The sequence below is a fragment of the Botryllus schlosseri genome, chromosome 9, assembly GCF_051294905.1.
Source record: "Botryllus schlosseri isolate E-star chromosome 9, Bs_hap1, whole genome shotgun sequence".
Taxonomy (NCBI): domain Eukaryota; kingdom Metazoa; phylum Chordata; class Ascidiacea; order Stolidobranchia; family Styelidae; genus Botryllus; species Botryllus schlosseri.
The window spans coordinates 24,981,563-25,256,857 of NC_137244.1; the positions used below are offsets into that span (position 1 = coordinate 24,981,563).

General features: G+C 39.7%; 9 protein-coding genes and 2 long non-coding RNA genes across 12 annotated transcripts; 1 reads left to right on the forward strand and 10 right to left on the reverse strand.

Moving 5' to 3' along the window:
• Nucleotides 1–10,903: 10,903 nt before the first annotated feature.
• LOC145446489 (uncharacterized) lies at nt 10,904–29,590 on the reverse strand. Its single transcript, XM_080324794.1, has 14 exons — nt 27,609–29,590; nt 26,538–26,742; nt 26,232–26,417; nt 25,334–25,485; nt 21,754–21,931; nt 21,462–21,647; nt 20,555–20,682; nt 18,354–18,531; nt 17,496–17,681; nt 16,887–16,981; nt 16,348–16,519; nt 14,332–14,517; nt 12,070–12,324; nt 10,904–11,181 (listed from the first exon to the last, which is right to left on the reverse strand). The coding sequence occupies exons 1-14, from the start codon at nt 27,779–27,781 to the stop codon at nt 11,119–11,121; spliced, it is 2,343 nt and encodes a 780-aa protein (XP_080180920.1). The 5' UTR covers nt 27,782–29,590; the 3' UTR covers nt 10,904–11,118.
• A 2,770-nt stretch (nt 29,591–32,360) lies between these two features.
• LOC145446621 (uncharacterized) lies at nt 32,361–51,278 on the reverse strand. Its single transcript, XM_080324968.1, has 22 exons — nt 51,051–51,278; nt 49,195–49,344; nt 48,898–49,014; nt 48,744–48,835; nt 47,766–47,958; nt 47,496–47,584; nt 47,348–47,441; nt 47,021–47,161; nt 46,702–46,861; nt 43,604–43,754; nt 42,955–43,125; nt 42,659–42,794; nt 42,498–42,547; nt 42,077–42,147; nt 38,986–40,267; nt 38,424–38,628; nt 37,917–38,102; nt 37,181–37,366; nt 34,965–35,744; nt 34,297–34,566; nt 33,015–33,200; nt 32,361–32,944 (listed from the first exon to the last, which is right to left on the reverse strand). The coding sequence occupies exons 1-22, from the start codon at nt 51,135–51,137 to the stop codon at nt 32,807–32,809; spliced, it is 4,935 nt and encodes a 1,644-aa protein (XP_080181094.1). The 5' UTR covers nt 51,138–51,278; the 3' UTR covers nt 32,361–32,806.
• Nucleotides 51,279–55,545: 4,267 nt separating this feature from the next.
• On the reverse strand, nt 55,546–71,982 carry LOC145445747 (uncharacterized). The gene is made up of 18 exons (XM_080323866.1): nt 71,779–71,982; nt 70,537–70,683; nt 70,298–70,414; nt 70,144–70,235; nt 69,086–69,278; nt 68,854–68,942; nt 68,698–68,791; nt 68,476–68,616; nt 67,234–67,393; nt 66,854–67,004; nt 66,506–66,676; nt 66,058–66,193; nt 64,025–64,077; nt 63,888–63,958; nt 61,641–63,756; nt 61,108–61,312; nt 60,653–60,838; nt 55,546–56,218 (listed from the first exon to the last, which is right to left on the reverse strand). Exons 1-18 carry the CDS (start codon nt 71,863–71,865, stop codon nt 55,991–55,993), a joined length of 4,437 nt encoding a protein of 1,478 aa, XP_080179992.1. The 5' UTR covers nt 71,866–71,982; the 3' UTR covers nt 55,546–55,990.
• Nucleotides 57,321–60,646, reverse strand: LOC145445748 (uncharacterized). The gene is made up of 2 exons (XR_013917107.1): nt 58,704–60,646; nt 57,321–58,275 (listed from the first exon to the last, which is right to left on the reverse strand). It is a non-coding gene; the product is annotated as an uncharacterized LOC145445748 (long non-coding RNA).
• Nucleotides 71,983–75,378: 3,396 nt separating the features above from the next.
• On the reverse strand, nt 75,379–109,730 carry LOC145446340 (MAM and LDL-receptor class A domain-containing protein 2-like). The gene is made up of 22 exons (XM_080324605.1): nt 109,564–109,730; nt 107,187–107,357; nt 102,156–102,421; nt 98,410–98,503; nt 96,563–96,808; nt 94,871–95,068; nt 94,450–94,629; nt 93,674–93,794; nt 93,361–93,514; nt 92,233–92,326; nt 90,610–90,723; nt 90,208–90,396; nt 89,935–90,130; nt 89,719–89,853; nt 87,718–87,839; nt 87,350–87,580; nt 82,388–82,615; nt 80,373–80,510; nt 79,805–79,984; nt 76,575–76,763; nt 75,852–75,926; nt 75,379–75,782 (listed from the first exon to the last, which is right to left on the reverse strand). The coding sequence occupies exons 1-22, from the start codon at nt 109,622–109,624 to the stop codon at nt 75,598–75,600; spliced, it is 3,567 nt and encodes a 1,188-aa protein (XP_080180731.1). The 5' UTR covers nt 109,625–109,730; the 3' UTR covers nt 75,379–75,597.
• A 3,226-nt stretch (nt 109,731–112,956) lies between these two features.
• Nucleotides 112,957–162,928, reverse strand: LOC145446622 (uncharacterized). Its single transcript, XM_080324969.1, has 52 exons — nt 162,833–162,928; nt 155,005–155,093; nt 154,772–154,888; nt 148,349–148,462; nt 147,860–147,982; nt 145,718–145,840; nt 145,390–145,503; nt 144,203–144,328; nt 143,911–144,033; nt 143,267–143,389; nt 140,223–140,348; nt 140,049–140,162; nt 138,138–138,254; nt 137,951–138,064; nt 137,373–137,489; nt 137,039–137,155; nt 136,554–136,676; nt 136,390–136,485; nt 136,169–136,259; nt 135,112–135,242; nt 134,755–134,877; nt 134,545–134,667; nt 133,232–133,399; nt 132,992–133,174; nt 132,001–132,162; nt 127,261–127,269; nt 126,525–126,540; nt 125,932–126,029; nt 125,670–125,786; nt 124,888–125,001; nt 124,650–124,772; nt 123,265–123,387; nt 122,904–123,017; nt 122,097–122,222; nt 121,670–121,792; nt 120,474–120,596; nt 119,105–119,230; nt 118,931–119,044; nt 118,407–118,523; nt 118,225–118,338; nt 117,658–117,774; nt 117,311–117,427; nt 117,091–117,213; nt 116,931–117,026; nt 116,697–116,787; nt 116,188–116,318; nt 115,862–115,984; nt 115,678–115,800; nt 114,994–115,161; nt 114,753–114,935; nt 113,988–114,149; nt 112,957–113,481 (listed from the first exon to the last, which is right to left on the reverse strand). Exons 7-52 carry the CDS (start codon nt 145,484–145,486, stop codon nt 113,396–113,398), a joined length of 5,451 nt encoding a protein of 1,816 aa, XP_080181095.1. The 5' UTR covers nt 145,487–145,503; nt 145,718–145,840; nt 147,860–147,982; nt 148,349–148,462; nt 154,772–154,888; nt 155,005–155,093; nt 162,833–162,928; the 3' UTR covers nt 112,957–113,395.
• Nucleotides 162,929–201,406: 38,478 nt separating this feature from the next.
• On the reverse strand, nt 201,407–209,313 carry LOC145446315 (ras suppressor protein 1-like). Its single transcript, XM_080324572.1, has 7 exons — nt 209,034–209,313; nt 207,562–207,733; nt 206,854–206,972; nt 203,961–204,043; nt 203,743–203,857; nt 203,551–203,683; nt 201,407–201,739 (listed from the first exon to the last, which is right to left on the reverse strand). The coding sequence occupies exons 1-7, from the start codon at nt 209,173–209,175 to the stop codon at nt 201,637–201,639; spliced, it is 867 nt and encodes a 288-aa protein (XP_080180698.1). The 5' UTR covers nt 209,176–209,313; the 3' UTR covers nt 201,407–201,636.
• Nucleotides 209,314–210,969: 1,656 nt separating this feature from the next.
• On the reverse strand, nt 210,970–211,885 carry LOC145446316 (ras-related protein O-RAL-like). Its single transcript, XM_080324574.1, has one exon. It carries the CDS (start codon nt 211,761–211,763, stop codon nt 211,122–211,124), a length of 642 nt encoding a protein of 213 aa, XP_080180700.1. The 5' UTR covers nt 211,764–211,885; the 3' UTR covers nt 210,970–211,121.
• A 5,818-nt stretch (nt 211,886–217,703) lies between these two features.
• On the reverse strand, nt 217,704–222,164 carry LOC145447410 (uncharacterized). The gene is made up of 3 exons (XR_013917555.1): nt 221,253–222,164; nt 220,046–221,183; nt 217,704–220,015 (listed from the first exon to the last, which is right to left on the reverse strand). It is a non-coding gene; the product is annotated as an uncharacterized LOC145447410 (long non-coding RNA).
• A 1,469-nt stretch (nt 222,165–223,633) lies between these two features.
• Nucleotides 223,634–246,533, reverse strand: LOC145447409 (baculoviral IAP repeat-containing protein 2-like). The gene is made up of 16 exons (XM_080325836.1): nt 245,699–246,533; nt 241,231–241,342; nt 239,332–239,418; nt 239,074–239,183; nt 238,146–238,341; nt 236,532–236,640; nt 235,139–235,229; nt 233,445–233,652; nt 232,874–233,030; nt 231,431–231,674; nt 227,740–228,044; nt 226,202–226,297; nt 225,946–226,135; nt 224,812–224,961; nt 224,521–224,576; nt 223,634–224,170 (listed from the first exon to the last, which is right to left on the reverse strand). The coding sequence occupies exons 1-16, from the start codon at nt 246,387–246,389 to the stop codon at nt 223,991–223,993; spliced, it is 2,982 nt and encodes a 993-aa protein (XP_080181962.1). The 5' UTR covers nt 246,390–246,533; the 3' UTR covers nt 223,634–223,990.
• A 21,849-nt stretch (nt 246,534–268,382) lies between these two features.
• Nucleotides 268,383–273,130, forward strand: LOC145445751 (uncharacterized). Of its 2 annotated transcripts, XR_013917109.1 has the most exons (4): nt 268,383–269,250; nt 269,440–270,341; nt 271,926–272,076; nt 272,815–273,130. XR_013917109.1 is itself a non-coding variant. In XM_080323867.1 (3 exons), exons 1-3 carry the CDS (start codon nt 270,211–270,213, stop codon nt 273,004–273,006), a joined length of 474 nt encoding a protein of 157 aa, XP_080179993.1. In that variant the 5' UTR covers nt 270,196–270,210; the 3' UTR covers nt 273,007–273,130. The 2 variants fall into 2 exon arrangements, 1 of the variants encoding a protein (XP_080179993.1); XM_080323867.1 differs by lacking the exon at nt 268,383–269,250 and having other exon boundaries at nt 270,196–270,341.
• The last annotated feature ends 2,165 nt before the right edge of the window (nt 273,131–275,295 follow it).

A 275,295-nucleotide genomic window follows, 5' to 3' on the forward strand; every position in this document is an offset into this window, starting at 1 on the left:
ACTGAAAGCATCCGGCTTTGCAATATTTTCGACCAATTTTGTTGAGTTGACTAAAAAATGTCATCATTTTCATTCGACTCCCGAATGACCCGCTCGTACGTCCGTATTACCTATCTCATGTCATTTATGCCGATTTTCAGTGTACTTTGTCCATTATCCAAACTGTAACATTTGTAAAGTAGGACGAATTGCCAAAAAAGGAGGACATTTAGGCATTTTCAATTTCCTTATAAAGAGGACAAATCCTCCTAATACAGGACGTATGGAAACCTTGTGTATCAGTGTTGTTTTACGTATGCGTATATAAGATCACAACCTTCATATGACCGTTATGTCAAGTTATTCTACAATTGGTCACGGGCAGTCGTTGTGCTCAAATTCGATGTAGGCTACTTCACATCGGTTGCATGTTGACTTTGGCTTTACTTGACGCCGGTGTGCAATATATGCAATATGCATATAAGAAAGCTAGCGTTCGCCAAGTCCTGAATTTTAAGCTGCGTGAACAACATGGTAATTAATCGCGAACTTTAGAGTATGGACTTCGCTAAGTCCAATGCATTCTGTGAGACCTGCTGCACTTCGTTTGTTTGCTTTTAAAACCGCTATTTTCGCACTCTACTGAGTAACGCATTTGAAAATCTTAACCCCGAGGTTGGATTCCTCTTAGAATGGCTAGCTGACCACGTTTACTTAATATTAATAGCCAATATGGACGAATGTTGATGCTAAAAAGCTGTAACCTCAATAAAATATTTTCTGAGGAATATATCTATCTGTCCTGTGCGAGGCTTGCCTTTCCAGTTCGTCAACAAGTCAATGAGCTTCCATCAACTAGTCCGCTGTAGTAACTCGAAACCACCGAACTCTTTCGGCATATCCCTTTAAACGCATACGTGATACGTACTGCAATTCCTGCTATAGCTGATTGATGATATTCTGTTTTGATGTGACGTGACAGTTTTCCTACCAGCGGTGTTTCGTATCTTAAAGTATTTATTACTTTCTCCTAACCGGATAGCCAAGGATTTCTGCATTGCGTGTTTTAGGCGTAGCGCAAACTCAAGTCATTTTTAATGTCTTATGTCGTGTGCATTCGTCACCTTTTGCTTCGACAATAACACTATGTAAGCGTGTCTGACCTCTCGGAATTTTGACAATGTTGTATGTGATTTAGGTCAGCTATGGGAACTTGAACTTTATGCTTGATAAAGTTCTGTTTGAAAAGCAAACACTGTAAATCACAGAATATGCTCCCACCGAGCCCCACATGTCTCGCTTTCGTCGACTAAGGTACAGTTTACATTGCGAGATGTAGGCTACCTCAAGATATACGATGTCGGTTGCTTATATCAACATATTTATTTACGAGTGCGAAATAAGACGACATGGATACCGTTAAATGTCAAACTTTTGATTCAAGATATAGCGGATTATTCATGGTTTACTGATTTACCAGTAAGTGGTATTTCTCGGTACCTGATGGACTACTCACTCGGTTCTAGAAATGCCATCTATTCATCCTCACTTGTACATTGTAAGCACTTTACCTGCTGTTTTTTCTAGCTGTAAGGTATCTTTGACGATGGCTCTGTGCTGAATTCTAAGTCAATTACATCAATCCACATTCGAACCACACAAAATAGAGGAATGATCTTTCATCGTGCTCTCGTAATGGTCTAAGTTGCTAGTCTTCTTTTTAGTATGCATTCTGATGTAGTCCTACAGGCTGCTTATTCTTGTCAATGATTGCAATGCAAGTTCGAATCGCGTTATTTCTTCACAGTCAACATGCCCTCGGTTAGCTATTTATTATTAGCCTGTTCAACAAAGGTAGCATAGTCTCGATTCTAGCATAGTCAGCGATATGTATGACCGTTTGGCACCAGCTGATATTGGCATGATGTCGGAGATAACGTATGGATCATCGGTAATCTAGTGTAGTCAAAATAAAACTGTAGAATAATTTGACTTGTGGGTTGATGGACCACAGATTTAGCAATCCGGAATGAACACCGAGTTTACGTAGTAATTATTCGGGACAAAATTATCGACAACAATCGCACATTAAGCTCATATTATCAACTACGGTATGTTAATTTTAGGAATATATTACTTTATGGACGCCGATGGACAATGGTATACCATAATCTGAAATTTGGTACAAATAGATAAAAGCAGAACTATACGATGTTGGTATAGCAGACTTGGACAACTCGAACATTTCCGGCTTTTCCAAATTAGATTAGCATTATAATTACGTGATTCTTCGCGAAAACCTAGCTAGACACTGTGCTGTTATCCTGTAGCATTTGCAGGAAAACCAGAATTTGAATTAAAATTAGAGCATAGAAATAAAAACATTTCACAAATTTTATTGCAATTAGATTACCGATATTTCGCGTTAATTGCTCTAAATAAACAACTAGAATTATTTAATTGCCAAGTCTGAAATGAAGATAGGTAATATAGGATTACCATATTTAGGAATCCGGAAAGGATGTCACTTTTTAAAAATCATAAAAGTTGGTTTACAGAAATTGAAAATAGATGATTTTGAAATATTTACTGGAAATCTTGCTGTGTTGACTAAAAAAAGGTCATAACTCTGATTCGACTTCCGAGTGACCCGTGCTAACGACCGCATTACCTATTTCGCGTCATTTATGCCGATTTACACTTGACCCAGTCCAATAACCTAGCTGTAAAAGCTGCGAAGGAGAACGAACTGCCAAAAAAGAGGACATTTAGGCGTCCTCTGAGGACATTTTTCAATTTCTTGAAATAGGAGGACAAATCCTCAAGGAGGACGCATGGTAACCCTACATAAAAGCTTAGCCGATCGCGACCACGGAACATCTGAAATACCGATCTTGATAATGCAAGTTTACTTTCTTCCAGCACGCTTTATATGCTGCCTTGAAAATGTGGAAGGTGTTTTCCTATCGTTAAAATGATTTACCACAATTCTTATTGGAGACAAGATAACAGAGTGTAAATGTGCTGATGCGGCATTCTATTTTGATAGATAAATAAATCAGTAGATCGGTATGGCGAAACAATGGGTAAATTATACGGCTATACCCATGCATTTCACAAGGGTGACGGGCAAGCAGAAGACCATGACGTTGTCTGAGTATTACATAGCATTCTTCAACGGCAAAGGGCTTCTAAACCTTCCCTGGTTGTGTGTTAGCTGTTACTTCCATTTGATTAATTGCACTTTAATGGTATTTGCTAGTGATTTTTACGGACCACTTGAAGTGCTGCGATTTCTTTGATTCTATTTGATTGATTTATATCTTTTATATTCGTAGGTCAAATCATTCGGACAACTGGATTCCTTCTCGTGGTCGCTGATGTAGCATTTTCTAACAGTACTTGATATCTAAACCTATCACGAATACATGACCACATTGTAGATTTTGTATTTAAAGTGGATTGAAGTAGAACACTTATGCATAATGACAATTTTCTTCGCAGCGGCTAATCGAGAAGCTCACTTGCTGCAGATACTCGAAATTCTATTGCCATCTGATAGGTGATGTCCGACACGTGAAAGACGTATTATTCCCCATTCAGGAATGCCTACAACACCATGTTTTGTCATGGAGAAGTGACAAAATATGCAACCGTGAATTTGATGATTATTAAAAAGAAATGATGGAAATTCTCACAATGTCGCATCCGCTGGCCGGAATACCGTGATTTTTTTCTTGCAACCTGACTTGACTATTTAATCAACTAGCGAGTTAACTACTAGAAAAAAAATACCTTTTAAAACCCCACCGACCCGGCACAGTTAGATTACGGTCATACCTTTGACACATATCGTTCTACCATCTATTTGTGATAAGATTACTACTGGACATCCCGAAGATTGCATTTGCACTATTGTGGTAAAGGTATTGATCAATTTTTTTCATCCATTTCATTAGAGACATCTCTTTTACTATAGGACGCCATTCGGATATCAGTTATCAAACAATGGCACTTTTAATGAATTAGTTGATGTTTTTGTCGTTTTGTAATTTCAAATCTTATCTACCAAAATAGAATTTCTCCTTTTTTTTTATCGCAGACGTTTTGGGTGAATATAGGGTTAGGTTTCTTTCGTGTGTTTAGTGTATAATATGTACTATCCCAGGGCTAATTTTCTTGCTGTGCTTATGATCTATAATGTCATATAATGCATACACACAAAAACATGTACCCGTTTGGAATGTCATGTGACAATCATTCACCCTACTTTCCGAAGCTATACTCAAGCCTGGTGCGAAAATAACAATTGTGCTCTGCAATATGCGTCATAAAATCACCCTTGGTAGTATCATAGACTGAGTATTTCCCTTTCGCATACATAATCCAATCATCGTTACAATGTAGATCGGCTAATACTCATTATAATTGAGTCAGGACCTGCGTACGAAAATATCGACATTAGCAAGCTTTCATGTAAAATAGCTATACTTCGCTCACTATATTGACGTTCGAAGATATATTATGCGTTTTGTTGTCCGCAGAAACCTGAATATCGTCTTCTCCTGCCTTACTTCGCTGATACTTGCCAATAAACCGAATTTCGTGGCACTCTAAGCTATTGATTGCACTGATATCGCCGACTCTAGTAAATAGACTGGATCTAGTTCTATTGGTTTCGATATGTCTTGGAATGCATTCAAAGTCTCGCAGACGCGTAGCGACATCATAATCTAATTATATTTGCTTTCGATCAGCAGTACCGGCATTATTTATCTGAATTGATAGTGACGTTCATACACAAGTCCCGGTAGAATACAGGAAATCATTCATCAAGAAAGCTATATTCTCGTACGGGATACGGTTATCAAACCGTAGTAACTGGCGTAGCATCGAGTGTATAGTGCTCATTGATGACAATTCAACAATGAATCGTGTCTCGGAAATTAATCAGCACCACTTCCAGATGCTTATGCATACGATTACACGACTAAAAGTTTTTTTTTAATTTACCAAGAAATGCTAAGAGACTGAAGTTTTCTCCACTTCTTTATTTGAAGAGCTTCTTGGAGTCACAGAACTTTAATATAGAATTGGCTAATACACTCATATTGAAATAAACCCGAATATTTTCGTCTGACCGCCGCTAGTAGTGAATTGGAAAGAACATATCAACAATCATATCACCAAATATGACATCACCGACAATGGTGATACGATAGTTGATATACAATGTCATTTTCTCTACTGCTCGTTGCTGACGATTACCCCTGACGAGTATCAGCCGAAAATATCCGGGTTTATTTCAATAAGGATATATTATTCAATTGTGTATTTCTTTATTTAAGTGCGTGTCAAATTCTGGTTTTCATATCCATCATTTTAGTTTCCATATTGCGAAGGACCTCGTTCGGAAGAAATTCGCATTACCGATATATTCGCAATATTTAAGTCGGGGCAGGTTTTCTAGGAATGAAATTTGAATGTAGCCTTGCGATAATTTTGCTTAGTTAATATAACGGATTGTATAACAACACGTGATGCGACTATAGCATGATGGATTCTCGCGTTTTGGCTTACTCGTATCGTCCGATTCAAGTGAACACCGGGTTCAGGAAGGGTCATGTTCGATGACACAATAATCAATTTTCTTGCGATGATTAATTTAAAAACTGTTGAATAACAACGACATTATTTGGTTTGCTGATCAAGTGAGATACAATCTTATCAAAACTGAATAGTCCGCGATATAACCGTGCTCGCTTGCAGAAATGTAATAGATATTCCTATGCATCCTATCCGGTGATAATACCGGTTGTGTGAAAGAGGATTGCATCTTTAATGTCTGTCAAACTGTGGTTTAAAAGTTGCGACCTATACATGTATAAGCCGCAATCGTTTCCACGAGGGGTTGAACCTGACAATGTCGCTGCTTTATTTTTGAAACCGGTGTAATCTTATCTGCATTGCCAATACATAGCTTAAACTATAATTCAATTGTGCCGTATAGGCAATTTTCGAATTCCATCGTGTGGTTAATATCGTGTTGCAATTATTTAGAGAGGTATGTACGTTGTGGCGAGAAGTACTTGAAGAATAGAACGTGACAAGACCACACAATCTGAATTGGTGTTGTTGCGTATTTAATATATCTATAATAGTGCGTGGTGCTATACCCGGTCGCGCAATTATGCGCGCTGTCATATTACATGAATATCATATTGTTTTGATAACTGAGATCTCCTGCGATTCAAATAGGATACAAATATTTCATTCTACGGATGATAATAATCTGCTAGTCAACCATATAATTTCAACCCATCTTTTCAGCGTGGAAAGGTGTTATGGTTCATTGGATGGCATGGCATCGTCCACGGCGCTGCCTGCAGGAAATGCGTAACAGTTATTAGTATTTTGAGTCCGAAAACGGATGTAAGGGGATGTCTTTGAATAGCTTTGTCCTGCATGAATGATAGGTGAGCACACGTCTAAACTTGCTTGTAATTTCTCTTACCACGATAATTACACGTGTTCAGGGTCACTTTTCAATATTCTTACGTAATCCCATAACTTTTCGCTATCTCTTGTTCTGGTGATCATGTACAACTGCGACCGGTTTCTTTGATAATATTTTTGTCTATACGCATGTTTAGGCAACTGCATTAATACTGGGTACCGTAGTATATGTGCGGTATAGGCATTTTTCTAGGCCAGGGTAGCATGCAAAACCGGTAGTGCAAAGCTACGTACGGTAGTGGAGATGACATATATGTGATGTCGTCATCAACGCACAGCATTATTGTCACAAAGTGCAACGAAATAAGTATGGTTAAACTTAATGATGTTTAATGTGATATAAAACTGGCATTATATACATTTTCGTCACATAGTAGGTAGATATTTGAACTCCTACGTCATTCATACTGTTGTGATGTGATAATGAGTAATACTTGAATACTCGACTTAACTCGAAGCTTATTACTCGATTCAGAATCGATTCACTCAGGTACTCGATTTTGCCAAGCCAAATAATCGTGGCCATTGAAACAGCTGACCAAGACATATAGTTATACGAGGAATCAATCAGTCTGCTCGCAGCATGCATCTTAGTTGAAAAACTTCATTGCTATGATCGACTTGTTACGCCCGCGCTTCGCTGAAAGATCAGGGTTACGGTTTCTACTCCTTATAACGCATAATCTTTTTCAACTAGCTTTATAGTCCTTGCTAGATATTTTGCCTATCGCGTTGCTTGATAATATGCGGAAATACGCAGTTGCTTAAGTTCATAAAAACAATCTATCTGCAGATTTTACGCGGCAACGGTTGTGTCGGTCAACGGAGCGTATAATTTAAGCTTTGGTATTGAAGCTTCGGCGTTTTGTTTTACGGTAATGCAGGATTTAGCGTTTGTTGGAGTGCATTTCATTAAACAATTCACCAAGAGGATGTTTGACGAATATACAATACGGGTGTTTAAAAATGACTTTTTTTCTCAAATTGTACTGGCTACTTGATAAAATTGTTAGGTTACCTAATTTAAGCCTACACACCAAATTTGATTCAATTCCAGCCAGCAGCCGAATTGCTACGGGAGAAGAAAGTTTCTATTTATTTTTAAAAAATCTCTGTAGACAACCTAACACTTTCATGGGGTGAACAGAATTTTTTATTTATTTTTTATTCATTTTTTTATAATAAATAGAAACTTTGTTCTCCTACTGGTTGGAATTGAACCAAATTTAGTGTGTAGGCTTAAATTAGGTAACCTAACAATTTTATCAAGTAGCGAGTACAATTTGAGAAAAAGTTATTTTTGAACACCTCTAATGTACTACCTATGAAACTAAACTAAAAGATTGCTATTTCAACATGCGAGACGGCATCGTGAAATAAGAGTCGATGAATGCCAGGTAAAGATTCGTGTTCTCCAACCAACCTGTGCGTTATTTGATACATTGTTTTTATAATACAGTAAGCATGGTTCTGAGGTCTCACTGCCGCCATACATGTTGCCGCATAGCTATAGTTCCACAGAAATATTGGAATTCGGGTCAAGTTTTTTGAACGTGTCCGGTCGTTGACTGACATCTGTTTCATGGCTGTGAAATCTTTACGATTGCAGTGGTTTGAATTTGAAGTATTATGAATATCCTCGAGGTTTTACTATTGTGGATACACAAAGTCGTATTTGCGCTGTGTGCGCAATCAAAGTCGATCTCATTAATCATCTCTGATTGATTAGGACTTTAGATCCTTTAGCCCCTCTCACGCCACAGGTAAGTGTTTCTAATATTATAAAGGGTCATTCTCTGTTTATGGGGGTTGGGGCGTAGCCCGCATCTAGTGTATTCAGACTAAAAAAATGACAGTTCCGTGCAAATATCTAATAGTGTATATGGCATGGTAGAGTTAGCTACATGATTTGCAATGCTGATCGACGATTTAGGATTTATTGTCGTGATGAAACAGTTTACCAACTACAAAACCGGCCGCTGTAAATCTGTCAGTCTGACTCTCGTTGCTATACACTATACAGCATTTGCAATTCATAGTTAAGACTCAGCAAACTGGATTCTTGCAAGATTTCGTAAATCATATTCATGTCACGTGGATACCGATGATATTATGCTACTTTACTTGTGGTTGTATAGTAATTAAAATGTCACTGCCGTAGATAAGTACATCACCGATTCACTATGACTATAATATGGATGGTTTCACGAATTAACTGGGGCCTGTTTCAATTTTAATGGCACTTCAGCCCTAATTGTGTAAGCAAGTCTGTGATCATTGAGATGCGAACCGTATGTCCTATTTGAACTGCGGATGTATTCTTGCCCAGTACTAGTTTGAGTTGCTATTCCTCGGAGTGTTTCAAGCTGGACAGACGTGGATCGTATGTATGTATAGTCCCTATTCAGCAATGTTTCCGTGTAGTCGGGAATAATGCGCATGGGCGCGAGGAGGTTCTGAAATTGAGACCATACGTTAACACATTGTCATCACTACTCATTATCCACCCTCACCCCCGACTCTGATGATGCAGCAATGAGCAATATGAGCTTATGAGTTTTGTCTACACGAGAGTTGAGCAATTATTTTCCTCCGCGGGCCAGCCAAATGAGAAGTAATAAATACGTTGGCGGGCCGAGTGAAAATTTTTAGCGATATTCTCCAGCGTATTTTAATTGCATTTCTAAATTACATTGTTAATAAATGCTGCTCAGTGTATGTGTTGATATTAGGGTAATGAGAAAGTGACGGTTAATTGAAAAATATATATTTGTCGTCATGATTCGAAACAATGTTAAATATGATACATTTAAACTCTCTTTAAACTCCTATCGACGTTCTTCTATTAAGACTCTAAAACAGTTGTTCTCGAACTTTTTAGGCACGCCTCCCTTTATGATAGTGAACAATTTCGCGTCCCTTATCATGATATCACAAAATATAAAAAAGTGCAACAAGAATGCTAGCAATCCCAACTGATAGTTTCATGTCGTGGAAGATTATGGCTTTTGACGAGAGAATTCTGAAATATCAAAGTCGGACAATACACATAGCCAAATCTATAAGCTGGGGGTAAATCGCGCGGAGCGCGATAAAAATGTTCATCAAACTTCAGCTTCGCCACCTCCCTTCTGATGCTTTCACGCCCCCAGTTTGGGAACCACTTCTCTGAAATGTATATGCAATAGTACAAAGCTTTTATTCTTGATCGCTGCCTTCCGAGCAGTGTGCAGACAGTAGCCTGTATTGAGCGAAGCTTGCAGTTTTTCTGAACTTCGCCATCCCTTGACCGAGTGTTTCGTGTTTTTGTCATACGACCGACTTTAATTAAAATCCTTTATCTCGGCGACATGCTCGGCAAAAGCTGAATAGACGGGTTTACTCGTGACTTCAGTATACGAATATTCAGTGCTCTAAATTCTAAACCTAAACCTTCTTTGAATTTCAGTTTTCGGTTTTCGTTTTTGGCATGCCCGTGAATTATTTATGGGTGATAGATATGATAAGTCATATAGTAATCAAGAGCACTGATTGGCTTGTTTTACGAATTAGGGATTTGGAAACGTATCACGTAACAAACTAACCACACAAACTGTATCATGCGTAATGTGACAATGGCAACAAGGATGGTTTGAACTAAACCAGTGGTTCCCAACGTGGGCGATATCGCCCCCCAGGGGGCGATTTGGCGGTCTAGGGGGGCGAAAATGACGAAGGGGGCGATAGGGCGGCGAAAATGGACAAAGGGGGAGACAGGGGGCGAAAATAGCGAAGAGGGCGATAGCGGGGGCGATGACGCCTCAAAACGGCTGACCTTTTTTTAGTCAACCCACGGAAATTTAGTTGCGAAGGTGTCAAATTCGACAACGAGCCGAAAAGCTGACCTTTTTTTTAGTCAACCCGCCGGTGATTACAGTTCGTATGCCCATTTTTCGGTACCCAAAATTTGGGGGGCGATAATCGGTGTATAGCTTGAAAAGGGGGCGATGGTCGAAAAAGGTTGGGGGAACCACTGAACTAAACTATGTGGAAAAAGTGATTTCTTGTGACTTCAATTACTACTCATACTTCGGTTCGGTTTATTAGAAATATTTATCAGTTCAATGCACCACAAAATTGTGATACAATGAAAAGATAGGAAGGTGTCGGAAACATTGACACATTACCTTTATTTTGAATGGATTACGCATGCCAGGTACGTAGGAAGCGTAATCATGGCATATTAATGAACACTGAACAGGCTTCAAAGTAAACGAATTTCCTGCTCATTTGATACAGCCCGTGGTTTTAGTCTTTCAAAAAGCAAGTTTTATGTTTTGAATTCCAAGTAACCTTACGCGGGCTGCATTTGGCCCGCGGGCCGCACTTTGCTCAGGTCTGCTCTACACACTCTCAAAACACCATACAGTTATTCAAAGACCAAAGTATATTTATAAATATTGGTATGTGACAATTGAAACATATACGAAACGGGGTAAACCTACGTGATATCAGTAAGATTACTTTCCGATATATAAAAGTCGGGTTTCTGGAACAAAATTTCCTGTCGACTCACAGTGAGATTTTATTTGAAGACCGGTACAGCACTGAATTCAATACGTATTAGGAAGGATGAATTTATTTTCACGGAATTTCAACATTCCTGTTGGAGATACTTCCCTTGTTTTCCTTTGTGGAAGACGAATCCTGCAAAACATGATCAGATGTCTGAAAGCCACTCAGAATCGCGCGCGAATGTGTAATCGTCTTCGAATTCAAGTTGAGCAATGGTTTGTAAAACGGCTACCTCTATACCTCTATTTTCATTTTCTACAACACGAAAGAAAAGTAAATCATGTGAGGAACATATCCCAATATAGCGATTAGCAACATGACTAAATCCAGAGGTGGCCAAAGTATTCGTCATTGGAAAGTAGAAGTCGAGCTAATGTCGTCAATTTTTGTTCAAGTACAAGTACGGAGTAGGGATTTCCAAGTGAGTAAAAAGTAAAAAAGTAAGTATTCCAAGGTCTAGTTTTTCCTGCGATTTTGAGAAACAAGGGGGCGAAACCACCAAATGGGGCGACCGGATGGCGATAGGGGTCGAAAATGTTAGAACATCCGGTGGGATGTGGTAATTAACACGGCCAAAAATGCACGTGATGACCGATAATTCTGCATATGACGCGAAAAAGGGTCAACTCAACGGAAAGTAGACGCGGAAACTGTTTCTACGAACACATACTCGGGAAAATGACACTTTTTAGTCAAGTCACCAGCGATCAGAGTTAGGTGAACCGGGGCCTATACTTATCGTAGGCCCCGGGTGAACAAATTTCCCGTTTATATGTCTTCTTTTTCGGATCCGTAAATATGGGGGCCGGAAAGGAAAGGGGGCGATGAGTCGAAAATGGTTTGGAACCAGTGATCTAATAAATGTATAGGTACCGTGTATCGCTTATCGGTGGCATATATAGAAATGTTAAGCCATTTTAAGACATTTGTATCCCATGGAAGTGAAGTTATCTTTGTTTTTTTTTATCAGTGTAGAATTGGTGTAGGCCTATATATGGGTTTACCTGAGTAATCACTCACCGAGTCTGGTGTACTTTGTTGGTGCCTTCGATTACTCGTGGTTCGTAAAATCTGAGCCTTTGTTAGGATAGGAATGTTTTGCGAAGTTGTTAAAGCTGGCTGCAGTTTTATTGTGTTGGGCGCATTTAATACGCTTTTTGCGGAGCTTTCTTTCGAGATGGCTCTTCGGGGTATTGACGTCGTACTCGGGGTCGCAATGTGAATATTCTCTTCGGAGCTGTAGTATTCATGGGCGTCTTTCACGATGCATTTCGCCTACCAATAGACAAATTGAAAGAGTAGCCACACATCGTAATGCGGTATTCTAAGCCCCGTCCTGGTAACCAGTTCCTATAATATACTGTTTTTTCGACTTTTGTTGCGTTCGACGTGTACTGATAACGTACAAAATGCAGAAGTTAATATTTGTTGTACCGTATATATCTAATTTCTTTCAAGATCACTTCAGAATAGTGATACGCTGTGATGATTTAAATAATGTAGCCAACACAGTGATACGTTTTCACTCTATAAGTAACATCCTTATAAATACTGTTAATTAGTGATCAGTTTTGATGTTGTGATACATCGATTAGCTTCTCAATAATTGTATGGGAGTTAATCGCATATCGCATAATACCCAATACTGCTTGATTGATATTCCGATCACAATGCGTATTCTCAGTTTTCCCACCTATGTTCATTGTTCAGTTTTAGTTGCAAGAATTAACTAACTGAAGTCATAATCAGAACCGTGTCTACAATAGACTTGCAGTATATCGAATATCTACGAGAAATCTTCTCCCAATTTCATTATACTTCTCTATTGAAATAATCTTTATCTGGTGTTCGAGGGCATCAACTCCTTAACCTGACTAACGAAGAAAATATTCTTCGCATACGTATTTTTAAGATTAATCAGTGTTGTAGTGGTCACTGAATCATGTCTGTTTTACGACCAATTCAGTATCGAGTAATCTTTAAATCCAGGTGGTTCATTAACTTCACATATTCACGTTTACCAAATGCTCACGAAACCTCTTATTAGCAGTTGTCAGTTGACCACAAAATCTACTAAAACAGACGACATCTGGCTCTTGAAAGTATCATCAATTGTTTCGAAATTCCATAGTATATGAGCAATGATCTCCGTGAATATGAGGACGGAAGCTTCTTTCTCAAAGTCCAGCCTTCTTAGTTCCTAATTTAAACCGTTGATATATAATCTATTTTTCGAAAAAGACCGCATTTAAAGGTAAACACCAATAAAATTTTTGATTGAAATTACAATCATAAAGTATCCGAATCGCACGACCCGTCATTGCATCCAACCTCAAAATCGTAAATATCATGCCGAAACGATACGACAAAAATCCCAATCGTGTCCAGCACGCGATATAAAGAGTTGATCTCTTGTAATTAGCATATAATTCCCGAAACGCCTATTTCTATGCATTACCTTTATGGTACCAACGAATAGCATGACATGCATTGCCACGGACTTACATCTTTGATGGCATGCTACATTAGATATTTAATTTTTAAATGTGGGTCAATTCGAATCCATGGATTAGCCGAATTATTCATGATTACCTTCACTAGTGACCGTACGAGTTTTTTAAGTAGTCTAATGACTTTTTAGTTTGACAACCAAAGAATTTTCAGTTTTCCAAAATTAGATTAGAACTAGAATTATAGCTACACACATTATACCAAATTAAACTAGAATGAGAATTATAGCAAGACAGTTTTTTCCTAATTAGAGCATATAATTAATATTATAGCTACAAAGTTTGTTCCAAATTAGATAAGTATTAGAATTAATGAATTCGCGAAAAATGGAAATTGAATCAAGGTCAGTGGATATCAAATCATAGCTCATTGTCGTGAGCATGAGAATGGCAACTCTCTGTAATCTGCACACCAAGCTATTGGGTCTTTTCGCAGTATACAGTTCTCCTGAATCATTTCAGGAAATCAAGAAATGAGTTTAGAATTTACATTAGATCACAGAAACATTTCGCAAATTGGATTCGAATTAGAGTATAAACAAGGAAACATTTCACGAATTAGATTAGAATTATATTATCGGCCTTTCGCTCTAATTGAGACAACTAGAATTACCTATCGGCCGTTTCTGCAACATATCGTTAGAGCATTACTCTTTGCTGCCAGCTACAGTGTTTGGTCACATCAGCCATATATATTATTTAGCGAAAAACAAACACTATTGTGAGAGTAGCGAGCAGCATTGGCGTGAATTGGGCCCTTCGGAATACTAACCCAAGCATACAGTGTCGCCGCCACGTTGCTGACCGATCTCACACCCTGCAAGGTCAAATCGCTCAGTATCAAGTCTGCTATTTCAGCTGCATCGCGGTGTAGTTCGCTTATCTGAAATCCTTCTACCCGCCGAATGAGGGAATTCTTGTCCATTCTGCACATCAGTCCACGGATTTTTTTCCAGTCCTGGTTAAATATATAACGAAATGCGAATTCGAGTGGCTCACGGGAGTACCGCCAGTTTAAATTTCAAACAATTACTATGCGATTGTGATGAAAACCGTTACCAGTATAAAATAATACTTGTACAGTAGGGCTCTTCAAAAATGACATTTTTTTCTCAAATCGTACTGGCTACTTGATAAAATTGTTAGGTTACCTAATTTAAGCCTACACACAAAATTTGGTTCAATTCCAGCCAGTAACCGCTTTGCTACAGGAGAAGAAAGTTTCTATTTATTAAATAAAAATAAATAATAAAAAATTTGAAAATTTTCTGTTCACCCCATGAAAGTGTTAGGCTGTCCATAGAAACGATGCTCACCAAATTTGGTTCAATTCCAACCAATGGAAGCGGAGTTATTGCCGTCGAAAAATTTTGATTTGAATAATATAGTATTTGCGGTGAGCACAACTATAATAAATAAACAAAGAATCGGTCACCGTAAATACTATTTTATTCAAATCCAAATTTTTCGACGGCAATAACTCCGCTTTCACTGGTTGGAATTGAACCAAATTTGGTGAGCCTCGTTTCTATAGACAGCCTAACACTTTCATGGGGTGAACAGAAAATTTTCAAATTTTTTATTGTTTATTTTTATATAGTAAATAGAAACTTTCTTCTCCTGTAGCAAAGCGGTTACTGGCTGGAATTGAACCAAATTTTGTGTGTAGGCTTAAATTAGGTAACCTAACAATTTTGTCAAGTAGCCAGTAAGATTCAAGAAAAAAAGTGATTTTTGAAGAGCCCTATTGTACAGGGCATCTCCAGAACTTCCCGAATTCATCACTAACGCGGTACTACTTGGGACTCGGGCTGGAGAAATTCGAGTACCTGGGTGATTTGATTCTGAATCGAGCATTCGAGTATCGCTCGTGATGACGTCACAATAGTGGATGATGTCAATCGTTCAAATATGTACCTTTTACGCGACCAAATAGAATATTATGCCAATAAGGATTATTTGGTAATATTTCGACCATACTTATTTCAATGCACTCTGAGACAATGAAGGCCGCTGTATTTCGGTCGCTACTACTATATGTGATTTTCATTAATGTGAGTCGCTCTTTATACTTGAAGTTTCCATATTTTGAGATCCGAAAAAGAGGACACTTTTTAAAAACTATGAAAGCTATATAATACCGGAAATAAAATTGGTTAATATTAAAAGTTCGACTCGACCTCCGTTTTGACGTTCGCTGCGTCGAGGTGGAGTTTTAGATGGCATTTTAATACTTTTTCTATAGAAAAAGAGGACAAATTTCCGAGGACTCTTTCAATTTATTGAATAATGAGGACGTATGGTAACTCTACTTTACTACATGTTTCGTATGCGGCGATACAACCAAACGTGGTCTACAGCCGGCCGCGGTCAAAAATAGCATCAAAACTATAATTCTCGTTGATAAATTAACTTTTAGTGTCAAGTAGCGTTTAATTTTCGTACACGACAATATCATCTATCACTACTCGACTTGAAACATTAGACTTAATACTCGATTCAGATTCAAGTAATCGAATCATCGTGCCCACCCTCTTAAGTCGTAACATCACCAACCCGAATCGGGACATAGTACGAAAAAAACGATCAATTAAAAAACAAATAGTATTTACTAATATCTAACTAAAACGACCAACTACATTTTTGTAGTGTAATGTTGATATGTAATGTATACGAATAAAGATTCTCCCTCTCTCTCTCTCTCTTTCCTTCTCATTGCAGTTTGCAACTAGTGATTGCGTTCAATGTAATACGGTATGTCTTATTTCAAATATTTTGAGCAACTCACTAAGCCTCCGGGAGATTCGCCCAAGATCGTAAAAACTGCTCTCATCACTTTCTCTATTGTAATCGGCGGTCTTGAATACGCATGGATCTCGGATATACGTCCCCGCGACATTTTTGTGATCTCTGCCCGTATTCTTTTCATATCTTCGTCGGAATCTGCCTCCACCGCGCCACTTCAGACGAAAGTAATCATTTCAATGACTCGACGTAAAAGGCACATATCACATGTGGAAGTTAGATCAAGGTATCTTCTGATTTCATTTGTTCCCGATTCCACTCATTGATATGTCGTTATTGGGATACACATTTTACGATTATAACTAAACAGTATACTTTATATATGCGCATATAGTTATCAGTATTTCAAAACTGATATTTACATAATTTTAGCGGTATTTACTGAACTCTATTGCATTCGTTCAGGTGCACGTAGGATTACTACTCCTGACGAAATATTTAATCAAACATTGGCGAAATGAAATGATCGCTGCTACAGGTAGGAATATATGATTATTATAGTGTTGTGATCTATTTACTTACTCATCAAGACTATCCGATATGCGCGTCTGAGACGTTTGATTGCTGTTAACCGTTGACGCTGTCTTGTTTTTCCATGTAGTGAGAACGTATTTGCCCTGGAATATGACGGATATCTTACAGTTATGTTTACCCTTACTCTTGTAAATGTCGTATCAATCTTCAACCAAATCCAGTAACATATGTAATAGATTATAAGCTAGGAATCCTAATGCAATTTCCTCTATATTTTACTGTAGAACATCTGTATCAAGTTCGATTATTCGCCATGTCATCGCATTGGGTACCTTCTAACTGCCTCATAACTCAAGTATCAATATTAAGGCAACTGCAGACTACCACAGATATGTACATTGTCCGTTGTCCATCGCCTCCCAATGCAAGTTGAATTTTGCAATACAGCTTCGTCAGCTTGCGAGTTAACTACAAGAAAGTCTGATGATATACCGTTGCGTCACGGGCTTGAGTTCATTTCGTGTGAATTGAAAGTGTTCATTGTTGATAAAGCCCATCGCGATTAGCTATAGTTCAAAGACTTCCATTTATGAAATGATTCTTACTTCCTATCTTCATGGCGATAAGTATCCTTGCATTGCCGGTTAATGTGCTTACCCAAGCGAAAAACGTTGCCGCCACGTTGCTAACAGTCTGTACTTTTTGAAACGTTAATTCGTCGAGTAACTGAGTCGCCACCCGCGCTCCTTCTGCAGTCAGATCGCGAATTCGGAAATTTTCAATTCTTTTCGTTAGCGAGCGTTTGTCCATTCTACTCATCAGGCCTCTCAGCTTTTTCCAAGTCTAACGAATAACATGTTATAGGATATAGAGCGGAGTTAGTTCTTATGTCAGTGAGGTCCCATTGAAAATACCCACAAGCCGACCTCGACTGTAGAATCGCGGATTAAGTGTTGGGGGTAACTCTTATAACGAAAATATACTCCTTTCCATCAACAGTAATATTTTATCAACGAAAAATGTAACTTCAATAGTGCATTTCCTCAGTTGTTGACTGGATACTCGTATAGTTAACATTAACGCAGCGATATTTCCGTCAGGTAGTGATCGACCCTTGCAAACGTCATAGTGCACACGTACGAAGCGCTTCGACATTGGCAATTATAGGCATGGTACAGACATACAAATTTATATTGGATGACGTGCACCCGTCATATTTCTTATGGTCGGGTAAAAGATATATATTGGAACCTTACAATCCATTATTATTATTACCAGTAGTCATACAACGTGATAATCGAACACTCAACTCGGAATCGAACCACCCAGATACTATATTTTGCTCGGCCATGTACCTACGAGGCGGCAGATAAATGATTCAATAACAATTGTATGTACCAGGGCCCGCAGGTGTAAACGGATCATTGATATTGAAACAAAATGAAATTCATACAGAACAGCAATGAGACCGACAAGCTGCGTAACGTATAGGCCTACGTATTATAGTTGCCTTACCAGATTGCTGAAGGGCTCTCCTAATATTGCAAAAATTGCTTTCATGACTTTTTCAACAACTACTGGCGGGTTGGAGTAGCTGTGCACTTCGGTGATGCGGATTCTCGTCATCTTTGTGATCTCCTTCTGAAACTGCACGATGTCTGGAGTTGGATCAATGTTTGACTGACCGTCCTTCCTGGGATGATATGAAAATTTATCATTCTTCCATTTTGTTTGTGCCTAGATCTGTTTAGATAGATATGGAGCTATCCGAGAAATAATTATACACAGCAACAGGGGCGTAGCCAGCCGAGGATAAAGGGGGGTGTTCTAAAGTAGAGGGGGGTGTTTCGTCAACAAAGGATGTTCTGAATTCTACCCGATTTATCGGGCTAATTGTATGCACAGATGCTTCTACTACAAGAATAGGATAATCTCGCCCGTGTTAACAACTCCATACGCTTATACATAGCCCTGTTATATTAAAATATAACGCCGATGTCGTACGCTACGATCGATAGCAGCCAGAGTACGCCTCTTCGTAGGCGCGCCTCTAATTACTAAGAGCGAGTTACGAAATCGACAACACGCGCGCGCAGATCATATTTCAATCAACGCAGCACCGGGAGATCTTATGATTTCGCATTCAGATAAGTAGCGGACTCGACTTGACACGTACCATAACCAGATTCACGAATGTTAATATATGCAATGCAGTCGGAATCTGATACATCGTGATGACTTGTGACATGATTCAGTTCAGTTTGATGTAACGTCTGTCCGACGTTCCGTTCTTTTTTGTTTCGGCCCGTAACTCATCCACATAACGCAGTTGTATTACTACGATATAGCATCCCAACTGGTAAGCCGACATAGCAGCCGAACCAGACATAACTTGCCCGCAATTACTAAAAGTGAGCAGTGTGATCAAGTTGCAGTACAGCCAGAGATATTGCCGTTTCGCGCTCACATAAGAACGCGACCTCGAGTCGGATATCATAACAGATTAAAAAAATGATAATGTAGAAAGCGGAATCTCTTATTTATTGATGAAATTGGCGATGAATTAGTTCGGTTGTTGGAGAAACGACTGCCCGTCTTGCTAATCGTTGCTTAGCCTCTAACACATCTCCTGATTGTCATTGGTTTAATATCCGCGCAATCACACCTTCACCTTAGCTATGAATTGTTCACAGATCGTTTCTGCGGATCCGGATTGATTCAAATTATGCACCACGAGTTTAGATTCAACATAATATCGTTCGCTAAATTGATGTAGCATTTTTCTATGTTAGTATTGTAAAGAGTAAAAACCAATATGTGCGGAAGTGCTATGCAATCGTTGATATCAGTAGTCCGTCTCAGGCCCAGGCTTAGGCTCAGGCTCGTAATCGAAAAACCATTCCTTAATTGGATTACGATGCATAAGAGACAAATGCGGATTATCCAGGACTATATATCGTCACGTTATTACCACATTACATCGAACACTTACAGTAATACATAGCTAATCGCTGAAATATCTAGTTTTTTGCGCCTCCGATGCCTCTATGATTATGATTATTTTTATTCTTGGCTGAATGTGTGAAAGCAGGACAAGAGATACCATAGCACTAAAAGGCGGGCAGTCGTTACTCACATAACCGAGTTGTATCAAATTCATTCATGTATCAAACAGATTCCGCATTCGGCATTTGATTAAAACATGGCAAGATAGCAAGCCGAGTCGCCAATTTATTTATAGCGAAATAGCGAGATCTCCCGCTGTGCTGTAATTGTAACATGACACCTGAAGCACTCTGGTTATCACAGACGAGAGAAGAATCGGAGAAAAAGGGCACATTGGCATCGATCGTTCAGTGAAAACACTCGCCGTGCATCAATTACGAATGCGTGATTATGGCATGAAATAATACCTCTAGATTTGGGATTAAAAAAGGGGGGATATTCTAGTTTGGAAAGGGGGGTGTTTGGACACCCAAAACACCCCCCCTGGCTACGCCCCTGCACAGCAATCATGTAAGTTAAGTAAACAGGGGCCTATACCAAACACGCGGGCTACTAGTGAACACATAGAAATCGTCGACTCCGGGTTATTCCGGTCACTCTCCAGTACCAACACCATCATCGCATCTAACTCTATTGCAGACAGCCGTTTAATTTTCTATATGGACTGGCCCAACCCGAATCTCAATATTGTATCAAAGTCCGTTACGCACTCGTTGTCGATCTTTGGCCTTTCGTAACCATCATTCTTATGATCGGCGACGTCATCATCGTCTTTTATGAACGTACGAACGTTATGCCATTTTCTAGGATTATCTGCTTCTCGTATCACGCATTTCACCTGCGATAGAAGACATGAAATTTGAATGTTCGTTTACATTTGCTTATTGTTTTTTTTTTCTTGTTTCTGGAGAACATAGGATCTCCCAAAACCTTATATATACCTAATTTAATTATGTTGAATTACATGCAGTGAGTAAACCAGATCCACATCAAACCGAACTTGCATGCAGAGGTGGTCGGTAACGATGTATACTTTTACTTTTTCGGAGTACTCAGAAGTAGGTTTTGCTGAGTGGATATGATATAAGACTATACTTCCACCTCTGCTTCACAGTTTTCAACTTTTGCGAGAAACTGTATCGAATACTTACGTACTTTTTACTTATTTGGAAGTCGCCAAGTCTGCTTGTTATTGAGTACAGACAATGATTACTTTGACCACATCTGTTTGCATGTTGTTGTTCTCAACTTACACATTTTCAGGACAGAGCAGGCTATATTCAATTTAGTATATTACACAGCACGAGACTTGAATATTCGTTGACATAATGTTTATCAAGTTCCCATTAACAAAGTAAGCAAGCCAGGGTGTCATTTTTTGCTAGTTGTGAGCGGCGTATGAGTAATTCTACTGCTGCGTCCACCCGACTGTCTACTAGATTCATGTAGTCACCTCACTGCACCTGCAGTGTCTTGGAAACCTATAGCAAAAGCTGACCACGACTATAAGCAATTAAGCATGCAGTATTGAGAGTTAGTAATCGTATACAAGATGGGTGTTCCGTGATCGCAAATGTCAAATCACCATGACGATTGGGCAGATAGAAGTTTCCTTACCCAAGAATAAAACAAAGCGGCCGCACTGCTAACGCTTTTGACGTCGTGCCACGTCAGTCCATCCAACGTTTCCTCGGCGTACTGTTTCGCACCCATCTGTAGATCGGCTATTTGAAATGCGCCGACTCTTCGGACGATTGAGTTGCTGTCTGTTTTGTTCATTAGCTTTCGTATTACGCGCCATTCCTGAAATGTTGACCAGCATCTTAGTAATAATAGTTAAATTGCTCTTAACAACTATATGTAATTTGTAGAATAGGCTACACGAACAGACTTTCAAATATACACTTACCAGCTCTGCTGGATTTTCTCCAAGCACAGTGAAGGTAGCTCGCATAACACGCTGTATCGTGATAGGAGGATGCCCGTACGCTTGTAGTTCCGACAGTTGTCCTCTCGTTATTCTTTGGATATTTTCCCTGATCCTAAGTGTTGTCAATCCGTCTTCTTCCTGGCTATGTTGTCTTTTGCTGTAGAAATGAATTATGAAATGGCCGTGATCATATCGTAGTAAAATTCGTCATATCAAAGTTTGTTGGGAGATCGGCTTCAGATTTGCAAGGTAGTAGGGATGGTGTGAACCTCTGAAAGGTTCAGGTTCGTGTGAACGCGAACCTTTTTGAAAGGTTCTATGTGAACACGAACGTGAACCTCATGACGTCACGTGACGTCATATTGCTAATTCCAACCCTACATTTAAATTAAGTGATAGCCTATATTAATGTACACGATACCGAGCGACGACCCGGGCCACATAATGACACAATGCTTACATACATATGGGCAGGCCGTGTTATTTTTGGCATTTCAGGAGCCAGATGCCAAAACTGCCAAAAATAAGAATTTGAAAATGCCAAAAATAAGCAATTTTTGGCATATGCCAAAAATAACACGGCCTGCCAAATAGTTTATTTCGTTCATGGTGTTGTGTTAACAGTATACCGCGTTACAAGCGAGAAGAGCGTTTGTGAAAGGCAGGTTTCTTATTCTGGGTCCAGCCCACCCATTAGGGGTGAAAGCATACTGTCCTAAATGGTGTGGGCACAGCGAGATTGAACGGCTGACTGCATTTATGGTTTACGTCATACTTTCCATTTTTCCAAAGGCAATCTTACGACCATTTTGACCGGCTTGTCGAGCGCTAAATTTGATAAAACGGGTATCAATGAGAGGCTGCCGCAGTAATGATTACTAAAATATAAATTATATTCTGCTCATGGAACTGGAACCCTCAAAATCAACCACAATTTTTGCATTGTGATCGAGTTGAACATTGTGACGCAACAAACTGTCTGGCTATTTCTGAGCTGCATAGTCTCGTTTTGCGAGACAGTCTTGTTGCGTCAATGTTCTTAAACAAGCTAACCTTCCCAGGACTCTTCCATGCGAGTAGGTAATAGCCACCTGAAGTGACAAAAGTCCTCCTAAAATATATGGGTAGACTGAAGGAGAAATGATAGTCGGGCTACTAAATAGAATGTGTTGAGAGACAACACAGGAAACTCCTAGAAAAGGATCGGGAAGAAAATTATTTCCGCGATGAGATCGATGGCACTGGCGAAGTGATCTCTTTTCATGATGCATGAAAGGCGGTTCGGCCCTCCAAAGATTATGACGCTCTGAAAACCTTTTGTGGATGACTGGCAACATTCTTTCCCTAAACGGCTACTGTTGAAGCCGATATTTCCCAAATTCGCTGGGCGAGAAATGAATTTAGGAGAAACTTAGCTGACCTGAGTTGGGAAGCACTGTTACAGTGCAAACGATTTAAGTCTATTCAACAGCTGTAACAATCAGCTGTTGAGCGTGTTTGTTAGGCTTTTTTTTTGCTTAGTGGCACCGCTTCCGATGGATACTGCACATTTTGTGGTTTCGTTTGATATTATTAACCTATGAAATCGTTAGGTTTTTTCTTCTTATTGTTTGTTGGCACTGATTATACGTGGATACTGCACATTTTGTGGTGTCTTTTGACAAACTAGCCCAAATAAAGCGTTCTTGTGACTAATTCGAGGCTGAAACTATCTATTTAGAGGACGATGCCAAAACTGCCAAAAATAAAAATCGAAAAATGCCAAAAATAAGTTATTTTTGGCAGTTTTGGCATATGCCAAAAATAACACGGCCTGCATATGGGCGTTTGAAACCTCGCTATATGTATCAACTGAGGCAGTCACATAATATGATACTCCAATAAAATCAATATCATCATTCACTTTGCCGACAATTTCGACGAGTAGTTGCCAGTGAATATAAGCTTACTCCTTCACGGTCTTCGCCAGACCGGAAAATGTATTCGGCGTCTGACTATTGCTACGTTGATAGTGGCAGAGCGTAAAACATGTTTTCATATTTGGTACGGATATTAGGCTACCCCACAAGTGATACAACCGTATCCAACGTTTCAATCGCACGGATTTTGTTTTAATGATACAGTAAACGTATTAAGTCAAGATTGACTTCTAGATTTATTACATCAAAAAGCGATATCAATCTCATTGATCGGTTGAATAAGCATCATCCGAGGACTACAGGTACTGCATATCGCTCGTGATGTTGCGTGATTGCGGGTCAAGCTCACAGCAGAGAGTCACTAAATATTCATATACGGGAAGCTGGATATTTCGTGCAAACTTTTGTAACAAAGCAAGTAAAATCTTTGAGATTGACAAGGTTGCTCGTTTTGTGTTGATTTTTTATGCTGCCAGCGTCATGCATAGAGTGGCCCGCAGTTGAAATGCAATAAATTCGAGCCAAAAATATCATAATGAAGTGAAAATTGTAATATATGAAAAAGGTTCACAGTGCAGAACCTACCAAGGTTCTTTTGTGAACGCGAACCTCTAAATTTCCGAGGTTCACACACAGAACGCGAACGTGAACCTCAAGTTCACACCATCCCTACAAGGTAGCATAAAACCATGTGTCTGGTTGCTCCGGCTTCTCAACTATCATGGATTTGATCACCAATTTAAGTATTGTCATTTATGTCGCTAGGGACGAAATTGTCTGGCCTATTTCTGTGTTTACCCACAGTCTTATGGTATCTGCGTGAGGGAATTGCTGATATAGAGTGCCATATCACATGCTGCAATTTCTAGCTAGTACAAGTGGACGTAACGATCAAGCTGCATATGGTCTTTCGATAAAAATCAATCCATTTTATGACATAATTACGCGATTGAAAACATTCAACGTTCTTGTTTAATACCTTTATTAAAAACATTTTTAAACAAGCGTGTTTAAAACAAATATTTTAAATTCAATCTCACCAACAGCAGTTGTTGCATTATTACCCTCAAATGATTTGACAATGAAAAACGTTCCGTATCATTGTCGTAATACATTGCCACGCTCTCCAATTTGTGGAGTGATGAAAGCCAATTTGGCCGATTGAGAAACTTATAATTCGTTGCATATGACGGCGGGTAAATTTAAAAAAGTTAGTGAGCTATCGATGGGCCTACACTAATAGTGGGATGAGTATATGCACTGTCGTTTCTAAATGGCCTCTGTCACTCACGCCCATGATTCGCCAACCTACGGTATTTCGACCCGGTTAGAACTGAGCGACGCGTTTGTGTTTACATTATGAAGAGAACACCGAAATCGTGAATCCTCGTCGTGTTTAGGCTGCTATCACAAACCAAGTATTATTTCGATGATTGGGTGTTTACGTATGGTTTGCCGCAGCCAGTATTCAGTACCACCGCATCGTTATATATGCTAGAAAAGTCATCGCATTCATTCACACTTTCTTTTAGGAATTTGCAAACAATATTTATTATCACCATAAATTTTGCAACATCAAGTATTTACATGCTAGTTACTATGCTAAGAAATATGTCATGCATTCATTCATTCATTCATACCTAAATTTCTTCGTCTTGGAGTAAGTTTGTTTTGACTTTTCTTGACCGATAATGTATTTCACGTTCTTACTCTTCTCTTCTTCCAGTTCTTTTTGAAAATACTTTTTCTTTATTATAGCAATATGGTTGACAGCTCTCAAAACATGTTTCACCTGTTTGAAAATATTAGGCTCAATGTACAAATCGATTTATCAGCATACCTTCCTATCGATTGCACAAATACGCCAGCAGCTCTTAACAACTACTGCTATTGCGTTACAAACAAAAACGGTTGTTGTCACGTGTACCAATCAAAAGTGCTTAACACATCGCTTATTTGACTGACATAACGGTCATTTTGATTGTGATTTCTTTACCGTGTCCTAATCCCAGCATCACGTGGGAGATCTGCTCGCGTGGCCAGAGGCACTCAAGTACTCAAGTAGAGGTATAAGTAACGTCGTAAATTTCGACTCAAGTGCAAATAGAATTACCGATTTCCATTGACTATTTTTGACGAAAAGAAAAACAGAAATACGGTTATCGTGACGATTTCACAGATAAAAGTGATGCCAACTTATCACCATACTACTTTCTACTGTTCAAATCTAAAGAGTAGAAGTAAGTTTTCGTAAGAAGCTGTTCAAATAGAAGTAGAAGTATTAAAAAATCATAATCAGTTGAGTAGGTGTAGTGCAAGTAGAGACAGTCTCCAAAAATGTAGAATTACTTCATTACTGACCACCTCTGTATATATCCCTGTTCTGAATGAAAACTTGTGGGATGAGTCGATGACCGTCAGGATCAAATTTTACTATCTCTACTGAAGTGTCAACTGTGGTTGGGTGCTTGGCACAATTTAATGACGCGAAAGGCCATTGCCCCATGTAACTCACTAAATAATATTATGGAAACTTACCCAAGCTAAAAGTAATGTCGCTACGTTGCTTATCATTTCAATGTCCCGCTTTTTCACGTCACGCATGATTTCTGTCGCATCCGCAATCGCTTCGGGTGTCAATTGGTTAACGTTGAAACGTCCCACTCGCTCCAAAAGAGAGTTCTTGTCTTTTTGATATAGTAAATGTCGCAATTTCTTCCACGTCTGAAATATTGAATTGGTGTAACGGTATTTCACTAACCGGAAGGATGTGATATATGTATTATTCGGCGCCAATTAATTAGTCGATAAACTTTCAATAATAATAATAATTATCATCATTACCAAGTCGGTGGTCATTTCCCCAAGCAAGGCAAAAACGGCAGTCAACAGTTTTTGTAACGGTTCTGGTGGTCTGCTGTAGCTTTGTGTTTCTGCAAAACGTGTCTTGGATAAATTAACAATGTCTCTCCGCAGTATTGATATTCTCGTCAGGTGCTCGTGAAGGAGCTTGGCGTCATCATATTCTTGTCTCATTCGATCGCTGTACCTGTCAAAAATGCGTATGCTCAACGCTGTGAACAGTCTCGTAGTTCAACTAACCAACCATTCCTGATGCAATTCTGTAATTCACTAGAATAGGATGTTTGAACTCGACCGACATCGGGCGTTATACCAGCTTTATATTTCATAAGATATGAATGAAGTATTATCAATCACGCCCCCATTATAATGAAATGGTACAGATAAGTGGGTCTAACCGGTGGTCAAGTTTGAACAAAGTCAGTATTTTAAGAATTGAATCGGATAGTGTCTTTAATTAACCTGATTCACGGTGTCATATAAATATTAATTATAATTATAATTATAATTATCAAGTCATGAGTCATAACTCATGACTCGCATAGAGCAGGAGTCATTGCGGCTTGCTAGCAGAGATGAGCATGGATTAGGATTAGGATTTGAAAAAACAGGATTTGTGAAATTTTGTCGGATTTGGATTGGATTAGGATTAGAGATTTTTTCTGAACGGATTAGGATTTGGATTTGCCGATTTTCTAGGAGATTGATATGTCGTCTGGCGAATGGCGACAAACTTTGTTCAGATCACTTGATAATGTACTTTTGGTACACTAGACTATGGTATACTCAGTGCCAATGAGCATGAGAGGTGCAGCCCAACGTTTGTTGGTTGTGAATGAAAAATTTCCTTGCAAAAATTAGCATCTTTTCTGAATTTCAAGTTGGAATCGGATTAGGATTGGACATGGACTTGAATAGACAAAAGTTATGGATTAGGATTTGGATTAGGATTTGATACTTCGGATTTGGATTGGATTAGGATATAGAAATTCCAAATCTGCTCATCTCTGCTTGCTGGTATTGGAATGCTATTGGAAAGTGAATACAACGTACCCGCCGTCTTGTGCATCGGCCAGTACTCGCGTCAAAATATCGAGGTTTCTGATTCTCATAGATTCCAACAACCGCAGCTTCATCCGGCGATCCTTCAGCAATATGAAAACAGTCTTATTGTTCGTTATCTCTGGAAGTCCGTTACCGTCGCTGTTCATGGTTTGATCTGGCATCTTCTATACTGGAACTGCGTTCGGACTTCCAATACTTCTACCGGGTGAGTTTATCTGTTTTTATCCTTCGGTCGATTGAGTTGTCAGATTAAGTTAGAACAAATCTCTGAAACGCGCTTGCTTCGGCGTTCTAGGTTAATCTGATCTTTTCCTAAAAGTTCCTAAAAATTCGAATGTAAGTGAAGCACTTTTCCAAATATACTGAATATTACCGGACCATGATCTGATACATCGACCTCGCCTTCCGACACATGCCACCTCATTTTGAATGCTTGTCCTTTTTATGTTATCTTCTATTACTTTTCATTCAGTGTGCAAACTGTGCATGCCTCATCTTTTACATCGTCTAGGCCCAGGTTGGAGCCTGATTTCAAAGTCTACGCCAAGTCGTTTCGACACCTTCTTATCTTTACATGGTATCGCAATCTTATGGTGTTTTTGAAATAATATTGTTATTAACAATAAACTCAACTCAACACATGCCATGTATCTCTTTATCTTTGAAAAGCCGTTTTAATAAAATTAGATCTGTGTATGATTTTAAACAATTTCACTAACGAAATGCGAATCAACACAAAATATAATATCTGTTCATCGATACCACTTATATGTCGTGTGGACGTAATTGCAGTGCAGCAATGTTTATATATATAGGCCTGTCACGGAAGCGCAAACCTATTTGTCTTGCCACTCGTCGTAATCCATGATCTGACTATACCTGGTCCTTACACGCCATTGTTGGCATTCCACAATTGGACATGTGGAACCAAGATACTTTTGAAGCTTACATCCCGCTATTGAATAATTTATTACTCCCATAGCATATCTTCATGAAAGACCACGCGAGTCAGGTGACAAAATATCTCAGCACACGTGCCGGTCAACGCAAGTCTGTCCACGAAGGCTTAGACGTGTGTCGTCATACTAATAATATTCCAGGTAGTTCAGATATTTAGTAACTCAGAATTGATAAAACAGCGATTGTTTTCAAACTTCTCTCTTGCTGTTACGAAGTCGCCTAAATCAATTTTTCTGTTTTGACTACGGTATCCGGTTATCTCTTACTTGTTTAGTTAATAAACGAGTCTGTAACTTTGTTTCGACATGACAAAAGTCGGGACCATCTCATCTGAATTTTCAGTCGCTTTTAGACTGGCATTGCTGGTATTTGCTATTACTACGTTACACAATTTCACATCACTTAGTGTGACTAACTTTATCCTACCCAAAGTTGTGTGTAACTTTACCTGTGCGGCTACGCACACTGTTCTACTGAACTGTACTGATGATCATTACATCGTTACATGTTGTCGGATCAGGTATTAATTATGACTAGAAGGTGTAACCGCACCCTCAATATTTCTGTTTGGTTCTGAGCAGTCGAAGGCCGAGATTAATTCTTTTGATGTATCATTACTTGTAGCCCCTCTTTTACCTCTTTTCGAATTGTTCATTTACGTACGAGCTGTACTTGGACTTATTACTCCTGAGAAATCCAAAACCTTATCTATTCGCGATTGCGATTGCAGTTTCCCGACGGATTTATTCCCCAATTCGACATTCATCCCCTTTCACTGATACTGCGCGTAATAAGCCCGGTTGCGAAACAGATATATCTTTGATTCCCGCGGCGCATCTATCGGAATAAATCCATAAAATCTAGTGTTTGCATCTCTTCGATGTTCAATAAGATTGTAGCACTTGTTGACATATTCCTCGCAATATTTAGCTGATAGTATAATTCATGTGAATTATTAATTCAAATCGAAGCTTTATCGCTGGTCTTAATAGCTCAGTAAACTATACAAGTTTACTCCACTCGATCTATCTGAATGGGGGTAAAGTTTTCTTAGCTAGCGACGGTGTGACATTGTACCGAGATCGGGGATCTCAATATCTCGTGTTTACATTGCCTACCTCGAGTTTGTTTCACGTTGTGATATTCCATGAACGGTTTTGATATTCCGATGACAGATTAACGTCTCAGAATTATGTTTACTGTACGACTCCTCATATTTACTTATTTCATCTTCACAATGGAATATCAATGTGTACGCGCCACACAGCCCATTCAACACTGGAGCTTAGAAATGGATACCTGCTTTATTAGGCGCATGTATCAATTGCGGTATTGGTTCGCGATTATTAGCCTTCGGTAAACCTTATCGTTCTATTTTGTCTTCGATTTGCTGCACTACACACTGATAATGGAATTGACGTCTGATACATGTGTTATAATTTAGAACCCGTGAATATATCTCGAAGTAGTATCCACGCTCAACATTTAAGGGCCTATATATTGGTATCCATAGGTGCATTGAGAATGTAAAATGTGTATTCCAACACTACTTTCTATCTGTTGGAGTATATGGCCCTGGCCATGGTCACTTATCGGATCTGGTCACTTGGTCTTTTTATATGTGTGTATTATTGGTCATGTGGCCGGTCGTGTGGCCTGTTTAAACAAAGAACGAGCAATGGGATTGGAAAACAGAATGATCGGCCCATGCGGTTTAAAGCACAAGAACGACTACTCTTTACCCGTGGGTCATCACGATATAATTATAAGCTGGCCAATTTCCATGCTCCGTCTGTTTTATTCGTGATTCGCGCTGTGTAATATGTAACTATGTATGCGTTGTGAGGAAAACAAGAGATATAGCTCTATTGTCTCATTATTAATATTAAATCACCATTAGGGCTTCCACGGAAATGATTTTGGTTCACGGGATATAAACAGGTATGGGACCGCGGCACTGAACTAACTGACCACACTATAGAAACTGTAAGATGCTAGAAACTTATTTTTTACCGCAGGTGACATCCTTCATAATAGTGCGCATTTGATGGATGAGAATTAGACCAATCGACTTTGTAACACTGGTTATTGAGTCAGAAGCTATGACACAGTGTGTCCACAGATATTTGCAGTATATTCTTCGAACACTTTAACTTACATATCACGATATAGTCTTGGCGTTTTCGCATCCGTGAATAGCTAGCTTTCAGTTCCTGCTTCCTTTCAAACTCTGCACTCTTATGTGCGCTCCTTTTGATATTCTCATGCGGATATCACAGGCTGGTTGCTAACGGCGACTACAGCGAAGATACTGCATTGTCGCTGTTGAAGGATTAATTGTTTTAAAGTATATCTTCTTAAAATCTTGCGGTTTGATAGAGACGCTAGAATATACTAGAATTTTCATTTACTCAGCATTGCGCCGACACTGATTAGAAAATTGAAACAAATTGAAAGCGCTTAGTATTATCGGGTTTGCATGGAGGGGTGGTGCAAGACTTAGAAAGCCTTATAAGGCTATTTCTGCACCTTCCTTGCCCAGCGTCATATGCACATCATGCACTCATGGTGTGCATATGCACAGATCGTGTGTTATGTATATCATGAGTCGGTGTATATGCCGCAAAAACATCTAGGACAAAAATATACAACGTCCTATTCCTAGTGAACTATACGGTGATACTGTCCCGTCGACGCGGTCGCTATGGAGATAGAACAATGCTTATTTACAAAAACAAGAAAATAGATATGGTACGATACGACAAATCGTTGATGAGCATTGGTCGTGCTGAAACTCAGTAATATCTATGGAGTTAGTTGGGTTCGTGTGTGATCACGACCAATCCATAACCGAACAATGCAGTCACGTGACACCATTCTTGGGATAAAGGGATGTTAGCCATTGTAATAACTTTGTGGCCGTTGTTACGTGAGCTGACTTCATGGTTACAGTTCGGCGCTATAAAGTCTAAAATCTACCTTTAGTTTCTAATCTATGTATGATGTAATTGTCCACCGGCCTCCGCGTGACAGGGAAGGGCTTGTGAAGTGAGAACCTTGCGCGACTGCGCGTGAATTCCCATACAGCTCTAATGTTTCACCAGTAGCGCGTGGCACAGACTTACTTTCTTTTTCTTTTCACACTGGCAATATTAATCAAGAAATGTTATGAAACTATGGATTGTAAATTGCGTTGCACTTTTCGATGTGGCATTTAAGCGACTGTGACACGTCACAGAAAATCCATCAGGGTATTTTGAAGATTTTATCACAACACCAGCATCTGGATCTCAACTTCACCAACCGAACTCGAAATGCACAGTCGTCCGACAATTATTCGGAACTGGTAGAATAACGTTCATTTACCGCGCGTGAAATCTGGTATATACAGACCTGCGAATGGCTATCGACGCTAAACCCGACGAAACCATGCGCAACGTATACGACGGACCACAAACTCCGACAATAACGAAAGCTATCCGATAGTGCGCGATAAATTGTACTTATCGACCGACAAAACCCAACCATTTCACCCAAAACCTATCCCAAGCATCCTAACCTCCCATCACATCCCATAATCCCAACCTTTCCCCTGCCTCTATCACTCCCCCGCTAATACCCACCCAAATTATCCACCAACCATCATAAACTTGATATGAACAATAAACGCATACGAACGCTAATTAGCGGCGCGGCTTCTACTACGACTTCAACTATAAATTCGCCTTCGACAATGACTGCGATGAGATGACCTAATGATGGGGACGAGCCAAACCGAAAGAATTGCATTTATGAAATTATTGCTATTTTATGTATAATAATTGAATAAAAATCACAAAAACGGTACGCCAAGCTTGCACAAATGCACAGTCACGCAAATTCACAGATAGGGGTAATATGGTTGAACATTCCGAAATGCATGATTTATTCACTATTGTGGGCCATGAAGCAGCATAAAGATATGTCATCGAAACGAATAATAAGGATATATCTCACGTATACACGGAATTGCGGTGCTGAGCGTGAGGTGTAAATCTGCGGCGAAAAAGGCAGTAATTAGGTAGATAGGTAAAGTCTTAAGATTGAAACACAACACTCTGCTCAGTCCGACACGATTATCAAGAACTCTATCACATGCGAATCAAAAGCTTTTCAGCTAATACGGCAATGATTTTTCTAAATTGCTTCATTGTCGTATGCTATACGAATTATAGTTCCGTTTAGTATCATGAAACGCAGCTCGTATCGCTGCTGTAGTCGACGTAATTCTCTAATTCTTCGTCGTCCGCCATTGCTTGGTCATCGTGGTTTCTCTTTCGTTGCTTTTCTTGCGTGTACTCCACTTCTTTCACGACAAATTTCGTCTAAACAGTTTCAAAGTACTATTATCCTCATGTCGCAGTTGGCTACATATCCTTATGACGAATAACCTACCCAAGCAAATATAGTTGCGGCCGCACTGCTCACGGCTTTCACTTGGCCAAAGTCCAAATCTTTCAGTAATCTTCTCGACATCTCAGCTTTTTCTACTGGCAATCTTTTAATGCGAAATCGCTTCACTCTTTTTGCGACCGAATTCCGGTCTAATTTCACCATCAGGTGCTGCATCCTCTCCCAGGTCTGTGATTATGAGAACAGTAAATGTCATCATAATATGAATATGGACACGGGGGATTTATCAGCATCCTGTTTATATAGGTCAAAACTAGTGCCCGACCGATATCGATAAACCGATAACTATAGCACCTTCACCGATAACCCCAATATATTCGGGCGATATTCAAAACTTTAGAACATATATTTTTATAGCCATTGCTATGAATGACATGACATAACCTAGAAAGTATGCATCTGGAAACCTGTAAGCTATAAGAAATATATCAATATTTCCAGTCTAACAGTCACAGATTATAGTTCTCTGACATGACGTCACGAATATTGTCGATCTATTTTACCTCTAATTACCAATACCGATGTTTCCTTCAAAGAATAATATCGACTCAGTGTTATCAGGGAACCGATAAATCGGCATGTCGATCTATTAAGGCTGATTTCTATCTTCGTAGTAATACCGATATCGGCCAACTCCAGCCGGTATTTATCGACGTGTCTAATGGCGTCAACATTTCACCCACCGTGCTTTTTGGTCATTGCGGTTGACTTTTATTTCATGTTATAAGCATCGTATATTGTTACCACTGTGAAATGTGGAGTCTATCGCTCCATTACTATGAAAATTGAACAGATCATTGCCTTGTTCAGATCGTGATTACCTGATGGTGTTTGAAAGGTTGAAGGTAATTTTCTACTATTAAATTGTCGGCAAAAATCAATGTATGGGAGTCCTATATTCCGTGCAATAGGACTGATCTATGGCGGTAATTGGAGTTCACTTATACGTGGACATGTTGGAAAGTTTTGTTTCATGAAATATTATTATGTGCCTAATGGAATGAAAATTCATAGTAAAATTCATTGTGAATAAAGAAAATTGATGTGGGATGTATTTTCCAAAAAAAATTATCACTAATTTGAAGTTATAATTGTTATATACCAGATTTTGGCGTCGGCCTAAGATATGGGTTTATCAACAAGAATATGTTACATCGGCATCGCTACAAGATCCTGCTGTCGGCTTGGCTGGTCATAGCAATGTTTTGAGTTGAGTATATTATGTGCTTTATTAAGTATAAAGCATTATGATAGAATATTTTACCAGTTCTTTTGGATCTTCTCCTAGAATGATGAAGAAAGCTTTCGTGACTTTTTTCACAACTTCGGGTGGTGCCTTATAAGATTGCATTTCGGTCATTGTTCCCGACATGTTAGAGCTTTCTTGTCGAAGTTTCGTCATCTCTATCAGGTGGATGAGTAAACTTTCAGCCTCTGCGTATTCTTCTTCCATGTATTTTTCAAACCTGTTCGGCGATGAATACAATACACCTAATATATTGAAGTAGGCTAATACAGACTTGGCTTCATTTTGGTACAGTCAACATTAGCTTGAATCATAGTGCCACAGAAACCACCACAATTGCTATCCGAAAGATTTTGTAAATGATAGAAATCGTACCCCTCGATGAAGCTACACGTACAATGACTCTCCACTGTAGCTTTACCAACGTGTATTGTCGCCTAACATACAACGTGGAAGTATAGGGATGCATTTTGGGGCTGCGATCTTCGCGTACTTTTTTCGATTGCAATCGTCTCCGTCTAAATACTTTCGGAAACATAAAGAAGATCAAGAGAGTAATTGCATCGTGCCAAGCCATCTATCAACATAGTGACAGTCCGCACATTCTACGACATAGATTTATGAGAGGTTTCACTAATTTCCAACGAATGGCGCTACTATGATTATTATAGTATTATGAAAGTCACTTGCCCTCCGCATTTGGCGTCCATTAGAGCTGCGTATAATAGTTGCGCATCACTTTTTTCGATTCCTTCATTCAGCCTTTCTCGCATACTTTCAATCCGTAATTCTGTTAAAACTTCTTTAGCTTTCGTAGAATTCGGAATCTCTTCCTCGGTAAAACCGCTGTTGTCCAAGTTGTTAACAGCTTTTTCGAGGCGCTTCAGATCACGAGATTGAACAGCTTTCTTTAGAGACCTGATTAGCTTCTCTAGTGATCTTTTATGCTTTGCTTCCGCGCGACTTTCGCGTCTCCTACGCTTTTCTTCGTGTCGAATTTTACATAAGCGACGTAGTTCGCTTACACCAGTATCAAATAGCTCGTCATCATCGATCCTTGCCTCCTTCATATCAAGCAAAGCTTCTTCGATCATTTCAATGTCTTGTTGTTCTATTGCATTGTCCAATGCAGCACACCTCCTCGCAGGATCTAAGAACATCATCAGATTTCTCGCCTCGATCAATTGCCCGTTCTTTACAGACGGGTCTTGAACTGCATCTTTTAAAGCATATTTCAATATCGTGAGATCGCGAGATTCAACAGCATTTTTCAACTTGCGCTTCGGCGATCCAGACTTTTTGACCTTTTCGTTCATTTCCTCCGAGTCTTGAGTCGGAGTTGAAATCTCGATTTTTGAGCGATCGCTGTATTCCGACCTAATCGACATATTCATCTGGAGGACTTGTCTCCGGTTATCTGGGCAGCTCCTTGAGAGGTTCGTCTTATGTCGTGTGCATAGTTTAGGCTATTTCTTTTGTAGTACGGCTGAGTGTAATTATTAGCCATTCTGTTATGTATAGGGGATGGTCAATGCTCTTCCCAGTTATCCAAACAACTCAAATCACGTGACTGTATTGTGCTGACTTGACAATGATTTCGCCTTTGTTGCGTATATTCGTATTACCGGTAGTTAAAACGTTTGCTGACCACTAAACTGTGGGTCATATAATCACCGACTATATACTACCTACCTTCTATGCTCCAATAGGAAGTGTAACATAGGGTCACCATATTTTGGAAATCTGACAAGAGGACACTTTTTCAAAATTTCAAAACCGGAGGAAAATATGGTAATTTTTCCCACGTCGGGGTCGGTTGGCTAAAATAAAAGACAGGTCAACTTTCTCTCCCAGCACCCGAAATTCTGTTTTTATTCATCACGTTGTATGGTGGTTGACTAAAAAATGGACAGATTATCGGCTGTTTTGAGTCTTGATCAACTAACTTTTCTGATTTGGTAAAGGTATCATCCTTTCCCGATTCCAAAGTATGGTCACCCTATGCAATAGTCACCTGACAGGCTCAGCTTCTCCACTATATCAGTTCTGTACAGGTACAACCATAAATACCTTGTGTGTGATATGCATATACGACTGCGGTGTTTTTGCTTATCTCCCTAGTTTCGCAAGTTTCTCACCAGAATAATCCCAAGCAAAATTGCATGAAAGCAATAGTAGGAGACCATGTTCCCAAATCCAAATAATGCTATATATTGATCATTCTATGTTTTGACCGTTAAATTGTCGGTTATTATTCTATCGATTAATACTACCTGTCAGTTGAATATCAAATATTACAAAACAATATATATAGCCTATATATCGATGATGTTATTACATGTCATTTGTATGGTCCAGACTGCTTACAGGGCAGTACATTATTATTTACAATTTATGTCATGGGGAAAATATCTTGATATGTGAGATTCATATCTCCAATATAGTCAATTGATAACCGGCAGCATTTCAAGCCTCTCATCCATCATCAGGATGTATATTTTTAAATCTACAATGTACCAAGGGTATCGCATCAATTTTAGATAATCTGAATTCTTTGCTTCACCAGCCTAAATCGAGCTTTATACTATATGAATATTGATAATACTGATAATATAATATAATATAATATAATATAATAATATGATAATACTGACTTGTCGACTTGACCTTAAATTTTTAAAATGGAGATCGATATCATATAGCTCTGTAGATGAAAAATAAGTATGTGATTCTGGCGCGTTCAGAGCAAGTTAGAATCACTTGCAGTGGAATGTATTTACTACACATGTTCACGATTATACTGTGTCATGTCTCACTAGGATCGATTTAAACTATACTTCTCATATCTATAGTGTGCAAGAAATAATGAAATATATTATAGGAGCACATCATCCACTCGTTAATCATCTTGGCCTGAATCAGAAGAGTCGTCGGAATCGGTGGCATTCTGCGGCGAGATGTTTTCTGGTTCGCTTATTTCGTTTTCATACAAAGCTACCTCTTCCTTGTCGTGCTGATCCTTGGAATCTTGTGCAGCTCTTTTCTGCTGATCAGCCAACTGATCGACTTCCGTAAGGACGAACCTCGCCTGAACATAGCGGAGAAATTTAAACAGCCTTACAGGGTATATAATATGTGCTCGAAGTTGCTGTGGGCAATTTCTGTCTGCATGGTTGCGATGGAATTACATTTTTTCAAGGACTCCAGTAAACATTCCAAGACACGTCACAATGTACCTTTTTGACACTTGAACTGTTTCCTGGCCTGACTAAAACTCCTGAGCGGCAATTTCAAATTGAGAACTAGAAAAAAATGGACCACCATTTACTTATTATTATGTCAGATATATCAGTGACATCCGTATAAGCACGCAGTCGACCGTAGGCCTTTAGGATACCACGTTGTTCAATTTCGATTGCGTTCATAAAAGAAAACACGGATTCGCACTTATATGTTGAATCCAATCTGAAATATTATCCACGTTCATACGCTCTTTTTTATTCTGCCGATATAAATATTAAACACGCTCTTCCAAGTCATAATCTACTGCTACCCGATCGACGTGTCAGCACCCCTACTATACCGTATTAGGGTCCTAATTAGTTTGGGGCTTCACGCGATATCTCTGATCAGCTTACCCATGCATACAATGTGGCGGCTACTTTGCTCACAACTTCGACTTCATCTAGCTTCAAGCCTTTTATCAATTTCGTGGCTTTTTCTGCCCTTTGCGACGGCAACTTATCGATGCGGAAACGGATTATCCGCTTTGTCATTGAATTGTTGCCCAACGTCCTCATCAAAGTCTGTAATTTCATCCAGGTCTGTGTAGAAAAGTGATTGGCGATCGATAATATGACACTCAAACTCATGTTCTTTTTTCAAAGTAACCGTTCTCGACAATTCCTTAGGCGATTTGGCCATTCAATCGTTATAGTTACTATTACTATAGGCTACACCAGAGAGGATAGTCTTTCATCCGATTTCACGCTGAATTTACTCATGTCACCATTTAGCAACCGGGTACTTCGTATAAGTCGACAGGAATATCATTATATAAATTTCCGAAGCTGAGGCACATTGCAATAATACATCTGTGTATATATTTGTCAAATAATAGCGGTCCAGTGTTGTAGTATACCCACCAGCCCTTTTAAATCTTCACCCAGAATGACGAATATCGCCTGCATGACAACCTTCACTACTTTTGGAGGCGCGCTGTAGGAATGAACTTCGGAAATTGTCGCTCGTGACATTTTGGCGATTTCCTTTCGAAGCTTGACCATCTCAAGGAGATAATTCATCAATGCCTCGGCCTCCTCGTATTCTTTTTTCACGTGCTGCTCTAAACTAAGAAATAATTCATAAAACGCTATTGAACACTATGTAGGAGATTACAACTGCGGTATGTAGGCAATAGTAGAAATTTAAAGCAAATACGGAAACGCAATGGAACTTGGCCATAATATTGTGATATATAATAAAATTTCATGTAAATTTCTGTTTGAGTTCCTATCTTCAGAACATGGATAGATCTTGATTTACGGTGCTCTACAACTATTGTCGAGTTCTTTTAAGCCGTAACGCCGGAGTTCTTTTGCGAAATTTGGTCAATGATGAGTGACATGACGATATTAATGACGATAATATACTGAGTCCGAAACTTAGACAGGTTGGATTCCAAAATATGATATCCGGGACTCTCACCTCCAATATCTTGCACCCATGACGGCATTCTCGAGTATTTCAGCATCCCGTTTCTTTATCCCTTTATTTAGTCTTTTCCGTATGTAAGATATCCTGAGCTCTTTTAAAACCGCCCTCGCTTCTACAGCCGCTTCAACATCTTCATCCGTAAAGTCACCGATATCAAGATTATTCACAGCTTTCTCAAGTCCAGCCAAGTCGTGTGCTTCCGTCGCTTCTGTAAGAGTCGCATTTAACTGGTCCAGCGCATTTTTGCGTTTTTCCGCCGCGCGTCCTTCCCGTCTTTGTTGTCGATCCTTGCGGCGCACATCTTTTCTGAGGTTGTGTATCGCATCATCTGCAGTTTTTACAAGCGAGACGTTCTCGACATTAGCTTCCTTCATTTCGAGCAATGCCTTTTCTATCATTTCAATATCTTCGTCCTCAATCGCGTTGGCTAAAGCCCCTTGTCGATTTTCGGGATTGAGAAATTCCACTAGCTTTTTTGCTTCCAATAGTTCATCGCTTTTAATCAATGGCGTTTTCTTCGCGCGGTTCAGCGCCTGTGTCAATTTTTCGAAATCGCGTGATTGTATCGCCTTGTCTAATTTTGCCCTTAATTTTGCAGCTTTCTCAGCATTGTCTTCGAGCTGCTCCAGACTATTTGTCACTTGGTACAATTCGGCCTCGTTAATTGATGTAAATACATCGTAACCTTCCGCTTCTATTTTCAACGCTTTCAATTTTTCAAGGGCTGCGTTTAAAGTATGTGCGTTTTCTGGTGTCGGAGGAAGTTTCAAATCAGCCGATAATCTTTGAATATCGTTGAGTATCTGCTGCTTTTTTTCCTTCAACGTGTCGCGATTGCAAATTGCCTGATTTAATATTCCCTCATATTCTTCGTGCATATTGTGGATTTTTAATTTTGGTAACATACGCTGCATTGCATCGATTCCTAGTGATAATTGGTCCAAGTTACATGGTAGCATCGCTAATTCTAACAGTGGGAGACATTCCTGGACATCTTTCCTCATGGCTTCTTCCTTTTCTGTTTGTGCAGCACGAAATACTTTTGCTTGCTTTATCGCTTCCTCGTCTCCATTATGAAAGCTCAGGCTTCCGTTTTTCTTCAATTCCTCGAGTTTTAATATCAGCTGTGACACAGACGCGACGTCTTCATTTTCAACTGCGGTTTCCAGATCCTTCTTTGTCTTTTCTAACTGTCGCCTATGCTTTATTTCTTCATCCAGATAGCGAAGGTATTCCTCATCTACCGTACCGAATAACTTCACAGCCTTCAGATCTACAAAACAATGATGAACACATTGACAAACGTATGTTTCATAGTAATTCATATTTGATCGGTGTAAGAAGTCACGATTATTGAGCTGCATGCATGTGGAATGGTTGCTATTCCTTGGTCTAGTCAGTCATAAATCACTGCATGTAACAAATATTATGGTAGTGTGGAGTGTGCTCAAACAGTTCAACGAATATTCCCTCACATAGAGATAACAACAGTCTAATTCAGCGGTTCTCAACCTTTTTTGACACGCGCCTCCCTTGGCGATGGTCAAAAATATCGCGCCCCCCTTGACCCCCCTTACATTTATCGTCATGTAAAAAAGAGCACATCATCTAATACAGAGGTGGGCAACCTTCCTGCTAATCATGGCCGCATTTCGATTACTTATGTAGCCTAAGGCCGCATTCCAGGGCATAGCCGCAATGAACGATCTGGATGTAAAATACCTATGGTAAATTGTGCATATCCATTCCCGGTGAACTCCGGACTATTCTACTTTTCACAACGGCCTATTGTACGCACCGAAATTGCGAGTGGCAATGTTATGAATAGTTGCTGTGAGTGCATATTGTCGCGCGGAGCGCGAAAATTTTGCAGAGCCGCGAATGAATTGTTATTTCTTGAGGATTCCCATTCCTGCTCCAATTAAGAAGGGCGCTACTGCATTAAAATCGAAAAATGAAGTCTTGTTGAATTGCGCGGAGCGCGAAGAAAATTTCAAGATTAAACAAAATCTCTCGAAAATTCGGGAGTGAATTCGTAATTGCAATTTGCAGGTCTACGGCTGCCAACACATACTAATTGAATTAGGCGTCGACGGTCGCACAAATTCCCTTCTACGGCCACATGCGGCCGTACGGGCTGCCCACCCCTGATATAATGGTATACATAAGGTATATCTTACGCCAATTTTGAATCCGCATTACAGTTGTTTAGTCTTTTACATGCTGACAAACTTCCCCAAACTTGTTTGAAAATAACAAAAAAACACTGAAAAGGACATCAATTAATTTCAAGGTAGGTTGCACTGAGAGTAATCCTGATGCTGGTAGTGACTACAGAGAGCACGGCGTCGTTCTGTTCTGCCATGCTAAATTTGATCAGTTTTGGAAATGAATTAAATTGTGTTGATTTATAGCCAAATTGAGGGCGAAACCGGGCAACCTATATTGCATCTAAGTCTGTCTTAGGCAGTGCAGTTCGTCAGCTATCAACAACAGCTACGTAGCACACAGAGCTTCAGGCTGCTGCCAAAGTTATAAAGTAACGAATGACTTGCACGTAGGAATTTCTCTAAATCTTCAAAGAATATCAAAAATTTGCTCAAATGAAGTTGAAGTCAGCCTATACTCCGTTGAGCGCGACTGCTGGAGTATGAGTTTGTCAAGCTTTCTAGAATACGAATTAAGTTTAGTCTTCAATAATCGTATCTTCAGAATGGTTGTGAAACACATGTTTAGTGAAAATTTATACAGACATTGACAAAATTGACAAAAATTTCTCGCGCGTCCCAGGTTGAGAACCCCTGGTCTAACTCTAAGGAAATAGCTCTCAATATTTTTCAAGTCCTGCATGGTTCCCTTTCAGAAATTATCAAGCTTACAGAACCATCGATTTTTCGGAAATTTCCACAACTACGATCGAATTTATACATGCACCGATCTTGGGATTAAAAAAATTAAATTGCTTCAAAATCAATGATCCTGCAATAACCATTTGTCGCTGGAATTTCAATTGTAACAACATAGGAATGTTATGGCCCATTACCTCATGTACGATGCCGGTCATCGTCATCATAGAACTTACCCTCATAGCAAGAATGCATCGTCTCGATATCACCGACTGGTACCGCCTTATCAGCCTTTTCCTTGACCACACTGTAATGACAGTAGTTAACTCAGTTAATATGTATATGCCATAAATTACAAGCAATTTCTGCTGAATGAATATTAGTCAGCCGGACCACGACCTGACATATCGATCTCGCCTTCCGTCACTTGTCATCTGATTTTATCTCTTGCCACCTTATATTATTTCTTTTACTTTCATTCCGTGTGCATGCCTCCTCTTTACATCGCCTAGGCACAGGTGGGTGTCTGATCTTAAGACTACTACTAGTCGTTTCGGCATCTTCCTATCATTCATTGTATTGCGGTCTTATGATGTTTTGAAGTGATGAAATTTTATGAATAAACTTGAACTTGAATTTACAATGAGAATTACTTACTTTATATCAATGTTTCCCTTTGTGTTTAGTCTTCTTACAGACTCAAGGTTCTGAGTGAAAAAATCAATGCATTAAAATAAAACTAACAGCATTACTTGAATGGAATCAAATCCAACAAGCAATCTGCACTCAACAAGTGTGCACTGTGCAGTACAGTCTACCTCTTTCTCTTCAGCTAGTTTACTTTTCATCGCTTCATTAACAAACGGTTGTTCGCCCTTGAATACCCCTCCCCCGACCGGACTTTCGGTTTCGATTGAACTTTCCATGCACGCAAGAATTGAGAAACTTCTGCCGCTGTAATTGGATTTCATTCTCGTCTGGACAACGAGTGTCATAATATCAAATTGCCTCGCAGTTTTGACACTCGATGTTTCGCACCGATGTCAAATATGCTTCCGACTTGACTAATAACTATACCCAACCAGGCATTCGATGGAATGACATAATTTCTTACTCTGCGGTCTGCAAGGTAACTTGGGCCTGGGCAATCCTCTCCGTCCACTCCTTGTGCAATATCGCGACGCGAGCAGCACGATCGCCATCTTGTGAAAGAATCGAGCTGACTTCCAATTTGAGTGCGTCCATTTCTCGGCAAGCTTGTTCCAATAGATGTTGTGGATTCTCTCTAAAACATATCAAGACGAAGTTCTACTGGGATTTTACTGTCAGAAAACCGCAAGCTATTTTAGTATAGTCTCTCTACAAAATTTTATACGTTCCAGGTGCATTAATTTCGATAGTACGCTACTGTTCACACGATGTGTAGCCTACTAGCCTACATCAAATTTAACGACCAAATTCTGAGTTCGGTTATGGTTTTGCAGTTCCCCATGTATATATAAGTGTTTATGGCATCGGTATGGTTATTTATTAAACTGGACCCGTGACACGTGAGCATTACTTTTGTAGCTCAACTGAACAATTTTGTATATCCCTCTTCATTCTGATAATATTCATACTTATACAGACCAATGACGAATTACGCTATAGGAATCTTGACCTAGAAAACTACCATTATACTAGTAAATTATAAGGTTTAGTGAACGCAATGTGTTTGTTAGCTAATAAAATTTATAGTGCCGCGGTATAATGGAAAAACGCACTTCAACTTAATCTTTGCCTCTGCTATGCAACCAATGCTTATGCTTTTGTATTTCTCTTCTGCAATCTTCACAATGGCGTCTTGGGCATCTGTCCAGGATGTTCCGATGCAGTTGTCGAGCATGAGGTACGCACAGCAGTTCGATAATTGCGCTTAAATTACGAATTGAAAGTAATAGTGAGGCGTGTAGGGTTGTATTTGAAACAAATGGTTGTTTAAAACACGTAAAACGCGTAAAATTATGCCATAATTGTGCAAATGCTTTCCAAAACACATGCTGTATGAGCCTACGGACAATGACCAACCGATATAGCCGACGTATACGATATGGCAGTGGTCGGGAACCTTTTTCGTCTGAAGAGCCGTGTTGGCTTTATATTTACCATTTTAACTTCCAAAGAGCCATACATGTCAATCCATTGTTACGTCACAAGCTAAAATTCGTGGCGCCGTATTTTTGCTGTAAAAGCTCATAGGGTGCTAGTCATCATGTGATAGCGCAATTCATGGTAAAGCTCATATTACTCTACTATAACTACAACACTGATTCCGAAAATGTAAATATTGATCGACCTCTCAATTCTCAAAGTATTCAGCGGTAACATGAACGTTGCACTACAGGCCTACTTCATTTTAACGGTAGTACTAGAAAGCTACTTACCAATCAAGAATGTGAATAGCTAAGCATTGTTTGTACTTTGGATTTGTAATTGTGATTGTCACTTCCAGGGCAGTTTATTTCTCGTCGTGATTCAGGAAGGCAATGTGTATTTGAAAACTAGATTTCCATTCTCTTCGATCAATCAAGATTACGCCGCACGCGATGTCATGTACATCGAATTCGCGAGCGATAGTTGTCGCTGGCGCCACAGTACCTGAACTTTGAGAATTTTATAGAGGGGTCCTAGCCCTTAACCCTGGATACGCCACTGTCTTGACCTCTGAAAGACATGTTTATGTTTCCACGAGAATAATTGTTCTGGTCGTTAAGAAAATTTACCAACAGGTTGCTGCAATATAGATAAAATTAGGTACAAAATTAAAAATATGTCAAAGAGCCATATCTTATACCCAAAAGAGCCATATATGGCTCGCGAGCCATAGTTTCTCGACCACTGTGATATGGGATGGTTGGAACTCTCAAAATAGTCGGTTCAGCAGCTATAGTACGTAGAGGTTTCGTCAAAATGAGTTATATTTACCCTATATTTTCAATTGTCAATGTCAATCCACCATCACGTCACAATTGAATATTCGTGACGTCATGGCTTCAAAAGAAAATAGAAAAAACAATAAAAAGCATCTTTTAAAAATGTTTATTTTTTATTGATATTTGTTTTAAATGCAACCCTAGAGACGTGCATATATTATCTGCAATTGAAGTATAGAATATATTCTTTATATTTGATATATTCTACGCGATCTCTAGTTCTGAAATCCCTGCTCAGGTCTAGGCAATTGTAAATTGGAAGAGATAGCAAAAACTGACGAGATCCTTTTGCAAGCACTTATCAGTTACTCTACGTCAGGGGCGGACAACATGCGGCCCTCGAAGGGATTTTGACCGGCCCGCAGAGAGTTTCTACTAGGGATGGTGTGAACCTCTGAAAGGTTCAGGTTCGTGTGAACGCGAACCTTTTTGAAAGGTTCTGTGTGAACGCGAACGTGAACCTCGTGACGTCACGTGACGTCATATTGCTAATTCCAACCCTATCTTTCAATGAAGTGATAGCCCATATTAATGTACATTGTACAATTGTACATGTACAGTACACGATACCTAGAGACGACTCGGGCAACATAATGCCATAATGCTGAAGTACATTTTGGCGATTTGAACGTCGCAAATGTGTCAACTGTGGGGAAATCATATGATATAATACTCCCATAAAATCAATATCATCCGTCGCTTTGCCAATCATTTCGAAGAGGTGTTGTCAGCTTACGCCTTAACGGCCTGGACCAGACCGGGCAATGTATTCGGTGTATGAGTATTGCTACATTGGTATTAGGCAGAGTGTAATGCAGGCTTTTATACTTGCTACCGATATTAGGCTACCCCAAAAGTTATAGACCTGTAGCCAACACCTCAATCGCACGGATTTGGTTTTAATGATACAGTCAACATATGAAGTGAAGATATACAGCTCTACGCTAGCTAGATTTGTTACATCCAAAAACTATATCAATCTCATTGATTGGTTGAATTGCTCTTTACATGTTTTGTATGTCGCTCGTGATGTTATGTGATTGCCGGTCAGCTCACAGCAGAGAGTCACTATATATTCACAAACGGAAAGTTGGATATTTAGAGCAAAATTTTTGTAACAAAGCAAGTAAAATCTTTGAGATTGTCAAAGTGCATGCTCGTTTTGAGTTTTTTTTTATGCTGCCAGCGCCATGCACAGAATGACCCGCAGTTGAAATGCAATAAATTGGAACCAAAGATTTATAATGAAGTGAAAATTGCAATATATGAAAAAGGTTCACAGTGCAGAACCTACCAAGGTTCTGTTGTGAACGCGAACCTCCAAATTCCCGAGGTTCACACACAGAACGCGAACGTGAACCTCGCGTTCACACCATCCCTAGTTTCTACCTTGAAAGTAAAATTCGATTCTGAAAGTATTGACAAATTTTATTCACAGAATGAATCCAAGTTATCCAACCCGAGGAAGATGGACATGAAACTATTTGCTCTGCTCGGGTGTACATATATTTTCGACCAAGACAAAGCTCCGCTCCAATCTGACTTATGTCCACGTGCAGTCTTTAATAAGGGTTTCTACATACGACATGCAGCCAGAGTTCAAAGAACTTGTTCAAAACTTTTACCGAACACAGATGTCTGATTGACTTCAACGGCTACTGCTAGTAAATTCATTAAATATTGTTTTTGATCTCTATGCTTTAATCTTGAAGTTTACATTAGATACGATTTATTCATTGTATAGGTGGATAAATACGCGATTAGAGTATATATTCTGTAATCCGGCCCGCCAAGTACTTCATTTTCTCATATCAGGCCCGCTGGGCGGAAAAGTTGCCCGCCCCTACGTCAATGTGACAGCCAAACATTGCATGTGAGAAAGAACACACCTTCGTCCGATATCATTACTCCCTCGGCATTCAGATTCTGCCTCAGCGATGTATTCAGCGGTATCGTACTGAGGAAAATGTGATCTTGGATTGTTTGTAGCGAGAGATTCGAATCAAGGTATCGGATTGTTAAGTCCGCGACTCGGTCATCGCTCAAATCCTAAAAATATAATTCAAGAACGTTCAAACTCGCTCAGTCATGCAAGCTGGAATGAAAGACAGACATTCCACCTACTAGGGCGCAGCGAAAAAGAAACCGATTGTGCCTATAGCTTATATAAGTAGCTATATACTTCAGTAAACTATGTAATCGATGCACCTGTAGATCCGATACTTGTAGATTGAAAGCCAGGTTCTTCTCATCCGGTAGTGAATGAATGAAAAAGTTTAGAATCGTTGGAGACTTGATCTTTCTACTCTTCTTGTTATCTTTTATTTCAACTTTATTGACTGAAACACCCTGAAAGTTGTTGAGGTTTGTGACTGGCATCTGATGTATTACTTTTACTACCAGCAACATAAATAAGAGTTACCGAATTTAGTAGTTCAATCACTAATACATCTAATATATATCTGCAATTGCGCACGAAGATATCTGCAAATAGATACGATAATACGTTAACCGAAGTTAACCGCAAATACATACGGTAAGGTATTTCGCTCGCATATTGACTGGCTCGAAGTAGCAGTTTGAAATTGCGGATATTCTGATGTCGACGTCACTAATGCTTGTCTGTTCTCTGAACAAGTTAGTTGGTGTCTTGATAGATCAATATTGTTATCGTGGCGATTACCTTAGGAATATAGGCACCAACATGTCCGTTTCAAAATCATATTCGTCGTTCAGCCAATAGAAGGACTCGCTTCCGAGCTTGCGGGCAATCTAAACGTATCTGTAGGTAATTATGTATACACGCTACTCTATTCAAGAAACCATTATATATGGACAGTCAAAAAATGTTTTATTAGTGATGATACCGTTCCAAAATATGGATCGAATTAAACTTTGTAATTAGGCGCAGATTTAGCTCGGTATGGAAATGGAATGATTGTTTCAAATTTACCTCGATCAACAGATCAGGACGGTAGCCTCCTATTGTCAAGGCTGATACGGGGATACATGATGTTCTTTTCATCTTTTTCTGCATTTTTCGGTATTTTCGTATCAGCTTCTCTGACTTCAATTCTCCCAAGTTCGCCACGCCGTCGGTGAACAGGATGATACAATCACGACATGGTCCATTTATCTTAGGCGCCCTGAGTTATCAGAAAGTAGAGCGCTACTTATTGAAGATCTACAGTTAGAATGGTGGTTTTGCTCTTTCCCAACCATATCGCGGGTTTCAGTCTACTATATATTCGAAAAACAACGCTCGATACAATGGAGAAGTTCTGCACCACAATATCATATATATGAATATCAGTAATAGCTAGATGTGGTCACGAAAATACTTGTAGTGTCTCGTAGTACTCACGTAAATTTTGCCTACTTCACTCAAAAGGTCATGATTTTAGACGACTTCCACTTCTGCGTCAGCTATTTTTAGGTCGAACTTCTTACTTTTTACGTTTTGTATTTTGAAAAGTAGAAAAAACAGTTTTGTCATAACTTCGCGCCACTTCTACGAGTGAAATTATCATAATATTCATGTCAAATATCCCATGAACCACGGTAACCGAATATATTTTCGAAGATTATGCCTATTTGTATAGTGGCATTAGTTATTTTGCGTTGATCGCGAAGACACATTTTGCAATTTTGAAAGTATCCATCTCCGATTTACTACTAAAAGTGTGCGATCCATCGACCCAATCCATAATTTGGAGGTAGGCTACTTCACGTAATCGTAACATGTCTTGGAAATTTTTACTTAGTTCTACTTGAGTTCCAACGCTGGCTTATTTGACCATCTCTAGTAATAGTGGCATAACAACAGGGAATATAGTGAGACTCGTGTCTGCAAAAGGCGATGATATTTTCCATGACCTATGAAACATTCTGTGAATCCTTTAGTCATTGGAATAACGCTGTTTATTGTCACCTTCGTATCGCTTTCAAGGCTTTAATGAGTCCTGCTTCTAAATTCGTGCAGCGTCTAGTTTGTAGCTTCTGAATTTCTTCTCGGGCCGATTGCTGTCAAGGAAGAATATTTCCATCATGTCGTATACGTCGTAGTCACGGGCTCAATTCTCTACTCTGTTTTGTCGAAGCATTTGCTGCATAGGAAAATCGATCTTCGCATCATCTGAAAATGTGACGATTGACAACCAATCGGTATCGTCAACTTTACGCGCCACCAACTCCGCGAACGTCTGAAAGCGGAGAAAATTGAAGTGGAGGCGAGATCACACAGTGACGCAATCCTTGGTTTAGGGTTAGGCTACTTTATCGCAGCCATGTATACTCCGTCTATTAGGTTGGATTTGCACACTATTCTATGTACACGTCACAATTTTAAAACAGGCAGAACATATGGATGTGTCGATATTTACCTGTACCCTCTGAAGCAATGTAATGTCTTGCTTCCCTATTTGTTTCTTCATGCTGGCACTCACGTCTATCAGCAGAACATATCGCAACGGGATTCTTCGACTATTACAGGGTTCCTTTCTTGAGTTCAGTTCCATGACGACATTCATGTTCTTGAAAGATATGAATAACCTGAGTTTAAAATTTACTATGTGTATGATTAGATGGATAACATGAATCTCAAGGTCTGCTCTTGAAAATGTTAATACATACATCATTTCAAAACATCACAGGAGTAGTGATAAATGAAAAGATAGCAAGCTGAATGACTTGGAGAGTAGTCTTCTAATCAAACGTCCACATAGGCCTCGAACATTAAAAAAAGGCATGTACTCCATACCGAATTAGGAGTAATTAAAGATAACAAAAGATGGCAAGCGATGAAAAGGAAGTAACATGAGCTGGCTGAAAGAATACATACCAATCTCGAGCGCAGGCTAGCATGTTGACTTAATCAAGCATATTTGACTTAGCATCGATAAAACCCAATTATTCAATCGAGGATCCATTATCGCTACAAGGTGTATAAAGATGCGCCGCACTGTGTAATACTTGATAAAACCACTAATATGGTTTCTAGTGTGACATAATCGTAATGCCAACGCGGGAAGATACGTGAAAATCGTAGATGAATAAATGATAAATGAAGAATCGTCAGTACATGACCTGACCAAATGGTAGCCTACTTCTATATGATGAGCCGGTACAGACGGTAATACATCAACATTTTTTATCCTTTATAATACTTTGTTAGACCGATTAATCGAGGTTACCTATAATTTGACGATGCTGATTTCTAATTTGCCGTCAGAATTCACTCGATCATCACGTCACAATTTTTGCAAAAATCGAATCGAATTTTACCCCAGAACGGCTGTATGAAGGGCGCTTACTCCCCATTACAGGCAAGAGGTCCGTCTATGATATGACACACATCCTATGAAGCTCTGAACTTACTTAATTAGGTTTGAGGTTTTATCATTTTAAACTATACGCTCCAAATAACCAGGATCCTTAGTATTTCGAAGAAATTTAAATGCAATGAAAGAGAGTCATGTATTTTTTCTAAATCTGTCTTGGTAATATGAAATAGGTGGTTTTTGGTGAGTGTTCTGATTTGAGGTCCAACAAATACACCCTCTTTTATTTTTATCGGCGCTCAAGTGACGAAACTTTTTACGAATGTATTTAGAACGTGCACACTCCTCGTTCAGAGCTTAAAAAAATCACGAGATCCAGTTTAATCAGCGTGCTGTGCATGTGCATGCATCTTTTTTTTTGCATAGCCTAGGCCCAGGTGGGTGTCTGATTTCAAAGACTACTCCAAGTCGTTTCGACGCCTATCTTTTCATTGTATCGCAGTCTTGCGATGGTGTGAAACGATGAAAAGATTAATAAACTGATACTGATGCCAAAAACTAGTGCTAGAATACTTACTTATAAATAGTTACTTTTTACTTTTAAATAGTTACTTTTTACCTTTTACTTTCTACTTGAGTATAAATTGACGCCGTTACTTCTACTTCTACATGAGTGCCTATCGTAAGTACTTTGACCACCTCTTATGATGTCACAATGGTTATAACTATGACCTCACAGCAACTGTTTTAGTTCTGACTTGCAAAATTTTATAAAAGATCTTGACGTGATAGAAAAAAGTGACTTCATATTTGTAATCAGCGTACGAAAATTGACTTCATAGTCACCATTTTGACCAGAAAGTAAAAATCATATTGACCGGTTTATATATATCATCAATTTCTGTACTCGGAATAAATGTGAAAGCAGTCGAATATTCTAATTTAACACGACATTGTACCATAGATGATTTATCCAGCTTGCAGTAGTACTTGGTTTGTAGGATCCCTCCACGCCCCGCATTACTTCCATCAGCCAGCGAACCCATGACTCGAGGCGCCTGGTAGTTGTCAGCAAGTATATCAATGCAATTCAATATTCTTGAAAACGGGCTTATATATACCGCCGATGTTTATCAATAAATATATATTACTTTAAATGCGTCATAAACGCGACTTCAACAAGAAATCGAATATAAAATTTTTTTGTAGGGCTGTAGGAGAGTAATGTATGCATTCAATAGTTTGCCTGATAACATGTATTACGAGACCCACAACACTTCGTCGTAAAATGTAGCATGAAACTGGTTTAATGCCCTGATATCGCAACTTTTTAATAATGTTTGATTGTACTTTTGTTCAACACATCATTGTAGCTGTATCATCCGTCATGAAATAAAAACTTATTGTCGCCGAAGCCATAGTTTAATACCTTGCAAGGCATTATAGCTGCACATGGAGTGCATTCACCTTTGAGAAAAATCCTTCAGCGAATCCTATCGACATTTATATTTCAATCATTTTTGCATGTAGACTAGGGTTGCATTTAAAACGAATTGGCAAAACAAAACACAAACAAAAATGCATTCGTTTAAAACACTATTTAAAACATGCTTTAAAAAAATGGCCTTTAAAAATTTGTGTTGTTAAAAAAAATTGTATAATTATGTCATAATTGTGTAAATACTCTCTAAAAACAGCCGACGGACGATTACCACCCGATATAGAAGGCGTATAGGATATGGGATGGTTGGAACCTCGAAATAGTCAGTTAACAGCTATAGTAAGTATGCTAGATCACCTGGTACGCATTGAATGCTCTGATGATGATAACCGCCACCGTAAAATGCTGCATGACGATGTATAGCCCTGGATTAATATATTTTTGGTCCGTATATGACAGGGGTTAGAGGCCTATTTCGTCATGGAACTATTTTTACGCTATATTTTCGATTGTGAATGTTAATCGAGTATGACGTCACAATTCGTGAAGTGATGGCTTTAAAAAACAAAACAAAAAACATGTTCGTTTTAAATGCAACCCTAATATAGACGGTGTTATAATACTCCAACGTAATCGGGGCGATATTTTCTAACCTTAAAGTGTTGATTTGAGACGGTTACTAATAGATCGCGCATTCCATGACTGTCATTTAATTTACTAATCCCAGATATGATTGCTGTTCGACAACTTAGTCCAGGGGTGTGCAATTATTTTCCTCCGCGTGCTAAATGAGAAGTAGAAAATACGTTGGCGGGCCGAGTGAAAATTTCAGCTATATTTTCCAGCGTAGCTTAATTTTATTTCCAAATTACATCGTTTTTAATGCTGCTCAGTGAATATGTTGAAGTTAGGTAATGAGAAAATGGCGGTTAATTAAAAAAATATATATCTATTTGTCGTCATGACTCGACACAATAACAAACATGATCCATTTTAAACTCTATTTAAACCCCTATCCCCGTTCATCTAATAAGACACTAGAACAGTGGTTGTCAAACTTTTTTGTGCACGCTTCCATAGATGATAGTGAAAAATTTAGACCCCCTATGTCATGATATCTCAAAATAATAAAAAGAGTAACGAGAATTCTAGCAATCCCAACGGATGGTTTGATATCATGAAAGGTGTTCATGGCTGATGATGAGGGAATTCTGAAATATCAAAGTCGGACAATACACAGAGCCATAACTATATCACCATAATAACTGGGTAAATCGCGCTGTGCGTGAAAAAAAAATTCATTAAACTTCGGCTTCGCGCCCCACTTCAGATGCTTTCACGCCACCCAGTTAGAGAACCACTGCACTGAAATGTATATGGCATAGTACAAAGTTTATTGTCTTGGTCGCTGCCTTCCGAGCAGTGTTCTGTTCACCTCAAATAGCCGTGGTGTTGAGCGAAGCTTGCAGTTTTTCTGAAATTCGCCTTCCCTTGACCAAATGTTTCGGGTTTTGTCATAATTAAAATCCTTAATCTCGGCGACATGCTCGGCAAAAACTAAAATGACGGGCTCACCTCTAACTCCAGTATACAAATATTTAATGCTCTAACCTTCTTTGAATTTCAGCTTTCTGCTTTTTTTTTTTGACATGCCCGTTCATCCTTTATGGGTGATGTATATGATGACTCATATAGTAATCGCGAGCACTGATTGACTTGTTTTACGAATTAGGGATTGGGAAACGCCTCACGTAACAATTTGAAACACATACCGTAAAATGCGTAATGCGGCAATGGCAGCAAAGAAAGTTTGACCTAAACTATTTGGAAAGAGTGATTTCTTATGACTTTAATTCCTACTCATACTTTGCCACATTGCCTTGATTTTGAGTCTCAATTATTCATGTGAGGTACGTAGGCAGCATAATCGTGGCGTATTAATGAACACGCTTCAAAGTAAACGAATTTCCTGTTTAGTTGATACAGTTGATATGGTTTTCGTCCACGCGTCAACGTTCAAAAAGCAGGTTTTATGTTATGAATTCCAAGCAACCTTTCGCGGGCCGCACAGAATGGATTCGCGGGCCGCATTTGGCCAACGGGCCGAACTTTGCCCAGGTCTGACTTAGTCTGTGCTGGTTTTAAGTGTCCAATACGATATTATTTGTGAGGCTCTGTTATAAAAGCACGACTTCAACAATAGCTAACGACAACCCTGTGCTCCAGGGCCTCGTAGACGGGGATCGCGTAGCAACAAACAAAAACTGGTATATGCCCGATTCATGACGGGTCCTAACGCGCGTGGATAGTGAACATCATAGCAACTGCTCCTTCAGATAATTAAGTATAGGCTACTCTGAAGGGATATGGACTTATCTCCTTCTTGTAAAAATGGAGGCCTCTTCTCATATTGCAATCGTGTTGGACTCCCCTACGTAAAGCTATTTTTTCTAAAATCCTATATCTTTTATTCCCTTACTATGCCTCCTGTATGCCGGTGTTATATATACTTGGGACTTTACACGGCGTTCTGTGAAATGTTGAGTTCTTCATTTTAATAGCCACCCCAAGATCATTTGTTTGCTGTATACCAACGTTTTCCGTTAATGAAATGGCTAGGCAAACTTTTTATGGGAGTGCCTTGTTTACGTATTTGCTAGTCTTTGCGGTCACTCAAAATCCAACACGAAGAGGTTTTAAAATATACAATAGTGACCTCTAATAGGAACTGTATTGCTACGGCAAACATGGAAAATATGTGCCCCCATGCCATGCCCATTGCCCATTACTGTTAAGGGCAACAGGCGACGGGAAACGCAATGAAATTCAAAGCACTAATGAGAACTTATTTTTTTGAAATTTGCGCAAAGTAGCAAATTCAATATAAGGATTCACTGGGAACAGTGAGAAACAAAAGTTTCAAAAATCAATATTGTCTCGAATTTGAAGCGATGTGTGCGTGTCTGATTCTTTCGTGCTCGGTTGAAACTTTCTTCGTATATCATCACCATCCCGCAGTGTTTGTTTGGTTTTGTGGTATTCATGGTGTTTTGTCGACTACTATGGTCATTTACACCAGGCCGATATTCTTCTTATATTCCGTAACTGCCGACTTATAGCACGGCCCACCTCTAGGCTTTTGTAAGACACCGCTGAAGCGGATGATGTGGCGAGGAGGAGCCTAGGTAAACCTCCAACACTTAGGTATCGGAATTCGGAAGTCGACCTCGGTCGGACTCGAACCCGCACCCATTGGTGTTGCAGCCGCGGATTATACCACTGCGCTATCTCGCCACCATCCCGCAGTGTATTTGCATTACTAACAGTCGGCAGGCGTTCGGCTATGATCCACTGAGGTATAGAAGCACGTGATTGCTTAACTCTTGTAAATTATAGTCTGTCTAGGTCTGAAGGTGTGACGCTTTTACTCGCAATACTGACATAACAAACGTGGGATACAGACTGCTGGTAATTTTAACGTGTTTTTTGTAAATGCAACATATTGTTAAACATCTCAGAATTCCACTCGCTGGTCACAGTAGTGTCCAACCTCTGGAATACGTGGTCATGCTGATCTGGTACCATATGATAAGGTAGGATTGCCATATTTTGAGATCCAGAAAGAGAGACAGTTTTCACAGGCTGCAAAGTTACTATGGCGGACGAGTAAACGGGTGATTTTTCGACTCGACTCCTGAAAAACGGTCATTTTTCCAACTCGACTCCCGAAATACCCGTCATTCGTCAGTTCGGCCAACATTTCGCGCAATTCGTGGTCTTTGAGGGCAGTTGAGGTTGAAACGGAAAACAAATTGTCAAAAAGGATGACATTTGGTCAAAGGCAGGGCATTTCTGGGAAAAGGACGTATGGTATTGGTAATCCTATGATAAGGCGATGACAGCGGTTTGTATCTATCTTTAATTATATCGGTCGGGTCGGATAACGTCACTGATATCCATCAGACGCCATCGTAATTCCACAGTAACTTTATTTAAAACTAAATACACGGATCTGCGAGGAAATGCTGTATTTATGATATACAATATACATTTAATTTGTTGCTCATAATGTACCAGGTAAAACCGTGAACTTGCACTCCCAGACACATAGCAATAGGTCTCTCTATCTCTCTATACAGGCTTAGTTGTTCTCGATCTATACATAAAGGATACTATCGTACTTGAAGTACCGGTGGGAAGATCATTATCATGAACTGCCGGGAATATATAAAATGACTTTGGTAAGATAAGATCAATCTCTGAAACAGTAGACGAAGTACCCAGTACCTTATTTGGTCTACACAAATCAATAAAGTGACGGTATGAACTGAGTAAGCATAGATTTGGGTTCAATTTCTACTAAATTTATAATATAAATTAATGAGGACATGCTTTCAGGATAAATCTAAGAAAATTGATGTTGTTGTTCTTCTATGACCTCATCTCATGTCAACGATGTCACGCCGCCGAATTATTTGCTAGATTTGAATCTGCAGAGTTTTGACGGTGAATGCCACTTTCGGACGGGGCACTTTCTGGTTTGCTTCCGTCGCTGTCACCATTCGCATCGTCTTCGAACTCTTCTTCTTCGTACTGATTCTCCAATCTCTCGTTTTCCGCTGATTTCCGCTCCCGTTTTTGCCGTTGCTCTTCTACATGTTCCACTTCCTTCACAACGAACTTCGCCTAAAATGGTCGGCCACGTAAGCTTATAATATTCCGTTATATCGTATTTCAATCGCGTAAGATTGTATTTGTTTCGGAAAACTACGAAGCGGCATAGATTGTTTCTCGATCTCGCAAAAACCGAATGTACAAGTACACATTTTTAGCTAACAGATTGTGTATTCACACCAAGATGCGTGATCAACTAGAATACGTACAAATATTGAACGAAGGAGCGTTGGTACATAGGATTTATAACGAAGTTTCAAATCATGAATTAAAGTCAACCGTTTCTTCCGCTCAGTAACCAACAGAACTACCGTAATTTTCCGAATATAGTGCGCCCCCTTGTATAATACGCACCCTTAAAATGGCGTGTAAATTCTGGGAAAAAGCCTGTGCCCAGGGCCGTAACAGCACTTCGCCAGCCCCCCCCCAAAACGTTGGTCTTAGGCCCCCCATGTGTTGATGAACCGAACTTTTGGGGGGCTTCGCCCCCCAGACCCCCCTCAGCCTGTTCGCTTAATACTGCTACGTACTTATCCTCTACGTTGGGTGCCGTTTAGTGGGTCAGCTTTTCTCGTCCCGAACGCGCAATGCGCGGAAAATTTCTATAATTCATGATTAAATAGGTCAATATGATCGGGAATTGCATATATGTTGCTATCAATTTTTGTCCTCTCTCTTGTCACGTAATCAGATTTGCAGGTAAAGCTGAGTGAGGTGTGTTTGAAAAGGTAGGACCCCTCAATATTATAATTAAACATATTCGGGCGTATACCCGTTGGCAGGAATGAAACAGTACTTCGTCTGACCCCGCAAAAATTTTAGGTCTGGGGCTCCCATAGGGTGATAAAACCTAACCCCCATCACCTTGTTCGCTTTTGCCACGAAAAGAGGTGTACTGCTTAGTGAGCCAGCGCGAAGCGCGAAAATTTTAGAAAATTCATGATAAAATCGGTCAATAAGATCGGGAATTGCATGTATATTGCTATCAACTTCTTATCCTCTCTGCTCACGTAATCAGATTTACCGGTAGAGCTGAGTGAGGTGTCTTGGACACTGTAGAGCCCGTCGGTATGACTCCTTAACATGATGTTATTTCGTGACCTCCTGACTGCTATATAAAAAATATAGAAGCGCCATAACGTAGGCTACGAAAATAAAAGACGCACACGATTTCAAATTGGTATTTCTTCAGTGGCATATAATTTTTCCCTGCGGGATGGTATTTGTCTTGTGAGGTTCAGAATGCCAAGACAGTATTTTGTATATAACGAAGTTTTCGGTCAGCATTAGGGCAGTCCTTTTCGGCCAAGGTTTTCTCGCTGCCGATCGTTCTGGCACCCTTCTTGGAGTCGCATGTTACATGGCCCACTTTATATGTCTTGGTGCGTCGTGGCGCGGTAATGGCCAACGCCAATATGCCCATTTCTATAAATGTTGCGTATTTTTTCTTGGGGGAAGAGAACCCCAAAATGAAGATAATTGGCAACTCGAAATCGGGGCTAGCGCGAAAATTTTTTGAAAAAGTTGCATAAAGTTTCAAAGAATACTATATAATTTATGCTAATTCACGAAATAATTTTGGGCCCCCTTCGAGCTCGGCCCCCCAATTGGGGGGTTTGGGGTGCGGCAGTTACGGGCCTGCCTGTGCCCATGTATAGTACGCATCCTGCATTCGAAGTACATGAATAGTTATGTTTCAGTATTCGATGTCATTCTGTTTTGCGATGTCACTGTTCAACTATCATGACATAACGATCGCTAATTATACACTTAACGGCATTGTCTCAAACGATAGTAGATAGCAGCCAAAGCCTGCGAGGCCCGCGACGCGATAGTTCAGGCCCGCAACAATATCTTGCGCACGAGGCCTATTATAGATGCGATTGCTCAGGCAAACGATTATGTCGTGCGCACCAGGCCTGTTGGAGATGCGATTATAGTGTTTAGGCCAGCGATTACATCTTGCGCACATAGCGTGCTGTTAATGCGATTGTTCAGGCCTGTAGTTGACGCGATAAATTAGCGAGAATTGCCGCGTGCGGGTGCAGCAATCCAGTGACCTAATTTCGCTCGCGTACAAACTAGAGGTCGACCGATTATCGGCTTGGCCGATTTTCGGCGCCGATATTTGGAACTTTCTCGAATATTGGTATCGGACAATCTAGGCCGATATCGCGACCGATATTTTATATCTAACTACAATCTACCTTTTCTGAACTGATCTGCAATTCTGTATCATGTTTTGATTTTCGGGTTATCCCAAATTTCAACGAATGTTCACAATTAAGCAATAAGTCTTTTCGATTTCAGTTTTCTCGTTTGTTGTTCACCTTTCTGTGGCATGAACAAGTGCCACCTTGCCTAATATATAATATTTTTGGCGAAATAGTTCTCTGCTCCTTCCATATTAATATCGGCCTATGATATCGGTTATCGGCCTTGTGAGCGTCGAAATATCGGTATCGGTATCGGCCTGTAAAAATCAATATCGGTCGACCTCTAGTACAAACGGCAACCAACTCAGCAGATCGCTTGCTGTTGTGCAGCGGAACAGCGCAGATGCTAATTGGCAACACGCTTCTCGCTAATTGGCAGCGCGTAACACTGATAATACGAATTACTGGGCATGATGGCTGAATGTGATGCGCGATTAAAAGAAACATGAAGAAAGGGTGATTTCAAGTTATGTTTCGAGGGAGATTTATTTCAAGGCTTGTTGTACCCATGCATAATACGCACCCCCGATTTTAGGCCAAAAAATCGGGAAAATTTTGCGCATTATACATGGAAAATTACGAGTACTGATTAAATATATACAGCGAAAGAAAAACTCTGATTCATAATTATGATTAGCTCAAATGGGCTCCAAATTGAAACACACAAATAAGGAAATGCTGGTCAGTCGCTAACAAGCCCGGTGAACTATTCGATAAACACTTAAACACCCCGAAAACTCGGTTTCTGAATTATGAAGTATAGGTAATAGTACAGCTGCTACGCTAAGATGCAGTATTTGCATTGTACTTTTTCCAAGATATTCTGTTCCGTTGCAATGTAGCTTGGTTTCAATAGATACTTCAATATCTGTAATCTACTTATGATTTGATATTGCATTTACACTTGACAAATCCTAATCCTGTGAAATGATGATCAGCATTCGGCACAGATAATGAATTCTGGGGCAGTATACTATATGAAAGTGACGGGCGTACTTGAGAAAGTTTCGCTACAGCAATGCTTTGTTTAGCACTGTATACCATTCTAACTGCTAAAACTATACTATTGTGGCAACCCGGTGTTTCCAGAATGTTATGTATTTGCCGTTTTGAAATTATGTTGCGTGTGGTATGGCTGGAGACCGCGTGTGGAGATAGTTGATTAAGGTGTTGGCTGAGAGCGTGGCTGAAGATGGATGTGAGTGAGTATGTATGTCTCTGTGTTTGGTATCGTGAAGTATGAGTTGAGTAGTCGGGAGAAGCAGCATGAAGTAGTTGTAGTATTAGACAGTTAAGGTGTGAAGTAGCAGGTAGTTGGCATTGTATTTGTACGCTAGAGGTGGATGTATCCTATCGGAATCTACGTTCCGATAGATTGACTGGGGCATGAAAAGATCACGGACGATGCTGTGCGAGCATCTAGCTAGGTAGTGATATTGTCCCGTAGTTAGTCTCTCGCCTGTAGATGGCAAGGCTGGTGGTGGTGTAGGTTTAGGTCTTGCTGTCGGAATATGGTTTGTGTGAACTAGTGTGCTGTGTGTAGGCCCGTGTCTCGTATTGTTAGGTCGTATGTGTACGTTATGCAGTTTGTGTGTATCGCTATGTATTATGAAAATGTGAGTCTAGTGTGAAACGCCGTTTTGAGTACTGTGTCGCAGAATATAATCTTAATATAACCGTATGGACTTGTGCACTGTGTTAGGCGTTTCGTGTGACAAGCGAGGAGCAGGTGGCGATCGCAGAGAGACGAGGTCCCGAGCCCAGGAACACAACCGCTTCCCCGTTAGGTACGTAACGCCGTATCGGGGTCGCTACACTATTTATTACATTTAAAAGGCAAAATTGAGTCAGGGATCCCTATTTTAGCAAATGTCGTTTCCGACCGCTAGGTACTTGATTGTAAGTAATTAAAACGAACAAAGCAAGGAATGGGCAACGGACTGAAAACAAGGACCTTTTAAAAGTTGGCATCCTCGTACTGTCCCCGTGACCTTCGCGTATATGGAAATGAATATACCAGAATGCAAATTTGGTTAAGGTCGAAAATAGCTTGCTTGATAGCAAGGATCTATATTGTTTCGTATAGTTGGAACAGATAATGTCAAAATGTGTAATGCAGGTTAATAATGCCCCAAAACATGCGTAATGTTTGCATCATAGACAGGATTATTATATGGATGGAATACGAGGTATATTATCTTGAACGTAGTGAAAGTGAAAGTGAACTTACCCAAGCAAATAACGTGGCAGCTACATTGCTGACTGGCTCGACATCATCAATTTCTAAACCTTTTAGCAACTTCCCCGACTTTTCCGCACCTTCCGGTGTCAAATGTTCTATGCGAAAACGCTTCACCCGTTTTGTCATCGAATAACGGTCCAATCGTCCCATCAAATTCTGTATCTTTACCCAAGTCTGTTTGAAAAATTGTACAACGTCAATTTTTGTATCATTCAAACATGACTTCCGGCTTGTTTTCCAAAGCATGTCACCGGGTTATTTTGACACTGCATTGTGCAAACACACTCCAACAAATGTGCGGCACCTAATTGTAACTATGTGTGTACAGGAAAATATATATAAGGTTATCGCAGTGCGTGTAACTCGAAAACAAGCAAATATAGTAGACATCTGAGGTGCATTATAGTAAATAGTTGCTATCGTACGTTAATTTCGTCACTTACTAGCTCTTTTGGGTCTTCTCCAAGAATCGTGAAAAATGCTTTCATGACTTTTTTCACTATTACCGGCGGATAGTTATACGAGTGCACTTCCGATATTGTCGCTCGTGACATTTTGGAGATTTCCTGTCGCAGTCTCAACATTTCAAGAAGATGAACCAGCATTGCTTCCGCTTCTGAATACTCTTCCTGCATATGCTCTTCATATCTGGGAATAAAAGAACCATTATACATATGCTTATATTATGGAAGGCAATGATTTAATAAGAAACTATGTTGGCTGCACCAGTAGAATTTAGTAAGCTGAATTTGTGCCTATTTGAATTCACATTCACAAATTTCTACCGCTTTGTCCAATTTTAGCATATATTCATACATCTGATTCCTGTGGGATTCTCACTTCTCGTCACCAATGTCATTTGGATATTTGTATCCCTTGGATATTTGGATCAACCAAAAACTGACATTTCAAGAATCTCGCTATAATGCAATAACATAATTTGAATCTGAAAATAATATTGAACATTGCTTCATACCCTCCATATTTCGCATCCATCAGAGCGTTATAAAGCGTTTCCACGTCTCTTTTTTCTATCCCATCGTTCAGTCTCTCCCGCATTCTCTCAATCTGTAGCTCTTTCAAAAGCTCTCTCGCTGCAAGGGCCGCTTCAACTTCTTCGTCTTTGAAGTCGCTTACATCCAAGTTATTCACAGCTTTTTGGAGAAGATCTAAATCCCGAGCTACCATTGCGTTGTCGAGACTTTCGTTCAGCTTATCCAATGCTCTCTTGCGTTTCGCCGCCGCCCGTTCTTCACGCCTTCTCTGTCTTTCTTTGCGGCGTTTATCTTTGCGTAAACGATGCAGTTCTCGGTTGGCAGTGTCTTGAAGCGCATCATTGGTAACATTTGCCTCCTTCATATCTAGCAAGGCTTCCTCAATCAGTTCAATGTCCTCTTCGTCGATCGCACTTTCTAAAGCCGCGCATCTGTTTTCCGCGTCCAGAAACGCGGCTAATTTTCTAGCCTCGATCAACTCCTCATTTTTTATGAACGGGGCTTTGCTCGCTTTGTCCAACGCATGCGTTAACCGAGCGAAATTTCGAGATTCAATCGCCTCTTCTAATCTGTAGCGTGCCTTAGCAGTTTTATCGGTTTGTTTCCTGAGCTGTTCTAAGTCATTTGTTGCTTGGTACAGATCTGATTCATTCGTTGATGTGAACACATTGCCATAACCTTCGGCTTCTTTCTTCAATAATTTCATTTTTTCCAAAGCCACGCTCAAGGTAGGGAGGTTTTCAGGTGTTAGAGAAACCTTTAAGTCGACCTTCAACACTTGAATGTCATTAAGTATCTGCTGCTTCTTTTCGTTTAAGACATCGCGATTGAACGTTGCTTGACTCATTAATCCTCCATATTCTTCTTTATACATACCATACCCTTTTAATTCTGGCTCTATTCTATTCATCGTGTCAACTCCTTTCGAAATTTGATTAAAATTATCGGCGATCATTGGTAATTGAAGCTGTGGAACACACTCTGTCACATCTTTTTCGATTTCATCTCTTTCAGCTTGTAAGATTTTCAGAGATTCTGTTCCGTGATATAGAATATGCTCGTGTTCCTTTGTGAAGACGTCCACGAAACCGTTTGCTTCCTGCTTTGCCACAGTTAATGTTTCAATCGAATCCTTCAATTTCTGATAATTGTTCGGTAATTTTGGCAAAGCGGCGTTTGCGATATGCAGATTGATCGTTTCGATTATATCTTCTCGTTTGGTCATCAATGTCGCTAGGTTTGCAGATGCTTGGGTGAATATCATTTCCCTGTCAGCAGTGAACACATCTTTGAATCCCATTGCTCTTTGCTTCAGGGTGCTCACTTCATCGACTGCTTCTTTGAGCGATGCGTAGTTTCTTGGAATAATGGGAAGCTCTAAAATAGGAAGAAGTTCGTCGAGCCTTTTTGTAATTGCTCTCTTCTCAGCGGTCAGGATGTCACTACTTTCGATTGCATACTTGAGAGCGTCTTCATCGCTTTCGGTGAGCATACCTTCGTAATGCTGATCAGCCTCTATTTTTATACTCTTCATTTGAGCTGTCGCCATGTTGATTGCCTCATAATTGACTGGCCGTCGTGGAAATCGTAAGATTGGCACAATATGGTCCATTTGATTTTTCAGTTCTTTCATTCTGGAAACGTATCGTTGGTGTTTTGCGATACTTTCGTTTAACTCGAGATCTTGTTGGTGTGTGAACACGCCTTCGTGATTCACTGAATTTTTCTTCAATCGGATTAAGATCTCAATTGCAGCTGTTTTGGCTGTGATGTTAGTTATTGTCGAAGGCAGATTTAAAATAGACAGTTGCTTAGCGATTTCCCCTCTCATGCTATGCTTCGTTTGCATCATCTCCACTGCGGCTTTTCCTCGTTTCATCATTTCTTCGTCCCCAGCATGGAAGGTCATGTCTCTGTTTTGTCTTAGCTCCCCGAGCTTTGCTAATTGCTGTGATACTGATGCAAGGTCCTCCATGCTAGCAGCTTTCTCCAATTCCCTTTTCGCCTTTTCCAATTGTTGTCTTTGGTTGATCTCATCGCCTACGTAACGTAAATATCGCTCATCGACAGAGCCGAACAGCTTGAGCGCCTTGAGGTCTGAAAAATAGACACATTTCGTTATCCTGTAAGAAACGTATTATCACAATGTCCTTGCTATTGGCACTTGACTCATCGTTACGTAAAAGAGTTGGAAGTATATGTAATTTGCTATAGACTACTTGCCTTACCTTCATAACAAGAACGCATTTTTTCCAAATCGCCACGCGCGATAGCATTACTAGCCGCATTCTTCACCACACTGAAAGACATGAGTTCATGAGTTCAGTTATGTAGAATTTGAAAATGTGATTATGTTTGAATATACTTAATATCAATATTTCCTCCGCCCACGTGCAGCCTTCTTATGCATCTTAGGTTCTGAATAAAAAGTACTTAAGTTAAGCGACATTGAGCCAGCGTTTGCATGAATCGAGTCATGACTTGACTACAGTGACGTATTTTGAACTAGAGTCACTGCCGTAAAATGACTCGACTTGACGCTGACTCGACAGTCGACATATCGGAAATGTGGAATGGCTTCTGACTCGAAGAAATATGTTCAATTCATCGAATAGTGTACATCGCAAAGCATTCTGAACCTCTCAGCCGCACTAAAAATGACCACGTCATCAATACCTATCGTTTAGTTAATGGATTCCATTACCATTTATTCTTCCAATAGGGTTAATTTTATCAATAGCGATATCACAGACAATCAGTTTCTGCTCGCGTCATCACTGCAGGCATAATATCATTACATTGTATACAGTCATTTAATCACTATCACTTGCGTGACAGTAACGCGCAGCTGAACCACTGTGTAGGATTTACGAGCACAAATAGTAATGATCGGCGACAGTTTTGGAATAGCGATGCAATTTGTGCCCTGTTTCGACATGCGGTCGTTACATCCCAATCCACACCGAAGGCCTGCGTTGATATATGACAAAGTCCCTAAGGCAGGGGTTCTCAACCTGGGGGCGCGGGAGGCTCTCAGGGGGGGGCGTGAGAGATTTTTGCCAATTTTGTCAATGTCTGTATAAATTGTGACTAAACATGTGTTTCACAACCATTCTGAAGATACGATTATTGAAGATTAAACTTAATTCGTGTTCTAGAAAGCTTAACAAACTCAAACTCCAGCAGTCGCGCTCAACGGAGTATAGGCTGACTTCAACTTCATTTGAGCAAATTTTTGATATTCTTTGAAGATTTAGAGAAATTCCTACGTGCAAGTCATTCATTACTTTAGCTTTGGCAGTAGCCTAAATCTCTGTGCGATAGGTAGCTGTTGTTGATAGCTGGCGAACTGCACTGCCTAAGACAGACTTAGATGCAATATAGGTTGCCCGGTTTCGCCCTCAATTTGACTATAAATCAACACGATTTAATTCATTGCCAAAACTGATCAAATTTAGCATGGCAGGACAGGACGACGCCGTGCTCTCTGTAGTCACTACCAGCATCAGGATTAGTCTCAGTGCAACCTACCTTGAAATTAATTGATGTCCTTTTCAATGTTTTTTTGTTATTTTCAAACAAGTTTGGGGAAGTTTGTCAGCAATGTAAAAGACTAAACAACTGTAATGCGGATTCAAAATTGGCGTAAGATATACCTTATGTATACTATTATATCAGGGGTGGGCAGCCCGTACGGCCGCATGCGGCCGTAGAAGGGAATTTGTGCGGCCGTCGACGCCTAATTCAATTAGTATGTGTTGGCAGCTGTAGACATGCAAATTGCAATTACGAATTCACTCCCGAATTTTAGAAGGATTTTATTTAATCTTGAGATTTTCTTCGCGCTCCGCGCAATTCAACAAGACTTCATTTTTCGATTTTAATGCAGTAGCGCCCTTCTTAATTGGAGCAGGAATGGGAATCCTCAAGTAATAACAATTCATTCGCGGCTCCGAAAAATTTTCGCGCTCCGCGCGACAATATGCATTCACAGCAACTATTCATAACATTGCCACTAGCGATTTCGGTGCGTACCATAGGCCGTTGTGAAAAGTAGAATAGTCCGGAGTTCACCGGGAATGGATATGGTCAGTTTACCATAGGCATTTTGCGTCCAGATTGTTCATTGCGGCTATGCCCTGGAATGCGGCCTTAGGCTACATAAGTAATCGAAATGCGGCCATGATTAGCAGGAAGGTTGCCCACCTCTGTATTAGATGATGTGCTCTTTTTGACATGACGATAAATGTAAGGGGGGCGCGCGATTTCTTTGACCCTCGCCAAGGGGGGCGCGTGTCAAAAAAGGTTGAGAACCGCTGCCCTAATGCATAAATATTCATCATTCAGCTATTTAGTGGTTGTTTAAGTCCAAAGTCCCAATGCATACAAAGCGAATACCTCTTTCTCTTCTTCGAGTTTGGCTTTCATAGAAGTACTCAGAAAAGGCTGCTCGCCCTTGAACACTCCTACCCCGATCGGGCTTTCGCTTTCTATGGAACTTTCCATACACGCGAGAATCGGGAAATTACGATTGCTGGAATTAAATATGTACACAACTTTGTTATGCATAGCAGTTCTAATGAAAATGTCATTACGAATTATTTATCAATACATAAGTTAAATTATATTAAGTTATTAAATCACGATTAGTCAACCTTCTGGTAAGTCATACCATGGGTATGAAAAAAAGCTTGCGGTGAAAAGATGTGTTAGATACAACATGTACTGATATACAGTTTAGACAAGCCATTGATCCTATTTGCTAATATAATGTATCAATTATACACCTGGACAGTTTAGTTATAGCCCATTAGTAATCATTGTAATAATTTTAACCAATCCTTACTCGGTTAGTTTCACCATTTCCTGCGCACGAGTAATTCGCTCTGTCCATTGCATATGTGACGTCATAACTCCAGCAGCAAGAGCGCTACCTTGTGGTAAGATGGAGGTTGCAGCAAACCTGATCTCGTTCAACTCTATGCAGGCTTGTTGAAATAAATGCTGGGGATTTTCTCTGTTGTATAAATAAAGATCCTGTTTACTTGGGTTGTGATGAAAGGCTATAACATACAATTTTAGTTGAAATTCATGTCTTCAAGTTGTAGTATCGTTCTAATACACGTGATCAATGAGTTCAGTAGTTGACTTCGCCATTTAATGCCAAATTTATTCACTTCAGACATTGACTTACCCAATTTGGTCCTTTGCTTGACCAATGTATGTGGCGCATACAGATTTGTATTTTTCATGTGCAACCTTCACGATAGCATCTTGGGCGTTCATCCAGGATATGCCAGTGTAATTGTTGAACGTAATGTAGGCACAGAATTCCAGTAATCGATCTGAAATCGTAAAGTCAACTATTGAATTTGCTGGTTTTTGTCACGAGATTTCATTAACGGTGCGTGCACTGTGCAGTTCACACACGCTCTTTGTTTGCATTTGCACTATGAATTTACTTCGCTTGCGTGTTTGAAAACAGATCGTACTGCCACTGCACCAAATCAGGTCAATCTGTACAAGCTATCTCCGCGCGTATAATCAAGCACGGCAACATTTTAAGCAACATACCTTCATCTGATATCGTTATATTCGACGCGTTTGGATCCTGCGCCAGCGACGTCTTCAACGACGCGGTGCTGAGTGAAATATTTTCTCGTATAACTTGAGCCTGGAGGTCGCAATCGAGGTACTGGATTGTTACGTCCACTATGCGTTCGTTGTGCAAATCCTAGAAATCGGTAATAGTTCCGTCGTTTTCAAACTAGCGAAAATGTCCGGCAACGATTATTCATAGATAGACCGCAATATCACGGTGTATCTTTGTATCGAGACATTTCTTGGTTAGCGATATCTCTAGAGCAGCGCTTCTTAAACAGGGGTCCACGGACCCCTTGGGTACGAAGCACCAATTATGGGGTATGAGATGCAGTGTGCAATTACACGCTATTTATTTATACATAATGTTTTACAAATTAGCATAAAATGGAATATTATTGGCCGTTGGCCGGATCTCTTCAACCCGTACCTTTTCTTCGCGCTCCGCGCGATTCCCTTTCAAGAGCATTCTTGCTTTGAATTTGGGTATGCAATTCCCTCCGATAAAATAATAGTATGCTTATAATAAAGAATACAACACAAGTTGCAGAAATTAGTCTAGACTTTTTTGCAATTATGAGAGCATGGTGCCTTAAGGCCGTTGGTTTTTTTCAATTCAATGCAATTTATTGCTGCGATTTTCATCATTTCATTACACCACAAGACTGCGATACAATGAAAGATAGGGAGGTGTCAAAACTACTTGGAGCAGTCTTCGAAATCAGACACTCACCTATGGCCTAGGCGATGTAAAAAAGTAGGCATGCACACTGAATGAGAAGTAAAAGAAGATATTATAAAAGGACAGGTGACAAAAAGGTGGCATGTGTCCAGGTGTGTAAAAAGTGCCGGGGTGGAACTGTCACACTCCACCATTTCGGCGTGGCCGTAACTTCCGCCCAAGAACACGCCAAGACCAGTAACATTTTGGTGCACCGCCGGCGGCGATCAACATTTGGATCCTAAACTCACTGCACATCGGCGAAACGTTGGATATTAATATCTTCAGTCATTGAAATGTCTGATGTCCATGAAATCCACATAAGTTGTGTTGAAAACATTATGGGGGCCCAATACGAGCCTTTGGGGTGGCTTGACAATGTGCTGTTTCGATCCTAGGTAGGGGTACGAGAAACATTTTATTACAGGTCAAGGGGTCCGAGCGCTGGAAAGTTCAAGAAACACTGCTCTAGAGTTATCATCTTATGACCTTACCCGTAAGTCTGATACTTGCAAATTAAAAGCCAAATTCTTTTCATCCGGTAGGGAATGAATGAAAAAGCTTTCAGTCGTCGGCGCTTTGATCTTTTTAGTCTTCGCTTTATGTCTGATTTTCACTTTACTGACAGAAATGTCCTGAAAAACCCAAACATATCAGCAAATACTGTTTTATACATTCAAATTTTAGATATGTTCTAATACAATTGAAAGACGTACTGTCAGATATTTTGCTTGCACATTGACAGGCTTGAAGTAGCAGTTTGCGTTGGCTGATATTTTAACGTTGACATCACTAATAGTGGTTTGTTCTCTGTGAAATGAAATCGCTTTTTCGGTAATACCAAATTCACCAATTCGATGATTGTGACTAACTTTAAAAATAAAGGAACAAACATGTCCACTTCGAAATCCTCTTCATCGTTCAGCCAATAAAAAGATTCGCTTCCCAGTTTCCGAGAAATCTGACAAAAATATATTTTGTTTAAGAATGTAATTAACTGACCTAATTGTGACTCGTGTAATTCTACGGTGAATAGCTTTTGACTCCACCGCAATGGATTCCTACGATCTCGCTGGTTATAACTCTGTTATTCGGATTTCAGACCTCGATCAGTAATTCAGGACGGTATCCTCCGATTGTCAACGCGGAAACCGGGATACAGGAAGTTCTGTTCATCTTTTTTTGCGCCTTTCGGTATTTTCCAATCAGTCGCTTCGGATCCGTTTCTCCCAAATTAGCTATTCCGTCGGTGAACAGGATAATACAGTCGCGACAAGGATGATGAAGCTTTGGCGCACTGAACATTTTGGAAATATCGGATAAATCCCCTCTAAAGTACTGTGCAGCCGTGATAGCCGATTCTCCCGACTTAAAATAATCATAAGCGCTTTCCCTATGTTTTCAACTTTTAAATGAATACAATATTTTGGTAGCTCTACCTTTCAAGCAATATCACGAAATGTGTCTATATCAGTGGTTGCCGACGTTTTTGATCTCACTGGCCGATGAAACCTCAAAACAAATGTTGTGGACCAGTGAACCTTCAAAAGTCAAAATTGACCCTAAATTAATTTACAACAAATTTATGCAACTCAAACGTAATATTTGAAACTTCATTGAATGATGCCTTTTTGATATGTACGTGGTTTTATTTAAGTTTCTGCGAGACGAAGCTTCCAAAGTCAGCTGTTAAAGACCACCAAAGGTCTGTTATTATTTTCGCGGTCCGGCGGTTGAGAACTACTGGTCTATATGATATTGTAATTTTATTCAATTTTCCAGAATGTTATGTCGTGTCACATGATTAAATATTTCCTTATCGAATCCGGTAACATTGTTAAGCTTTTGAACCCGAACATAATGCAATGTTGAGCCTTTTTCGATTCCAAATTATGGAAATAACCTAAACGTGGTTATGATATGAAAATGCGATACTGGTCACTTGTTGGTGTCCAGCACGACAGTGCACTTCATTCTGTTGAGCTCACGTCTCACCATGGTGATAGCAGAAAATTTGCCACACATTCGAATATGTTAATCTGTTCCAACTACAGAATCAGAATTCGAAAATTTTCTACTTTTTGCTGCTATACTATGGAAGAATCATCGCTGAGCGTTGCAGTTAACGAAGTACACTACGTCAAGTTATTTCAATAACTCACCTATCTATAACCTCCAAAGCTTTAATAAATCCGCTTTCTAAATTTGTATATGCCCTTGTGCAAAGATTCTGGATTTGAGCTCTTGCGATTTGCTGTCAGAGAAGTACAATTAAACGGCTTCTGATAGAAATTACGAACTAAATCTGATGTATACTTTGTTTTGCGGAATCATTCTCTGCATCGGAAAATCGACTTGTGCATCATCCGAAAACGTTACTATCGACAGCCAATCGTTTTCGTCAATTTTCCGCGTCGCAAGCTCGGCAAACATCTGAAAGTCATCATATCATTTGTAAATCCCAATAACAGACTTACGTTTGTAGTTTCCGTAGATTCATCGACTAACCTAATCTGTAAACTGGAAATGAAATGGGCATACAAATGTTTCCGTACCTGCACTCTTCGCAGCAATGATATGTTCTGCTTTCCAATCTTCTCATTCATGCTGTCGCTAACATCAATGAGTAGAACGTACCGCAACGGGAGTCTTTGTGTCGATTGTTGAGTTGTAGGGGTTAATTCCATGACCACATTCATATTCTTGGGAGAAGGTAAATAATTTGAAAGGCGTGATCAAAATCCAAATCATATATGATATGTCTATGTATGTTACTACCCTGCTATATGCTTCCTCGTGTCTATGAGGTGATGTAGTGGCAATATCGATATATATATTAGTCGCTGTATTGGTCACGCCATTCCAATTACGAGTAAGAGGATTTAAGATCAGTAGCTAGATTAGATTCATGTCAATTTCTGCAAATATACATACACAGCTACAAATGTATGTATTTTATTCATCAGTCGACGGAGAGAGATATAATAATAGTAACAATGAACAATACATATGGAACAAAAGAAAATATTCTGACCTCATAGCACGGTGTGCGCCAAAGACGTACTCTAAAACCCGCCCGTGAGAAACCTAACCAGGATTGCCTTTAATAGTTTACTTCGTCTGGCGACTATAGGTCTGGACACAACGATTCAAATAATCAAATCCGAATCGCGTACTAATTAGCGAGTTCAATAGTCAGAGTCGATGTTTTCGAGCACCAAGATGTAGCACCCTAGTGGTCACTTAGATCTTATCTCAGGAAAGATTATCGTTTTGATATTTTCCACTCTCGTGGGAGATTTGACAACTTGATCGCACGTTATTGGACACGATATGTCTGTGATCAAACTGCAGTATTGTCTAAGAGAGATATGTATTTATTATGTAACCATATTGAAAATAAACGTAAGACCTTGGTAGCTTCCACACCATATTTAACTTCCATTTGTAAATGAATATAACTTCATTGGTTACAGGAGCTTTCGGAGCTGTGTTTTGGGAGGATTTGAAAGTGGACGTTAAATAGGGTGTGCATGCTACCAAGGTCTTACATTTAAATATATCGTCTGCTATCGACGCAACAAAGTATTCATATTGAAAATGTAATTTTTGAATTAGTTTAGCTGGCATTTTTTACCTTGGGTCGCATAAATCGTGTATGTTTGAACTATTCGAATCGATCTTATTTTTATGGCGTCATAATGAGTCGTATTCAAATACTCCACCAGAAGCTTGATACTCTACTTGGAATTGAATCACCCTGGACTCGATTTTTTCGAGCCCAATTCGCGACATACCATGGAAGACTTATCCAATTTGCAGTAGTACTTGGTCTGCAAGGGCCCTCCAGGCTTGGTATCCGTTTGAACAATAGGCGAAGACATGTTGTCTAGATGATCCCGATGTCAAAAATACAGTATGGTGCAAATCTACCGTCCAGCTAACTAGAAATATCACATAATTCTTGTGTCTTGAAAGTGCAGCTGCAAGAAACAATACAATTATTAATTAAATCCCTCATCATTTTTGAACCGCTGCGATTACTAACCACGCCATTGCTAAAGCGTATAACTGTAAACTGCATATCGGGTAAGTACAATTTCTCAGCTCGGCAAACCACGTACAATATATGTGTTCGTCCACGCACTGGCGGCGCTCTATATTTTCTCGAACGATATGTTTATATGTTCTTTTGTAACTACACTGAAAGAGCAACACTAGAGCCTCAGCTTGAAAGTCTCTCTGATATTACAATCCAAAATAGCGATCCATGTATTGTCTGTATCGCGCTTTTATTCCAAACAATACGTTTACGTAGTGTTTTGTTTGTGGATATGTGACACAGATGAAGTTAACTCGATCATAGCATTATAGATATCACTACTACTACTCGTTGAAGTACTTGATAAACCTATGGTCTCAGATTTATAGATAACTCTCTCCGATGATAAATTTACAATCCAGTGTCTAAAACACTTACGCCTCGACAGTGATGCAGATATGGCTTCGAACGGTTCCGCCCACCTTCTATGTTTCGGGGGTTTATCGGTGTTGCTCATCGTCGATAGTCGAACGCAATGTGTGTTAAATCGCAGTGCGATATGTAGGCAGTAAAGTGGAGAATAGACACGGGAAAACTAGAAAGGCTAACGGTGAAGGTCATCCGAATGATCACGGGTTAAAGACACTCAACAGTACTAATGGTCATTGTCGCGATATGAGTGAATTTAATGGACGGAATTAGCCCATGTTGCATCTGCGAATAAACAAATATTTCAACTACTAGATATTGTAAACATAAACAATTAAACCTAAACAGTATGAGAACCCTTAAAATGCCTTCTCAATACGAGGGCTTGGATTCATCCCGACACACTTTGTTAAGGGCACTTAGCTTGTAAAGGAGCGTCGTGAGATGCCTGGTGGTTCATGTTTCTATTGTTGCTATTTAATTAAATTATACTCTATAAGACGTCTGCGGTATCAGTATTCAATTTACAGATACTTGATAACCGCATCATCATTCTTCATACCCGCCTATAATCTTTCACCAAGGAAATATTAATTGGTTAAATGCTAACAAATTAAGGGAGTGGTGCAATTTTATCATTCGCTGCAAAGATTCAACTCCAGACAATGGTGCATTGTTGTGCAATCCGTAGTTTTGTAACATCATGTGTTAGCGCCAATTTCAACGATTGAATTGATTCACTGCTTCATTAGCGTGAAAATTTCCTACGAGGTCCATGGTGAGAAACAGGTTGGAAACCGTTGGCGTATACATTTAGTGCACAATACAAAAGAGCCGTGCATAAATACCGCAAAGGATAAATGTCAGTGACATCAATGACTATGTTTTGTAATAATTCATGTTTCATAGTGCTGTGTAGAGTGCGTTGTCCAGACTTTCCCATACCACACTTGTCCATGAAAACGCAGCAAGATAACATTAAAAACACATTTCCTTCAATGCACGAGAATTGGGTCACGAGAGGTTATTAAAACTCAGGTTTGGGTCGGTTGGTAACCACTGGCGTACGCAAATCCGGCGGCTAAGAGCATTTCTCACAGTGTGAATTCAATGCACATTACACACCCTGGCACTGGATACTTTTGCGTTCCCTCGGCCCTATATATGGTAATTTGTGAAGAATTAGTGGACAACGGGCATTACAAGTAACGGCAAATTAAGATTGTTTAAAATAATCGATTTGTCGCGCGGTACATGGTCACATATGACGTACCTGTATTAGCAGGATTCAATTTCTCGAAGTATTTTCAATTTTAGTCATGTCGACGCGTGTGAATATACACTATACATCAGTATATGTATGATCGGCAGCCTTAAATATACTTGTACGCGCGTGTATACAATATACACTCCGATAACATATAGAGCCACTGCTAAGACCAAACGAGACAGATTGCATGTTATAAATCCTGTTCACACAATCAGACTTGTGATGTACAGTGTACACTGCCAGTACAGCTCACAAAAATTGCATATACGATGACAATCTGAACGTGCGACATGATAACGAGATCTCGTAGAGATGAGCATGAATTTCGGATATGAAGATTATGGAAGGATCGGATTCAAATTTATGAGTTTTTTTAGCTTGGATTTGCAGTTCTACATTGGATTTCTGATAATTCATTTTCTTGCGACTTCGTGTGAATAAAATCTCAGTCATCATCGTTTATGGAATTGGATATATGGGAGATGATGCAAAATGAATTGTGGAATGGAATCTGAAATCCGGAACAGTATTTCGATTTGCAAATATAAAATCCACTTATCGGGCTCTTGATTGTTTATCAATATTTTTATCAATTCGAAAGACCACAAGATTGCGATAAGTCGAGAAGATAGGAAGGTGTCGCAACGACTTGGAATAGAAATTTCAATCAGACATTCCCCTTGACCCATAACATGTAAGTAACAGGCATGCACATCGCACACTGAATGAAAAGGAACAGACGTTAACATAAAAAGGGGTCCGTGGACATATGAGCATGCGACATTACAGCATGCGAGACTTCGGCATGCGACAATTTGGCATGCGACACATGAGCATGTGGGTTAAATTACGGGTTAGGGGTAGGTTAGGGTTGGATTTATGGTTGGGTTAGGGTTAGGGTTTAGGTTAGGTTAGGCTAGGTTAGGTTAGGTTAGGCTATGTTTCGGGTTAGGGTAAGTTTTTGGGTTATACAGTCACATGCTGAAGTGACGCATGCTGATTTGTTCCATGCCGAACTGTCGTTTTCCATTGTGTCGCATGCTCATATGTCGGGCAACCATAAAAAGGACAAGCGATGAAACTGAAGTCGCATATGACTTACCCCAAAACGCAATAATCGCGAGAAAACGTGAACAATCTGCTTTACATGTGCCAGGGTACGAACCGCCCCGACATATTATAATAATGTTTTATGAACGCGCAAATGAATTATGCCTGCAGCAGGTAAAACAATAGATCACTAACCTACGGATAGATGCGCAACTCAGACTTCACACTTGAATACGCAGAGGTCTACTGCTGAGCAGGCTAAAACCAGCATAATTGGTAGTCACATAGCTGGCGATCCGAGCACTCAAATGTAATAAAACTGGTCTTGAGCGACAGCTAGTATCGCACAGATCACGAAAATACAAATTAAAATCTGGTCAGGACAATGGAAACACCCTGAAATAGCCGTCAAAGTCTGATAATTGGCATTGTTCTGAACAATCGATCGATGGAATTGGAGTTGTCCCATTACCCTGATCAGATTTTAATTTGCATTTTCGTAATCAGTGCGACAGTAGCTTGGGATTAAGACCAGATTTATTACATTTGAGAGCTCGGATCGCCCGCTATGTGACTACCAATTATGCTGGTTTTAGCCTGCGCTTAGCAGTATACCTCTCTGCGTACTCAAGTGTGACGACTGAGTTGCGCATCTAGGTTAGTAATCAATGGTAAAACATATTCACATCCTAAATCGCTCAATATTCCGACAAACGGGAGATGGGTCCAAAGACAGCGACAGTAAGTGCATGAATTCCGTTTCGACGAAAACTTGCTGTTGAAATTAGTGTCACGGAATAACCTTGTTTTGACCAATGGCTTCTTTTACGCCGTGGATGCCGGTAAGTCTGGTTCCATAACATGCCTCTCTACTTCAGACTTGTTATTGTACCAAAATCGTCTGTATTCTTTGTGTCTATAAATCCAGAATCCTCCGAGTACAAGCAATAGGACTGCAATGATGACCCCGATTACTATCCCAGCGATTGCTCCTCCACTCAATGCGGGGACTAAAAATTAAACGTGATTGATATATACGGCGACTTCTTCCACCGAGTGAATTCATATCTGTCACTCACTTTCTTCTGGTGGCTCTTCCTGCCGTTTTGTTGTCGTCGCTGCTTTAGTTGTTGTTTCACCATCAATAACCCCGCCTGCAAGCGAAATATGAGAGTATTCGAACTGTTAGATGAAATATTTGTGTCTGGCTTAGATTTACTTTTAATTATTCACAGAACAGTCTTTCCAAAATTTTTCGGGCGCGACCTAAACTCAGTTTTAGAAGCATATTAACATGCTGCGTTTTTCAGACATGTCTCAAATAGACAAAAGTATGGCGTGGACAACCGGTATAGGCCAATGTCTTCATAGTTCTATGAAACATGATTCATTACAAAATGAGTCAGTGTGGTTGGTGTCACTGAATTTTGTCCTCCATAATATTTTCAATGCACGTCCGTAAATGATTGATGCATTCGAAAGTGACTCCCAACCTTTCTCCAATCACTGACTCCTTGCACGAACTTCGCGGCTCACGGACCACTATCCTTACAATTTACTCGAAAACGTGTGTGACACTTTATAGCTGAGATCACGAGCAGACATAAAAGAAAATGGTTCTAACTGCGTGAAATACCAGAATTATAGCGTTGTCGCGATCGCTGTCGTAGAGCGAGCCGAAAAAAAAAACAGGGAAATGGCGAAGTAGCACTTCGTTTCAATAAAAACTGTAATGATGAATCAGGCATCTTGGAAGATTTTCACATCTTATTTTACAGTATGATGCCTCACAATTCGTATACCTGAAATGAGAAGCGATATATCATCTACTGCAAGATCTGCGAAATATAACCGTCCATCTTTCGTGACGTGTTCTATAATGAAACTGAAGTCTCCCCGCGGTTCGACTATATGTTTAAAATGGCGCCAGTCAGTTCTGTCTTCTCCTTTATCCAGGGAACTGATAATCCGCGGAGAATTTTGCGGGTCATCTAAAAATATATCATACAGAGAACTATTTCACATCTGAATTACGATTTCAGAAATGGTCAAAGTAGTCAGAGGTGGTCAAAGTAGTCAATAAATCTATTCAAGTAGAAGTAGCGACGAAAAAAATCTATTCAAGTACGAGTAGAAGTACTTCTTCCATAAGCAACCCAAAACTACAAAAGTTGAAGTAGAATTGGCTGTCTTTAAAAGTACTCAAGTAAGTAAGTAGTTGTGAAAACGACCCTAATTCGTTCACATGGATTGTAAAAAGGTGCAAATTGAGCTTGCGATAGGTGACGAGCTTGATTCATATTGATTTATACCAGCAGATATCCAATCTTCGATAGCATAAGCATTCGTCCACATCATGGGATCAATATGATAGTATTGACCAGAGTTGGATGAATTACAATATTTTATTTCAATTACAATTACTTCCTAGCATGTTTCAATTACATTACAATTACAATTACCCAATGCTAAAAATATCAAATTACAATTATAATTACTGTTAAACATGTATTTATTACAATTATAATTGCAATTACTTTTTTTAACAGGTAATTGATTCAGTAAAGAGGTGTTCTTTGACAACCGTAGCGACGGTATTAGCAGCAATCTCAAGCTATTCATGTTTCATTCCTGATATGTGGAATACCCTTTAATTAAAAAAACTCGAACCTATTCGAACTATTCCTAATCACGAGCACTGAAAACTACAAGCACAGAAAAATGTTTCAAGCGACTGTTAAGAACCAAAGGTTTGAGCGACTAACAGCGAATAGGCTACAGGACAGGAAATGAAATGTAATCAAACGATTAGGCATACTCAGAGCCGAGTCAGGATAATGAAATGTAATTGGTAAGGCGTCAGTGATAAGGATGATATCAATAAGGTGCGTAAAATTAAAATAAATGCAAAAGGAAAGAACCTCCTGATAACTAAGAATTACAATGTTTTGGTTCGCATTTACATTTTCACTTGCTCGGAAGCTGTTAGATTGCATTTGATGAACATTAGGGTGCCAAAAGTTTCTGGCCCCAGTAAATTTGGTCAAAATTGGAGGTAAGATTGGGATAACATCTCTACAAAAGGGTGATCAAGTTTGATGAAGCCTTGGGTGGAACTTGATTTTTTTTGCTATTGTTGCAACAAGCCTCAGTACGGGTCAGAGATTAAAAAAACTTTGACCGTGGTGTAGTAAATCGTTCAGCACAGGTTTCAGAAGAGTTTATTTGCTGTTCCTCGACTTTTGAAATATTAGGATTTAGTTTAGCCCACTGGTTCTCTAACTTTTTTAGACACGTCCCCCTTTATGACAGTGAATATTTTATGCCCCCCTTATCATCACAGCACACAATGAAACCAGAAAGTTAGCAATCCTTACAAATAGTTTGATGATATGGAAGGTTATGACTGTTGCTGAGAGAATTCTCCAACACGAAATTCAGACTATACACCGAGCAACAACCATAAAACGGAGATGAATCGGGCCAAGCGCGGAACAGATTTCTGTTCACTGGAGCGTCGCGCCCGTTCAGATGCTTTCACGCCGCCCAAAGGGGCACACTCTTAGTTTGAGAACCACTGGCTTAGCCTATATTGTAATTCACAAAGTTTTCTGTTGCTACTGAAGTATGAGAAACAGCTTAGCGTGATTGAATTATCTAGTTATAGCGCGGCACGCATAGAACACCGATGTAAATAGGCTAATTATTACACGTGGTGACTGTTTACTAAGGTCTCAAGGCCACTCGTCGTCATCCTGGTTCGTACCGGATTTTCACTGGTGCGACGGATAAATGATTGATTAAATGATTATTTTATGTTGCGATTGTCAGGTTTCCATGAAAGTGTAATTCATATTGTAATTGAGCAAAAATTTGATCAAATTACAATTACAATTAAGCAAAATAGAAATGCTTCAATTACAATTACAATTGCAATTACATGAAAAAATGTAATATATTACATTCAGCTCAATTACAAATTACAATTGATCCAACTCTGGTATTGACATAGAAATGCGATGCTAATCCTCTGTTTTCTCGAACAGCACGTTTTAGAAAATAGCATGGTATGGCGCCATTCGCCATATTATAAGGCCCGTAGTTTAGTCGAAGAGCAATAAGGAGAAGTTGTATAGAATACGATGTAAACACTTTGCGCGATTAGTAAACGTTAATAAAAAATATGGTAAACCGTAAAAATGCCAGATTGTGTAGCTTTATTTCCAAAAAATAAAGGCATTACAACACTTGCTTTTATACTACAACATGTATGTTATCCAGACAGAATAACTGATATCAATTATAACTCATAGTATATGATACTGGGAATTGAAAGTATAAATACTACTTCTAAAAGCAGAACATGTATTTCATGTTTTAGTCCAGAAAGTTTCAAAGGTGGTATGCTAAAACAGCTCTAAATCTAAAAAAAAAATCACAGTCCACTTTTCCAGATTTGGACACGCCATGGACATGCTAGATTACAATATGACATGTAAATGCTAGATTGCGAAACATTATGAACGTTATGGTAAGCCATATATACTGTGATGAATTATCTCATATAGGCGAAGGGTGACAACGTGGTGTGAACGGAACCACGCCAACCCTCTACCTAAATTATATTCAGCGATATTTTCGTGAAATCATACTTGTCACTCCGCATCCACTGCGCGCGAAGCGCGACGAATATTCTGGGTTTTACTAAACTTTTATGATTATTAAATGTTGATACTCCGTGAAAACAGCTCCGAAAATCCTCGGGCTATCTTCCTGATTGGAATATTAAACTACTTCCTACTTGACAAACTGAAGATAGCGAAAAGTAAGTAAGTAGATCACAAAATATTACGAAGTAGTAGTAGAAGTAGCGAAAATCAGATCTACTCGAGTAAGTACCAGAAGAAGAGGTAAACCACTTGAGCACTTCGAAAAAGTAGTACTTCGTTACTGACCACCTCTGGAAATCACCAACTATTGTATGAAGTTATACTGCAATTACGTACACAGCATTCAAGAACGCAATAGTTACCGAGTATGTAAACATTTAAAGTCCCGATTCCGGTCCCATACATATGGTAGTAGAATTCCAAAGACAAAATCTTTCCTGGTTCCACTACCTCCCTGGGGTAGACCGGAGACTGTAGTTGATATCTTGTGCCAGCTGGTGGCTGGTCCACGTAAACCTCGGTAAATATATAGAAGCCTGACGCTGTAAAGATATAGATATCCATGGTTTTATACCGATCTTCTATCTATAAAATGTTTCAAGATTTACTCAAATCAACATTTGTATCCTAGCACGATCTGCATGCCCAATAACACAGGGATATCCAAGTTTCAAATTTGCTCAAGTCCGTTATAACTCGCATTAACTAATTTACAACCATACAATTGTAATACAAAGGTACTTCTATACAAAATCCTGTCGTAGGTTTTGATAAAAAAAGTAAGTAAATACAGAGAAAATTACGGTTCGGTTTCACCACCGGAAAGGTCCCTCTTCGGACCGCGGTCGACCAGTTGAATAGCGTGTGCTATATTTTTTCAAGGGATACCTCTCCTTAGTTCGTCTAAGCGAACACGGGCGACAGACTTACCGTTTCCATAAGTATGATCGATGCGTGGGCCAGAAACCGGAAAGTTTGGTCCTGGGCCACTGTATCGCGTCCAGTCGTAAGTCGGATTCACCGCGTACCATTCGCACAAATCGTTTTCAAAATTGCAACCGCCTGCGACTGAATGAAACAAGTGTGGGTTAGGGTTTAAGGTCTGGATAAGGGGCAGAATATTTTATAGACTGCCGAGTTACTGTGAAAAAGAGATATCCTACCAGTGACGTGCGGTCCAATGTCGTCCGGGTGAGTAAGTGAAAATTGTGAAAACCCTTCATGAGTCGATGATTATTGGTGTTTTACATCGATGTTCATAAATATTTACATTTGAACCTATTTTTCACCCAACATCATCAATTTACATAATTATTATTCAAAAATACAGCGCGAAAGGAAAGGTGAGACAGAGACATACGTGAGGCACGGGCGGGTCGTGCCTCACCTGCGACAATGCAATTCATCATAAATAACTCGGAATTCATAATAACTGGTATCAATCAATTGCTATCGTCACACTGATTCCGAAAATCCAAATATTAACAGTGTCAGAGCACCATAAACCCCTCAAAATCACCAAGGAAGGTGATATTCGGCTTTATTACAGACAATGCCATCGCAGAGAAACAAGGGCCAAGTGAGGCACAAACGAATTTGCCTCATGCACTATTCGCTAACAATTGGACAATCGAAGCGCAGTGAAACGCGCTATCGATTTCGGAATACAACATTCTTGTAGCAATTGTATAGTAGCGACGACCAATACAGAGCCAATACATTCCCATACTTATGTAGCTGTTATGTGTTTTCCATCCATAACTACGTTAAATTGTGGTATGTGATAGCTACTTCCATAGGCTGCATTGTCGTTGTTTGTGTCCTTTATGCTGTGTTCGGCAGCAATACCTAGAACCCCTAATTGTGGTATGTGATAGCTATACCTACATAGACTGCGTTGTCGTTGTTTGTTGTCACTAGTGTAGGCCTATGTTGACTTGACCTAGTGTCCTTAGTCCATTTTCTTTCGAAAATCGCCAAATCTAATCTGTTTTTTTTACTAAAAAAAATTGTAACAGGATGCTATTTTCGTGTACTTCGAGCAATTAATACCGGTACTTGAAGAGATAGTAATTACTATCCGTATAAACTTGTCCAAATGTCCATTTAGCACAATAGCGACCAGTCCTACATGTATTGTAGAATATGGAATTGCAACGGCTATCAGTGTGCAGAGAAAATGCTCTCTATACCCGCTGCTATTGTTACGTGCGTGCATGCGTGTTTGTGTGTGTGTTTATGTGTGGATGGGGAGGCGTGCCTCACCAGCCATGAACCTCACCGCACGTCACTGTATCCTACTATTATGCTACTGTGACAGCCGTACTCTGTCACCTTATGGCAGTTGTAGTGATGCTCTTTTGTACCTGCCCGCTTCTGCGGTTGGACGCGTAATAAAGTCTCCGCCCGAGGCCTACGATATCGTAGGCCCCGCTCCGCCGCTTTTTATATATCTAATTTGTTAATCGTTATAACCGGATTTAATGAAGTTCGTTGCTGACGAGAGTAACTAGAAAAGCCGCGAGTGGAATTGATTTTGCAATATGAGCAATGAGCATGTTATTTGTTGCGATATTGAAGCTCTGCAGTTCTAGAAGCCTACTCCTATACAACTGCTCCAAATCAGAGGGGCATTTTTATGTACTGTTGGATTATTTTTTGTGTACCATGTGAGTTGATTTATTGATGGAAATGCTGAAAAGTTGTGTCATGAGCCGCAAGTACGTCTTTTGGACTGGGATTTATACAGCTCCGTTCTCATTCGAAGATTGATTGTAAATAGGCAAAGTTTTTATGTCAATACATTTTTTAAATTACTTCCTCCAATTCGAAACTCTAGTTCAAATATCTCACATTTTGATATCAGAAAAAAATATCTGATTCCAAGTCGTAGTCATAAGACGGCTATTATGTCCATAATGGCATTGAATGATTATGATTCTTACTTTCGCGACACGTTACACCAATATAAATTTCCTGGCATTGGCATTCATAAGAGTCAACCATGTCGATACACAATCCTCCATTTTGGCACGGTGTATCAGCACATTCGTCCACGTCGATCTGACATTTGTCTCCATCGTATCCCGGAACACACTCGCATTGAAATGTGGTGTCTTGGTAGCGAGTACATGTGCCCCCGTATTGACATGGGTTCGGCAAGCATGGGTCCTCTGCCAAAGTGTTATTATATCATGAAAACCTAATATTGGACTAGCATAGTTATATTGGCCTATGTAGGCCTACGTGTTATGGCCTAATTATTGTAACTGCCCGTCCGCGAGGCAGATCGGGCATGTGGCTGTTTTGCTTCGCAATTTAAGATCACTTTGGTTGGAATATGATATTATTCTCATCAGTACAGCGAGTATCATTGCACCTTATGACAGTGTCATACATAGACCGCTGACTATGAAGCAAAGAGTGTATTGGGTATAAAAATATAAGTTTTATCCTATTATTATCAAACTAAAAGCTGAGACTGTATGACGAGCAGAGAGCTATAATTAGTGTGTATGTGTTTGGTGGAATTCCGTTTAAAGCAGGGGTCTCAAACTCAAATGTGCTCGCGGGTCAATTTCCTAGTTTTTGATGACGCCGCGGGCCACATCAGCATCAATAATAGTAGTATTCAATGTATAATATCAAAGTAGGCCTTATTTGACGGGACCTTCCAGGCTTACATTCCACACACATCGTGAAAATGTGATTTACTATCGTGAGTTCACGCCTGGCACGAAAATATACTTTTTAGATATTTGAAAAAATTGTTGTTGTACTTGGCATATTTTGCCAAAATAATTAGTTATAGAGACCATGCGAACGTATACACATGCATCATGACATGGTAAAAGCAGTCACGTTATAATTGTGCAGCTACCGGACATTTGACATGCCACAATTAGGTGGAATATTTTAGAAATTACCAAAGACCATCTGATATCGAAGCATTTGAGCAGTGCAGCCTAATCCGGGTTTCCGGTATAGTCCTGATAAGTAGGCTTATGTTCATACCATTGCAAAAGTCAAATTAAATCATCGTTAGATTTGCTTTCGATTGGAATACTGATCAATAACAACTTAAGTATAATTATTGTGTCATAATGATATCAGTGGTTACTAATAGGGCTGGGCAAAATGATTCGAGTACTCGAATCTGAATCGAGTAGTAATTTTAATGATTGGAGTCGAGTAGTAAAAGACGATTTTTTCGAGTACTGAAATTATACGGTCCTCGCGACTGAAAATTAATTTACTGACGAGAATTATAGTTTTGATACTATTTTCCACTGAGGAAGTCGTGAAACCTTGATTGGCCGTGTTTGAGCATACCAGGCACAGTTTAAAGATACGAACGTGTCTGGAAATAACACATTTCCGAAGTCATTATCATCCAACAAAATTGTTAAGAAGTGCAATGAAATCGGTATGGTCGAAAAAATACCAAAGTATCTTTAATGTGATGGATAACAGGCTACGTTCTTTGTGGTGGCATAAAAGGTTCATATTTAGACTTCGACATAGTATATCCTGTCGTGACGTCATAATGAGTGATACGCGATTACTCGACTCGACTCGAAGCATATTACGTGATTCAGAATCGAATCACTCAGGTACTCGATTTTGCCCAGCCCTAGTTACTAACCTCTTTAGCGATCGTACCCCTTGTGCTTTCAATAAGATTTCTCGTGCACCCTGTTCATTTTCATCTCGATTTAGGATGGTACCTCATATTAAAATCAAAACAGAATGCGGGTGGTTTCCATACTGACTTGGTTAGATAGCTATATACGTTACGCAACTCAAGCTACGTTCTTTTGATGTATTACTATTCCAATCACAGTTTGATGGATTGTTGCGTCCGTGGTCGTACCAAGTCACGGCGTTGCCAGTCACAAGCCCTTCTATAATTTTAACGTTTAACCCAACTCGACTCAAGATATTTTTATTTCCGAATTCGAGTAATTTTCCCGGGGAATTTTGAAATTTTTAGGTAAGAATCTGGTTTTAGGGATGTATCGGAAGATACACACGGTTTTTAGATTTTTATGGTAGAACTGTTAAGTATGAAACTAGTTCTTTACAATGGTATGTTTCTTTAGCGGATTTTAAGCTAAATGCCTTCCGTAAATAGTACGCTCCTTGATAAAGTGAGGCTCGCGAGACGATTTCGTTGGACCCGTGACCAGGGCTTTGGAGCAGGCGTAAATTTGCATTGCTCCAGCTCCGGATCCGGAGCTTTCTTCTATCATACATTAACTCTGGCTCCAGCTCCGGAGCCGCATCATTACCACTGCTCCGGCCCCAGCTCCGGCTCCGGCTCTGAAAACTATCGAAGGTGTCTGTCTATATAAGTGGTGGGCAACCCGCGGCCTGCAGGCCATATGTGGCCCGCGACAAGGTTTTGAGACGCCCGCGAGCTAATGTCCCATTATATTATCGAAATTGTGTTATATTATCGAAATCGAATTGCTCTGATTGTGAACTTGCAAGGCCAACGAAAAATATGATTATAGTCTGGCCGCGACACTTCGGATATTGATGACTAAAATTTCAGTTCCGACGCATTATTGGCAGATCCGGGGTCCAGTCACATTTTTAGTAAATCGTCGTACCATAGTGTCCTATATGGTGTCGACACAAGCAAATCTCACGGCTCAGTGAAAGCTGACGCTGTACCGCTTGCGAAAATAAAAAATTCATTCCGCTCGTTGCCCCGGAACCCTCACAATCAGCCCCAAATTATTCATTGTTGAGGATATTGGCAGTGTGACGCAACTATGCTGTCTGGCGAAATGAGAGAGTAGCTCAGGTGCAAAGATGTGGCTGCGCGGCGAGAGTGAGATCAGGCATATAGGACACTATGGTCGTACCATAGCCTTTATAATAGGCTTACCATATTTTGGAAATCTAAAACGAGGACACTTTTTCAGAAAAACCGGAGTAGAGTTCTCACACAATTTGTGATCGGTTGACAAAGAAAAAAAGGTCATCTTTTCGGTCGAGCTCAAAATACCGTTTTTCTATCCACATTGCCAGGGGGATGACTAAAACAGAAGGTCATCTTACTCCGAAATACCCGCCGGAGCTTCACTTCTGTGCTCATTAGCGGCATATCACTCGCAATTTGCTCTAAATCTGACCTAATTTTCAAAAAAGAGGACAAAATCCCAAAAAAGACGACAAAAGGGCGTCCTCCGAGGACACTTTCAAAAAAGCCAAAAAAGAGGACAAATCCTCTTAAAAGAGGACGTATGGTAAGTCTACTTTATAAGGCTATGGTCGTACATTACAATAAACAAAAAAAGTAATAAAATTTTTCTTCTCGATCCGCGTGTTTAATTGTCACACGATTTCTTGCTTCGTAGCCTACCCCCTACACATTAACACTGTGCAATTTCGCGGCCCGATTAAAAAAATATCACGAAAGAACGAGTATTTGCTCATCCGCGATCCATAGCAGCGATGAGATGAGATTTCTCGGGGCGTGCTTGTCATATCGTCATGTGCAACGAAATCACGATTTTATCCTCTATCCCATAATGCATAGTGATCGTTATTTTCGCACCGTACAATTGGCCAACAAGTTTGTGCTGATGACGGAATTGCGTGTAAGCCGAATACCCACAATATTCACATGCATATCTAGCATACCGTGGTTGGGCACTCATGTATGAAAATTGAACATTGAACATTTGACTGCTCTGCTGTTAACTCCCCAGGAACATGGTTAGTCGGAAATGGTAGCGCCAAAGAGGAAAAGATTCTTAATTTCGCGAACGCCTGCTGTTGAATTATGTGAACTCAGCAGATATGGTTGTTGCATATATAATAGCATCTTATGAAATACGTCGGAGCCGGAGCTACCCCTCAAATAACTGGCTCCGGCTCCGGCTGAATTTTGTGTAGAGCTCCGGTTCCAGCTCCGGTAAAAATGCACGGCTCCGGGGCTCCGGCTCCGGGCTCCAGCTCCGGCTCCAAAGCCCTGCCCGTGACAGCCTCTCGAACAAATTGCTACTAAGCAGGAAAAAGTCAAGGCGAATTCAGCACAGGGCCGCTGGTGAAAATGTTTGCCTTTTTAAGCCAACATATGAGCTAACGTGAAAAAACATACCAAATTCATCGAGTCAACTGAATCGGACTTGGTGATTAATTTTTCGTCAGCGGCTACCCGACCGGCAAAAAACAAGTCAAATTTTGCTCAAATAGCTCAAATTTGCTCAAATAAAAAAATTTGCTCAATTTAGCTCAAATATCGGCCAAGGGGTCCACGAGACAAAAAGGTTGGGAACCACTGGTATAATGAATCAAAAGGAATTGCTTGTATTGTGTTGTGTTGCATAAGTTTAGGTCATCTTTCATGTGATTGTATTTTGTTGATTTCGATTTGGTCATAATTGTAAAGCCGAGACCAGAGAGTTAGCTGTTCCTAACCGATTGTGACTGTTATCTTGAAGTTGTGAACTTTCTTAGTAGTAAATTGTGATCCTATTCAGTAATTGATGATTACATTTGACCACATCTCAGGGATAGGCTCGGATAGTGGGGAGTATAGAAAGTGAGTTAGTATTCACAATCGAGTCAGCGGGCTACTCGACGAGACTAGATTGATATAGTCAAGTCTCTAATCAAACCGATATAACGCAATATCGGTTGAGTTAGGCAACGACTAAACATACGTTATCAGGGACAGTTAAATGGGCATTGTCGTTGTCATAGACAGGCATGGTGCTGTAAAACGTGAAGCGATTGATTCGTGTTCCGTGACTGTCTACACGAGACCCTGCTATTGATCTTGAAATCTGTAGTAGTTGAAAATCGCTTCAATATCATCACGATTTACTATAATATACCCATTGATGGCAAATGGAGGAATATTAGTTAAAGCGTGTATTTCTTTAACGTACTTGTCCCGCAATCGTCCCCAACCCAGCCTTCCTTACATAAGCAGCCCTCCTCGCCTTCACTGTCTATGATACAGAGTCCACCATTCCGGCAAGGACTTGGACTGCAGGCGGGAATGTTTTCACAGTCTTTTCCGTCGAATCCTTCCGCGCAATCGCATCTATATTCATCTTCATTGATGGCAATACACGTCCCGCCGTTTTGACAAGGCTGTGTAAAGCACTTATCATAATCTTAACAGAGAAAGAAAGTATGTATATAAAATATTGTATTGTCAGCATTATTTGATACCGCATGTCTCAAATCGTTCGTCAAATGCTTCTGTTGCATTTTCTAACATTTCCATAGAACTATATTATTTTCGACTTACTACAACTCCTGTCGAAATGGACGACGATGTCATCGAGAGAGATATCTCCTCTATTGTCTGGCTCCAACTGACTTTGTGGGATTACAGTTGCCTCAAATATCATCTTGAAATCGTTCGGAGCACTGTAAGGCAACAGGACGCTTTCGTTAGCGAATATGAATTAGGGGATCCTGAACAAATACTGTTCACATGGAACTGAAATCTCAAGGTGTTGGGATGACAAAGTCTACAATTACAGGTTTTATTATTTCACATTACAGATACTATACATCGGGGGTCACCAACGCGGGCACCAGTTCGCCCGTGTACCGAATAAGTCGCCTCTGGCCTGTTCTAAAAAGGTTTGTGGCTGACTGGTTGAAATGGGATATTGTGATTTTACAGGACTGTCTTAGATGTGATCATTTGAAAATGTTCAATTTGAAAAATGTGCACTTAGAGAAAATATAAAATCTCGGGGATGCATATTGATATTTTTCTGTTTGTGCATATATTTGTTGTGAGAAATCATGGAGATGATCAGTGTTTACACAAAGATAAATTATCAATACCAACAACATGGAGTTGAAGGTAAATTGAGTAAATCGGCTATTTCTGGTGATTTATTTATGCGTGTATCAAACTGATCGCCCTTCGCATTAATCAGTTGCTTACCCAAGATGTAACTCTTGTTGGCGACCCTTGCTACGTATACCATAGATGGTGATATGATCTTGGCGAGATAATGCTGTCGATGAGTGATTCAAGAACCTAACATGAACTATATTGCTGAGTCCGCACCCTCAAAATCCTGATCATATGGATAATAATCCTTTCATTGGAGCCTCCAAGACGTTTTTAAATTTGAGTGGCCACGTAGGCTATATATATGATAAATCTAACGCAGGATTATAAAGTGCGGAGAATTGAAACAATATGATATAGTGGATTATTGCACGGATAGAATAACCTATGGGCAATTGATATTTGCCAGCTTATTGCGTCAGCATGTTGCAGTATTTCCGAGTGAACATATTGAAATAGTTGGCGGCATTGTCTGTGCAGGCATACCTGCGTGTATGATACCAAATATTTACACGTCCTTCAGAACCAAATTACCGTAATTTCTCTAGGATTGCTGAGGAATAATAGTTGCATGAAAACATAGCGTGACATCCAACTCGATAGAATGTTGGCAAAATCCTCTGGTTGAAATATATTTGTTCTCGTGTTGAAGTGGGGTTGCATTCAAAGAAATCGTGTTTTAGAACGCACCTTTCAAAAAAGCATTCAGTTTTTTTTATATAACCGTGTAATTACGTCATATAGGCGAATGCAAAATTATTTCGGAAAAACGTGCAGCAAGATCGTAACGCCGTCTTGCACTACAAATTTTGGAAGTATGTGTTATGACACCGACTGGGGAAATATCTTGTTACCGGAATGTTAATATCACCGAAACTCTTGTTAGACACTCTGAGTTGGTCATCATACGCGAATATAGTTACATTGCACATTATGCTTGATTTTGCAAATCCGCTCATGACGGAAGATGACATGTTTGTGAATAACATTGAAGATCATTCATTCATTCATTCATTCATTCATTCATTCATTCATTCATTCATTCATTCATTCATTCATTCATTCATTCATTCATTCATTCATTCATTCATTCATTCATCCATCCATTCATTCATGCGTTTACTATAGTATTTTTGTCAATTCATTACAACATCACACATTTGCGATGAATGAAGCAATTACTGCTGCAGCTTAGTCTGCCGAACACGTGACAATATTTTCTGAATACATGTGGTACACTAACACTGTAAAGTTTGAGCATTATATGTCTTCCACATTCATATTTGAGTAAAACAATAAGATTTTAGATGTTTTCCTCATATGGTTAAATTTAAAAAAATAAACAATTAATTGAACGTGTTTTGAGAAGGGATTTTGATTTAAACACCACCCGATAGGTAGAAGACCCGGATTTCCTGATATCGAATACCGACTCACCTAATATTTAATTCTACCATTTTCCATCCGTTTCCTTGATCCCCATTCAAATTCCAAATGGGCGAGACAGGGACTTCGTCTTCGAACTGCACATAAAGCGCGAGCTCGCCGATGTCTCTTCCATTCATATGATACCTATAGACAACATATACGTTGAATAATATTGCAGGGTTTGAACATTGCCATATAGTCTTCCTTATATCCTGAACGACTCACCAGAAATCCAGACCTGTACACTGGGATCCGCTATTCGGGACTACAGGCGTGACGATACGAGCCACACTGAAATCAGTGATGCCAGTCGCTTCAACGTAAATATAATATCCGTCTTCAGATCCAAATGTATGATCTGCATTAGGCCCGGTTAAAGAGGTTGGTGTCGCCCCCTTGTACCTGGTCCATTGAAGCCCAGCTGAACGGGAATGCATTGTACGGCTCATTTGATTCTCGCTGATTGTGCAAAGACAAATAACTGATAAAGCAACTTACACGACTGATCTTCGTTCTTGTATTCACATAATGGTGCATCAGAATCGTCGAAGTCGCAACTTCCTTTAACATACTCGCAAATAGTCCCCACGTAATCCTGATGACAATCACAAACGAATCCCGGATCTTTATCGGTGCAAATACCTCCATTTTTACAGGCTGTAATCGGTTCCTGGCATTCATTCCTATCTTGAATAAAACATGATTATTCAGCACGCGAGTCTTGTAAGCACGTAGCTTATCGTATCATAATTACGAGCTCAAATATTGACATTTTCTGAACGCAGTGAAATATAGCAGCTTACAAAGACAAAAGTCAGAATAGTCGAACCAATGCAGTATACACGGTATAACAAAGATGCGATTATATATAATAAGTCACTACATAACATTTATGACCACCTTCGGTACAGTCTGGTCCGGTCCATGTTCCAACACATTCACAGAAGTATGAAGTCGCCTGGCTATAACAAATGCCGTCATTCTTGCATGGCGCCTCCGAACAGTAGTCATAATCTGATAAAAACAGTGCATAGGCATCCGTCATGTTTCTTAAAGAATATACCTTACATCGCTATCGGGGATCTATTCATCCCTGACCAGAGTGCCTGGCAGGCCCGAACACATGGCCATAGTTACGCATAGACTCAGCTACCGTGTTGGGTGCTTACGGTAGGTCTGTGATGGTATACATTATTGCGAATTTCCAGAAAAGTAGGATTTTTAAACACTCTTATTGTTGCTTCATAATATTTTGGCATCGATGATCAGTGTTCTTCTACATGATGCCGATAAATCTTAAATATAGCGCGCACTCTTTTGCTCAATCTTCTACGCCAGGGCCGGCCAACCTTTTCAGCCAACGGGCCACATTCGATTGACGAAATACTGCGCGGGCCACTTACTGCGCGAAGCGCGAAAAATTTTTGAAGTTCATAGGTCAATAATATTTTCACTTGACAATATTGCGGGCCTGCTGTATATCGCTGGGCTAAGTTTGCGAGGGCTATTCGGCGCATGGACATATAGATATCGAAAACTGCGACCAACATGCGTCAATCTTTCCGTGCCTAGGTTTCATAGTCAACGATCTTACTGCGAGCGCAAACGCAAAGTCGCATATGTTGAACGACACTTTGTCCCGTAATCGCGAGTATAGTTAGACTCAATCTGATACATCAGGCGTTCTTCCATTTTCACAAAAAGGGCAACAATATTAAAAACAAGGAATCGAGTGACAACATGTTGCGCTAAGCTTGCAGAAAATTTTTACTTTTGATAAATCTATCGCAAATTATTCTGCTTTATTGTAGTGTACGAAGATATACCAATATGTGACTGGCTGATGGATCTGTCAATGCGTCGGAACTGATATTTTAGTCATCACATCTCAAGTGTTGCGGCCAAACTAGTCAAATTTTTGGTTGGCCTTGCAAGTTCACAATCTGTGCAATCCATTTTTGATATTAGAAATTTCGGAAATGACCTCGCGGGCCACTCAAAACCTTCTCGCGGGCCACGGGTTGGCCGGCCCTGTTCTACGCCATACCTGTTGGCTCCACGTGACCCCGATTTTATGCAATTGCACTAAAGGCGGACAAATTTAGTGGCGAGATAGCGTAGTGATATAATCCACAGCTGCAACACCAATGGGTTGCGGGTTCGAGTCCGACTCCAGAATTCCTACCTAAGTGTTGGAGGTTTATCTAAGCTCCTTATCGCCACGTCATCCGCATAAGCTGTCTCTTATAAAAAAGCCTTGAAGTTGGCCTCACTATAAGTCGATAATTACGTAATCAAAAATAAAGAATACCGGCCTGGTGTAAGATGACCAACGTAGTCGAAAAATCATGAATATCAAAACAAACGAACGGACAATTTTAGTTCATGAAATCGATATGTTATTAGAAAAGCCGGGTATCCGGGGTGGGTCTCATTGCAATATGTCTATCAATATAAATACCACCAAATCATAAAATAAAACAAAGCTATGCACCGTAGTTAGTAAGGACAATGGGAATTTACCACACGAGTCCGGTTCCACGGTGACGTCGTCGATGGCAATGTAGTTATCTTGGAGCGCGACAATAGCAGGTTTGGATACGGAGTCAAAAACCACCTGAACGGATAAAACGCGAGGAAATCATACTTTGCAGATTTTCTGTCATATGTTTGACTTATAATTATATTATAGATCTGCATCGTTAAGTGAGCGCTGAGTAGTCGACAATTGCGACTCGGGGAATCCATATGGCTTCGATCTGTTAGCGTTGACTGTTGAGTTGATATTTCCCGCATTGATCTATGTAACCCATGTTCCGATAATCATCTACCTACGAAACAGAATTTTCCTCGTGTGTCTGTAAGCCTGTAAGCTTCAAGTCGGCAGCAGGGAACTCAAATAAGACGCGTGGTAGTGAGAGAGGTTAAAATGCTAATAAAACAGAAGTGTGTACGAGAATAATACTATAAGTTCCATTGCTTTGTGCGCATATAAAATATCATGTTAACATAACATCGGTGATTCGCAGGTTTTCGAGTTTCCCGACTCATTTCGGATGATGTAGACGAGATAAAAGTAAACAGACGTTACCTCGCGTGATTGGGCGAAGGAGATTGAAAATCACTGACTGAGAGGGGGAATGAAAAATAGCTATAGTTATAAGGAAAACTATAATTGATGTGAAGCTATATCTACTGTCATAGCGCGGAATACTGTGATTGATTTATATATAACCACTATTGCTTAGAGAATAAAAACCATTTCTATATGCTCGAACGTTTGTTTGCGTCGTCAACTGAGACATTTACCGATCATGGTTTTTCGGGATCTGGATCCGTTCCTGTTCAGTGAAATTGAATCCTGATCCAATCCGGAGCCACAAATACCCTGCACTAGGTTAAGCCTCTATTTGCTCCTGTCTTTGCTATATTTTTCTTATTATATCGCGGTAATGCATTAAAGTTTGTTATCAAGAATTCTTCGAATTTGTTTTGCAATGCAAAAACTAGCTGAGTCGAAGCTCGCATAATAATCAATCAATAATCGTCAGACTATGTTTTCATCTGAACAAAACATATACACAAAGCACTGAAGTAAACAGGCAGAAGACGCTGTTTTTGCCGTATAATTACCGATATTTAGATTCTTACCGAATAAGGTGTTGATGAACTTATCGGTATTGTCGCCTGTTTCCATTCGGGCCCTTGATCGCCAGTCAGATTGAAAATGGGAGCTTCTTGAGATCCTGATTGACTCTTCGCGTAAATAAACAGTGTACCAATCTCATCTCCATGCATGTAGTACCTGCGACGTACGTGTTGACATTGTGCGTGTATTTAAGTCGGGTTGGATATCAAACCCGATAACCGCTGCCGTAGTTCTGTGTTGGTATTAGGCCTGGGTGGATATAACTCATCCTATAGCATTAATGGAACATAATTGGATGGTCAAGTGAGCACTCACCAGAATCTAATCGTCGTGCAAGTATTGACAGATCGCTGTGGCAGCGTAGGGGTAACCAGTCTAGCTGTAGCACGAATTTCGTCCTCCTCTGTTTGATCCACCTCAGCGTAAACATAGAATCCTATGCAATAATTTTTCCATTCGAATTGGAGCCTATAGCAACATATCCAGGCCTACAGGGTTTCAAGATTCCGATGGCGCCTTATTAAGGTGAATACGATGTAATTGTTAGCACAGTAGAAATATGTTTTATCGACCTTATTGTGAATTTGTTGATGTCATACATATACTAATTATTCATTCATACGCCCGATTGCCGGGTTCGATAGGGCTGCGATAGTGACGTTTTTCACTTCTGATTTGTTTGAATACGGAAATAAAAACACCACAGTCATTCATTATAGTATGAAGTGAATGGGTCGCAGAACTAACACGCATGAAATAGGCCTACATACGTCGTTGTGTACATCAAGTTTTAACTATTATGGGGTAGCAATTGACTGTCAGAAGTGTCAGTTTTACTTCATTCGTTTCGTAAAATATTTTATCAGTTCAAAAGTCAAAACACTACAAGACCACAATGCAATGAAACTACTACGATATGACTTTTGAGATAGTTCATCAAGCAAACATCGACCTTGACCTACTGATAGTAATAAAATGAAAAACGTGTAAAATATGATGCATGCATGCAAAAGAAAAATCACTAGCAACTGCAATCAAATTGAAGAGACGCATATCTATATTAGCATCTTCACCTCCGCATATATATCTACCTTCGCCTGTTGTATGATCTTTGTCTGGCCCTACAGAGGGCAAAGGAGTTCTTCCTGTTCTCCTAATCCAGTCCAATGGATAGTAAACAGTAACGTCACCACTAGCGTATCCACAAGACGATAGTTCTTCTTCAAAGTCGCATGCTCCGGCAAGATATTGACAATTTCGTCCGTGGTAATCTGTCGAAAATTGTTTGCATTACATATGTTACTTCTTCGAAATTCGCATTGCACAATTTGCTTATTTCGTCCCTGTGTCATTCTTCAGGTAGCTCGACATATATTTTATATTATTCATGTATTGTGTTATATGTTAAATTCATAATTTGAGCCTATGGGTACGTATGAATATAAGCGATGGATTCCGCAAAATTGGAACAATTGATTTTTCCATTTAGTGTATATATATTTCCCGACTTACCTGTCTTGCACTCGCACGTGTAATCGTTCACTTGATCTAGGCATACTCCTTCATTTTTGCATGGCTGCGAAAAGCACTCGTCGAAGTTCGTTTCACAGACATTCCCAGTATATCCAGGTACACATGTGCAGTTGAAGCTATCACCGTTTCTGTTGCAAGTACCTCCATTTTGACAGGGATTTTTCTGGCAGTTGTCGACTGTAAAGATATAAGATACGTTAAACCACTTGACTATTATATACAGGATCGCGACTACTTTCATATCGACGAAGAGATAACATAGAGCTTACCGCACAACATTACCACCTCAGTTTATAGCAGTGGAAAAATGTAATTACAAAAACCTCCATACCGACATCTGCGACATTATAGATGAAATTACCTTCGCGCGAAATCCCGTGATCAAATTTCTGGCAGTCGACCTAATAAAGTCGACTAAGCGATCTCGCAAGATAAAAGTGCTTGATATTGCGTTATATTTTATTATTTATGTCAGTGGTTCCCAAAGTGTGCGCCAGTGCCCCCTGGTAGCGTTCGCGAGCGTGAAGGGGCGCTTGCGATAAAATGGGCGATTGGGGCCGCTGGCTATAAAATCGGTCGGCTGGGGGCGCTGAGAGCAAATGAGTGTGGTGTAGGCTTACAAGGCAACTGCTGCGTAGTGCTGAAACAGTTGATGTATAAAGCAGCTAAATATGTAGTAAAAAATCAAAATCGATTCACTCAGGGCAAGTTAGGGTCGTCCGTCCATATTTAATCAGCTGCACCGAAAAAGTTCATTGTTTCTTGACAATGTTGATCCTGTCATCAATGAACTAATTCTGCAGTCGGCAGAAACCATAGAAAGCGCGGTTCATTGTGTGCTGTGAAAACTACGAAGTAATTGAGCAGTTATTGCTCACTGCAAGGAGTGATGGCTTTTTGAGAGAAACTGTTTGTGTAATTTTAATCGTGAGCTATCCGCAGTGCTGCGACAAAGGCCTTCGACACGACGTTCTGGTTGCGAGAAGCGATATCTCTTCTAGGCCTACTTGACGGACAAATTCTCCAAAATTTATGAGTAGAATATTTTCGTTCTTATAAATAACGAAACCTGATAAAGACGAAATAGACACTATCTGGATTCAGTGATAAGCCCCTTATATTTCACCGAAATTTTGCGAGACGTTAACTGATGAAATTCTCAAGCTTACATGAGCTAGGGGCAGCTCGAATACCCGATTTTGACGGAGAAGCATAAATCAATCATCTTAGAAAACTGTACAACGATATGTTGGCTTGATTCCGGGATGTAATCCAATTATAAATTCCTTATCGAACTATCCATACATTATGTATAGTTTCCGAGCATGAAAAGATTGAGGAGCTCATTACATTGTAGAGCAGGTAGAAAAATTTGGAGTTCAAACTGAAGTTCAATATCTCGAATCAATCGTCCTGGATACACAATATATCTAATGGAAATACTCTCACTGGAGTCGGGTTGACTTTTTTGTCGTTGCCCTTCCCCGCTCATATTTGATAAAACGTGTCTTCAGTAGGCTACCGTTACACGGTTTCTGACTCAAATCAGAAACTGACCTGCCAGTACGGGACTTGGAGATGGGAGATTTTAGAATCAGATTGCTCTTATCAAAGCAGGAACAAGCTGTAAATCAAATTCCAACTACACTAATACAATTGTAACATGCTTACCAAATTGGCATTTGTCACCGTGATATCCAACGTAGCATGTACAAGTGTAACTGTTTAATTTATGATCGCAGACGCCGTTTTGACACGGAGAGGTCAAACATTCGTCGAAGTCATTTTCACAGTGCTCGCCCGTCCACCCTTCAGTACATTCGCATTTGAAACTGAAAGGGTCGCCTACTGCATTGGTAGATATGCACGACCCTCCATTCAGACATGTAACTCCTTGGTCACCGCAAGAGGACGTCCCTGAATATATAATAATTCCGTCGCGTCACTCTCAGCAATTGTACGACGGGGATGGTGCAACCATTCTGTGTCGAGCGAACCTCGAAATTTGAAAGGGTCGCATTCACAAACGAACTTTGGAAGCAAAATTGAAATAGCAAAATTGTACAGTATATATACTTTACTGTAAGATTATAATCTTAGCAGTGTTGGGATCAAGTCACTACCTTCGAGTCACGAGTCATTTCGAGTCATTGCACATTTTGATTCGAGTCAAGTCAAGTCAATCGATTTTCAAAGGTGACTCGAGTCAAGTCAAGTCACTCGACTTTTGGAGGTGACTCGAGTCAAGTCAAGTCAAGTCACGAGTCAAGTCACAATTCAAGTCAAGTTGCCTTTTCGAAGTATGAGGCATGATAAGGGTATTGCATTTTGCTAGCTGTCTGAAATACAGATGGAGGGGTCATTGATTTTGAACCGATGAGAACGAATATAGAGTTAAATATATACGCAAAAGGCGCTGTATCGCTCACATATAAGGACTGGAAAACCTCGGTTTATAGTTACCAACCAAGATAGAAAATAGATACGAATTGATAAGATGCAATACATTACAGATTTACAAATCGATATGATACAATGCAAGCCTGCGCCAATGGTTTAGGACTATATAAACTATATTCGAATTCAGTTTCAATATAACAATAGATTTGGTTAAGGTAAAAACGGAGAACAGAATTTACTTTACTACACTAGTTAACGACAACGCAAGCTGTAAGCTTTGATAACTTCATTTGCGGTCAATTTATTTGTGAGATAACAATGGAGACTCAGTGAAATGCACGATCAATAAATGATTGGTCGCTCTCACGGGTTACACCAGCGTATAGCGAACAATCCGAATATATGCAAGATACAGTGATTTTGATCGACACCGATTGCTTGATGACTTGAAATTGACTCGTGAATTTTGCTCCGAGTCACGAGTCAATCCACATTTCTGATACTCCGAGTCAAGTCAAGTCAAGTCATTTTAGCAAAGTGACTCGAGTCAAGTCAAGTCATGCGAAAAAGTTGACTCGAGTCTGACTCGAGTCAAGTCATGACTCGAGTCATCCCAACACCGAATCTTAGCAGAGACGTGCGGTGAGGTCCACGGCTGGTGAAGCACTGATACCTCCACCGCACACACACAAACGTAAACCTTCAGTCAAGTAATATCACGGTTCACTGAGCGGAGAGCACTAATCCGCTATCGGCCCAATACTCCTGAAAAGTCTGTAGGTCTTTCTCTCGTAAGTAGAAGTTGCAATAATTTTCGAGACATGCCTAAGTTACTTGAAGTAGAAGTTGAAAAGGCCAAGTATAGGTAGTTTGAAAATGTAGAGCAAGACGATACCTGTGATACTTTTCAAAATTTGAACACAGTCAAATATGGGTGGCATAACTTCCCATAAAATAAAATTCAAAATCTAACAGCGACGGTACAAGTAAGGTAATAAAGTTTGAGTAAACTACTCTGGGGAAGCTACGGACCTGGCTCCCTCTGAATACCGGTCGCGATTGAATCGAGCATTTTATAGATGATCACTTGAACACTACAATGATCATAAAGAACTTACCGCAAAGGGTACTAGTTTCGATTGATATGTCATCAATAGCCAGATCTCCCTTGTTGTCGGTCAATGCACGCCGGAATATCGCCTCAAATGCAAGCTATAGAATAAGTTTATGTGTAAGTACGTATGCGTCAGATGTAATCATTTCCATCATGCTTGAAACGGCATGATAGCGATTGAAATTTTGGTGATATTTGCTGTTCAGTGTGCAATCATGGAAACTTTCAAGCGAGATATTTCTATTGAGACTATTGAAACCAAATGCGGCATACATGGCAATGCTTCAGATGCGTGGTTGCCACGTTGCGCATGACTATATCGCAATTCTTCTGATATTTTGATTCCAAATAAATGTAGTAAATTATGAGTTTATGTACAGTCTTTTGCCTTGCAAATGTGCGGCTATAATCATTCAACGAGTTTATACAAACACCAGCAGCTATATGAAATCGGTTCGGGTTTTGGGGATTGCTGGTTCACAATATCAATTTGCTTAAAGCAGGGTTACCATATTTTGTAATCGGGAAGGGAGAACACTTCTTAAAAATTTTCAAACTCAGAAGACCGGAGGAAAATTCAGAAAAAATGATAAATTTTTTCTCATTTCGTGGTCGGTTGACTAAAAAAAAATTAAATTTCCGGCTCAACTCCAGAAATACACTTTTTCGTCCACCCTTTACGTTGGTTAACTAAAAAAAAGGTCGTCACTTTCGTTCGAACCACGAAGAATTTCCTATTTAGCGTCATTTATGCCCGTTTTCACTCGAATCCACCCACTATCTTCGCCCTAAAAGCTGTAAAGGAGGACAAATTTCCGAAAATGAAGACAGTTAGGCGTCCTCGGAGAACATTTCCAAAAACCTCAAAAAGAAGGACAAATCCTCCTAAAGGGGGGCGAATGGTAACGCTACTTAAAGACCCGTAGAGTAGGCTTTACGAAGCCTATAAAGTGTTTTTGTATATTTTCATAGTAGCAGTTCTACAGTTCGTAAATTGAAAAACATTCTACTTAAATTAAATTAAGGAGCATCTGACCTACGGATGCCTTTATTTTGTGCTAGGAAACTTATGACACATACGAAAACTTATGAACACTTATGAAACTTGTGAATCTTATGGAAACTAATGAAACTCAGGGAAACTTATGAAACTTATGAAACCGGAGGTGAATTAATTCAGATTCGAATTTTATTGTGAGACCATTGTCTCGGTATTCGATTCCTAATAGGGATTTTCAAATCATGATTGCAATAATGGCAATCCAGATTTACACAGACCATTGTCAAAATTTTCAACCTCGCGGCACCCTCTGTAAATGGAAAATAGTCAGCGGTACCCTAGCACATAATCCTTCCAAACGAAGTGGCAGCAAACCAGGACAAACTAAATGTAAACGAAAATTTCGGTGAGGTGTGAAATATAGCACTGTACGTACAATGTACATTCCGTGTTTATATTAGGTATAATATATACTAATGGCGGAAATTTTCTGGGGTTTCGATTTAGTGTCTGCCAAATAATGATAGCCGTGTTCGTATTGGCATCTTTCCGTTATTCGCCGTACCTTTCTGCAAACTTTCGTTCAGTAAAGTTTCGTTTTACATGGTTCTATATTTTCCAATACAATGTTTCGCTTACTTGTGATCTCACTAAAAACTGAAAATTATCCGAAAGGAGTCGAGGAGGTGATAGAGTAATTAAAATTCTCCCGAATTTGAAATTGCCTCAACGGACCGGTGATCCGCTAAATGAGTAGTGACCGATTTTCACGACGGATTTAGTTTGTGCCGCTACCCAATCCGTTTACCAGGGCTGGATATTGGTACTGGTGTTACACGCCTGTGTCTGGACTGCCAGGAGACAACGAGACTATACTCACTGGAGCAATGGTTCCAAACCTTTTTTAGACACGCCCCCTTTATGATAGTGACAAATTTCGCGCCCCCCTTATCGTCATATCACAAAATCCAAGCGGGATGCTAGCAACCCCAACAGATTTTCTGACGGCATGGAAGATTATAACTGTTGATGAGAGAAATTAAAAAATATGAAATTCGGTCTATATATAAAGAAACCCGTGTGAATTGGAGGTAAATCGTGCATTGCGAATTTTTTTTCATTTGACCGCTTCTTCGTGCCCCCTTCAGAGCTTTCACGCCCCCCCCCAGGTTGGGAACCACTGCACTAGAGGTTTAACCAGAGCAACGATAGATGGCAATGGGCAATTGCGCATCAGCGATGATTGGTCCATGTGTGGTGATTCTACCTATATATAATTTTTAAAATCATTATCATTGGGAACGATCAGTAACAACATATTCATAGTCATATATGAGTATATCACGAGTATTTTCAATAATATCGCGAACCGAAAAGGTTGACTTAAAGATTTAACTGGTAGCATAGTTTATCCAAATATTTGAGTGGCATTGACGTCGACTATTATTTCAAAGGTACCAATTCAGCGTCAATCAGCAAACGCGACTGTGTCACAATCGTCATATGCTAACGCGCGACCCAATTTGATTGCCGCGCGGGGAAAGCTCAAGATTGTGCAATGTGCACAATACTTAAGATGGCGCTGGTAGACGTCACATTGTTTTGATGTACTCTCTGTTCTTCACCACAGATTATATAAAAATGCTAACTCTCCGGACGAAGCTTTAATTCTTCCACAATTACGAACAATGTTTATGTAAATTGCAATATTAATTTAGGATAATACCAGATACCCTGATTCCGACATAATTGTCTACTTAGAGCGAAATGCTGGTAATCTTCTAATTTATTTCTGATATTTTCCAATGCTTTACAATTTTGAATCTAATCTACTTCTGGTTTTCCGGAAAATACTACAGAACTGTATAGTCCGAAACGAACCGAGCTTGCTGTACATACATTTGCCATTCCAGTGCGTATGACAAAGAGCTCTGATTTGGTATGAACTGAACTTATCTCAATTTCCAACTGGTCGCGAATCCAGTAATTCTAATTCCGATATATTTTGGAAAAACCTGTGTAACTAAAATTTCAATTCGAGTCAATTTTGAAAAAAATACTGTACAGCTATAGGTATAATTATATTCTAATTTGAAAAAAGCTGAAAATGTTCCGAATTATCCAACTTCACACTGACAATGCCCACGGTTTTCACTTGGCATTCGAAATAAATTCAAGCAAAGTAAAGGTGAATGAGTCCAGTATAATTCACGGTAATCAATTTTCTTTCCAGTCAGGTTTATAATAGGAGATAAAGCTGGTGTATGCATATACTGAACTCTCACCATTGCGCTATGAAATAGACTAAGTACCATTGGTGTGCGCGATGCCATGCGTTCATATCCAAAATTGACACAGCACATATATGCGATGACAATAAGGTACGACATATCTGGACGGTTTCAACTAAAATTGATTGGTTATTTATTTGCTTGTATTCATTATGTCATTGTCATTGCGATTGATGCTATAAAATTTTATTTTCAATTCTCTACTAGCTGCTGACGATTACCCCTGACGTGTTTCAGTCGAAAATATTCGGGTTCATTTCAATAGGAAGATATTTTTAAATTGTATATTGAACGACTCTTCCTACAAGAGTCTCTTTATCTTCATAAGTTCCGTAAGTGTCATAAGTTTCCTAGCACAAAATAAAGGCACCCGTAGGCTACGCCGATGGTTAGCTAAAAGACATTCATCACCAAAATGCGCCGTCTATTGTCAATAAATTTGAAATTTTCTATCCATACCGAATAGTTGAATGAAACCAAGATTGTAAGCTCCTTTTCCTGCCATTCGCCGTCCGATACTTCTTTCTGCTGCCAGATCGGAGTCGTGAAATAGTACGGTTCGTCTCCCAGAACGTACAAATTCAAGGTACCAGTGTCCTCGCCGTAAGAGTGTACAAAAAATCGAATCTTTGTGCACTGGTTTGCTGTCCCGATTATTTTCTGCGAGTAAATCCGCGCTATATCTCCTTCGGTGTATCCGGTTGCTTCAGCATATGCGTAATAGCCTTTTAATTGCAAAATTATCAATGTTAGCGACCGGATCGCGATAGGGATTGGTAGCCGAAGGTTAGTGTATAACATTGCAAATGAGGCATTACTGACATTCTATTTTATTCATCCCTTTTCTGCCACTGATGTTCACGATAATATGCGACCAATTCAGTGTTACCTGTTTTCGGCGTACAGGCAGTCTCATAGCGAAATTATACTGTTATAGCCTAATGCTGTTGATGATTACGGGTCATTGCAAGCGTAAGAGAAACGCTGTTTACATTTTGTATAAAGTAAAAGGAATAATTCAAGTATAAATGCATAATATACTCTAGAACGGCGCTTCTCAACCGGTGGGTCGCGGAGACGTTCTAAATATTACACTTTCGTATTCAATTTTCCATGTATTCCAAACACTTAATATTGCCAAGATTAGAAGAGTAAATGCACATTTTCCTCCTCCAAGTTAAATCGTTTTGCGCCCACAAGCGTCACAGGTCACGTTGCCGTACTCGCAACAATTCGTTATCCAGATTTGCGTCCCAGTGACATTGATTGGAGCCTAAGATCCAACATTGCGTTATTGTGTATACGAGAGATTGAAATTCCTTCCTTCCTCCAAAGCATTGTTTCCCAAACTGGGAAGACGTGCCCCCGTGGGGGGTGCGAAGCCGCAGTTAGCTGAAAAACTCTTCGCGATTTACATCCCGCTGACAGTATTTACTCAGTCTATTGTCCGAATTTCATATTCCAGGATTCTCTCATCAACAGCCATAACTTTCAATGCCATCGAACTATAACCGCTGGGATTGCTAGCATTGTGCTACCTCTCTTTAATGTTTTGTAGTATCACGATAAGGGGGCACGGATTGTTTCGCTATCAAAAAAAGTGGCGTGTCTAATAAAGTCTGAGAACCACTGCACCAAAGGCTTTGCGAACGCTGACCGGGAAATGCAGTTTCTTGGAGAACACTGGTTGGAGAATTGAACTTCTTTCAAATTTCCTTTGCGCTATGCGGGATTTAACATCGTTTGATATCTTGGTTTTAATAGGGGTACCCATCTCCCAGTGTTTCGGTGTCGGCCATTACCGCGCCACGACATACCAATTGAGACATATGAAGTTTCGGCCAACATGCGACAATGCAAAATGTGCTGCCAAAAAGATAAACAGTGAGAAAACCTCTGCCGAAAAGGATCGAAACCGTCGGTGTACTGCGGGGGTGTCAAACATACAGCCCGCGGGCCGCATCCGGCCCGCCAGACGATTTCATCCGACCCGCGAAGCTATTTTGAGTAGATTGAAAAATGCTTATTTCATCCACCACAGTTATTGTAACGAGTGTTGAATTCATTAAATAATCCCTCAAGACAGCAAATCCCACATTATGATCACCCGATTTCGGTGTTGTGGTTTCACTCTAGTTCAGGGCCGAAGCAGTACTTCGCCAGCCACCCCCTTCCCCATAAAAAAGAAGGGTTGGTACTGGGCCCACAGGATCATAAACCAAACTTCAGGGGCTTCGCCCCCAGACCCTGCATTCGCAGCGGGCCTTTTTACCTTGACCAGTAAGGCAGATTTTACTGTAGGGGTTCCGTGTATAATTTATGTAGTCACGCTCGGCGCGAACAAAATCATTTTCAAGATGGAATGTCTTCTATAATATTGATGATTGCATATAATGCTAATAATTTTTCATCCTCTCTCAGACCACGTGAAAAGATTTACTGATAGAACTGAAGGAGTTGGTAACTTCAGATAAGAAACGCAGGCCTATTCCGGTCCCATGGACAATGGGCAATATATAAATTGGTGTTGGTCAACATGCGGCTATTATTGTCTCTCAAGGTCTTATTTGATAACCCACTTCGCAAACTCGCAAAGTGGCCGAAACTTCAGAAGTCTTGCTCTGTCGAGGAACGATAATGACCAGCGCTGAAATGCCGATTTTTTTATTATAAATGATGCAGATTTTTTTCTCGCGGTGCTGTGAGTACGCATGTTAAAAAGTGGAAATTTAAGTACGGTAAATCGCGCCCAGCGCGAAGAAAATTATTGGAAATCTCCCACCAAATACTCTGTAATTTTTGTTGATTTGCGAAGTCACGGCTCTGCTCTAGTTGACACAAGGATCAAGCCGGTGACAATGACACCCAATTTCGAAAAGGCAAAAAAGTACACTGAGTTCAAAGTTTTATGCAAAAATGGACCATGAAGTAGTTATTCACAGAAAATAGAACGCCAATGCGGAACCATATATGCAGTTTACATGAAAAATATATTAGTTACACGAAAATTTAATTGATATATCTGTAGTTGCACTACCGTGTCCCTTACGATTCAGAAGACTCCAGAGAACTCCGAATCGAGAAATAAAACCTAATTCAAGCGTCCGCGTTTGCAGTTAAATCTATTGTATGCCTCACAACACAGACAAAGGTATAAGACCATATTACTACTAAAGCAAAAAGAGAATACAACTATGCCAACTTATGTCGTCGTTAGCACCACTGTTTTAGCGGTTCATAACTGGTCAATCATCGTTCAACAGGCCAATCATCGTATTTTGGCCAAATCCATTGTTCGCGAATAAACGTGTTGCCACTTGCAAGAATAATTCCCCTATGATCCGTTTCAATAGGTTTATCTTTATATGCTTGATAGTCAAGAAGTCAAGCAAATGGCAAGGGCATGAGGTAACATTTTGGAATCAGTTGACTGGTCCAGCCCGCGAGAGATTTTACGGCTTGAACCCGGCCCGCGACTCAATTTGAGTTTGACAACCCTGGTGTACTGTATATATGCCGAGTTGTCGATTGACTATACGCCTAAATGGCTGTCTCCAAATATTGCTGCCGAAAATATCCATACTAGTTTATGCAATAGTCAATATCATTGACCGGATGCCACCATGAATTTGGGAAAATATACACGCAGGGCGCAACCAGATAACTGAAACGGACTGACAACATGAAAACCGGCGCCCACAAGCGGTGGTTTGAACGTAAGTCGCCAAAGGGCGTCTGGTGGGTCGAAAAATGAAATCTGGATGAAAAGTGGGTCGCGAACTGTCAAAGGCTGGGAAGCACTGCTCTAGAATGTATCTGCTCGAAACTAGCATGACTGTAGCTTATGCGATATCAGATGACATGCCTGTCAGTTACGCGCATGATGGAAACCGATCTGGTAAGCGTCATGTGAGATATCGGTCAGAGCTGAATGCGGTGACAGGCCTATCCCGGGGACTATCATGCAGACTTGGACAACTAGTTGTCTGATTGGATTTAGTAAAGCGAGCTCTCGTTTCATAATTTTAATGGCATATCCGATATTCCGGCAAATGCTATTGGAGGATTGCACAGTGCGCAACTGGCTAAGCTTGGTTCGCTAACATTTGCTACTTTCGTGCTTACGAGAATGAGCCCCGGTTTGTTATGAACTGATGATAGACCGAAAAGATCATCGCTTCATCAAATATGCCGGACCTGACCTGCGGTACGGTATCCCGCAGGTCACCCGTCAGTCGACGAGCATGTCCACTAGGGCTCTTCAAAAATGACTTTTTTTCTCAAATCGTACTGGCTACTTGATAAAATTGTTAGGTTACCTAATTTAAGCCTACACACAAAATTTGGTTCAATTTCAGCCAGTAACCGCTTTGCTACAGGAGAAGAAAGTTTCTATTTATTATATAAAAATAAATAATAAAAAGTTTGAAAATTTTCTGTTCACCCCATGAAAGTGTTAGGCTGTCTAGTGTCTATAGAAACGATCCTCACCAAATTTGGTTCAATTCCAACCAGTGGAAGCGGAGGTATTGCCGTCAAAAAATTTTGATTTGAATAAAATAGTATTTACGGTGAGCACAATTATAATAAATAAACAAAGAATCGGTCACCGTAAATACTATTTTATTCAAATCCAAATTTTTCGACGGCAATAACTCCGCTTCCACTGGTTGGTATTGAGCCAAATTTGGTGAGCATCGTTTCTATAGACAGCCTAACACTTTCATGGGCTGAACAGAAAATTTCAAATTTTTTATCATTTATTTTTATATAATAAGTAGAATCTGTCTTCTCCTGTAGCAAAGCGGTTACTGGCGGGAATTGAACCAAATTTTGTGTGTAGGCTTAAATTAGGTAACAGAACAATTTTATCAAGTAGCCAGTACGATTTGAGAAAAAAAGTCATTTTTGAAGAGCCCTAATGTCCACCTTCAAGTCGAAATACAAACAATTACTACTAAATGAATAATAGTCTATCCTCAAGATTACCGGACCACGACCTGACCTATCGATCTCGCCTTCCATGACATGCCAGCCCATTTTGTCGCTAATTTTTTCTATACTATCTTCTTTTACTTTTCATTGAGTGTGCAATGTGCATGCCTCTTCTTTACATCGCCTAGGCCAAGGTTGGTGTCTGATTCCATAGACTATAACTCCAAGACGCTTCGACACCTTCCAATTGTATCGCATTTTGTGGTGTATTGAACTGATTAAATTGCTAATAAACCAATGATGGTGATGAACTGTACTTTATTTCTGTTATATATAATTCTAATTCGGAATTTCCAAGTTTATGCAAATTCAGTAATTGTAATCTAATTTTTAAAAAACACTATAAATACAGTTCTCTGATCTAATATGGAAGAGCTGAAAAATTCATAGCTGTCAAACTTTTCTATCATGCATGAATGCCTTATAATTTGGAATGACGATGCCCGATTTCGATGTGTTACGAAGATGGCAATTAATAATAAATATGCAATGCACCTGATTGAGTCGTGTGATCACTGTCAGGCCCTGTATTCCGTGATGGAGTGGGTCCCTTATTCAAAAGCCACTCTGCAGGCACGCCATCGTCGTTTTGAAAGCCGCACGAGTCTGTTGCGTCTGCGAACTGGCAGTCTAGCAGTGACGTTTGAGAATCCGCAGAAGGAAAATCTAAATTCCAAGCGACCGCTTTTCAGTTATTATCCTATTTATCAAAGTCTTGCAATGTCGATATGGGGTATGACAAATACTATGACAACTAAAGCAGATCGTGTTCGTGCTTTTAATATGTTGCCCGTGTATTGCAATTTGTTTTAGAGTACTACTTAGTGTCACTGATTATGTCGTGTTGTCTCTTGCATTCGTATTTATCACATATGCCCCGTGATCTGCCCGATTCACGTCAATCTGTTCTCTGAATAAGTAATCGTATTGTGCTCACATTTGATGGTGGTTCAGTTGTTAAAGAATGAATTCATTGGATTCATATTGAACGTTCACCGTATATATAGTCTACCCGATGTAGGCCCAGTGATTACTGTTGCAAACAGGCATAGAACGTAACAAATGTGAAAATGCATGAAGGTGGATAAATCCTGTATTGTATCTGTTTACACCGTGGATTGTAGAGCTTCTTGGAGCTACAGAACTTCAATATACAATTGAATAGTATATTCATATGAAATGAACCCGAATATTTTCGGCTGACACTCGTCAGGGGTAATCGTCAGCAACTAGTAGAGAATTGGAAAGAACATTGTATATCAACAATCGTATCACAAAATATTACGTCACCAGCATGAAATTTCGTGAATGAGAGAGCGTTCAATGTACTAGTTTAGGTGGTACACGAACTCCTTTTGTTGACAGAGTTTTGGTTGGTGTATTTTGATAAAAGTCGACTCTAAGGCACACAAATGGAATTGTGAACGGCCTCGCCCAACGATTCAAATCGGTCGTCTCGATAATTATTCGCACGAATCGGATTATCTAACAGATGTTTGCCGATGGCAGAATTAATGGCCTCACTCATCCGCTTAAGATTGATGCTGATCGATCGAATACGATTTGTGCGAATAATTATCGAGACGACCGATTTCGAATCGTTGGGCGAGGCCGTTCACAATTCTTCCATTTGTGTGCCTTAGAGTCGACTTTTATGAATATACTATTCAACTGTATACCGTGGATTGTATGTAATCTATGTAACTATTGTATTGTTACATGTAGAGGTACGGGATCACTTGTCTATACACTGATCTTCATAAATAACATGACGTAATACGTAATATAGAAATGAATGAAGCTTGCGAAGGGTGAGCTATGCTAAATTATTCCTTTGCAAATGAAGACTTAACGTCTATAAAGTGTCTTAAATATAATGGTCAAAGTTGCGCTTTCAAATTTAGTCAATATGATATACCAAGTCAAGAAGAACTGGCAAGTCATAGTCAAATCATAGGTCATCGTGGTAATTTTGCGATCTCGGATATTTGAAGTATATGCCAACGTTCATTAAGTGTTTAACTTGTTAATAGATTTGTGGTGTGAGTAGTGAGTGGGGCTGGGCAAAATCGAGTACCTGAGTGATTCGGTTCTGAGTCACGTATTTTGCATCGAGTCATTATGACGCCATAACAGAATGTAATATGTCAAAGTTCAAATATGCACCTTCTGTGCCACAACAATAATATAATGTCTGTTATCCATCACTTTAAAGATACTTTGGTAATTTTAGACCGTACTAATTTCATTGAACTTTGAGGCAATGTTGTGAGATAATCAATACTTCGGAAATGTGTTATAGCCAGCAACGTTCGTAGCTTTGTACTATATGATTCGTATGCTGCGACACGACTAGTCAAGGTTTCAAGGCTTCTACAATGGAAAATAGTATCGAAATTATAATCCTGCTTGATAAATTAACGTTCACTGACGAGGAACGTAAAATTCCAGTACTCGAAATAATCTTTTTTTACTACTCGACTCGAATCACCAAAATTAATACTCGATTCTGACTCGAGTACTGGAATCATTGTGCCCAGCCCTAGCAGTGAGTACAGAATCACTGCAGATCAAATGCTTTATTTTGGGTGTGTCAAAACTAATATAATCCCACGTTATAGTGCGCAACCTAGCCCCGCCGTCCATATAGTTTCCGATAAATGACTATACAGTGTACAAATGGACAATGCCCTTGTCTGGCAACAGCGTTTAACAAAAACCGATAGCTGCCACGATACCAAGATACAGTATACCGCGGCACCACCGCAATGACGGAGGCTTTTCTTTGCTATATATATGACAGTGGCGTGCCATGCGTAATATAATGCGTATTCACGGATATTTTGGGTAAAATTCATGATAGGCTACTTACTCGAAATCGTAACAAGTACAAATAGTATTTTCGCGATATGGCTATTCACTAATCTCTTCATTGTTGATTCTCACCCACGCCTATTTGTGAATTAAATCGGAAACCTGTTAACAAAACGTATGTATATAATTATTAAGCTTAACGATACTTCACTACATGTAGGGTCGCACATAAAACGAAAATGAATTTAAAACAATCATGTTTAAAACAAGGCCATTGTTTAAAACTTGTTTTTCATTTTTCCAAGTCACGAATATCCAATTGTGATGTCATAGTTAATTGTCATTGACATATGAAAATATAGGGTAAATATAGCTCCTTTGACGAAATATACACGTACTATAGCTGTGAAACCGACTGTTTTGAGGGTTCCACCCATCCCATATTGTATACGTTGGCTATATCGGATGGTAATTGTCCGTGCGCTCATACAAAATGTGTTTTTTGGGGGGAGCGTTTACACAATTAAGGCACAATTTTACAACTTGAAAAAAACATTATTCTCTTTAAATGCCTTTGTTTAAAACTCTGTTTAAAACGTACTAACTAGGAATGCTGTTAACTAACTGTTCAGTTTTCATGTTCGTGTTCGGTATGCGGAGCTCGATGATTCATAGGTTCGTGTTCCGAAGCGATCCTTGCAAGGTTCTCTATACAGTGACTATTTTTGTGAAATCGCACAACTGTACGCTGTAGAGTAGTCATCTCTCGTCTTTATGTCTTTTATTATCAATTGTTTCAAAATCACTTACTATTTCTCAAACCTCAACAGTTAAAATGTAAACTGACTTCACTCTGTGAAGTATAACTCATCTCGTACACGTTACGCCAAAAGCTTTTGCTATCCCAAGTTAGATTTATGTTTGTCATCATCAATGCTACGCGTATAATCACCAAAGAAGCATCAGTGATTATGGCGACGAGAAGATATATTTGCGTCATGTCCAACACCCTTTCATATAGCTTGGTGATTTTAATCGAGGTGTTGTAATTATTGACATGGCAAACAATTTAGCCATATGCGAACCGGCTTAATCGTATGATGCGATCAATGATTAATTAAAATTGCAATCATCTAATGTTATATTAGTGCAACCTTGATTATATAACGAGGCTGTATTAGTTTTTATTGACGTGAGCAGTCAAGTTTGCAAACTCGAATTTTGAGAATAGTTGTTTGCTGAATGTTGTTGCAGGATCCAATGACTATCGGTTAATGACAGAACCCTGTATGCATTGACGTCGCATATGCGGCCACAACAATTCGGCTGTCACGCATGTATACTAAGGCTGTTCAAAAATGACTATTTTCCTCAAATCATACTGGCTACTTGATAAAATTGTTAGGTTACCTAATTTAAGCCTACACACCAAATTTGGTTCAATTCCAGCCAGTAACCGCATTGCTACAGGAGAAGAAAGCTTCTATTTATTACATAAAAATAAATAAATTAAAAATTTGAAATTTTTTCGTTCACCCCATGAGAGTGTTAGGCTGTCTATAGAAACGATGTTCAACAAATTTGGTTAAATTCCAGCCAGTGGAAGCGGAGTTATTGCCGTCGAAAAACATGGATTTGAATAAAATAGTATTTACGGCACCACTATAATAAATAATTAAAGAATTGGTTTCCATAGACAACCTAACACTTTCATGGGGTGAACAGAAAGTTTTCAAATTTTTATTTATTTATTTTTATATAATAAATATAAACTTTCTTCTGTAGCAATGGGGCTACTGGCTGGAATCGTTGGGCGAGGCCGTTCACAATTCCATTTGTCTGCCTTGGAGGCGACTTTTATCAAAATACACCAACCAAAACTCTGTCAACAAAAGGAGTTTGTGTACCACCTAAATATAGTACATTGAACGCCCTCTCATTCACGAAATTTAATGCTGGTGACGTCATATTTTGTGATACGATTGTTGATATACAATGTTCTTTCCAATTCTCTACTAGTTGCTGACGATTACCCCTGACGAGTGTCAGCCGCAAATATTCGGGTTCATTTCAATATGAATATACTGTTCAATAACACCCTTAATGTATACATTGTATGCGAAAGGGCAATTTTGTGACAGTTGGTAAAACAATGTTATTACATGTATTTGTTACAGAAGTAACGTTGATAATTTGTCACGTCCAGACCAGAGTTGGGTCAATTACATTAATTCAGTTCAATTACAATGACAATTATAATTACTTCCTTGCATGTTTCAATTACATTACAATTACAATTACTGTTAAATATGTAAATAATTATAATTACAATTACAATTACTGTTAAACATGTAATTGAGTCGGTGGAGAAGTGCCCTTCGGCAGCCGTAGCGACGTAATTAGCAACAATCTCAAGCTATTCATGTTTCATTCATGATACGTAGAATAGCCTTTAACCAAAAAAAAAACTCGAATGTATTCGAACTATTCCTAATCATGAGTACTGAAACTACAAACACAGAAAAAATTTTCAAGCGTCTATTAACAAACAAAAGTCTGAGCGACTGGCAACGACTATCAGCGAATAGACTACAAGACAGGCAGTGAAATGTAATCAAACGAACATACACAAAGCTTAGTAAGGCAAATGAAATGTAATTGGTAAGGCATCGGTGATAAGGATGATACCGATAAGGTGTGTAAAATTAAATTAAATGCAAAAGGAAAGAAGCTCCTGATAACTACGAATTACAAAACTTTGGTTCGCATTTACATTTACACTTCCTCAAAAACTGTTAGATTGCATTTGATGAACATTAGGGCACGGAAACTTTCTGGCCCCAGTAAATTTGGCTGAGCTGCTGTTTTTTTTTGTTTAGTTCATACGCTGATGACACAAGGCCGGCTATATATAGTGAAGACTCCTCGCTTTTTGAGACGTTGCCATTTAACAGTAAAATTTGCACATTGCACCGGACGGTGTTGACTTACCTTGATATCTATGACGAGCTGGTTGAACTCACATTGACCTCTCACCTAACGCCGAACGCCTGCTGAATTCACGTGGACGTGATTGGATACGATATATAAATATAAACACTAGTTCTAAGCCAACCTATATCCTTCAATTATAATTTACGAATAAACATTTATGGCACCACAACCCAGGCGAGACCATTTTCTCCTACCGAACACCATGAATGCCGAAGTTTATCATTCATCGTCAATTGGATAGAGTGAGATGGCGCGTTCAAGGTGGCTAGAATGATGTTCGTCGCTTTGAGGTTAATGCACCAATATCCCGCAGTCAAATTATATCGTTATGATCTCTTTCGATTATATTCTCAACTCATTTCTAACGTTATAACATATCCCGTATATTTTAACAACTTACTCTACAGCTAAATATAATGAACGCGTTCCCTGAAGCCGTATTCATTAGCTGGATCAATCTCAGCACGTGTTTCATCTATATTTCGACTGTATAGCACAAATTTCCTTGCAAATGCATTGCTTGGAGGTAGCAGATATAAGCAACATTGATAAATAAAACGAAGACAAAACAAAATATCAGAGAAAAATACAATAAAGCTTTGGTGGTATTGAGTGTGAACTATATCGACTTCGCATATTGCACACGCATATTGTAATTCCACTAAGATACGGTCAGAATGCACGGAACGGCTGATAGGCAGTGGGGATTACTAGGTGGCATGTCAGTATATACCATTTACGATTAGAATTTTCCAATTTAAAGTTTTTGCGGTTCACTGTTTCTGTTATTTTTCCACATATAAACCAGACAGACGAACAAGCTTCGGACAAGACGACATATATCAAAGCACATATATCCATCTACTGTCTACGCTCCTGTGGCGATATCTTGCGGGTTACTCTTCCTTCTGCATGGCGAGCTTCAAGAAATCCATTGGCTCCACCATGAAGTCGAACTTGTTGTAGTATGCCCCAAGATTCTCTGCAAATTGCAATTTAATTTATAAATTTCTGATCATGGTGACGTCGGTTTGCTTGCTGCGGAAGTATACCTCGACACCATGGAAGCGCTATTACTAAGAGTCGAACCTGCAGCGGCTTAGTCTCTTGTGTCGTACCAGTTGCAATAGCCAACTACGTTGACTCACACACGTGCTGATTTTGGTATGTTGCATGTCTATTTGTATATACTCCCACGTAATGGGCTGGATCTTATAGCTTTATCAAACGGACAAACAAACAAAAATGCTTGGTTATTTCACTCACGTTCATAGCCCATGTATAACTCAACACCACGGAAATGTCAGCGCTACGATTCGTATATATGTAACGTCTTGTTTCACGGCCGTAAGATTATCCAACTATATGCATTCGCATCAACCCGTAAACTTCGGTACGTGTATATATTTCAATTCTAACGGCTGGATCTCTTCGAGAATTGTGACTTTTCCGTACATGTTTACGGAGAGACATGGATAGACAACTCACCGCACACGTATGAGAGTCCACATTGCACACACATGCTTCGACCGCCACGGGTAGTGCACTGGCAGCCATCTCTGCGACAGCAAGCACAGTCCTTCTTGGTAGGATCATGGTCGCAGGCGCATTTTCCTGGAAGGGTCCATCCGTTCAGGACGTGCGTGTTTTCTGCAATGCAAGGAATTATGGAACTAATCCAGATGGCACGCTACAACTAAAAATATGTGTGAAGTTATTATGAAGTAAGCTTGCAGTACGTAATGACGTTTTCATCAGGGTGCGAAACAACGAAAGAGGTGGAATTACAGCTCACTAGTACGTAAATACGATAGTATCGATCATTATATTCCAAACAATATGATTCAAAATCTATAGCAGTGGTTCTTAACCTCTACTAACTTAATTGGCGAACCTGTATGCTAATCTAGAAGCATTCGACGGACCCCAAATTGTCACATTACACATTGCCATACAATACTGTTGCACAATATGGACTGTGCATCACCATTCAACAACATTGTTAGAAGGACAAAACTATTTAAACACGCGATTACGCGCAAAACCAAAGGAATATAATGAATAGTTACTCCGAATCAGTTGATTTTTATACTGCGTATGCGTCGAGCGTCTTGACCTCCAGCGAACCCCCCTTAGTTAAAATCGGTTAAGAATCACCGATCTCTAGCTCCCAACAACATTATAGAGGCCCCAACAATCTTTAATTAAATATCTGCGAAAGTCTATCGCAATTGACATTGCTTTGATACACACCACACATTCCTTCTTCGGCTCCGTCAGAACCAGGAATCTTGAAGCCCCATCTGTTCACGCACCAACACTTCTCGTCATTGCATTGCATCGGCAAGTAGCGACCACGTCCGTCGCAATCTGCGGCCCTATTCATTCCGAGTCTTCCGAGTTTAGAATTGTTGAACAAGCAGGGTGAAGCGACCTCTGCAAGTTTCGTTTCATGAAGAATATCACCGGTCGCTCGTTAAGACAGATATCTCACCATCGATGGATGCAACGCAACTATCTCCATATCCGCACTGGACGCATCTGTTAGGGTTGACAGATCCGCATTGGCAGCCGCCGGGTATGCAACACGCGCAGTCGGTACGCGATGGATCAAAGTAGCATGAACAGGTTTTGCGACTAAGTGTCCATTCGTCAACAATTTCTGAAATATCACAGCGTCTCAGCGCGTCATTATGGTGTGACTGTGTATTCCTATTTGTACAACCTCCCATTGCACGAGCATATAGGTGAAAGTAAGTGAGTTTCCAAGTTCATATGCGAGATTCCTGTACATACGCCAAATTGACAAGAGGGTCGCTTCTTCAATTACATGACTTTTAATCTGTTGCGGGTATTTGTTGGCATGAACTAGTGGGTATGAACTGTCGTATGTGTTATTTACCAAACCGCATATTTTCTTTAAATGGATATTCTCGAAAGCCGTCATTCAGGAGTTGATTGTGTCAACGCAAAAGCAAATGACTTCGGAAGAGCAGTAAACGTTAAACTCGATGGGATAGGCTACATCACAGACGGCAGTGCCAAATCTGAACGCTAACCAATGACTATGTGAGATAAATCGAGGGCGCGCAAAGCGACAGTTTATCAAGAGGTTGGCCTATCAATGTTACTTCTTTCGCATGCATACAGCTTTAGTTATCGATGGCGCGTAACCTACCGTAGCAACTCTTGCCGTCTTCGCCCAAATAGTAGTGGTCGGCACAGTAGCAGAAGAATGATCCCACAACGTTGATGCAGTCATATTCACAGCCATGCTTTCCGCCCTTACATTCGTCGACGTCTGTACGGTCAGAGATTTGTTCGAATGCATAAGTCGACCGAAATTGAAAGCTATAGCTTACCTAGACAGCTTGAGGAATCATTCGCAAGAATGTAGCCGTTTTTACAACTGCACGAGTATGAACCTTCTTCATTGTGACAGCTGTGGTCGCAAGAATGTTCACCGCCGTCGCATTCGTTGATATCTGTAGATGAGTGTGCGTTTGTGAAAATTAAAATATGAAAGTTGCAGGAATTTGTCTCGGGTTGATAACTTTTTTCTAGTTTATACATAACACGCAGTTGCAACCGCCGTGGGTGTCACTCTACGATAGTGACCCAATCATTTTCATGAAAATATGCAAAATACCAAATCAGATCAGCTATACGGTAGCATATGAATATTCACCGAAGCAGCTTGTCTCGTCGTCGGCAAGAAGAAATCCCGCGTCGCAAGAACACACGAATGAACCGTCAGTGTTCTGACAGTTTTGAGAACACGGGGCATATATGGCGCACTCGTCAATATCTACTTCGCATCTGTATGAAAATTTACAGGATAGTGTCAATTCCTGGTTTCATACATGGGAGCGGCTTGCGATAATCACTAATTTGAAGTCGAATGACATTATAGTGTTGATCAACGGCCTCGCAAAAACGTACATAATATAAGTTCAGCCGAACAAGATATTTGACTTAAATCTGGACGGTTTCGAACTTGCACCAAGGTTCGTAGCACACACACTCACGACCACAACTTATCCATTCACGAGTCACACGAACATATGGTTACACTATTTCTAATTAGCGAGGTATCAAAGTTCCTCCGAATAGAAATAACATGTGATATCGATGCCCACGACGCCATCATATGATAAAGTGTTGTAAGCTATTCAACTTGTAGAATAAAGCCCTCACCCATCGCCTTCCCAGCCTTCATTGCATTCGCACGTATTGGAGAGTTCTCCTTGAGTACATTCGCCGTGGACGCATGACGGATAGCAGACGGCTGTGTATGGAGAACAAAATATTCGGCATATCCTTTTCATGAATTATGCTTGTTTCGGCGTGAAATCGCATCTCCAGTTCTTGACTAGCAAACTTGTGCTGTGTGTAATGATATTAAATTCAAATTAAATTGCTGACACTTACGGATGTCGCACAAATCTCCAGTAAAGTGTCTAGTACAGGTGCAGATCTCAGGCGCGGTGCATTCTCCTCCATTCATGCATCCATCCGGGCATACGGCTGTTAGATTTCAAAAATCGTTACTTGAAGTCTACCTATGCTGATTTCCTTCGATTCGTCTCACGTCTGCATGTAGTGGCGTCTTCATTCAAGGCGTATCCCGTCTCGCAAAGACAGGAGAAGCTACCAACTTCGTTCGCGCAAATCTGGTCGCAGTTGTGAGTTCCCAAGGCGCATTCATCGTTATCTGCAACGCGGCAAAATTTATTAATTCCGAATTATTGCAATTTCAGTTTATTACAAGGTATACATCTTTCGTATTTGAGCACTGTAGCGTATCTTACCAAAGCATCGCTTGCCCTGTGACGTGAAACCGGAATCGCAAGAGCATGTAAATGAGCCTTCATTGTTTGTACAAGTCTGGTCACATCCATCAGTGTCCAAGGCGCACTCATCAACATCTGTGATTTTGTCAATTCGTAAATTTAGCAGGTCCAACCCTTTGATAACAGTCTGAACTCTGAATCAACCGGGAGCTTTAGTCGTACAGTAAGGCAAATTTTGAAGACGATTTTTTGAAACGGGCCAACGATTCAAATACTTGAAATATGGCAAATATTCAATACGAATGTTGGGCCTATTTTAATAACAACGTAAAATGCGACCAATATTTTGTCACGTTCTTTCTTACCAAGACAGTTGAAGCCGTCGACATCATAACCTTCGTTGCAGCTGCATACAAATGATCCTGGATTGTTGGTGCAGATTTGCTGGCACCCGCCGTTGTCGGTTGCGCATTCGTCAATGTCTGAAACGATACACCGTTAAAGTGCGACAATCCCAGGGCCGTCTTTAGGGATTTTCCAGCAGTAAAATTGCGAGTGTACCGTAGTTTATAAGAATCGCAATATTTACAAAAAACTCATGGAGTGATGTGATTCTTATGAGAGTGCCATCGATGAGCATAAATTAACATATTACGTAGTAAACTTTTGTTGTGGAATTCCAATCATTTCAAACTTTCAGTACCAGATACAGACATCGAATCTAGGATTTGTGTCTACACCTGGATACCTAAAATCTTGAACAATATTTGGATAGGAAAATATTTGATCTGCTGAGCTCTGAAAAGACCAGCATTATTTGAAATTTGAATATGCGCAACTGCGAAAATCTTTTCTATGCATAATGCGATACCAAATATTTTTCTAATGGGCTTTTTGCTACAGGGCTATTGCATAGACTACGATACTCTTACCGTGGCATCTGAATCCGTCAAGGGTGTATCCCGGATTGCATGAGCAGGAATAAGATCCTTCCGAGTTGACGCAGTTATGTTCGCAGCCGTGTTCGCCATTGCACTCGTTGATATCTGAGCGAAGTAATCACTTCCATGAGAAAACTCTTTGTATTTGTGAGCTTGGTTCGTTTGCTACGTACCGTTGCAGCTTGCTCCGTCAGTGGTGTATCCTTCGTTGCAACTGCACTGTGACGATCCCGGCAAGTTGATGCAAATCTGGGCGCATCCACCATTGTCCGTTGTGCATTCATTGATATCTGAAAGCAAACATGAAACTAAAAAACGTGGAATGGTGCAATGATAAAGACAACTGCAACGTGTTAGCAATTTCTTCAAAGTTGCGATTTTTTGGTATAATATATCTATGGTGTCAATTATTTGATCTCTATGATTCGTTACCCGGGAAATATAGGGCTAATCACATTTAGCTAAGGAACAAGGTATGCACGAATCCCAACAATAATCGTCGCAGGTAGGCATATTAGACACGGTGTGATATATTTGATAGTAACGTGATTCGCATACAGCATGCAAAATATATTGTTTACGAATTATTCAGAAATTCATTCGATTTCCGATAACAGCATAGAGATGAAAGATATATTGATATTTGTAGGGACTACAATATGAAGAGAAAAGAAGCGCCGAAATAAAGTATAATCACCATGGCATCTGTATCCGTCTTTCGAATAACCGGCTTTGCAGCTACATTCGAAGGAACCGACGTTGTTGTGGCATTTGTGCTCACACCCGTGTTCTCCAGCACATTCGTCCACGTCTTCAATAAGGGATATTTAGTGAGAGATTGGTGCGAATTACCTTGATATCAGAATATTACCGTTGCAAGTCTTGCCGTCAGCAGCTAGGACGAATCCAGCGTCACAGCTGCACGAATAAGAGCCAATGGCGTTGAGGCAGTTTTGGTGACATAGGTTATTGCCTGCAGCAGCACATTCGTCATGATCTAAACGTCGAGCAATATTGAGCACAGCAGATATAGCAGGCTACTGGGTATAGTATCTAGTATCGATAGAAATCCAATTTGAGACAAAGTGTCAAGCGGTTTATAGATCTTGAGACAAATCCACAGAGTTTGTTCCAACACGAGATCCGTAATGAGTAATAAACTAATAATACATGCTGAAAGAGCTCGCTGATCTCGCGTAGGGTCGCCTGGATTTAAACAAACTCGTAAGGGTCGCCTGGATTTAAACAAACTCGTAAGGTTCGAGACCAATTCGAGTTCAAATACGTTTGTGCATTAGGGCTGTTCAAAAATAACCTTTTTTCCTAAATCTTGCTGGTTACTTGATTAAATCGTTAGGTTGCCTTAAAAAACGACGCACACCAAATTTGAATTCATTCCAACCAAAATTCGTGGATTTCGTAGAGTTTGAAAATTTTGAATTTGCCTAGAAATGCAAAAATAAATTTTTTTCAAATTATTCTGCAAACCCCATTAAATTGTTGCGCTGTCTTCAAAAACGATGCAAAACAAATTCGACTCAATTCGAAGCCGTAGAAGTGGAGTTATTTCAGTTTTTCTTTGATAATTCTGGGATTATCCTTGATTGGTGGATCATCCCAGAATTATAATCAAAAAACTTGAATAACTCCGCTTCTGCAGCTTGGAATTGAGTCAAATTTGTTTTCCATCGTTTTTGAAGACAGCGCAACAATTTCATAAGGTTGAAAGGAAAATCTGAAAAAAAATTTTTTTTGCATTTTCAGGCAAATTCAAAATTTTCAAACTCTACGAAATCCGCGAGTATTGGTTGAAATGTATTCAAATTTGGTGTGCGTCGTTTTTTAAGGCAACCTAACGATTTAATCAAGTAACCTGCAAGATTCAGGAAAAAAGGTTATTTTTGAACAGCCCTATTGTGCATATATACGTTATTACATATGCAGCCGAAATCACGTGCTAATCTAATGAGGTCTGAAATTAAAGGCATGGCTCTGAAATGCGGCGTAAACCAATACCTCAGTCATTTGAACTGCATATGCATATGCTTATGCATATATACAATGTCTTAGAAACGTATTGTATCCTCAGTTGAAGATAGGCTACTTGGAGCACCGGTTGATGCCATACGACGTCCATACCAATGCTTCGATGTGCTACATGAGGATAGTTCAAAACCATGCATGACGCCTTCCCTGTTCAATTCTCATCGTATAATTTCAATCTAAAGCAGTCAACCTACCCACGCATGAACTTCGATCGGTGGAGAGGTAAAAGCCAGTGTTACATGAGCACGTGAAACTGCCATCATTGTTATGACACGTTTGATCACAATTGTCGGTACCCTCACTGCACTCGTTGACATCTGAAATATTTAAAATTGCGACGTAATGTATTTCGACAGGCTCCTTCTAAGACTCGGAGCATTCAATTGATCAATTGTTACCAATAGAGGACTAAAGAAAATCACCATGATATGGTCCTCATCTACACTATGTACATAGATCTAACGACTACGTATAAATATTATAGTGGACTAGTGGTTGGTAAAATTTTGGAAATGGAGCGCTAATTTATATCCGTCGTATACGTATCATATATCAGTTCGTTGATGCCTTGGCAACCTTTTGGTAGCCTAGAAGGGCGCTGTAAAATACTTAAGCCTAAATTATCGACGCGAGAAGCGATTTGAACATAATCAGCTAATGTTAGGTTCGTGTAATGTAATCCTGTTAAGAGTCGTTGACTCCATGCGCAACATTGATGTCACTTGTCTTCGATAACATTCAAACAAGTTATTTTCGTTCTGTTTCACTTTAATAGTTTTACAAATCCAAGTATTGCCACTTTACAGGTTATTGAAATAGGCTTTAATTAAGTTGAAGCTGGATTTAATCTCTTTCAATTTCATTCTTGAGGTCACACCCACACCCTTTCATGCTCGGGGGTTCAATGATAAGTACAAGAACACCGACTTTAAGTAGATATGAATGGGAATTCCACCTCGACACGTCGCATCTACGCGTTCGAAAGCGGTTATTCGTTACGCGCCACGACACACCTTTACACTAAAACTTGATCGATGCATTGATTTCGTCTAAATCTGAGTCTATTGAGATGTAATTGGATTAACACGCAGTCAAAGATCGGGCCAAGGATTTAAAAAGTAACGATCAGTTCCCTAATCGATGACCTGCTGCTTCTCCGACCTTGCCTTGATCAGCGTAACGTAGGTGATGGATGTTATTCATTAAAATCCCAGTGTATTAGCGATTAGTGTGGAAATCGCCATCAGCCCGAGCGATAGGGTCAGGCCATACGCTATCATCAATCTTATTTACAACAAATCAGACATATAGACATATATGTGTACTGTGTAGCTCTATACATGACGTCGTATATACAAATCCAGTAGATGTTCTCCTGTATCAATCTCACCGTTGCAAGAGTGTTTGTTGCCCGCGAGTCGGTATCCTACTCTGCATGAGCATGAGAAAGTCCCGTCGTTATTTGTGCAGGTGTGCTCGCAGTTATCCAAGTCGGCGCTGCACTCGTCGATATCTAAAGTAACACAATTTCACTTTAAAACCGCACCGGCATTGGCGCAATTGACGAAATACATAGTAAATGCAAGCAATGGAGTGGGAAATAGTGGTAATTTTGATTATAAGCAACATTCCCACACGATACCTTACTGAAATAGTTGCAAATGCTTTGCTAGTGCAAAATAGGAAAACAAAATATGCAATTTACAGTACTAAAAATATACTTCCTCAGGTCCATTCATTAATGCTAATATGAGAAATCGGCTACTAGTATCTATTTCTGTGCTCGATATGATAAAAGCGAACTATTTCTGCCCAACCTCGGCAGGTTCGTTTGTCAGCAGTGTCGAGTTGGTAACCGCTTCTGCAGGAGCAAAGGTAAGTTCCCGGTTTGTCAGTGCAGGTATGGTCGCACACGCTCGAATCTCTCTGGCATTCATTTACGTCTGAAAAAAGGTTTTCGGTTTTGCAGGGCGAGAAGATGTGAACTTTTAAACTATAATGATTACTTGACGGCATAAGATCGTTGTAGTAACATTCACGGAAAGTTTCTAACATTTGTTGTGAGTGGGGCTGGGCAAAATCGAATACCTTGAGCGATTCGATTCTGAATCATATATTACGTTTTGAGTCGAGTCGCATATTCGAGTATCACTCATTATGACTTCACAACAGAAAGTATTACATTAAAGTTCAAATATGTACCTTTTAGGCTACCACAAAGAACATAATGCCTGTTATCCTTCACATTAAATATAATTTTGTATTTTCTCGACCATGCCGATTTCATTGCACTTCTTGACATATTGCGGGATGATCATGACTTCGAAAATGCGTCATTTCCAGTAACGTTCGTAGCTTGGTACTGTGTCTCGTATGTTGCGACATGGTCAATCAAGGCTTCCTCAGTAGAAAATAGTATCAAAACTGTAATTCTCGTTAGTCAACTAACTTTCAGTTGCGAGGAGCGTATAATTTCAGTACTCGAAAAAATCGTATTTTGCTACTCGACTCGAATCGTTATGCCCAATTGCCCAGCCCTAGTTGTGAGTTAAAAATGAATAAATGATACCAAACCATTGAGATTAAACCCTCGATATACCCTGTCGACATACAATCGTTCTTACTTGTGCAAGTTGCCGCGCCTTCATATCCGGAGTAGCACGAACAGCTAAAGCCTCCATTGGTGTTGGTACACAGGTGTTGACAGTTGTCTTTGTTCGTAGCGCATTCATCGACATCTATAGATTTCATAAATTCATTAACGTTTCGTAAAGCTTTGCAATCACTGAGCTGCTCTAACCCTCCAAGCAAAACCAACGATGGAATCCTCGATTCATTATATTTGCGAGAGTTTCGAATAACACCATATGCCAATCAGTTCTTTCAAGTATATGAGACTATAGTTGAGTTCAATCAGTGTAGTTAAATGTGGCAACAACTATTCAACCTCGATACCTGATACAGAAGTTCTTGTTAAAGGCTTACCGTTGCAGGTTTTTCCATTACTTCCCAGTACGTAACCACTATTACAGGTGCAGTAAAAACTACCATCGGTGTTGACGCAACCTTGCGAGCATCCGTCGATATCCAAGGAGCATTCGTCAATGTCTGGTGGAAAGCAATAGTCATTGTAACGTATTCGTCAGTCTGTTTATTTGCAACGATTACGCCCCAACGACAAAATTCTTTCTATATTTCGATTTGATTAGCCGCTTTTACAGACATTCGAGTCAGTCTATACTCGATAAGATTCGAGTGGAATATATTTGGAAATATGAATATGTTGAAATCTATGTCTGGAATTCTGTCACGATACGCCGCAATATTCAATTGTGCTTGATATTGAAAGTTATTAATTAAAAGGTTCCTTACGGATGCACCCAGCACGTGCGAATTCATAAACCAATCCGTTCCTGATATGACTACTATCTATCAGTGTTGGGATCAAGTCACGAGTCAATTCGAGTCATTACACATTTTGACTCGAGTCAAGTCAAGTCAATCGATTTTCGAAGGTGACTCGAGTCAAGTCAAGTCACGAGTCAAGTCACATTTCAAGTCAAGTTGTCTTTTCCAATGCCTACGCCATTGCATTTTGCTAGCTGTCTGAAATACAGATTAACTGGTCATTGATTTTGAACCGATGAACGAATATGAATATACGAATATACACGTAAGACGGTGCTGTATCGCTTACATATACGTAGAAATGCTAAACTTCGCACTTATAATGGCATAGCCTCAGTTTATAGTTACCAGCCAAAATAGAGAATAGAGAAACGAATTGATAAACACAATACATCATTTACAAATGGATATGATACAATTCGAGCCTGCGCCAATGGTCGAGGACTATATACGATCTTCGAATTTAATTTAAATAAAGAGGTTTGCTTCAGGTACAGAGGACAGTAATAGACATTTTTCTCTTAAAATACTGTACTATACTCGTTTACGACAGCGTAAGCTGTGAGCTTCGATCACTTCGTAAGCGGTCAATTTATTTGTGAGAGAACAATAGATGCTCAGTAAAACGCACGATCATTGAATGATTGGTCGCTCTCACGGGTTACACCAGCATTTCGCGAACAATCCGATTGCAAGATACAGTGATTTTCATCGACATCGATTGCTCGATGACTTGAAATTGACTCGTGAATTTTGCTTCGAGTCACGAGTCAATCCGCATTTCTGATACGCCGAGTCAAGTCAAGTCATTTTAACAATGTGACTCGGGTCAAGTCAAGTCATACGAAAAAGGTGACTCGAGTCATCCCAACACTGCTATCTATAGGTGGTGATTGAGTGCCGTTTTATCCCTATATCGATGTAAGTGATTGGAGATCTTAAGAAAGGTTCGCAATAATTACCGTTGCAAGATTTTGCGTTACGGTCGAGGCTTTTTCCTGTTGGACATGAGCAGACGAAACTTCCAGCCGTGTTTGTGCACGCACCTTCGCATCCGTCTGTCCTCGCCGTGCATTCGTTGATGTCTGTCATGCATCAGTTACATATACTATATAAGTGCCCGTGCTTTAAATTATGTCTGGATGTTCACTTTTGTTGTCAAATGAAGCAAATATTTAATTCCTTTGTTCGTAAACTTACCTCGGCACTTGCTAGTTCCGATGAAGCCACTGTTACATGAACATTTGAAACTTCCGATTTTGTTTGTGCATTTATGATCACAGCCACCGTTTCTCGAAGCGCATTCGTTAATGTCTGCAATGTATTGAGAGTATACGATATCTTCATTTTGTTTCCTTACACTTCATGTTACAAGTCTATAATATTAGGATCCAATGAAGATGAGTATATGGACATTGGATAATGCGATATGGTGGAATATTGTCCTGTTTAGTTTGCATATACACGTAGTGCCAGTCCGTATTCTTCACATAGTCACCGTCGTTATTTTGCGTGCACTGTCCTTGCGCCGTCATTATACGTGTCTGTGTGAAACATCTTCAAGTTTAAGATTCGGATTCATATTTGTATATGCGGGGCGAACTTTGGTATGACCATGGGAAATTTGTGAAACGAATAATATCAAAATTTGGACTTCAATTTTGCATCTTGATTTTGGAATGAGCAAAAATTAAAAATTGGGATTTGAAATACAGGTTTGAAACATCTTCAAAATCAAATGATTTGTATGCATATTCAGATGTGGGATGTGGATTAGATGGGTTGATGATATAGCAAACAATACCTTTGTGTAACAATAATATACCATTGCTTGAATCATTGTAGGTAGATGTAGCTATTGCGAAATTGCATGTAAATGAGTGGAAGACTTTGTATCAAACACTGGCTTTTTCGGGACAACAAGAATTTCAAATGCGGCAGCGCAAGTTTTCATGTCAATGTCTTTTTAATCGCAATCTTACCGTTACAAGACACACCGCTCAGTGAGTATCCAGAATGGCATCTACAGCTTCTGGATCCAGGTTTGTTATCGCAAATTTGGCTGCAACCTCCATTGCTTGATGCGCATTCGTTGACATCTAAATCCCGTGTGAAGACATTAATTAACCGAAAAAAAACTCATTGGTATAATAACTGCACCAACACTGCACACATCGACGAGTGAATGGCTTGAATAGTAGCCTAAATCGAATGATTGAATCAAGTATTATGATATTTATTTACCTGTTTTGCACCACTCGCCCCTCCATCCTGAGTGACATTTACAGCGTCCCACCAAACCCAAAACGCTGCACCTCCCGTTCCCACAATGTTTCTTGCAGCTACAAATATTCGAGATTCAGCATAATTACTATATGCCAGATTTACAAGGCGTCATATATAGTCCATCTTAGGGTTGCATTTAGAACAAATGGTTGTTTAAAACACTTTGTTTAAAACATGTTTTAAACCAAGGCCTTTTTGAAAAAAAAATTTGAAGTTGTAAAATTATGCCATAATTGTGTACGTACTTTCCGACGTATACGATATGGGATGGTTGAAACCCTCAAAATAGTCGGTTCAACAGCTATGGTACGTAGATTTTTCGACAAAGTAGCTATATTTGCCCTATATTTTCAATTGTCAATGTCAATCCACTATGGCGTCACAATTGAATATTCGTGACGTCACGGCTTAAAAAACAACTATAAAAAACATGTTTTAAATTGTAGACTGGAACGATGCGATGCGATTTATACTGGTTGCAGCTGTGGTAGCCGTGCCCAATGTGCAAAATAATTATATTGCTTCACAAATATAGTAAATTGCAAACTTACGTAACGAGACTTTTATCTGTAAAATATACATGCATTTATATTCGTGCTAGATTCCCTTAATTAATATCCGTATGGACCACGTTCAATTACTTTCCAAAGTATTCTGTGACAGATGGTAATTACAAACGGAAGCGCACCAGACCTTTATGAGTGATTAACGCCACTACACTTTTACAATACTACTACTACTACTACTAGTAATAATCATTCTTTCTGCGCGCATAAAGTTACGGATACATCGTCGAGACGAGAGAATTGAAACTTACCATTTCATGACGATCCCGGTGAATGAATAAGATTCCATGTAAAAATAAAATGGATATGTTGTAACAAGCAAATTTAGCTCAAAGCATATACCTAATTATGCATGCATATGAAGATTGGACATTGCAGGTCTAAGGAATAATATCAAATTACGTTTTCCGTTCTCATGATATGACTGTTGATATGAAATGAACCGGTAATTACGCGGTTCCAGGAAGTTCTTTATAAATGGAAATCGATAATACTTGACGACTATTATGATATTTGGAACTTATAGATTTTTCAGAGTTACTCTTAAACACTTCTCAATGAGACCATCTCCCTTTTGCTCCGATTAAAATACATACAAGCAATAAACACATATATCCTTAAAAACGGAATAATAACCAAATTGTGAAAAACGGCGGCATGATACGGCCATAAGTCGTGCTTATGTCAAATTATGATATGTAGCTATCGTATCAATACTCACGGCGAAACCCTGTGAATAGAAAATAAAATGGTTAAACTCTATCAAAAATGTGTTTTATAGACAGTGGACCCACGTATAACGTCAGTGAACATTGCACAATAATCGCAATCAATGAATTAATTATAGAAACGAGGCAAATTTTCGAGTACCGGGCATAAGAGAAAGGGATATACATAGCCTACATATCGAAATACATATATAGTACACTAAGTATTCCAAACTCAATGGTCCCTGGACTCATTAAAGCTAAATATTTTTTCCCTTCGACAGTTCAAAAATGTATCAGTTTTGTGGCCACAAGTAAAATAATCCCAGTAACACGTCATCAAAAATAGTTTGTTTTTCTCCACCACAACTATTTCATAGCACGATGTGACAGTGCCGCTGGTCGATCATGAACTCAAAGAAATATAGTTTCTACATCCGAACATCCGTAACCTATAGCTTGAGCGACGCGTTTTCGACGCTTAGTTGAGACCAACCTATAAGTTTTAAGGCTCTCGCGGTGGGGAAAATAGCGAAACTTCATATGACGTTGATAAAATAACTCCTAGTATGGTGGGTGCACTAGCTGTTCGGTATTTACTGTCTTGAGGGGTGATTTCTTAAGTATTTCTTAACCTCAACTTTTCATAGAAATGTGCTGGATAATACATGCTACATGATATATTATTGGGTAAAATTCTAAAGTGACATTGATGTTATCGTAATTGGTAGCATTGGATTACGGCACATTATCGGGAAAGTACTCTTGTGTTGTATACATATTCTACATCCACCGCGTTCATATAGTATAAAAGAAAGCTGTATAATATTAAATATTTCAACTTACTTTTTCACGACTCTTTAGAGATGATAATGAAAATGTAAAAAAGAAAAGAAAATGAGTTAATATACGGTTAATATTCAATCGTCATATAAGGAATCTTGAATGCATCAGGAATATCCTTAACCAATAACCAGAAATACGGCAAGGATTTGGAGATCGTTCAGTGATTGTATACATGGGTATTCGTCAACAAATCTGAGCATAATAACGCAAAACATTAGCAAAGCTAGTATCTCACCTTACCACGGTTCTTTAATGACGAACATGGAAAGAAAAAGTTTTTTTTTCATTATTGATCGTTAATAGAAATACAAAATGAAAACAGGCTTTTGAAAGTACAGAACTTAAATGAAAGCAGTCAGACGCCAATGGTGCTAAAATCGCACTGCATTTGGTAAATAACTAATTACGACAATTAAACGAATGCATCTTACTTGGCCACCTTACTTCAGCGATCGATATGAAAATAAAATAGAACGATAAATATGATACATATAAATAATAATTCTAAATGAGAACTATGTAACTTATACATACAGTGTCTGTTTTGAGGAATTACCGCGTGTGCACGATGTTTAAATTTAGGTAAATAACGATGTATATAGCTTTACATCGCAGCGGAATTAGAAATGTCCCATTTATCAATGACGACCACAGGAGAAGTATTTAAAATGAGTAGAATATGTATAAAATTAGGAAAAAATGATAAATGTATTCTCACCAGCCTTCCGAATGTTGCACATGAATGGTGAGAGTTAGAGCAACGAAAGCGAAAATCAGAGCTTTCGTCATGTTTGATTTCTACACGATTCCAGAGGAACTATAGAAAGCGTACTGAAATACATACCATGAAGTTTATATTCGCGTTCGCCCTTTCAGGATGCAAGCACTGGAGGCGCCAGGTTTAAACACAAGTCCCTCCCGCACTTTCGCAAAACCACAACTAGACATAGGAAGTCGAAGTCCTAATGAATATATTGACCACTATATATTTTCCCTTCTTATTGATGCCTCTTAGCAACAGCCCATACTTTTACTACAAACTGGGGATCATAATCCATGTCCCAGACCGGACTATTCGGCTCCGATAAGTCCGTTGCAAGTACATACCAAATCATTTCAAGTTTAGGTAAACATGCGCCACAGCGAGGAGCACCGCCAAACGAATCTGGGCTAGAAAAACGGGCCTTGTAAAACCTTGGTAAGAATTGACCACCGCAAGATTGCCCACCGTCAAACTCGATTATTTTCTGGCGCCTGACCCCTTGGCAAACACGACATCTGCTCCCCTGATAGTTGCTTGTCTATGACATCCCACACCGATGCTCCAATATATATATATATACAAGTAATAGTAAGAAATTGAATTATCTATAGCCCTTCAATTCGCGTCGTCATGCTAACAGCGTTGAATTGATAATTTGTTTCAACAATAAATAGCGAATGTGCCAGCCTTTACGAACACATCATTAAAAGCTAATGGAATCAAGCTATACTAATCTTACTCATTTTAATCGGGTGTGCAACTTATCAAAGGCGGTCTGATATGATCACATTTAGATTCTATACCCTATAGATATAATTATTTTTACATTTGCTTTGCAACACTTCGCTAACAAGTAAGGAGCCATAAATAGTTGTGCAGAATGAATATGAATGATTGGAAAGGTTTGGTCTTTGGGATGTTTCCTGTAGCTTCTATGTCTGAGTTAGCGCGGAGCAGATCGACAAATTCTCTGGTCCGACTCCGATCCGGTTTTCGATTCTCTGGTCCGACTCCGGCCGTATCAGGAAAAAGTACTGATTCGGCTCCGGCCAAAAATGAAAAAGTCCGGCCGGAGATCCGACCCTACACGTTACGGTGGTTCCGTGAATTTATAAGTACGACTCGTTTATTTTCGCACTGGCTTGGCGGTTACTTGCGTATGGTTGGTTGGTTGGTAGTTATTTAGTTACAAAAGTCATGCTCATCCAATATCCATAAAGATTCTGGCCATATCAAAAAAGTACTGATCCGGCTCCGATCCGGTCCGGCCAAAATTGAAAAAATCCTGCCGGATATCTAATCCGGTTCCGGTCCAGCATGCCCCGCACTAGTATGAGTGCATGATTATACTGTAACGCCTAATTTTCTGAATGTGTCATTCCGCACAAAATGACTTGCCGATGTCGATTCTTCGCTAATTTCTAGCTTTATAACATAACTTATATTTCTTGAGTGCTCGAGGCACATCTAAATTAAAAATCGCGCTCTTTGAAGACGCATTCATTCACAGCATCAACTTCAACACGCGTTATATATATTATAACACTATAACAAATATTTCCTTGCAAATGAATTGGTTGGATATAGTAGATATCAACTACGTTGACAAATAGAACGAAGACAAATAATATATCGACGACGAATGCGATAAACCAATGAACGTACTGCGGAAAAGATGACCTGGTATATATTGCACACATAACATTGACTTGGACGAAGATACATTCAGAATTCACAAAATGGGTAATGGGTAGACAGTGGACAGTATTTACTATATTTATCATAAACAAGACAAACAAACATCGGACAATACCACATATATCAAAGCGCATATATTCAACTACTGTACTATGTCTACTCTCCAAGTGGTGGTCTTGTGCTCTACTCTTCTTTGTGCATGGCGAGCTTCCTATAATCCATTGGTTGGACCAGGAAATCGTACTTGTTGTAGTATGATCCGAGGTTCTCTGCAAATTCCGATTTTATTTATTAATATCTGGAAATGGTGACGTCGGTTTGCTTATCACTGCATGGCGGTGAATTACAGAACTCCCATTCTCGTGGTATCACCTGAGTTTACATCATTTTCGCTAGTTTATTTTAATTTTGAAGGCTTTGAGTAAGAGACAGTTCTTGTTAATTCATGATACTAATGTATGTTATAAATCCTCTGCCCACACGGGCCGTCGTAATCCATTTGTGCTTGGTCTAATTTGCCGAGTATTACTTGGATTAAATGTTGTCTTCGCTACATACCGCTGTATAATTTCGAGTTAGGTTCTGTTTTCTTGTATCCCCTTTTGGGTGTGAATAGACAGTCTTTTCGCTAAAAGTGTACAAAAGGTGCTAGTGCCGAACCTGCGGTTTGGTTGCATTGTCGGTAGCCAATAACCCCGGTACGTTGCATGTATTTTAACAGTTACGTCTGCAGCGTTTCGGAAGCTGTAACCTTTCTGTGCAGATTCTAGCAACTGCGTGGTCTATATGCACAAATATCAGAAAACTGTGACCTCTTTGTACTACTTCCGTGAAACCGCGGCCTCGATACAAGAATTTTCGGGAATTGCCACCTCCGAACACATCTCCAGATATTCTAGTCTCCTCTACCTACACAAAATCCCAGATATCTGTCCAGATTTTGCGAAACTGTGATTTACCAAAGTATACATATATATATAGGCAAGTGTTTGGAATTCTGTGGTATCGCAGCACAAATACCGCAAAGCTTCTGATCACGATTCGAGATGTAAAATTGAGTAAGTTATTTAAAATTTTCACGAGAATGTAACGAGAGGAAGTTACCAAAGTATCAACTATCAAGCATATTTTAATTTACATAATTTTGACTCAAGCCTCTACTGATGACCCAATCCATATAACAGCAGAAACATGCGCTCAAACCACTATGATATATTCGATACGAGTTCACCGAATTTGATCACCTTTCCGAAATCATTACCTACATGCTGCCACGAATATATGCTTGGAATCATGTCTTTCTCCATGGGTATACCAAATCAGCCATGGACAATTTCGTTCACCACCGTAAATTCATACGGATACACGAATCAAATAGCACTGGTCCTCAGCGCGCCTTCAGGAATATCCAGACTATAATACGTAGAAAGAAGGTTAGGCAACTTACCACACACATATGTGAGTCCACATTGCACACACATGCTTTGGCCTCCCCGGGTAGTGCACTGGCAACCATCTTGACGGCAGCAAGCACAGTCGGTCTTGGTAGGATCGTGGTCGCAAACGCAATTTCCTGGGAGGGTCCATCCGTTCATGATGTGCGTATGGTCTGCAACGCTTGGAATTATTGAACTGCTCGAGATGAGACAATACAGCAAGAAAGTTCGTGTGCGAAATTGCTGTGAAGACTGTTTCTATTGTGCCGAAATTGCCTTTGCAGCAGCTTTCGATTGATACCCGTTTTAATCTCTTTTGCACTCGGCAAGCCAGTCTAAATAGTGACGAAATTGTGTCTGGTCAAATGGAGAAGATGACGTAACCCAATCGCAGTGAGCCGTGAGATACGCTTATATCCACACGATTGTAGGACACTATGGTCTGATCGCATGCGGCGCATGTGGAACTACAGTTACTGTTAAGTACAATAATATTGTATCAATCATCGTATTCCATCATGTATGTTTCAAAAACGAGATTGTAGAGACCTGTATCAATAACGTTATGTATGAGGATTATCGTCATTTTACAAATTCATCAATTGAAGTTGTGCAACTACCATGTCTGTCGCGAACAGAGTTCAACAACTAGATAATTTAGAAATCAAATTAGAATATAATTAGAATTACGGAATTCGCGAAAATTTGGAAATTGAATCAAATTCCCAATTGCAAAGGAATACAACAAAAATAAAGTTCAGTTAACGTCGACTCAGAGTTCGTCATTTCTATAAGCATGAGAATGGCAAATGTCTGTACACCAAGCTTGGCTCGTTTGGCATTTTCAGGAAAATAAGAAATTAGATTAGATGAAAATGAGAGCTTAAAATATTTCACGAATTTAATTAGAAACCGGCATTCAGCACTACTTAGTCTAACTAATCAACTAGAATTGTGTAATTGTTCTCGTCTGGTCGCGAATGACATTCCTCTAATACACACCACACGTTCCCTCTTCAGCTCCGTCAGAATCAGGAATCTTGAGCCCCCATCTGTCGACGCACCAACACTCCTCGTCTTTGCACTGTCTCGGAAAGTAGCGACCACGCCCGTCGCAAGCTGCGGCCTTATTCATTTCGAGGCTTTTAAGTTTAGAATTGTTGAACAAGCAGGGCGAAGCGACCTCTGTAAGTTTCGTGTCGTGAAATAGAATATCGATCGCGTACACGTTAGAGAGCTCACCGTCGATAGATGCCGTGCAAGAGTCGCCATATCCGCACTGGACACATCTGTTAGGGTTGACGGGACCGCATTGGCAACCGCCAGGAATGCAACACGCACAGTCGGAACGCGATGGATCAAAGTAGCATGAACAGTTTTGACGGCTAAGTGTCCATTCGTCAACAATTTCTGAAATACCACAGCGTAATTGAAATAGAGATATAGATAGATTTACTTTAGTTCACACAACAGTGGAAATCCACGAGGACCAGGATGACGACGAAAGGTCGCGAGGCCTCACCAGGCAAGCAGTCGCCACTTTGAGGTGATCCCACAGTGGTGGCTTATTAGAGTGAAAATAAATAAATGGCTAGACTGGATAAGGCAGGACCAACCTGCGGCAGTATAGAATGAAAATTATGCGGTCTTCTAAACATAATTGAATTAGCGTGTGTCGGCGGCCGACAACATGCGATTTAAATTAACGAAATGGATCAGAAACTCACACACGTGCCGCGAATCGACGGTTGGGTTTGATCATAGTGTCCTATATGGTGTCGACACAAGCAAATCTCACGGCTCAGTGAAATTGTATCACGTCACAATTTCCATTTAGCTACAGGCAATTTGACGGATATTTTTGACCGGCTTGCCGAGCATTAAATTTGGTAAAACGGGTATCAATCGAAAGCTGACTCGGCACTGATGACGAAAATATGAATTTTATTCCGCTCGCGGCCCTGGAACCCCCAAAATCTGCCTCGAATTTTTCATTGTTATCGAGATTGGCATTGTGACGCAACAATGCTGTCCGCTCTTTTTCTCGTGAGCTACTCTCTCGTTTCGCCAGACAGCATTGTTGCGTCACAATGCCAATCTCCATAACAATGAAAAATTTGAGGCTGATTGTGGGGGTTCCAGGGCCGCGAGCGGAATAAAATTTACATTTTCGTAATCAGTGCAGAGTCAGCTTTCGATTGATACCCGTTTTACCAAATTTAATGCTCGGCAAGCCGGTCAAAAATGACCGTCAATTTGCCTGTAGCCAAATGGAAATTGTGACGTGATACAATTTCACTGAGCCGCGAGATTTGCCTGTGTCGACACCATATAGAACACTATGGTTTGATACTTAAATTAGTGATTGTAAATTTGTGAGTGTTTTTGTCACGCGAATTAATGTGCGTGAGCTGCACATAGCATAGCATACGTGTGTTTATCAATCATATGTGGCAATAGCAATCATAAATCGGGCGCTTACAAAGCGGCAGTTTTACAATAGGGGGGTTAGCCTTCGAGTGTGCAATTGTAGTTATTACCGGCGCGTAACCTACCATAACATGTCTTGCCGTCTTCACCCAAATAGTAATGGTCGGCGCAGTAGCATATGAAAGAGCCCACAATGTTGATGCAGTCGTAGTCACAGCCATGCTTTCCGCCCTCACATTCATTGTGGTCTGTACGGTCAGAGATTCGTTCGGATGCATAATTCAACAGTGGAAACAAACAGTAATAATATTCTAAAACTCTGAGCTATAGCTTACCTAAACAACTTGTGGAATCATTCCCAATTACATAGCCGTTCGCACATGTGCACGAGTATGAGCCTTCTTCGTTGTGACAGCTGTGGTCACAAGAATGTTCACCGCCGTCGCATTCGTTGACATCTGTGTACGAGAGTGCGTTTGTGTAAATTACAAATTAAAGGTCGCAGATATTCGTCTCAGGATGATAAGATTTTCCAACCATAGACGAAAGTGACGTTTTCTACATAAAACACAGTTACAATCCGAAGGTGTTCTTTATTCCCGCTACGATAGTGAACCATTGATCTTCATGCAAATATAGTAAAATATCAAATCACACCAAGTATTATTATAGGGTAGCACATGAATATTCACCGAAGCAACTTTTTTCGTCGTCGGCAAGAAGAAATCCCTGGTCGCAAGAACACACGAATGAACCGTCAGTGTTCTGACAGTTTTGGTCACACGGGTCATATATGACGCACTCGTCAATATCCCCATCGCATCTGTTGGAAAACGTACATTGCATTCTGATGTCATACATTGGCGCGGATCCTGCGTTAATTACTATTTCGAAGTTGAATGACATTGATGTCATTCAGCAGACTCGCGCAAATGTAGAGTACAGGCCAAGTCGAGAAGATCATGCAGCTGAACAAGTTATTGGACTTAAATCTCTATGGTTGCAGACTTGCACGAAATTCAGCAGTACTCACAATCCACCACATCAAGGAGTCGCGTGTGGTTACAAGAACATTTTTACGCCATTGCAAATTCGTGATGGATAATAAATTCTGCTGAATGGAAATTACATACGCTGTCGATGCAGAAATCAGGCAGGCCCGCACGGCTATCACGTGATAAATGTTATAAAAACTATTTAACTTGAAAGCTATTCTCACTGACCAAAAGATATTAGATAATGTATTGTTGAGCTTGGGTGATTTATAAATATATAGTGTAGCAGCAAGTGTTCGAGTGCATAGCTTTATCTCGTATTACAATCTTGTCTACCTCTTGCTAGAGCATTGCCAATTATTCATCTATCCCAATTCGTTAATATAACCTCTTCATATTCAGTTCAGTTCAGTTTATTAAAAAAATTTAATCATTTCAAGACACAACAAGACTGCGATAAAATGAAAAGATAGGAAGGTGTCGAAGCGACTTGGAGTATCCTTGGAGATCAGTAAATACGAGGCATGCACACTAAATGATAAGTAAAAGAAGTTAATATAAAAGAGCAAGGGACAAAATGAGGTGGCATGTGACATATATTGCATAGGAGTAACAATTTGAATATATTTCTGAATTTTAATCGGTTAACTTCATTTTCTACACATTACTTGGGAGGCAGGTCGCTCCGCGACTGGGTGTGTATTTACCAGTGTTACTGCGAATAAAGAAAAGAATTGTGTAATCAGGCTCTCACCCATCGCCTTTCCAGCCTTCATCGCAGTCGCACGTATTGGAGAGTTCTCCTTGAGTACATTGTCCGTGGGCACATGGTGGAAAGCAAACGGCTGTGTATGGAGAAAATGGAGAAGAAAATGTGTGTGCTTTCCTGTGCTTGTTGCAACATGAAATTGCATCTCTAATTTATTGACTAGCGACATTGTACCGTACAAATAATTGCTAATCCTTGACACTTACGTATGTCGCACAAATCTCCAGTAAAGTCTGGAGTGCAGGTGCAGATCTCAGGCGCGGTACATTCACCTCCATTCATGCATCCTTCCGGGCATAGAGCTGTTAGATTTCAAGCACCCTTATACTCGAAGTCTTGACTATATGGTGATTAATTATATTCGTCTCACGTCTGCATGTAGTCCCGTCTTCATTCAAGGCGTACCCGGTCTCGCAAAGGCAGGAGAAGCGGCCAACTTCGTTCACGCAAATCTGGTCGCAGTCGTGAATTCCCAAAGCGCATTCATCGCTATCTGCAACGCGCACAAATTTATTACTATCTAATGGTTTCATTATTACAACACACATATATTTTGTAAACAATTAGGCAGATGCACAAATGATTGTTGGTTGAATTGCCAAGTGAAACACTGAGCTTTAAATTGCAGAAACTGTTTGCTAAATCGACTAAGTTTAGTTTTCCTCCCATGTATTGAGACAATATCGAAATTGGCGCGTTGCAATATTTACAGCAATATGTTCCTTAATTACATTAAAAATAATATGCTAATATTACGAATTTTCATACCTCTTAAAATGTTGGAATGAGCAATAGGCCTACACGATTTCCAAATACATATAGCTACATATTTGAGCATTGTATACTGGGCCTTACCGAAGCATCGCTTTTCCTGTGAGATGTAGCCAGAATAGCAAGAGCAAGTACACGAGCCATCGTTGTTTGTACAAGTCTGATCACATCCGTCAGTGTCCAAGGCGCATTCATCGACATCTGTGATTTCAGTAAATTTTTATATCTCGCCTGACCAAACTTTCACAACTCGTCAATTTTGACACAAGTATTAATCAGTCCGAAACTTCGATCGCAAGACAAATTTCGTAGGTGATATGATCCACTGGATCAATCGTCTTCTTTAAGAAAGCACGTATAGGGAGACCTGAATTGCGTCACAACTGGATTATCTTGCTTTCACGTCTTTAGTTCTTACCGATACAGGTAAAACCGTCGACATCGTAACCTTCCTTGCAGCTGCATTCAAATGACCCTGGGTTGTTGGTGCAGCTTTGCTTACATCTACCGTTGTCAGTTGCGCATTCGTCAATGTCTGAAGCAATACATAGGTACTGCGAAAATCTCAAGGCTGTCTTTGGGCATTTTGTAATAACAAAATGGAGACCCTAACGTAATTTAAAAGAAAGGAACATTTTCCCGAACTCTCATGGAGTCTGGGTGATGTGGTTCTGGTTCATATAATAGACTAACCGGAATGGCATGAAGTGTTTGTGCCATTCGTGAGCAATACTGAGCATGGATTTACCTATATTTCGTATTCATCACGGAAACCATTTTGGACTTTCCAAATACAGGCTTTGATTTGAGCTATATTAGAATTAAATTAAATTGAGGATTTGAGTCTGGGATCTGGACATAGAGACACCTAGAACCTGTAACAAGATTTGAATTTTAAAATATTAAATCTGCTCGCTCCTATTTTTATTCATTCAGTCATACTATGTTTGAAATTTGAATATGCAGGGTTGTTGCGTTGAATTCGATAAATCTTACCGTGACATCTGAATGCATCGAGTGTGTAACCAGTATTGCATGAGCAATAGTAAGACCCCTCCGAATTAACGCAGTTATGCTCACAGCCGTGTTCGCCATTGCATTCGTTGATATCTGAGAATATTGATTACTTTTGTCACAAATATCTATATATATTGTGAGATTGGGTCGTTTTTTTGTTACGGACCGCTACAGTTTGCTCCGTTAGTGGTATACCCTTCATTGCAACTGCATCGTGACGATCCCGGCGAGTTCGTGCAGATCTGGGCGCATCCACCATTGTCTGTTGTGCATTCATTGATGTCTGAAAGCAGAGGCAAAACTAAAATTGCATGCAAATTTTGATGAGATCGTACTAATAAATTCAATTACGACAAGTGCGTCGTGTCTTAAAAGATACCATATTTTTGGGCAAGGTATATGCTAGGGTTACCATATTTTGGAGTCGGGAAAGTAAGACACTTTCACCAATTCAGAACAGTTAATTGATCAAAACTGAATTCAGCCAATTTCGCTATTTTTGCTGAAAAAATTGGTGGGTTGACTAAAAAAAGGTCGTCGCTTTCGCTCGAACTACGAATTTCCTGTTTAGCGTCATTTATGCCCATTTTCACTCGAGTCTATCCATTATCTTAGCTGTAAAAGCTGTAAAGGAGGACGAATCGCGAAAAAAAAGGACATTTAGGCGTCCTCGGAGGACATTTTCAAAAACCTGAAAAATGAGGACGTAATGTGACCCTAGTAGGCTATATGCAGATTTGTAATGATTTGATATCGGTGGTTCTTTACCCACGACAAAATTCTCGTTGGTAAATTTCTGTCAGTGTACAGTAGATGAGCAAACGTACCGAATAATAGAAGATGAGTTTGGAAGTTTGTAATTCGGATCCGAAACCAAAAAGGGTTGGAGCCAGGTTTAATGAATGAATGAATGAATGAATAAACGAACGAACGAACGAACGAACGAACGAACGAACGAACGAACGAACGAACGAACGAACGAACGAACGAATGAATGAAATGAAATGAAGAAAGCAATTGAATGTATACAGAGAAACGGCAATTAATAATGGTGGAGGACTCAAACCTTGCTTGAAACACACATGTAAGGAAATACTGTTTAGTCGCTAACAAGTTCGTTGAAATATTTGATCGACAACCCTGGATCGGGATTTCTGAAGTATGAAGTAGGTTTTGGTTTCGTGTACCACATTGGGAGTGTCAATACATACTCTTTTTTTCTAAGAGTGAAGATATACAATTGTACATGGCGCAATCCTTCTGGCATGCGATTAGCATGCAGTAATATGGATGGAAAATAAATTGTGCACAGATCATTCCGAAAACCATTCCATTTCCGATAATAGCATATTACGGATGATATAACTTTTGATGAAATGTTAGCATTGATGACTTGCTTGTTGTTGTTGTTCTAGTATTCATTGTGTGTCGACTGCAATGTTCAATTTAAACCAGGCCTATATTCTTTTTAATATGATTCCGTATCTGCGGTCTTGTAGGACAGCCCACTTCTAGCTTTTCTACGACACCGCTTACGCGGATCAGATGATGATGACTTGGTAGTCAGCAGGCCGTATAATTTTTGGCATTTCAGGAACCAAATGCCAAAACTGCCAAAAATAAAATTTTGAGAATGCGTTTATATGGTAAATTTGAGTCTATAAATATGAATTCGCGGTGATATCAAAATTGCCAAAAATAAAATCTGAAATTGCCAGAAATATTCTATTTGCATGACGATGTAGTCCAGGTTAAAGATATTTTTGGTCCGTATATGACAGGGGTTAGAAGCCTATTTCTTCACGAGAGATATATTTACCCTGCATTTTCAATTGTCAATGACAATCCACTATTGCGTCACAATTGAATATTCGTGACGTCATGACTTTAAAAAAACAGTCTTGTTTCTAAATTGATTTTTGTTTTAAATGCAACCCTAATTGAAAATAGATTGTGTACTAATTATCCAGAAACGCATTCCATTTCCGTTAATAGCATAGAGATGAAATATATTTAATGAGAGATAGATATTTGTCCAATATGAATTGGAAATATAAAACCCCAATGAAGTAGTTACCGTGACATCTGTATCCGTCTTTAGAATAACCGTCCTCGCAGCTGCAGTCGAAGGATCCGACGTTGTTGTGACATTTATGCTCACACCCATGTTCTCCCGCACATTCGTCCACGTCTTTAGTAAGAAATATTTAGTGAGATAGTGGTGTGCCTTATCATAATATCAAAATATCACCGTTGCAAGTCTTGCCGTCAGCAGCTAGGACGTACCCAACGTTACAGTCACACGAATAAGAGCCAACAGCATTGAGACAGAGTTGGTGACAGAGGTTGTTGCCTTCAGCAGCGCATTCGTCAGCATCTATGCGTCGAGCAATATTGAGCATAGTATGTATAATGTATATACTTTCGATGAACCGTATGCAGCTATGCACCAATGAGCTTTGCAGTATAATTTGAAACAAGGTGTCAAGAGACAATATAAATCATTGAACAAATGCACAGCGTTTGTTTCACCGCGAGGCCTGCAGTGACACGCCAAACGGTCTCGCTCATCTCGCGTTAAACTATATTTCTAGATCTCCCTGGCTTGAGCAAACTCACCAGGTTGATTACGGTCAACTTTAGGTTTAAACTCGTTTGTGCTTATAAAATGCACATATATACACATATGCAATCGCACATATACGATATCGATATCACGTGCTAACTGCTGATCTACTGATATCCTAAAATACAATCTTGACTTGTGAAAAACTGCGGATGGTAATAACTAGGGCAAGTTTTTGCAACTTTTGCAACTTTTTTTACAGCTTCCGGCAGCTTTCTAAATACTCGTAAGATATGCAGAATGCTGTTTTAAGCTGTTTGAAGGAATCTTATAGTGCAACTTTTTGCAACTTTTGTCCATTTTTTTCATGCGACTTTTTGCAACATTTCGCAACTTTTTCGATTTTTCATGAAAGTATTTTTGACTTTGGTGAAATACACGGCCAAATTCGACTGAAATACCGTAAATCAGCGCAGAAATAACGCTCTTACAGGTATTTCGGGAGCTGAGCCGAAAAGTTGACCTTTTTTTTTTAGTCAACAGAGCAAAATGTTGTCTTTTAGTGCAACTTTTGTGAAAAGATAAATGCAACTTTTTACTGCAACTTTTGTCAAAAATAAATGCAACTTTCCACGGATTTAACTGCAACAAAAACTTGCCCTAGTAACTTGCCCTAATTTGATCTACATACTCCTGAGGTTGCATTTGAAACCAAAATCAATTCTAAACAAACATGTTTTAAACGAGGCCCTCGTTTAAAACATGTTTTTTTAAAGCCATGATGTCACCAATATTCAATTGTGACGTCATTGTGGATTGACATTGACAATTGAAAATATACGGTAAATATAGCTCCTTTCACGAAATATCTACGCACTATAGCTGTTGTACTGACTATTTAGAGCAGTGGTTCTTAACCTTGCCCCCAGCGCCCCCCAGGGGGCGCTGGCGATCTTGAAGGGGGGCGGAAACGCTCAGGGGGCGATATGGGGGGCGCAGGGCTCAGGGGGGCGGTATGGGGGGCGCTGGAGAAAAATGGCTTCGCAGTAGATGATGTGGTGATAGGACGTATCCTTAATGAGTATTCAGAGAAAATTAACACCGAAAACTTCGTTACATATAGCCTTCAAAAAACATATAGGTTTAATTGTCCATGGGCGCCTAAATGACTGACACCGAATGTTCCTGTCTTGGCAATCTGAACCCCAGAAGACGAATTCCATCTAGCAGGGAAAAATTACATGTCAGTGAAGAAATACCAATTTGAAATCGTGTGCGTCTTTTAGTTTAGTACGATTGGGCGACAGGGATATTCCTGTTGGCGATATCCCCGTTGAGCGATTCTATATTTTTTGATATTGCAGACAGGGGGTCACGAAATAACATCATGCAACGAAGTCATACCAACGGGTTCGCCCGCCCGAATATGTTTAATTATTAGTAACGGGGCCTACAGTTTCCAAGAAACCTCACAATGTTCGCTTTAAGTTTGGATGAGTCTGCGCACACTCAACAACTCACTGCGCTGACCCTTGGACAACAGTGCGTAACGACTAAAAAAAGGTAATAACTCCGGATTTGTTGTGCGCAACGTAGATTTTCTGTGTGCAGAGACCGTGTCAACACTGCGCACGTGCGCAGCTTAGAGGGAACATTCCACCTCACTCAGCTCTACCGGTAAATGTGTTTACGTGAGCAGAGAGAGGATAAAAATTGATCTCAATTTACATGCAATTCCCTATGATATTGACCAATTCAATCATTAATTAGTGAAAATTTTCGCACTTCGCGCGAATAGGCGAGAATAGCTGCCTCAGTAAATGGACACCCAATGTAGATACCTAATTGGCTATCGGCAAATAGCGGACGACCCTGGTAACGAATAATTGTACCTGCGGGCACGCCCGAATATGTTTAATTATGAATTACGTGCCCTTTATTTTCCTATACAACATCTCACTCAGTGCTACTGGTAAATCTGATTACGTGGGCTGGGAGGATAAAAAGTTTATAGCGACTTATATATATAATTACCACCTATTCATTCATGCATTATGGAAAATTTTGGTACCTAGGGCGACCAGGCCACACAAACTTTGCTGACCATCAAAATCACGATATGGGGTTCGTGGTGGCGAAGCCCTCAGAAGTTCGGTTTATCACGCTATGGGTGCGCAAGGCAATCGTTTTTAGGGGTGTTAACGAAGTGCTGTTATCGCCCTCCCTCTTACTCATTGTCTTTATTACATTCCTTACAATATGAAGTTGGGGGGGCGCTGGAGCACGATAATTTTTGAAAGGGGGCGCTGGAAGAAAAAAGGTTAAGAACCACTGATTTAGAGGGTTCCAGCCATCCCATATCGTAGTAGTCGGCTATATCGGGTGGTAATTGGCCGCAGGCTCATACAATATGTTTTTGGAAAGTATTTACACAGTTATGGCATAATTTTCCGACTTAAAAAAAACACAATTTTTTTAAGGCCTTTGCTTCAAACACTAGTATTTTAAACAACCATTCGTTTTAATTGCAACCCTACATACTCCTAACATGGTAGGCTACATTCTAAATTGAAGATGCAAACAGCCTCGATCGGTGTCATACAACGTCAGTGTCAATACTTCAATGTGCTATGTATGAGTAAGGGTAAAAGGTGATGTTAGTATCGCAACATGGCATTTGACATGTTCAATCCGCACTGCATAATTTCAATCTAACGCAGACAACCTACCGACACATGAACTTCGATCGGTGGAGAGATAGTAGCCAGTGTTGCAGGAGCATGTGAAACTGCCGACATTGTTATGACACGTTTGATTGCAGTTGTCCGTACCCTCATTGCACTCATGTACATCTGAAATATTTGAAATTGCAATGTATGTCGATGCATTCCTTCTCCAGCTCAGGGCACCAATGATCAATTCTTCCTAACAAAGGACCAGAGCAAATCATCATACTGCCTGTACCCATGGTACTCTTCTGCACAATGCACAGTATTTTACATAACATAACCGTAACAATATACAAAGGAACTATTTGGTGAGTCTTGGTTGGTGCAGATTTTGGAAATGAAGTGATCATTTCTATCCACTTTACGTTACACATTTAAGCTCATTGATAACTTTGTTTATCGTTCGCCGATGGGCACTGTAGCACCATTTATGCTATTATCGATATATCGCACAGATCAACCTGAGTTAACAGAACGTGAGGAGGGCAATTTGATAATTATGTACGCACCATCAGCATTAGGGTCAGGCCATCACTATGCACTATCATAATTCCACTAATTTCTAGACAGGTATAAATATGTAGCTCTGTAATCGTTTTTACAATATGTGTACCACCAAGGACTGTCTACTATATCAATCCCACCGCGGCAAGAGTGTTCGTTGCTGGCGAGTCGGTATCCTACTCTGCATGAGCATGAGAAACTCCCATCGTTATTTATGCAAGCGTGCTCGCAGTTATCCAAGTCGGCGCTGCATTCGTCGATATCTAAAGCAATACAATTACTAAAACTGCACCGGTATAGGCGAAGTTGACAACATAAATAGTAAATGGAAGTATATGGACCAGGATATGGTGATATTTTGTAGGCCTATTATAAGCAACATTTGCACACAGAATGTCAGTAACGATGAACGCAGGCTAATTGCTACCCGACCTCGACAAGATCGTTTGTCAGCAGTGTCGAGTTCGTAACCGCTTGTACAGGAGCAAAGGTAACTTCCCGGCTTGTCAGTGCAGATATGGTCGCACAAGCTCGAATTTCTCTGGCATTCATTAACGTCTGAAAAAAGTTTGTCGGATTTGCAGGGGGTGAAATATATTGATCACTATCATCAGTCATATATAACGACAACATTAACATAATGTGCTGCAAGCATTAGGATAGAAAGTACAAACGTTCTCGACTGCCAGGCATAAATGACATCAAAATTCAAAATCAAAATTCCTGGATGACTTAGAAAGATAGAGGACATAGCGTAGAGTTGCCATACGTCCGGAATTTCCCAGACATGTCCGGAATTTTATTATTTTAGCTGCGTCCGGGAGGAAATGCTGAAATATTTCTAAATGTCCAGAATTTTGAAGGCTTGAAAAAAGCTGAAAAATTGTTCGTAAAGCACATAATCAATATATTGTTCTGTAGAATATTTATGCTACTTAAAATTTATTTCGCGCTGCGCGCGATTATGTGTCACTTAAATTATTCTCGGTATTGGAACCCCTGTCATGACAAAAAATACAATTAAAAATAAGTGAAAAAAGCTATCATTTACTGTAATAAGACTAATTGTAATCGCAATTTTAGGAAAAAAGTATATTCCTAGTGTTGGTAAAGCCGTTTGTCAAAGATTGTAGTTCTCAAGCTTGCGGTCTTTGTCCTTTTCTGGGGATCGCGAAGATGTTAAACTTAATCAGCTTCAAGTCGCACTGTTGGGATGACTCGAGTCATGACTTGACTCGAGTCACCTTTTTCGTATGACTTGACTTGACTCGAGTCACTTTGCTAAAATTACTTGACTTGACTTGACTCGGCCTATCAGAAATGTGGATTGACTCGTGACTCGGAACAAAATTCACGAGTCAATTTCAAGTCATCAAATAACACTGGTCGACATTTTCAACTTTTTTTGTTGTTGTTTTAGAACGTTTAATTGAGTTTACCTAATTTGACGATGCTGATTCCGAATTTGCCGTCAGAATTCACTCATCACGTCACAATTTTTCGCAAAAATCGGATGAACATGTTAGTCAAATACGGCTGTATTATGAGCGTCAATATGGTAACCCTACATAGCGGAGCTCATTCAGATTCAACGCTCGATATATCATATTGACTCTTACTTGCGCAAGTTGCCGTGCCTTCATATCCGGATCTGCATGAACAGCTGAAACCGCCATTTGTGTTAATACACGTATGTTGACAGTTGTCTCCATCCATTTCACACTCATCGACATCTATAGAATTAATAATTTCGTCAAGGTTTCGTGAAACAATACAATCCCTGAGCTCCTTCAAGGCGAGAAAATCCTCTGTTCTTTTTCTTGACACTGTATGCCCACTTACTGTCTTGCGACTTCGCGTATGAGACTACAGTTGGACTCAGTCAACGCAGTTTCAACCGCGATATCTGATACAGTGGTTTCCAGTGTTCAAGTTATATCGACTTACCGTTGCAGGTCTTTCTGTAACTTCCCAGTATGTAACCACTATTACAGGTGCAGTAAAAACTACCAATGGTGTTAACGCAACCTTGTGAGCATCCATCGATATTCAATGAACATTCGTCGATATCTACATGATTGAAAATAACACGGTCAGTGAATAGCATTCCAAAGCAATGTTCCCTCTAAGCTGCGCACGTGCGCAAATTCGCAGTGCTAATACGGTCTCTACGCACAGAAAATCTAAGTTGCACACAAATAATCCGAAGTGATGACCTTTTTTTTAGTCGTAACGCAATGTTTTCCAAGGGTCTGCGCAGTGAGTTGGTGAGTGTGCGCAGACTCGTGAAAAATTAGAGGGAACATTGTTCCAAAGTCCGTTTTGTTGTTCACAGTGGAAATGTGAATAGGAGCACAATTCCTAACGTGATGAATTCTTTATCTGGTATTCTGTCACGATAAGCCTTCAAATTCATCTGTTAGACTTAGTAGGGTCTATAGATGCCATCCATCCCGCATAGGGTATATTGATTTATCCTAGGGTTACCATGTTTTAGAAATCCGAAAAGAGGATACTTTTTCAAAGGTTTCAGACTTGCAATACCGGGAAAAAATCCTGAAAAAGTGGTAAATTTTATGCACTTCGTGGTCGGTTGACTAAAAAAAGGTTAACTTGCTGGCTCAGCTCCCAAAATACAGTTTTTCTTTCACATTATCAGTTGGTTGACTAAAAAAAGGTCCACTTTCCGGCTCAGCTCCCGAAATAGCCGCCGGAGCGTTACTTCGGTGCTGATTTACTGTATGTAAGTCGAATTTTGCCGTATATTTAACCAAAATTCTCAAAAAAGAGGACATTTGGGCGTCCTCCGAGGACACTTTCAAAAAAGTCAGAAAAGAGGACAAATCCTCTTAAAAGAGGACGTATGGTAACCCTAATTTATCAATGCCGTTACTGTACTGTACGTACATTGTACAACACTGTTACATCGCGTGAAACACATTCTTATTACTTTTATCGAGACTGTATTTACTGTATATCTACGTCAAGAATTTCCACAAATCTCTCTCCAGCACCGCGCTATATAAGCCAACGCGCCATGGATAAGGACTATGCAGACCTGCTTCTCTATCCGAATTCTTAAATCTAAGCGTACAACTATATCTATAGCAGGGGCGGGCAACTTCTCCAGTCGGCGGGCCGGATATAGGAAAGTTAGGTACTTGGCGGGCCGGATTGCTGAATCGATACATCATTCGCCCATTTATCCACATACAAGGAATAAATCGTATTTAATGAATGTATTTTGACGACAGCAATGTCACTTCAAAGCCATTTCTCGCCGATAATGGCGAAGACAATGTGGATTTGAGAATAATATTGTCATACAGACGCCGCGGCCATGTCCGCTTCTCTCTGATCAATCAACACACGGTGCAATCCCTAATTAAGATTTTAAGGCGATCCATAAGCCCGGTAATCCTAATTTACCAAGATATCAATTCATTAGGGTTGACTAGGTGACGAGATAGCGTCGTTGTTCAACTGTGTGGCCAAATTAATCTCGATATCGAATTCATGCGGCCCGCGTCCTCTACGAAATTTCAAAAGTGGCCTGCGACGCGTTTTGAGTTGGCGACCCCTGGCACAAGCGGTGCCTTACAAAAGCCTAGAAGTGTGCCGTGCTACAAGTCGGCGGTTACGGAATCAAAAATAAGAAATATCAGCCTGGTGTAAATGACTGGCCATTGTAGTCAACAAAAATCATGATTACCACAGACGACATTAGGGTTGAGTGCATCGTAAATGCCGATATTGCAATTCTTTTCGCTTCGACGAACTTACGCGTAAGCTCCACTCTCGCAACGCTGCGCTGCGCATGCGCATACACGTATATAATAACATCCAGTCACTAAAATTTGACGTAGTAAGCAAGTAGTGGGGAATCTCGGCAGACTGGGGCCGCGGGTCACATTATCATGTCAGACGGAAAACTGTCCGCGGGCCGGACAAAATCCCTTCGCGGGTCGGATCCGGCCCGCGGGCCGTATGTTGCCCGCCCCTGATCTATAGGTTCTTAATTAAGTGCCATTCCATCCCTATGCACCTTATTTAAGCTCTATTATTGAAATGTAGTTCGCGGTAAATTACCATTGCAAGATTTTCCATTGCGGTCGAGACTTTTTCCTGTTGGACACGAGCAGAAGAAACTTCCAACCGTGTTTATGCACGTACCTGCACATCCGTCTGTCCTCGCCGTACATTCGTTGATGTCTGTTATGCATTGATTATATACATACTATATAAGTAGCCTATCCATAAAATAAGGGGGTACTGCGGTCTAAATATAATATGCTCTCAAATTAAAAATGAATGTGTAAAGAATTTCTTGCAGCAAACTTTTTACTCATACCGAGTGTTACTTTCCACTCCCGCTTAGTTCTGTGGTATCGAGGTCAACCGTTTTCAAAAGTGTAAATGGTTTTCGCTAAATTTTTTTTAACACTTTTATATTTAAGTTGAGACCACATCATATTTAGAGCGCAATGCACCTTTGAGACAAATCTCAATATGTATACTTTTCTTGTGAAGTGAAGCAAAAATTTCTTAAACATTTTATTCCTCTAATGGTCAACTTACCTCGGCATGTGCTAGTTCCGGTGAAGCCACTGTTACATGTACATCTGAAGCCCCCTTGGTAGTTTGTGCATGCATGATCGCAGCCACCGTTTCTCGAAGCGCATTCGTTAATGTCTATAATGCATTGAGAGTATGAGATATCGTTATACTGTCGGTTTCCACGTCATGTTACTAGTCCATGATGTAGGGATCATAGAGTTTTGTAACTGGACAGTCCCCAAGCTTACACTGCATGATATTTTACCATATAGTTAAATTAACTGCGCGTTCGGAAACTGACTTTGTCACATGACGGATACGGTTTGATAGTTAGTTAAAGATTGCTCTGTCGGTTTTGTTAAGACTTCAGCAGCAAAACTAAACTAACCTTTTTGCAGAGTTACCATATTTTGAGATCCTAAAAAAGGACACTTTCCACAAATTCTGAAAGCTCCCGCAACGAACAAGAAAAGTGGTGATTTAAAAAAAAAATCGACCGATAGTACTTCGTTGACTAAAAAAAAAACAAAAATGTCATCACTTTGGCTCGACTCCCGAATTACCCGCTTTTTACGATAGTGTGTGGTGTTGACTAAAAACAATCGAAATCTGACGTTCGCTGCGTCGGAGTCGCATTTTTCATGGCATTTTAATCCTTTTCAGAGCAAAAGAGGACAAATTCCCCAAAAAAGAGGACATTGGGCTTCCTACGGAGGACACTTTCAATTTATTGTAAAAAGACGACAAATTCTCTTAAAAGAGAACGTATGGTAACCCTAATTTTTGTCTTTCTTATCGACATAGAGCTGTCCATGATATATTCACAAAATAGTACTTGGACACGGCTTGTATAGAAACAAATATAGAGCGTTGAAAATATCGAATAGACAATTCCAATGCTTCCAAAATGTGAAGAGTCACTTTCACTAGACCAGTGGTTCTCAACCGGGGGTCCGCGGACCTCTAGGGGTCCGAGAAGCATTTCCAGGGGTCCGCGAAGCCTCAAAATAGTTCATAACCTAATTTGTATTTTTTTTAATTGAGAAAATCACAAGGCAGTTTCGCTTCATTACTTGTAAAACTCCAGAGAATCAACAGAATGGCCGTCTGGGATAGAATACCCTATACTGTGCAGACTCATTTTAATTACTAAATTGCCATTAGCCAACTTATACAAACACTTCGCTTTCAAGAGCTGTTTTGTTGGTGATTGTGGAGAAAAAGTTGGATGAGTATGGTCAATCACGGTGACTTCGAAATGTTTACAAAATTCCATTTTCTCCTATGATTTACATAACCATTTTTCCATGATGACTTCAAGATAAGCTGCTAGATAGAAATGACCAGGCTTGACGTTACATGTTCATTAAAAAAAAATTGTTTGTCAATTTTGGTGCCGTTGCGATCATGCCCAAATGTGTCGTCGAAAGCATTACGCATTATTAATAAATTTGCCACCACCTATATTTGTTGAAATGGATTTTTGGCACTCGTTCATATCAAATCGAAGGCGCGGATTTTCAAGACACGACCACGTAGGCCTAATTCAAGAAATTCAGTTGCAGAATTCGCTTTGAAATATTAGAAGTCAACCAAATTTCTACACGAATAGTGTATGATCTTATTTCCAAGACAAGTCATTTTGGTACTGTTTTATTACAAAGCCTACACTTATCATTTTCGCAAGACAAATGACGATTGCACGATAATTGAGCTAAATTTGAACTAAAAGTTCGTGGGGGTCCGCGAAGACGAAAAGGTTGAGAACCACTGCGATAGAACATTCGAATGTCCTATCGCAGTGGTTCTCAACCGGGGGTCCGCGAAGCATTTTCAGGGGGTCCGCGAAGCCTCAAAATATTTGATAACCTAATTTGTATTTTTAAATTCGGAAAATCAAGAGGCAGTCTCGCTTCATTACTAGTAAAAACCCGGAACTCACATTAACAGAATGACCATCTTAAATGAAATTTCCTACTACGGAGACGCATTTTAATTGCTAAATTGTCAATAGCTACTGATACAAACATTTTGCTGTTTAGAGATATTTGTTGCGGATTGTGGAAAAAAAGTTGGATGAGTAAGGTCAATCACGGAGACTTAGTAATGTTTACAAAAACACATTTTCTCCTGTGATATACATAACCATTTTCCACAATAACTTCAAGATAAGCTGCGAGATAGAAGTGACCAGGCTTGACGTTATATGTTCATTAGATAAAGTTATTTGTCAATATTGGTGCCATTTGTTGCGATCATACCCAAATGTGTCGTTGGAAACGTTACGCATCATTCAGTGGCGGCTCGTGACAATATCGGGTGGTGGGGAAAGGGCTGCAAGCGACTTTTATCAAGATGACGTCACAATGGCGTTTTCCAACGTAAACAAGTAACTTAATGATGGTACGGTAACATGAATTTCCCGGCAACAGTGATTTTAACGTATGTGCCACGAGAGGTCTGCTGGTGAGCTGTGACTTGAAGTGTGGTAACTGCGTAAACGGCGTACGGAACAAAGATTCAACACGGTTCATGTTCGCATTGGACCTGACTAATTATCTGCAGAAATGGAAATGACTATAACTCGAGAGATAGCGTAAGCCTAATTGGAAAGGTCAACGAATTCGGACAGATACGCAATTGATATCTCATAGATTGGGCCTGTCCTATTGAATCCAAAACATCATTCTAAAGAACTAAGAATAGCAGCCTCGGAAATTTGGTCTCGGTAGTCGGTACAGCATAAGAGATTTTGGTCTTGAAACTGGAGACTGTAACACGACACATACGTTTTTATTACTGTCTTATAGGTCTGCTGCGAAATCGCCTTTGGAAAATATATTACCGAATAAATACGTGGATGAAAGCCTTAAACTTGGTACACTGTTACATGACATTATCGAGAAGTGGCCTCATGGCCCTTTTCGGTATGGTACACTGTCAAAATTAATGCGAACAGACCAACACCGAATTTTGCGTAAAATTTACTGAGGAATAGGCTGATCAAGTGATCAGCTGTTAGCCGCCATCGAAAACGAAATAACTATCGCGCTTGACAGGGGGTTGTAAGCAAATGGCTTGAAGGCCACAATTTCACGGTGAAATTGACATTGGAGAATATAATATCAAAGTAAATATTTGAATGCAAACTGAGAATGATATCATCATCTCAGTTAACGTTACCGCAGATACACCGGCTTTTGCGTGAAATCCGCAATGTGTTGTAGGCTAAAGTGTCAGATCGGAGCACATCTTTACCACACTCGACCTTGATAACGAAATTACTGCCCTAATCATTGAGTGTCAACCTTGAGACTTGGCACAGCGTTCGATACTAAAATCAAGACATACCGTGCAAAAGCTTATGACGGATCTAGGTAAGGAGCATCGTTAAAATCAATAGAGACCAATACCGGCTTTGCGTATAATCTGTTAGCGATAAATGACTAGTCAGCTCTCACTCGAATTAGGAAACGAAATTACCACTAACACAGTTCAGTGACAAACTTAAAACTTGGTACAGCGTTCGATACTAACATTAAGACTTACCGTGCCAAATGTCATAACTAGGGCGGTTTTTTTTTGACATGTCAAAATTTGTCAAAATTTTGTCAAAATTGTAGCGTTAGGTCAAAATTTGTCAAAATTGTTCATAAAGTCAAAATTTTTTTGACGTCTTTATTTCGTTTGTATCGTAGATTTTGCACTGTCTGTGAACGTATCATTTGATATTTTACAGCTTGTAGTCTACTTTATAGGCCTACTGTTGTAAACGGCGCATTGTCTGCTCATACTGAATCATCAACGGTCAATGGTCAACCTACCGCAACATCCTAACTGGGGCATCATTCTTATATTGAGAAGCGCATGATGAAAAATTGTAATAGACAACATTGTCAGAATGAAGCAACATGGTGCGTCACCAGTAGTGTATGCACATTGCACAACTTGAGTGTTGTAAGCCAACAACTGCTGCTGTTGAACGTCCTTGGCAAGTAAGGACATGCACTTTTTACCCAAGAATATAGGAAAGTATCTCTCGTTGTACTACAATTTTTTTAAATTATTTCCACCATAATACGTATTGCTACCACTGGAATTCTTCATAGAGCCAGATTTCGTTAAAATATTGTTTTTTATATGTACAAAGTTGCCTGTTTCTAAGCCAAAAGCGTTTTTTCAGGCCAAACTACTACGTTGGGACAGCCAGTTACAACCGGAAATGTAGATAACTGGTACAATTTTGACATTATTTGGGAAAACACCTAATTTGCATAGGTTAGGTCAAAATTTGGTCAAATTTCAGTTTTTTTAGGTCAAAAAAAGTCAAAATTTTGAATTTTTAGGTCAAAATTTACTTTTTTTTAGGTAAAAAAAAAACCGCCCTAGTCATAACCGATCTCGGTATTGAACATCGTCAAAACCAATGGATACCAATACCGGCTTTTGAGTAAAATCTGTTTGCGATACATGACGGATCAGCACACACTCAACTTCGGAAACGGAATTACTACCCTAAACTTTAAGTAGAAACCCTGAAACTTGGGGCAGTGTTAAATACCACCATCACGACATGACATAACAAGTTTCAAGAGTTTTCATGGTGTGAAACCCCATTAAAATCGACCTATACCAGCAAAGGTCGACTAAACGCAGATGACGGTAACAGAGTTCAGCTATAGATACGATTGTTACATCACACCTTAAGGGCACAGAGCTATCGTGCCCCGGTTGCTCGGTAATTTTATGAATAGGAGAGAGTAAATCACCGTTTCTTTATTGTGCGCGGCTTTGAGAGAATAGACAGTGAAAGCTTGTTATGAGCGCTACCGGGGCAAGCCCCGGCTAGGCATTCGCAAAGCGAAAACACAGAAGAGAATTCGATTTTCGCAGAGACTTCGCTATATATGGGCATTTACAAGCGAAAGGACAAGAAGTATACGATTTTCGCTGTGATTTCGGTTTATATAGATAGGTGTGCGTCTATAAATGGTGAAGAATTGTTATTGAACAGAATTTTAGGTGGGGCAATGCCCCAGTTGCCCTATAGGACGAGCCGCCACTGGCATCATTATTAATTACATTCGCCACCACCTATATTTGCGGAAATGGATTTTCGGCACTCGTTCATATCAAATCGAAGATGCAGACTTTCAAGACACGACCACGTATTTCAAGAGATGCAGTTGCAGATTTCGTTTTGAAATATTAGAACTAAATCCAATTTCTACATGCATAGTGTGATCTTATTTTCAAGAAAATTCATTTTATTGTTGTTTGTCACTAAACCTACAGTTATCACGTGCACGAGACAGATGACGATTCCACGTTAATTGAGCTAAATTTGAATGAAAAGTTAGTGGGGGTCCGCGGGGGTCCGTGTCGGTCCGAAAGGGGTCCGCGAAGACAAAAAGGTTGAGAACCACTGCACTAGACATTCCGTTGTTGGAGTATGAGTCGGAGGCTGGGATATTAATGTGTCTGGGGTTGGGGAGATAGCGTAGCAGTGAGCGTCAGCGCCATCCAGGCAGGCGGCCCGGGTTCAATTCCCGCCGTCGGAGGTTATTCTGTGCCCACTGCCCTAGCGACAGCATTACACTATTACGTACGTTTTTGTAGCTGTAGTTGTTGTGACAGTGAAGGTAGATGAGTGGTAGACTTCGTATATTACTAAAACGGGATTGTACGGGACAGTAATATTTCGAATGTTATATTCGAGTAAAAAGTAAACACCTTTGAGTCAGCACTCTACTATAGAGATAAATCGACTGGATTCCATTTCTAACGCCCCGATTGGGAATTATCGAAGAACACTTAGTAAATCATTTTGAAATGATGAAATTGATTCCAGTTTAAAAATGTTGTTGTTGTTGTTGTTGTTAAAAATGAGCTATCATTCTGGGTCCAAGATCACAATTCCTCACTGGCTGACACGGCTTCGGCGATGGCATTCCATGAAGGAAGAATTAGCTGATATGAATGTGCATATTGCCTTGACGTGCGATGGCCCAGACACTGCCAAGACCGAGACGCTTACAATTTGGGGCTTCCCGCAAGACCAAGCTTTACGAAGAGATAGTTTTCCAGCAAGCACCGTGTCTAGCTAACCCGAAGTTTTGTCAGGCATTGTGCGCAGCTCATAGTTCAAAATAGAATGAAAGTAACGATCATGATATTTTTGTTGTATATGTATTTCTTTAACAAAACATTTTTTCTTTTGTGGTAACTATGCCCGTCGCCCATGTTGGAGAGAACAGCGTTATGCTGATGTAAAGTTTTAAAAACGTGGTTGTTAGACTGTGTGGTCTATTTATCTCGATATTGAATTCATGCGGCCTGCGGTCGTTACGAAATTTTAAAAGTGGCCCTCGACCCGTTTTGAGTTGGCGACCCCTGATTTGAAGCTATCTCTAACGCCATTTTTTCAATTTCAGTCATTCTTACCGTAACAAGACGTGCCGCTTACAGAGTATCCTGAGTGACATCCACAGCTTCTGGATCCATATTTATTTTGGCAGATTTGACTGCATCCTCCATTGTTTGTTGCACACTCGTTGACATCTGAACCGCGTGTAAGACGTTAATCGCAAAACAGCGCATCGATAAATATATCAACACTGCACTGAATGGCTGAAATATTACATGCTGATTGCACCAATATTATGAATTTTATTCACCTGTTTTACACCACTCTCCCCTATATGCCGAGCTACATATACATCGTCCACAACTTTTGCACCTCTTGTCTCGACACTTTCTTCTGCAGCTACACAAATGGTGGAGATTTAGTGATGATTACTACGTATTCCTGATTTACAAGATAAGCCATTTTGCAAGCACAATACGACTATGGTTAGAGTATATTTCCACATTCCTTGGCGCATGCCAATGGCAACAGTGTTATATTTCACGCTCAATGTAAGATCAGCAATTTATCTCAAGAATGGATGTTACATGCGTCACAGAATCGTACACCATACAAGGTCTGCTCTCTCAGAGATGAGATGAGTGTTACAGCTCCGACAATCCAGTTCCAGAAGAACCATTATACACTGTGCCAAATCTGTCGCATTTGTGGCACTGTAGACTTTAATATGCGCTGAAACTCACAGTACGTTCATAAAGTAGCCTAAGTTCTAAGTGATTATATATTGCTTCGTAAAAATGGTAAATTGCCAACTTACATATCATAACTGTTATCTGCAAAATATACATATTTTTATTCGTGCTGCATAAGACACAGCCGTATCGATGAGAAAGGGAAAACTGATACCTACCATTTCGTCATGGTTCCGGTGAATGGATATGATCCCATGTAAAAAAAAAAGGATTTGATGTGAGAGGTGAATTTATCTACCCAATTTTATCTATTTATGCGCAGTATAATAGTAGAAAAATCTAAGATTTACTTCCTAACAAGTGAAATTTTCAAGGGTAGAAACAGTGATTTTAAGCTTTTTAGGGGTGTAAATATCTTCTTTTCTAGAGCCAATCTTGCAAAACTAATATGATATTCGTATTCAGCAACCTCGAAAACCCCAGAAACTGCTCTCAGATGTTCTGCCAAAAAATAGTTTTTTCATTTTGTTGACCAGTGTTATACATGCATGTATATTGTATATATACATATAGCGATGGGCATCGCGGGACTTTGGAATCATAATTCGGGTTCTGTCATCGTGACTGTTGATATTATGATATTGTTTGGTAATTGAGTACTTCACGGGAATATATAAAGGGAAATCGATAATATTTGACGACTATGTTATGATGACTGACACCCCCGACTTTTCAGAGTTACTCCAAAATTGCGGCGGGAGTAATTTGAGACGTGCACGTCAAATGAGTCCGCTCATGTTAGTGGTGTGTACTCATCGGCAAAAATAGGCAGAAGTGCTTGGTGCTGTATAGTAGGGTTGTCCAAAATTTGGAAAATCTTACAAATCCTCCGTTGTAATGTCTTATTCTATAGATTATTGATAAAAAAAACGACAATGGGCCTAAAAGAAGCTCACAAGGAGGCCGTTAAGATTTCGTGCAAAGCGTTTGAAAGTAGCTGCTGAAGAATGGGCGTGCCACCGACCATAGAACGGCGAGAAGACTAGTAATCAAAAAAACCACGGCTCTTGATTGGCTAATCTGCTATGCTTCAATAACCACGACAGCAGCAGCTTGCTGATTAGGTGATCAAGGAGTCTGCTACCGGCGGCGATTCTGAAAGCGCATTGTATGTATAGTCATATGGTCATATGACCCTGCTGTATAGTCATATGGTCTCACTTCATTATAGCATAAGTAGTGGTTGCCTGTAGCTTGCACAGTGTTTCTAAAACTGTGGTATGCGTACATAGTTTTGCATTTAAAACAAAAATCAATTTAAAACATTGAAACATTGCCCTTGTTTCAAACATGATAGTTATTGTTGTTTTCTGTTTTTAGCCATGACGTCACAAACCTGTCGTCACAGTGGATTGTCATTGGCAATTGAAAATATAGGGTAAATATGGCCCCTTCGGCGAAATGAGCATCCGACCACTGTCATAAACACACCAAAAATATCTTTAACCAGGACTATATCGTTATGTAGCATTTTTACGGCGGCAGTCATGATCATCAGATCTCCCATTCCGTACAAATGATCTATATCTACTTGCTACAATTTTGGACGACGATTTCGAGATTTCAAGGCACTTTATATCGTATATGTCGACCATATTGGGTGCAAACCGGCCGTAGGCTCATACTACATGTTTTCCGAAAGCAATTAAACAATTATGGCATAATTATACAACGTTTGATAAATAAAATTACTTTTTTAAAGACATGTTTTAAACATGTTTTAAACAAAGCGTTTTAAAACACCGTTTGTTTTAAAGGCAACTCACGCGTACCACTAGTGGTACGCAAGAGCATTTCAAGTGGCGCGCGAAGACATCCGCCATTTTTAATTGTATAATATACAATTAAAGACGACGAAACTCTTCTCTCACCACTTAAATGTACAATGTACAAAGTTTTGAATTTGCAGTCCTTTCAGTAGCTCAAACCACTGTAAATATACATGATGTAGGCCAGGGTTTGGGACAAGCTTTTTAGCTCTCGGGCCGCATTCAACATTCAAATCCATTCGCGGGCCGCACTATATAAAATTGGGATACTAAGTCAAAATTCAATATTGTTATTTGATTATATATAATGACCGACAACATGGAAATAATATATATGTATTTGTATATATTCAAAACAATCCAAACATTAATTTGCTGGTCGTGCTCAAAATTAGGGATGAAAGTCGGTGTCCCGAATCTTAGAACTGGATGTAAATTTGAGTCTGTGATCAGCGATCTGTTTGCTGATCATTAGGGCTATTTATTTTTGACATGTCAAAATTTGTCAATTTTTTTTTCCAAATTGTAGCGTAAGGTCAAAATTTATCAAAATTGTTTACAAGGTCAAAATTTTTTTGACCTCTGCATTTCGTTTGTATCGTAGATTTTGCACTATGTGAATTTATCATTTGATATTTCACAGCTTGCAGCCTACTTTATAGGCCTACCGTTGTAGACGACCCATTGTCTGCTTATTGTGAATCATAAATGGTCAAATGAAACAAATAGGTTGACATGGTGTTATGGTCAACGTACCACAATATCCTTACTGAAGCCAGACTGCTTGGGCATTGCATGGTTCTTATATCGAGAAGCGCCTGATGAAAAATTGTGATGTAGACAGCACTGTCAGAATGAAGCCACACGGTGTGTCACCAGCAGTGAACCACAACTTCAGCCAACAACTGCTGCTGTTGAACGGTCTTTCTCCATTCTTGGCAAGCTACTTAGTAAGGACAGACACGTTCTACCCGAGAATCTAGGAAAGCATCCTTGGTTGTTCATAGGGCCAGGGCCAGATTTCGTTGAAATACTAGTTTGTTTTAGGTTAAAATTAGTCAGTTTTTACGCCAAAAACGTTTTTCAGGCCAAACTACTTCATAAGGACAAACAGTTCCAACCAGAAATGAAGATAAGTAGTACAATTTTAACACTATATGGAAAAACACCTAATTTGCATACATGAGGTCAGAATTTGGACAAAATTCAGTTTTTTTCGGTCAAAAAAGTCCATTTTTAGGTCACAAAATCGCTCTACTGATCATATACTTTGGCTTAACTCCAGGACACACAATGCTGACAGCATCATAACCATGTTACCTTTAAATACGCTTCTACAATATATAAATGTTATGAATATAAATACTTCTGCACACTAGCGTAGTGGTATAATCCACAGCTGCAGCAACAAAGTGTTGCGGGTTCGAGTCCGACCGAGGTCGACTCCAGAATTCCTACCTAAGTGTTGGAGGTTTACCTAGGCTCCTCCTCGCCACCTCATCCGCATCAGCGGTGTCTTACAAAAGCCTGGAGGTGGGCCGTGCTATAAGTCGGCAGTTACGGAAAAATAAGAAGAATATCGGCCTGGTGTAAATGACCATAGTAGTCGACGAACACCATGAATACCCCCAAACAAACAAACAAACGGAATAAGAATGAAGAAATGGGCCTGGTGTAAATGACCATAGTAGTCGACAGACACCATGAATACCTCAAACAAGCAAACAAACACACAAAGAACGAATTTATCTCACGCATTCGCGAATTGTTTTTTTTAGTACAGCACTAAAAGTAGTAAACTTGCCCGTATTGCCAATTTCAAATCATACTCGTTGTCCGAATGAAATCATTTACGTTTCACATTATTGTATATTACCACCCCGATTACTAATAAACACTGGTAGGCCTACATCTTATTACAATCTGGATTACAATGCTTGTAGTAATTATGAGGCTCGACATGTAGGATATGGCTTGTGACCAATGTTCCCTCTAAGCTGCGCACCTGCGCAAAAGCGCAGTGCTGACACGGTCTCTGCGCCCAGAAATTCTAAGTTGTCCACCTTTTTTTTAGTCGTTACGCACTGTTGTCCAAGGGTCTGCGCAGTGAGTTGGTGAGTGTGCGCAGACTCGTCAAAAACTAGAGGGAACATTGCTTGTGACTGTGAGGTGATCGAGTTAAATTCAAGAATTACCAAGGTTCGCATCCGATTATATTATGTGCAGGGGTATCTGTTTAGTCTTAGTGGCATCAAGAAATAGTCCTATTGCAAAATTACTACTATTTTATACCACATAAGTATACTTACCGACTCTCCCTGGGAATAGAAAATAAAATGATTAAACTTTATGAAATGAGTTTTATACAGTATGGGAGGCCAATGTTCATTGTCTGTGCACACTGCCCAGTTCTCAATGATCACAATGAATGAATTAATATTGAAACGACATGAGTAATCAAATATCTGACATAAAAACGTTTTTGGAAGCCGTCGGCGTACTTAGTATACCAGCAGAAGTGGTCAGCAACGAAGTACTTCTACTTTTTGAAGTACTTGAAGTAGATTTTGCCTACTCGCACAACTTATTAAGTAGTTATGATTTTAGACTACTTCTACTTCTACTTGACAGTTTTCATTTTTTAGGCAAAAACAGGTGTAGAATACCTACTTACTAACTTAATTGTGAACCGCCTACTTCTACTTCCACTTGAGTAGAAATTCCGGCGTCACCTCTACTTCTACTTGAGTAGCGGCGGTGAATACTTTGACCACCTCTGTATACCAGACATGACAAACTCAAATTAGATTGTGGTCCGTAATCAGACTATTTTATAATTTCTTGCGGGTCTGACCAGTCAAAACAATACGAATGACTTCGATGGCTCAAAATGCCGTTTGCAACGGGAATCTCGTTATTAAAGGCCTATCCATAATTTATAATATTACTGATCGTTATGCTCTATTTAAACAACACCTGTATTCGCAAACATTGAAATAGGTAAAAATACGATGATTAGTAGGGATGGTGCGAACGTGAGGTTCACGTTCACGTAATGTGTGTGAACACTGTGAACCTCAGAAATTTGGAGGTTCGCGTTTATAAACGAGCCTTGATAGGTTCTACACTATGAATCCTTTATAGACATTGGAATTTTTATAGTTATTTCAAAATTTTTGATTGAAATGATTTCTATTTTATCTTCCTATCACTCCCTGCATGGCGCTGGCAGCATCGATTAAAATTCAGCACCAAACTAAAATGCCCCTTGCCAATTTCAAAACTTTTATTTGCCGTGTCAGAAAAGTTTGATTGAAATATTCAGCTTTTCCGTTTGTGAATATGCGATGCACTGACTATACGGTCATAGCTGTTAGCTTGGCCCGCAATCACACAACCTACACACTTCGTGTAGGATGTAGGCACTATAGGTAGTCAGCAGACTCCGCTGCTCAACCAATCAATATGCAATCAAACGAAATTGAGAATGCATCGTTGTCTTAAGGTAAAAAGTTGTGCTTGTGCAATTGTGCATGTGCATTAGGGGTGTTCAAAAATAACTTTTTGTCTCAAATTGTACTGGTAGATTGATATAATTGTTAGGTTACCTAATTATAGCCGGCACACAATTTTTGGTTCAATTCCAACCAGCAGCCGCATTGCTACAGGATAAAAAAGTTTTTTTATTTACTATATAAAAGTAAATAAAATATAATAAATAATTTAAGAATTGGTCACCGTAAATACTATTTTATTCAAATCCAAAGTGCCGGTTATTGCGTTTTAAAAAAATAATATATTTAGTCCCACAAGAATGCTACAATGTACCCGTAGACAGGTATGTCCTTATTAAATGTCATGTTAAATTAGAATTGTGACGTCAGAGGTTCACACCGTCCCTAACGATTAGTCCGTTAAATACCTATATAAATAACGTGAACGGTGACATATTTCTATGCTCCCTTTGTTTTATTAGTGACACGGTATTTGGTCTGCATGCATTGTGAGAAATATACAAATGTTATCCAAGGAGCCATCGCTTTTGCTCAAGTACAAGTAGAAGTAAAGCCCTAAATTTATGCTCACATACAACTAAAGATTAGCAAGTATGCAAAAATAGTTGGCACTCTCGTCTTAGTTTTGCCTGGAAGCTGAAAAGTATATATCAGAAGTAGAAGCAGTCTGAAATTATCATCAGCATATTAGAACAATAGGTAAACAAAGAGAGTATTCCACCGTCTCATGATGATTCAATGGCGAACATGAAAATGAAAAGTTTTATTCTGTATTATTCGTACTTACAAATATAAAAATGAAAATAGTCGGACACACACAATGGTAAACACAATGGTAAAAGCGCACTGCAATTGGTAAATAAATTTATTACTACGATACAATGAATGCATCTTACTTGCTTCAGCGTTCAACATGAAAACGAAATAGAAGTTAAATATGATATACACATACAGTATATATAGATATATATTTATAACAATTACGCAGGTCTACTCGGCCTAATGCATGCATAGTGGATGTGTTGAGGAATTATTTATAGCATACGTCCATAATGGTATAGCAGAGACGTTTGATCTGAGGATTTACGCGAGGCAATGCCACGCCCGTCGTCAGTAAATGGTTTATTTGTTTACTGATCTTCATGAATGATCAATTTTGAACATTTCACATCCAAAATTATGCAATTTGCATATTTATTGTTCACGAAAGGAGAGGGAGGCAGAGACGAGCTAAGCATCATCTGTGATATAATGTGATTGTGCCATAACCCCTCAAAATCACATTGGAATGTGAAAACGGCTTTGTTACGTAAGACGTGCACAGTGAAACAATATCAGGCGAGTACAAATAAATTTGCCGCGCCGATTGTGCGCCTAACAATCCGACAATAGTGGTACCGTGAAATCTACATTCGAAACGCCATCGGCTATCGACTTCGCGTACCGACGGTGTCGTATGAATTATAAAGTTGCGACTGCCAACGTGTAGTCCAAAACAAATACCGTCATACGTAGCCTAGCGTGCGTCTGAAGAGTGCCAATGTGATAACAATTATATATCGTTAGCTAAATTAGCGAAACTTTTAGGTTTTATATATTTGCCAATCTAATTCTATAAAGGGAAATCTTCCGCTCAATCATATACCTCATAGCATGTCACTACGGTATAGGATTGTGGGAAGCAGATGTCATCGGGTTGACTTTTATTCAAAAGAAACCCGATATCCAAAAGAAGACTTGTGACGTAGCAACCAGCAAGAAGGCCGTGGGAAATATTTGAAATAACGAAATTAATAGCGAACATACACAATAAAATGTCCGGTCCATTCGCTTCCTATATAGACCTTCTTACGGCCTATTCTGGTAGCTGATTAAAATGGCACATGATCCCCGGGCGTCGCTACCCCCAGGTCGAAAACAACCGCACTAATGACTGCAACCGCGCGCGCACGGTGCTCACTGCTTACATTCACGGAAACAGTGATGGCTGTGACCTTACAGAGTAGGGGAATTGGAAATGCGCCTACTATGGCGAAATATAGGCCCCGCGAATGGCGTTTACGGAAACAGTAGCAAAATGTCAGTAGATCATATTTAACGACGCATGATAAATATGTTCTCACCAGCCTTCCGAATGTTTCACCTGAATGGCGAGAGTTAGAACAACGAGGGCGAAAATCAGAGCTTTCGTCATGTCTAATTTCAGTACAATACGACCGGTACTAGAGAATATGCTGAAATAAGGTTCAACAAGTTTATGTTCGCGTTCGCCCTTGTCTATATCAGCACTGGAGAAACCAGGGTAGAAAAAGGTCGCACTCGTCCCCTTCGCTAAACCAAACAAGGACATGATCACGTCGGAATATACATGTGAAATGCCTTCATTGTTGAAACTGTGTTGCCCCGGCAATCCTCATCCCGGCTATCCCAATTGTTCCGAATCTCTGATATCCCAAAAATTATTGTGGTGTTAGTCAGGTTGCTAGACAATGAGTATGCACTTGCGCTATTAGCGAAAAAGTGTGTATTCACACCCCTGTAGCACCTGTGAATATGAACCCTCGGTACATGAAACTATAACATACCTCAGACTTACACCACGGTATATATCAAATACAACATTCTTATGAATACAGTTTTCGCTAAGAGTGCATGCGCCGCCATGTTCTCCTGTATTATACTATAAATATGCCCATTGTAATTACGTCAGTGATTCTCAACCTGTGGGTCGCGTATATACCGCTAGTGAAACCCGAAATCACTTCAGGTGGTACGCAGTTAGTGCTTTTCTTTTTAAGTAAAATTACAGTTTTCACAAACCGTTAACGTATTTTTCTAATGTTAGAAATGTCTTCATGGAATGCAAAGTTCAATACTTTTTGAGTCATTCAACTCAGTCGCACATCGCCTGGATCAGCTTGTGGAGAAGGCAAATTCGAAATAATTGCATCCGCCACAATCAGAGGCGGAAAAGCTCGTGGGCCCCATTTGTTTCGAAATTTCCGGGCCGACTTATTTTCTAATCCGCCCATACTAATAATCATATATACATCGGGGATAACGTTGCGTTTTCCGTTAATTTGTTGGTACGGAACAAGATCATAGAACCTCAAGGTGGTACACGGTCAGAAAATGGTTGAGAACCACTGACTTAGGTGAAGTGATTGGTTATGCATTTCAACGATTGACTTGTTAGCAAGCAATTCCATTCCGCATCTGTGCTTATGGAAAAATTTTCGTTCTAACTAAATCTTCGTTTTAGCGTGGTAATCGTTTTTGACTTTTGCAGCGAAAGTAATTTGAGATCGGACTTTGTTAGATGTAAATTGTGAGTATGCACCGCGGGTGATTTGGTATTCTTTTCGGCAATATTGTGCTATTAAGTCGCATCGGGGTACCGAACACAGACAACGTTCGTCGTAATCGGCTGTTTGCGAATGTCATTGTCAATCCGAAGCTCTTTAATGCTATCAGAATGCCCGCATATGCTCCAGCTTCACTCCCTGTCACTGTCACTGGTCGCTTTAATATTATTGCAACCGCATAATCACTGAAACTCGTAATCGACGAAACCTGGGCAAGTTAGCTACGCCGCCCGCAGCCTGTAATTACCGTGCGTATGCAACATACCTACCCACAATTTCGTCTTCAGCACAACCTTGCCGGCCAGTCTTGTCGCGCTTGTAAAAATGGTCGCTATGCGTTCCGCATAACGTACTGGTGATTATCTCAGCAAATTCCGACCCAGGGCTTAGCACAGAGGTCTTAAACTCAAATGCGCTCGCGGGCCAATTTCCTACTTTTTGATTGCGCCGCGGGCCGCAGCACCAATAATAGGGGGATTCAATGTATTTCCAAGTAGGCCTTTATTTAAATAAAATTGGCATAGTAGTTGTATAATCAGTTGTAGACAGCATGCGAGAGTACAAATGCATCAGAAGATCGTAAAATCTGTCGCGTTAAAATTTTGCAGCTAGCGGACATTTGACGTGTCACCATTATAGGTGGAATATTTTGGAATTTTAAAAAGATTGTTCTGATATCAGATCATTGGAGCAGTACAGCCTAATCCGGGTTTCGAGCATACTCCTGATAACTAGGCTATTGATCATGTCATTACCAAAGTCAAATTAAATCGGCGTTAGATTTTCCTTCGAATATTGGAATAGATCTATAACAACTTGAATATAATGATTACTGTGTCATAGCAATAGAAATGTCAAATCGCCGAAGAATCCATTCGTGTTACAGCTGTGAAGCGTATGTTAAGACTACTGTATACTCGCTATATTTATTGGGCGATAATAGCAAGGATAAAAATACTCAAGGACCAAGATGACACAGGATGTAACCAACTATGCATCAAGAGGGCAACACAATGCCAATGGTTGCCATACCGACCTGCTTAGATATCTATATATGATACGCAACACAAGCTAAGACCTTTTGATATAATACCATTCACAATACCAGTCGGTTTGCTAGTTTGTTGCGTCCGTGGTTGTACAAGTCTCGGCGTTCCGAGTCACAATATAAGTCCTTCTCTGATTGTAACGATTGACGCGACTCTACTAGAGTCATTTTTATTTTATCACACAGGGAGTCCGAGTTCGAGTATAATTCTACAAAAGTCGCGCTCAAGTCCAAATCACAATTTTCAGTCGCGGATCATCAACGGGTCATGTTTTACCATCATAAACAAGTAATGTGACGCAATAGTTGATCTTCCACTGCGTGGTAACTTTTGAAAATTTTATGTAATAGTGAAGTTTGATGAGTAGTTTCAGGCTTCTGGAGTAGTTTTAGAGCGAATCTCCATTTCTCAAATTCAGAAAAAAGATACTTGTCACTTGAATATTGTCGAATATTCGAAATCCAAAATGCCATGGCGGGCCGCGCGTTTGAGACCTCTTAACACAATCGAAAATCTCGGTTACTCGCTTCAGGGAAAATGATGCCAGTTATACACGCCATCCAAAATAATTTTGTATTTCTGAGCCATGACTATTTCCTCGCTCTTTCAGGCCGTTTGTGAGGGTTGATTACTAGGCCTACCTGACACAAATATCAGTATGGCCTTGTGCGACATGTTTTCCTACGCTGAACTAAGGCAACGCTAAGTTTTGAGGCTCTGGTGGTGGAAATACACCGTATTGAAACTATGTGTTCGTTGATAAAATATTGCTCTCGCTGTGAAGGTGTATGTTACCGAATCTGGCAACTCGACTCGAATTATAACATAGATACGCGACTCTGGTGGATGTACGTATAATTGGAAATGGTGCGCACATCTGCGAATCGCTTTTTTGCACCATGCTATTGCAATTTGGCAAATTTGATTCTATACTATATCTAATATAGACTATCGTCACTATCCTAATGTTAGATTACTATTCCACACTATGATAAATTCAGTTACTGGTGTATACTGATATGAGGGCTAGAGAACAACGGTACGATTTCCGCGACTCGGATCGTTGTGCCAAGCCCTACCTATTAGATGTTCAATTGTACGCACTAATTAATAGAGCGATTTTTTTAACCAAAAGAAACGGAAGATTTTGACCTAAAAATGAAAATTTTGACATTTTTTAACCTTAAAACATAATTTGGACAAAATTTTCCCCACATGTATGTAAATTCGGTGTTTTCGCACATAATGTTAGAATTGCACTACTTATCTTACTTTCTAGTTGGAACTGTCTGTCCTTACGAAGTAGTTTGGCCTGAAAAAACTTTTTGACTTAAAAACTGACGCATTTTTACATAAAAAATCTTAATTTTAACTCATTATGGACCTATGAATAATTCCATTAGTTACATCACGCATTATGGTAGAAATAATTAAAATTTGTTGTAGTACAACGAAAGATACTTTCCAACATTCTCTGGTAGAAAGTATCTGTCCTTACTAAGTAGCTTGCTAAGAATGGAGTAAGAACGTTTAACAGCAGCAGTTGTTGGCTGTCAACACTGAAGTTGTGCGTACACTGCCGGCGACCCACCGTGCTGTTGCTTCATTCTGACAATGTTGTCTACATCACAATTTTCCATCATGCGATTCTTGATATAAGAACCAATGTCCACGCAGTCTTGCTTCAGTTAGGATATTGCGTACGTTGAGCATAACACCATGTCAACCTTTTTGTTTCATTCGACCGTTTATGATTCACAATGAGCAGACAATGGACCGTCTACAACGGTAGGCCTACAAAGTAGGCCACAATATGACAAATGTCAAATGATAAGTTCACCGACAGTGCAAACATCTACGATACAAACGAAATGCAGCTTGCAATTTTTTTTGACAAATTTTTGACCTAACGCTACAATTTTGACAAAATTTTGACTTTTTTTTATATGTTATATCAAAACAAGTCGCCCTACAAATTAGTAATCATTTAATCACGCGAAGCGACGCGATAGGCTAAGAACGGAACCTCGTTGGAGACGTAGATTTCCACCTACAAGATAGCGTACGTTCCACAACTCCAACACCAATGGGTCGCGAGTTCGAGTCCGACCGAGGTCGACTCGCGATACATATTTTCTACCTAGGATTGGGAGATTTATATGGGCTCCTTCTCATCATCCGATCCGGGTAAGCGGTGTCTTACGAAAGCGTAGAACAAAAGTGGTTCGTGCTAAAAAAAATCGGCAGATCGCGAATCACAATAAAGCATATCCACCAGGTGTTAAATGCATTCCAATCGCCTGAAACAACAATGACGACGTCGATTTCGACAATTGCGAGCAAATTCTCATTCTATAAATTAAATTTTATTTGCGTCCACAAACTTCCGCAATAAGGAGCTATTTTGTTGATAGTCATTTTAATCGGACAGCGAAATTGTGAATTGTGTTATTGTATATGCCTGGGAGTGGGAATTCATTCTACGCATAATCAGTACTCGAATATGACTGTTGCAAACGTAAATTAGGAAATGCGGCAATGCAGCCCGAAATCGTGTTATAATCAGCAATTAATGGCTGCAATGCGAGCAAATCAATGCGATGTCAGAACCCATTGCGTCGGGGCGGATTCGAATTACTGATTACAGGTTCGCTTTCTCGAACAGTACTAGTAGCAATCATCTGTTTCGTATGATACGTATGATATGTCTATCTGATACATACGGAGGCCTACTCCCGAATTGTTGTACAATGTCACTTCCCAGTTTATTGTAACTCACACAGCGTATTGTGCAGTGCTGGATTACGTTAATACAGCATGATTTGTCAAATATTCGTATTGAAGCATATATTCCCATTGGCACAAATTCTGAATTTATTCGATTCAACAGACTGAGGGCCTTCTGAATTCCAATAAACTTGATCGCAGCCGCACGAGCTAACCAATATCGAATTTCAAACCATTTGGTATTTGGTAGCAAGAAGATTCCTATTAATGGTGATGTGACACACGCTCAGGTCATTGATCTTGCTGTCGATACACATGAACAATCCAGCCTTTTCACGGCTTAACTCGACAACATGCCCGATATTAATGAGTGCAGCGCTGATATTAAAGCATTCGTATCTTGTGGATAAGACCAATAGCGTGTGGTAAAATGCGTTCCCGTGTGACTATGACATCACCAATCGGGTTGTCGCAGTAGGCCTACACTGACAGTAACAATGACAATGACCGATTGTTCGCAGCAATGTCGATTTTCGACTTTTAAAATCAGTTTTGGGGTAGTTGCAGTGACATGACCAGATTATCGTATTTATTTTCGGAATCAGTGCGACAGTATCTTTCGCTCAAGGCCAGTTTCAATAAATTTTGCGTTTGGGTTGTGTCGTAGACTGACTATTGCGTTTTCATAACTAACTAAAGGTCGTAATCTATAACATAACCAATATGACCAAATGACTATGACCATATTTGTTCAAAAATCTGCGAGGAATTGTTTGTGGCCTCTGGTCGCCCAACCGTACAGTCCCGCGATGCGCATCTATCCATAGCTTAGTTATCTTTGGTGACTCTCGACTGATGCATTGATTTCGTCTACATTTAGGCATATTGAGATGTAGTTGGATAACTAAAATTGACTCATTGCAGTAAATACTACGCGCTTAAATGGGAGGCGTCTGGCTTTCGCTTGACTTGAGTCACATCTTGAACGACTTGACTCGAGTCACCTCTTAAAAGGACTTTTCTTGACTTTAAATTGGCGTATGAGAAATGTGGAATGATCCGTGACAAGTCAAAAATCAAAAACCCGCTTCCTATAGCTGAGCCTCTCCGCTGTACTAGAAATGATCACGTCATCAGTACTAGTCATTTGTTTATTGGATTCCAATTACATTTACGTTTTCAATACATTTGATTCCATCAGCAGCGACATTGCAGACAAAACAGCTTTCATGTTTAAACCAATAATATCGTACAGCCAAATTCTATCGTAGTGTCCTCTTTCGTTGTCGATTCTTCGCTATCTATGTAACATATCCCATATATCTTGGGCGCTTACGCTCCAGCTAAATTTAAAAACACGCTCCCTGAAGCCTTATTCATTCACTGGATCAATTTCAACATGTGTTTCCTACATCTATTATAACTCTATAACAAATATTTCCTTGCAAATGAATTGCTTGGAGACAGCACAAATCAGCTACGTTGACAAATAGAACGAAGACAAAACAAAACATCGTATACGAATGCGATAAACTGTTGGAAGTTTCAGTAAACTATAGGCATGGCATATATTGCACACGTATATTTGACTTCTGCTACGATACGGTCAGAACGCACAGAATGATTAATTTAGACAGTGGCTTGTATATAGTGGTTACCATTAGTCGTTTGTAATTATTTCGAAGTTGCAACGATTCAATCTTTCTCTTATTGTTACTCTACAAAACAAGACAAGACAAATAAATTTCTGACAAGACGACATACATCAAAGCGCATATATTCAACTACACTATGTCTACTCTCCCGTGGGGATATCTTGTGCTCTATTGTTCTTTCTGCATGGTGAGCTTCCGGTAATCCATTGGTTCCACCATGAAGTCGTATTTGTTGAAGTATGATCCAAGATTCTCTGCAAATTCCAATTTAGTTTACAAATATCTGAAAATGGTGACGTCGGCTTGGTTATCACTGCATGGTTCTCAATTATATATCTGATGAACTCGAACGCTGGTTTAAAGCAACACTACGAAAGGTGGTAGTGGCGAGACCCGTACCTGCCGTCTCTCTTGTTGTTCCGGATAATTCCGCCAACTCAGCAATGTGCCGACTTCGGTAGGTTGCATGTATTTATACTCATACTTGATCTGTTGGAGCATACTGCTTTACCATACAAGTCAATTCAAAGCACTGACATTTTAACTCATGTCGGATAGGGTTACCATATTTTGGAATCGGGAAAGGAGGACACTTTTATCAAATCATAAAAGTTAGTTGACTGAAATTGAAAACAGCTGATTTTGAAGAATTTACTGGAAATCTTGCTGTGTTGACTAAAAAATGATCATCAATTCGACTCGACTCCCGAATGACCAGCTCGAACGTCCGCATTACGTATTTCGGGTCATTTATGGCGATTTTCAGTTGACCCCGTCCAAAAGCCTAGCTGTCAAAGCTGTAAAGGAGGACGAATTCCCAAAAGGAGGACATTTGGGCGTAGGGGGAGGATATTTTCTATTTCCTGAAAAAGGAGGACAAATTCTCCTAAAGGAGGACATATGGTAACCCTAATTTCGGCAGCCTACGTAAACCTCAACACCGGGAAAGGTGTTAGTGCGGCCACTCGAACTTACAACAGACCCTTACATAAAGCCCGTAACATCAGTCAACTATGACCTCATGAAAATCCAAGTACGTTGTATCTATTTTAATTTTTTCGGCTGCTGAAAACCGATCTCTTTGTAGAATTTCCGTCAAACCGTGGCCTCTGTGTACAAATTTTCGCAGAATGCCACCCGTTAATGAGTTCACCCACAACAGGCTTCCAAACCCTGCAGTTTCATCTACTCATCTTTGAATGAAGGATTTTGACTATTGCCTCTACTTAAGACCCAATCCACATCACAGCAGCAACACCAGCTCAACCAGTGAGATAAATTTGATTTGAATTCACTGAATTCTGACATTCCGATATCGCGACCTACATGTGCGAGGAATCCATGCTTGCTATACTAAATAGAAGATCATGTCTTTCTCTGATCAATGTAAAAGCCGTAGTTCATATACTAAATTAGGTGTTTAGGAATGATAACGGGCGTCCCCAATCAGCCCCAAACCACTTCTTCCACCACCGTAGATTCATACATATCGGCAATGTATTAAATAGCACTGGTCCACACGCACGCAAATTTGGGTATATCAAAAAATCTATAAGGAGTACAAGGTTACACGACTTACCGCACACATATGTGAGTCCACATTGCACGCACATGCTTTGACCTGCGCGGGTAGTGCACTGGCAGCCATCATGGCGACAGCAAGCACAGTCGTCCTTGGTAGGATCATGGTCGCACTCGCAATTCCCTGGGAGGGTCCACCCGTTCATGATGTGAGTAGGATCTGTAATGCACCAAGAGTGAGCCAGCAATATCTGGTATAGCTTCGTCAACAGATATGGTATTGCGATTTATCGAAACTGGTCTTGAACGAAAGCTGTTGTCGCACCGGTTCCAAAAATGGAACTTGTAGGGCGGAGATAATAAAGCTTGGTGATCGATAAAGTCGATTATCGCGTTCCTCAGGATTTAGCAACCCAAGATTATGAAAGCCAGTTGATTGCAGCGCATAAACTTAGTTTTTAATCTCATGATTTAGCAAACCGGAACAAACTACAGATAACTAGTTATCTATAAACAAACTGTACACGTACATTGTACACTGCATAACATTCGTAGTCGCAAATATTTCTGATAATGACAATGACGATTGTCTCCTGGTGATATGGCTTCACTCAACAATCAACCAATTATGCACGCACAATTGCAGAGCGATGTATCTATCTCGTAATCCAGACGCCATACCGTACTAATTACACACAACTTTCATTTCGCGTCACGTCAATCGCAGATAGCCAGAAATAATGGAAGTTGTGGACCTTGTGGACCAGTTGGAAAATCTTGAGGACGAAACCCCGCCAACTCGCATTTCGCTTTGACACCTGATGAAGGAGCGGCGCTCCGAAAGCTCGTGTAACTAATAAAGTTATATTCATTCGCAAGTGGACGTTAAATAGAGTGTGAAAGCTACCAAGATCTTACGTTTATATATATCGTCTGCTATCGGCGCAACAAAGTATATAAGAAAAGATTGGTAGACGTGAAAAATCCGTTCATTTCGTAATCGCGCGTAAGCTTTTCAAACTTTATGCGTGCGGATTAGCAGTTTTTAATCACACGATTAGCAATCTTCCAGATCAGCCTACTTTGTTATCTCCGCCCATAGTCTTGCCAGTGCACTGCAACTACCGCTAAATTGCTCTCAAGTAAAAAAATCGGCATTGTTCCGAACAATGGGTGCACCTCAATACAATAACCATAACAATGTCCTTTTGCAGCGCTCCCATCGTTCGGACCAATGCCAATTTCTATCCATTCCTGGCAGAGATTAGCGGATTTGGAATTTCTATGTCCTAATCCAATCCAAAGCTTCAAATCCTAATTCAAATCCTAATCCATAACTTTTGTATATTCAAATCCGCGTCCAATCCTAATCCGATTCTATCTTGAAATTTAGAAAAAATGCTAATTTATGCAAGGGAAGAATTGAAAATTTTTCTTTCACAACCAACAATTCTCTTGATTTTTAAGATGACTTAGATTTGGATTGGATTATGACATGGAAATTACAAATCCGCTCATGCCTGCTACCTACGCTACGGATAGATAGTGTTTATATAGCTCAGTGATGGATACGCAACTCTCGGAAAACCGGCAAGCAGTCTCTCTCATTGCTGAGCAATCTAAAAGTAGAGTAAAATTGGTAGTGTTATAGCTGGCGACCCGAGCGCTGAAATTTAATATAACTGGTCTTAATCGAAAGCTAGTGTCGCACTGATTCCCAATATACAAATTAAAACCTTGTTAGGGTAATGGAACCACCTCAAAACAGCCCTTAAACTCTTAAAATCGTTCATTGTTCCCAAAAATCGCTTGACAAAATTGGCTGTTGTTATGTTCATTGTGTTGCGGCGCTGCCATTGTTGGAACAATGCCGATTTTCAGACTTTGAGTGGTGTTTAGGGGTGGTTCCATTGCCCTGACAAGATTTTAATTTGTATTTTCGGAATCAGTGCGACACTAGCTTTCGATTAAGACCAATGATATTAAATTTCAGCGGTCGAGTCGCCAGCTATAGCACTACCAATTACGCTACTTTTAGATTGCTCAGCGATAGGAGATACTGCTTTCCCAGGCCTGCCCACCAGGAGTTGCGTATCTATCCGTACGTTAGTAATCTATAACCCGACTGTACGAAAGAGGTGGAACTTCAGGTTACTATTGCGTACAATAATCAAAACATCAAACTTCAACATATATGCTTCAAAATCTACAACATTCAATGTATTGCAGAGATTGCAGATTACAGATACCTCCATCAATAATTACACTGGCCAACAAAAAAAAATTCTTTTTGAGTGCCAAAGATATTTTAGTGGTTTCTGGGTATGTTTAGGCTGCTGAGTCCGAAAATGACATCCGTTTATCTGAATTGGCTCAACTTTTTGATATATTGATATTCTTTATTTATTTATTTATTTTTTATTGTATTTTATTGTCGTAAGTAGAATACTTGGAATTACGCAGATTTAGAATCTTCTCGGCGATCTGTGCCTCACTCTGATGAAGTGCCCGACTCAAAGACAAAAACTGACCCCGAACTGGAGCTTGAATAACATTTTACCGAACAAGAGAGAAAGAATTACTTCCATAATTTAGCTAACAGGATGAACTCTTTTACTGCCAACACATCGAAGGGCTTCTACTAAAAATGGAGGTAGCTGATTGATTAGCGTGCTTTGACAGCTTACTAACTGAATTTTTAGTGTTACTGAATGTAGTTTTGGGCTTTGACGGCACCTGTTTTTGATTTACAAAAATATGTTTTTAACGCTAATATCGCCTAATTTAAAAAAAAAATTATTTTCACAAGAAACAGGACTCGCGGTATAGAAGGCTCTTTGTGTAAACGATTGCGTTTTCATCGATATGGCTTGAGAAATAGAGCAATACTGTTTGCACACACTTGAAGAGATAGATGTGAACTCATCGAAGCCGTGTATATAAAGTGAAATTTACCTATGCCAAAATTTGCGTATTTTGAGCACTTTTCCAAACAAAAATGTGGAATATCTCAAAGAATAGGGTCTATTGGGAAAAACTAATGTCATTTTCGGATTCAGCGACATAAGAATGCCCTAAAACCGTAGTATACAAAGATCCGTAGTATAAAAAGAGCATTTTACCTATGTCACAATTTGTGTATTTTTAGCACTTTTCGAACCAAAAATATGGAATATTTTTAAAAAATTGAGCCAATTCAGAAAAACTAATGTCCGTTTTGGATTCAGCGACCTAAAATTACCCAAAAACCGTTGAAACTTTCTTGACACCAAAATGTGTGTTGATCAGTGTTATCTCCAAATCGATCGCCATTTTACAAATTCGTGAATTAAAGATTGGTTAGAGCAGGGCCGGCCAACCCGTGGCCCGCGGGCCACATGTGGCCCGCGAGAAGGTTTTGAGTGGCCCGCAAGGTAATTTTAGAAATTAGTAATTTTACCAAAAATGAATGGCCTAGATTTTGAACTGGCACTGCCAACCAAAAATTTGATTAGTCTGGCCGCAACACTTGGGATGTGATGACTAAAATATCAGTTTCGACGCATTGGCAGATACATATGGATCAGTAAAATTTTGATAGATCTTCGTCCATTACAATAAAGCAGACTATTTTGCGGTAGATTTATTTAGAGTAAAAATTTTCTATACGCTTCCTGCAATATTGTTGTTACTCGAGTTCTTGCTTTTAATACTGTTACCCACTCCTTAAAATGAAGGAACGCCTAATGTACCAGATTAAGTCTAATTATAATCGCAATTACGGGAGAACGTGTTGTCCAACATGCGATCTTGCGTTTGCGCTTGCAGAAAGACCGTCGACGATCAAACGTAGGCATAAAATGATTGACACATGTTGGCCGAAGCTTTCGATCAGGGCTGTAATGACTCGAGTCATGTCTAGACTCTAGTCCGACTCGAGTCACGATTTTCTGATGACTCGACTTGACTCGAGTCATTTTCTCAAAATACGGAAATGGCTCGACTCGACTCGAGTCAATCTGTGTATTGACTCGACTTGGACTCGAGTGATTGCGCATGACTCGAATCAAGTCATATGACTCGAGACTCAGACGGCCAAGACCGACATTTCATAGTAATTTCGAAGAGTATAGTAAAGTAACCACCTTATTGGGATTTCGTCTATTGGTACTGGTACTTCAAAATGCGACCAGAGACAGCTAAAAGTGAGGAAAATTACTATAATATAAATACCAACCATTCGATATAACCAAACAGAGTTCTACAAAGTGGGTTTAACTAGACTTTTTCTAGAAACTGCGCGGTCAACACAATGACCTAGACTCGGACTCGAGTCATAACACCATGACTCGGACTCGACCATCTGTTCGCTGACTTGGACTCGGACTTGACTCGGTGCTGAATTGAAAATGAGTCGACTTGACTCGAGTCAAAACTATAATAGTGAGATTGACTTGTGACTCGGAGCCTTGTCCGTAGTATATAAGAGCTAGAGCAGAGCCGCTCCAATCAAATCGCAGCATTTGATCACGTGACCACTTTTGAATTTCAAATCAAACAGAGAAAAGCGCGCGAAAGAGTTATACCAATAGTGCTTCAATACGGGAGAATGGGTGACAATAGGTGTCAATAACGGATGTGACCATAATTGTATTGCACAATGATTGCGTCAGCTGATTTGGTATTGCACAATGATTGCGTCAGCTGATTGCATAACGGGTGTAAATGCTAAAATGCAAATTCGGGGACAATATATCCTGGTCGCTTGCATATTCCGAGTGAAATAAGTTTGTATGACGTCACCGGAATCTATTTTCGAAAAGTTTAACTAATTTAGGGCAAAAACCGATACAGTGGTTGACTCAGGTCGAGTAGAAGTAGTTTAATACCCCAATACGAAAGATAGCCTGAGGAATTTCGGGCTGTTTTCACGGAGTACCAACATTTAATATTCACAAAAGTCAAGTAAAGCACAGAAATTATGTTGCGCTTCGCGCACAGTAGTTATGGGGTGACAAATATGTTTTCAAGAAAGTATCAGTGAATATAATTTAGGGAGCGGATTACTTGGTTCCGCTCTCACCGCATTGTCGCCCATATCAAATATTTCACGACAGTAAATATGCCCCACCATGACGTTTGAAACTACCGTTTCGTAATCTAGCAATTACCCATCATTTCGTAGTCCAGCACCCCATGACGTGTCCTGCTAATCTGAAAAATTCGGCTTTTTTTTAACCTCACACCTGTTTAGCAGATCACCTTTGAAGCTTTATGGAGAAAAGACGTGAAATATATTTTCCGCTTTTTAGAAGTGGTATTTGTATTTCACTTTCAATTCCGAGTATCATACTTTGAGTTCTAATTACTTTCAGTTCTTTTGTCTGCAGAAGATACTTGTTGAAGCATAAACCTGACCCCTTGCATATTCCGAGCGAAATAAGTCCGTATGACGTTAACGGAATATATTTTCGAAAACTTCAACTAATTATAATTTATAAACAATTTGACGACAAACTGTAGTCGATATTGTAAAATTTTGCGATATCATGCATTGCTTTGGAAATATGCGATGTCTTTGAAATTGCTATTTATACTTGTAATTATGAAGTAAATAAAATTTAATCTCATAAAGTTATAGTTTTAACTCTTGGATAAATTTCATGTTACATGACGCAATTGGGCTGAACTCTATATTATGATAGCGCAGAAATTATACAGTGGTTGACTTTACTCTGCAATATATCCTGATTCAGTCATGTGCTATTGGGATACGTGATGGTGATGGTATTGGAGCAGTTTCTAGCTTGAGTATATGTCACGTATCGTTATTTTATCCGACGTATCTAAATGTCGAAATAGCCCACCACGGAAATTAGTGCTTGATTAGAATGATAATTAACCTTGCATATTCCGAGTGAAATAAGCCCGTATAACGTTAGCGGAATAGATTTTCGAAAAGTTCAAAATAATCTGAAGACAAACTGTTGTCGATATTGCAAAATTTCGTGATATCACGAATTGCTTTGGAAATATGCGATGTCTTTGAAATTGCTATTTATACTTGTAATTCTAAAGTAAATAAAAATAATCTCATAAAGTTATAGTCTTAAATCGTGGATAAATTTCATGTTGCGTGGTGCAATGCAGCGTATTCACTTCCTATTCGCCCTTATCCCATGTCTGCTTGTGATAGCACAATTCGTAAAAAGCTTAGAATTTATTTAACCGATTATAATCGAATGAAATTATAACACAGATTCCGGAACTCCAAATATTGTCGACTTCTCGTTGGGCGATAGCGTTAACCGAGTGAGATATTTAACTTATAAAATCCCGTGCTCACTATCTCCTAAACTGCTTTACCTGCAGTCAAACTAATACCCACGTTTAAACTATCTTAATCAAACATCAATACATAAGTTATCATTTTATTCTTGGTGGTGTGGTCAATATTATTTTGTTGCTGTGAGGAAATGACGTCTGGAGTATATTGATAACCTGATTAACAGCATGGTTGGTGTTCATACTATCACATTACAATGTACTTCGATTAGCTATTTACTACGTAATTCTTACGCAGTGACGAGAAAGCTAATACTTCTGACGTAATATTGAGCAGTGGGCTTTGAAAATCAGACGTTCGTGGTGTCACTAACCTGTTATAATATCTCTTCCTTGTTCACGAATGATATAATTTACGATCTTAATAACTGCAGTTGGACACATATCGTAAAATCGGTCGGGTATGGTATATTATTGCGTCCGAATTGGCTTTGATAAATCGTGTTTTTTGTGGTACTCTGTATTAATCACTCGTAGGATTCTGCTCAATATAGAATTGAATGCTATGGATTTCAAATTCTCTACTCCCTACAAACGATTACCCGCGACGAGTGTCAGCCGAAAACATTCGGGTTTATTTCCGATAATAATCGAATGAAATTGTGACACAGATTCCGGAAATCCAAATATTGTCGACTTCTCGTTGGACGATAGCGCTATCCGATTGAGATATTTTACATATGAAATCCCATGTTCAATATTTCCTAAACGACTTTAGCTACAGTCAAACTAATACTCACGTTTAAACGATCTTAATCAAACATCAATACATAAGTTATCATTTTATTCTTGGTAGTGTGGTGAATATTATTCTGTTGATGCGAGGAAATGACGTCTGGAGTATATTGATAACCTGAATAACATCCACACTACCAAGATTGAAATGATAAATTATGTATTGATGTTTGATTAAGATAGTTTAAACGTGAGTATTAGTTTGACTGTAGCTTAAGTCGTTTAAGAGATATTGAACACGGGATTTCATATGTAAAATACCTCACTCGGTTAGCGCCACCGTCCAACGAGAAGTCGACAATATTTGGATTTCCGGAATCTGTGTGACAATTTCATTCGATTATTATCGGGTAAAGTAAATTCTAAGCTATTTACGAATTGTGCTATCACTGACAGCCATGGCAGAGATGAGCGGATTTGTAATGTCTATGTCCTAATCCAATCCAAATCCAAACCTTCAAATCCAAATCCAAATCCTAATCAATAATTTTTTCATATTCAAGTCCATGTTCAATCCTAATCCGATTTCAACTGGAAATTCATAAAAATACTAATTTATGCAACGGAGGGATTGGAAACTTTTCTTTCACAACCAACGATTCACTTGATTCAAGATAACTTAGTAACCATAAGTACATTAATAACTGATCTGAATAAAGTTTGTCGCCATTCGCCACACGACATTTCAATCTCCCAGAAAATAGGTAAATCCAATCCAAATCCTAATCCGTTCTGAAAAAAATGTCCAATCCAAATCCGACAAAATTTCACAAATCCTGTTTTTTCAAAACCTTATCCTAATCCATGCTCATCTCTGATCCCTAATAGATATGATAAGTCATATACTAATCGCGAGCACTGATTGACTTGTTTTACGAATTAGGGATTTGGAAACGCCCCAAGTAACAATTTGAAACACGTACCTTACAATGCGTAATGCGACAATGGCAACAAAGAAGGTTGACCTAAACTATATAGAAAGAGTGGTTTCTTGTGAATTTAATTGTTACTCATACTTAGTAACATCGCCTATATTTTGAATCTGGATTACGCATGCAAGTTACATATATAGGCTGCGTAATCGTGGCATATTTATTTTCAGGCTTCAAAGTAAACGAGTTTTCTGTTTAATTGATACAGCCTATGGTTTTACTCCACGCATCAACATTCAAAAAGCAGGTTTAATGTTATGAATTCCAAGCAACCTTTCGTGGGCCGCACTTTGCCCATAGGTCTGATATAAACTATATTTAAATTGGAGAACACTTTTTGTTTCATTGCGTGAAACATCGACACCAAAGAAAGAAAATACATGATGCTGCACTGGCTACCCGGAAAATTCTCACTGACCAAACGATCTAGCTAATAACTAGCTATTACATACATGTATGTGTTTTTATATCTATATACAGTTACGTCGGTATCGATGAAATTTATGTATCATGTGCAGGCTAATTCCGTATATTTAATGTACAAGTCCGTGCCACTAAACTAAACGATGTATGTGTATACAACTGTTTGATTGATTCGAATTCCCTATAATATAACTCATACAGGAGTGGCGCACAAAACCTGTGATGTTATGCGGCAATATCGCAGTTTTACTACTACTGACACAGATTGTGGAATTAAGCCCTCACCCATCGCCTTTCCAGCCTTCATCGCAGTCGCACGTATTGGAGAGTTCTCCTTGAGTACATTGTCCGTGGGTGCATGATGGAAAACAGACGGCTGTGTATGGAGAAGAAAATACGTATGCTTCGCTTTTTATTCAATGTGCTTGTTTCAACACGAAATTGCATCTCTTATATCTTGCTAAGCGAATTTGTGCTGTACAAATAAATGTTAATCCTTGACACTTACGAATGTCGCACGAATCCCCAGTAAAGTCTTGAGTGCAGGTGCAGATCTCAGGCGCAGTACATGCACCTCCATTAATGCATCCATCCGGGCATATAGCTATTAGATTTTAAGCACCGTTAGTTGAGCTCTTAACTTTGTTGATAGATTCGATCCATCTCACGTCTGCATGCAGTAGCATCGTCATTCAAGGCGTACCCGGTCTCGCAAAGGCAGGAGAAGCGGCCTACTTCGTTCACGCAAATCTGATCGCAGTTGTGGGTTCCCAAGTCGCATTCATCGTTATCTGCAATGCGTAGAAATTTATTACTATCGAGTGGTTGCAATATATTACGCATATATATCTGACAAAGTGCGGCCTGCATATAGCTTTATTTGAGCATTGAAGTGAACCTTACCGAAACATCGCTTTCCCTGTGAGACGTAACCAGAATAACAAGAGCAAGTACATGAGCCTTCGTTGTTTGTGTAAGTCTGATCACATCCATCAGTGTCCAAGACGCATTCATCGACATCTGGGATTTTAGAATTTTTTTAAACTTCGATTGAACAACCATTTATAACAGCTAACCCTAACGATTTAACGGACTCGAATAAAATCAGTCGGGAGCTTTGGTCCTAAGGCAAATTTTGTAGGTGATTTTATGCAAAATATGTATGTACCAAAGACAGACAGACAGACAGTTTTATTGAACAAAATTGCACTAAAAATATAATACATGCTGCAGCGATACGATCCTTAGGGATTCCCGCGGATCATCCAGTCAGCTGCATTGATGGAGTACTAATTAAGCATTGTTCAATTCGAGTCTTGCGTCATAAATAAATATAAAAAAATGTAAGCAGGCCGAATAGTGGTATGTTGGAACATCAAATGAGTAACAGGCAGAATACTTAAGGATTGAAAGAGCTAAATACAATCAAAACAGGAGATATATATATAGGGTGAACGGTAATTGCAACGTAAAGCAACTAACTTCAATACGGTATAAGTAAATGAGTTGTGTATTCGCGACAAAATGCAGAAAACGACAATTCCTTCCAGGCTAATGGAATGGCATTCCATATTTTTGGACCATAATATAAGATGGATCTGCGGCACTTATTATTCGTGATATGTGAAATAAATAAATTTTTTTGAAGTCGAAGACCTGGTACGGTGTGAATGTGCGACACTAGATATGGCGTGAACATTTCACTGAGCAAACTTGGGAGATCACCTCGATTATACTTGTACATCAATTTAGCAACCTCTAGAGTGCAAAGATCTTTGACTTTCAAGATATTTAGGCATTTATATTTTGGGGAGAGTCTTTCCCGTTCTTTCATGCCACTCGAATAGTCGTTTTCTTTACATAAACACGTATAATGAAGCCCTGAATTTCGTCACAACTTGATTAGCTTTCTTCCACGTCTTCATTCCTTACCAACACAGGCAAATCCGTCGACATCGTAACCTTCCTTGCAGCTACACACAAATGACCCTGGGTTGTTGGTGCAGATTTGCTGACACCCACCGTTGTCGGTTGCGCATTCGTCAATATCTGAAACAATACGACGATCACAGGAATGTCCTTGAGGAATTTGTAATAATAACATTCTGTTTGCAACGATTTTGCATGACGAGAGGCACGACGAGAGGCACTCTCATGGAGTCTGAGTGATTTAATTATTATGAGATAATGACCGGGATGGCATGGCAAGGTCGCTTAATTTTATGTTATCCTTTCTTTTATCCAGTGTGCATGCCTCTTTACATGCTGTAGGCTGAGATGGGTGTCTGATTAAAAGACTACTATACAAGTCGTTTCGGTACCCTCCTATCTTTTCATTATATCGCAATCGCGTGGTGTATTGATTTGATAAAAATATTATTAAACGATGCTAGTGCGAGCGATGAGCTTGGATTTGTAGCAGCCGTGCTCTATACTGCCCCCTATACCAGTTATAGTAGCGATATGTCGCGGTTTCACTACGTCTTTTGTAACCGCGCCGGCGTTGGCAACCAGCGCCAGAGGCTTTAATAAGTGTCTGCTGCGGCTGTATCATGGATAATCGGGTACATAAGATGGTCTTTTACAATGGAGAGTACGCTAAAAACGTTACTTCACTTCCTACGTTAATCTTTCTATACTCTTACCGTGACATCTGAATCCATCAAGGGTGTAACCAGTATCACATGAGCAATAATGAGACCCTTCCGAATTGACACAGTTCTGCTCACAGCCGTGTTCACCATTGCATTCGTCAATATCTGAGAAAAGTAATTAATTCTGTGAGAAAAATCTTTATATAAGTGCGTTTGCTACGGACCGTTGCGGTTTGCTCTGTCAGTGGTATATCCTTCGTTGCAACTGCACTGTGACGATCCCGGCAAGTTGATGCAAATCTGGGCGCATCCACCATTGTCCGTAGTGCATTCATTGATATCTGAAAGCAAATGTGAAACTACAAAACGTGGATTTGTTTAACGCGAAGGCACGTCAATTTTATGGGATCTTGATCATATGGTATATATACAATTACGACAAGTAAATTATGTCATCAAAGACACCGCAGTTTTGGTATTAGATATGCAGATTTTTAAATATTTGATCTTCACGGTTCTTAGGAAAATAGACATTTTTGGTTTTCGGTGTATGAAGACGAGAATAAGAATGATAAAAGATAACACGCAAACACGGTAATGAAGTTCTCGGCTCATGAGTTTCGAGAATGTTTTTATGGCTATTTGGAATCATTTATTTATTCGCATCATAAGCTGCCAAATGCAGCCGCCACGTTACATAAATAAAACTGGACGTAGTTTGCTGATTCCACTATGTACCTACATAGGATAAATCTAATGAGCACATTTTCATAAACTTTATTCCCTAACACGGCCTAACTAATAGGGGATCAGGTATGCACGATAGGGTTGTTCAAAAATAACTTTTTTATCGGATTCCAGCCATTCAATGATTAAATTGTCAGGTTACCACAACACACCAAATTTGGTTCAATTCCAACAAGTCCAAGCCGCCGCAGAGCCAATTCAAATTTTTATCATATTACGTAAAATTTTAAAAAATTCAAATTTTTCTGTCAACCCCATGAAATTGTTGAGTTGTCGTCAAAAACGATGCAAAACAAATTTGACTCAATTCGAACTAGTTGAAGCGGAGTTATTTGAGTTTTTCATTGATAATTCTCGGATTATCCTTGATTGGTGGATAATCCGAGAATTATCAACGAAAAACTCAAATAACTCCGCTGGAATCCATGGCTGAAAACATCTTCGCATATGGATAATTAGGTATGGTCCATTCTCTTTGATAATGCGACTCGCATGCAGGGATATTTCCATGTCCACTGGTTATTCCAAAACGCATTCCATTTCCGATAAGCGCATATGTATGGAAAATGTATAACCAGGCATAGGTATTTGTACAATTTTAATTATAAATGTAAACCGAAATGAAATAGTTACCATGGCATCTGTATCCGTCTTTGGAATAACCGTCCTTACAGCTGCATTCGAATAAACCGACGCTGTTGTGGCATTTATGCTCACACCCGTATTTTCCAGCACATTCGTCCACGTGTTCAGTAAAGAATGTTTAGTGAGATAGTGGTGTGACTTACCATGATAGCAGAATGTCACCGTTGCAAGTCTTGCCGTCAGCAGCTATGACGTATCCATCGTTACAGCTGCACGAATAAGAGCCAACAGCGTTGAGACAGAGTTGTTGACATAGGTCATTGCCTTCAGCAGCGCATTCATCAACATCTAAACGTCGAGCAATAGCAGATCTAACGTTGATACAGGCTACTAAGTATATACAATATTGAACATTGAACAAATTCACAAAGTACGTTTCGACGTGAGATCTGAATCAGTGACACATGCTAAATGATCATCTCGCTGATCTTCATTCGGTGTTTAAATTACAGTTCATCCCTGGCTTAAACAAACTCGCAAGGTTTTTACGGTCAATTGGAGTTCAAATACGTTAGTCTGTAGTGCATATAAAATACACATACAGTCGATATCACGTGCTGATCTCATAAAATCCTCAAGTACAGGCGCAGCTTATTGTGAGAAGATGCGAAAGGCAACTTGATAATTTGAACTATGTCGTAGGGCAGGGGTGACCAACGTGGTACCCGTGGGCGCCAGGTTGCCCGTAAGGACCAGATGAGGAGGTCGAAGGGAATGTAATTAATATTCCCGCGACGCGGAGATTAGCGCTTCGGCGCCCAGTGCGGCAACGCAACTGAACTCGGAGACGCTGGCGGGAGTCACGGAGAAACCCCTTCACAGTGCTAATCCAATGTGAGTGATGTAACATGGTTGATATACAATGTTCTTTCCAATTCTCTGTCACTTGCTGACGATTACCCCTGACAAGTGTCAGCCGAAAATATTCGGATTTCAATATGAATATCCGGTTCAATTGTATACGTGAATATAGTTCAAAAAAAGTTAGTATTGCAACATGGCGTTTGTCATATTCAATTCGCATTGCATAAATTGCAATTTGCTATGACACAATTGACACATGCTAAACGAACTTACTGATCTCGCGTTCAATCAGGGACTCCTGGTTTTAAATATGGTTACATATTTGGAGATCCGAAAAAGAGTCGCGGAAGATATAACAGCGGACCAGAAAACGGGTAATTTAAAGATTTTTGATCAAAAAGGGGGGAACACCTTTTACAAGTCGAAGAAGATATAATAACAGGGGACCAGAAAACGGGTAATTTATATGTTTTTGATTTAATTGATTTGATGCCATACGACGTCCATCCTCCATACAAATGCTCATACGTGCTACGTGAGTATAGTTTAAGAGCATGATAGTATCGTTGCATGATGCCTTCCCTGTTCAATTCTCACTGCATAGTTTAAATCTAAAGCAGACAACCTACCCACGCATGAACTTCGATCAATGGAGAGGTAGTAGCCGGAGTTGCAGGAGCATGTGAAACTGCCATCATTGTTATGACACATTTGATTACAGTTGTCCCCACCCTCATTGCATTCGTGCACATCTGAAATATTTGAAATTGCAAGGTATTTCGATACATTCCCGCTCGGGCTCAGAGGACATCAAGGATCAATTCATCCTAATAAACAACCAGATCAAATTATCATGCTACCTGTGTCAATGATAGCCTACTCTCCTGTACAATGTACCAGTGTTGGGATGACTCGAGTCATGACTTGACTCGAGTCAGACTCGAGTCAACTTTTTCGCATGACTTGACTTGACTCGAGTCACTTTGCAAAATGACTTGACTTGACTTGACTCGGCGCTTCAGAAATGAGAATTGACTCGTGACTCGGAGCAAAATTTACGAGTCAATTTCAAGTCATCTAGTAAACGGTGTCAATTAAATCGCTGCATCTCTTTGATGTTCGGATTGTTCGCGATACGCCGGTGTGACTTGTGAGAGCAAGCAGTCATTCACGGATTGTACTTTTCACTGTTCCTCGATTGTTACATCACAAATATATTGACCGAAAACGAAATGATCACAGCTTACGTTTATGTACTAGCTGTAGAATAATCTAATAACTACGTATCTCTGTTTGTTAGATGGCTCAGTGCTTACATCGCGAAGTGCCCAGCTTAGCCAACCCCCTAGTATGATTTGAATCGAACGAATCTAGTTTATGCGTTTATAATCTCACGGATGTGTTGATGGGTAGCGTATTGTACCATATCAATTTGTTTCAACTTCTCGGCGCTTCGTATTAGATCCTCCATTTTAGCAGCTCTAAGAGTTCGTGAGTGATACAACGCCTTTTTGCGCGTATATTTAACTTGATACTCGTTATTTGATTCAAGCGATATCACCAACCAATCTGTCATTCACACAGCTAGCAAAATGTAATGACTTTGAATCATCACTCATACTTCGAAAATTCAATTTGACTTGAATTGTGACTTGACTCGTGACTTGACTTGACTTGACTCGACTTGACTCGAGTCACCTCCAAAAAACGAGTGACTTGACTTGACTCGAGTCACCTTCGAAAATCGATTGACTTGACTTGACTCGAGTCAAAATGTACAATGACTCGAGATGACTCGTGACTCGAAGGTAGTGACTTGATCCCAACACTGCAATGTACTGCATTTTTCCTAACATACAACATAACCATGAACAATATATATAAGAATTGTTTAGTGAATCGTGGTTAGGATCGATTCTTGTATTAGATCGCCATCCATATCCGCCATACGTTTCATACACCAGCGCGTTGAGAGCTTGTTATAGGCTACGCCTACGGGCACTGTAGCACTCTTTGTAGCAGCCGTGTTCTATATACTGTCCTCGATGACAGTTATAGTAGCGATGCCTCAGCATAGTTTCCTCGGTGTTGTGTCCGACGATGCCGCAGCTTAAGAGCAAGTTAGCAGCATCGATGAGGCGACAGTGAGAGTGAGAGTGGTCAATCGCCTGCGACACAATGGACTATACGCTTGTGGTTTGCGCTCCAGCTCACTTCCTCCTGAGCTGCAGCATTGTTCTTTGAGACGGCTTTGTTGCGTCACAATACCGAATTCCGTCACTATGCAATATTTGAGGCTGATTTGGGGGGTTCCAGAATATTAATTATATTTTCGTAATCAGTTGCGCGTTAGCTACCGATTGATAATATTTTTATCTAATTTTGCTCTCGGCAGCCAGTCTAAATGGTGCCGTAATTGCATTTGGTCAAATACGGGAGAATGATACAATATCAGTAGGCCGTGCGATTTGGTTGTGCCCACACCACTGTAGGGCACTATGGTATCAGTCACACGGTCTCACTTCGTCTTTGGTATCTTGCCGCTTCGGTCTCTGTGGCTGTTGTTGTATCGTCAATTATTATCAGCTATATAAGAAGGTCTTTTACATCGTCATAGTATTATCAACGCTTATATCATACAGATCAACCAGAGTTAACAGAACGCGAAGAAGGCAATTTGATAATATTGTAATAATATTGGGTCAGGCTCGCAAGCTGCATGCGACCCCCGAAACCCTCAAGAAAAAATATTGATAAAACGCATACTAAAAATCTAATTACTTCGGCGACTTGACTAAACTCTTTTTAATATATTTCACCTTAGCAATGATAAGTTATAGTCTTACTATGATGTTTATTTCTTATTTTTGTGGCTGCCGCAATAGCCTGACCTCAAGGCCCACGCATTCTAAAGGTTTCACTTGCTAGACATCACAGAAAGTCAAAACAGACATGACATAATTCGGTTCACGAGCGTGATTTTGAATTGGAAACTCCAGCAAGTTTATTACTTTTGGTGCTGTGCTTGGAAAAACCGATTCGCGCGTGTGTTAAGCAGATTCGTCCGCGATATTTGTAGAGGTATTTTTATGGTTGCATTTAAAACAAATGGTTGTTTAAAACAGTGTTTTAAACAAAGGCCTTTTAAAAAAGAATTGTGTTGTAAAATCATGCCATAATTGTGTAAATACTTTCCAAAAAGCAAGTTGCATGAGCTTACGGACAATTAGCACCCGATATAGCCGACGTATATCGATATGGGATGGTTGCAACCCTCAAAATAGTCGGTTCAACAGTTATAGTACAGATATTTCGTCAAAGGAGCTATATTTACACTATATTTTCAACTGTAAATGTCAATCCATTATGACGTCACAACTGAATATTCGTGACGCCTTGGCTTAAAAAACAACAATAAAAAACATGTTTTAAACAAGGGCCTTGTTTTAAACATGTCTGTTTTAAATTGATTTTTGTTTTAAATGCAACCCCAGGTATTTTATTTTTAAATTATCAATATATTGTTGAAACGTATTTAAAGGTAACATGGTTATGGTGCTGTCAGCATTGTGTGTCCTGGAAGTAAAACGAAATTAGAATCAGCACATCTAAGAACAGATTGTTGCCCTGAGATACAAATTTCCATCCTGTTGCGACAATCGGCACTAGCGACTGTCATCGCTAATTTTGACAAATTGGTTATTGAGGTCGACCAGCTTATAAGATCTTGTCAATATTTCTGACGCATAAATTTAGTTTGTTTTAAACATACATTTATATTATCTCCATTATTCCTCGGTCACCATATAATCAAATAAAAATGTTACGTTTTGGCTAATAATCTCCATTTACTATAGTGCGGCCCGCGAATAGATTCATATGTTGAATGCGGCCCGCGAGCCAAAAAGCTTGCCCACCCCTGAAATAAAATGCCACCGAATCGGGGGTGTACATTGGGCTCAAACCCGAGGTATGAGTCCGTACCCAACAGTTATTAAAAGAATCTTGATTCGATCCCGAAAATAGCCCATACAATCGGTAATTATAGTCGAGTTGTCACCGGGCGCGATTTAAGCGCGAAATATTTCCAATAGTCAAGTCCAACCCAAAAAAATTGACCAGACTGGGACCTCCACCCCATCGTCTTCAGTACAGTCCTTAAAATATGGGGGGCGCCATGCCATGAAAATTTCCGAAATGGGTGCTGGACAAATAAAGGCTAAGAACCACTGATATAGAGTATTGCAGATCACAAGGGCTCTATTATGGAAACACCGTTATTCGGAAACATTGGAACGATTAGTCGATTCAGTTCAGATCAAATTGATATCAAATATCAGAGATCCACAAACGATTTGGAGTACTTCAATAATTGTTTCCATGTAAATTATGCAACAAATCTGAGCATATTAGAGCAAAAGATCAACAAAGAAAATGTATTAATCTGGTACGGTGCTTCACGGGGAACATAAAGGGGAAACGTTTTTTGTCAGTTATATCGATCATTCATATACATATAAAAATTTAAATAGTCAGACGCAAATGGTAAAATCGCACTGCAGTTGATAAAATTTTATATGAAACGATAAAAAAGATGCATCTTACCAATTGCTTCAGCGATCAACATGAAAATAAAATATATGACGTTAAATATGATATATGATAGAAATGATATATGATAGATATTATACCAATATTCTATCCAAATCAAGGCAATATAGCCGCGCGTGCACAATGCACAGTATTTACTGTTTGCATTCGGAGAAGCAACGATGTCTGTAGGTTTAAAGCAGTGGCTCCCAACCTTTTTGGATGTCGGAGCCGCATTTCAAACTTCAGAGTAGCCTACGTATGGAGCCGCATAAAACCCTCTAGTAATCTACGTATAACGAAAATTGAAATAAACTGAAAATGCACATCACTATACTACAACATACTATTATGTCGTTATGTGATAGCTCATCATGCATTCCATCATAAGTTTACGGGAGAGAGAGAGAGAGAGAAGGGTAGGCTTACCATACGTCCTCTTTTAAGAGGATTTGTCCTCTTTTTTGACTTTTTGAAAGTGTCCTCGGAGGACGCCCTTTTGTCCTCTTTTTTGAGATTTTGTCCTCTTTTTTAGGATTTAGAGCAGATTTAGAGCAAATTGCGAGTGATATGCCACATAATAGCACAGAAATGAAGCTCCGACGGGTGAAAAACGGTGATTTTAGCTCTGAGCGAAAAGATGACCTTTTTTTTTTTTTAGTCATCCATCTGGCGAAGTGGAGTAAATAACGTTATTTGGAGATCTGAGCGGAAGAGATGACCTTTTTTTTTTTTTTTTTTTTTTTTAGTCAACCGATCACGAAGTGGGTAAAATTAACCGATTTTTGAGAATTTCACTCCGGTTTTACAAGTTGCAAATTTCTGAAAAAGTGTCCTCTTTTTTGATTTCCAAAATATGGTAAGCCTAGAGAAGGGGGTATTCGTTTTTCGCCTGCACATAGAGACGCTTTGACGACGGAGATGCGATACGACCGTAAGGTCACCTAGTCTGCACCACCGTTTTTTCTTCTCCATGCTATCCGTGGATGCTGAGCGCCTAGCAGGACAGCCACGGATACCAGTTTTCGAGCCTGTGGTCTGACCCGGCCGGGGATCGAACCCACGACCTACCGATCATGGACGCATCACCATTAGACTATCTAGCTCGGTAAATGCTCGAAGGATTATAGGCTAAGTAATATTGGACTTGTTGCAATTGATAATTGACTAAGAACCGTTATTATGATGTTAGTAAATTTTTGTCGAAATTTACTCTTCACAGAGACGATATGTAAAAGTCTATGACCAGCAGAACTCATGATATATCCATATCTGGTTCAATTCCAACCAGTGGAAGCGGAGTTCTTGCCGTCGAAAAATTTGGATTTGAATAAAATAGTATTTACGGGGAGCAGAACTATAATAAATAAACAAAGAATCGGTCACCGTAAATACTATTTTATTCAAATCCAAAATTTCTCGACGGCAATAATTCCGCTTCCACTGGATGGAATTGAACCAAATTTGGTGAACATCGTTCCTATAGACAACGTAACACATTCATGGGGCGAACAGAAAATTTTCAATTTTTTTATTATTTATTTTCATATAATAAATAGAAACTTTCTTCTCCTGTAGCAATGCGGCTACTGGTTGGAATTGAACCAAATTTGGTGTGTAGGCTTAAATTAGGTAACCTAACAATTTTATCAAATAGCCAGCAGGATTTGAGAAAAAAAGTCATTTTTGAAGAGCCCTAGTATTCATGCATGCGTTTGACGCTAGTCTGCAAGAATTCTCTTCTCGGTATTCAGAAGCGGCCTTGGACAGCTTTAGACATAACTAATATCCGTCGTTTTAGCATTCATATACAGAAATTGACTAGACCTATTCATTGAAACAAACAACTGTGGTCTATTATATTTTTGTAACATAGGCCTACTCAATCAGAGCCGCAAGAAGGCCACCTTGGAGCCGCATGCGGCTCTGAGAGCCGCGGTAGGGTATCACTGGTTTAAAGCGCAGCGGTATTTACTATTTACTACATGCCGAAAAGGGCCCCGTCAATTACTTCGTTTCCATGCACGGCCGACGGACGGCCGAAAGGCCATGTCGCATGCGTTGCACATGTCGACCGTGTTTCCATGACGACTTGACCAGGCGTAATCCGACCGTGACTTGGCCGAACTAGGTGGACGAAGCGTTCGCGATGACGATTTTGGCTTATACTTACTCGGTGATTATTATGTAATTATTACCGAGTAAGATTGCGATAAAATGACTCGTTAGAAATGAGCCGAGACGACTTGTATCGGCCATTCAATCATAGGCTATGATTCAATCAAGTAACCCGCTTTGACCTGGAACACGTAGGCCGAAATCAGAGGTCTCAAACACGCGGCCCGCGACGGCGTTTTGGAATTTCAAGTATTCAACAATATATTCAAGTGCCATATATCTTTTTTAGATACAAGATCTTAAAGTTCACCCTAAAACTACTATAAAGATCACTGAAATCTCGAAAAAATTGACTATCACATCAATTTTAGAAGCTACTATGCAGTAGAAGATCTGCTAACGTCACATTTCAAATTCATGATGATAAAACATGACCCTTGATAATTCGTGACTGAAAATTGTGATTTGATTTGGTGCGACCTTCTCGTAAAATTACTCGATTTGGGATTGACTGCTGGGTGAGTTAATAAAAATGACTTGAGTTGAGTCAGGTCAAACGGTAAAATCAGAGAAGGATTTGCGACTCGGAACGGTGACTTGGTATTCCTACGGGCGAAACAATCTATTAAACTGTCATGGGGAATAGTAATATATCAAAACATCGTTGCTTGCGTTGTGTAGGATATGTAGCCTAGCTATCTAATCAGGTCTGTATGGCTACCATTGGCATTCTGTGACCCCCGTGACGTATAGTTGATTACTTGTTGGGTGTTGTTTGTTCTCTTCATCCATTTTATTATCGGTGTCGAGAAAGGTATTAGTACGCTCTACAGCTGTTACACCAATGAATTCTTTGCCGATTTGAGATTTCTATTCCAGGGGTTCTTAACCAGGGTCCGTAGACCCCATCGGGGTACGAAGCACCTCACCAGGATGCACGAGATGCATTGTGGAATTAGGCCTATATGCTGTCGAATATTTTATTGGCTAATTTATTCAACTGGAAAATAGTATTGGCGCTATGAGCGATTTTTTGTGAATGGGCTTTCTGATTTTCATATAGGTTAGGGTTACCATATTTTTGTTTCACAAATTCCGGACGCTCTTCAGCGCCCACTAGCGGATTTCAAAACGAGGTGTGAGCGCATTGTCTATCAATATAACGTCACACCAGCAACGCTTTGTCTATCGACTAGAGGTGGTCGCGATCCGGTTCAGGATTATGTGGTTGTGTGTTGTAAGCACTTGTAACCTGGGCCGAAGCCACATATTTTCAGCCCCATCCCACTGATCTTGGGCCCATCGTAGGGTATTCGATGCAACTTCTGGGGGTTTACTATGCATCTGGTCGTTAAATGATTTGAATGAATTGTGTCAATAACATTGGTTCTTCCATATATTACTGTATAGTTTTAATCCTCTCTCCGCTCACATAATCAGAGTCAGCGGTAGAATAGAGCTGGCGGAGGATGATGACTTAGAAAATGCAAGGGGCGTAATTGTGCATCGTTAAGTCATGTTCATGTCACGCCGATAAGATTATTTATCAGCCTAATGCGGGTGTGCACGTCACCACTGAGCTATGTAAACACCGCACGTCCGGTGGTTTCCAACCTGATATGGTTGCGAATCCATTTCCAATTTGAAAATGTGCTGTGACCCAGCTCAAAATTTGATGAGCTGATTACTAATTAAAGGTCGGCATATTTGCCCAGGCTTACTAACAGCCTATGTTGGAAGTTAATTACGTTCAACATCTTCGCGAACCCCAGAATAAAGGCAAACTACCCCAGGTTTAGAACCACCATCTTTGGTAAAAGCATCCAAACGACCTAAAACGACGACTCCATGAATACCGTTATCTTGTAATTTCGATTACAATTAGACTTCTTTTTGTAAATGAATGTTATTTTTTATTTATTTTTGATCGCAGTTTTGCGAGGGGCGGTAGTCCCCATTTAAAACCAATATATATGATAATAAATCGCGCGCAGCGCGAAGAAAAATTTCATATAGCAAAAATCTGCCCAAAAATAATCTTGTTTAGGTTGATTTACAAAAAAAAATGTGCTTACTTCAAGCCTTCAAAATTCCGGACATTTAGGCATATTTTAGAAATTCCTCCCGGACGCAGTTTTAACAGTGAAATTCCGGACATGTCCGGGAAATTCCGGACGTATGGCAACCCTAATATAGGTACCATGGGAAATTGTGTTGAAAATGGTCAGGGGCAACGAGAAATCTCATTGGAATCATAGAGGGTGCATGATGCATCCTCTTCTATGATTTCTACAACTCATTAATTACAAAATAAAAAATGTGCCCCCCACAAAACAATTTTATTCAAATATTTGATTATATGAATTTTTCCGTGTCAAGCGTGAATACTACAATAGTCAATTATATATCTAAGATGATTGTGGAATGCCTGTCTACAAGGTCCCGTCAAAAAAGGCCTACTTGGAAATAATACAATGAATATCCTCATTATTGATGCTATACGGCCCGCGGCGTCATCAAAACTAGGAAATTGGCCCGCGAGCTCATTTGAGTTTGAGACCTCTGGCCTAAATCCAACATGTAAAATGGTCATGATAAACCACTTGCTGAAAACTAACAGAAAATAAATAAGATTGAAAAATAGATGAAAATTAGGTGGCATATCTTAGTACGTGGGCGATATAGATATGGGATATCGTGGTTCGATAATTTCGAGCACAGACTAGTAACTTGTTGTCTAGTAGTCTACCGGTACTACTGTTTCGTCGTGATTCAGACATGGACTCCGAGTGTCTTGTTGATGACTTGCTTACCAGGGAATGTGAATAAGTTCACCTAGTTTGTTGTCAAACCGTAGTTTGCAACAGGACACAAACCCTCGAATTGTGGTAGCAGCGTATGTGAGCAGATTGCGAAGATTTCGGTAGCCTAGGGGTAATTCTCAGCAGTACCGGTACTATAATAACTTTCGTTGCAATCGTAATTAAATTCCTGGTTTCTCAATGCGTCCAAGATCTGTCCGGAGTGTCAGCCATGGTTAATCTCATACGAAAAGTTTATAGTAAGTAGCAAATAGCAATCCGCTGATCGAAGATGCAGCGCAAGCACGGCCGAACGGCCAAGCCGAATAATTCACTCGATGGCCGACAAGCGTCGGCCGACGGGGGTGTGCTGCGCAACAGAAATTCTCTCGTTCGTCGGCCGAGTCTTTTGAAAATGGCCCCGTTATCATCATCATCATTGGTTTATTAGCAATTTTATCAGTTCAATACACCACAAAAAAATGCGATACAATGAAAAGAAAGGAAGATGTCGAAGCGACTAGGAGTTGTCTATGGAATCAGACACCCACCTAGGCGATGTAAAGAGGAGGCATGCACAGTTGCACACTGAATGAAAGTAAAGAAGATAGTATAGTATAGTATAGTATAGTATAGTATACCGTCTGCCGTGCATGGAAACGCAGTTAATGACAATCAAAGAAAATGCATCACTAAATCAGTAGATAATGCATCTAATCACGGTAAATGTATTCTCACGTGCAGCCTTTCGAATGTTGCACATGAATGATGAGAGTTAGAACTACGAGAGCGAAAATCAGAGCATTCTTCATTGCGATGCAATTCCAGAGGAACTATATAGAAAATCTACTGAAATAAGTTTTAACAGGTTTATATTTGCGTTCGCCCTTGTCGATATCAGCATGGGAGCAACCAGGTTCGTAAAGATTCCCTGTCATCTTTATGGCGGTCACAGGAAAGATGATGTCAGTTACACGTCATCCAATATAATATTGTATTTCTGAACCATGACTATTTCGTAGCGCTTTAAGGCCATTGTAATAATAATATAATCTCGTTGTGTAATATTTTTCATCTGAACAGGTCACACACAATGTACAATGCGATAAGACGCAATGCCATGTCATGAACAGATAGGAGGATGTCGAACGACACGCATCAGTAGCGATCCTTTACTCTAACATCCACCGCGGCCTAGAGTGCCCGATGTCACAGTTCTTTTCGATGTTGATCTTTTTCCAATAGTTATTTCCATTCCTTGTGAGTGCTTTCATTCGTCGGGTCTTTTTCTGGGCTTTTTTGTCGCCGTAAGAACGGTAACGGCGGGGGGAGAGGAGCCCAGAAAAACCTCCGACGGGAATCGAACCGGATCCGTCAGACTGGTGGGCGCTTATCGTTACCACTACGCTATCTCCCCCGATCGATTTCTACCTGACAGTAACGCCGTTCGATGAATATATTAGTAGCCTTGTACGACATGTTTTCCGCTGCTAAAGAATGGCGCTAATCCAATTTGTGAACTGTTTCTATGCTTTCAATTTTTTGGTTTTCATGAAAATAATGCTACAGGAGAGCTGTATAGTTTGAAAAGAGGCAAGCTTGGTGTGCAGACATTTGCCATCGTCGTGCTGATGAGAATGAACTTTGATTCGGTATGAACTGAACTTGGTTTCTGTTGTATATATTTTGATTCTGAATTTAATTCTATTTTCAAGTTTTTGCGAATTCCCTAATCCTAACGCTAATCTGATTTGAAAAAGCTGAAAATTTTCAAATCCAACTCTGCTTGGATCATAATGCCAATAAGCCCTTCCCATTAGATGTTCAATTTTACACTAGTAATTTTAAGAATTGGTCCGATCGAAGTGATGCGATAGCATAAAAACGTCTATTCCAGACTATGAGATAACGTAGTAGAGGTACGCTCTACAGCCGCAACACCAATTGGGCACGAATTTGATTCCATAGATCGACGTTCGTTGTATCCGAGTGCTGGGGTTTATATGGGCTCCTACTCGCCATCCGATCCGCATAAGCAGTTTACAAAAGCCTAGAACGAAAGTGGGTATCGTGCTAAAAAAAGTCGGCAGATCAGGAATCATAACAAAGAATATCAGCCAGGTGTTGAATGCATTCGATGCACCATAAATACCAAAACAACAAAAACAAGTGGATTTCAACGGGTGCGAGATCATAAATACCATTCCCCTCTCGATCAGACGTGCGTTCTTCTTCTTTGAATTAAATTTTATCGGCGTTCATAAGCGTATAGGAAGACTATTTCACAGTAATTCGTGAGCTATTTTGTTGATACTCATTTTAATAAAACAGCGAAATTGGAAAGTGTGTTATTGGATATGCCTGGGAATGGGAATTCATTCTGGCGCATATAATCATTACGCGAATATGACTTTTGCGGGCGTTAATTGAGAAATGCAGCCCGAAACACCGTTGTAATCAGTAAACAATTGCTGCACTGCGAGCAACTCAATGCAATGACAGTGCCAAGCCCATTGCTTTGGCGACTTGGCGAATTACTACGATTTGTCAAATATTCATGCACGTAGCAGCATATTCGCAATGGCACAAATTCAGAATATATTCGATTCGTTTGAACGAGAATATTCTAATAAAAATCGCCGTCGCACGAGCTAACCAACATCGAATTTCAAACAATTGGAGATTTGGTGGGAGAGTTTCTATTAATGATCCTGCGACATGCGCTCATATGGACGTTGCTTTCGTTACGGTTAGATAATCGCGCTTTCGCGCGACTAATGGGCGAAATTCGACCGCTCGACTCGATAATTATGAGAGTAATGCAGATATAAAACAGCACGCCAAGCTGTAAATTCTGTGGATAAAACCAATGGTGTGTGGTAAAATGTGTTCTCGCCAGGGGTATCTCCGGCCTAGAAGACTTCGGTCATATCGGGTCTCCCAGTCTATACCGTGTAAATTATAGTTAGGAAAATTTTAAAAATGTATACTATTGGACGTGAATGTTTGTGAACATTGCCTTTACTATATTTCATGGTTGACGAATAAAAGAACTCTCTCTCTCTCTCTCTCTAGGTTCTCCCCGGCAACCGCAGCGTCTGCATGGCTCCCGCGTTCTCCTAGCACAGGGGTCGGGAACCTTTTTTCGCCCGAATAGCCATATTGACACGGTATTTTCAAATTTAACTCCCAAAGAGCCATACATGTCAATCAACTGTTACGTCACAATTGTAAATTCGTGACGTAATGGTAGCACTAATAGATAGAATTAGTAGTGTGCGCCATATTTTCTCTGCTCCCGCTCACATGCGTAGGTGCCATGGTCACTACAGCAGTAGACTACATACCTTGAAACCTTCAATTATTAATATTATTGGTACTTCTATCGATGTACATGAATGACCAGATTTTCAACATTTGTACTCACAAAATCACGAAATTTCCATATATATTGTTCGAAAATAAAGCCCGAAAGGAGAGCTAAGCCACCGGTGAAGCACAAACGGGCCAAGCCTAACCTGTGATAGCACAACGCATCGTAAATAGCTTAGAACAGTGGTTATCAAACTTTTTTAGACACGCCCCATTTTATGATAGTGAAAAATTTTGCGCCCTGAAATATGAAATTCAGACTATACACAGAGCAAAAACTTGACTGGAGATAAAATCGCGCGGAGTGCTAAAAATTTTTCAGTTGACCGCACCTTCGCGCCCCCTTCATATGCGTTCATGCCCCCCAGTTTGAGCATTACTGGCTTAGAATTTGTGTGATTATCTCTTACTACTATCTCTCTCTCTAGTAGTTTCCCTAAACGCATGAGCAATCTCGTCTTCTTGTTGTTGTGATTGTGCGACGTGCGTGCATGCATATATTAGCACCCACGTCTTGTGAGTTATTGGAGTAATAGGGATTAGGCTAGTCGATGCAACTGTTCTTTTGTATTCCAGTTTGATCATTTATTACGGTATTTAACCTATGAATAAATGCAAAGTTGCACAGAATTTATAATCAATGATATTAAACGGATGTAATTGTGGCACTGACTCAGAAAATCTAAATATTGATCGACCTCTCAAATATTCGGCGTAACACAACGTTGCGATACGCACCTACCTTTTAACGGCGGTGCTAGAAAGCTACTTACCAATCAAGAACATGGATAGCTAAGGCATTGTTTCGAATTTAAATTTCTAATTGTGAATGTATCTTCCAAGGCAGTTCATTTCTAGGCGTATAGATCAGGAAGAAAATGTGTATTTGAAAACTGCATAGTCAATTAGTCATACGAGCGTCGCCATGTCTACCTTTCTCTTTGATCAATCAAGGTATCATGCAATCCAAGATTTCGAGGAGCGCGATGTCGGGTAGATCGAATTCGCGAGTGATGTTAGTCGCCGGCGCGACAGCAATTTAAATTTGAGGGTTTTGAAAAGGGAGATATGCGTTTCTAACCATGGATACCACACTGTCTTGACCTCTATAGTTTATGCTACTACGAGAAACATTATTCTGGCAGTTATGAAAATTAACTATCAAGTTGCAAATAGTTGCAGCAATATTGATGAATTAAGCAAAAAATTAAAATTTGCTAAAGACCCATATATTATAGCCAAAAGAGCCATATATGGCTCGCGAGCCATAGATTCCGACCACTGTCCAGGGATATCTAGAACTAGACAAAGAACTAGATCAGTGTTGCCAATTTAGCGATTTTGTCGCTAGATCTAGCGATTTTGCATTGTGTTTGGCGACAAAAAATACCAATCTAGCGACTAGCGATAAATCTAGCGACTTTTAAAATATATTTAGCGATTTTCTAGCGATTTTTTTCTCAGAAATATCTGATATCAATTGGTTTTCAGCAGCAAGATTATGCACGTTTATCGTATCTTATGCGCGCTACAGTGTCAGCACGCATCGCCGATCTGCATTCAGGTAGAGTGCAGGAATAGGAGCGTCAATACTGACTTTCCTGGTCAGTGGAACAAAGTTGGCCATAAATTTTCCAGGCATAGAAATCTACAGTGTCACATTCGCCAAACTCGTCAAGATCCTGGCCATTTCACCCTCAACACAATACCAGCAATCACAATCATGCTCGTCCTATGCAGTGTGCTATACAAGGTCCGATATCTGAACTCTTTAGTCTTTACATCTTCGTCAGACGAGTTTAGGGTCCAGCCCTCCCCCAAAAGACTGACATCGTGAGTTTCTAAGGGGCAGTCGGGTTCAAGATAACTGATTAAACTATTTTGCATCAAACTTTTAACACCTATACACACGACACGAAACAGTATACTACAGTCTACAACTACAGCATATCGCGATCCAAAATAAATAAATAAAAAAGATTACGTCGCGGAATTTTGACATTAACACAAGATGTAACAACAGAATGAAATTACCCCACAAAAAATTGAAATTTAAAATATATAAATCACGAGTTTCTATGCGCGCTGCTGGATAGCAGAAAAAACATTCTCTAATAAAGATATTTGATGTATCGTCCCGTCGCTTATCTGATGTATAGATACTATTAAGGAAACAGGATGGCCAGGGGCTGTAAGAAGTGATAGGTACCCTAATTTTCCATCTGTAGTACGCACCTTTAAAATGACATGTCAAACTGGGGGAAAAGCCTGTACCCATGTATAATACGCACCTCTGTACGAGCAGGTGATCGAGCAAGCGTCTGATACGAGAGCAGCAGAGAAGAAAGGTGTATTAATTAGATTTCTACCATAGCCTGGGGTGTGAACCAGGCAAACGATACTATCACACCCTTCCAATGGGTAAAAAACGAGTAGAATACACCTACCAGGGGTGGAAAATAGGTGCAGCAATCAATCAGGTTTATTAATATTTTCATCGTTTCAAAACATCACAAGACTGCGATACAATGAAAAGATAGGAAGGTGTCGAAACAACTTTGAGTAGCCATTAAGATCAGACACCCACCTTAGCCTGGCAATCAGATTTCCACCCAAGTCAGGGCACGATGGCTGGATGTGATGCGCGATTGACAACAAACAAGAAGAAATGTGTAATTGCAAGTTTTTTTCGGGGGAGATTTTTTCAAAATTCTTGTACCCCGATTTTAGGACAAAAAATTGATTCAAGTGGAAAATTACGGTGCTTATATCGGATTGGCCCTTGTAGGATGTACGATGCTTTTCAACCCAAATTCCATTTCAGCGGCAGTAGTTGGTTTCCTGCCAATATATAGTGAGCGGTTATAACTGCAAATCTGGTCACGCAGAGCGGTCTATTTTGTTGAAATGCACCACACATTTTGTCTGGTTTTGAGATGACTCTTGCGTATTATGAACTAGAATTATGATAAGTTGCATTTGACACAGCTGATTACAATATAACTAACAAGAAAAATGGTTATTCTGGTTCAATCTAGCAACTTTAGGAATTAATACAAATTTAGCGACTTTTTTAGCGATTTTATTTCAAGATTTAGCGACATCTAGCGATTTTCAACGCCAGTTTTAGCGATTTTTGTCCATCCGGAGTTGGCAACACTGAACTAGATATCGTTCTAGATATCCCTGCCACTGTCCTAGCACGTGTCGCTATATGTTACGGCGTCAAAAATGCCCTGAGAAAGATCTGATGAAGGACTGAAACAATGAATCGAACGAAAAGGACTAAGGGAGAGCTCTATAGTGAAAGACAGACGCGAGAAGATCAAGATCGGATAAGGTTACATCGGACACCAGGCTGCGGTGGATTGCCAGACAGAAACTGGTCGTTCCAGCATCCTATTTCTGTTCGCTACATGGTAGTGTCGCATTTTTTTTCGGCCGCTCAGAGCAGTTCTGCTATCCTACTTTGAAGCGCAATTTTGAGGCAGTCGCCAAGCCAGATTATGACGTACAGATTTGCCAATAGAGTGCGACGAGGCCCCGAGGGACCCGCTTTCTTTTTCCAAAGACTGGACTGATAAAGGCTTCTGGACTCCAAGTGTGTATGCTAATGAGTAGGACATTAAAGGGGCACTGCGCTCTAAAAATGATGTGGTCTCAAATTGAAGGTAAAAACGAACAAAAATTTTTGGCCGCGGCCATTTCCTTCAGAACGCCACCGTAATGGAGCTGCAATTTATTGAAATTTCTACAAGACCAGCTGCCGCGGCTGCTTAACCCGTTACATGGCATGATATCATCACCGTCGCACTTGATCGACGCGATTAGGCAGTCACGCAGAGAACGAATTTTAGATTCTAAGTTTCGTTCTCTGCGTGACTGCCTTATCGCGTCGAGCAAGTGCGACGATGAAGACATCGTGCCATGTAACGGGTTAAGCAGCCGCGGCAGCTGGTCTTGTAGAAATTTCAATAAATTGCAGCTCCATTACGGTGGCGTTCTGAAGGAAATGGCCGCGGCCAAAAATTTTTGTTCGTTTTTACCTTCAATTTGAGACCACATCATTTTTAGAGTGCAGTGCCCCTTTAACAATCCTTCAGTGGAAATTGCTTCTCCGAATACGTTTCAGCAGCAAAGCACCTATCATTATTCTACGGCGAACGTGAACTCTACAATAACCAAGTTCGCAGACCGAACACTTACTATAACATTTAGTTCCACATCATTCCTACAATTCACCACAACAGCGCGATTCAAATTCGACAAAGATATGATTTGTTACAGAAAATGTATGTTGGAGAGCGAGCGAAGAACTACAAACAGTAACATTGATCTGTCTGTAGATTCAAACCGACACCATAACTGTTGAATAGATTCATAAAAATTCGATTGAAGTCAAAGAAGTAATAGTGCAATAATGCTAATAGCGTTGATGTGAGCTTGGCGTGGTCCTTTTTTGCGTCTTCAAAACTCCGTAAATCATGCAGTGGCAGATCCTTTTTTATTTATTCTTATGTGCGAGCGGTTTCCGGCTTGTTTTCTTCGTCTTGTCGGCTTTTTTGGGCGGTGGAGCGGGATTGGCAGACATGTGCCTCCCGTATAAGCTGAGGAACGAATAGAATTTGAGGCCGGGTTATAGTACACTGACCAGATCGGCAAGTTTAGAGGAATTAATTGCACGCTGCATTAGATTAGGGTTGCCATACGTCCGGAATTTCCCGGACATGTCCGGAATTTCACTGTTAAAACTGCGTCCGGGAGGAATTTCTAAAATATGCCTAAATGGCCGGGATTTTGATCACTTGAAGTAAGCTCATCATTTTTTCCTAAATCAACATAAACAATATTATTTTTGGGAAGATGTATGCTACATGAAATTTTTCTTCGCGCTGGGCGCGATCTAGTGTCACATATATTGGTTTTAATATGGGGACTACCACCCTCATAAAACTGCGATAAAAATAAATAAAAACAACATTCATTTCCAGAAATAAGTCTAATTGTAATCGCAATTACAAGATAACGGTATATTCATTGAGTCGGTATAGGCCGTTTGGATGCTTCATTCAAAGATAGTGGTACTAAACCTGGGGGGTAGTTTGCCTTTATTCCAGGGTTCATGAAGATGTTGAACGCAAGCAATCAGCTTCCAAAATAGGCCGCGAGTAAGTCTGGGCAAATGTTCCGCCCTTTAGTAATCAGTTTATCAAATTTTGAGCTGGAATACGGAACATTTTCAATTGGAAAAGAAGTTTCAACCATAAAAGATTGGAAACCACCGGATGTGCGGTATTTATATAGCTCAGCCTCAGTGGTGTAGTGCGCACTGGCATTAGGATGATAAATAACTTATCGGTGTGACATGAACATGACTTAACAATGTACAATTACGCTCCTTGCATTTTCGAAGTCATCATCCTCTCTACCATATTGATCGACAATGAGTTCATAGCTCATTTTGAAATCCGGTGGTGGGCGCTAAAGAGCATCCGGGATTTGTCTTGCAAAAATAAGGTAACCCTACATTAGATGGCTTTCGCCAGAGGAATAAAGTAAAGCAAAAGCCTTTTAAATAGGAGTCTGCAGCTGTTTTGAGAAGAATATGATAGGCTGATTTTACGATTGAGCGCTGCGCAAGCTCTGCAGTAGCTCAATTCATGCCAGAAATATGTGTGCAGAAAATTCAGTAGCGACATCCAATAGTCGCATAATCAAAGGTCATGAAACAATAGTGTTTGATACAACTCACGACTAGGGCCGGTAAGGGACATTCACGGTAAAGTTAATAATCTTTCATCACGTGACCTGACGTGTCAGTTCTTAAATGACAAAAACATGTTCATAATGGGCGTCATTATCCTATAGAATTCACATAGTGGCCGAGTAACCGTGCTCGATTACGATTCTACATGGCAGATTGCGATAATGGCAGCAATATCAAGTATTCACATACAACCAAATTTCAAAACTGTGAAATTTTAAACTTTTCCAAATTAGACTAAAATTACTGAATGTGCGAAAACTTTGAAATTGAATTAAATTGTGTATTAGAAATAAATACAACTAAATTCAAGTTAAAATCAGAGTCCATTCTCATGACTCATGTCATGAGCATGATAATGGCTAATGTCTGTACACCAAGTTTGGCTCGTATCGTATGATACAGTTCTCCTGCACTATTTTCAGGAAATTCAGAAATTAGATTGAAATTAAAATTAGAGCACAGAAAAAATTTCACAAATCAGACCATCGCTATAATTAGTATAAGATATAACTAGTATTATCTAGCTGTCCAAGTCTGTATACTGCTCCGCTTAACAGTCATAACCAACGACGAGACGAAACCGGTGCTATAAAATCCTATTGTCAAGGAATCATTATCGTCGTACATAGTCAATACAGCTCAGATACTTACTACTCATAGGTCTCCGATTTGATGTATTCGAAAACGTGGGTGATTCCGACCTGCAGCTGATCTCTGATGGGTTGAACCCAGGGATTTCGGTCCAATTTAAAAACACCTTTCGATCCGGTCAATTCCAGACGCCCTTCACATTAACAAATTGCTTATCAGTCTGCGAGAATAGTGACAGTATTCGTAACGCACCTATCTCGGGTGGCAGTACTGTTAATCGATTTCCTTGAACGTGCAGCTCTCGGAGTTTCCGCAAGTCACCCACTTCTTTGGGAACGGAAACCAAATCGTTGTCTCTCAAGCTAAGCTGGAAAATGGATGGATATTTTAAAGAAAGCAAATATTGAAAATAGATACAAAAAATGGGTGAGCTCAGCAACACTCCACCATAGAAATGATATTTGACTTACAATTTGCAGGTTATGAAGTTTGGACACTTCAGGTGGAATGATTTCGAACTCGTTATCAGCAAGATACAAGGCACGTAACGATGCTGCAAATATAACGCAGGCTCAGACCTCCATCAAGTTGCATGCAATCAATGATTGTAGATTATGAGATGTCGTTGAAGCAAGCCAATTATTTGTTTTGAGTTCTTTATTCCCGAATATTTTCGGCCGACACTCATCAGCGTTAATCGTCATCACCTTAGTGCAGCGCTTTTCAACCTGTGTGACGGTTCGCACTAGTGCGAATGAAAAAAATTTCAGTGCGAATGACGAAGGTGGTGTGAATAGTGCGAATGAAAATCCGGATCAAGTGCGAATGAAAATCGTGATTAATTGTTAACTTTTCTAACATGGAATAATTCAAATAAACCTAATAGGAAATTAAATATCAGTGTAACATTTGTATAGTTGCGACGCAATTGTAAAAACTTAATACGACGCACCACTAATCGTAGCTCTCATAAGCCGTAGTGAATTGATATTCATGCACTATAATTTTTACGTAACCAAAAGCCGGGTTTGGAAGCTGGTGTAGTGGCAGTATAGAGATCTCTACAATCTATATAGTGGCATACATACAGTATATCAGCCCGTCTGAGCCTGCGACAGGCTGGAAAAATGACATCAAATTGACTTTCTGCTTTTTTCGCTAAACAATCATCATATTTTCGTAATAACTGTTGGATTAGCGCGAGGCGCGAGGATAGTAGTAAATACTCTCATCACAGACTCACATTTGCAAGTCACTGTAACGCAAATTTTTAACCTTTCAAGAATTATTGAAGAATGGACCGCAAAGGGTATAATTTTGGGTCGCCACGGTGCCACAGCTATCTGTTAATAAGTATGTAATATTTATTGAATTTATTGCTAAGAATCCTGCGTTCGTTTTTTTCATATCTGACATCGCTGTGTTGGGTACTGTAGCCAATAAGCGAGACTCGCATTAAATGTGGCTTTATCATGAGAATTCATAAGATTTGTCCGACTGATTTTTCTTGAAAACATGGCCGAAGATCGTTGGGATGAGCTAGCGTAAGGTGTGCAACGAGCGAGTTCAGGCCTATGAGACTCATTCATTTCGATGCCAAACCCCTTGTGCATCGGAGCACATGAAGACGTGAAGTATTGGCGAACAAACCGCTGATAAAATGCGGCGCCGAAAAGATATGCGACGACAAAACCTCAGTCTAAATATATGACCGATGCTGGATGGCCAAACCTTTCGAGATGGATTGGATATGCGGCACAGAATAGTCCCGTTCTTGCAATCTGAGTAGACATTAGTGCAACTGCCATACGCAGACGAATTTAATTCGCCCTAATTTAGAATCGCGTGCGTCAAACATGTTTTGTAGAGCTGTGTTGGGTAGAATTGTGGTCTGCGCGTTCTGTCATACATGCCCGTAAAATCGTAGCATAGAACTGTAATATTAAAAATAAATTCCTTTTCAAGGGTAACAACTGGAGCCTCGTGGGACCTTTGTGTCAGCTCTGAAAAACGATTTCTGCCAGCAAGCATTTTTTCACTCGCGAAAAATACGCTATATGTTGGATAGGAGTGCAAAACAGATTTTAGGACCTGGCCATCCAAGCACTAGTAGACGTTTTTGTACAAATTCCCAACAACATTGTTTTGCCTAGAAGGGTTTTAGTGAAATAATTGAAAGCAAAACGAGCGAAAAAAGCTGCCTTTTTAATGAGACCCTTGATAGCTTAAGCTACATATAGTAACCAATTTGTTGCACACCTGAACAAAATATTGTTAAGTAGGTCTATCTTCATCTTCTTTTTGTATAACAATATTCGATTGGTTTGTGCGAATGAAATTTATTTTACAAAAAAAGTGCGAACGGAGCTCAAAAAGGTTGAAAGGCACTGCCTTAGTGAATTGAAAAGAACATTCATTGTATATCAAGAATCGTATCATCAATTGTATAACTGATTGTTGAATGTTGATATACATTATTCTTTTTTATTCTCTGCTAGTTGCTGACGGTTACCCCTAACGAGTGTAAAATATTCAGATTTATTTCAATATGAAAGTATTATTCAACTTTATTGTCTGCCGACCCCATTACAACCAAACTCTTACCATCCAATGACAGATCATATTTAAAGGCATTAAACTTTGCTATGAATTGTGGTGTGACAAAGTTCAGGTATCACAATTAGACATTATTACTACGTGTTTTGTTAACGCATGCGCGGGTCTTGTTGATTGACTCTCGATAATAACAGTGACTGCATGAATATATGCACCAGCACCAGTCAGATTTTCATTTCCAATACATCACCAAATCAATAACTTCAGTCAAGGACGCAAAAAATGAATGAAAAGGGGTATTGATTTCAATTATATTTCCCAATTTCCACAAACATCAGAAATAAAAGATCAACACTTCCACAAATTTTGAGACAGGCTGAAAGATGAATGACCAAGTAACACGATTTATTCTCATGATGGAAAAAGAAAGAAATCATTGACAATTTGATCATAGTTTCTTCAGTTTTGGCGATTAAGATATCTCGAGTGTATGTCAATCCCTAATGCTGTGTTTGAAGGGGGTCGATCAAGTAGGCTGTGCCTAATCAATAGTCAGCAAAACACTCATATGCACAAGTCTAGAGAAGCCTCAAAGCACCTGGTAATTATGCAACTTTCCAAGAATTCACTAGGTATGGGTTGTACGATTTTTCCACATCATTTAAAATATTACTTCGAATGTAAGTTCCAGCAAGCTAATTTTCTAATGCATAGCCATGTACTGTACATTTTGCACTGGAATTCACAGGTAATCGTTGAACACGATTACTACAGTGCATAAGGTACCGAACTAAATACAATACTCACTCATGAAAAAGAAGTTAGCAGGCAATGATTGTTCTGTGAGATTGTTATACGACAAGTCGAGAATTTCCAGCTTCGGAAATGAGCCGAATCCCCTCGGCAAATGATAAAGACGATTCATCCTGAAAAACATAGCATTTAGATTCGAATATAAAAATTCAACGGTAGGTCAAAGACACTGAATTGAAACCGTATTCCTGGAAAATCCTCGACAGAGCATTATGATCTACTCAATATATGGGAAAATCACAAGGAAAAACCCTGCTTCGCTGAGCATTGGGAACTTACACACACAAGGGTTTAAAATATCCAAAATATACACACGGCCCACCTTTAATTTTGTTATTAGTAAAAACAGCAGGAAAGAGCAAAATGTGGAATAAATGGGTTTTAGAGTTGTGCGATTATTCATCATCTTCACATTACTCGAATGCCTTATATTGTTAAACTTTGCCAAGTCGTTTTGGCCTCTTTTGAAATTATAGATAGCCTATTAAGCCAATAAAATAGACAAAATGTGATTGTGATATAAAAGGAAGTATGAAGCAGCACTTAATTAACCACATTAATAGCAATAAAAACGGCTTCACCTAGATGACTGCTTCACAGGAAAAAAAATGAACATCACACAGCAATATCCGAAATAGTAGAAAACTCTCAAGAATATCTACGTGTGGTAAGAATATGGTAGAAGAACAACAACGCGCATACCCTAAGTTGAGATGCTTCAACTGTTGCATACCGCTGAGAGACGTTGGCAACTCTTCGATTGTGTTATTGAACAGGTTCAGTAGAGTTAAATTCGACAATTCTCCGATACTCGGCGGTACTGCGGTCAGCTTATTATGGCTCATGGTGAGCTGTGTCAGGTGATCCAGCATCACTAAAAGCAAAGAGACATCGATCAATGTTGCGTTAGTCACAAGACAAAACACAGAGGTTTCACTTTCACATGCTTCATCAGCAAGGAAAATGAATTGCAGAAACTAGGTTTTAATAACTTTCTAACGTACACAACTCCGAATGAATACTACAACCCATACAGAAAGAAGCTGCTAACGCAGAAAAATATAATATTGATTCTGAGGTCAGTAAATCAGTAGCATCTATCAAAAAATGTTGCAATTGCACAGTGGAAGAAAATATAGATATTGATATACCACATTCAACCAGGGAAAAATGTACGACCACATTAGGTAGCAAAACAATTCAGCTTCACTAGCAACATTCTCAAGATAATTACTCTTCACTTTTGCAGTGTGTGCTACACATGCATGACTGGATATAAATAAACCGTATATAAGAACACGCGCCTCAAGAGTTGTATTCATTTCACCATGAACCCTTCCACTACACAGAGAGCACACGCATCACACCCAAACACTCCGTGTATGGTGAGGTACAGTCAACAATAATAAAGCAATAATATTTTTTAGGATTGGGCAGCTGACACCAGATTAGCTGTCATAAATATAAAGGGATTTGAACATACTGAGACTTCTTGTCTTTAAATGAATTAACTACATACCTTGCAGATCTGTATCTTATGAAATGCAAGGAAAATGTAATTAGCCAATAATCAAGTAGCATTAGTTGATTACAAACATAATGGGTTTAACACATGTCTAATCAGGGGCCAATAACCAAGTAGTAGTAGTAGATTACAAACATGATGGGTTCAACACATGTCTAATCAGGGGGTCAAGAGCCTTTTCAGGGGGGCACAAAAACTTTACAATCTCTAAATGTACTTTAATATAACAAAAGAAATAGATTAAAATACAATAAACTAATGGCACTTCTTGATCACAACTTTACTTTCTTTGTTTTACTGTTCGATTTATTAATATTCTAAGATTTAAGCTGGCTCTTTCCTTTACCAAACCAGCAATTGTGACATTGTCGGAACATTAACACTGAGTTCAACCATCAATGTGGTAGGCCTATCTTGTTGCTTGTGTGTTGCATTTACGTCATTTTATCATTCCAGTCACTGCATAAACCAGCTTTATAATTAAAGTAAAGTTTCGTCATCTTTTCAAAAGGTTGAAAAAACAGAGGGAGTGGGGGACCATTGACTTTTTAAATTTTCAATTGGGCCCTGGTCTAAGTAATTCTAGCTACCTTGAGATTATGTGTAAAACATGCACTATTAGTAACCTAAAAGAAGTATACAAGCTTACTCAGCCCAGGAACTTCATTGATGTTCTGTATCCCTTTATCGCTCAGATCGATTTCCTTACACCGCGAGTCTTTCGCATCTTCCACGATTTTCTTAAGCTTCGACATGCTAGTCGAATTAATCTTAAACCTTACGCGAAACATGGAAAAAAGACAAAAATTGATAACAATATATCTGAAGAGACTTACTCAACTTATTGCTTACAGGTTTTCATAGAAAGTACACCGTGTTAATCGCATAAATTACACAACAGACGGTGCAAGGTAATAAACTTCGAGTATTATACATTGGATAAAACAGAATGAAAGAACTCCCCTTGTGTCTTTAGACAAAGGTAGGTTCAATTTCAACTAGTGTGGATTGTTTGTCACTATAGATTTCAGAATGAATTGATCTAATTCTGGCCAACACTTATTGAATCAAGTACTGAATTGGGGCTTTGAGAAGCAAATCGTACAAAATTTCTCGAAGTGTGTTCAAATCGAGAGTCATCACACACAATTGGCACCATAATAACAATTGGTTCGCGAAAAGATATGCGCTTTCATCTTTTTTCAGCATGACGATGCTATTTGAAATGAATTTCTTGAAGAAACGATAAATAATGGAAATGCTTCATGTATCCGACAAAAATCAAAGAAACGGCAAAGAGGAAGCTCTATCGACATCCAAACACCAAGTGTAAATAACGACAAGCTCTCTCCGTAAGCGTTAAATCAAATTCAACATTGAATCAAATTCAAGAGATATAGCATTGTAACATAACAGTCCAAATTCCGGCAGAAATCATCAACATGTCATTCGTGGCGGACATCACAAAAATGGCCTGTACAATATTATACACGCAGGATATAAACACAGACTAGGGCACCACACAAAAAGGACATTGACATCATAAATGTAACCACAATGACATATAAAGCTTCATTACATTATCAAGAACAAACCTTGTCAAGGGTCAACTTAAAACGAGCATCATCAGCCATAGAGTAAAACCAGAACTTTGGACGGATTATATCCTGGCTTATTGTTAATTAGTGCAAGTTTTGATACGCGAGCATCACAAGCAGATTTCATACATCAATACGCGTTCATTGAACTCTCATAGGATGCAATGAATAGATTGATGCATGACGCCTGATAATTCATGGCTCTTGATACAAACAAGTACATGTGACACAAATCAGTAGGTTTGATGACAGATGACCAAAGAACAATACACGTTGGTTCAATGATCGTGCTTCAAGACTTCGATAACAATTTAATTTGGTACAACTATGCATAAGTTCCAACGTTACGCATGCTAGCATCCTAGGATTCATAACGTACATATTCATGAACAGTTTTCAGCAAAGCCACAATATATCAGTCACAATCCAACGGTTGGTGTCTCAGCAGTTATGAGGATAAAATTCAGCTACATAACTGATTTCATTATTATTACTAAAGATATCCAGGTAAGGAAAGGTGAATACCTTCTGGTAATCAGTTACTGTTAATTTGATACTCACTGACACTTTACTGTCATGCACATGAACATAGACAATGATCCCAACATTCATTTGCGATGCTAGTTGCTTAACTGCTGAGCATAATGTCACATATGTTAGTACACATTACCTTCTGCAATGAGACACTCTAAATGTTAGATTTTACAGCTGTCCAACAAGGTGGAGAGGGCGGCAAGTGTATGGCCGTAAAGGCAATGCAAAAAACAACGAAATTCACTGACAGCAATCTACCAACACTAAATGTTAGCTGTTATTGGTCAGTCCTTCTGTGTGCATTTTGCATCACGCTATGATAGTCATCTGCAAATCGCTACTTTCGCTTTTTCCAGCCCAGGTTCAGGTGAACGCATAATACCAAAGAATTGTTAACAATACCAAATTTGATTAAAGGATACCCTACCAGTGTCATTGTTAGCAAAAAACACGATCATAATCTGCGCGATCACATTGTGGTCAGATATCTGCACTTGATCTTTAGACGGCAAATTAATGAACATGCAATATACCATAGGGCACGTAGGCATAAAAAATTAACATCGTATATCGTACCCGACTGGTAAAAGTTTTAATGGTTAAACCTACAATAAACAGCAGCATTTCTTGCATTTAGCAACACACCCACCGTCGTCGGGATCGCTACCTGCCTTGACAGCAGTTGCCTCTTTGTTTTTCTGCTCTTTTATTAGCCTTAGTAAATCAAAGAACACTTTATCGACGTTACTTCTCGTCTTTGCTGACGTCTCCACGTACTGCACACCCATATTGTCGGCAAATTGCTGCGCATCAGCTTGGCTTACTTGACGTTTGTCTTCCAAATCTGATTTGTTACCGACCAGAATAAAGGGTATGTTGGTCGCAGTGGATGAGTCGGCTCCCTTCACGCGCAGAATCTGATCACGAAAATCCTGTGTGTCGTCGAAGGATTGCTTTTCCGCTATAGAGAAAACGCACAAGAAGCCTTCTCCGCTTCTAAAGTAATTATCTCGGATAGCAGCGTAATCTTCTTGCCCCGCTGTGTCAAGTATGTCGATCTGTTCGTCTTCGCCATCTAGAATCACCTTTTTACGGTAGCTGTCCGCTTTGGTTGGTTCGTAGTCTTCAACAAATTCGTCGTACATAAACTGTAGTGTTAACGCGGATTTCCCGACGCCTCCGCTTCCGACCATTATTACTTTGTGCAGCGCTGGTTGCGCATTGGATTTATTTTTATTCGCCGCCATTTGCGATTTCACCTCTTTTTCAATTCGTTATTGTAAGATTTCGCCTTGAAAACAGTAACAACAACTTATCAAATCTGTGATAAACCGCGCCCACTGACACAATCTCCTGAGATGGGATGTATTTCTTGACGAGCTCAGTCAACCATAACATGACGCTTGCGCGATGTATCATTGATAACTTGTACCTTAGCCTATGCTTGTACTTTCGGTTTCAGTTCATTGTTTGTTAGTTCAGTTTATTATTAAAATTTCATCATTTCAAAACACCACAAGACCGCGATACAATGAGAGGGAGAGAGATATGGTATTCTTTTTCGCCTGCACCATCGGGATGCTTTGACGACGGAGATGCGATACGGCCTTTATAGTAAGGTCCATCTATAAGGTTTGAAAAGATAGGAAGATGTCGAAACGGAAATGTCTTTGCGATCAGACATCCATCCGGACCTAAGCGATGTAAAGAGGAGGCATGCACAGTTGCACACTGCACAGTGCACACTGAATGAAATGTAAAAGAAGTTGATATAAAACGACAAGCGACAAAATGAGGTAGCATGTGGCGGTAGGCGAGATAGATATGTCAGATCGTGTTTCGGTGAAGTGGAGGGCTGACTACTGTCTAGTACTCATTCAGTAGAAATTAAATTGCTTTTATTTCGACTTGAATGTGGACATGCTCGACGACTGACGGTATAGCCGACGAGATACTGTTCCACACATTAGGTCCGGCATATTTGATAGAGCGATGATCTTTCGCGTCGACCATATGATACTTGGACGACAAGGACGTTCGTGTGTTGTAGGCTACTTGTTCACTTTTGATAACGTGTTAAAGAAATCATTGAAATTTTCGGGGCAGTGACCACAGCGGAACCGATACATAAACTTTTCGCAAATCTTTTATGCTCAAGACACCAATTCTTTTGAGCGGTGATTTGTTGGACGCACGACCTGGCTGACCCATTGTGACCCTAGATTAGAGTTACCTCGTTATCATGTTTTTTGGATCAAATTCCGGATACTCTTTAACGTCAACTAGCGGATATTACAATGAGAGATTACACATATTGTCAGTCAATACGACGTCAAGCTACCAAAGCTTCGCCCATTGACTGCATTAGAGGTCGACCGATTATCGACCTGACTAATTATCGATATTTGGAACTTTCCCCATTATCGATATCGGCCTATGAATTCTTTTTAATTTCAGTTTTCCCGTTTATCGGCCTGGTGAGTGTGTCGATAATCGGTATCGATATCGGACTGCAAAAATCCATATCGGTCGATCTATACTCTATATACAGGAGTGGAACATAGGTTTTGAATTGGGCCATCTCTCATGTGAGCTCTGGTGATTGCTCGAAACAGATTTCTTCACGGGCCGGATGAAATTTTCCAGTATGAAACTTATATGGTGCGCCGGTTGTGCGTTTGACAGCCCTGCTTTACTGTTAATTCGGTGCGGTTATTTTGTTTGTGTGTAGTAACCCATCCGGCCGGCCCTTTTCCGCCCAATAAAAGCATTAATCTTGGGTCCGCCATAGGGTAATCGATGCAACTTTTTGCGTACTTACTATATGCATCTGCTTGTAAAGATTTGTGAATGAAATCTGTCAATAATATTGGTTCTTCCATATATTATTGTAAAAATATACCAGTAGTAGGCTTACCATATTTTGGAAATCAAAAAAGAGGACACTTTTTCAGAAATTTGCAACATGCAAAACCGGAGTGAAATTCTCAAAAAGCGGTTAATTTTTCCCACTTTGTGATCGGTTGACTAAAAAAAAAAAAAAAAAAAAAGGTCTTCACTTCTGCTCAGAGCTGAAATCACCGTTTTTCACTCCGAAATACCCGCCGGAGCTTCACTTCTGTGCTAATATGCGGCATATCACTCGCAATTTGCTATAAATATGCCTAAATTTTCAAAAAAAGGACAAAATCTCAAAAAAGAGGACAAAAGGGCGTCCTCCGAGGACACTTTCAAAAAAGTCAAAAAAGAGGACAAATCCTCTTAAAAGAGGACGTATGGTAAGCCTACAGTAGATGTCACATCCGGTGGTTTCCAACCTTTCATCGACGCGAGCTCATTTCCAATTTAAAGATGTTTCGTGGTCCGGCTCAAAAAATTATAAGGCTGATTATTAAAAATGTCAGCTTGCTCAGACTTACTCACGGCCTCTTTTGGAAGCTGGTGCCGTCAAACATTTTCGCGATCCCCTGAATAAGGCAAACGACCCCGAGGTTTGGAACAAACTGTCTTTGACTAAAGCAGTGGTTCCAAACCTTTTTTTAGACACGCCCCCCTTTATGATAGTGAAAAAATTCTCGCCTCCCCTTATTGTCTTATCACAAAATCCAACCGGGATGCTAGCAACTCCAACAGATTTTTGATGGCATGGAAGGTTAACTGTTGATGAGAGAATTAAGAAATATGAAATTCGGTGTATAAATAGAGAAACACTCGTGAATTGGAGGTAAATCGCGCAAAGCGCGGAATTTGTTTCAGTTGATCGCTTCTTCGCGCCCCACTTTCGAGCTTTCACGCCCCCTCCCTTCCCCAGGGGGGCGCTCCCCCAGGTTGGGAACCACTGGACTAAAGCATCTATGCAGCCTTAACCAACTCTAGGAATATACCGTTATCTTTTAATTGCTATTACAATTACACTTTATTTCAGTAAATGATGATTATTTATATTTATTTTTGATTGTATTCTTTGCGATGGCGGTGCGTGGTCCTTTTATTTATTTACGTTGTATTAAATCACGCGCAGAGCGAGGAAAAATTTCAAATAGCATAAATCTGCTCAAAACTAATATTATTTATGTTGATTTACGAAAAAAAATTAAGCCTATATACTTCAAGCCTTTAAAATTCCGGACATTTAGGCATATTTTAGAATTTCCTCCCGGACGCAGTTTATTTGGGTGGAATTCCAGACATGTCCTGAAATCGATTTTGAGAAACCGGGGGCGAAAATAGCAAAGGGGGCGACTGGGGTGCGATGGGGGCAAAATGTTAGAACGTCCGGTTGTACAATTATGCATTTAATAATAAGTTATATATTCAAATAGATTATTAAGCTGTAAACAGACGAATGAAAGGCTTAACCGAAACGTGCGCTTGGTACTACCTTCTACTCCAACTCTATTGAGTTGATACAAAAGTCTTTGTCAGCAGGAACAACAGTCATGCGTGAGCCCTAACCACTGGTTAATTCAATACATATCACTGGTGTATGCTGGTTAGTAACCAGCATACACCAGTGAGATGTATTGAATTAGCACAGTCAAAAATGCGTGTCAAAACGGCATACTCTGCATGACGCTAAAAAAGGTCAACTCAACGGAAAAGACGAGGAAAACGGTTTTCGAGCACCTACCAAAACGGAAAAATTGCCATTTTAGTTTTTTAGTAAATTCGATCACCAACGATCAGAGTAAGGTGAATAATTTTCCCGATTGTATGTCCGAAAATTTGTGTCGAGAGCTGTGAGTCGAAAAAGATTGGGAACTAATGGCCTAGACCAGCGGTCGGGAACCTATGGCTGGCGAGCCATATATGGCTCTTTTGGGTATAAGATATGGCTCTTTGCCAAATATTTATTTTTTTACTGAATTGTTCAATATTGAAGCAACTTGTTAGTAAATATTTATCACGACCAGAATAATTATTCTCGTGACCGTATAAACATGTCTTTTTGAGTGGTAAAGACGATGCCGCCTTCAGGATTAGAGTATCGATAGTCATTCATGAACATCGATAGTAAATACCAAGAGTAATTGAAGGTTTCACAATTTCCGTTCACTCATCCTGGCGACAGGTGACGAACTGCCCCACTTGCCTGCCCTGTCCCCACGCCACTGATATATCACACGTACATCTAACCAGACTTGGACAACTAGAAAATTTTCAGCTTTTTCAAATTAGATTAGAATTATAATTAGAGCTACACAGTTTTTTCCAAATTAGATTAGAATTAGAATTAGAGCTACACAGTTTTTCCAAATTAGATTAGAATTAGAATTAGAGCAACAAATATTTTTCAAATTAGATTAGAATTAGAATTAGAGCTACACAGCTTTTTTCAAAATTAGATTAGAATTAGAATTACTGAATTCGCAAAAACTTGGGAACTGAATGAAATTGTGAACAAGAAATAAATACAGCAAAAATCAAGTTCAGTTCATATCAAATCACAATGCGTTCCCATAAGCATCAGAACGTCTGTACACCAAGCTTGGCTCGTTTTGCACTGACCAGGGTTAACCAAGACGCGGGCCACATGCGACCGGCGATCTGATGTGTGATTTTGGAAAAACGCGAAGTAAAGCATTTTGAAATGCTGTGATTGATTTCAGTTTCAAATTATTGTTGTTTTTTCAAAATATGCGATTCGCCTGTGTCCAACAACACTATTCCGCACTAGCAGAATCGGCTTCGGCGTTATTATTCGTCACAATTACTACTATGATCGTACGTACGGTGTAAATGCGATGGCGGCTTGGCAGTTGGCACTAGATTTCCCTGCGCGAGAGGGATATTCTTGTTAACTAGCTGCAAAATGTCGCGGGCAATGAGGCATTTTCAGTAGAACAATAAATTAGATTAGAATTAGAATTAGAGCGTAGGACCATTTTACAAATTAGATTAGAATTAGAATTAGAGCATTGCACCATTTCACAAATTAGATTAGAATTAGAATTAGAGCATTGCACCATTTCACAAACTAGATTATAATTAGATTACTGGCATTTCGCTCTAATTTAGTGAAATTAGACAACTAGAATTATCTAGTTGTCCAAGTCTGCATCTAACATTGGGTATATACTGCTGTAGTGATCATGTTTGGCTTCACTCACGCATGTGATCATAGGTTCCCGCATTTAGAAGGAGCATCACGACGAAGCTACGTTCTCGTAACTCAAGTTTCGCATGCTCGAATAATGTTACCAGCATGATTGATACGAGTTTTTACAGAGCAAATGAGGCGCACACGACGAATCCCATGTAGTGAGTTTGCAATAGTGCTAGCATGACGTCACAAATTTAAAATTGTGACGTAACTTCGGACGAAAAAGGTTCCCGGCCCCTGGCCTAGACGATGTACAGAAGAGGCATGCATGCATGAATGAAGAGTAATAGATGATAACATAATAATAGTCAATAATCGTGACTCGTGAGATTATATTTTCGTCAGATCAAGACACACACAATGTGCAATGCGATGAAGTGAACAGATAGGGGGATGCCGAACGGCCAGTTGCGCACTCTTAATCTGGTATCCAGCTCGGCCTAGTAGCCTACCCAGGGCCGTAACAGCACTTCGCCAGCCCCCCCCCAAAACTTTGGTCTCGGGCCCCCCATATGATGATAAACCGAACGTCTGGGGGGCTTCGCCCCCCAGACCCCCCTCAGGCTGTATCCTGTACGCCGTTAGCCGCTGCTTATCATCTTACATGGAGCTCCGTTGACTGAGTTCGCTTTTCTCGCCTAAACGCGCGAAGCGCGAAAAAATTCTGTAATTCGTGATTGAATCGGTAAATATGATCGGGAATTGCATACGTAGGGGAGATGTGGTACCGATGGATCACTGGGACCGAAAATACTTTGAAAATTCTCTATGATAATTCCATGATTACCTCCGTGAACTTGTCTACAATTGCATGCTGGCAACATCTTTCCTCACATACAAAAAAATTCCACGTGCGCGAACTATGGGGTCTCTCACAGATGTTTTTGTTTTTGGGGGTGTAAAGTAAATTTAGATCGACATATACATTTTTCTTTGCAACCTTCAACACGAACAAACCAGCAATCATTTTTATTGTGAAGTCTGGGGCTTGTATCAGGCTATATAATGGCACTTATTATTTTTTTCAGTACTTTCCTTGAGTGGAATTTTTTTCGATTCATGTACAAAATTAGTAGGGTGGGGAGGGGACCGATGATACAATAGCCAAATCAAGCAAAATAAACAAGCATTCTAATCATGAAACAAATGAAACATGACTACATTCAGAAAATCTTTATGTAATAATTGCATATGATGTTTTATCGCTATAACGAGGTCTTTGAAAGTCACACTGTCGATTTTCGGGCAATATGTATGTACCCTCAAATTTATAAGTCCGAGCCTAAATCGAAACGTGATTTTATGACAGCATTTGAGTCAATATTTACTCTATTATTTGACAGTATCGACCGAAAATTCTTCTTTGGCTTGCTGTAGCTTAGATTATAATACTGAGCAAGAAAAGTTGTTACATCTGAGTTTTTTTAGGGTATATGTGTCATAGGTCCCCGGGTCGTGTGCCATTGGACCCACCGGGTGGGGACCGATGACACGTTCGAGCAACAAATTTTAAACGTACATAAATATTTTTTGAAAAGACCGATATTCATGTATATGCGCGCGATAGGTAGAGCTTGTATCAAAGTGCTGAGCCAGCAAAAGATCTGCTGTTTTCGGCTGAACATTTTGGGGCCAGCGATCATTTTCCAATTTTTGATCCATCGGTACCACATCTCCCCTATTGCTATCAATTTTTACCCTCTCTCTGCTCACCTAATCAGATTTACAGGTAGAGCTGAGTGAGGCGTGTTTGAATAGGTAGGACTAGGACCCCTCAATAATAATTAAACATCTTCGGGCGTATACCCATTGACAGGAACGAAACAGCACTTCGTCAGGCCCCTAAAAAATCTTGGGTCTTGGGCTCCCATAGGGTGATAAACCGACCCCCAATGACGTTCGCTTCACCACGAAATTAGTCGTAGTGTTTAGTGAGCCAGCGCCAAGCGCGAAAATGTTCGATAATTCATGATAAAATCGGTCAATAAGATCGGGAATTGCATATATATTGCTATCAATTTCTTGTCCTCTCTGCTCACGTAATCAGATTTACCGGCAGAGCTGAGTGAGGTGTCTTGGAAACTGTAGGGCCCGTTGCTATGACTCCGTAACATAATGTTATTTCGTGACCCCCTGTCTGCTATATCAAAAAATATAGAATCGCCCAAACGTAGGCTACTAAACTAAAAGACACACACGATTTCAAATTCGCATTTCTTCACTGGTATATAATTTCCCCTGCGGGGTGGTATTTGTCTTGTGAGGTTCGCATTGCCAAGACAGGAACATTCGGCGCCATTCATTTAGGCGAAGTTTTCGGTCAGCATAAGGGCGGTCCTTTTCGGCCAAGGTTTTCTCACTGCCGATCGTTCTAGCACATTTCTTGGAGTCGCTTGTTACATGGCCTAAAACTTTACATATCTTGGTACATCGTGGCGCGATAATGACCAACGCCGATATGCCCATTTCCATAAATCTTGCTTATTTTTTTGGGGGGGGGTAAGACTTTAGTTTGGGATATAACCGTCGTCATGTGTATGATTTAAAATGCCACAAGGAGGCATAAAAAGGGATTGCAACAGTAACTACTTACTTGGGTGCATTTCAGATATTATACATCCACATGAAGTGGTTTTTACATGCCGTGCTGGCAAATTTTTCCAGATAATGGAGAGAAAGAAATACCGCTAAAATATCCGTCAGGTAAGTTCACTGGTATTCTATTCAGATTTTCATTCTCCATGGAAAGGAAGCATCAAAACAAACAGTAAACAGTATCCTCGGATAAATTCGTCAAGACCATTGATATCAAAAGTTGGTTGATTTAATAGTTTTACAGACTTATGAAAGTGTGGAGGATGTACTGGACAAGTCCATGATGCACTTTAATAGGATTTTTTAACATAGTTTTGTTCGCTATGCCTTTTAGAAAAAGCAAGCCAAAATTTCTATTGAAGGAGGTATCTAAAGTAGGTAAAAATTAGCCTTTCTCCAAACAGTTTTTTTCCCTATGGGACGAGTGCTGCCTATTCCCATAGGGGTTCCTTCTGTCGCCAAGGAAACCAATGCAAAGGTTGGAACCTTGACGTGGTGTGTTGGCTTTTTACACTAATACCGACCGGCAGCGTCTCTCAATACAAATCACTTGTAAATTAAATGATCTTCATTGAAAACTGAATAGACTCTTGAAGGTACAGAGCTCAAACATACAATAAAATCATATTGAAATATTTTCGGCTGACACTCATCGGGGATTATTGCTAGCAACAACAATTCTCTACTAGTTGCTGACGATCACGCCTGATGAGTGTCAGCTGAAAATATTCGGGTTAATTTTAATTTAAATGAAGATCGTCCTGGACAGTTGAACAATCATCATCTGAACCACATGGAGTACTTTGTCTGTTTGAATATTTTCTGTTGTACCTTGTTTTCAGATCATATTTTCTGCAGACTGTGGATGCCGTAGAATCGTTCCATACTGAGAACAGATATACCAATGGTATCAAATTAGCATATTCGTCAATGTTACTCAACAGCGTCATAAAAAAAATCGGTTACAAACTTACAACTTCACACTGTGGAGCTCTGTACACCAACACAAAGTCTCATTCCCAACCTATACATTGGATACGCCAAATATCAAAAAGTAACAGACATTATCAATTGCATATATATATTCAAAAATTGCTGAAGAGTAGAAAATTTCAAATCACAATTCTGAATCAGTTAGGCTGAACTTTTCTTGGATAGAGAAGTCAGTTAGGCTGAACTTTTCTTTGATAGAAAAGTTCAGCCTAAGTCAATAATCAGACTGCTTGAAAGAAAAATCCTGAAAAATAGTTTCATAGTAACATAATATGAATTGATCACCCATAATTCATTCAATTTATAATGTAGGCTACCTCAAGATTGGCACAATTTCATCATCATCATCATCATTGATTTATTAGCAATGTTATCAGTTCAATACACCACAAAAAATGCGATACAATGAAAAGACAGGAAGATGTCGCAGCGACTAGGAGTAGTCTATGGAATCTGACACCCACCTTGGCCTAGCCGATGTCAAAGAGGAGGCATGCACACTGAATGGTCAAGAGGAGGCATGCACACTGAATGAAAGTAAAGAAGATAGTATATAGAAAAAGAAAGCGACAAGGAATACGGCGGCATGTGATGGAAAGCGAGATCGATAGGTCAGTCGTGGTCCGGTAATCTTGAGGATGGACTGTATTTATTTAGTAGTAATTGCTTGTATTTCGACTTCAATGTGGACATGCTTGTCGACTGTCGGATGGCCGGCGGGATACTGTTCCACACATTAGGTCCGGCATATTTGATGAGCGATGATCTTTTTGGTCGATCATATGATATTTAGACGACGTTGACGCGCGTGTGTTGTAGGCCTACTTGTGCGCTTTTGATTCCGAGGTAAAGAAGTCATTGAAATATTCGGGGCAATGACCGCAGTGGAACTGATACATAAACCTGGCGATTTCTTCATCATATACTCATTCTTCGATGAACAAGTTACCATTTCTCTTACTGAAGCTCCAGACGTCTGTATAAAATATAAGGGTATGTGTGAATCATGTTTAAAACTGCAATCACTCGATATATGATTACTTACCCCTGTATGATTTACTTAATTTTTGTTATGAGAGGACAACATCCTTGATTTCTATGTGTTAGAGTTTCTCTGGAAGTTGCTCCCGAACTGCAGGTTATTTTTCTACCTCCTTCGGCAAATTCGAGTATCAGGTTCACTGGGACCATTAGGCAGCTAGGCAGCTTCTAATCGATAAGATATTCATGGATAAGATATTCATGATGGTTTCTCTCATCTGCTTCCGGCACTAAATCAGGTCTACAAATCCTAAAGAATGATCCTTTTTGTTCTTTACTAGCCCGTTTATTAGAGTAACTGCAGCCTTAAATCGCGCAATGAGTCGCCATATTCCGTACACTAACTGTTCAACTGCACCTGTTATGAGAACAGACCTGGCGAACAACTAAATCGCGAGAAAATCGTCTAACAGCAGAATAAAATGCCATTCCACAAGCGCTGCAGCTGATATTATTTACCTTAGCGACGCGCGTTGTCCCTAATCACTCAAGCGTAGCCAGCCTAAACGGAGAACAATGGGTCGTCACTCCATCCTACATCCTCTATAGTGCTATCATAGTGTCCTATATGGTGTCGAGTGTCGACACAGGCAGATCTCACGCCTCAGTGAAATTGTATCACGTCACAATTGCCATTTGGCTACAGGCAATTTGACGGTCATTTTTACCGGCTTGCCGAGCAATAAATTTGGTAAAACGGGTATCAATCGAAAGCTGACTCTGCACTGATTACGAAAATATAAATTTTATTCCGCTCGTGGCCCTGGAACTCCCACAATCAGCCTCGAATTTTTCATCGTTATGGAGATTGACATTGGGACGCAACAATGCTGTCTAGCTCTTTTTCTCTTGAGCTACTCTCTCGTTTCGCCAGACAGCATTGTTTCGTCCCAATGCCAATCTCCATAACAATGAAAAAGTCGAGGCTGATTGTGGGTGTTCCAGGGCCACGAGCGGAATAAAATTTATATTTTCGTAATCAGTGCAGAAGCAGCTTTCGATTGATACCTGTTTTAACAAATTTAATGCTCGGCAAGCCGGTCAAAAAGGACCGTCAAATTGCCTGTAGCCAAATGGAAATTGTGACGTGATACAATTTCACTGAGGCGTGAGATTTGCCTGTGTCGACGCCATTCAGGACAATATGGTGCTATTCAAATATATTTCGATTGAATGTTATATTCAATATTTATATTTAAATGAACCCGAATACGCTGGTCACGTCATATTTTGTGATACTGTTGATGATATGCGACGATTGCTGACGATTACCCCCGACGAGTGTCAGCCGAAAATATTCAGATTCATTTCTATATGAATGTTGAATATAGGCTACTACTATATGAAGTTCCGTACCTCCAAGAAGCTCTTCAAATATATTTCAGTTGACAAATATAGCACCATCGTTCCTGAATTAGGTAATTGTCGAAGAACACTACCATTACATAGGTAATCCTGGATACCACCACCAGTGTGAGCTGGGTCAAACTGTTTTCTTCGTCCAATCAATCGAGTGTTGGACACATATTTTACACCCATGTTCACCAACACCTTTGCCTATTACGGCTCGCATTCCGATTTCCTCCGGAAGAACCCTTCATTGTAAGAATTTCTGTGCGCACTCCTTGCTACCCGACTCCAAGAAAATATATCGAGAGCAGCTGCGGCTCGACTCGAGTCATAGGCATTACCCTAAAAGGGTTACCATATTTTGGAATCGGTAAAGAAGGACACTTTTATCAAATCATAAAAGTTAGTTTACCGTACTTAAAAACAGATGATTTCTGAATATTTACTGTAGATCTTGTAGTGTTGACTATTCAAAAAAAGTCTACACTTTGGCTCGACTCCCGAATTACCAGCTTTTTACGTTACTTTTGTGGTGTTGACTGAAGAATAGGCATCACTCTGATTTGACTGCTGAGCGACCCACTCGAACGTCCGCATTACCTATTTCGCGTCGTTTATGCCGTGATTTAACCACCAAGCTTGACTGGTTCGGCGTGGTCTGGCATAGCCTGTATAAAATTACGCATATTCACCGCCCACACATTTAAATGACACTGAAAAAATTTGATAAGTATAGACTTAATACACTTGAAATATTTGGGTGACTTAAAACTTTGGAAATAAGATTGCAGTAACTTGATCCCGACACTGGTCTGCGATAAACCATTTGAAAATATGGTTGGCGGTACCATTAGCTGCATCCTCAAATACCATATCCTACTTCTGAGGAATGCTTGCGGAACAGCCATCCTTGACCACTTCCAGGTTCCATTTTTCAACGCCTCCCAACCATTATGGAATCTCAGTAGCATGAGCATAAGTCATCAAGCTAACGAAGAAATAAACAAATTTCATCATCTATCAGAAGAGCACGAATGACTCAACGCATAACTGTATTCAATGTAACTGTACATCCAGAAAGAATTGATCACATATGAAATAAAAATTTGGCCAACCTACTAAACGTCCTTTCCGACGCTTTCATTCAGAAACAATCACAGTTTTCATGAGTATGAAATGAACAATGAAGATCTGGATATAGCGTTGAAATCTCCAATCAAGATTCATGATGCACTTTCTCAAGCATCGATAAGCTTCAGGCTTCAGCGCTAGTCCCAATGTCTATGTTTCACTACTTTCATAAGTATTGCATGCAGAAAACACCAGCTAGTGACGACTACATAATCTGATTTGTACATGTATACATAACATAGAGTCTGCCTTGATGTGCTGTCACTGCAAATATGTCTTGATAGCCTTGTCAATTCGAACCCGGCAAACAGGGCAATGCCGTATTGCTTCCGTGCAATTCCTACAACAACACATGTGCCCGCACGGCACAAACACCATGTCTGCCTGGTTTGCAAAACAGATTTTACACATTCTTTCCTCTTCGATTCTGTTGAGAGCTTCCTGCGAATATGAACATAAACTGGTCAGGTATAGCTCGCGATTTGAAACGGATTTGCGTGGCATTAGAAACTTCCCATTATTTTATTCTGTATTTGATTCAATTAGTAGAGCTGGGCACAATGGTTCGAGTCGAGTAGTGAGAGAAATTTCTTTCGAATACTGAAATTATGGACTCTAATATTTGGTGACATCTAGTTCATTAACGCTGTGGCACTTGGAATATACTGTTTGGACACAATTACGCATATGCTACATATCGAATGCCGCTTCTGATAGCTGTGGTCAAGTTGAATTGAAATTGACACAATTTTCGATCACATTATTCATAAGATGGATACAAAAAGCATTACCTGTAGGGATGCGGACGACTCGGCTGGTTCTGTAGCAACTTGCTTCGTATGAGTGACTAAAAAACATCACACAATAAGCATGACAATAGCAAATGTACGTACACCAAGCTGGGCTTGTTTCGCACTATTCACATAGTATTTTTCAAAAATCCAGAAATTAGAGAATTAAAATTGCAACATAGTACCTTATCCTGAATTATATTAGAATTAGATTACCAGCATTCAGCCTAACTGGACTACCAGATAATTCTAAGTCTGTCATGAATGTAAATACATGAATTGAATATATACCGCTGTTCAGACTGCTTTCCGCAACCATCGGTTCTGCGCCGTACATGTCGCGATCGTCATCCTCATCCATCATGGAGACATTGTACTTTCCTGACCCGGGGGAAGGCCCCAGCGACGACGGATGGGGGTTTGTGGACTCTGAGCTGTACACTGTTGTGTGTTGTTGATTAAAAATCGCCTAGCATGCTGACAGACTTCCTAATCCTATTCCTAAACAACTAGGGCCCGACCTTTGAAAGAAATATTGGTATTGGCCATTAGAGGTAAAAAAATATCGGCACAAAACGGTTGCTAGCAGTCGTTGAACTATAATTTCGATTGCTAGACTGAAAATATTGATATATCTATTATAGGTTACTGGTGTCCATATAAGGGTTTTAACCAAGTCAAAAGGTTCCGGGTCACAAGTCAATCTCACTTTTATAGTTTTGACAAGAGTCAGGTCGAGTCATTTTCAATTCACCACCGAGTCAAGTCCGAGTCCTAGTCGGCAAGCAGAGAGTCGAGTCCAAGTTATAGTGTTATGACTCGAGTCCGATTCCAAGTCAATGGGTTTGTTCAGTTTTGAGTACAATCCGGTTCAACCCACTTTTTTCAACTCGGCTCGCATTCATACTATCGTAGTTTTTCTCAGTCCTAACGGTTTCTGGCCCAATCTTGCAAGTATCAGGACTGATAGACAAAATACCAATCATGTGGTGACTTTACTATTCTTCGAAGTTAAAATGAAATGTCCGTCTTGGCCGTCCTAGTCTCGAGTCATGCACGATGACTCGAGCACAAGTCGAGTCAATGCACAAATTGAATCGAGTCAAGTCACCAAAAAATCGAGATTCGAGTCATTACAACCCTGGTTTTCACAGTGGAAAATATACTCAAAAGCATGATTTTCGTTGATAAATCAACTCCTAGTGGCACGGAGTGTACAATTTGAGCACTCGAATTATTAGAGTCAATACTCGATTCAAATTCGAGTACTCGAATCAATGTGCTCAACACTACTAATACTATTCTACTTAGCCGCAACGCTGACTGTTTTGACCCCCTCAGTGAACCACCAAATCATCAACTACAATTTTTCCCACTATGGAATGTTTACAATATAATATAATTCAAGAGAAAATATATACTGACTTGATGGCACCGATGATACTGCCATGCTCGACGGGCCAGGCATTGCAGCCGCCTCGTTCAAGCGATTCTGTTCTTCTTCCTTTTCCTTCTCCATTACCGCTTCCAGCAAAGCGGAGACGGAATCAAAAATATCAATCGATTCAGAATCAACCCCCCCGGCGTCTAATTTCTCTGTCAGCGCTTGACGTATCTGCAGAAATGTCGACACGGTGATATCACCGCAGCGGCGGTACCTACGGTTACATTCCAGCCTCACCAAATGTTCGGAAAAGCCCATCACCAAAATGTTTTTCACGACGTCCGATTCCTTCAACGCTTTATCCACTTGTTCCTCTTTTTTTCTCATCTCCTCCTGAAAATAATCCACCAATCACATCAGACAATCTGTGCGATACATTGTTGACATACATTTTCCATTTCCTACCAGTCGCCGACGATTGCCCCTGACGAGTGTCAGCCAAAAATATTCATGTTTATTTCAATATCAATATACTATTCAATTGTCTACGGAATTCTGTACCTCGAAGAGTTTTTTTCCGATATATTAACTGCATTAGTCTAATCTGGATTGATTTTCTCTTTTGTTTTTCCTATTATAGAAAATTTTACTTCTCTTACCATACAGAACACTGTATTACGTGTATATTCATCAAAATATATGAGGATCATATATCACTCTATGGCTTTATGACGTTTGAACATTCGAACGACCATGTAGGCTCTGGTTTGACACAAAGATCGCCACAATCATATCGCAGGTACCAGTTTTGTGCCGCATATTTTTGACCGCTTCGGTAACGCAATAAAGCTATCGGACGCAAATTCAAAAATTTTGACGAGCCGGAGAAAAGAAAAATTCTGGGCATGCACAAGTTTGACGATCTTCCCAGAAGGAGCATAGATTTTTACTTACTGATTGCGACCGGCATGTCACTTTCGGTTTGCTTCTTTAGATTTTGGGACTTAAATTTTTAGTTAAGTAGAGCCTTTCAAATGAAAATGGTTAATGAATATTTACTAGTTTTACAATTTCCTCATTCATCCGCACTTTCTTGGAAAGTAACAGTATCAAAAACCAAGTCCAGGCAAAATCGAGTACCCGGGTGATCTGATTCCGGGTTTGAGCATTAAGCTTCGAGTCAAGTCGGGTAATAGAGTTCCACTTATTATGCTGTTGTCACAGTAATAGGCCTAATGACAGGTTCAAATATACACAGTTTTTGCGTCCACAAGGAAAATGATGATGGATGCGTGTTATCCATAATAATTTTGTATTACTGGACCATGCCTATTCCGCTGTGGTTAGTCACTGCCACTTGAAAGAAATGTCGTTAGTTGCCGAAATAAGACTAGACGAAGTTTTGGGGCTCCAACGGTGGAAGCACAGTATTGAAACTCAATTTTTATTTGATAAAATATTACTCCTGAAGATTATACGAAATATTACTCTTGAATAATATCGTATCGAAATATACCCGTATATTTTCGTCTCACACTGGTGAGAGGAAATCGTCAGCAACTAATAGGGAATTGAATATAACATTATATATCAACAATCACCAAATATGTGACGATTGTTGATACAAAATTGTTCTTTCCAATTCTCTACTAGTTGCTGACGATCAACCCTGACGAGTGTCAGCAGAAAATATTCGGGTTCAGTTCAATACGAATATATTATTCAATTACATTATATTGAACTTCTGAACCTCAACGAATCTCTGGTACTCTTGGAGCATTTTTTGTTAGAAAAGTTTTGCGCTGCCACAATGAATACAGAATAATATAACTTACCCTTGGATCTACAATGGTAGGTGGCGGTGTTGGTCCGCGGGCGCTTCCGGCAGGTGGAATATCTTCCGGTGTTTCATTGCCCTGTCCTTCAGGATCCACAGCGGCACCCTCTTGCCGCGCGATAATCGGTCTCGAGAGATGGGCCGCGGTGGACAGGTGACGATAGACGAAATGCTGGCCTTTGACGCTCAGCAAAAACTGACAGTTTGGAAACCATTTGGCGTGCTCGACCCAGGGAGCGTCTTCGTAGTCCCAATGCTGGAGACCTCCGTTGCAGTACCAGCATTTGACGCGGTCTCTCTCTCCTGCGCAAAAAATTTAAGGTATTTCTACAACTAATAACTATGTATCAAACTTTCATATCGGATCTTACGCAAGACACTAAAATTATACTTATTAGTATCATGAACTACAGTCGAGTCTGCTCAATTCAACCAAAGTGTTCGAATCAGTTGTTAGTTAGATTGTACAGTAGGCCTAGTGTATTTTGATACAAAACGATTCAAGAATTACTAGCAATATACTATTTACTGTACTACAGTGTTAAACACACATATAGGGCAGTAATAGTGGCCTACAGTAATTTTTCAAGGGCTGAAAGACTATCTTCACCCGATAAAAGTACTCCACAAAACAGTAGGAAAGAAAGCAAAGTTAGCCAGATAACTCTTGTGTACCATTCTGTTATACAAGACGGACGCAATTGTACCGAAGTAAAAGCAACTATAAGGCTGGCTCGACCTTATACGAGTTCATTGTCTATTGTTAGTGAATGAAACAGCTTTGTTTCACCATAATCGCTCGTCTTTTGATGAAACGAACAAAGTACTGTTGATTGTGTCATAACGTAACGATAAGAATTGCCACCCTATGTCCGAATTAAGCTGAGAATTGTCCGAAGTAACCTAGTTTGTTACTTGCAATTTTTACTTTTCTTGCGTACTCGAGCATTTGACCCTTTCAATCCCAGACCATTGTCTCTGTACACCTCGGATTCCTTGAAAATTGCATTTAATTGCACATTATCCAGGATTCATAGACTCACTAGTTTTCGGTTATTCGACGCGTGTGACGCATCACTATTTAGATCGCATCAAGACGCTCTTCGCTGTATGATTTAGGAATCATTTGGAGAACTAGATGTAACCGTGTGGGGAAATCTTCTGAAGGTGGTTTTGCGGTGAGAGAATATTCCCTCGAGAAGTTGTGGTAAGAACGTACTTTTGGCTAATTTATTTACATGGTTCTAGATTGAATATATTGAAATGAAGTGTAAGGTATTGCTTGTAATCATGTAAATATTACAGAAAAAAAAAACGGGAAGGGTCAATCAAGTCTTATTTGTTTTGTAACTCAGAAGTAACATAGGTGTAGGTAACGCGTTGGAGTGCGTCTGAAAAAGTGTATCTTCATTGTAGTTGTGAGTTGGTTCACAAGTGGAGCTGGCTGAGAGCTGTGATCTGGCAGGAGAAGGAAGACTTGACCATCACTATATTCTGTACTGTATGCACCTTATTTTCATCCGGTGTTCAGCTTTGTCTCATTAGATATATACTCAAGCAAAGATCATGCCCATAGATGCTATTCTTCATCAACTACCCATACTGTATAATATAGTTATTATGCTATTTTGTTAGCTGAAATGCATATTTACTCATTTCTTTCATTTCACCTTTCAAATTCATTATTTATATGTACATATTGTCTTGATTTTATCAACAGGTTCTACCAAGATACTGGGTGAAACCAAATGATGTACCCGTAAATGAGGGCATGCTTGTCATAAAAACGATGTAAAAGATTTGATGATTTGGTTCTTTTTATTGACCTAGCGCAAAATCAACAAGGACAATTTTGAACGTACTATGCAATGTATGGTGTTATTATAGTATACTGATGTTATCAAAAAATTATTCAACAAAAATTTCGTGAAACACGTCTTGTGGGGACAGATATAAATTGTCTAAGCGAACGCCTGGCACAGTGGCACACCAGTGAAGGGTTTGATAGCTTCCTTGCCTTACCGCAATGGGCGAAAGTCTCCTGTCAATACGTTCTCAATATGTTGGTGCTAGCTCGGAGTATTGGACAAGATGGCATTCACTACTGTACGAGCGTACGTACCCTGCCGATCAAATCGCGTAGTTGAGAAGGTTAGCATTGTTTAATCATCAATCATATTTTATATCTGTGTTAGAGCTCACAATTGAAACATGTTTTTCGGATTTGATTTACGGCTACTACTATTGTGCTATATATTATATAGTATATAATGTCAATTGAGCCTCACATCGCTTCTACCATTAAGAATAATATTTAGAATATTGCATTAGTGGACTTCCACGTTATTTCTGGTCCAATCAAAATCGGTTAACGTCCTAATCGTGATGTGGGCATTTCGGAAACACAATCACCCACTCATATGAGGGGGTTGGGTCTCAAAGAGAATCAACATTCCGATCAAAATTTTAGACATTTTAATTAGAATTCTAAGCGGTGTCACTTGTTGATGCATCACTCTTAAATATTTGCACTATCACTGTGACATACAAGTGTCCAAAAACAGATCATGTGTTAAAACACTTTCAACTAAAGAAGCAAGATTCCCCAGGAATCCCCCAGAGATCTCTAGATTCATGCATAGCAACCAACCAAATATGGATACTGAACTACAGATTTAGGGGTCCTTTGTTGTCGGTACAATGGAGGCAATATCATAACAATGTAGCTACCATTTGGTGAAATAAAACAGAGATGATGCAACCTCCCTTGTACTAATGAATCCATGGTAACAACAGAGCAGCCTTAAAAACTCAGAATAGTAATTAGTATCGAATTTCCGTTCAGTAAGGAGCTGTAGCTAGTTTCTAAATGTACGTAGTTAGTCATTGATCGCTACTTCGAAGTTGCAAGATGTATCTTCACATCTAACACAAAATGATTAAAGACGCTACAAACAGATGCAATTTTCAAAATAGATTCAGCAAGTAGGGGGCTACTGTGACGGCAGTTTCACCATGTTTTTATTACGGTTTCACGCATAAAAATGATCCAAACTTACCTCAAAGCTACTTTCTACTTCTAAACTCCAAAATGTAACGTAGTTCTGCTTAAAACCTTTAGTAATTGGTGCAAGTAGTCAAAATCTACTCGAGTACTTTGAAAAAGTAGGAGTAATGGTACTCTGTACTGACCTAATCTGTCATATCCATTATCAGATGTGTGGATCACACCGGAATTGAAAAAAAAAAAATTTCAGCTTTTTTAGGTTACGGTAAATTAGAATTATAGGTAGGCCTACATAGATTTTTCCAAATTAGATTAGAATTAGAATTATTGAATTCGTAAAAACTTGGAAATGGATTTAAATTCCGAATTATAAAGACATGCAACATAAATCGATTTCCGTTCACATCAAACCAGAGTTCATTCTTGAATGGCAATTATCTGTAGAGCAAGCTTGGCTGGATTTGCACCATACAGTTCTCCTGTAGCATTTACTGGATTAATTCAAAAAAATTAGAATAAAAATGAGGGCATAGAAACATTACCCAAATTAGATTGGATTAGATTACTGACATTCCACTCTAATTAGTCTAATAAGACGACTAGAATTATCTAGTTGTCCAAGTCTGTATCCGACGTAAATTCATTACGAATGCATAAAACCGCACAATTCGTGGTTACTAACCAAGGAAAAAGAAACCGGCTTGCGCGATTTCGTCAGGCGTCGCGGCCATCGTGCCAACCGGCCATCTGCTGTCGAAGGTGTCCAATCTCGTGGCTTCGCTCCTCATGTGCGGATTCGAAGGAAATCGGCAGGGAAAGTTCCTGCGTCGCTCTTGCTGGGTCTCGGGCTGCGTCGGGACTGGATAGTTGCGAGTCTCGGTGCCCAGGACAAATGGGCAGTTGGGAAAATGGGTGCGATGTTCCACCTGGAAAATTTCCATTCACAAATTTTTATAATCAGATTTGTAAATTAAGTGATGATACATTAGTATTACGATGCATATTGGTTCTGAACTTAAGTAGCTTGAGTCATTTCTCATGAGTAGCGCTGGACAAAATCGTGTACTTTAGTGATTCGTTTCTGAATAGAGTATTCAGATAGCTCTCATTATGTCATCATAAAACTACGAGTTCGAATATGTACCTTTTATGCGACCACAAAATATATACTGCCATTTCTAGATTACATTAAAGATAAGAAATGTCATTTCCACTGTTCTGCATGGCTTTGTACTAGATGATTTGCATGCTGCGATAGTAGCAATCGAGGTTTCAAGGGTTCAACAATGGAGAAATAGTATAGAAACTATAATTCTACTTGATAAACTAACTTTTAGTGGCAAGAAGTACATAGCTCCAGCAATCGAAAGGATCATCTCTCAAGGCTGGTGCGCATTTGCGATTCTCACTCTCGCACTAAATTGACCAAAATGAATGAATACGTCATCCCTGAAGGAAAAGCGGGAATAGAATTGAGCGGGGATCTGCATGTCGTCACTACCGTGCGTCAAGCTACTTTCACACGGAAACAAAATCGATCGATCTTCTCTGGCCGCAATTTGCACTGAGCATAGTATTCGCAGTGGAAAATCAACAGTCGTTGACAAGTATGAGTATTGTGCATAGGCAGGACGATAAGGTCGGGGTAAGCAGCCAAATTGACCAGCCGACAGAAGGCTACTTGAATTTACGCACTCTCACAATTGAACCCACAAAGGATCGGCATTCAATATTTGAAAACCAGTCAGCCTTCCCAGAATGAATTCTCACGGATGAACTCTATCGTTCTCTCCGCGTAAAAAAAAAACGAGAAAGAAGAGGCTCTTTACGTGCCGAGCAAGCAAGAGAAGAGAAGAGAAAGGAAGAGAAAGTAAAAAACACTGTACGCATACGATTTAAACAAGTCTGCACTATGCTTTACTACAAGACTTGAATCGTTACAATTAATAATGACAACCACCTTTTTTGCAATACCGCAATTCAAAATCACTTCACTCATGGTCCAGTTGAATATGTTTTGACAGCTACCCAGTAATTATGTCATACAGGACTCTCATAAAACAAATACGGTACTAAAAGTATCCACTATTTTCCAGAATTCAAGAGACATAAAGTCACAGCATACCGGCACGCTGTCGTGTACAGTCCAATTCCTGAGTACTCCGGCACAGGAAAAGCATTGGGTTCTGTCCATATCTCCGAGATAGAAGAAGCCGTTCTTCGCTAAATCTGCCGGCGATACAGTCGGCCGTCTGGTTGGCCAGCGAGCAAAAGAGACAAGCCTGATAATTCAAAAATACTAGATCCATGACCAGGAGTGTTATGTCTCCAGGTGATATCGTGGAATCCTTCACATATCACCGGACGAATGATAAATAGAGAAGGAACAAGTCATAATAATAGGAGAAAACGACAAGATACTACATCGCATTTTCTTTAGAAAAAGTGACACATCAATATAGGTATATATTTCGGAATGTTGCCTTGAAACACTTCATAAATTAGAGTAGAATTAGACTACCGGCACTTTGCTATAAATGACAACTTGAAATAAATCTAGTTTTACAAGTTTGCTTGCAACCGCTGGTTTGTGAGAGCAGAGGTGTAAGTGTGTGACCACTAAGTTACAGTGGCTGTCAGAAGTAGCATATTGGTAATCGTGCAAAAAATATATCCGTATATCTGTTGTAATTTACCTATCCAGCTCTCTGTTGAGATACAAACAGTTCAAGAACCGTCGGTGATCGGATGAAACCACGTTCGCCATTCTCCATTCTCTCGGTGGTTGTTGCGCCGTTGAGTTTCTGTTGACCAGGATACTTGGTTCGCCATTTCCATGGCCTTGGGTGATGATTCCACCTTGAATATTGAACGTGTTGCCAGGTCCGATTTCGATGGTGCCACCTTCAAAACGATTGATTTAACGTAATTCGATATTTCATCATATTAACGGGACTAGCACCAATAAAAGTTGAAAAGTATCAAAATTTTCAATTTATTTTTTGGGTAGAATGACTCACAGTTATTTGAAAAAACAACATCCATATCTATATTTTGCTAATTTTCGTTAGGCCTAGCGCCTAGGTATACCATGGTCTGAGTTACAAAACTTCGCAGCAAACTTTTGAAAACTGAATTTTGAGATTTCGAAACAAAATTTCTCCAAGATGAGTTGCGCATGATCCTCAAGACTTTAGCAACATGTAGGACTGTCCAATTACTTCTTAAAACAGGCGTTAGATCAGAAAGGGGCATCACAATTTTGAGGTTATCAGGTTGTCGTGTCGGAGCACTATCCATCTTGTCAAATCCAAATTCTCTGAGATAGAACTACGATTTCTGATATTTTCTTTACAGCATAGAGACACCTAGAAGCGATGCAAATTCCATGGTGATGGGGCTAGCCCTTCGCGAGATAGCGCTGTTGAGGTGCTAGAGACCCCTTAATATGAAAAGTAATCTGTTGAAAATTCCAGCAGACAGCTATCTATATTTGTTACAACATTTATAGCAACGTGGCACGAAACTTTCATTTTCAGCATCTAATGGCATAACACGCATTTCACATCGATCAATATTACATTCCTTGCAGCTTTTGTGCAAATGTACACTCAGAAGTGGTCGTTAACAAAGTGCTATTACTTTAACCGAGTTCTCAAATAGGTTTCGCCTACTTGTACTTCTTGCTCAATAAGTTACTCTGTGTATTTACACTGTCACTTAAAGCCGGGAGTGCACCATCCATAAACACATCCCAGTTGTCAGTCCCAGTCAAGCGGACGCGACACAAGAGAGATGAGGGACAAGGAGAAACGAGGAGCAGAAAGAGCTAGAGAGTGACAAGTTGCTTTCATGCGTAGGATTCCCATCCTTCAATCCCTATGTAGTACACGGGAAAAATAATTTGTTTCATTAGTGCTTATTACTGCTTATCTAGGCTACAGTGATTGATTTCGGGGCTAAATTTGCTATATGTCGCGATACAATAGGACAATAGGTGCGGTGCCAACTGGTATTGATATTGACAAAGGAAAGCTCATTTGTTTGTTGTCATATGGGTTTGGTATGCGTGTATGAAGCCCTTTGATGGCCACTTCAAGGGCTTATATTCTCGTGTCGGTGTCGCTCAAAGAAATTACACATGCTACGATTCCTAAAACAATCTAATATCACTGACAGGAAAACATCACAGTTTTTGTATTCTCCGAGTTTGAATGCATATTATCGAGACGTCACAGTCACGGCTGGGCGAATATTGTCCCCTATCAGTTGCTATGACACAATCCCACTAATATCACTGAAAGAGGAACACGAGACTATTCTGAGCACGTCTGCTTACCAAGCAGACTACACACAAAGCCTGCATAGTTTACAAGTCAAAAATACTCACCGCCCCGCTGGACTCTTTCAGGTAGATCCCTCGGATACCGTACTCTAACCAAATCACCAGTTCTTGGATCCCGTTGCTCCAACACTTCAACCTGTTATATGGAAGCAGATGAAATGGTCTGACGCTGCCATATACGTAGAAACTATGCCGGGATCGCACTGCCAATACTTGAAAGCAACTAAATAGATAATAACCTGATGCGGTCAAAGTAATCACCGTTACTACTCAAGTAGAGGTAACGCCATAAATTCCAACTAAATTACTAATATCAAGAGGGGAAGTAGGATATAAAATGCATAACAACTACTTGGGCAAGTATTTTGATAAAACAGAATTGGTCAAGAGGCCACATGCTTTCAGCAGATATTCAGAGGTGGCGACATTTGAAATTACAGGTACAGGGGCACTATTTCACACAGTTTTTATGACAATTTCACTCACAGAATTTAAGAGATTTCAAATTACTTAGTAGAATTGGAATCGGTCTATAACCATAGTGACCAGATATATTAATAACAAGACCTTTACCACAATCAAATAAACAATCATGGCATGCATAATAAAGATAAATTCAATTACATTTCAATATTATATAGCAGTGGTTTCCCCTAACTACTTGAGTGTCGGAGTACATATGTATGGTGCCGCATAAAAACCTCAAGCACTTGAAACAAACATTTAAAAGCATATATCTCCGGATTACATTATCTGGCTAATTCGAAAGCATGCACATAGACTCCTACAGATTTTATATTTGTTATTTTAGCAATTATAGACGCAGATTTGCAAGCGTTATTCATTGAAACAGACTGCAAATGCATATCATTACTACAGCATAATGTACATGTCGCGAGTGATAGCTCTTCATACATAAATGAACGTATTGCACAAGTTTGCGAGGGAATATTCGCCGAGTAATATTGGACTTATTATGAATTATGCTTGATTATTAGCCGTTCTGTTGATGGGTCTATCACTAGTTGAACTCACGATACATACCCTTAGGTGACGGGTATTGATCCATACGATTGACATTAGTCTGCTGGAATTCTCGTCCCGGTTTACAGAAGCGGCCTTGAGCGGCTTAGACATAGCTAATATCCATGATTTTAGCATTGATTTTAGTACAGAAATTGACAGGAAGAATTCATAGAAACAAACAACCACTCTCGATCATAATTTTGTGGAATATTCAGGGAGAGCCGCAGTCAATGAGAGCCACAAGGATCCAGGCTTGAATTCAGTCTTAAATCACTGTGATATAGCCTCAAACTATCAATACACGAGGGCCTTATCAAACCGACACCCTACTAGACCATCGTCTTTTCAACCTCAAAAACGATCAACAAAGCTACAGTGCAAACTGTACTCCTGTCTATCCTCGTTGACTTACTTCAGTGTTTCTTGCATTAAATCCCGAACCAGGTCCTTGAAACCTCGCAAACAAACTTGCGCTCGGAACATTCCCGCATTCTCTACCTCTCGGAAATGGACACGAATCCCTACGGCAAACGAAAAAGGATGCAAACTACATTCGAATCCGCATAATTCGGACACCGGATAACCCGGGCAAGTGGGCAACCGTTTTACTCAGCCGAAACAGAAATTTTGCTGTTAATTGGAGAATTCTCCGCCTAATTCGGACACAGGTTCGCAATTCCTACTGTTAGGTGATGACTCAATAAACAGCATAAGATGAATGATTATGGTGAAACAATGTCATACAGTAACAATGAACTCATAAGGCTATACGAGTTTCATAGTCTCTTCTAGTAGAACAGAAAGGTTTAATTCTTACTGTTTTGTGGTCATGTGATGTATCCTACTTTTATCAAGTGAAAATACCATTTCAGCCTTTGCTGCATGGCTAAGATGGCTTAGCACTGTGTTTGAAGAATTACTGTACCATTTTATTTCGTATATGTGTGTATTGCAGTATTAAATATTTGTTGATTTGTTTGGTATGGAAATACTGTACAATACAGTTAACCTGAAGGTTAAAGGGGCACTGCGCTCTAAAAATGATGTGGTCTCAAATTGAAGGTAAAAACGAACAAAAATTTTTGGCCGCAGCCATTTCCTTCAGAACGCCACCGTAATGGAGCTGCAATTTAATGAAATTTCTTCAAGACCAGCTGCCGCGGCTGCTTCACCCGTTCCATGGCACGATGTCTTCATCGTCGCACTTGCTCGACGCGATATGGCAGTCACGCAGAGAACGAAACTTGGACACATTTCCTTCATAACATCGGCTGACAACTATCTAAAATTCGTTCTCTGCGTGACTGCCTAATCGCGTCGAGCAAGTGCGACGGTGAAGATATCGTGCCATGTAACGGGTTAAGCAGCCGCGGCATCTGGTCTTGTAGAAATTTCAATAAATTGCAGCTCCATTACGGTGTCGTTCTGAAGGAAATGACCGCGGCCAAAAATTTTTGTTCGTTTTTACCTTCAATTTAAGACCACATCATTTTTAGAGCGCAGTGCCCCTTTAACTCTTGTGTTATGCGATCAGTGTAATTACTGAAATTCATTCAGTACGCAACGGTATGGTGTTTTTACTGCATTGTCTGCCTTTATGCATAACCTTTAAATTTGCTGAATTTGCAGAAGAGACATGTAGGTAGCACTAGCAGTAATGCTCTACATGTTACCTTTTACATGCACAACAGAAAAGGCGGTCTTGATTTGAGAAGGAAACTTCGATAAAACAAATAGTTCAGTTTGTTGCTATGGTACATTCCACCTTTTTTTACTCGTATAGTCACATGCAAATATTTAAAGAATGACGATGATCGAAATGGCAAGCGTACTGCAGGAATGGATACCAATAAAATTAAGAAATTGGACAAAACGTTTATGCCTGAGAAAGTAGCGTTAAACACTGATGGCTATTAAAACAGACAGATTATTGCTCGAAAACATTACAAATCTGAGAAAATCTGATATTCAAATCAGAATGGGCAAATACTCTAATGATCTAAAATACTGCTTGTAAATAACTTACTTGTGCCACTTCAATTCTAATGGGTTATCGCTGCTCTCCCATCGTTCCACCGTCCTGCCACAAGCGAAACATTTCACTCTGTCGGTGTAGCCAGTAAAGTAAAATCCTCCTTTTGCAAGGGCTTTTCTATCCATTGCAGAATGAGCTGGATAGTTGTTGAATGTCGACAGCCTGTAGGATTCCACTCTCACATCTCCTACAACGATTTCATGAGCGGTCTCATAAACATATACAAAACTACCCAATTTGTGCTGGAGGTAAGATGATGTTGAAGGTTTACATAACAGATCGGTTAGTTGAGCTGGTGTGACTGGGTGAGCACTTGTTTCTTGTAATATTCTTATTTACCATGCGAGGGCCATAGAAATATACAGGCCTCTGATATAGCAGGTCATGACAGGAACACACTTGTACGAACTACTGAATTTTTAAAACTCGCAACTAGAAATAGAGCTAACAATCTTTGACAATCCGCAACTAACTAATTAAACATAACTAACTATTAACTAATAACTGATAATACGAACTACTGAATTACAAATGAGCTAAGAAAGATTGGAGATAGAATCGGCATTCAGAAGGACAGGGTTTCCAGTTTGAAATGAAATGGGGGTTTTGGCCCCCGAAACCCTCCTCCTGGCTATGCCACTGTTAGTAGTGATGACTCTGAGCTGGCAAAGGCTGCAATTTACGCCAAATGACGACACACGTTTTTTAGTTGTTCTACAACTAAATTATTTTTAAAATGAGCAGCTAGAACTAGAACTACTCACTTTTTAACATCCGCAACTATAACTACTCAAAAAACCTTCTTGTTAGTTGACCGTCAACTATCTACATTGGTAGTTGGTACAAGTCTGCACAGGCAGTTTATCGTCACAACAACAGCATGGTACCATTTCTGAAGCAGTCATTGGAAGATGCTTACCTGGTGGTATATAAATGCTTTGTTGGCCAGGAGGATCTCTTATGTCATCTGATACCCTTCCGGGCGCGTCTGAAGCAACTTGGACAAGACTTGTTTGATAATTTTCAGATCTGAGAACACAGAATAACCCAAAATTGAGATATCTTGTAAGGCCAAGGGTTAACTGATTAATCAACAAAAACAGCTAGTATTTGCATCAATATGAAGTTTGAGTTTTAAATTCACAGAAAGACTGGACTATCATGCTTAATTCCTTACCCAGTATGAAAACGACATGTTGCGGTGTGCCAGATACTGCTTTCAGGCCATGAACAAATATCATCAAGTGGATGTCTTGAATCACAACTGAAAATATACAGTGTAACAAACGGATTAAAATTCCATTAGCATTGAGAAAGATGGATCCATTGGTTTAATGCCTTTCTGAGACATCCTAAAGTTTTGTCTCCTCCCATTGCGTCAAACATTAGGCGGAAAAAGGTAATGGGAAGTTTGCAATTACCGGCATATCCCTACATGTCAGATTGCAGGTTCAACTGTTTAATGAAAACAAGTCCAATTCTGTAGACAGTAATCTGGTCTCGAGTTGCATGTAGTCGGGTTTGTTTCTTCGTCATTGTATCATGGGGGACAATAAAATCACTTTCACATATGGAGAGATTGTCACTTGCCCGAAAACAAAGTAGGCTACTTAGACCTTTTCCTAAAATTCCTTTGATATGCGCATGATTTCTTTATTAGACTGCTTTCACATCAATAGGTTTTACTGCTGAAAGAACAGTCTTAATTTGTCCAGATTCTATGCAATACGATGGCCAGGGCGGATTAATTTAGATCTTGTGCTCGTGCGCAATACAGCCATCTGTACTAATTTGAAATGGGAAAGTATCTGGAACATTCCGTCATTTTTTAAAGAAGTTCGCTGTTACTAACCAACAGCAATCCTTTAAATACTAGTCGCCTATTTCAAAAACAAACGAGAGCTTCCGGTTTTCACAATTCTTATTCGTTATGACGGGCTGACTTAAACTTAGTCATGGGAACAACTTATCGTACTCAATGGATCGGCTACTCCTGCCTATGACAAGTTTGTCGTATTTCTTTCATGTCGACGGGAACTATGTCACTATGTTTAGGTTTGAAATTTGTCTGTTGCTCCATGCTAAATTCTGTATTGCAATCTGATATTTGGAGTCAGGATATTAACTCAAATAACAACGTTTCGACACAGAAATGCCTAAAGAGAGATAGTTACAGACGGCAAGAAAACATATGATGAAGCAACAGTGGATAATTTGACATTACAACCAAATTGGATAAACATTCATACTTTGGTTCCTGAAGCATATTCTGCATGTGCATATTGCCATATGAAGCCTCACTTTACATAGTTTTAGCCTCGACTTTTCTTCTATGCCGTGGATGAAGGTTAATTCACAGATAAGAGTTATGTCGTATTTCTCATCGCACTTAGCACACTAGTATTAATGTATTATGTAGGCTACTATGCCAATATTTAATAACTGGTCTCGACTCCAATAAGTTTCAATACACCGCCGTCAACACATAAGTGGAAATGGAAGCTAGAGAAATACAAGTGCATAGGCCTATCCGAAATCAATAGATCTACACTTTCTAATAAATACCTAATGCATGGTTGGAAATTCGATATCGTTGTTATCAGTCCATCCTGCGGTTCAAGCATATTGGAGTATAGAAGGTTCAAAGGAATTTGAACTACAAATTCAGAAATTGTGCCACTGAGAATCTGGTGTTGCATAAACAATTGACAAATTACGCTGTATTTAGCATCCAACATGCATTGCACAATGAGCAGCACTTGTGAGTAATGAATAAGAATAACCCGCACAGTGATAATTCTGGAGTGCATGTGTATCAAAAAAAGCGATAATGTCGGTATGTCGCATTACCACATCTACAGGAAATGCAAGGCTTACCTGGTAGAACAGGTTTGGTGAACCGAACTCGGGAAAGCAAGTCATACCAAATGATTAGTGTTGTGCATTATTGTTGCGTACATGTGACCATTACTATAAATGAGTACAAAATATGTGTAGCAATTTTATCAAATTAAACGTCTTGTCACACTGCATTATATAAATCTAGATATCATTGTGCCTACACAACTACACCAACCTGTAACATTGAGCAAATTGTCCATTCCAATAAAATCCATTCCGAGCAAGTAATCGTGCTGGTACCCTTACGTTGTCGACATTTCGAAAGCTCTCTTCGCGTGAAACCAGATCTTAATTAAGTATTTTATATTATAAAACGATGAACATCAACTACATCATTTTTGAGCTCTAGACAAAATAAACGTTACAAAACAGATCCTTCTAAGTTCTAACAATCATGTATTCATGCTACATATGATATGAGTTGAGAAGTATTTCTTCAAGATGTCTCATACCAGGGGTCTCCAATCTTTTTGCAACCAAGAGCTACTTCTTAGGTACTGATTGAAGTGATGAACTAACATTTGCTCCAGCCGTTTACCCGTAGCAGACTGAATTTCCAACAACTGCAATTTCCTCAATATATCACGATTATGAATGTTATAATTGCGCCGTACCATAAATAAACCGATGCTAGATTTTGATTGATAGCGATCACCGACCAGAAAAGGTCTCTGAATTAAGATTATAACTGGTGAAGTCATTAACTGTTAGCTGATGCAATAATGGCATGTCGGTCAAGGATCTAAGTAGACATGGCCATGCAAAGTGTTCAATGCCACAGGATCAAACTCTGTACAAAGACTCTCACCGTCCCTAATTACTGTTGTTGTTGGATATATAACTCGACGTTTTTTACGCCACATTCACTCCTGCTAAGTTAATAGAAAGAATTGGACACCAAAATCGCAAAAATATCTATGCTACGAGCTACAGTAAACTCAATTTGTTTTTTCGCGCTACACCGCTTTTTATCTAGCTAGAAAAGCTACATCTGGACACCTGTTAAGTATAAGCTATGTTACATATATCAATATTCGCAGTCTAGCGGTCAAAGATGATGGTTTTGTGACCGCAATGTTGTGAAGTCACAAAAATTGCCGATAATTTTTCAGCTTCAATGGCTGATAGCGATAATTCGTTCAAAGTGTAATATCGTCCCGATATTATCGGCGAACCGATAATAGGTCGGGTTTCAGTATGTGCCCTCTACAGACATCTGGTTAGAATACCAGGATTCCTGACACGCATTTGCGATGAATAAGCATGATATCTCAAGAGTTACTCTCCATCTGGGGACTTGGAAGTACGCTCCATCTCGCATTGCGTAGAGATGGAGGTTTATGCTATTTGATTAGTGGTAATCTACTATTTTATCTGAAAGAGTGGCATGCTCTACACAGCACATAGATAAACTTAAAATCATCACTCCATCCTCGGTTTTCTAAAATTTTCATTTGAAATTATGGCTCGGTGGATTGTACCATATCATCTCAAAATTTGTAGCTGAGAGTTGGCTTTGTTGAGGATGTTGGATTGAAGAAGTCTGACATATGCTTTAAGAATCGATAATATTATGGTGGCAACCAAAGAACCAATGTATTTTCATTTATGAAAAACCTTGCTTGTCATTGCAATTTGCAGTTTCACAACGACATTCCGCCGCCCAGTATCATCAGATACTGAGTCACATATGATATGGCATTTTCAAATTTTCATGATATTCCTCGAATCGGTTTTCTAGACCGCTGAAAATATGTTGAGTTGACTACTTTCGCCTTTTCGAACAGCTAGTTAGATTTGTGTCGGACAAATTGAAATTATACGACATATACAGTCTACATCTAAAATCGAAATTAATATTTATTAATTATTTAATTTTGTCTGTAATCAAGAAAACGATCGGATTAATTCAATCTGGACAATCACAATTTACCAAAATACTATTTTAAATCTTCGTAATTGGAATTGTGTCAGTTAAATTCAAATAAGTCGATATATATATTATATAGTCTGTATCTACAAAAAAAGCATATCCTTTCATACAGTGAAAACTGGAAAATTTTTGTGCGGGAGGTTTTTGTTTAACCAGTCTTTACTGTTGTTAATTTTGAAAACAGGACACAAAAGTTCATTGTTTGTGACTACAGGACAAAAAAAACTTTCAATTTTATTTTCTAGTCATAACCCTAATGCACATACACCACTGTACTTTTCCGTGCAAACAGGCACCAAATGGTGGCGGGATAGCGCAGTGATATAATCCACGGCTGCAACACCAATGGGTTGCGGATTCGAGTCCGACCGAGGTTGACTCCAGAATTCCTACCCAATTGCTGGAGGTCCTCCTTGCTATCTCATCTGTATAAGCGGTGTCTTATAAAAGCCTAGAAATAGGCTGTGATACAAGTTGGCAGCTACGGAATAAAAATGAAGTAAATTGGCCGGGGGTAAATGGTTATAGTAGTCGACAAACACCATGAATACCTCAAAAACAAACATTGAATGGTCAAAGCCTTGGAAGGAATATGTCGAAATACAGTACAATCAGTAGTACATCGCACCACCATGAATACCACAAACCCACAAACAAACAAAGGCACAAAAAGTTTGGTGCAGCCTGGTGCGCTTTCAGGTGGAGGTCATTTTGCAGTGTTTCAATTTCAATCTCCAATTTCAATAGATTTCATTATTCCGGACAGCAACAACGATTACAGAAAGTTAGAAACATCGTATTAAACTGCGTTGAGGGTAGAAAATCAAAGCTGTGTCAAAAGTGTTTATTGTTTATAATATATATGTACTGTACTGTCATTTTCATGTTACATGTTAGTGTGATTTAAACAAGAATAGCTAAATCAAACAGTCTGTGTATATGAAGGCCCAATGATAAGTGCTGAAATTGGAGCTATTTTTAGAACAGGCTCGCGGGCTACTCATCGCAGGCACCACGTTGGTGATGGTGACTCCTGTCTTAGACTATATGGAATGTCTATTAAGGCACATTTTGATACTAATTCTGACCACCTGACTATTTGGACTTGGAAAGACTAGAATACACATTGCTGATCTGTTTGGAGCAAACTTGTCAATTAAGTGTTCTCTGCTTTAATAATCCTCATGCCTACATTGTTTCCAAAACGAAATAGGTTTGATTGGCTGAAAAGATGGGTGTCAGCATCCTGAAGGCAGATACAAGGCGATAGGAGTGAACGGAGCAAAGGACGAAAGTGCTTCAATTTTTCAAAATATTTGACACCAGTCATTTCTTTGGTTCAATCATATTGACTACGCCAACTTCTATATCAAAGTCACTTTTTTAATTGAGTTTAAATATTCATAATAGGAATAGACGAGACCTATCCCATAATTGCAGTTTATATGTAGCTGAGTCTCCGCAATGACAACCATCCAAAAGCTAACATACACTGAATTAACAGTAATACCAAATATATATATAACTGATTCAGTATAGTTGACTCAAAATGAAGAGTTCGTGTTTGCGTTCAGTAGAATGTGTGTAGCTAAGCGTGGTTCCGGAACCACTCGCGCGGAACGTTACGCGCGATACTAGAGTGCACGCCCTATACTCATAGTCCGCTCATTACATCATGCGCCAGAAATAGCCAGACTGTTTTCCTCACCGGCTGCTTAAATGAGAGTAGTTGTAGATGTTTACAGATGTTGAGCTTATTCGGCAATAGTCGGTCAGCAAGGTTATGAAATATTTTTCAAGTCTAGACGAAATATTTACCTGTGCTACGTTGCAGCAAAGTTTTTGAAACATTAAATAATCAACATTATGTTAATTGAATGAAAATGCAGTCAGTGCCATAGTCAATAACAGGAGATATCGCCTTCAAACAATTTTAACTGCTTGCTTGATCTTAGACATGCATCAGAGACACTTCGTTAAAATATACCAGGCAGAACAGTGTACCCCTACGCCATGGCCTAATAACAGAATCTTGCCAAATTTATAAACAATTATACAGGCCTACTGCTAACACTATGAACAATTATGCCTATACTTATATAGTGTAACTTGTATTAAGATATCCATGGTGACAAAATATCCGTTTCAGCATATTTTATCATTAGGATTTGAAATGACAGCCAACATGTCTAGAGATCGCTAGCTACATTAAATCTCTAATAATATCACCTGCCTAGTCCCCATAGGAAATCATTAAGTAACATTGATCACAGAATGAATGACCACATTTCCAGTTATAAAATCACTACAACAATGATCGAATGACCAAGAATGTATGTATTAACGAGTGCTGCCGTGATCCATGATGATGCGGATCTGTAGAACTATGAAAATTACACAATAACTGAAGTTTTCTGCATGCTTGGTACTAATAAATCGATATTGACGTAAATCTTAGTACAGTTGAGCTAACAATGAAATCAGCTTTAACATCAGACTGGTAAAATTGACTATCTTGTGCAATAAGCTGAAATGTTCGTACAGCCTTGTCACAATATACTGTGCCTAAAGAACCTTCTATCATCATGTAATCCATTACCGTATAACAAGAGAGACATTAATCACTTAATCAGGCCATTGCTTAATTTTCCAATCTTGGGTAGGCTATACATCATAAGTTGAAACAATCGAAATAATAATGGGTTCATACTTGCATAAGTTCCTGGTCCTGGTGCTCCTAGATTTACCGACGGCTCTTCCAAAAACAAGCATTGCTCAGTTGTTTCCCAACCAGAATTGTGAGACGAGCTATTGCATCCTTCTGGCAAACCAGACTTTTCCTGTTTTGTATGATCGTTTCGGGATCTCAATTGTTTATTTCCTGGTGTTTTTCTTGAAAACTCTTTCAATTCCTCCAGAGGGTCGTCGATTAAATCGTGTTCGGAGAAGCATTCCACAACATGCAGCAATTTCAATTTTCTTTTGTACACATTTTTCCATGACTCTCTCAAATTGAACCAATCCTTATCGATCTTATAGTGAGGCTTATACAAAAATCCTCGAAAACTTACTGTGACTCCGTTGATCTCTATGACTCCGTTGATCTCTATATAAAGTATGAAAACATACTCCGTTCTCTCACTTTCAAAGGATTCATCTTTTTCTCTGTTGCCAAATGTGTAGCTCAACATTATATCCGCAAAAAAGCCGTTAAGGAGTATTGACTTCAAAGCACCTTCATTGCTTCGAGTCTCGGCATCAGGTTTTTTATTTGCATATTGTGACTCCTTGTTAGATGAAGGATTCTCTGTGAATGCCCTTTCATTTCGAGATCGACCACATGTTTGAATAGTTTGATCACTTTCTGGATTTGCAATAACAGTGTCTTCATTTACATCCATTTAGAATCTGCTTTCAGTGCTAACTGTCATTTGGCAGCAAGTGGAATTCTTAAAACATAATGCAATAATGTCGTTACAAACTATAGTGGTAGATAAACGGTCGCATTCAGCTGGTTCACATTGGTTCCATAGCACTGTCTCACAAAATTCATGAGATCAGCGAACCGGCTTGCATTACTGATTATTACTGTGAATGACTTTTTAAAACAGAACCAGCTGAAAAAAATATGCGTTTCAATTGACTGGCAAAAAAATTGAATTCAATCACTGTAGATAATAACATAAGGATCTAGATGAGAAAACATTGACTGCATGGCTTGGCACTCACATTAGGCTAGCAATTTCTGGTAGCTTCGTGAACAGATATGGCAATCTTATTGCTGATCAAATCTAGCCAAAAGTTACTGTCACAATGATTCCGAAAATATAAATTATAACCTCGTAAGAGCACTGCAACGCGCCAAAATTGTTGGAAATTGGCATTGTTCCAAACAATCAGAGCGCAAAATAAAAGCAGACTGCATGACGATGGCTAGTGTCACAAGCAACGCAATAGTCTCAAATACAGAGTTGGGAGCTCAGCCAGGTGAAGACCAAGTACTGTCGACTCTGCTTAATTCGGACACTTTCGTTCCACTCATTTTTGGCCAAATTGAGCATAGAAACAGCTTTGTCTGAATAAAGCGAAAAATCAATTGTCCATTTTGATAATTTATTCATTGCAGAAATTCATTAAAACCCTCAGCTTTTCGAGCTGACACTCTTCAAGGGCAATCATCAGCAAATGGAGAATTTTAAAAACATGCATCTAGCTACATTGCATACTACCGATTATGACGTCATAGAAACAAACAACATGAAGTACAGGCAAACCGCAGAACGCAGATAGTAGCCAATTCTTAGATCGACCAAAAATTCCTTCTGCTGACACAAGCGCGGTCGGTGGATTTTAATATAAGTCGACCCCAGTGAAGATAGATGGAAATGAGTGCGGCCTCTACCTAATATAGAGAATCTTTCATCGCGATACTTTTTAGCGCAAGATGCATTCTCAGCCAAATGCTTGCCGATGGCAGAGTTCATAGCCATGGCCTGATTACGTTCACTACAAAAAATAATTTGCAATTTTGGTCTGAAATTTAAGACATTGAGAAGATTTGCTCTCATTTTCAGCAAATGTAGTCTTACTGATGAAATGAAGTCTTAAAATTGAGACTGATTCAGCTTTTTAAGACCATATTAAATTGTAAAGATTATTCGGTCTTAAAATTAAGAATGATTCAGCTTTATAAGACCATATTCAATTGTCAAGATTATTCGGTCTTAAAATTAGGACTGATCAAACTTTTTAAGACCACATTGAATTATCAGGATTATTCGGTCTTAAAACTGAGACCAATAAACACTTCTTAAAAGACACATTGTGCTTATTGGGACAGTTTTTGATGTATCAGTTTTTCCGGTCTTGTTTTGAAGACAAATTTTGCTAATCAAGAAACATCATGGTCCGTGGTCTTATAAATCAGAATGGTAAACTGTCATGAGCCAGGACCAGGAGCACAAGACGTAATTAGCTTTCTTTGACAAATTTTGATCCATCAAAGGTCATTGCAAATACAATCTAGCGGTGGCTTGAGAGCGGAGAGCCAAAACGTATTTGGTGGAGCCATGTTTGTCCATTTCTCGCTGGTCACATGTCACACTTCAAATAAGTTAAATACAGAATGCATTTGCGCCAGAACAAGAATTCAAAGTACTGTACCTTTTCACTGACACAATGGTAGTGGCATGTCGCACCCACCACAAATACTATACTCTAATTAAATTATATATTGTTTTGAGGATTGTATACAAAGTGATAAGTGGAATGGACGAGAATGGCCGCCAGGCCTTCATAGTCTGAACCCCGGGGATGCGGTCAGATTGGTGGCTCTCTCCCCAGACACAAGTACAGTGGCGGCGGGACAAGTGAACATGTGACATGTGAATACCCCGGCCCCAAAGCACTCGTAGTATTTTGATGTAATTTGTCTCTTGATTTTAAGCGACAATGGTCTTATTTTCAAGCAATTTCGGTCTCAATTCTGAGACGAAAAATTCTTTAAGTGACTTTTTATAAAAAAAAGTCTTATTTTCAAGCAATTTCGGTCTTAATTTTGAGACGAAAATTTCTTGTTAAGACCGATTGGTCTTTAAGACATTTTTTCATAAAAAGTCACTTCAAGACAATAAGACCAAAATTGTCTTATTATTTTTTGTAGTACGTTCTAGTAATCGCAGATCAGTTACAGCTGCATCTTCGCGAGAGTCCAATGTGCGCGATCTGATAACGTTCGGAACATGTTGTTTGATGCGTTCCTGCAAGCGCTGAGTTGTTCTTCCCCCGTACCGACAATCACAGTGGCACTTGTAATCATAGACTATATTGCTTTGTTGAGAAGCAGGAAGAACATCTTTGCGCGTTGCAGGAAGCAATTTTTTGGTGGTAAACACATTAGTTTTTACGTTATCGTAACAGCGATTTAAAGAAGAAATCAATTGCTTTTCAAAACGCGAAGCGCAATGAACAGTTGTTATGTATTTGATTAATTGCAGCTGCGCTATACTGCAGTAATTGGCACTGATCACACAAAACACACAGGAGTTATACTTTCAAGTTACTTGTATTGTAGGCTACAGTACCGGTAAAACACTCGTAAGGGTTAAAATAGTTCAGTAATTCTTCCAAGGGCTGAAAGACTATTTTCACCTGATAAAAGTTTTCGTATACCCTTTGCAAGCCCCTTGCCAGTAATAGTTAAATCATTGATAAGAACTATAGTTTTAGAAATTATTTTTCACTTCGGAAATCAGTAAACCTCGGCTGGGCGTATCGCAGTATACGAATCATGTATTACAAAGCAAGTTAAGCAACACACACTAGCGAAATGATACATCTGTGAAGTAATGATCAAACTGCAGCAACGCAAGGTGCGATGCAATGAGTATGGTCGAAAAATACCAATGCTGTCCGGCTCTTTCTCCTGAGCTGCAGTCTCGTTTGGTCTGACAATATTTTTGCGTCACAATGCAAAGTTCGAGGCTGATTTTGGGGGGTTCCAGGGTTATGAGCACAATAAAATTTATATTTTTGTAGTCAGTACAGCAGCAGCTTTTCATTGATACACGTTTTATCAAATTTAGCGCTCGGCAATCATGTCAAAAATGGCCCAAAAATTGCCTTTAGCCAAATGGAAAGTGTGACGTAGACCAATCGCAGTGAGTTATGAGGTTTGCTTGGCTCCAGACCATTATAGGACACTATGGTGGCACTGATTCCGAAAAATCTAATTATTCATAATGCAAGAGCACCAGATGACAAAACCCCTCAAAATCGCCAATGAATGTGAAATTCGGCTTTATTGCGTAAAATGGCACGGCAGAGAAACAATAATAAGGCGAATCACATCAATCAACCTCACTGACTGTTGGCTAGCAATTCAATTCAATCTAATATTAACAATTTCATCATTTCAGTTCACCACAAGACAGTGATACGGGGAAGAGATAAGAAGGTGTCGAAACGACTTGGAGAGTTGTAGTAGTCTTCGAAATCAGACACCCATCTGGCCTAGGCGATGTAAAAAAGAGGCATGCACCTGCAGTCTGCACACTTAATGAAAAGTATAAGCAAAGCAATCCGACAATCGCAGCACAGAGAAACAATACGCAATCGACTTTGTGAACTGACGAAGTAGTATCAGTCGTATGTCGTAGTATTAGTCGTGTAGTTGCGACGAATCACATGTATAAAGAATTGAGAAATATTGACATATTTAATTCTCTACTAGTTGCTGACGATTAATCCTGGCTAGTATCATTCGAAAATATCATGGTTTATTTCAATTTCGATATAATCCGATTGTTTACTAAAGTTCTGTACCTCCAATATTCTCTTCAATAATTGAGGAAGTTTAATCTATATCCGAGTAGGTGATTGTGTGATTTGCCCAATTTGTCATAAATAGCAGGGTTTAACCATAGTCTCCTACATGGTGTGGGCACAAGCAAATCTCACGGTTCAGTAAAATTGGTTCACGTCATACTTTCCATTTGGCTAAAGGCAATTTGACGATAATTTTTGACCGGCTTGCCGAGCATCAAATTTGATAAAACGGGTATCAATCGAAAGCTGCCGCTGTACTGATAGCGAAAATATGAATTGAATAGTATACTCATATTGAAATGAGCCCGAATATTTCCGGCACTCACTCTCGCCGCGCAGCCACTCCTCATCATCATCATTGGTTTATTATAGGCTTACCATACGTCCTCTTTTAAGAGGATTTGTCCTCTTTTTTGGCTTTTTTGAAAGTGTCCTCGGAGGACGCCCTTTTGTCCTCTTTTTTTAGATTTTGTCCTCTTTTTTAAAAATTTAGGTGAGATTTAGAGGAAAATGCGAGTGATATGCCGCAAATTAGCGCAGAAGTGAAGCACCGGCGGGTATTTCGGAGGGAAAAGCGGTGATTTTAGCTCTGAGCGTAAAGAAGACCTTTTTTTTTAGTCAACCGATCACGAAGTGGGAGAAATTTACCGGTTTTTGAGAATTCTTCTCCAGTTTTGCATGTCTAAAATTTCTGAAAAAGTGTCCTCTTTTTACATTTCCAAAATATGGTAAGCCTAGTTTATTAGCAATTTTATCAGTTCAATACACCACAAAAAATGCGATACAATGAAAAGAAAGGAAGATGTCGAAGCGACTAGGAGTTGTATATGGAATCAAACACCCACCTTGGCCTAGGCGATGTAAAGAGGAGGCATGCACACTGAATGAAAGTAACAAAGATAGTATAGAAAAAGGAATTAAGCGACAAGAAATAGGGCGGCATGTCATGGGAAGCGAGATCGATAGGTCAGTCGTGGTCCGGTAATCTTGAGGATGGACTGTATTTATTTAGTAGTAATTGCTTGTATTTCGACTTGAATGTGGACATGCTCGTCGACTGCCGGATGGCCGGCGGGATACTGTTCCACACATCAGGTCCGGCATATTTGATAGAGCGATGATCTTTTCGGTCGATCATATGATATTTGGACGACGTGGACGCGCGTGTGTTGTACTTGTGCGCTTTTGATTCAGAGGTAAAGAAGTCATTGAAATATTCGGGGCAACGACCGCAGACAAGGCAACGACGCTCTCGTATCGCCAGACCGCATTGTTGCGTCACTATGCCACTCTGCATAACAATGGAGAATTCGAAGCTGATTATGGGGGTTCCTGGGCCATGAGCGAAATAAAATTTACATTTTCGTAATCAGTACAGCGGCAGCTTTCGATTGATACTCGATTTACCAAATATGATGCTCGGTAAGTCGGCCAAAAACTACCGCCAAATTGCCTTTAGCCAAACGGAAAGTATGGCGTGGAACAATTTCACTGAGCCGTGAGATTTGCTTGAGTCCACACCGTATAGGACACTATGGTATAACAGTAAGCACATGTCAAGCGAAGAAAGTCGGCAGCCATATACAACGCATAGAAATCGAGTCCACAGATGGATGGGGTAAACGCGAGTGAGCACTTCACCCTGTAGATTATGAATACAACGGAGGCTTTGAATCCCGTGTTAGGAGCATGTTATTCGTGAGTAAAATATAATTTTTTATCATCCACTATATATAATAGCATGAAGCTATAGCATGAAGCGCGGTCCGCCCTGCGAATAAGTAATATGACGCAAAACGGTAGCCTATTCTGTGTTGTAATTACTGATGGCAGGGATTTTGATTTACCGCATTTTTTTAAATGTCTCTCGCGAAACGTATTTGTTTGCATGGTGTTCACTGTTCATGGTCTGCTTTGGGCCTAGCCAACGTCACGGAACTATTAAAAAGCCTAAAACTCGTGTAAGATCATTTATATATGAATTGGGAAAGCAAAGCTTTAAAACAAGATTCGTTAAAGTTTGACAAGCGATATTTGTCCGTATTATAGAAGCTAGACAGGGGTTCTCAGCCGCTCTTTGCCCGTGGCCCATTTTACGGTTTGAAAATGTTCTATGGCCCACCTCTTATCCTAGAGTCATAGTCCCGATCAGGGCGTAGTCATCGCTGGCGCCGATATGCCTATAGGCACTATAGTTCTCTAAAAATCTGCGCATTTTTCTCTTACTGATCATTACAAATGTAGACCTTCAAAGTAATGAAATCGCACGAAGTGTGATGAAAATTTTCAAGTTGAATATATCTCCTACAAGAAACAAACGACCAAAGAGATTTGGGCCCCTTTGAGCTCCCCCCAATTGGGAGTTCTAGGTGCAGCAGGTACGGTCCTGGTAGACTTTTACACTATATACACAGTGATTTCAAGGCCGGAAATTTCAAACCGACTCCAAACATTAATGCACGCACTGCTCTAAATCCTCAATACATTACGATTCGTTACGGTGGTGCCGTATACTTCGATAGGAAGTTGAATTGATGATAAATTGCAATTATGGCTATTATTATATTACAATAATACGAACTGCCAAGGTACCGTAAATCTACATCAAATAGCCTACACTTCTGTCCGAGTTTAATGGACACCTCTTTCAACGGCATACGACCCTGCTGGAATACTTGGTCACTTCAGCACTATAACTTCAAGTTAATATATAATCGAAATTATTTTCGTTGCAGTTAACCGTAGGTTGTCGTAGCCGGGGGATAAAAGCCTCCGTTTCCTCTCCCCTTTTCGAATTGTAGATTATGACTCCATACGTGCCATTATACGTCCCATCAGAGTCGGATGAATAACTTAAGGTAGCCTACGTATAATGTGATAATATGAATATATTTTTGAGTGAATAACATAACAAATATACCAAAATTTTCACTAGTTTTACAATATTCCAAATAGCTCTGTGGCCCACCTCAAATGCTGCTGTGCCCCACCCTTTGAGAACCCTTGGGCTAGAATATAGCAAAGTCGTATTTCTTTTGAAGGAAACCGAACAATCGTAATTAAGTTGGTGGTTTTCAACAGGACTTCAATAGAACAACGCATATCACATCTAATAACAAAATGGTGGCATTAAAGGATGTTTCCAAATGTTGAGTTGCATACTATATGTTGTAACTGCATTTTGATTTTAGAATATTATAAGGTTTCCCGGTCTGCAAATTTTTGTTTCGAAATTTCACCGTTCCGCAATCTGAAGACGGTTGAGCAACACTGACTTATAAATCACTTCGAGAATATCAAATATCACGTGGATAAATTAACTATACGGATGTAGTAAACTTGTACATGTACAGTTATGATAGATTGAAAAAATAGGAATACAAGTCTACGAACAATTGAAATCGTCGATATCGTTTCACTAACAAATTACAGGTGGTATGTTTTGGGTAATTCATCACGGAAATGCGTAACTAATGTTCTCTCGTTTACTCTCGCGATCATGCGATTACGTGCATCATCGCGAGAGTAAGTAGATATCGTCGATTGAATTAAAAGAAGGCATCCTCAATCAGCCAATAGGAACCGAGTCCCAACATTGTAAAAGGCGGGAAGAATTTTTCACGCCGCAATCCGAAGGGACGACGTTAGGTTAGATATCTCTATATTCGAGGGCTGTTTAGTGGCGATATTGATTCCAGATTGAGGATTAGTGTTGATGCGTCGTAAACTTATGACGACTGGCCTTTTGATCTGGTTATAACTATGTTTTAAATGGTAAATATCATAAAGAAGAGTTTGTGGATTTCATTTGTATGTCTTGACTGCTTAGTAGTTATGAGGGCCATCAGGAATCTACAAAAGCTTCTAATATATCTGGTGTTGATTTCAAACTGTTAGCCTATGCGAACACCCCCCACCAATTCTGAACTGAAATCACTTCGCAAAAATATGATATCGCGCAGCATGTGTATGTACATTGTACAATTCTACATAGAGCAGTTGCAGCATATGGATAAATAAGAACACCCAATGACCATGCTCCTACGTTGATTAAGTTTTGCCAAAATTGCCATAACGAAACATTCGAGGTAGACGCGTAGAACAAAGCATGGTCATTGGTCATGGTCATGCTCAGCTGATCTTTCACGCTCAGTCAGCCAGTAGGAATCGCGTCTCCGGTCTCAGCAATGCAAACGGCGGGAGAACTCGAGATGTCACGTTTCTACGCGAAGGAGTTCAAGTTAGCGGTCTCGGTCATCGAGGTATATGTTCATATTCTCGATATAAGCTTCGATTTTAGATGTCCATATAGTTATGGATAGCCGTGTTGGACAGCAAAACTATATAACATAGCCTATATATGACTCGGATCTCAGTTCGACATTACAAACCCCAACTATGAATCACCTAATATTTGAGCGGGTCAATTTTTTTATTTTTTATTTTCAAATCCGTCATGAAAAACCTAAAGCAGAAGAAGAGCTCTCATTGGGATGAGTGAATGTGTCTTTAGACGGCAGCTGTAGTGTACATTGAGCTCGAACAGGCAGTATAATTGCAGTATATGCAGTATAATTTGACCTCGATAATCAGTACAAATGTTACATCGTCGATTGATCAAGTGGCCATTCGACCCGATTCAAGGTCGAAATATTTCATAAATTCAGGCCGTAACCCGTCCCGGTCAAAACCGAAACTCTGCTCTGCAAAATACAGAATCACTTGAACATAATTGCTGGGGGTAGTAGCTGCTCTTAACCAGGGTGTAGCACAGGTTTATAACTTATTTTGACAGAACGTACCAGTTTTCTATTCTATTTTCGAAGACCTTCCTCCCTCACCTATATATCTTCTAAATGAGAGCCAAGCGAGTTGAGTGTTGGGCCGTACTTAATAGTTTAAACACCATTACATCGCATTTTGTGTCTTGTGTGTCGCATTGTACATTTTGTGTTTTGAGCGGATGAAAATATAAAGCCTACGATTATCTAGCTTGTCAGTTGTCACAGTTGAGAACGTGATCAAAGCTCTTCGCGATGACACAACAACACATTGCGATACGCACACAACGCTCTGCGATTGTGTGTGCGAGGCTCGCGCGTTCAATCAAGGCACCGGCATTCGCGTTGCGAAGAACGACTCGTATTTTATTTCATATACACACAAAATATCAAAAAATAGTGATTCTGTTTAATTCGTGCTTGTATATTGAGCTTGATCCGAATCGTCAATGGTTCAATTTTGCCCATCACTTTTTACAACAGGAATATGTATGATTCTGTCAGCATATTGCAAACAAAGTGTTGGTCTAAAGCGCGGAATGCACGATCCGTAAACGCGTTCACCTGTTGCTCATCTTTATCAGCTTCTCGCACGCATGCGTCGCGAGAGAGAAGAGAGACCAGGAAAAAAATGAGGAGAAGAAAGAGCAAGAGTGTCATCACTTCGCTTTCACGCGTAATTCCATCCACTCGAGAGCTCTGCAGTCATCTGGGCTGTGGCGTTAGGTCAACGCTAATATGGGAACTGCGTTCTAAATATCAGGTTCAAGTTCACGTTTATTCATAAAATTTCATGACTTCAAAACATCTCTCAAAATAAAGATTTGCTACTGTCAAAAATTATTTCCCGATTTTATTTTTCTCGCTCACTTCAGAATAGGGAAAAGAGGACACTTTTAAGAAATCATGAAAGTTAGTTTACCAAAATTGAAAACAGCTGATTTTGTTATATTTACTGGAAATCTTGTTTTGTTGACTAGAAAAGGTCATTTTTCAGATTTGACTCCCGCGTTACCCGTCGTCTATCTATTAGGCAGAAATTTAACGTCTTTCGTGGTCTTTGAGGGCATTTTAGGCTAAAAAGGAGGACAAATTTTCCAAAAGGAGGACAAATCCTTCTAAAGGAGTACGTATGGTAACCCTACTTCAGAGATCTCGAGCGGATGGAATAACTCGTGAAGGCGAAACGATTCGACTCGAATCATACTCATACTCATACTCTTGCTTTTTCTGCTCCTAATTTCTTCTCACCCCTTCTCGTGCGTGCGATCGTGCGAGGAGATACAAAGGAGAGCAGTGTTATAAGCGTTGGTGGATCGTGTATTCCGCGTTTTAGTAGGAGACTATGCCACAAGTGTTACAATTCGTGTTGCACTAGCTCCATCTTATGGCTAGAAAATGCGCGGAGTTATAATATCATAATTCTGGCGGGATATGCTCAGTTGCTCACCCGCTCGTAAAAGTGACGAATGCAAATTGCAGTTTGCAGATAGCTTATATATTTGCATCTTGCATGTACTAATGTACTTGTTCATGAATAGACACCAGAGTCAGGGTCCAGTTATTTTATAGCTGACGCAAGTAGAGGCAGGTCTAAGGAACGATATTTTAAATTCATTCAAGCTTTTTTCGATATTATTGTCATTGTGTATTACCATCGCGTCAATTTCATTAAATTCACATTTACTGCGCTGTTCATGTATGTGAACTGCGCAGTGTACAATGTACGTACACGCACATTATCGACACTGCTTCACATTCAATACACACATTCAAGACGCTGCACACCCATGAGTGACTACGCACTATTTAATATGGTGCTAGGTGCCTACTTCTTTCAGTCTCCGTATTATTGCAATATTGTATTGTGTCTAAATTAGTGAAATTTAGTCGAAAATAATGCTTAAACGAGATTAGCCTGAAGCTGAAGTGCCTGCCTTGAGCAGAAGCATCCATCGCGATGCTGCAAATGCGCAACGAATGTTTCTATTTCAGCGCTGAGAAAAGCGCATAATCCCTATTCGGCGGAAGAATATCAAAATCGCTTCCCCTCCATATGTAACTGCAAAAACGTCGTGATGTAGGTAGACTGTGTATTAACCAACTACGTTTCCTGCTGTTCTCTCGTATTACTGACAAATATATCGTAACATCAGGGCTTTGATGATGTAATTATACAATAGTTCTTCTCCGTCGGATTCATTAAACGGAAACTATTCTACCTTATATCTGCCAAACGGATTCAAACGAAGAAAACTCGTATGTCGCATTTCATCACGTCGCCATTTGCATTAACCAATGTAAGCGCGTGGTTTAATATTTCGATGGAAAAGTCAATACGGTGTGCTGTCAGAGGGTTATTTTGTAGCTACACGGGGATTTCCCATATAGAAAAAAAGATGAGTCTACAGGCCGCTTGCCCGCTTCGTTCGTTCGCTCGCAGCAAAGGCTCTGTTCATACTGGATATATATCGACACGACAGAACTTTAAAATCGTGCCTGTCTGCGACAAAGCGCTTTCAAACCGCGCGACACAGCATCGGCGACTGAGTTTTAGGCACCCAGCAGTGCCTGGGAGATATAAAAAGGAGGCATGCACTGCACATTGAATAAAAATAAGCAATACAGGATAACATAAAAGGACAAGCGACAAAATGAGGTGACATGTGGCAGTAGGCGAGGTCTATGCACAGCACAGGATCCAGTAATCTCGGGCTCTGATAAGTATATTCAGTAGAGTCTGCTTGTATTTTGATTTGAATGTAGACAGTAGGCAGTATAGTTTACATCATTATTAGCAAGCCATGTCTTGTGAAAAGCCCAGAAAAGAGTGCGTCGAGCTACAAGTTGGCAACCCGGAGTTGGGTGGGCGAAGGCAAGAGAGACTGAGGCGTGATATGGCTGTTTGTCCGCATTTGAAGACAAATAGTATGTGGTCATTTGACTTATCGTAGTTATGTTTTTAGTTTGTGTTGTTCGCAGATGGACTTTGGCTAGACCTCGTCAAACATGGTTTCATACCAGTTCTACCAGGACGATATCAGTCATATGGGTGTACTGCTCACGGGGTAAACCGTATACTCCATTCTAAATATTATGAGAGTATTCAATGTAAGCAACTTATATTGACTCAAATTCTGCATGTATAGGCCGCAGGCAGTGTCGAGGTCATGTGTTGAAAAATTAATGTTCCAGCGAGTAGTAGAAATTTCTTACTCCTCAAGTTTTTCGGAATGGCCAGGAGAAAGAAAGGACAAAACTTAATTTCTTAGTGATCAACCATTGACCTGAATGTTGAATATCTGTGAGTTTGGAGGTACTTTCCATCCCAGTTTCGAAAATTCATGAGGCTTTCGGTGTATATTCAAATTCAACGACCGACATACAAAACTATCACCCGTTATTGGAGCGCATATAGCATATCCCATGATGTATTTGATTCATGCATGTGTGACATATAGACATATCTATATTCAACTGCGCGGATTGAGCCTCAGCTATAGTTGCACATGCACAGTGCACACGAACGATACTTATTGAAGAAATGTAAGCATTATGGCGTTCCCAGGCATACTGCGTTATGCAAGGTTACGCAAATACACGTTCACTTAACGCGTACCGACATTCCTACTACACCACAATATTCTTCAATAAAATAATGATGTAATATTTCATGATTACGATAATTTTCACACACTACCAAACCCTATCCTAACAGACTTCAACTTACCTACTTTCTCGGCACTATTCCTTATATCTAATTATGATTAGGACACGATCTAATAACACAACTGAATATTCCAATAACCAGTGGTTCTCAACCTATTTGTCTTCGCGGACCCTCTTTGGACCGCCACGTACCCCCTCCCCCACACACACACACACAGTTTCAGTTCAAATTTAGATCGATTGCCATGCAACCGTCATCTGTCTTGTTTAAATATCAACTGTAGGCTGCTGATAAACGCCAACAAGATGACCATTCCTGAAAGTAACATCATATTATTTAGGTAGAAATTAGGAATACTTTAGTATTTCAAAACGAATTCTGTAGCTGCATTTCATGGTATACGCGGTGGTGTCTTGAAAATCCGCTCCGTCGATTTGATATGAAGCAGTGCGAAAATGTTTCTCCACAAATATAGGTGGTGGCGAATGTAGTCCTTACGTGTGACGCTTTCGACGACACCTTTGGGTATGATCGCAAGATTCGCAACATATATAGCCTATGGCACCGAAATTGAGAAACTGATTTTTAATGAACATATAACGTTCAGGCTATTCTTTTCTATCTAGCAGCTCATCTTGAAGTTTTTCGTGAGTAGCGGCTCATCACAGGGGAAAATGGATTTTTGCCAACATCCCTAAACAGCAATATATTTGTATCAGTAGGCTGTCGGCAATTAAAATGAGTTTGCGCAGTCGAATATTTCATGTCGGACGGCCGTTCTGTTAATGTGAGTTCGGAAGTTTTTTGCAGTTATAAAGAGAAACTACCTCGTGATTTCTCCAATTTAACACATTTCTACATTGTGTCCTAACAGAAAAATCAAACAATCATGTGACCTAATCAACAAACGAGACGAGAAACATAAATTCTGTAAATGCGAGTTCACAGGCTTCGCAACACTCCTCTTTTGACAGGCAACATGTCTCATTCGGGTGCACGAGTAATTTCGATTTGCTCCCTCAAATTGCAGAAAGACCCGAGTAATGAGTATAAAGGGAACTGAATAATGGTTCGCATATAGATCAATGGATCCCAACGTGAGCGATATCGCCCCCCAGTGGGCGATTTTGAGAAACGGGCGAAAATAATGAAGGCGGCGAAAACGTACGAAGGGGCGAGATTGTTAGTTCAGTCAGATATAAAAAGGTCAACTCGCCACAAACTATCCTCAGATACCGGGATCGCCGCGAAAAGTTGACCTTTTAGTCAATTCACCAGTGATCAGAGTTAGCTGTTTAAATTCTCCGTTTACATGTCCTCTTTCTTGCATCCGAAAATATTGGGGCAATAAATATATGTCGAGCTTGATAAGGGACAACGAGTCACCACTGTTTCTATAGCATGTATGCTGGTTGTAATGGTACTATAATACCAGTCAAAGCCATTACGACAGCGGTTGAGGGCATGCCCCGAAGCTATATAATCTGGGATGTAATTGCCGACGGAATTAACCATATCGAAAACGTAAACAGAAATTATAATGTTTTGCACACTCAGGGTGTTTCAAGAGTTGCTGTCCGAGAGCAGAAAAAATAACGACCACGAAACCCCCACAAAACAATTTAATAGCAATCATTTTTCTACATTTGCTCGTGGTCGCAAATGAAATGGCATCCAATGAATAACAGAATACCATTAATGATGTGGTCATTTCTAGTGCGATTGGAAGGCTCAAATGAATTTACAGCGTTGAATATATGATTACTTGAAACTTGTTTTCGAGTCATTTAACATTTCTCATATGCCGCATCCCAGAGGTGGTAAAAGTAGTCAAGACTCAAGTAGAAGTAGCAACGAAAAAATCTACTCAAGTACAAGTAGAAGTACTTCTTCCATTAGCCACCTAAAACTACTTGAAGTAGAAGTAGAATTGACCGACTTTAAATCAACTCAAGTAAGTAAGTAGTTTTGAAAACAGTCTTAATTCGTTCTTATGGACTGTCAAAAGCTGCGGAACGTGCGTAGAGCTTGTTTGTTTGTTTTTGGGGTATTCATGGTGTTTGTCGACTACTATGGTCATTTACACCAGGCCGATATTGTTCTTATTTTCCGTAACTGCCGACTTATAGCACGGCCCACCTCTAGGCTTTTGTAAGACACCGCTGACGCGGATGAGGTGGCGAGGAGGAGCCTGTAGGTAAACCTCCAACACTTAGGTATCGGAATTCGGAAGTCGACCTCGGTCGGACTCGAACCCGCACCCATTGGTGTTGCAGCCGCGGATTATACCACTGCGCTATCTCGCCACCCTGCTTTCGTATTGATGCATTCCATGAGATATCAATTTTCGACAGAATAAGCATTCTTTCGCATCATGGGATGCAAATTACAGTATTGATATGAAAATGCGATACTAACCCTTTGTTTACGAGAAGACCACGTTTTAGAGAACATCATGGCATGGCGCCCTACCCCATATTATAAGGCCCCGAGTTTAGCCGAAGAGCGATATGGAGAAGTTGTATCGGATAGGTTTCAACACTTTGCGCGATTAGTACACGTTAACAACAAATATTGTGGATCGTAAAATATATATTTAGTGCAGCTTTATTTTCGGAAAATAGAGGCATTACTACAGTTGCGTTCTGCAAACAAAAGAACTGAACGTAATTAGAACTCAAAGCATGATACTCGGAATTGAAAGTGAAATACAAATACCACTTCTAAAAAGCGGAAAACATATTTCATGTCTTTTGTCCATAAAGCTTCAAAGGTGATCTGCTAAAACAGGTGTAACGTTAAAAAAAGCCGGATTTTCCAGATTAGAAGGACACGTCATGGGCTGCTAGATTACGATATGATAGGTAATTGCTAGATTGCGAAACGGTAGTTTCAAACGTTATGGTGGGCCATATTTACTGTGATGAAATATTTGATATGGGGGACAATGCGGTGTGAGCGGAACCAAGCAATCCGGTACCTAAATTATATTCATTGATACTTTCGTGAAAACATTTTTGTCACTCTATAACTATACTGTGCGCGAAGCACAACAAAATTTCTGGGCTTTATTTGGCTTTTATGAATATTAAATGTTGGTACTCCGTGAAAACAGCCCCGAAATTCCTCAGGCTATCTTTCATATTGGGGGATTAAACTACTTCTACTTGACAAACTGAAAATAGCGAAAAGTAAGTAAGTAGATCACAAAATATTACGAAGTAGAAGTAGAGAAAATCAGATCTACTTGAGTAAGTACCAGAAGTAGAGGAAAACTACTTGAGTACTTCCAAAAAGTAGAAGTACTTCGTTACTGACCACCTCTGTCGCATCCTTTCCAAAATCCAGTGTGCAATGTGCATGCCTCTTTACATGCTGTACGGTACGCCAGGGATATTGATAAGAAATTTCTACTACACTCTGGTACATTATTTCTCTTCAACACGTGACTTCGACAATGCGTACAGATTGCATGCAGAATTTGAATCAATATACGTCGCTTACTCTCATATCTCATATCTCATACCTTCCTATCTTTTCATTGCATCGCAGTTTTGTGGTGTTTCGAAATGATGAAAATATTAATAAAAACTGATTGATTGAATATTTAAAATGGAGTATTCGTGGGGTTGCATTTAAAACAAACGGTGTTTTAAAACACATTTTTTATAACATGCCATAATTGTGTAAATACTTTCCAAAAAACATGCTCTATGAGCCTACAGACAATTACCACCCGATATAGACGATGTATATCGATATGGAATGGTTGGAACCCTCAAAATTGTCGGTCCAACAGCAACAGGACAAATATTTCGTCAACGGAGCTATATTTACCCTACATTTTCAATTGTCAATGTCAAGACACTATGACGTCACAATTAGATATTCATGACGTCATGGCTTGAAAAAATAAAAATAAAACATGTTTATTTTAAATTGATTTTTGTTTTAAGTGCAACGCTAACTATACGGTATACTCCGTGAGCAGTGCACTCATATGACTGACATCGTCCTGGTGGAATTGGCATAAAACGATGTTTGGCGAGGACTAGCAAACGTCCATCAGTAAACGACAAAAAGTAAAAATATTTGATCAATTGAAATCGAAAACTTTGGGATAACTTAGGCTTGAAATTTTTTTAAATGGCACGACTTGACTCGAGTCAAAATTTGCCGTGGCTCCAAGGTAGTGACTTGATGCTAACACTGGTTCTTACATGTACGCGGAGATTTTTAGCTGATGCTTAGTCTCTGAGAAACCCTGCAATACTCATCTCAAATTCAAAACTCAGGTAACTACTATAAGTCAAGTCACAAATGTTCACATAGCCTACTATTCGTCTTCCAATGCGGACACACAGTCATATCACGCCTCACTCTCAAGACTATCTTGCTTTCGCCCACCCAGCTCCGGGTTTACAACTGTTAGCTGGACGCACTCTTTTCTGGGCTTCTTACAAGACATGGTTGGTTAATGACAATGACAATGTATACTATATTGCGTAGCCTACTGTCTACATTCAAATCATAATACCAGCAGACTCTACTGAATAAAGACTTATCATAGCTCGAGTCCTCGATATTACTAGAGCCCCATCTGATTTATGGACTTGGCCTTCCGTCACATGTCACCTCATTTTGTCGCTTGTCCTATGTTATCTTCTATTACTTTTCATTCAGTGTGCATGCCTCTATTGCCTCTTCTTACATCTCCCAGGCCCAGGTGGTATGTCTGATTTCAAAGGCTACACCAAGTCGTTTCGACGCCTTCCTATCTTTATAGTGTATCGCAATCTTGTGGTGTGTGTTGATCTGATAAACTGAATTCAACGGCTTTATAACTCCAACTCCGTACAGCCTTCACCTCAACTCAAGGTAAATTCCGCTTCTGATACAAATACAAGGACTCACTGGACACCAACAAATGGTTGCAATCTCAAACACCTTGTCCTCTCCGCACCTGGTGACCTGGGTGTACCTCAAGGCTCAGTACTTGGACCGGTCCTCTTCACCATATATGTCAATGACATTTTTGAAACCTCCTCATTGAACACTACACTGTTCGCTGATGATACTCACATCCTCTTTTCTGCATCTTCGACGGCAGAGCTGGATGCCCTGACTATCAGTGACCAAATGCCCAAAGTACATGAGTGGACGGCCCAAAATAACCTTTGCATAAACGCATCGAAATCCCAATTGCAGACAGTAAATTCAAAAAATAACCTTAACCGTTAACATCGCTGGTCTGCCCGTTTCCAACACAGAAAATGCCAAACAACTCGGGGTTTTACTGGACTCGGACATGTCCTGGAAGAGTCATATTCAGTCCCTAGACACATACATTATCACCGAAGTGCGGCCTGTTTTATAGCCTTAGACGTTTCATGCCAGCCTGGGTTCGTCTGATACTCTTTAAATCGTTAATCCAATTGAAGTTACAATATATCACCATCTGTTGGGGGGCTGCCAGTAAAACTGCACTCGAGCCACTGCAAAAAATTATTCGTACTCCGTATCATAGCTAGGGCCCCAAAGGGGACTGGTTGTCCATCCAACAAGTCGCTGCTGAAGAGATTCGGTGTCATAAACATAGAAGATATGCGGAAACTAGAAATCGCCAAGTTTATGTATCAGTTCCATTGCGGTCATTGCCCCGAATATTTCAATGACTTCTTCACCTCGGAATCAAAAGCGCACAAGTACAACACACGCGCGTCCACGTCGTCCAAATATCATAGGATCGACCGAAAAGATCATCGCTCTATCAAATATGCCGGACCTGACGTGTGGAACAGCATCCCGCTGGCCATCCGACAGTCGACGAGCATGTCCTGTCCACATTTAAGTCGAAATACAAGCAATTACTACTAAATTAATACTATTCTGTCCTCAAGATTACCGGACCGCGTCCTGATCTATCGATCTCGCCTTCCATGACATGCCACGCCATTTTTGTCGCTTGCTTTTTTCTATACTATCTTCTTTTATTTTTTCATTCAGTGTGTATGCCTCCTCTTTACATCGCCTAGGCCAAGATGTCTGATTCCTAAGACTACTCCAAGTCGTTTCGACACCTTCCTATCTTTTCATTGTATCGCACCTCTTGTGCTGTATTGAACTGATAAAATTGCTAATAAACCGAACTGAATTGAAGAAAATGTTTCATTCCAAGTCCATCGATTAGAAAAGACTGCAATGGACGAAGAGAGAGCTCGTGCTTCGCTGCTGACTCGACTTAGCCTAAAACTCAGTCGCCGATGCTGTGTCGCGAGGTTTGGAGGCGCTTTGTCGCAGACAAGCGCGATTTTAAAGTTATGTCGTTTCGATATATAATCACTATGAATCGAGGCTTCGTTGACTGCGAGGCGTCGGTGACTGGGATCGAACAAACGACGCGGCCTGTAGACTCGTCTTTTTTTTCTATAGGGGAAATCCCCTTGTAGCTACAAAACAACCCTCTGACAGCACACCATATTGACTTTTCCATCGAAATATTAAACTATAGAGATTGTACAATCTCTATGATTAAACCATGCTCTTACATTGGTTAATGCAAATAATCCCGTGATGAAATGCGACGTACGAGTTTTCTTTGTTTGAATCCGTTGGGCAGATATAAGGTAGAATAGTTTCCGTTTAATGAATCCAAAGGAAAAGAACTATTGTATAATTACATCATCAAAGCCCTGATGTTACGATATATTTGTCAGCAATACGAGAGAACAGCAGGAAACGTAGTTGGTTAATACACAGTCTACATCAGAGGTGTCAAACATACGGCCCGCCAGGCGATTTCATCCGGCCCGCGGAGCAATTCTGAGTAAATTGAAAAATTATTTTATCATCCAGCACATTTGTAACAAATGATGAGCATTTTTGCAGGAACTACCTTCATCAAATCTTATATTCCCTCAAGACAGCAAATGTCGAGCATGGTCAATTGGTCATAGGCTACTTTGCTACATTATATCCACCGACTACGGCGTGGTGGTTACGCTCTCTATAATTCGAGAAGGCAAAAAGTGCACACCGAGCTCAGAGTTTTTTTGAAAAATTTGACCAAAATGTAGCTATTCACAGAAGCGAAAGAGCCAATGCGAAACCAATAATTGCAGTTTACATGGAAAATATATTCGTTACACAAATATATAATTCAAATATTCAAAATCGCACTGCTGTGTCACTTCCAAACCAATAGGTCCCCAGGCTTGGGAAGAGAAACCCGACTTATTAATAATAATAATACAAATTCCAAAGTCCGCGTTTACGGTTGAATATTTTGTATTCCTCACAACGCATACGCTGGGCTAACGACAGACTACGACTATACAGCAAAGGGAGCATACAAATATGTCAACATATTACATCGTCGTTAGCGCCACTGTTTTATCGGTTCATATCTGTATTCAACCGGACAATCATCGTACTTTTGCCAATTCCATTTTTCGCTAATAAAGGTGCTGCGACTTGTTATTGATTCGTGTATTATCTACTATTCTTGATGATAAAGTATTGAAGTGAAAAGCAAGGGCACTAGTTAACCTTTTGGAACCAGTTGACTGCTCCGGCCCACAGGCGATTCGAAGGCTTGGATCCGGCCCGCGACGCAATTTGTGTTTGACACCCCTATCCACATCAAGGGTGCCAAACTCAAATTGTGTCGCGGGCCGGATTCAAGCCTTCAAATACTTGGCCGGACCAGTCAGCTAATTCCAAAATGTTACCTCGTGCTCTTGCTTTGCACTTGAATACCTTAAAAGCATATATAGATAATACACGGATGATGGGGTTTTTAAAGGAGCAAGTCGCAACACTTTTATTCGAGAACGATGGAATTGGCAAAAATACGATGATTGTGTTGTTGAATACAGTTAAGAACTGCTAAAACATTGGCGTTATCGACGATCGATATAAGTTGGCATATTCTATGCTCCCTTTGATTTGGTCGTAATCTGGCGTTAGCCCTGCATATGCGCCGTGAGGAATACAAGATATTTAATTGGAAACGCGAACGTTGGAATTTGGTGTATTAGTGAGTCCGGTTTTTCTCATGTCTTGGGATCTATTGGGTCAAAAGTGACACAGTAGTGCGACCATAGATATTTCTATTATATATTTGTGCAACTAATATATTTTCAATGTAAACTGCATTTCGATGGCGTGGGTTCGAATCCCACTGCTGCCACCATGTAGTAACGTGACTGACGGTCTGTCTAATATACGAGACGTGAGTTCTCAAGCAGCCATGTATTCAGTGACGACCAAGCACCGAAGCACCTGCGATGTCGTCACACCCTAGTGGCGCCATAGAGCTACCACTACAGATTTCGCATTGGCGTTTTCGCTTCTATGAACAACTACTTTTTGGTCCATATTTGTATCAAACTCTAAACATATATAGTTTTCACTTTTTGCTTTCCTGAATTGGATTTCGATTTCACCGACTCGTTACTAGTGGTAACTATAGAGTGAAACCACAGCGCCACAGTCGGGTGGTTATGATATGGCTTATGAACATGGAAGTATTTCCTGCAAAATATCTCAGCATTTGTTACAAATATGCTGGAAAATATAAGAATAATTCAATCTACTCGGAATTGCTTCGCGGGCCGCATGAAATCGTCATGTCAAAAAAAAGTCAAAATTTTGTCAAAATTATTGTAGCGTTAGGTCAAAAAATGTCAAAATTGTTTACAAAGTCAAAATATGTTTGCAACCTTCATTTTGTTTGTATCGTAGATTTTGCACTGTCGGGGAACTTATCATTTGCCATTTACAGCCTGTAGCTTACTTTATAGGCCTACCGTTGTAGACGGCCCATTGTCTGCTCATTGTGAATCATAAACATTCAAATGAAACAAATAGGTTGACATGGTGTTATGCTCAGCGTACCCCAATATCCTAACTGAAGTAAGACTGCGTGGGCATTGCATGGTTCTTATATCAAGAAGCACATGATGAAAAATTGTGATGTAGACACCATTGTCAGAATGAATAGCAACACGGTATGTCACCTGCGGTGTACGCACAACTTCAGTGATGTCAGCACACAACTGCTGCTGTTGAACCTTGAACGTTCTTTCTCCATTCTTGGCAAGCTACTTAGTAAGGACAGACCCTTTCTACCCGAGAATGTAGGAAAGTATCTTTCGTTGCACTACAACAAATTTCATTTATTTCTACCATAATACGTGATACTGGAATTCTTCTTAGGGCCAGATTTCGTTAAAATAAAGTTTTTTCATGTAAAAATTTGTCAGTTTTTGAATCAAAAAAGTTTTTTTCAGGCCAAACTACTTCGCAAGGACAGACAGTTCCAACCAGAAATGAAGTTAAGTAGTACCATTCGAAATTTACGTGGGAACACACCTAATTTGCACACGTTAGGTCAAAATATGGTCAAAATTAAGTTTTTTAAAGTCAAAAAATGTCAAAATTTTGATTTTCAGGTTCAAATCTTCCGTTTTTAGGTAAAAAAAATCGCCCGAGTCATCAATAAATAAAACAGACACGGTACGACGAGAGAGCCAAGTAGCTATATTAATATGTAACAATACCATATTAGTAGTAATTGCTTTCATAATCGAAGATGTATCGCGTGTTGAGAACCCCTGCTCCAAATCTTTGATGATATCCCTTCTATCAGCCCTAACGGTAAATCTGAAAATTACATCGCAGGGGGAGCATAGTTCTCGTATTTCGAATTTTGTATTTACTTTGTGTGACGTCATAATTAGCGATACTGATTGTTGCATAGTTTTTTGAATGCTCGCATTATTGCTGACGGTATCCCCTGATGAATGTCAGCCGAAAAGCTTCAGAAATAAATATGAATATATATATATATTATTCAAATGCAGAATAGTTTCCGTGTAATGAATCCAAAGGAAAATAACTATTATATAATTAAATCATCATGCGGCCCGCGTCGAAACCAAGTGCATAAACAATTTTGTTAAAATCTTGAAAAATTTGATTTTTTCGTGCGCGGCGTGAAATGCTACACAGTAAATCACATTTTCACGGGGGGTGTGAAACGTCATTCTGCAAGATCCCATCAAATAAGCCTACTTGCTTGCTTGGAAAGACATTGAATACGCATAATTGATGCTGCGGCCCGCGGCGTCACCAAATTAGCCCGGGAGAAAATTTAAGTTTGAGACCTCGTTTCAGTACCCTCCTATCTTTTCATTATATCGCAATCTTGTGGTGTTTTATTTTGACACAAATTTTAACTCAAGTCATATCATTTAAAATATGGATTCTTTTCGTTATTCGAATGCCCTACAAGGTATATCTTCACATTCATTATAGTTACATAGAGAGTTTAGCTTACTCGAAGCATACGCGCCTGCCTGACTATAATGTCGAAACACCCGACCGGAGATGATAGATTGGAAGACGACGACTACGGTTCGCTTTCCGAATCACAAGACGTATCAATTCGAGATCCCGAAGAACTTACACGTGGCTTCCAAGGTTTGTAAGTGCTGGGCCATCATCTCAAGTGGATGTATCATGCGTGAATATCTATCCAAAACATGCGAAATTCAAATAGAAATAGCATATATAACGAAGATAAAAGACCCAGAAATATTTCTGAGAAGATTCATTCGGTAAATATCTACACCAAAATGATTATTATTTTGTATTTGGTTTTTGAAATAGCACACGCAAGCAGTGGAGTCGGAGAGAAACCGCGCGAGGAAACGGAAGACAAAATACGTACAGCCTCAGAGGGAAAAGACGATGAATCGATTAATAACCCTGGGAGCGTCACAGACACGTCAAATATCAAGCACGTCAATTTATATTTTCTTCTAGCCTATGCATACATACACATTATACAGCAAGAATAACTTTATCTCGCTGTGCACTTCGTCAATGATTCTGTGATGCTCATTGGTTATATTGGTTAATGCAGCATAGTATCATAGAATCTGGGATGTCTAGAACTCCAGATATCCTTGGATAGAGCTGCTGACTTGGCGATTCTTCATTTAGCCGACGTTAACCATGTATTAGCTGCTACTCCTTTATGGGGGATATACAATGTGAAAACTGGGTAAAATTTCAGGAGAACTATGCCTAAGAGAAACTGGACTGTCAGAAAAACGCAACCCTCTTTCGAGCATTACATTCTGGATACTCAAGAACCGCTACTCTTCTGTACGAAAGCAAATGAAAACTCACGATATTTCAGGTATCAATGAATAAATGATTCAACTCAAATTAAATCAGTGGAAATTTTTATTGCCCGCCTTGTTTCAGCCAACTGCAAAACGCAAGCTTGCTCACTCCATCTCACCGAACTTTCTCACGTTACAAATTTTCGGAGTCACGTATATTAGGTATGTAAGAGGAGAAAGCATAGTGGTTATTCGGTATTAGTTGCGGGATGGATTTTTGAAACTCAAAAAATATCATAGCAGGAGACTTATGGAAAAACTGAGGCTCAAATCTTTATTAACAGGGTCACAAGCGATATTTTCCGCAGAAGCATTGCAGAGACGCCGTAATCGTAATGAAGAGAATTACAATAATTCTGAGGGACCGCAAGCGTTCCTTGAGTAAGCTGACTGATACCATTTTGCAGCTTTAACATGTACATCAAATTGTTTAGTTTTTTTCCGTCCATATGAAAGGAGCTGGTTAACAACTTAGCCTACTCTATTCAAGTCTTTGTCGCTATAACACATAGTAGATCATAAAACATTATCATGTTACTCGCCTAACGAATCTGTGATCTGATTTAACTGATACGAATACCGCGGTGCTCGGGCCTAGATCAGCGGCAGTTGTAAGATTCACAAAGTGTAAACACGATCCTCGGTCTTCGGCGCGCAATCCCATCATATAATTTCCACCGAAAATAAATGCTACAGAACTCACACTGTGATGTTAAATATTTAATTACTGCGGCGCCGTTCCTTCTTCTATAAACTGGCGAGCATCATAATTAAGCAGTTCCCAAACAAATATCCTCGTTAATGTTCAATATCAATTATACTTTGAGATAATTGGTTCTGCGAGGTTCTCAACAAATGCAATCTTTTGAATTTTTTTCACCCGAGTGCTCACGCACCCTAATCGTAATGGCCTTGTTTATATTCAATATCCTCTTAAATGAAACAGACAAACTTGTGTCCGTAGAAGGAAATTTTGCGCCCGTTGTCACGAATAATTCAAATATTGTATGTACTGGCGGCCGTCGACATGCAAATTTAATTTACTAATTGACTCCCGAATTTTGGAGATATTTTAATTGATCCTGAAATTTTCTTCCCGCTATGCGCGATTCAATCCGAATTAATTTTTCGATTTTAAAATAGTAGCGCCATTTGCAACCGGAGTCCCACAGTACAGATGCGAGCAGCAGAGAAAAAATGATGCGCCACCAAGTTGGAATGGTGTGCTTCTCACGAAAGAAATTGGTTTCTGGTACGTTTGGGCGATTCCAATATTTTTCCACTAGACCGACAATCCTGATGGGAGTTCAGGAAATAGCAGGATGCAACTAATGACATGACTAATAACAATTGGCCCACCCGAAGATGCACAATCATTTGTAACTTGCCCTACATTTTCGAACACACTCCCTCCATAACTCTATTGGTGAATCTGATCACATGGGCTGAGAAAGGATAATTTTTTTATAGTAATGCATGTAAAACTACTAATATTAATGACGAAATTCATTCGTGAATATGAAAATCATTTCGCGCCTCGCGCGACCGTAACCAATCTCAGTTACTACTCATCATAACATGATCATGACCACTCGCGATTGCGGTGCGTATAGTAAGGCGATATGAAAAAGTAGATTAGTCCAGAGTTCACCGGAAATGGACATGGGCAGTTTAACATGGGTATTTGGCGTCCAGCTACTTAATTACGACTATACACTGGAATGCGGCCGTAGGCTACTTAAATAAACGAAATGCGGCCGTTAATCGCAGAAAGGTTGTCCAAGCCTGCCTTAAACGTCGCCGCGTGTCACTCCTAGAGAGTTCTCCCTGTCTGCCGACGCAGCGGACCATTATCTCTATTCAGACCCTATTTTCATATGACGTTTTCCGTTCAAGGTCCAGCTGACGAATTTAATGGTGATAACATTTGAATATTCCATCATCGGCTACTTTTTTTGCATGTAGGGCTCCTGCGCCGTGTTGCCCGGAGACAGAACACTGCGTTCGGAATGAGAAGTTTGCGAGCGGAGAGCACAATGCTCCGAACAGACACGAAGTTTACCCTCCTTGGCCATTCCTTCTTTCGACGGAACGACAATTTAATGGAGATAAGCAGGTGGCATTTCTTTTGAGACTATAATGGTAGCGAAATTGTAATATATTTAAACAAAACTGTTTTGAAAAATGTAAAACATAAAACATATTTGTCGAAGGCTAATGAGAAACGTTACTATAGTAGAAGTAGGGATTTACTATACCTCAAGCGGAAGTATAGAATACGAAGATTTGAAAAGTACTCAAGTAACTAAAAGCAAAAGCGACATAATGTCCATGAAAACGCGGTGCTCAATAGCATATTTATCGGCTGTCACTGGTGTTCGACATGTACTTTTTGAGGAAGTGTGCTGATGACGTGGTATTGTAAAGTAAATGAATAAATGTTTGATTTTTTTCCCGTTTTTCCTAGTATGATATCGTTGTAGTGGTACTCGCACACTTGACTTGAAACGTTTGTAGTCAATTTGTAATCGAATCAGTGAAGTTCTTGATATTTCCTAACCCCCCCCCCCACCCCCCACTATCATTGCGCAATGCGCAAACATAGGTGTTTATATTTTTCTTATTTTATTTATTAGGTGCTTTGACCGGTCTGGTCATTTGAATCAGGGTCACGCTAAATTCGCCGATTTCTGCCTGTATACTACACTCACTGTTTTTGGGCTACACGTCACTCTTGGCTGTTAGGCTCTGGAGTTACTATGTATCCATACACTTGTAGAGTAGCCTATGCCTACATTGTACAGCATAACTGACAACGACTATATGCTTATATGTACATGTGCTTTAGTTACAGGGTCCTGGAGGCAAAGCATTTGTTGATGACGCAATCCCGCCCAAAGTTCCCCCAGAAAGATTAGTAGCTGGTACCACATGCGTCATCTGCGGGGATCTGATTGTTATGTATCGCCACACCGACCGATGCGTTCAGTGTCACGGCGCAGTGTGTACTGAGTGCGTTAAACAGCAGCGTGTTCATTCTCATTAACGACACGCATCCGGAGATGATTCCTACAAATTCAATAGACTATCTGTATATAAATTGTCCTCTATTGTGGCAAATGACTGGTTTTCAATTTGATCTTTACTTGATACGAGACATATAGATTGAAATTAGAGAGAGAGGGAGATATGATATTCTTTTTCGCCTGCACCTTCGAGATGCTTTGACGACGGAGTTGCGATACGGCCGTGAAGTCATCTAGTCTGCGCCCCCGTTTTTTTCTCCTTCATGCTATCCGTGATTGTTGAGCCTAGCAGGATAGTTGCGGATGCCAATTTTCAAGTCTTTGGTATGACCCGGCCGAATCCACGACCTACCGATCGAGTAGCCGGACGCATAAGCATTACACTATCTCGCTCGGCGCTCTTTAGGCTTCGTACTGGACACTGCAAGCTGACGAGTCATCTGTTCAAAATTGGTTGTGTTCTCTTCCCAGTTAGTGAGCGTGGTCAACCGGTCATGTGCCCGATACGGTGTATCATTGCATTATCTGCCTCGAATATCAATTTCATCGCATATTTCAGCGCGACGGGTGTACTAGGATCATACTTCATTTTACATTGTCTGATGTGTTATGTAAGCAAGCCTTATCGTCCGCTGTAGCTGAATTTGTTCTCTCTAGTTGTAAATTCATTTGAGTGCCTTTTTCCTTTTTGTTTGTGCTGGCCTAGTCCGTGGCTCACAAGACCTTAACCGGTGATAAGTTCCACTCTGAAATTTATAATTATAATACGGTAATAATAATACACTGTTGAGGCGTATTTGGGAAGAACGCATAGCATGTAACTTTGTTATGGTTCGGCACGACGATTCTATGATGTCACGGTGCAGACCTCGTTTCAGCAAAAAAGTCATCAGTAAATTGACTGACTGATTGCAGGTGTGCTGCAGTGGCGCGGGTTGGGGTTCATGGTTGGTGAGGCGATAGGGACCGTCTCTGCAGCCCCTGTAGTGAGGCACTGACCGCTTTCGAATTAAATTTACAAGTATAGGGTGACTTATTCAAAGCAACTTATTTCAATTCACATGAGCCGGTTACGTCGGGGCAAATTGAAAGACTGTTTAAGTGTAGACCAATGGTTCTTAGCCTTTTCTCCCAGCGCCCCTTTTCAAAAATTTCCAAGGACTGCCCCCCCCCATATTTTAAGGATTGTAATAAATAACAATGGGTAAGAGGTCTAAGTCCGGTCGGTCTTTTCAGGCTGAGACTTCACTATTGGAAGTATTTCGCACTTGAATAGTGCGCGAGGACCACACTTAATTGCCGAAATGCCGATATAATAATTGCATGCGCTATATTCGGGATCTAATAACGGTTGTTACAACAACCATCGGGTACTTATGATCGAATGCCATCGGGTTCGAACTCGATGTACACATCCCGAATTCACATCTGCGATTGGCAATACGAAGGTAGTTAATTCTATTGGGTTTTATTAATGCTTTGTGTGACTATAATGACTATAGTAAATCGACTGATAATGTGGCAGCGATCTTTGCTCGCTCACATTTAATTTGCTACTGCATTCAGATATTAAGTTTAGCATGAATGTATTCAAGCAAAGCAACCCATTATATATACATAACATTCATTTGAGGTTGTACGTCCCAACATTAAACAGTATCATTCTTTATGATACGTTGAAGAAATATTCTGAAGACTTAATTTTGTAGCTCTCAAATACAAATAAATTAAGGTAATCATTTCGACCAAAAAGCTTCAAAGCATCTTTAATGTACAAAGGGCTCTCACTCTTAGGTGGTACATAAGTGGCTATTTATTCGATTTCGACACGGCTAACAGCCGAAACAGTCGAAATTTTTCGTCGCGCTGCGCGTGAAATAGGCCTATATGTGCCGACGTTGTTTGCAACACGTTTCCATGAATGCAGTGGTTTATTATAATTCATGTACAATTAATTGCGCGTACTTTTAGATGGCAAATCCCTCGTTAACATACTCCTGTCACGCTATAGCTCGTGTTATTTTACGCAAAATGTTTCAAACTCTGTCCCACAGTGCACAGCATGTTGAAATCGACGAAGCAGTGAGAACACTTTATATATTAAAGATGCTTTGAAGATTTTTGATCAATGATTGACTAAATATATATGTACTTGAAAGCTTCAAAATTATATTTTCAGAATATTTCTTCATCGTATCATGGAGCATGATACTGTTTCTTGTGAACCGCAACATCACATGAACGTTATGGGTTGTTGTTGCTTGATATTCATGATGTTCCGACTACATTGGTCATTTTACACGAGGCCT

What these genes read in the sequence shown, in the direction of transcription:
- LOC145447409 (XM_080325836.1), bottom strand. Translation starts at nt 246,389, where the DNA reads ATGGATGTAAATGAAGACACTGTTATTGCAAATCCAGAAAGTGATCAA. An exon ending in AAGCATTTATATACCACCAG is followed by an intron (nt 238,342 to 239,073) that starts GTAAGCATCTTC and finishes AAATCGTTGTAG; the next exon opens with GAGATGTGAGAGTGGAATCC. An exon ending in GGAAAGCAGTCTGAACAGCG is followed by an intron (nt 224,577 to 224,811) that starts GTATATATTCAA and finishes GATGTTTTTTAG; the next exon opens with TCACTCATACGAAGCAAGTT.
- LOC145445751 (XM_080323867.1), top strand. Translation starts at nt 270,211, where the DNA reads ATGGAAAAACTGAGGCTCAAATCTTTATTAACAGGGTCACAAGCGATA. An exon ending in GGACCGCAAGCGTTCCTTGA is followed by an intron (nt 270,342 to 271,925) that starts GTAAGCTGACTG and finishes TTTTGCATGTAG; the next exon opens with GGCTCCTGCGCCGTGTTGCC. An exon ending in AATTTAATGGAGATAAGCAG is followed by an intron (nt 272,077 to 272,814) that starts GTGGCATTTCTT and finishes CTTTAGTTACAG; the next exon opens with GGTCCTGGAGGCAAAGCATT.
- LOC145446340 (XM_080324605.1), bottom strand. Translation starts at nt 109,624, where the DNA reads ATGAAGAGATTAGTGAATAGCCATATCGCGAAAATACTATTTGTACTT. An exon ending in CGGTGACAAATGCCAATTTG is followed by an intron (nt 95,069 to 96,562) that starts GTAAGCATGTTA and finishes ATATCTTTACAG; the next exon opens with TCGACAACTGCCAGAAAAAT. An exon ending in TGTACAGGTCTGGATTTCTG is followed by an intron (nt 89,854 to 89,934) that starts GTGAGTCGTTCA and finishes TGTTGTCTATAG; the next exon opens with GTATCATATGAATGGAAGAG.
- LOC145446621 (XM_080324968.1), bottom strand. Translation starts at nt 51,137, where the DNA reads ATGGGTTCGCTGGCTGATGGAAGTAATGCGGGGCGTGGAGGGATCCTA. An exon ending in AAGGGAAACATTGATATAAA is followed by an intron (nt 42,148 to 42,497) that starts GTAAGTAATTCT and finishes CTGTCATTACAG; the next exon opens with TGTGGTCAAGGAAAAGGCTG. An exon ending in CTGATTCAGGCCAAGATGAT is followed by an intron (nt 35,745 to 37,180) that starts TAACGAGTGGAT and finishes CAAAAGAAATAG; the next exon opens with CCTAAACTATGCACACGACA.
- LOC145445747 (XM_080323866.1), bottom strand. Translation starts at nt 71,865, where the DNA reads ATGTCTTCGCCTATTGTTCAAACGGATACCAAGCCTGGAGGGCCCTTG. An exon ending in CATTGCTGCGAAGAGTGCAG is followed by an intron (nt 70,415 to 70,536) that starts GTACGGAAACAT and finishes GATGACTTTCAG; the next exon opens with ATGTTTGCCGAGCTTGCGAC. An exon ending in TGCAAGCAAAATATCTGACA is followed by an intron (nt 68,617 to 68,697) that starts GTACGTCTTTCA and finishes TGGGTTTTTCAG; the next exon opens with GACATTTCTGTCAGTAAAGT.
- LOC145446315 (XM_080324572.1), bottom strand. Translation starts at nt 209,175, where the DNA reads ATGTTTCGCGTAAGGTTTAAGATTAATTCGACTAGCATGTCGAAGCTT. An exon ending in CAATGAAGTTCCTGGGCTGA is followed by an intron (nt 207,734 to 209,033) that starts GTAAGCTTGTAT and finishes CTTTGCTTTTAG; the next exon opens with TGATGCTGGATCACCTGACA. An exon ending in AACTTCATAACCTGCAAATT is followed by an intron (nt 203,858 to 203,960) that starts GTAAGTCAAATA and finishes TCCATTTTCCAG; the next exon opens with CTTAGCTTGAGAGACAACGA.
- LOC145446622 (XM_080324969.1), bottom strand. Translation starts at nt 145,486, where the DNA reads ATGGATGGAGACAACTGTCAACATACGTGTATTAACACAAATGGCGGT. An exon ending in CGATCGAAGTTCATGCGTGG is followed by an intron (nt 119,231 to 120,473) that starts GTAGGTTGACTG and finishes CTCGACGTTTAG; the next exon opens with ATCATGACGAATGTGCTGCT. An exon ending in AGCCGAAGAAGGAATGTGTG is followed by an intron (nt 114,150 to 114,752) that starts GTGTGTATCAAA and finishes CTTGCATTGCAG; the next exon opens with AAAACACGCACGTCCTGAAC.
- LOC145446489 (XM_080324794.1), bottom strand. Translation starts at nt 27,781, where the DNA reads ATGCCAGATCAAACCATGAACAGCGACGGTAACGGACTTCCAGAGATA. An exon ending in CGACATTACTTTTAGCTTGG is followed by an intron (nt 25,486 to 26,231) that starts GTAAGTTTCCAT and finishes ATTTTCAAACAG; the next exon opens with GTGAAACATGTTTTGAGAGC. An exon ending in CGGCGACACTGTATGCTTGG is followed by an intron (nt 12,325 to 14,331) that starts GTTAGTATTCCG and finishes GTCTATTGGTAG; the next exon opens with GCGAAATGCATCGTGAAAGA.
- LOC145446316 (XM_080324574.1), bottom strand. Translation starts at nt 211,763, where the DNA reads ATGGCGGCGAATAAAAATAAATCCAATGCGCAACCAGCGCTGCACAAA.